General features: G+C 40.3%; 11 protein-coding genes across 14 annotated transcripts; 3 read left to right on the top strand and 8 right to left on the bottom strand.

The window, feature by feature from the left end:
* Nucleotides 1-16531: 16531 nt before the first annotated feature.
* On the bottom strand, nt 16532-30637 carry smyd5 (SMYD family member 5). 3 transcript variants are annotated; one of them, XM_089021687.1, is made up of 14 exons: nt 30510-30637; nt 29537-29645; nt 29322-29461; nt 28644-28765; nt 28403-28472; nt 27447-27551; nt 27296-27358; nt 26261-26331; nt 24827-24933; nt 24264-24320; nt 24080-24174; nt 23028-23098; nt 19974-20098; nt 16532-16715 (listed from the first exon to the last, which is right to left on the bottom strand). In XM_089021687.1, exons 1-14 carry the CDS (start codon nt 30600-30602, stop codon nt 16687-16689), a joined length of 1257 nt encoding a protein of 418 aa, XP_088877813.1. In that variant the 5' UTR covers nt 30603-30637; the 3' UTR covers nt 16532-16686. The 3 variants fall into 3 exon arrangements, with proteins under 3 accessions (XP_088877813.1, XP_088877823.1, XP_088877806.1); XM_089021697.1 differs by having other exon boundaries at nt 19986-20098; XM_089021680.1 differs by lacking the exon at nt 16532-16715 and having other exon boundaries at nt 19920-20098.
* A 1203-nt stretch (nt 30638-31840) lies between these two features.
* Nucleotides 31841-46174, bottom strand: sfxn5b (sideroflexin 5b). Its single transcript, XM_089021666.1, has 14 exons — nt 46028-46174; nt 40566-40634; nt 39453-39530; nt 39319-39345; nt 39183-39237; nt 39026-39051; nt 38826-38879; nt 38251-38307; nt 37950-38015; nt 36922-37012; nt 36702-36817; nt 36468-36557; nt 33153-33269; nt 31841-32978 (listed from the first exon to the last, which is right to left on the bottom strand). The coding sequence occupies exons 1-14, from the start codon at nt 46082-46084 to the stop codon at nt 32901-32903; spliced, it is 981 nt and encodes a 326-aa protein (XP_088877792.1). The 5' UTR covers nt 46085-46174; the 3' UTR covers nt 31841-32900.
* A 230-nt stretch (nt 46175-46404) lies between these two features.
* On the bottom strand, nt 46405-49898 carry LOC148901270 (rab11 family-interacting protein 5-like). The gene is made up of 2 exons (XM_089021653.1): nt 49407-49898; nt 46405-48345 (listed from the first exon to the last, which is right to left on the bottom strand). The coding sequence occupies exons 1-2, from the start codon at nt 49554-49556 to the stop codon at nt 48085-48087; spliced, it is 411 nt and encodes a 136-aa protein (XP_088877779.1). The 5' UTR covers nt 49557-49898; the 3' UTR covers nt 46405-48084.
* Nucleotides 49899-49926: 28 nt separating this feature from the next.
* Nucleotides 49927-65182, bottom strand: LOC148901269 (uncharacterized). The gene is made up of 6 exons (XM_089021638.1): nt 63964-65182; nt 57366-57892; nt 55967-56549; nt 53340-55526; nt 51735-51864; nt 49927-50674 (listed from the first exon to the last, which is right to left on the bottom strand). The coding sequence occupies exons 1-6, from the start codon at nt 64356-64358 to the stop codon at nt 50414-50416; spliced, it is 4083 nt and encodes a 1360-aa protein (XP_088877764.1). The 5' UTR covers nt 64359-65182; the 3' UTR covers nt 49927-50413.
* A 3423-nt stretch (nt 65183-68605) lies between these two features.
* bend4 (BEN domain containing 4) lies at nt 68606-84492 on the bottom strand. Of its 2 annotated transcripts, none has more exons than XM_089021615.1 (6): nt 81969-84492; nt 78366-78914; nt 77467-77558; nt 77350-77376; nt 69149-69389; nt 68606-68994 (listed from the first exon to the last, which is right to left on the bottom strand). In XM_089021615.1, exons 1-6 carry the CDS (start codon nt 82354-82356, stop codon nt 68762-68764), a joined length of 1530 nt encoding a protein of 509 aa, XP_088877741.1. In that variant the 5' UTR covers nt 82357-84492; the 3' UTR covers nt 68606-68761. The 2 variants fall into 2 exon arrangements, with proteins under 2 accessions (XP_088877741.1, XP_088877752.1); XM_089021626.1 differs by lacking the exon at nt 77350-77376 and adding an exon at nt 75817-75843 and having other exon boundaries at nt 81969-84491.
* Nucleotides 84493-84764: 272 nt separating this feature from the next.
* On the top strand, nt 84765-92218 carry shisa3 (shisa family member 3). Its single transcript, XM_089021604.1, has 2 exons — nt 84765-85315; nt 91201-92218. Exons 1-2 carry the CDS (start codon nt 85042-85044, stop codon nt 91749-91751), a joined length of 825 nt encoding a protein of 274 aa, XP_088877730.1. The 5' UTR covers nt 84765-85041; the 3' UTR covers nt 91752-92218.
* Nucleotides 92219-98006: 5788 nt separating this feature from the next.
* On the bottom strand, nt 98007-229238 carry atp8a1 (ATPase phospholipid transporting 8A1). The gene is made up of 37 exons (XM_089021591.1): nt 229100-229238; nt 216128-216242; nt 211629-211728; nt 209672-209770; nt 203195-203240; nt 203038-203078; nt 198918-198991; nt 197415-197484; nt 197210-197337; nt 195733-195844; nt 195063-195228; nt 190345-190472; nt 187869-187946; nt 187704-187792; nt 186024-186068; nt 179250-179322; nt 174006-174111; nt 172048-172130; nt 170406-170455; nt 169245-169314; nt 167067-167151; nt 164557-164696; nt 159875-160013; nt 154580-154644; nt 147426-147598; nt 142575-142758; nt 138202-138312; nt 129672-129746; nt 126179-126301; nt 121341-121419; nt 120495-120556; nt 120331-120387; nt 117284-117391; nt 107226-107314; nt 106934-107026; nt 104282-104373; nt 98007-101227 (listed from the first exon to the last, which is right to left on the bottom strand). The coding sequence occupies exons 1-37, from the start codon at nt 229146-229148 to the stop codon at nt 101130-101132; spliced, it is 3495 nt and encodes a 1164-aa protein (XP_088877717.1). The 5' UTR covers nt 229149-229238; the 3' UTR covers nt 98007-101129.
* A 7332-nt stretch (nt 229239-236570) lies between these two features.
* grxcr1a (glutaredoxin and cysteine rich domain containing 1 a) lies at nt 236571-246520 on the top strand. Its single transcript, XM_089021580.1, has 4 exons — nt 236571-237043; nt 241252-241491; nt 242745-242810; nt 244421-246520. Exons 1-4 carry the CDS (start codon nt 236666-236668, stop codon nt 244598-244600), a joined length of 864 nt encoding a protein of 287 aa, XP_088877706.1. The 5' UTR covers nt 236571-236665; the 3' UTR covers nt 244601-246520.
* Nucleotides 246521-247993: 1473 nt separating this feature from the next.
* Nucleotides 247994-262147, bottom strand: slc30a9 (solute carrier family 30 member 9). The gene is made up of 17 exons (XM_089021569.1): nt 261574-262147; nt 261304-261483; nt 261085-261132; nt 260094-260193; nt 259859-259951; nt 259704-259786; nt 258564-258622; nt 257078-257145; nt 255770-255928; nt 255537-255672; nt 255413-255452; nt 253948-254019; nt 253726-253833; nt 253330-253495; nt 250951-251080; nt 250743-250856; nt 247994-249679 (listed from the first exon to the last, which is right to left on the bottom strand). Exons 1-17 carry the CDS (start codon nt 261659-261661, stop codon nt 249635-249637), a joined length of 1689 nt encoding a protein of 562 aa, XP_088877695.1. The 5' UTR covers nt 261662-262147; the 3' UTR covers nt 247994-249634.
* A 1793-nt stretch (nt 262148-263940) lies between these two features.
* Nucleotides 263941-279073, bottom strand: gsr (glutathione reductase). Its single transcript, XM_089021557.1, has 12 exons — nt 278731-279073; nt 276819-276845; nt 276536-276624; nt 275441-275510; nt 275164-275311; nt 274174-274228; nt 273981-274080; nt 272383-272619; nt 270938-271049; nt 269576-269707; nt 269356-269489; nt 263941-265211 (listed from the first exon to the last, which is right to left on the bottom strand). Exons 1-12 carry the CDS (start codon nt 278977-278979, stop codon nt 265062-265064), a joined length of 1503 nt encoding a protein of 500 aa, XP_088877683.1. The 5' UTR covers nt 278980-279073; the 3' UTR covers nt 263941-265061.
* A 2158-nt stretch (nt 279074-281231) lies between these two features.
* znf518b (zinc finger protein 518B) lies at nt 281232-285881 on the top strand. Its single transcript, XM_089021556.1, has 2 exons — nt 281232-281349; nt 281707-285881. Exon 2 carries the CDS (start codon nt 281790-281792, stop codon nt 284037-284039), a length of 2250 nt encoding a protein of 749 aa, XP_088877682.1. The 5' UTR covers nt 281232-281349; nt 281707-281789; the 3' UTR covers nt 284040-285881.
* Nucleotides 285882-288358: the final 2477 nt, after the last annotated feature.

The following is a 288358-nucleotide window of genomic DNA, read 5'->3' as shown; positions in this document are numbered from 1 at the left end:
GGCCATCAGGGCCTGCAAGGCCTTCTTTGCTGGCCTAAACATATCTGAATCACATACAAATGTGAATTATATTTTGTCAATGAATTCTTCGATGGTTTCTTCAGCTGTCATCTGCACATTAAGAATTTGTTTAGTCTTCCCAAGGTATTGCTCTTTACAATTTTCATTCTTTCAGATGATCTACGCATTAAAATATCAGCCATTCTTAGTAGTGCCAAACCACCTCCGTCCAACATAACATTAGAGGAGAGAAAGGTGTTAACTACTCTACAAAAAGATAAGAATATTACTATTTTGCCAGCAGACAATGGTAGGTGTGCAGTGCTTCTCAACACATTGGATTATGAAGACAAAATAAATAGGTTAATCAGAGATTCTAACACTTATGGGCAACTAAATAGGGACCCTTCCAATAGATACAAGAAAGAAATGATAGACTGTCTCCAAAGTTAGAGAAAGGAAAACATATAGACAAACAGATGTATTTTAGATTATACCCGGGAGAGGCCACGCCATGTATCTATGGCCTGCCAAAAAAGTGGGGAGAAACCTTTTCATCGATGGACCACTCCTGTTTGACTGAAAGCTTACACAGACGTATCAATGAAATCTTATTAAATAATTCCAAATTGTCTTTCATTACTTTTCCCCTGTTTTGCTGCTTCCAGATGTGTTTTCGTATTGAAGCATTTGACCAATCACATTTCAGCCATGTTACCAGGGTCAGTAATCTACCAGGACGCCTTCCCAAATTAGTTCTGCAGGCCCTGAGCATAAAAATGTTGATAAAACTTGCTTTAACCAATCAGAGTTCGAGTTGGCACCCCAAGGCATGCTCGAAGGCACTGGTCAACGTCAGAGTTTTCGCAAATTATGATTGGCTAGTCACATAGTATCACTAGCCGCTAGTGATATCAGCATACTGGCCAAAGCTAGCATACTGTATCTGTAGGGAGCATTTTTTTGTTGATTTAATAGCGGTTTTGTCAGCCCACAATGGCTGACGGAGGAGAAGAAATTGATTTGGTTGGAGATTTACTGTTAAAGCTATTTTCAAGACGGACTTTTCAAAAATCGATCGACATCATTAAGAAAGGTTGGACAGCTTCGAAGCTCACTAAAATAACAAATAATTTTGCAATTTTATGAGGTTATCACATTTATAGTAAAAAAAAAAAAAAAAAGTTTAATGACAATATATCTTAAATTTCCCCAAGTCAAGTTATTTCCTGACCAACGACATCCTCTAGTGGACGTGTAGTAATTTCACACCACACTCGCAGCTGATTGATTCGGAAGTAGCACTACTGAAGGCCTCGGAGTGACATGCATGGCCTGCCACTGATAACTACTGTCTCCTTCAGTTAGTGTTTTACTGATTGCTCAAAACAGAAATCTGGAACCTATGATTTCCCACTATGTAGGAATTATCTAATGATTGCATTGTTTGTTTGAACAAATAAACATCTCCCCTTTCCCTTCAGGCAGCGGTTACAAATGTAAGCGTAGTCATATTCATTCATATACTGTCATTAAAACACACACATCAATTAATTTTACACTGAGCCAATTTGGCTAACCCAAAAATCAGCACTCATGGATGCTAATTATCTTGCTCTCTGTGCTACATACACCTCAAACACAAACATGCCACATTTTGCTCCAAATACTACACGGGGCATTTATTTTTCTGGCGAGAACATGCTCCTTTGACTTGTGTTCAATTTTGCGGGATAAAGTCATCCCCCGACTGTGCCAGAATTGACAGCAAGTGTTTTACCAGACGGTGAATGGTTTACGTTTTCCTTCTTACAGATGTTGTGCAGCCAACGCACCGCGAATATTATGCGGATATGCGGTTCTTCAACCTGTTTTGGACAACATGGGTTATCACGGAACGCAAGGAAAAGCAGTTAGAAAGGCAAGTCAAGTCTGAATTTCACAGCTCTCTTAGGTATGCAAGCAGCTTTTTTTTCTTCTCAGCTCTTGTTGCCAAAGTTACACATACGTTCCTTCAGAGGAGATACAAGCATGTCATCCCATATACTGCCATCTATAAGAGTGCCCCCCACAAAAAAAAATCCTACAAGCTAAGACCACAGAGGGGCAAATGTTCAGTGTGAGAAGACATTGCGCGAGGACTGTTGTAACTAGTCAACAATGTTGACATCCATACTGGTGCGTTTTGATTATTGACCTCATCTTTTTGCCTCAATCTTGTGAATTATGTTGCCTCTGTTTGCTTTTGTCTTATTGCCGCTTAGTCGTGCATTTGTGTCCTACTCCATGTACTGCTCATCTCAAAAGAAAAAAACATATTCCGTCCTTAAGTGCCATTAGAGGTATCGTGTGAATGTCAGAGATTTTCATCAAATGGATTTTATTGCCTTTTATAAGTGGCGGACTGTCAAGGGCTGTGAAGCCTTCTCTGCTAGCCTAAAAATATCTGAATCACAGACTGATGTTAATTCTATTTTGTCCATGAATTCTTGTGAAATAATTCTCTTTCAGCTTCCTTTCATTACTTTTCCACTGTTGCACTGCTTCTAGACGTGTGTTTTCGTGGATGCCTTCACAATCAGTTCTGCAGGCCTTATCGTATTAAATGTGGTGTCAATGACTTTGTTGCTTTAACCAATCAGATTTCGAGTTGGCAATTCAATGCCTTCTGGAAGGTGCTGCAAATCTCAGAGTTTTCGCAACCTATGATTGACTAGTCACATGATTGGCAAGTCTTTAGCGGCGGGCCGCCGCTAGAGACTTGCCAATCAAATCAAGGGTCTCAAACTCCGGTCCTTGACGGCCGCCGTCCTATGTTTTCCAAGTCTCCCTGTTGCAACACACCTGTTGCAACACATCCTCAGGTGCATTGCAACAGGGAGACTTGGAAAACATGTAGGACCTTGCGGCTAGCCAATCATAGTTCCACTCGTCGCAAGTGATGAGTGCATACTGGCCAGAGTTAGCACACTGTATCTAGCGATATATAGCGAGTAAATATATTATGTTGATTTAATAGCAGTTTTGTCAACCCACAATGGCTGAAGGAGGAGAAGAAATGCATTTGGTTGGAGATTTACTGTTAAAGCCATTTTCAAGACGGACTTTTCATGAAAAAATGGACATCATTAAGAAAAGTCGGTCAGTTATTTCCTGGATAATGGCACCCTTTAGTGCACTTATAGTAAATCACACTCCACTTTTTTCAGTCTGGATTGATTTTGACATAGCACTACTGAAGGCCGAATGATGAAATCCACGGCCCGCCACTGCCTTTTATGATGTGGTATTTTTAGTAATCTGAATACTCTGCATTTGATTCATTTAGAACTTGAAATCTTTCATAGTTATGGGTGTAACTACATCTCTGTGTGCCCTGTGAGTGGCTGGTGACCAGTCCTTGCTTAGAAGGCGAAAAGGTGTACTGCTTTTTTGAGTTGCAATGAATGCAAAGAAACCTGATCATTTTTTGCAATTGATCAGGGGTGTGTAGGCAACTGTAGGCACCGCTGACCATCACCTCATCATCAGGAAATAACACGTTTGTTCCATGTGAAAGAAAAAGGAAACATATTAACATGGAATTGTCGAGAGTTGCCTTGGGTTATGAGTTGTAGTACCTTTTGTCGCATGCACTTGGCATCCTGTGATTGTTTTTTGAGGATAAAGTCATGATTTGCTTTGATTTTAGGAGTATCCAACCATGTACATGTGGACATCTGTTTCCTGAAAGAGGATATCTGCAGTTTCTGCACACTAGCATAAATTAGCTCCTCCATTTGCATGAAAATAAACATGCGCTTGGATGAAATGTTACAGCATGACAGCACTGATTAAAACGTCCATGTTTTTAATTCCCAAACGAGGAGTAGTGGGCGATGAAGGGTCACTAAAATGAGAGGAAGGAGAGGGTCACAGGTGAAACGTGCGCTTTTTATTATGCGTTGCCGCGGCGACGAAGAGAAATGAGTTTCATTGTGGCTGCGCGGCTTTGTCCTGAACCCTGAACTTGCAAGCAATTTCTCGACGAGGTTTCCATACTGCTAATACATGTTCTCTCCCTCCCTGGGGGACAAAAACAATTAGTTGAACTGGAAGGAAAAATAACAAGAAGCTCAAAGGTTGCAGGAAGGAGCGACTGATGTTAGCCAGTCTGATTGTTAAGTCAACAGCTGGGTTGCCGTCTTATTCCTCGCAGGGCCGTGAAGTTGAAACCCATTAAAGGACAACCGACGTCTCCGGACAAGTTGTGTCCATATTTTGTAAAATGACTTCAAATGACTTCTACTGGGCGTATTTTAATAAGATTCCACCGCATATAGCTATATTTTACGTTTTAAGACTCGCACTGAATATTCCGGAAGTCTTGTTTTTGAGTTGGTGACGAGTCCTCACGTGACGTCAGAAAAGGACCGTCTCCTGACGTAAAAAAGACGCATTGTAGCGTATTTCCATCACGTCAATGTATTTTGCTGTACTGTTTTTTTTTAAACCGTGTGTTACATCCAAAAGCCGCCAGCAGAGGGAGTCCAAGCTCCATGGAAATCATTTATCAGCCTGTGGAAACGGGCTGATTCATTCCTCACAGATCGGTGGCCATTTTGTTGCCTCTTTTTGGGTGAGACATTCCCCCCCACCCGTTTGCCTCAAAATGACACGGAATAAATTCTTTAATCAATTGCAAACATGTATGCTTTCCTCTTCAGAACTATTTGAATCATATTCATAACTGGATGTGTAACAAGAAAGCATATTCTCCGAATCTGAAGCCATTGTTTTTATTCTCCAGCAATGCAAGAGGTCTTGGCGTGACGTCACGAACTGGGGGCGGGACTTTCTGAAAATGTCCAATTCGCAGCTCCATTTTTTGCGGATTTTGGACACTTTAAGTCATTTTTATTTGTGTTTTGCATTTGAATAAAAATATCATACTGCGTGTTTTGGGTATGTTAGATGCTATAAAACGTTTTTCTGATGTCAGTTAAAAAACAAAAAAGTGACGTCGGTTGCCCTTTAAGATTGGCCATATTATTTACAAAATATACCCGGGATATATTTCATTTTATTGGTTATATGTTGTACTTTTTACTGAAGGCGAGATTACGTCAGTCATTCACAAATTTATTCGGGAATTGAAAATGTGGCATAGAGTTCCATTCCCGAATTTGTTTTTTCATGCTTGGGTGCCAATGAAGCGCTGGCCATGGTCTCTGGCAGTGTTTTTACTTTTCTACAAGGGGGAATCCTATATTTTTTTCCATGTTAGCGCTTTCATCCAGCTTCAGCTGTTGTTAAAACGCTATCGAAACCAATATGTATTGTATTTTGGACAGCCGCCCTCATTTCAAAGTCATGTATTATACTTGAAATGCTAAAAAAGCCATATTTAGTATGTTTGATTGTCACATTTAAGCCGAAAGGAAAAGAAGATAGTCACGTTTAAAAAAAATTCAGTCAGAGTAATTAAGAAGACGAGTCAGGATTTCAAAATAAGAGTTCAGCCGATTTGGATGTTATTGTTGTTTTAATGCCTGACAGAAATTAAAACAATGAAAACATCAAGAATTGCAATACTTTTATTTTGATGCCTACCATATAAGCTTTTATAGCACGCCAATGACTTTATTGTTATATCTTTTTTACTCTCTTCACTTCTTTTGATTTATCTGGCTATTGAGCTGCCTAGCTAACTTGTTATCTTGCTAGCTACCTAGCTAGCTGGCCATTTGCTATCTGTTAGCTGGCTATCTCGCTGGCTATATATTAGCTATCTATTGGCTATCTATCTGCCTCGCTATCTAGCTGTCATGTTTAATGACAGTATTTCTTTCTTCACAAGTTATTTCCTGGCTAACTGTACCCTCTTGTACAGTATAGGAGGTGTAGTCCGAATCAGAATCAGAAAGCCTTTAATAGTCCCACAATGGGGAACACCACACTTTTTTACAGTGGCAGCTGTGGATTGATTCTGACATCGCACTACTGAAGGCCTTGGAGTGACACGCATGGGCCACCACTGCCGTCAATGTAGAGTAACAGTTACTCACACTTGCCTAGTACTCTTTTACTCGTATATTGTATGGAGGTAGACATCTTGAATAGCGCTTCGCATTCAGCACTTCTAATTAGCATCAACATACCAGTTTTAGCATCACAATTGCCGCCACACCTGCGGCATATCAATTTCTCACCCAGCTGCATTGGCTCAGCTGTAAATGAACAAAGCTTTCAATAAATGATCAATCACCGAGTGTGGCCATATATGCGCTCCTCACAGTTGTCCCCGTCACAGGCTGTCATGTAAAAAAAATGTGAAGCCAGCACTATAAATAAGGCAATCTGCTGCCGGTGTCATCCCCTCCTCGCTTTCATGAATAAGCCACTTGTCAATGTGTTTTCCCTTTATAATGGAAGCGTACATCAACACCGTAGAACGTCCCTCTTCTCTTTGCCTTTCAACGTAGAGTATTTTCCCCAAATGTGTGTACATTATTATAATAATTAGTATTAATACAGCTAAGAATCGCTGATGACTTTCTTACAGTTCAATGAATTTGCCGAGAAATATTTGACCATACTGAATTGGATTTGTCAAGTAATGACTTCATTATTTTTTTTATTCCATTTTGATAATTAAACATTGCAATGAATTAGTGCTTAGGGTTGGGACATTCATTTTAAATCAATGAGATATTTTCCTCGAAAATGTCTAAATGTAAGTAGCTGTCAGGAATCGTCATCAATTCTTCCCTCAAGGAATGATAGCGTCAAGTATGAGGTCGAGCTGGGGTCGTGCATTTTACCCCTCTGCCTTCAGTAGTGCTACGTCTGAATCAATCTACAGCTGCCACCGTAAGAAAAGTGTGGTGTGATTTACTACACATCCTGTACTGTACTAGAGGGTACAGTTAGCCTGGAAATAACTTGCGAAGAAAGAAATACTGTTTTTACCATTGTGTAGATTCATGATATGGGGTCAGAAGTCGCTCTTTCACACCACAAAGAAGATTATCGGCAAAGAATGGCAAAGCATCAATAATACCCTCATAAAATTGCGATATTATTTGCTATTTTCGCGGGTCCGACCTTTTCTAATGATGACTTTTCTTGAAGAGTCTCCAACCAAATCCATTTCTTCTCCTCCTTCAGCCATTGTGGCTTGACAAAACCGCTATTGCTTATGCAGCCTGGGACTGATACAGTGTGCTCGGTCTGGCCATGTATGCTCTTGTCACTTGAATCGAGTGATAAAAGCAGTTTTCACAAACTATGATTGGCCCTTGACTAGCCAATGACAGTTTGCGAAAACTCTGACGCCTTCAGGAAGGCGTTGGTACCCCTTTTGGGTTTCCAACTCAAAATCTAATCTGGTTTTGATTGACACATTTGATGCGACTGGGCTCGCATAACTGATTGTGAAGATGTCCAGGTAAATTTCTGACCCTGGTAACACATGATAGCTGAAATCTGATTGGTTAAATGCTTCATTACAAAACCGCACAAATATATGCAGCGCAACAGAGGAAAAGTAACGAAATGAAGCTGAAAGACAATTTGGAATTAATGAATCATAATTTATGGACAAAATTCAAATTAATCAGTCTGTGATTCAGATATTTTTAGGCCAGTAGAGAAGGCTTTGCTGGCCTTCATGGTCCGCCACTATATATGGTATGTGTGCACGTATTGTGCCTCAAGCCAGCTGGATAGACTTCACGTCAAGTGCCATCGAACAGAATGGAGGAATGTTGATTCAAAAATGCTACTTTAGAGGACAACCGACACCATTTTTTGTTTCCTAATTGACATCTGAAAAACGTTTTTTAGGATCACGCAGGCTGATATTTTTAGTCAAATGAAAAACACCACTAAAAATGACTTAAAGTGTCCCAAAACCACTTCAAAATGACCTTGGAAATGGCAAGTTTCAGAAGCACCCTTGTTCGTGACGTCACGCCAGGACGTCTTGCCTTGCTCTAGAATCAAAACAATAGCGTCAGATTCGGAAAAGATGCTTTCTTGTTACTCATACAGTTATGAATATGATGCAAATAGTTCTGAAAAGAAAAGCATAAATGTTTGCAATCGATTAAAGACGTCCTTCCGTATCATTTTGAGGCATCTGGACTCCAATGTAGCGTCCCAAAAAATGCACAAGATGGTGCCGAAGCTCCGTTGGAAATGGGCTGATTTGTCTGCTGGGAATTTGTGTCAACTAGTATCAAATAGTAGTCTCGAAGTCATGGTGCAACACATAACGATTCACCATCGCATTATTTATGTGTTTTCCTTCGAATTTCGGCATCAGCATGGATCAACAAGATGTTTTCAGAACAAACAAAGTACCCAAAATTCATTGTGTGTCACTTTTTCAGTTAGGGGCGTTCCTGACGTGACATCACGTCAGGAATCGTCACCAAGTCGAAAACAAGACTTCCTGAATATTCAGCACGAGTCTTAAAACGTAAAATATAGCTATATGCGTTGAAATCTTTGTAAATTGTGCTCAGTAGAAGTCATTTGAAGTGATTTTACAAATTATGGACACAACTTGTCCAGAGGCGTTGGTTGTCCTTTAAGCACAATTTATAAATAAATAATTTGTCAATCAAATAATTGTATTTTACTCTTATTTTTTGTAGTGACATCTGAAATATCCCAGATCCGTTGACTTCTAAAAAATTAATCAGAACAGTATTTTCTGAGTGACAAAAACTTTCTGGGAAATCTCACAACCAAGGAGGCGTACTGCTAAGTGACTTTCCTTCCAGTGTTAATTTACTAGTGACCCGCTTGAAAGGAAGATTTCAGAGCAAATTAAAAGATAGTTAGATGACGTCAACATTTCTCACATGAGAGTGTCCAATTATGTTGGAATGAATAATGACAACCATTAAGCGTGTGGGACTTACTTGGTGTGTGTGTGTGTGTGTGTGTGTGTGTGTTCAAGACGAGGGCAAATCAAAATCACTAACGATGTTGAGTCGGTGTGTCAGGGTGCTCCAAGTCAAGAACCTGTAATGAATGCAAAGTGGAGTGGCACTATTCATTTGGGAAGTCTTTTTTCTGACGATACAACAGAATTTCCCAGGTTAGGCACAACAGTGAGAGACATTTGAGTTTCTTTTGCGTTTTCATTGGATTTTCACTTGAGTCCCTTTCGGCTAAGACAATGAAGCGGTATCATTTCTGACATTGCTTAACTCATTCACTGCCAGATGTGCAAAAATGCTTCCACTCCAGTGCCAGGGTTTTTGTCATTGTCACTTGAATTCCAGGACCTACAGAATATTGGGTTTTAGGACTACATAAATATTCAATACAGCGTTAGAAACCTTAGAATCTCTTCTTTCATCAGGAAAAAAAGAGCTAATTCCTAAATTTCATGGGTCTGGAGTTATCTAATCTTGAAATGAGGATGGCTGTCCAAGATACAATGCAATACACATATTGGTTGATATAGCGCTTTAACAACAGCCGAAGCTGGAACAAAGCACTAACATGGAAACAATACAAATGCTGCCTCCTTGTGGAAAAGAAAAAACATTACCAGAGACCATGGCCAGCGCTTTATCAGCACCCGAGCATGAAAAAAAAATCGGAAATGATGCTCTACGATGTACAGTCTACATCATATTTTCAATTCCTTAATAAATGTGTGAATGGCAGTGAATGAGTTAACTTCTATCTCAACTTGTGAAAAGCGTTAAAAAAGTTCAAAGGTGACTTAAAACCTTCCGAATGATAGTTCATCTTTGTCCGGAGCAGGTGCGTTTCAATGCACACCGGGTTGTTGGTGAGAACAAATTAAATTCCACTATATTTAATGAGACCTGCCTGTTTTGTGTTGACCTTCACCTGTGAGGTCTTTCCAATGTGCACATGCTGATGAAGTGGATCTGCAATCAAAGATGATTTATGTTAATTATATGACATTATGTAATAGCCATTATCTTGAGTGATAATTGACCCTATTAAGCTGTTGAGAATTCAAACAAGTCTGACAAATGTAGCAGGTCAATTGTCATGGGGGAAAACTGCCACAGATGAAAGTGTTTCATCAGACCGATTGATTTTAAATCACAATTGTTACCCTTTTGTCCTTGCCCTTACACGAATAACCATTTACATTTAGAGTCACAGCTAGGGACAATGTAGGGTGTTCCATTAACCTGCCTTGAATGTCATTTAAATAAAAATGGCTTACCCGAAGAAAACCCGGCACTTAACTTACAACAACTGGATAGGTGCTTCATGTGTAGAGTTTGTACGTTCTCCGCGAGCCTACATGGGTTTTCTATGGGTACTGCGGTTTCTTCTAACATCGCAAACATATTAATCATTCACTTCCATTCATGAATTGATTTGGGAATTGAAAATACAATTTGTTCGTTTTTTTTTTTTCTTTTGCGGGGGTGCCGATAAAGTGCTGCTCAGAACTCTGGCAATGTTTTTTTCCTTCCACAAGGGGGCAGCATTTCCCTTTTTTTCCATGTTAGCACTTTGTTCCAGCTTGAGCCGTTGTTAAAGCGCTATACAAACCAATATGTATGTGTTGCTTTGTATTTTGGACAGCCTCTCTCATTTCAAGCTCATATAACTCCAGATCCATATAATTTAGGAATCAACTTTTTTTTCTGATGAAAGAAGAGAGCCTAAGGTTTCTTACGCTGCATTGAATGTTTATGCAGTCCTAAAACGCAATATTCTGTGGGTCCTGGCCAGCGCTTTAGCAGCAAACCGAACTAAATTGAGAATGGCTCTCTATGTCATATTTTCAATTCCCGAATACATTTGTGAATGGCAGTGAATGAGTTAATTATTGTGTTAGTTTAGTTTAACATTGATAACTTTGGTACACCGCAAAAGCCGGCGAATTTCGGCATTTTTGTATTGTGTTGTTTTGTATAAAAGGCATGGAATAGGGCACTCATTAGACTGAAGATGACCTGATGATTTTCTATCTTGTTAAGATATATTTTCTTCGCAGCTCGCAATCAAATGGATGATTTGATGCATCAAATTTAAACATCGAAACTTGATTGATTTCCCAGACCTCTAACCCTGTTTGGCAAAATTCTGCTGGAGTTGCTCATCTCATCTCCTTATTCTTATTCTTATCTGCAATTGGCTAAGTTATCACAGAATGACGGCCAGAGGGAAATCAACAACTGCAATTCATTTCTTTTTTTTCCTCCCCTCTACTCGAAATGTAAACTCTGAGCATTCTCGGTGAAGAAACACATCCATTCTGTTGTGATGATCCTGCCAGGTCATGTGAGCTATATGCTACATGAAGCGTGTGCCTGCCCAGCCATGCATCCTGCACATTGTGAGGTCGCTCAGGTCGGTGGTAAAAATGAGGCCCACGTATCCTCAGGGGAGTCAGCGCTAAAGATTCAAGAATGGCTCGGAATGCAAGAGGATTATATCGCTCCCGGACTTGGGGGACGGGGGACAGATGCTGCAGTCACCGTGCTGATAAACAAGTCGGCCCTGCAAACTGCGGATAAAACCTCCAAACGAAATACACCCGAAGATCACTAAAATAATAACTAATACGGCCTGGCAATAATTGACATAATTCCCCTGTTTTAATATGATCCGTGAGAGTCTGATATAATGAGACACAGATGTGCAGTGTGTGTTTGCCGCAATGGGGATGAACAATATTGAGTTTCCATTGACACTGCCGGAGAGAAATTCATTGAACAATGTTTACGATCATCAATCTACCACAGTACCTAGCGAAGTGAAATGTCAATAATATGATTACACATGATATGACGATATAATTCTCAAATTGTACCAAAAATCAATATGGAAAATATATTTCATATTATTTCCATAATAATAATCATAACAACAATGACAATAACAATAGTAGTAGTAATAAATAACAACATATTATTACTACTACTACTACTACTACTACTACTACTACTACTAATAATAATAATAATAATAATAATAATAATAATAATACTGTGCGACATTAACGCACATGCTTGCTTTTATTGTTTTTCTCAAATGGAGTATTTCTTGTTCCAGCTTTTATTCTGATTACTTTGAGCAAAGTTGTGCATATGTGTGCCTTTTATTTGGCCATACAATAAATAAAATACAGTTATAAATAGCAGGCCAAGACAATAGGAACAATCGATACTATTTCGATACACGCACGGAGCAAATTACATGCAAACAGGGTCGGATATATCGATAGTCCCGGTTATATCGATATTTTTTCGGCCTCCCTTGAATATCGATATAACGAGACTTTACTGTATATATATACACACACAGTAAAGTATCGTTATATCGATATCGGATATATCGATAGTCCCGGTTATATCGATACTATTTCTATGCACGCACGGAGAAAATTACATGCAAACAGGGTCGGATATATCGATAGTCCCGGTTATATCGATATTTTTTCGGACTCCCTTGAATATCGATATAACGAGACTTTACTGTGTATATATATATATATATATATATATATATATATATATATATATATATATATATATATATATATATATATATATATATATATATATATCACTGAAGAAACATCTTGGATAAGGAAACGTCTGACACCTTCAAAGAAGTACAGATGACGGCTGAAGAAACCTTCTCATCGATGGACCACTCCTGTACGACTGGGAACTTAAACAGACATTAACGCACATCTATAAATGTTGGTTAGCATCAAAATAAACTAGAAGCTTTCACTTTCACGATTGAAGGTACACCCGATCTGCGGACTTCGACCTACACAATATCAATGGTCTTTGCCCGTCTCTCACTCCTCACACCACTACTATCCTTGTTCAGTCTTGTCCCAGATTGACTATTGCAATTCACTTCTCTTTGGTGTCCCTCAGAAACTTCTCCACAAACTTTAACTCGTCCAGAATTCTTCAGCCCGGATCATCACCAGAATCTCATCCTTTCACCACATTACCCCGTCCTCCAAGAGCTCCACTGGCTCCCGGTCAAATATCGAATCAACTTTAAAATTATTCTTTATACATTTAAAGCTATCCATAACCTTGCCCCCCATACCTATCTGACCTTCTTCACATCCTCTTCCTCCCTCCACCTCTGTGTGCACACCCCTGCCCGTCTCAGCACGATGGGTGACAGAGCCTTCAGCTGCTCTGCCCCCAAACTCTGGAACTCACTTCCTCCCAATATTCGTAACATCGATTCTCTTCCCACCTTCAAGTCCCATCTCAAAACCCACCTATTTAAAATTGTATTTTCCGTGTAGCTCTCTCTCTCTCTTGTTGCTATTTATTACTGTATTTTATTTATTGTATTATATTTGTGATTGTATTTTATTTATTATAGTACCTATGTATGTGACTGTCAAGTGTCTTTGAAAGCTTTAAAAGGCGCTCAAAATGTAATGTATTGTAACGTATTATTATTATTATTATTATTATTATTATTATTACTACATTCTAGGATCACAAAATGAGGGATCTCAAGGACAGATGAAAGACATCAACACTATCAACTACTATTTTCAGTAAATTAGCTTGCATAAATTAATTACAAAAAAACAAGCAAAAAAAAAAAAGGTCAAACTGCGGGGTTACACCGTCTCACCATTGAAGTTTTATTAAAAATCCTGAATCTTTCCATGATGGCCACCTGCTTAAGAACACATGGTGCGACATTCAATTTAACGACCACAAATTCATCTTATTACTTCAGACCACCTGACTTCCCACCCTTTTGCAACACCACTTGTCTTCCTACCCCCACTAATCATTGGGATTTCCACCATGAAAAGGACAGAGAAGGTGGAGCACACTTCACTTCAGGTAATGAGGCCTCTCAGAGGAGGTCCTCCGATTGCCTCCAGTGCCGCTAATTGATTTAGTGTGAGGTCGCCACCCATCACCCCACCCTCAATCCTCAGTGACGAGGGGAGGGGGAAAAAGAAGGATTTTCTCTTTTCGTAGGGACCATTTCAGCGGTAATGGCTGTTTTAACCATATACAATGATACCTCAGTTTACGAAATTAATAGGTTCCCAGAAAGTGTGTGTAAGGTGAAACGTTCGTCTATGGATAGCAAGCTGGTGGGTGGATGGATAGAAATAGAGAGAGAGAGAGAGAGAGAGAGAGAGAGAGAGAGAGAGAGAGAGAGAGAGAGAGAGAGAGAGAGAGAGAGAGAGAGAGGGAGGGAGGGAGGGAGGGAGGGAGGGAGAGAGAGAGAGAGAGAGAGAGAGAGAGAGAGAGAGAGAGAGAGAGAGAGAGAGAGAGAGAGAGATAGCGACAGACAGATAGATAGATAGATAGATAGATAGATAGATAGATAGATAGATAGATAGATAGATAGATAGATAGATAGATAGATAGATAGATAGATAGATAGATAGATAGATAGATAGATAGATAGCAGAAGCAGATTTATGTGGAACAGGAGATGTGAGACAATCTCTTTTCGTCAATGGATGCTACAGCTGCGTGTTTGCTTTCAACATTTAGCTTGTAGTCGACGTGCACATTCCACCATGATGTCCCTGGAAAGACGCTTTGATCCTCTCCTCTTTCATCTAGAACTGCTTCATGTCATCACAAAGAGGGTACAGCAAGTCCTGAAGAATGAATGTCTCTCTGTGTCTTTGTTTTGTCATATTGTCTCTATGCTGTCATATTATTTATTTAGTTTTTTTTGTTCTTTTGACTTCAGGACGACGCTGCGAGAGTGGCTGCCTTTCCAGCAGCTCACGTATTTTGTTTTTCTACTTTCATTCCTTTCATCACTTTGCTGCTGTGAAATGTAAATTTCTCCACTGTGAGACTAATAAAGGTATATCCAATATATATATATATCCAATATCCAATAGATAGAATTTTATAAAAGCAAAATTGTATAATTGTGAGAAGAGTTAAAACAGGAGCTTGATTGTGTGTATGTGTGTCCATGTAATGAAACGGCCCCATATTGACGTGATCCAGCAGAGGTTTTTCTTTTTGCCTAATCAGTGAAAATGGTGGAGGGCGTTGAATGATGGTGCAACACGGCGCATCGGGGCCTCCCAAGCTGGTCCTAAACTATCCTGGGGGTGGTGAGGGGTCGGAGTGATTAGGGGAAGGGGGGCAACCGAACTCTTCTTTACAGGAAGCAAAAGGATCATATGCTTCATTCTTCATAAAGGAGTTTGCAAAAGAAACACTCATGGGATGTTTCATGGGCTTGATCATGGGATTGGGGTAGACAGTATCTGCTGAAAGCTAGCTAGCAGTTTAAATGCAGACCTTAAATACTGTAAACACAATATATGGTTGAGCATTTTTTAAAATCAACCTGGAAAGAAAAAAACTGCAAAAAGTACTTTATAATCCTATTGTTCAACATGCTTTAATTTTTTTGATGAAAGGCACTGACAAATAATTATACAATGTGTTTAAGAATGACATTTGAACAAAAAGACATAACCAATACACAATATTATGGCACATTTGCATGTCAAATATTAAAATGAAATCAACTCAAAAATATTTTAAAGAAATGAAAATATTCAATAAATAAACCTCTTGCAGCAATTACAGTAAAGTCTCGTTATATCGATATCGGTTATATCGATAGTACTGCTTATTACGATACTATTTCTATGAACGCAGGGAGAAAATTTACATGCCGCTGGGATCGGTTATATCGATAGTCTGGTTATATCGATATTTTTTTCAGACTCCCGAGAATATCGATATAAAGAGACTTTACTGTATTACAAAAACTATCTTCAAAATATCAAGTTCTACCAAACAACATGCTATTTAAAAAAAAAAGCCAATTTCCTGTAATTTTAGGGAAAAAAAAAAACATTTACAAAAAAAATAATAGCATCGTTGGCAAAAGTTAAGATTTTTGTGTAACATTTTCTTTCACTAAAAACCAGAAATAACTGTGGCATTACATCCTGTTAAATTGGTAAACCTTTGTTGAATGTTGATGTTAGCTGGTCATTGGAAACGATCCACTTCATGGTAAAACCTAATTCTGATCATTGTGGATGCATATTATTTCTTGACAAAGATTCACCATTTCAATGATTTACTAACATTCCTCAACATCGATAGACAGCACCCTTTTTGAAATGCATTTTCATGGATTGAATTGTTCAATGCCGGCCAAAATTCAAATCAAGCCGAGCCAACTAGCTAACAGGCATGAGCGGGACCATGTGGTCGCTCAGAATGGACAAAAACTCTTCACACGATTGGTCCCAGTCTTGGAAGTCTCTTTGTCTCATACGACAAAGATGTGGAGCACGTCCTTGGAGAGATGAGACGGGAGATTATAGATGAATAGCCAAAGTGTTTCCTTCCGACGCCTCATTTCGTCCGCATGAGTCAGACGGCGTTTGTAACGTGACCTTCTGGAAAAGTCAGCCACCGTTGACTCCTTGCCCAAATAGCCGCGAGGTCTCTTATGTATCAGTGTGACATCATGAAATGACATTCACACAACTTTTTGCTCAACTGGACTTGACGCTTCATGAAAACAAGTCAACTGTAGACACATTTTTAAGAATGAACAGAAAAAGTTACTACGCTCCGATTGATGATCATGCTCACAGTGTCATTGAAAATCTGACAATGTGATAAGGAGACTGTACAGAATCCATCCTTGGAAAATTACCGGTAAGGCAGCGGTGGCCCATCAAGGCCTACAAACCCTTCTCTGCTGGCCTAAAAAAATATGAATCACGCCAATTATATTTTGTCCATGAAATCTTATTAAATAATTCGAAATTGTCTTTCAGTTTCCTTTCATTATTTTTCCCTTGTTGCGCTGCTTCCAGACGTGTGTTTTCGTATTCAAGCATTTAACCAGTAACATGTCAGCCATTACTTGTTACCAGGGTCAGAAATTGACCTGTACACCTTCATCATCAGTTCTGCAGGCCCTGTCACATCAAATGTGTCGATCAAACTGTTGCTCTAAGCAATCAGATTTCGAGTTGGCAACCCAAAAGGGGTACCAACGCCTTCTTGAAGGCGTTGGTCAACGTCAGAGTTTTTGTAAAGTATGATTGGATAGTCAAGGGCCAATCATAGTATGCGAAAACTGCTCTGATAACAGGGCCTCGCTAGGCCTTCAGTAGTGTTATGTCTGAATCAATCCAGACTTAAAAAAGTGTGGTGTGATAAACTATAAAGCGCTGGCCGTGGCCTCTGGCAATGCTTTTTCTTTTCCACAAGGGGGCATCATTCTCCCTTTCTTACATGTTAGCGCTTTGTTGCAGCTTCAGCTGTTGTTAAAGCGTCATATAAACCAATATTATGTATTGTTATAGTATTTTGTACAGCTGCCCCATTTGACGCTCATATAACTCCAGACCCATATAATTTAGGAATTAACTCTTTTTTTATAATGAAACAGAGAGGCTGAGGATTCTAACGCTGTATTGAGTGTTTATGTAGTCCTAAAACTCAATATTCTGGAATTCAAGTGACAATGACAAAAACCCTGGCACTTGAGTAGACACATTTTTGCACGTCTGGCAGTGAATTATTTAATAAGCAAATGTATGATAACTAAAAATAATGAACCTAACACATTGATTTTTAATTATTTTTTTTATCTCAAAATGTTACTTATCATGCATGGGTTAGCATTTTTTCAGACCTTGACCACTGCATTGAAGACATGCCCTCCCTCATTGGCCATTTTTAAAACTCACTTGTACTCTGGCATTTGACTAAGAATGACTCAGACTTGCTTTTAGTTTTACTTCTTTGTGCTTCTGACTGTCTTTGTGACTGATTTATTGCTTATAAGTGATAGTTGCGTGCAGCGTTGGCTGTTTGAAAGTGCTCTATAAATACAGTTGACTTAAATTCATGGATGAAATGCCTTTCAAGACTTCAAGGACCCGAGAAGGTATCGCAGGGAAGTAAACGTACGTGTTAGATACAATTAGTAAATAAAAATGATGTGGATGTTGATGAAGATAATTCATGTGCTTCATCCCGGTTATGTGGGGGTTGTGTTCTACCGCTGGAAAGAAACATTAACATATATGGACAGTACAGTAATACAGTTGTTTTTAAGACAATTGTTTTATTTTTGAAAGAGGACATATTTTTCCTTTCCTCTTCCTTTAATAATTTTGTTGCTGTGAATTGTGAATTTCTCCATTGAGTCGTCTGTGTAAGCTCTCAGTCGTACAGGAGTGGTCCATCGATGAGAAGGTTTCTTCAGCCGTCATCTGTACAAAAGTGAAGGTTTCGGACGTTTCGCCTCCTATCCAAGAGGCTTCGTCAGCGAACTAAAGTCTGACTGGTCGTATCGGCCCCATTTATATATCCCTAATGTCCAGACCTGGTGGCGCCGGACACAGCTATGATAGGTCCCTACTCTCAGGTTGGGGGGGGCGCGGGACCCCCCCCTGTGGCCCTACTGATTGTTCCTACATTCCTGACTAACGATTGGCGTATTACACCCACTCCCCCCGGTATCACCTCATCAGCATAACGACCCTCATCAGCATTGCGAAAGTTGACTAACCTGTTTTGCCTGAGCAGGCTATTGTATGAAATAGCAAAACAGGTTAGTCAACTTTCGCAATGCTGATGAGGGTCGTTATGCTGATGAGGTGATACCGGGGGGAGTGGGTGTAATACGCCAATCGTTAGTCAGGAATGTAGGAACAATCAGTAGGGCCACAGGGGGGGGTCCCGCGCCCCCCCCAACCTGAGAGTAGGGACCTATCATAGCTGTGTCCGGCGCCACCAGGTCTGGACATTAGGGATATATAAATGGGGCCGATACGACCAGTCAGACTTTAGTTCGCTGACGAAGCCTCTTGGATAGGAGGCGAAACGTCCGAAACCTTCACTTTTGTACAGATGACGGCTGAAGAAACCTTCTCATCGATTTCTCCATTGAGAGACTAATGAAGGTTAAACTAATCTAATTTAATTTACTGTAGTTTAATCTAATATAATATACAGTGGTTTAAAATAATATAATCTGTGTGTGTGTTTGTGTATTTTGTGTGTAGGTATGTGTGTGTATGTTTGTGTGTGTGTGTGTGTGCGTGTGTGTTTGTGTATTTTGTGTGTAGGTATGTGTGTGTAGGTATGTGTGTGTAGGTATGTGTGTGTATGTGTGTGTGTGTGTGTGTGTGTGTGTGTGTGTGTGTGTGTGTGTGTGTGTGTGTGTGTGTGTGTGTGTGTGTGCGCGCGCGCGCCTGAGTCCGAGCGTGTGTGTCGGGCGACCTCTTCTGGCCGTTAGCAGGGAGAGCAGGGAAATGATAACATTTATAAATGAACTTTACAGTAAACAGTTTTGTATACATTACAGGTACAGTTATACAGTAATAAGAAGTGATAATATGAAATATAAAATGATAAAAATGACATCAAAAGTTATACAATTTATAAATGAACAGTAAACAGTTTGGTATATAATAGTATTCAAGAGAAAATGTTGCTTAAAAAAACAACAGATTGATATCGTATACTATCCTGTCATGTAAACGTCACGTCGGCCATTTTGAATGGATTCCGACTTACGCTAGGCGTAGAATTAAAAAAAAGAAAAGAAAAGGGGGGGGGGGGGTTCTGGCGGTTGTGGTCGTAAGTACGGGTTATTTTTTCGTTTATAGTATGGGCCTCAGTCTTTTTAGCATCAATATGAAACATTACAAATACACATACTGATAATTTGACATCAATTGCTCAAGGTAAGGAGTCGATTCTTGCAAAGAATGGCAGTACTGTTCAGCTAGCTGCACTGAGCCTCCATTTTGATTGTGAGCTTTAATGTGTTATTAAAAGGGGGGAAACGGTGAAAGGTTTCTTCACAGCGACTGTGAAGAGTTGTGTTTATTGTTGTGCGCCTCTCGTGTGATGGATGGGGTTGCATGTCAAAAGGCTGACAATGAGGTCTTTTTTTTTTAATAAATCACACATCCGTCATCTCGTCTTCCATCTCCTCACCCCCCGTTGCACCTTCGGCCTCTGCGTTGTCTTCATCGTCCTCTTCTTCCTCCTCTGACGTCACGTCCGGCTCATCCGTCTGAGAGAGACACTTGGCACACGAGCAGACAAACATGTAGTTCTCCCTGAAGGCAAAAACAGCACATGTTGGACAGGCATTCACTCACACTCTCACTCTTCTCAACCACAGCTCATTTAAATTCGACATAAACGCTCCAGGTGGATCTCATCCTCCCCCAAGGCTTTTCCACTGAGAACCTTTTTAACCACCTCTGGGAGTTCAACTCCAGAGAAAAGAGCCCACCTCACAACCCCGAAAACTCACCCTCTAAGAAAGGCAGAGAGAGATTTTAAAAACTTTTCCTTGATTCAATGGTGCGTGTGAAACACAAGTCAGCATTCCCCAACCTGTCATTACAGACACTCCCCTACTTATGAACATTCGAGTTACGAGAATTTGGTTTACTTGCGAGGATTTTGAAGAGAATCAACTAGCCTTTTTGGATTGTAAAGTAATTATAAGAAGACAGCGCACTAAAAACAGAAGTCTTTAGGAAGGCCACACACACTGACCAATACTTACTTTTTGAATGTAACCACCCTCTACAACACAAACTAGGAGTTATCAGAACCCTCCAACACAGGGCCAAACTAATACCAACAAGCGTCTGAGGTAGAGAAAAGGAGTCAAAACATGTCAGGAGAGCACTCACAAACTGTGGTTACCCTCAGTGGTCTTTTAACAAATGTCAAATGAAAAGAATAGGGAATGAAACCAAAACTTCTGAAGATACTAAAAGGAGAGAAGTAGCATTACCTTACATTTCAGGGGGTTTTGAACAACTACGAGTCCTTTGGCAACACAAAATTCCTACTTATTTCAAAAAACTATAAAGCAAAAATTGGTGCATCCAAAAGATAGGCTACCAAATGAAAAACAAAGTCATGTAGTTCATTCAATATATTGTAAGAATGAAAATTGTAAAGAGCAATACATTCGGTAAACTAAACAAATTCTCAAAAAAAGACTATCAACATCGCAGGGATAATACTAGTGGGCCTCAATCTGCAGTACATATGCACCTAAAAGCCAGAAACCACACATTTGACGACAGAGGTTAAAATCTTAGCGAAAGAAAATACATGGTTTGAAAAGGGAGTAAAAGAAGCTATTTTCATAAAACAGTGAAATCGTTCACTAAATCGCCATGGTGGGGAGAGGTTTAATTTGGATCGTTCTTACAACAGACTTATTAGACCACATAGGCTTAGTTATGCTGATGAGGTGATACCACAGCAAATGGGGCAATCAGGCCAGTCATAGACCTCATAATCAGGCAGGACAATAGAAGTAATCAGTCAGGACAACAGAAGTAATCAGTGTAGCCTCAGGGAATAGTCCTCCGCTCCCCCCAACCTGAGAGCAGGGGGACCATGACCGCCAGACTTTTTTTTTTTAATGGGACCGAGCACCGAAGACAAATTCCAGGGTAATACAAAGTACAAATACAAGTTGACAGCGTCCCGTTTTCGTACCCGCTGTCCTAAAGAAGGAAGCGGGGAGGCGTGGCCTTGCCCCCAGCTATCAATCCGAACGTGACAATATCGAGCAAGTAGGATGTTTATTTGCCGGAGCAGCATTGCACAAAATGACGATACAAAATAATTGTTTCGTAACAAAACGTGTACGACAATTTTCTCCAGCATGACAGCACAGCAATCGGGGGGAGGGGTGTCCACCGACGCCGAGGCGGAGCGGGTGGGATCGCCGCGACACAAATACCACGTCGGGTTCACGGTCGGCGCCGCCGCCTCTTTGAGACAGGTGACCTACCTCTTCTGGCTTCTCTGTTAGCAAGGAGAGCGATTTTTGGACAGCTGTTTTTTTTTTGACAGCTCGCATGCGTGGGAAGCAGTGCAGAAAACGTGTGCGCCGACACAGTAATAAAGATCGATAATACGAATTATAAAATGATTAAAATGACACTGTTATATTTATAAATGAACTGTCAACATTTTGGTATATAATAGTATTCAATAGAAAATGTTGCTTAAAAACAACAGATTGACATCGTATACTATGCTGTCGTATAGGAGATGCCAGCGTGTCGTCATTTGTTATGATCACGTGATCCTCGCGTCAGCCATTTTGAATGCTTTTCGATTTATGACCGTTTGACTTACGATCGTTCTGTCGGAATGGAACCCGGTCGTCACTCGGATGTTACCTGTATATAGGGCCAAAACTACCAGCAAATTTTAGTTCGCTGACGAAGCCTCTTGGATAAGAAGCGAAACGTCCGACACCTTCAAAGAAGTACAGATGACGCCTGAAGAAACCTTCTCAGCGATGGACCACTCCTGTACGACTGAGAGTTTACACAGATGTATGGGGGTTTACCTTTTCAGATTAGAGTCAGATCGGTTTCAATTCCCGCTCTATTGGTATATTAAATTATCATTTAGAAATTGTATTTATTTTATTTCCTTAGGGAATATCTGTGTCATATTAAAATTGATTTGATGAAGTGAAACCATTGCGTGTCATAAATATGGAAAGGTCACACAAATTAGAAAGGGGGGAATACTATTTCACAACATTGTATTCTATGCTAAAGTCCGTACTTCAAGACAACAAAAAATGTTGTGAGTGGTCTCAACTGGCTATGTACTAATGCTGCCTATTCAATCTGGAAAGGGTTTGTCAATTGCACTTCTTATTTCTTTTTTTCCACCTCAACAGTGTGGGGTTCAGTATTCTACACAGATTGTGTCATAAAATGCAAAGTGGTGGAAACATAACAATACATTGTGAATTGAGAGAATCAGCACAGAAGCAAAATAAAAACATGCTAAATGAAATTTGACGGTTGAAGTGCCTGCCGCATAGATCAATCAACTAAAAGCTAAGATCAGTGCGACCACTGAACCCTCTGCACATCTGCCACGAACCAGCCCATTATTAGCCGTCGGGCTTCACATCGATCCATGTGGCTTATTAGCGCGTTCGAGAGATTCATGATGAGCAGAAAGGAGAGATTGGGAGACGCCCACCTCAGAGTTTTATGCCTGCTGTGGCGGCTTCTGCCTCGTTGACAGCAGTCCAAGTAACTGATGCAGATCTCCTGGAAAGGACCCCACAAATAATTGTAGAACAAGCGTTACAGATAAGTAATTCTCAAATGGAGATAAATTATTGTGAATACATTGGAAACTTTCACTTGAGGCATGCTGTCGTAGCACACAAAAAAAAAATATAATAATCAACACACACGTAGGTGGATTTTTATTTGTATAAGAATCAAAATGCTTACATTTTGGGGGTAAATGTCTTATTAAAAAAATTACATTAAAGACGAGAATAGTTTAAGTAGTATTTGTATTTTTTCCATCAATGAGTTAATTAAAATTTAAAATTATACAAGATAATATTATATCTTATTATATAAGATTATATGATTAATTACATTTTGTTGAAAAAAAAAATCATTTATTATGAGAATGTAGAAATGAAAGCCTAAAAATTATGGTCAATGTATTTTGGTAAAAAAATAAAGTTAAACATACTAAACAATAAAAGCACATTTTCAATAAATAAATATATACATAAATAAATATATTATTTACAGAATTGTAACCCTCCACCACCCTCCACCTAGATTCCAAGAAGAAAGCTGTTATGACAAAACAGTTTATTTATTTGTTATATGTGTTAAATGTTCAAGATGAAAATTGCCAGGAAGAATTATAAAGTGATAAGACAAAAGAAGAAGAAAAGAAAGAAAATAAACATGTTACAAAATGGCAAATTTGCTAAATGTTCAATTTGTAGATTGAATGGAGAAAAATAAAATACATTGAAATACTTATGTCTTATTATGATTCACAATCTGAAAGCCTTTAAGTCCCACAATGGGAATTTGTTTTTTCAATATGTATATATTTAGGAACCTAAAACATTGCAAAACCGTATTTCCTAAAAAAATATTAAAAGCCTTCTAAATGGCTTGGCAGGGCGCATGACTGCTTGGCAGGGCGCATGACCGCTGCCTTCTGTGTGCATGAACTCTAACCCTTAACCCCCCGCGGCCCAGGCATCAGCTAACCTGGCCTGGATCGATGTCGCCGAGGGCACTGAGGTGAAGCAGGAAGTTGTTGTCAGGGAAGGAAGCCTCTGTATTGGGCAAGCAGCTGTGATTGCCTGAAAAGGGTAAAAAAAAAATCCACCAAGCAATAAAAGGACATGCTTTTGTGCTTGCATCGATAAACATGAAAGTCACGGTGACTTACATGAGCTTTGGAGTAGAAAGAGACCTGAGCCTTCACTATTTAGAAAGTCTCCAGTTTCTGCAGTGTGAGCAAGAGAAACATGAAGTATCAACAAATGATACTGACAAATGGGGGCGCAGGGGTTAAATACTGTGGTTCTTACATTCCAAATTTCCCATTCACGGATTTCTCATTAGGGCCGTGTTATGTTGCTTCGAAATGAAATATGATTCCAAAATCCAATTTCCCAGTTTAATTGCCCCTTGTCATGCTTAGAAACAGTTTTTCTCTCGCGCTAACTTGGATCACCTCAGCTCAGGAGCAATTCATCACCTTTCAGATCAGGAAATGAAAACAAAACACCCCGAGACACACAGCTCAAAGTGTTACATGGCCTTGTGACTTAAAAGATCTGATTTTTTCATGGTCTGGTTTGACTTGGGTTGTGCACACTTATTTCCACATTCTGATGTCCTCAAACTTCTACTAATAAGACCTGTCGTGAGGCAGATCCCATTTTCAGCATAAAACATAAGAATTGTGTTCCCGGGCTCATGCAATTGAATGCGGCCAAAAACGCTCACCTCTCTCAATGTCTTTGTACAGTTGATCGATAAAGGAGTCCAACTGCGCTCTCTCCTGGGGAGGAAGCTCAACTGCATCGCAGGCGTGAACCCACTGACTCAGCGAGCTGACGGAACAAAAAGGATAAACCTGTCAGGTGTCGTGTCAAGGATCGAGGTGAGGGGTGCTCTACAAAGGTCAATTGTGAAGTCATGATAGAAAATGTCAAATGGAATATATTTATGTCCCAACAAAGCATAAAAAATAATCTTTTTTATTTCATCAATATGACAAAGTACCCCTAAGTGAGGTCCTGTAGAGCACAGTTGTCAAAGTCATGGCCCGGGGGCCAAATCCGGCCCGCCACATCATTTTTTTCGGCCCGTGAAAGCAAATCAAACGTGTGAAATGCCATGATGCTTGCTAAAATCCTAACCAAAATTTCATATTTTTGGATGTAAACCACAATAACAGTCATTATTCTTGACTTTAGATTTGAAAACTAGTTATTCATTAATTTGTTGTGCGCTCTATATGTAATATGTGGAGGGGATTAAACATTCTAATGGCGTCCCCAAATTCATAACGGCCCTTGAGAGGAAACCATAACTACAATGTGGCCCGCGGCAAAAAATGACACTTTACACCCCTGGTGTAGATTGTTAAACTCAGAAGCGTGACACCTCCCAAGGATAACAATCACAAGAAGAGGAAGCTACATAGACTGCATTTGTTTTGCCAAATACTGTGATTGTTAACATGCAGGCATGCTAGGCCGTCACTGGCCGCAGATGATCACATTACATTGGTTGACAAACCAGTACCGGGGGAAAATTTAGTTCGCTCAGTCATCACTGTGTGTGACTGTCCTGATAGTATGGTTGATTTTGTGCACAATTAAAAAAAAAAAACTATGCTTATTTTATTTTTATTTTTGCTGTAGTGCCGATAAAGCACCGGCCAGACCTCTGCCAATGTTATTTTCCCTTCCACAAGGGGGAAGCATTTCCCTTGTTTCCATGTTAACACTTTGTTCCAGCTTCAGCTGTTGTTAAAGCACTATATCAACCAATATGTATGTATTGCATTGTATTTTTGACAACCACCAGTCATATTAAGCTCATATAACTCCAGACCCATATAATTTATGAATTAATTATTTGCCTGTGAATGAATGAATGTTTATGTAGTCCTAAACCTCAATATTCTATGGGTGCTGGAATTCGAGTGACAATGTATTACATTAGCTGACATTGCAATTTGGCATTCTGTCAATCACATCACTCGCCAAAAATTGCTGAACAAAAGCATTGTCATTGCTAAGTGTGTTGCTATGCGTCTGACTCTGAACCTGAAAAACAAACAAAAGTATACCTATAACTTTTACTCAAATGATGTTTGACCAGGTTGACTTCACATCTGACCTTATACAAGTTGAATAAAAAGCAGCTAACCTTGTGCCGATTCCTTGGCCGTTCGTGCCGACCAGAGCGAAGAGAGAGCGGAAGCCTTCGGGAACAAACCACTGAAATACAAACAATGCTACAATCATGCATTCATTGAGCTTTACTCATAAATAATACAACATTTATAATTATAATAATAATAATTATTATTATTATATTTTCTATGAGTCATGTACCTCATGACATGACCAGTAAATGTAAGTGTAGTTTTTAATAATAATAATAATAATAATAATAATAATAATAGTAATAATAATAATTATTATTTTTATTATTATTTAGTTTACACTTTACAGTTAATTTATTGGTCATGTAATGAGGTACATAACTCAGCAAATCTAATTATATAACCACATATTTATTATTATTATTTATTTAACCATAATATTTTTAGCGATTATTATCTATTAGGCGTACAGTGACATTAGAAAAAGGGTTGGAAATCCGTTCATATTACATGCAGGACATTTATTGTAATCTTTCAATTCTTGTGATGGGATTCAAGGGAGTAGCTAGCTAGCTAGCTAGCTATCTATTAGCTAGTGTCAGGTTAGAAATATTACAAGCTAATATTAGCATTAACAGTTACTTGAGTGAACGCTGGCGCATGTGGCTGCCGCTGCTCACCCACAGAAAAACTTATCCTGTGACTGTAAAGTGGCCTTGAGAGTTTTGAAAGGCGCTTATAAATGAAAAGTTTTATTATTATTATTATTATTATTATTATTATTATTATTATTATTATTATTATTATGATTATTATTTGGACTTTGAAGTCCTGTTTGTGATGTAATGTAGGGAAAGAGATGCCCATTTCACGGTAAGATCGGAGCATTGTCATCGAATCAGTGCCGGTCCCAATCCCGGATAAATACAGAGGGTTGTGTCAGGAAGGGCATCCGACTTAAAAGCTTGGCCATAACAAACATGCGAATCAAACTTCTGAAGATGGAGGAAACTGATTCGGTGTGGCGACACCTTGAAGGGAAAAGCCAAAAGGAAAAGAAGAAGATTTGCGTTTACACGACTTAGCTGGTCATCATACAGCGCTTCTTTGAAAAGACTCTGGAGCACTGCCAGCTGACCCTAAAATAAGATATTATATTGGTAAGCTACGGGTTCGATACAAGATGTAGAAATCTTTCACATTTTCCCCCAGTTGAGGAATATTTACCCTGAACTTCTCCCCGAGGAGTTTGTGGGCCAGTTCGTCTTCCTCATTTGCCGTGCGACTGCAGAAACACGAGAAGAGCTTCTGCCAGTGTGCTTTGTCTTCGGCCTGGACCACACATTAAAAACACTTTGTGAACACAGAGGCAAATATACACATAATTACTTATGTAATTAGCATGAGAGATTTTTTTGTGGGGGCCAACTGAAAGAATAAGGAAACCACAATTAACTCATTCACTGCCATTGACGAATTTATTTGGGAATTGAAAAGCATGACGTGGAGCGCCATTCCCGAATTTGTTCAGGTTTTGCTTCTTCCTAAGGGGGATTGCCGATAAAGCGCTGGTCAGACCTCTGGCAATGTTTTTTTTCCCTTCCACGAGTGGGCAACATTTGCCTTTTGTCCATGTGGGCGTTTTGTTACAGCTTCAGCTATTGTTAAAGCGCTATATAAATCAATATTTATGTATTGTATTTTGTACAGATGCCCCCATTTCAAGCTCAGATAACTCCAGACCCATATAGCTTAGGAATTAACTATTTTTTTTTCAAATGAAAGAAGAGATTCCAAGGTTTCTTAGGCTGCATTGAATGTTTATGTAGTCCTAAAACTTAATATTCTTTGGGTCCTGGAATTCAAGTGACAATGACAAAAGCCCTGGCACTTTTGCACATCGTCTGGCAGTGAATGAGTTCATAAGACGTCCACTTTTGATTTTACTGTCAATTTGATGTATTATGTGATGTAGTCGTGTGGCTATATCAACTGTATCACTCTTACCAGGCTTCAAAGATTATATTTAATATAAATATTTCAAATCAATTGTTTATAGAGTACATCCTCTCAAATGCTGTCAGAATGTGAAAGCGATACCTGGAATTTTATTGTGACAAGCATGCAGAGACAGCATTACACCACCATCCAAAAAAATAAATACATCAATAAAATCACCTCACTTGTTTAACAGTGGCGACCATTCTGGCCAGAAGCATGATGCTGGAAGTCTCTGGAGGGTAATGCATGCTCCTGTGACAAACACATTGTTTACCATATAATTCGCAAGGAATTCCTTAGAAATAAAATGTATTATTATTAGTAGTAGTAGTAGTAGTAGTAGTAGTAGTAGTAGTAGTAGTAGTAGTAGTAGTAGTAGTAGTAGTATTAGTATTACTATTAGTATTATAAAACCCTGATTACCTCCATGCATCTTTCAGTTTGTTGACAGGGTGGTCTGGATCTTCACAGGATGGCCCAAGACACAGCGCCCGGTGGTACTGATCCGCGGCAGCTTGTCGACATTCAGTGCTGCAGTACATAACCTACAGGTAGTGGTAGGCCAGGTGAGGGATTCGCGTGTGTGTCTAAGTGTGTCTGCACATGTTCTCGTTTCGGGCAAAAAAAAAAATTGTGGGTTCCCACGGGACAAATCCCTCACACACCTCGTCCACACAATGTAGCAAAAACGTGAATGTGTGTGTGCGAGACCACATTGCAATATAGGCCAATTGCGACCAGAAATCTGAAATAAAAGTCATTTGGAAACATTCATATGGTCCATTTGTATCTCAGTATGTGTGCCTGTCTCCTCCATATGAAAATGAGCAAAGCCAGAGCGCATCTTTTAGTTTAAACTGGAACCTGTGTGCTGTAACTTGGAATGTTTTCAGCCTAACCCAATGTAACAAAAAAAACGAGGTAAAAAAACGAATAAAGTAACAGCAAACCACAGAGTTCATTTTTTGACAATGGATGAACATAAAGGAAACGTGAATATTTCCCAAACATCAAGTGTATTGACTTCTAGAAAATATGAGTCAGATTCCAATTTTCCCAAACTTGAAATTGTCATTACGGTGATTTCCTGCGCTGACCAACCTGACAATGAGGGCAGACCTGGTGGAGCTGCGGTCGAACGGGACAGAGTTCCGGATAAGGAAGGCTGAGGGCTGGAATGCCTGTGAGTCTCTGAGCATTCTCCTCAGCTGTCTCCAGAGATCTCAAACAGTAATCACATGCTTTTAAAAAGCACAATTGAAATGTCAATCATGAGACATTGGGTTATGACGTTGGGTTATGTCATGCAGTCTCACCTTTGTATCTGTACAAATTATTCCACAGGAACTGGGCACAGACAAGCGGGCGCTCAATGAAAATGACCTCTCCCTTCTTGATGCTTCTCTTGGCAAACAGACCTTTCCCCTTTAGGCGCATGTTCAAGAGCAACAGTTGAACTCAATGAAGACAAAATTGAACAAATCCATCCATTTTCTACAGTACGCGAATGATCACCAACCAATCGCAGGGGACATATTGACAAACATTTACCGGTAGTCACACTCACATTCGATGATCTTTTGTGTGTTTTGGAATGTGAAAAAACAGCAACAAAGTACCTGGTACAAAACTCGCACAGACTGAGAAAATATGCAATTCCACACAGAGCCTGAGCCAAGATTCAACACGAGAATGTGGCAAATGTGAAGCAGACATGCAAACCATTCGACATATACTGTATGAAGCAAAATGAAACAGAAGTTTGATATGACATACTATGAGTGACACTTGAACGGTATAGATTTTATGGGGGTGCTAGTTCCGATTCCCCCCCCCCCCCCTAGCATATCAGGCAGGACCTATTGTCTTGCAATGTACGTATATCAAGTTTTTGAGCTCGTGCCGTATGGACTGTACAATGCATTGTAATTATGCTATCATGTTTCCGAAAAAAACATTGATTCAACACTAAATCAGAACAATCAGAGCAACAAAAAAAAGTTTACAAATGATTTGTAAAAAATGTTAACCAACTTTACCTGCTTTATGCCAATCAAAGTTTCTTATGTTAATGTAATTATTATGGGAAAACACCCAAGAATGTGAACAGCACTTACAAGTGTTATCTGTAGTCTTAGGCACGTCTAGGCAAACTGCATTGACATCGCACATCAGTAGCAACGATGCATGTGCAGCAATGGCTGGGAGTTTTAATGATCAAAAAACGGCGAACAAAGCACATTTTCTTGGAGACAACAAACCTAAACTTAACCGGGTCGACAAACCAACCTTGACGTTGTCAATAAATCGCACCTCCACCTTGCCTGCAACTTTGCCAGGATCCACGCAAAAGGAAAACATAGCATCCACGGGGGCCGCCATGTTGGATACGAACTTTCACCCGCGTCATACTCGTGTGCACATGTAGTGGCCAAAACTTTGCTGCAAGTCAGTGGCACGCCCTCTAACGACAACCATGTGAACTGCATTGAATAGGCGCATAATACAGTCCAGTACTGTAGTCACAATACAACTGATTACAATATTACCAAAATCAACGAATAGTAATTATGATTAAGACCATAGCAATGGCGTTATATTATTAAAATTGGATCAAAATATAAATATTGATATTTGAAATAATATTCATACTGACAGCAATATGAAGGAAGCAGCCCAGTGATCCTAGACCTAGACTTTCGACCTCACAATGGAAAGGTCCTGGGTTCACTTCCAGCTCCAGGCTCCCTGTGTTTACATGTTGTCCCGTGGCCTGCGTGGATTTTCTCCCGGTCTTCTGGTTTCCTCTCACATTCCTGAAACATGCATAGTAGCCTGATTGAACACTTAAAATGTCCCTATGTGTGAGTGTGAGAGTGATGGTGTTTGCCTCTCTGTGCCCTTTGATAGTCTGGCAACAGGTTCAGGGTCTCCTTCGCCTATTGCCCAAAGATGGCTGGGATAGGCTGCAGCAGCCCCGTGACCCTTGTGAGAATAAGCGGATCGGAGGATGGATGGATGGAGTGCTCATGCAATACAATTTCTATTATTTGTAACAATACAGTAGTTGTCAAATGAATGTAATTAATACATAATTAATCATGGCAACATAGAACATATATGCTACAAATACTATGATACAACTGCAGCAAGGGCTACTAATATTTTAAATAAACAAAATAATAATTATTATTAAAAGAATCAATAAAATCCACAACCACATGTACATTTACTTAAATGTCAAGCTAGCTGATAGTTGCCTGGTCAAACATGAACTAAATGTCATTTCAGTCACACGTTTAATTGAGTAGAAAACAATTATGGATAAAGTTGTAGACCAGTGGTTCTGAAACATTTTGCACAAAGTACCACCTCAAGATAAATAAATATGGCATGGATCAAATAAAAAAAAATGTTCACAAATACAGGTAATGATATTGTTGACACTATTAAAATATATGAAAATACAAACTAATATAATTAATTCATGATCGACTAAAAATGGCGGGGTACTTGTACTGTACAGTTTCAGAAATACCTTTGTGGGCCATACAACGACTGCTTTGAGTTTGGTTAATAATAAAATAACAAAAGAATGACACAACTCCACAAAATATGTTCAGTAAATTTATTTAGTGTTTTAAATCATGCACTTTGTACCCAATAAACTTTTTTATACAAATATTCTACAATTTCATGTTTTCAAGAGTATTATAAAATTGGTCCAAAAACTGTGTGCATAATAAGTTATTAAGAATGCATATTGTAAAATACAGAGAGTTTGTTTCACATTATAGGTATTAACATACTTGGCAATTTAAAAACATATACACATTTTTCCATCAATATGTTGGAACAATAGTCAAGTATAATGTCGATGCACTACTAATGTTTATTGCAGTGCTACTGACAAAAAAAGAGAATTACCCAGCAATATCTCAAAATAGAGTCAAACTAAAAACATCACTTTATATTATAAAGGTGATAACATACATCCAGTGGGAGACGACTTGGCTAATGATTTAAACAAAATAAGAAGTTGAGGAATTCACATTTGTAGTCATGTAAAAGTACGATTAAATAAAATGTGAAGAAACTCCATGCGGTGTGTTGTATGCCAGCTGATTGAATACATTGATGGTAATTTGATGAATTGTAAAGGTGCTGTTGACTAAAACATTTACATTCAGTATATTATATTGCTTAGAGATACATTATCAGTCGACTCAGAAGGTCAAAGTTGTCGTTGTTTTTGAGCCGGTTCATAAAACAATGAAAAATGCTTCGCTGGTTCATATACAGTATATAATGTCTGTGTCTAATATACACTAATTTTAAATATTCTTTTGATACTACAACATTTAAAAATATGTATGTTAAATATAAAATATCCATACAAATAAATTATTATGACTGTTTATATTTTTGTTATGAAAAACAATTGAAAATATTTCTAGCAATGCCAAGTTTTAATGCCCTTTTGTGGCAAAGGCCATTATTGCCTATTTAAACTATTAATGTGCCCTCTAGACACTTTTGCGGCCTATTTAAAACACATGTGATTTGAATAAAATGCACTTAATTAAATAATATTTCTATACATCCAAAGCTGCGATAAGATTCCATGTGAACATTCCTCTCATCTCATCTTTGTGTCCTCTTGGGCAGTCAAGTCAGCCATCATAAACCTTTGTTGTAGGTCACCATCTTGCAATCTGTTGCCATGGCAATCTCGGGCTCCAGGCGAGACACCTCAATCTGTGAGGAGGTTGAAGAAAAAAAAACAACATCTGAGAGAGAGGCCTGAAGGTGAGATTCTAATTGGAGAAGAATAGAGCCATCCGGGCTGCGAGGGAGCTTGACAGGCTTTGTGGGTTTGATTTGGAAGTTGAAGCCTAGTGACCTTGAATCATTAATGTGCTCGTAATGTACCTGTGACATCTGCGGGAAGAGACTGATGGCCACGGGCAGAGACAACCCGAATGTAAGCAAACACACAATGCTGTGGATGGGCAGAATCAGTCTGGGGTTCTTCTGCAGAAAGGCAGCCTGCAATGTAGAAGCAGACATTTATATAAAAAAAAAAGTGAAACGGGAGTGATGCTCCATGTGCACATCGATCTCTCAGAAGCCTGCAGTTATTTTAGGAACTGCGAGGGAGATGGGTTGGGGAGTGGAGGGACATGCAGAATTGTGAGCTTCATCTTGTACATAAAAAAAAAAAAAAAAATCACCTCGAGATGCAATTACCTAACCTGGCCTGTTATTTATTAGCCAAGCTCACTGCAGAGCTTCATGAAAAAAAAACATACGTGTTGATTGATTTCAATTGGGTGTGATCTTGCAATCTCTCATTTGGCTTAAATGTATAGCCAGCCATTTCTAAACCCTCATGAAATCTGCTATTAACCAAAACAACAGCGCCTGCTGAGCACTTTTGTATCATTTAGTGTGGCGTCATACTTTGTGTCAAAAACAAGTATAGGTAACATCCGACTTACGACCGGGTTCCGTTCCGACAAAACGGTCGTAAGTCAAAGGGTCGTAAGTCGAAATGCATTCAAAATGGCCAACGCGTGGTTTATACGTCAGAATAGTATACAATGTCAACCTGTTGATGAAAAGGCTTCTTCAGCCGTCATTTGTACTTCTTTGAAGGTGTCGGACGTTTTGATTCTTATCCAAGAAACTTATAAGAAGCGAAACGTCCGATACCTTCAAAGAAGTACAGATGACGGCTGAAGAAACCTTTTCATTGATGGACCACTCCTGTACGACTGAGAGCTTACACAGACGAAATGTCAATCTGTTGTTTTTAAAGAACGTTTTCTATTGAATACGATTATATACCAAACTGCTTACATTTCTATTATAAATCTTATAACTTTTAGTGTCACTTTTATCATTTTATATTTCATATTATCGATTTTTATTACTGTGTCGTTCTGCTGACCCAAATACGCACGGCTTCCCACGGATGCGCGCTGTTGAAAAATGTCTTTCACGCTCGGACTTAGGCGGACACCAACGGAAAAAAGTCTCAAAGAGGCGGTGGCGGCGTGGGCCAGACGCGGCGTTCTCGTTGCGCTGATCCTGCGCGCCCCAGCGCGGGCTGGCCAAAATTGTCGTACGTGTTTGTGAAGAAACAGTTATTTTGCATCCTCATTTTGTGCAATGCAGTAATATTCTCTGTTAAGATAAATGAGGCATGCTGAATGTTGAGCGGATCTGACAACGCGGCCACAACGCTACAAATGGTCCTTTGACAGCGATAAAAAGTTCTTATACAATGCTGAGAGAAGCGTTTGCTCTCTGTGCTCCGGCAAATAAACATCCTACTTGTTCAATCTAAGGACCATCAAGAGTCTTTATTCTACCAACTGCATTTCAAACACGCTGCAGATCTCAACAGCGTTGCCGGGCTGCCAGCCGTAGAATTAAAAAAAAAAGGGTCAGGCGGTCATAAGTACAGGTGGTCGTAACTCGCAGCGGTCGTAAATCGGATGTTACCTGTACGTTGTACAGAAGTACAGATTATATTATATGTCTTTCGAGATGATTAGCATTCCAGTCAATGTGTTTATATTGTGGGACACTTCTTACTGCTACCCATTTAGCCTCATTTCAACCATCCACAAAAAAAAGTGGTATATAAAATGAATAGATTAAAGTAATACAGTGAAAATGTATAGAGGAATGGTTATAAATCGGGGTATAATGTCATAAGAAGGTATAAGGCCAAATGAAATGAAATTTTGATACAGTAAAAATATTTTTTTTCTGCAAGTAAATATACCTTGACATCGCTGATGCAATGTTTTTTATTTTATTTATTTATTTTTTGGGTGGTGGGAAGTCCTTGTTTGGTACTACAAATTTTGTTATTTTTGGCCTCATGTTAATTGGGAAACTAAAGCCACTCACAGCATGAAGTACACACGGTTGCAAGTTGTCTGCGCAGCTTTCATGCAAAGACGTTGCTCTTCCAGATTTTCAGGTTTGAACATTAGTTGGCTGCAGGCTGCTCATGATGTTCAAACACGCTTTGTTAAGTTTTGGCATGTCAGGATGGACAGTTTCTGGTGTCCGTGGCCATATGCTTGACTTTGTTGCGAGATTACACAAAGTGGTGAGAATGCATTTGTAGTTTCACTACCAGTGCCATGCAACATCATTTTCTCTTAATTTTTCTTAAATAATGTTTACAAAATATCTATTTTGTGCATAAAAATATGATTGGACTTTGACAAAATATTGTCTCGATTATACTGGCTTTGTTCTAATGATAATGATTGTAAGAATAATAAGTGTTTTTTTATGAGTTATGGATATTTTTTACATATAGTAGTCTAACTACTTTGTTGTGTTTGAATATTTTATTTATTATTATTTCAAAATTATAACTATAATTTCATATTATTCATGTGATATAATTGTAATGATGTCAATTAAGTTATTTACACAATGCTGGATGATTATATTTATTCATATATACTTTTCAAAATTGTATACTGATATTTTATATTATGTTATATATATAATTTGCTCACTAATTAACTCTAATGCTCTTATTATTATTATTAAAAAAATATTATTATTTTATCATATACAGTAAAGTCTCGTTATATCGATATCGGTTATATCGATAGTCCCGGTTATATCGATACTATTTCTATGCACGCACGGAGAAAATTACATGCAAACAGGGTCGGATATATCGATAGTCCCGGTTATATCGATATTTTTTCGGACTCCCTTGAATATCGATATAACGAGACTTTACGGTAACTAAATATGTCTTCATATTTTTGAAATATTTATATTGTCAATATTTAATTTTCATACCTTATTTCCTTAACTCTCCCTGGTGCTTTCTACTATCTTTGTGACTGCTCTATTTACTATATATGATAGCTGTCCATGTTGTTGCTTTGTTCCAGCTTCAGCTGTTGTTAAAGCGCTATATAAATCAATATGTATTGTATTGTAATGTATTGTATTAACCATTACCAGCATTTAACTGAGTGCAATGACTTTTTATAATAAGCATTTTGCCATGACAATTGTATATACTTTTTTGTTCTGTGATATATTCTGTTTTCCTTCTCGACTGATTGTCAGGACAAATGGGGCTTTTTTTTTGCCTCGCAGATCGAAGGACAGGCTTCATTTTAAATGAAGTTAACCCATTTTTGGTTCCACGGCTGATCCCGGTCTCAATGGAAGTTGTGCTCTGTGTATGTGTGCCAACCTCTCGAAGTAGGACATAATGATGGGGGGCAGCACAAAGATGGGCATGGGCAGGACCACACGTGTGAACGCCGTCTCTGTGATGGCCTGCGGGACGACAGTATTGTGCATACGCTTCACTTCAAAACGCACGAGAACAGTAATTCCCTCCGTCGGGAGAGCAGATGGCTGCCGCATGACGTGAGCGGCAAATCATTCCTTTTATCGGCCACCTTCGAAAGTGGCACTCACATGCGTGGCTGCGACTTTGGAGGAGCCCACCACCTTCCCGTCGGCGTCTAGCACGTCGATACCTTCTGACAGCTCGTTGTGTCTCATCAGGGCCACGTTGCAGATGTTTGCACTTGCTGAGTTTGAGGATTAAAAAATACAATACAATGTAAGATTACATTCGTGTTTGGTTTATAAGTGGGCAGCAAAGACTTTGATTGATGACAATTGAAGAACATACCGACTGCTGGAAATGGTACAAATCTCTGTATGATCATTCTGGTGGCAGGATTGAGTTTATTGGCCTTCTGAATAAGCACATTCAATCCCACCTAAAACACATTCATACACTTTTTAAACACATGACGCTTGTATACATTACTAACGTGAATTAAATTACAGTGAATTACATCTTCATGGTTTGATATTTACACATGATTTTCCAGAATCTATACTTGGTTAGTCATGGGATAACCTGCCTCTTTGCTCTCTTTTATGCTCAAATCAAAGTTATGTCGCACATTCTTAAAAAATAAAATAAAAATACACGTCCCTCCCGCAAAATGTTTATTACAGATGATGTAAAAAATGTATTAGCTGCAAAATAAATTATGATTCCCAAACTGTTTGTCATTTAAAAATCATCCGACTACATTAGTGACGTTCCCCAATTTATGAACGAGATACGGTCCGAACGGTCGTTTGTAAGGTGAATTTGTTCGTAAATTTATTCAGTGCTATAGTTTGAATTTAATGTATATTTAGGGTTTATTATATAACTATGTTTAAGGCTTGTATAAGTAACCTGTATTGGTTTGTATTGAAAAATAAACATGTAATAAAATATATGCTCTCTAAAGATGTGTACATGGAGAAAATAATACATATGTTAGAGAAAGAGAGAGAGACAGTGAGAGAGAGCTCTCAGAGTGTCTCGCGTTGGTATTAGCAGTGGAAAGAAGCACTACTTGGAAAAATCCGCGCAATACCAAATCTAATTTACAGCATCGCTGTCCGAACATTTTTCGATATACCTGCAAAAATGTTGGTATGTACCAAACCAACTCTGATTTATACAGGCATTTGATAGATTTATTGGCCATTTTAGAGCACAAAAGTACAAATTAATTAGTTGTTTTGTGAAAAGCCGAAAGAAACAATAACTGGTGAATTTGTGAAAATCGCACCGTGATAATGGGGAGGATCACTGTACACGTAGACATTAAATTGTGTGGATGCTTGTTTGAATGCTTTTATTAAAAGACTCACTGCGATCGACACAGCACTGGTCACAGCTCCAAAATAACCTTGGAGGAATCTGGCTGTTGGCGTTGGCTACGAAGGATTACACACACACACACACACACACACACACACACACACACACACACACACACACACACACACACACACACACACACACACACACACACACACACACACACACACACACACACACACACACACACACACACACACACCACAGACAAAGAGAGAAATAAAAAAAAGAGAGAGACAAATGATTATTTATTTACTTTACAAGGGAATAATGAGTAAAAATCATCTTTACCTTTGTGGCATTGCGGTTGGCATAGTTGACACAAGCATTGTGACTCTGATTCAGCCACTGGAGGAAAGGAGTACATTATCAGTTAGTAGATGCCGAAATTAATAAATAGACTGATAGTGAGGGTGAGAGAGAGAGAGAGAGAGAGAGAGAGAGAGAGAGAGAGAGAGAGAGAGAGAGAGAGAGAGAGAGACAGACAGATACACATATGGATGGATAGCTAGCTATTTAGCCTTTTAGCCACCTAGCCACATATCCAGCTAGCTACCTAGCTACCTGGATAGATAGATAGATAGATAGATAGATAGATAGATAGATAGATAGATAGATAGATAGATAGATAGATAGATAGATAGATAGATAGATAGATAGATAGATAGATAGATAGATAGTTGGTAGGTATAGAGAGATAGATAGATAGATAGATAGATAGATAGATAGATAGATAGATAGATAGATAGATAGATAGATAGATAGATAGATAGATAGATAGATAGATAGATAGATAGATAGATAGATAGATAGATAGATAGATAGATAGTTTTATAATGTAATATATATTTTATATATACTTTTACCTGCCATATTATGGTGGACACCAGAGTCTGATTGGGCAGAAGAAGGCCGATAACCTATCATGATGAAAGATGAAATTCAAGGAAGATCAGCTTATTTTAGGAGCAAAGTCAAAAATGCATCTTCCTCAATCCCCCCAAAAATACAATGAGAATGAATTCAGTGTTTGGCATGATTAAAGAAACAACAACATGACACTTACGATGGGCGTTCCGAATGGTACGTAACCTGCGTGGCCCCCACCCACACCAAAAAAAAAAAAAAAAAAAAAAAAAAAAAAAAAAAAAAAAAAGCAACACTGAGTAAGCAGAAGGAGAACGACATGGACGACTTATGGAAAGATCTTCATCTTCTCGTACCTGACATTCGGAACGGCATGAAGATCTTGTCACCTGTGTCGGGATGAATGATGGCCTGAGATGATATCAGGACAGGATCACCATCATCACATGATCGCCCAATCAGGCTTGAGAGATTTGACCAATCATGACTCACCTGTTTGACCTTTTGGGCTTCCCACAACTTCACAAGACAGGTGAAAAGACACATAAAATAAGCCAGCAATAATTGTGCTTACTTCTCCGAAATTAAAGCATCATCTTCCGTCAATTTCACAAGAATGAAGTCACCTGAAGATTAGAGATCCCCGGTGGAAGTGTTCCATGCTTGAAGTCATCGAGGAGTTTGATACTCTCTTTGAGTTGTTTCTGAAAGGAAATGGCAGAACCAGTTATTTTGAGGTACCATCAATGAAGTATCGAGGTAATTTTTGTCTCACCGTGTCTGACATCAAACAAGATGGTTGTTTTTAGATTCAATGTGACGAAAATCTTGAATGGTAAAGGCAGTCTATACAATAGTGGGTCTACTAACTTCCATCTCTCCACATATAGGTTTTATGATTGTGCCTTGCGATTGGCCTCTCACCCAAAGTTAGCCGTGGGAGGCTCAGAATAAGTACCAAATACAGACACTACCCTACTTATGAACATATGAGTTACGAACAACTGTACATACGAACATTTTTTGTAGTACGTCTGTGTAAGCTCTCAGTCGTACAGGAGTGGTCCATCGATGAGAAGGTTTCTTCAGCCGTCATCTGTACAAAAGTGAAGGTTTCGGACGTTTCGCCTCCTATCCAAGAGGCTTCGTCAGCGAACTAAAGTCTGACTGGTCGTATCGGCCCCATTTATGTCTGGACATTAGGGATATATAAATGGGACCGATACGACCAGTCAGACTTTAGTTCGCTGACGAAGCCTCTTGGATAGGAGGCGAAACGTCCGAAACCTTCACTTTTGTACAGATGACGGCTGAAGAAACCTTCTCATCGATTTTTTGTAGTAACATATGTAGTATTCTCTCCAGTTGTACATGTACATATCTTTATAGAGCCTAGGTTTTATTAAATGTTCATTTTTCAGTACAAACCAATACAGATTACTTATAGAAGCCTTAAACATATTTATATGAACCTTAAACATACTTATATACGCCTTAAACATACATACCATACAAAATATAGCACTGAAGCAACTTATGAACAAATTCATCTTACGAACGACCGTTCGGAACGTATATCGTTCGTAAGTTGGGGAGCGTCTGTATATCATTATATTTTACTTTATTGCATTATATTTTAAAAGGCAAATACAAACACTGTTGCTTCTATGACAAAAATATAATTGTGGTCATGTAAAGTGGCAAGTTATGGTTAACTGTATATACAAAAGTAGCTTTACCTCTGATACAAAGAGTGTGCTTGGATCGATGATGTCCACAAAATGTCTCAGCCGGCCAAGAAAGGATCCCTGGATTGAAGATACATTTCAAACTGACTTAAAACCAATTGAGCACAAACGTAATTGAAAGCCACGAACAATTTGGAATTGAATTACCCAAAAATGTCTGTTAATTTATGCTTCACTTAAGAGTTTGCATGCAGAGGAGACCCTTTTCAATGACCCTTTTCACGAGTCCGGTGGGTCAAGCTTTTTTGTGTGCAGCCTTTTTGTGTGTGTGTGTCCCCAATCAGCTCTTGCCAAGTGCAAAGCAGGAGTGCCAACAGTCTGTACAGACGCAATAATAATGCCAAGAGCCCATTTGGCACCCCAAAATCGAGGCAACTTCAATCAAAAGCCGCGGAAGATATCCATCACTGCAAATAAGATGGTACTAACCCTGTTTTACATCATTTTAATGGTTATTCCTGCAAATGACTGGCAATGACCTTTATGGCTGCTCATAAGTGTCTAAAAAAAACACTCTTTTGATGCCTTCTGTGCTGCTGCAGGAGGAGACAGGATCCATGCAAGGAGCGAGTTTTAATTATGCATGAGTACTCGCTCTCTGGGGACACCACAAGGCCTGCACAGACGCAGCACAACACACTGCGCACACAAAGTGTGCAGAGATTTTGTGCTGATTCAAAGACTGGCCTCCTTTTAAGCAGCGCCGTTTGAAAAAAGTCAAAAACCTGCGCGATACATGTGTACAAAAAAATGTTAGAGTACTGTAAAGTGACCTTGAGAGTTTTGAAAGGCGCTTATAAATGAAATGGATTATTATTATTATTATAATAGCTTCTGATTATCATTTATTTGCTAGTGAGCAGGATCACACAAAAAAACGGTGGGATGTTATTTTGACTGTGCTTGGTGTGAGGCAAGAAACCATTCACTTTGATGAAAATTATGTAGCACTATTTTTCATGTATTTTTTTAATACGATGACCCATATTAGGATTTGGAAAGCCTTGGCGCAGGTCAATCCTCTCTAAAAGCCATTTTAATGCCGTTGGGTTGTTTCTTTAAATAACGTCAAGTTTAAAATAGTGTGCTTTATAAAAACATGCAGAAATGATGTCAACAGAATTTAATACAATAAATATATAATACAAATAAATTCGGCGGCCCGGTAGTCGAGCGGTTAGCACACCGGCTTCACAGTGCAGAGGTCGCGTGGGTTTTCTCCGGGTCCTCCGGTTTCCTCCCACACTCCAAAAACAATGGCAGGCAGATTGACCACCCCAAATTGTCCCTAGGTGTGAGTCTGAGAGTGACTGTTGTACGTCTTTGTGTGCCCTGCGATTGGATGGCAACCAATTCAGGGTGTCAATTCACGGTGTCCCCCGCCTCGTGCCTGAAGACAGCTGAGAATGGCTCCAGTACCCCCCGCAACCCTAATGAGGAATAAGTGGTACGGAAAATGGATAGATGGATGGAAATAAATTCAATGGCCTTTGCGTGTCTGGTAAATGAGGGCCGTATAATATGTTGAATATTTCCCATTTGCCATTATGGGATAGCATGAAGCATGTGGACTTTTGCAAGTTGTGCGATAGAGTTAAATACACTGTGTGAAATGCTATGTTCACACAAGAGCTCAATTCCATTTTTTCCCCCAGATGGGTTCTGCTCAGATTTTTTCATGCGGTATTAACACGACAATGGATGTAAATCAGACATGTATGAACTAGATCTGCAATCCGAATAGTGAGCCGTACACATCTGAGCCATTTGTCATTGAAAGCTACGCACGGGCGGGCTAGAGTGCTTTTCAGGGAGACGACTGACAACTACTGTGGATGAATCTGCATTGTTTTGACTAACTGTAGACTTTTTTAGGGGTGCCAAAGTATCATGTTACAACTGCTTTCATTGCCTGACACCACAAGATTTTCCCATTGACTTCAATTGAATCCCACTTGAAACATGTTTGAAAATCCCACTTGAAACGTGTCAAAATGTTTTGCACAGATCCTGTCTAGCACGCGGGACTAAATTTACTTCTGCAAATATTGTGTTGTTTTTTTGGGGGGTGCATGTTGGTGCGCTTTGTGTCAAATCATGGATGCGTTTTACATTTGTTTTGGTAAGGTGAATGAATACATTAAAAAATGATATTTTTTTATGTTTAGTTTAACAGTAAACTTAGAGTGGTATTGAAAAGTTCATATTTAGCGCGCAAAACAAACTGTAAAGTGTCCTTGAGAGTTTTGAAAGGCGCTTAGAAATTAAATGTATTGTTATTATTATTATATTACTGTATTTTCTGCACTATAAGGCGCACCTAAAAGAAAATATTTTTTTCAAAAGATGACCATGCGCCTCATTATGTATGGAAAACATTTTAAAATATGTGCATTCATTGAAGGTGCCCCTTATAATGCGGTGCACCTTATGCATGGAAACATTTTTAAATATGTCATTTGTTTGAAGGTGCGCCGTAGTCCAGAAAATACGGTGTTATTAATACAAAACTCCTGTATTTTCCTGTGTATAAGGCGCACCCAAATGCCTTGATTTTCTTCGAGAGTTGACCCTGCACCTTATACACAGGTGCGCCTTATATGTGAACTGATATTGAGCCACTACAGGTCTCGCAACTTCTGTCAGCAGATTTCGACTCCGTTTTCCCCTATAGAAGGAGTCGTGCGTAACCCCAGCCTCTACTACAGCGCCTTATAATGTGGTGTGCCTTATATTCTGGAAGGTTTTATATACATATTTAAATATTATATTTGGAAAGGTTTTTTTCATTCATTGGGGGTGCGCCTTATACACCGGAAAATACAGTAATTTGACCATGCATTGACATTTTTCCAAAAACGTGTGCACGCTTTCAAAGATGAGTTATGAAAATTCTACATTCAAATTCATTTTAAATAAATTACAGGTCTTGCCGGAGAACAAAAAATGTCAAAACATTTTAAAATATTCTCTTTATGTAGGAAATTTCTGGCAGTGATTAGCTGGTTTCCCTCACAGTGGATATGAATTTTAAAGCTTCGATCTGACTCTGCATTACAACAGCAAAAAATAAAATAAAATCAATAATTCATGGATGTATTTATTTAGTTATTTTTTGTTAAGTACAGTAACCGTGGTTCGGAGTGCCTCTGTTGGTTACGAGCCAAGTGGTGCATAACATTTCCACCCCACAAACTAACTAACATTAATCAATTCAATGCATACAGAAGCATCCTCAACAATCAGTTACTGACCGATTCATTCATATAGCAATGCATGTTCTGTGCACAACAGATTTGGAATCAATTTGAACTGTGCCGTTGTGATTGAACAAGACCAGAAAAGAGAAATGTCTTCCCTGGACTTTGCTCAGTGCGGCAGGAGGTAAATAATTCCCACAGGCCGCTGCTCAATCAGCAAAAAGGAGAGCCTCTAAAACGTGAAGGTCACTTTCATAAGGCTGACCAATGCAAATGTTTAATTACTCATTCGCAGGAATGGAACATTGACTAATAGGTTTCATTTGATGGAGGGAAGCAGCTCATCAATCGAGGTTGTAGGAAGGAGGTTGAAAGTCCGGCACCTTTTTTCAGTTATGGGACAGTTAGGATTTTATACCAAGGGCCAAAGTAAATTCATGGCCAAATAGTCCATCCATCCAACCATACATCCATTATCAATCCGCTTTATCCTCACAAAGGTGGCGGGCGTTCTGCAGCCTATCGCAGTTGCATTCAAGCAGTAGGCAGGGAAGCGGTTGTCCAATCGCAGGGCAAACAGAGACAAAGAACCATCCACGCTCACACTCACAGATACGGACAATCAAGAGCAGGGGTGGTCAAACTTTTTGGCTCATGGGTCACAATGATTTCTAAAATTTGAGAGGCGCACCGGGTCAGCACAAGATACGGTACATATAACAAAAATGCATTTGTTGACAGTTCATACCAAACATCAACAGAACTCTTACCTTCAAGTATTAACCTACAGTGATACCTCGGCTTACGAATGCTTTATCTTACAATTTTTGCCTTACAAACATTAAATTCGCGAGAATATAATCTTGGCATACGAACTAGTTTTCGGCGAACGAATCAAGCCACCCAGGCAGACTAGTTTTCTGCGGATGAACACCAAACCACACGATCAAACAGCACCAAGGTGGCTGGCGGACTAGTTTCCACACCCCCTTTGAGTGCAGACGTGGTTTGCTATCGAGTGGAGTACTTTTGCTATTAAAAAGACCCCACCACAGGTTCGTGTTAAACCGAAGAGGACACAAGATAATTACGGTCGAGCAGAAGAAGATCATCAAAAAATCACAAACGAGGTGTTCGTTTGTGTGACTTAGCGTTCCAGTACCAGTATGATAGGTCGACCATGGCTCCGTGTGGCTATGGGTGTTTCTGTGTTGTCTAAGCAACGGTCTCAGGCAATAAAAGAGGTTGAAAAACTTGATTGATTTGGATTAACGAAAAGCAGCTCGCCGTGTGAGTGAGGGTATTATCACCGAGAAAGCACTGCGACTTCACTCGGATATCATCAAGAGGAAACTACAACAACGACCATCACAAAGGTACATGAAACGACTTAAACGAGTTATTACAGACTTATTTATACAGTTTGTTTATTTAATTACAATCCAATAGCACATTTATTATACATAAAATAAGGTACATTTTGTGTGGTTTTAAGACTTATTTGGTAGAGAATTATGTTTTATGGGCACCTGGGAACAGATAATTGTCATTTTAATTGTTTCTTATGGGACATAAATGTTTGGCAGACGAACTTTTCGCCTTACACACACTTTCTGGGAACAGATTATTCTCATTTTATTTTTTTCTTGTGGGAGATAAATGTTTGGCAGACGAACTTTTCGCCTTACACACACTTTCTGGGAACCAATGAAGTTCGGAAACTGAGGTGTCACTGTATTTTATGAATGAGAACAATAAAACAACTATGGTGCGGTCCAAGTATGTGAACAACATAAAATGTGTGACAACACAAACAACAAAGTGCAACAATATATTGCCCATAAACTGTAGCATAAAGTACGGGTGACAGTTTGGGCGTTGCATAAGGACAAGGAGATAAAGATTGGTAATGAAGGGAGGGAGCAGAATTTGAACATAATACATAAAATACCTCTTTATGCACATACAGGGAGTTGGGGTGGAGGGTGAGGGGGGTCCTGACACTTCAGTAATTTATCACGAATTAATTGTGCACACAATTAAACTCGTTCCACTGTGTTTCAGCTGTAAAAAAAAGTTTGAAAAGGAGCGTCCAAAAGTGCATGCAGGAAAAGTGTGAAATGGGAAACATCCCGAGCGAAAGAGAGAATGATGAAGCAGACAGTTTCCCCACCCGAGGACCCCTTTTGCTCGTCCTCCATCACTCTAAAAAACAAATGTCACACCGATATAAGCGATATCGAGACGGCTTACCTGGTCGTACCGCGAAGCGCCGAGCCGGAACGCAGGAAAAGCCTTTTCCTCCGCCATGACAGCTCGCTGTTGTTTCTTATTAATGAACCTCAAGTACAGGCAACTCCTTGCCGTTCAAAGTAGTGTTGGGGAAAAGGGGAGGCTTGCTGCCAGCCGCAAGGCCTTCTGGGAAACGTAGTTATTTCCCGCCTGCCGTCGCTAGTTTAGAAACAGAGCGAGACTACGCCTCTTAAATGATCGATGCCAGGCAGCAAGCAGGCTGTTGCATAACTATCGATCATGGTGGTCTGTTTAATTTGACGAAGAGCCCAGAGATATATAATCATATCACCAATTAATGTTGCTCATTCAAAGAAAAGGGAAAAGAAGGTGAAGGGAGGTCAATATGAATTCACAATAAAAAGTAAATATAACCATGCTGTCAAAGAAATGACTATGAATATTTATTTTTTCTATGGATGAACATTTATGGGCCAGGTATTTAGAGTGGGATTTGTGTTTCTTCTTGAGCATCCATCCAGTTTATTGTCCGTATTCGGTCCCAGAAGACTGGCCGAGTGGCATGGTACCCTCGAAATCGGTTGACACAATAAACACTATTGAGTCTATACATCTTGCATCCAGTTCGGAGTAAAAAAACAAACAAAACAAAAACAGAAAAAACATACGCATGCAAGTTAAGAATCTGCAAACTACACACAGAGGGTCAACACTGAGATGCCAACTGGGGACCTCTACACTGTGTCAGGTGTGCCCATTATGCCACCATTGGTGCCTGACCAAATTTTTATTCAAATTAATTGACAATGTTTTTCACTATTATTCTTATTCTATTCCAGGTGGTGAATCTAGAATTTCCTATAGCTGTAAAATATAATCATCCAAATTTGGAAAGAGAAATCATGAAATTTCACAGTGTGCAATGAATCTACAGAGAGCATACGAAGACTTTTGCATTTGAACGACTGAATTAAGTCGTCCATATATCTTATATGTTTTTAATGAGTAAAGAGAATCATTTTTTTAGCTTACTTGCATACAAGGTATGGCCTTTTGATTACCGGGAGACGCTGGTGTACGCGCTCTACCTAGCGGTCATATGCTTGTATTACAGTAGTCTGTATTTGCTCACTTCACACAGAGGTCACGTGATAAAACAAGGGTTACATAACTGTGGTTGGATTGTGCTCTGCAGGAAGTTTCTGGAGGTAACAGTTTTACAAATGATAACAATCTTATATGGTGACAGCTTTACGAGTAACAATATTCAATTGTTAGTTTATCCTGCAAGTGCAGCCAAGGAAAACACAGTCCTGTGACAACGAACATTTTTTTGAATCAGTGAAATATACATAGGTGAATGCAATGTTTTCATTGGCATCTTTATTCTTTAACATCATTTCTTGCATTTGGCTACATGGCTGAAAACCTACAAAAAACATTGGAATTGATATTGAACTAAATATAATGTATTTTGTAAACACTGAATCCTGTCGCAATAAATTACATTTCCTGCCCTTTTGTTTTCCATCAAGATGTGACTATAAAGTGTCCAATTTTCCATAGTTTGAGGCATCATATGTTCAGAATTTTGTGTGTTTGTTTTACATTTGGAGTGTTTAAAATTGGGAGCTGCATTGTTTAATGTCTGCATTCTTGCAGTGCTGCAATATCCTTTTTTTGTACTTTATTTGGATTAACAACTCAACTCTCACAACTATCACAGCTGTAAAAAGGTTCTTTACATAACAAGTATAAATAATATTATCAATGATCTTCTATGTGCAAATAATTATCACAGTTATTTGACATGAAGTTTCTACATTAGAATTTGAATGTGACAACATCCAACGGCCACAACTTGTGCTACGAAGCATATTTAGGCAATAGATTAAGAAGCTTATTATTTAGAACGTTGTTGTTGTTCTTAACTTACATGCATGTAATACTGTCAACAGGAAAGTCATTATTGTTGGAAGACCTTAATCTACTAAATCCTAGAACTCACTTTTATAGGTGAGAAACACTGCATTGCAGCACTTGGGCCATGTTGCCAGTCACTTGTGTCTACCGCGGACCTGCAGAAGCGTAGGCGTCTGTTCCATGATGCGCAGTAGCAGATTGTCGATATAGTCCTCCAAATCCCGGACCTGTGCCTTGACCTTCTTTAGGTCTGCCTCGCACTTCTCCAACTGCATCCGTTGACACTCCGAAGCTGCCTGCTGCTTGTTCATGTCCATTTCCTGCTGCAGCAGCAAGGATATGAGCTCCATGTTGGTCAGGTGCTCGTATAGTGCCAACTTGTCCTCTGTGGGCTCCTGTGGTGAAGCGCAGGATTTTTTTGGAGGGGGCAACGAAAAGGGAAGACCTGTCAAAACAACCTTCCCACATTTCAAAATAATGCATGCAAGGTTTGGTGAAGAGTCTGGATTATTTGTATGTGACTTTCTTTTTGTACACTCTGCCCTGCGATTGACTAGCCCAAAGTCACCTGGAATAGGCTTCAACCACAATAAGAACAAGCGGAAAAGTACAAAAAACGGCAGCAATTGAAGAAATGAGCAGTGAGTGGAAAAAACAAAGTAATCACATTTTATGTCCGCAGCATATTGATTCTGTCATGATCTGGTTGGCGACCAACGGGGGGCGCTGTCGGCCCCGCCTGCACCTGCACAGGTGCTGGTCGTCCCGATAAGATTGGCGACCAACGGATAGCGATGTCAGCCCTGCCGGCATCCTCGCAGGTGCTGGTCATTTAATCACTTACACTTAAAAGGACACCCGGCACGACCATCCGGTGTCGGTTCATTGTTTGCTGCATGTTTGCTTTGTCTGCAATGTGTATGCTTTGCATACGTTTGTTTAACCTTGGCGGACTCTTACTTTTGGCCTTCTTTTGATACTTTGTATTTTTTCTGTTCAGATGATTTTGGTGTTTTACATTTTGTTCCTGCTGACCTTTATTTTAATACAATTTGTCAAACAACCTCCTGCTCCCTCCTGCCTGCTTCTTGGGATCCGCACCCGCCATCACATACCTCGCAAAACCGTGACAGATTGAAGTATTAATAAATGCTTGCTGAGGCATTACTGTGCTGACCCACAGGCTTCTGATTATGTATTAGGGCAGTTTAATGACTTCACTGTCTGGGCATTACACAAAACACTCTTGGAAATTAGCTGCAATTTTTACAGCCTTGCTGCAGTTGCACTAGCTAGCACTCAGCTAATGTAGTATAAATATCGTAAAATATATAATATTCAAGTGGAGAATTTCTTGTTTTTATCACAATAATTTGAAACTGGCTACCAGAGAAATATATTTTTCACCCAATAAACCAAAGTGGTTTAAGTTGGGGTTTTTGTATTGTTCACCTACCTGAATTTTCGGTGGCTCGACTGCTACCTGCTGCGCAGAGCGTACCGGGCTGATAGTGGACTTGAGTTTATCCAGAACCGAACGGCTCTCCTTTTTCTCTGGTTGACTTAAAGGTTTGACTGGATGTGGTCTGAAAGAGGTGAGAACCATCTTATTTACCGTTTAAAATCAGTTGATGGGTTCTTGCTATGACGACATCGAGTTTTAAGCCCAGTTGGTTTAGTGGGAAAAACATGTCGGATTTGAACCCAAATCAAACCTGTTCATGGTTAAAACAAAATAAGTTGTCAATGTTAGTTTCTTAGCATGTACAATTAGGAAGGGCTACAAATACAGTCTAATGTAGTCATATAATAATAATCCATTTCATTTATAAGCGCCTTTCAAAACTCTGAAGGTCACTTTACAGTCACAGGATACGTTTTTCTGTGGGTGAGCAGCGGCAGCCACACGCGCCAGCGTTTACTCAACCCGGAATAAGTCAAAAAGATAGAAAGCTAGCTAGGTGTCCAATTTTCCATAGTTTGAGGCATCATATGTTCCGAATTTTGTGTGTTTGTTTTACATTTGGAGTGTTTAAAATTGGGAGCTGCATTGTTTAATGTCTGCATTCTTGCAGTGCTGCAATATCCTTTTTTTTGTACTTTATTTGGATTAACAACTCAACTCCCACAACTATCACAGCTGTAAAAAGGTTCTTTAGATAACAAGTATAAATAATATTATCAATGATCTTCTATGTGCAAATAATTATCACAGTTATTTGACATGAAGTTTCTACATTAGAATTTGAATGTGACAACATCCAACGGCCACAACTTGCATATTTAGGCAATAGATTAAGAAGCTTATTATTTAGAACGTTGTTGTTGTTCTTAACTTACATGCATGTAATACTGTGTCAACAGGAAAGTCATTATTGTTGGAAGACCTTAATCTACTAAATCCTAGAACTCACTTTTATAGGTGAGAAACACTGCATTGCAGCACTTGGGCCATGTTGCCAGTCACTTGTGTCTACCGCGGACCTGCAGAAGCGTAGGCGTCTGTTCCATGATGCGCAGTAGCAGATTGTCGATATAGTCCTCCAAATCCCGGACCTGTGCCTTGACCTTCTTTAGGTCTGCCTCGCACTTCTCCAACTGCATCCGTTGACACTCTGAAGCTGCCTGCTGCTTGTTCATGTCCATTTCCTGCTGCAGCAGCAAGGATATGAGCTCCATGTTGGTCAGGTGCTCGTATAGTGCCAACTTGTCCTCTGTGGGCTCCTGTGGTGAAGCGCAGGATTTTTTTGGAGGGGGCAACGAAAAGGGAAGACCTGTCAAAACAACCTTCCCACATTTCAAAATAATGCATGCAAGGTTTGGTGAAGAGTCTGGATTATTTGTATGTGACTTTCTTTTTGTACACTCTGCCCTGCGATTGACTAGCCCAAAGTCACCTGGAATAGGCTTCAACCACAATAAGAACAAGCGGAAAAGTACAAAAAACGGCAGCAATTGAAGAAATGAGCAGTGAGTGGCAAAAACAAAGTAATCACATTTTATGTCCGCAGCATATTGATTCTGTCATGATCTGGTTGGCGACCAACGGGGGGCGCTGTCGGCCCCGCCTGCACCTGCACAGGTGCTGGTCGTCCCGATAAGATTGGCGACCAACGGATAGCGATGTCAGCCCTGCCGGCATCCTCGCAGGTGCTGGTCATTTAATCACTTACACTTAAAAGGACACCCGGCACGACCATCCGGTGTCGGTTCATTGTTTGCTGCATGTTTGCTTTGTCTGCAATGTGTATGCTTTGCATACGTTTGTTTAACCTTGGCGGACTCTTACTTTTGGCCTTCTTTTGATACTTTGTATTTTTTCTGTTCAGATGATTTTGGTGTTTTACATTTTGTTCCTGCTGACCTTTATTTTAATACAATTTGTCAAACAACCTCCTGCTCCCTCCTGCCTGCTTCTTGGGATCCGCACCCGCCATCACCACCTCGCAAAACCGTGACAGATTGAAGTATTAATAAATGCTTGCTGAGGCATTACTGTGCTGACCCACAGGCTTCTGATTATGTATTAGGGCAGTTTAATGACTTCACTGTCTGGGCATTACACAAAACACTCTTGGAAATTAGCTGCAATTTTTACAGCCTTGCTGCAGTTGCACTAGCTAGCACTCAGCTAATGTAGTATAAATATCGTAAAATATATAATATTCAAGTGGAGAATTTCTTGTTTTTATCACAATAATTTGAAACTGGCTACCAGAGAAATATATTTTTCACCCAATAAACCAAAGTGGTTTAAGTTGGGGTTTTTGTATTGTTCACCTACCTGAATTTTCGGTGGCTCGACTGCTACCTGCTGCGCAGAGCGTACCGGGCTGATAGTGGACTTGAGTTTATCCAGAACCGAACGGCTCTCCTTTTTCTCTGGTTGACTTAAAGGTTTGACTGGATGTGGTCTGAAAGAGGTGAGAACCATCTTATTTACCGTTTAAAATCAGTTGATGGGTTCTTGCTATGACGAGATCGAGTTTTAAGCACAGTTGGTTTAGTGGGAAAAACATGTCGGATTTGAACCCAAATCAAACCTGTTCATGGTTAAAACAAAATAAATTGTCAATGTTAGTTTCTTAGCGTGTACAATTAGGAAGGGCTACAAATACAGTCTAATGTAGTCATATAATAATAATCCATTTCATTTATAAGCGCCTTTCAAAACTCTGAAGGTCACTTTACAGTCACAGGATACGTTTTTCTGTGGGTGAGCAGCGGCAGCCACACGCGTCAGCGTTTACTCAACCCGGAATAAGTCAAAAAGATAGAAAGCTAGCTAGCTATCTATTAGCTATCCATTAGCGATGTAGCTATCCATTAGCTTGCTAATGTTTCTTGACTCAAATAGCTGGCTAGCTAGCTATACAGCTAATAGCTAGCTAGCTATATATAGCTAGTTTCGACATTTTAAAGTGTGTTCCCGTCCACGATATATATATATATATATATATATATATATATATACAGTAAAGTCTCGTTATATCGATATTCAAGGGAGTCCGAAAAAATATCGATATAACCGGGACTATCGATATATCCGACCCTGTTTGCATGTAATTTTCTCCTTGCGTGCATAGAAATAGTATCGCTATAACCGGGACTATCGATATATCCGATATCGATATAACGAGACTTTACTGTATATATATATATATATATATATATATATATATATATACTCAATATAACTTATTTATTATATATTATTATATATATTTATTTTTTTTGTTCAATGGTGATATATATCACTGATAAACTGCTACCTATCCTCTTTTACATTTACATACAAGCACACACAATCAGTCGAATACGAAGTAGAAAATGCAATGTTGTGCCCACTCTGGAATCTTGGAAAATAAGGTCCACCATGATTGGAAAAGGCCAAACTACTGGTGTTATCTGTAGAAATTCAAATTTTGTCACCTAATTGTCATATGCGAAACGGGAAACTTGGTCTAACAAATAGAACACGAAGCCTAGCGAGTTGCTGCATTCCCTACCGTTTTGATATGCTTAATGGTTCAGGTTATCATTAAATCCAAACAGATTCAAGGTTGGTTATGGGTCGTTTAAATGTAAATGAGTGTGTACATTATAAAAATAACTGAATATACCAATCATACCCATATATACCAATAATAACTGAAATAAATACTGAATATACCAATCAGACTCGAGGGAGTGAAAACATGAGATGACACAACATAAATGTGAAGAGCAGTGCATAGCAACCAGCAGAACTCAGATAAGGCAGGCAGGCAAACAGCAGGGGCGAAGGGAGCAGAACGACAAACTTAACATAAATTATCTTTGCCTTGAGTGAGTGTTTGCCTGAGCGTAAGGATGAGGTGAGTGTATTTCCTAGTGTGAGGACTCTCACCTGCTCTCCTGGTGGGGCAGATTGCAAGCTGGCCGAGTCTCGTCAGTCAAAAGTAAGTGACATGCATCGAACGGGGGCTGATGAATGGTAAATGTACTACAGTTGGAGGTGGAGGAGGAGGATGTCATGCAGGGGGCCACAATCAAAGACCTACTGGCTTCAGTACTTTGCAACCCCGTGCTTGAGGGGCATGTGACGGTACAACGGGCAGGAGTCAATGGGAGGTCAGCTGCCGTCAGAGAACATTGCTGCTTTGACTTTGGGGGACATTTCAAATGAGGGGCAACTTTGGCATGAAGGACTTCAAAAGTGATCTTGGAGGGGTTTTCTGCCATACATTCCTCTAAAAGATTGAACGTATCGTTCAAAGGTATTGCTGACCGGTCGTTCAAAGAGCAATGCAAGTCACAGACTTTATCTTCATTGCTATCCAATGCCAGATTGGATGATGGAGCTGGTTTGCTTGGTTGATAAGACGACAGACTTTCATTGATGATGGAAGACTGTTGACGCAGATCAGTCCGGCTTGGACTGTCAGTGCTGTTCAGTCTTAAAATTCCTTTGGGTTTAACACGTGCGCTAACTACCTGTGGAAACAATTGTCCGTCATCGTGAGGGTTCCCGTTATCATCACAGTCCATTGTTATCTCTTTTAAAGCATCACCATGTCTGTTTTGATCTTCACGGGGCTCCATCCTGGGATCAGATTGATTCCCTTTAGGTTGTTCCTGGGTTTCAACAGTACCATCATTGTCGGCCTCAAATGGAAACTCTTGGTTGCACATTTTATTGGCCAACATAGTTCTTTTTAAAGACAAATCCTTTTCGGTGTCTTCAGAGGCATTAGCATCTGTATATGAAGCCTCCTTGTGGTAAATAGCTGTTTCAGAATCTTTTGACAGTTTAGGACTGATCCGACTTAAGATGCTTAGAACTTTGGGATCATCAACTGTCTCTGACTGAGAAGATCCATCATAATCTATAAAGCTGACATCTGAATTGCACACATTCATGTTCAGATCTCCAAAGATTACAGAGAAAGGCACGTTATTGTTTATGCCCGCGGATGGATTTACGGTAGAAGACTCTATCGATTCTACCAGAGGGGAAGTACAACCAGTCTTTAACTCAGACATTGAGAGGGAATCGCGTGACTTTTTCAAAAGATCAACAACAGAAGTCTCGCACTCTTGAACGATCCCAACCCCTGCGTTGTTATTAACATGTACTAAAGTGGTTTGTCTAACGTTTCCTCTGCAAACCCGTCCATACAAGTCCTGTTCAAACAGCATGCCCCCCCAGAAGTCATTGGTATATTCCAAGGGTTCATACTTTTTGAGAGTCTCTTCGGAGATTAATTGCGGGGATGGGACGATACTGTGAAGTCTAGATTTTACGTTCAGGGAATCTGAAGTATCGCTGTCTGATGATGCACTTGATGCTGGTCTTTTACACTCGGGCTCTCTTCCACGCTGCAGTGAGGCAACTCCAGTCTGGGAGAGTAGGGAGGCTTCTTTATGGACTGCCAGCTCTTGGCCTCGGTGGAGCCACCCATCAGAGTATATCTCATTCGTCAAAGTTCTTACCGGTCTCCTTGGTGGTAACGGTGGAGGCTCCTCCTGGTACCCTTGTCGCTCTTGTATGAGACTTTCGGTATTTAAATTTGGTGCATGATCACTGCAGCTTTGGCTGGATGCTAGGGTACTTTCCGTTTGCATCGGAGTGGGGTTTGCATTGGGTGAGTTGAGCCTGTTTGCGGCAAACATGTCGAATGAGTCTTCCCAGTCCTGCATGCTCATCATCATGGGGCGACTAGTTGAACGTTTGGAAGTTTCAGGTAAATACTCTGGGAGTGATACTTGTCTCGCGACAGGCCTAGGACGCTCCCTCTTGATGGAAGGTATACTGGCAAAGCTTTGAGAAGGACTAGTTGTACCCCGACCAGAGTGCTGAGAAGAGTAAAGGAAGGTTGATGAGCTATGTGTCAATAGAGGGGACATCTGGAGCTCCTCAAAGAAGGGGTTGAAGGGGGAGATGGGTGTTGATGGGGGGGTGATGGGATGTGTGTGGTTCTGTTTAATGGGGAGGGACACTGTGGAGGGGAAATGGTAAGAGACTACAGAACCGTGAGGAGGGATGGGAAGGGACATAGCTGTAGTGCTTTCTAGCTTAGGAGAAACTTCCAGCCTGTAGAGGAAAAGAGGGCACATTGGTCCTCTTAGTTAAGATTCCCAACCACGTTTCTCATATATACAGTCACCAATATGCTGTATTATGTGACATCCCACAACTAAGTGCCACTTTGAGACGTATCGACACAAATGTGGCCAAATGATAATAATGACTGTAGCGGTGAGCGAGGTGAGAAATTTAACTCAAATCAAGCAAAGTAAACTTGCAAAAGAATTAAGCATCAAGAAAATATCAACGGTGGCCATTTGCTCAAGTATATGTCAATATGGGTGCAGGTGAAAATTATGGTGATTAGGTGGTATGATCAACTTGAAATGGAGAGAAGCATGAGAGACCTTAGTCCTGTTTTCAAACGATGTACAACTCAAGCCATATGACAAGTGAACAGGGCCTTTTTTCTTGTAAATAATGTGATGATGGCAAACAAGACTCACCTTGGTTTGTTTTGGGAGTCTGTGGAGCTGAACCAGCCTCTCAGCCTCCTTTCAGAGGTGGAGGCTGCCTGGCTACTATCTGTCTTTGCAGGTACAGAATCACTCCTACCTGCAGAGAATAAGGTCTTTCTCAACTTCCACCCTTTGTCGGAAGAATCAGCAGCAGAGGGCTTTGCCGCCTGCTCAGGATATCCTTCGGTGTCTGCTGGTGGAGCTTCCTTTTCTTCTTCTTTTCCGTCTTTCTTCATCTTATCAAAGGACCAACGTCGGCCCTCTGCAAAAATACCTTTGTCCTCGCTTCGCTTGGTGAGATTCTGTAGGGAATGGGACAATGGGGAGCATTTCTCCAACAAGACTAATTTGGATGGCAGGGCTCCGGCGCTCTTTGGGATGGACGGGTCAGAGTCATACACATGGCTGCCATTTATGCACATGGAAGATTTGGACTGACCAATGCTCTGCTGGCATTTGACAGACTCCATGTTGGGATTTGTCCGAGGGTGAGACTCTGTTATTTTGCTAGCTTCATCGCTGAAGGCTCGTTTGTGTGTCAGAATGTTAGCAGAGTTCCGACTGGTGAGTACTGCAGAGAGTGGAAACAATTTATAATTTACATTTATAACATTTATAATAACGTGTACCCTTTCAACTTTAGATAGATTGAGATAAGACTACTTTTTTATTGTGGTTGTATAGCTTGTCCTGCTTCATCAAAATTTGAATGTTTTCAGGAGAGTACATGCTACCTGCTTATCATTGTAAGAAAATAAGCCAAATAAACAGTGAGCAGATAATTACCAAATAAAATTTAGCAAAACGCCTGTTTTTCAAAATGTTGCCTGTCTGTTCTATGTTTATGCCTTTCTGTGCTATTCACTCTAGCTTTTCAGGCATAGCAGCTAAAAATAACAAAACTACAAATATAAAATCAAAAAAATACCACGATAACACACTTTGAATAGCCATCCGACCATCCACGCATCCGTTTTCTAATACACTTATCTTCAAACAGGGTCAAGGGTGTGCTAGTCTATCCCAGTTGTCTTTGGGCAGTAGACGGGGTACACCCCACACTGTTTGTGAGTCAATATATTTAATATAGCTACATTTAATGCATCCACCTAAATAAATCAAGATTAAGTAGTTGGTGTTTGAGATTCCCAAAAGCAAGTTCTCACGAAAAGTGTAATAGCAGTGTAGTATGCACAATACAGTATCATTTTCTGATAATGTAACATGTAACTTTGAACTGAAAAATGAAACAATTTAATGAAACTGTTGTATATACCCACAAGGAATGCAGTAGACTTGACTTGAACCCCAAACCTCAGATGTGATACCAGAGTGTTTATGTGTGGAGGTGTGTCAGAATTTTGAAGGGGGTGCATTTCATACATACCTGTTTTAGTCATATTTCTGTCTCTATAGTGGGGGTCTACTCGTGTGACGGTGGTGTAGATAGGTGAACTGGGGAGATCCGACAGCAGGCCAAGAGCAGGTGGAGGACCTTGGGCGTCGCTTGCAATGGAAGAGGTGCTACTCTCGGAGGCCAATGACGTACACGACCTGGTGTCAGACGACTTTCTCAGTTTCCCTTTGAATAAATCTTTCATCACACTCCTCTTCTCCTCCGTTGCCTCCAAGTCTTGCCCATGAGCAGTGGCTCTACTTTCATCGCCTAATGACTGCCCCGGCGTCGTCGACAGAGCGTAGCGGCCTGGCACGATGGCTGAGGACGACTCCACGTCGGGGCGCTTCCTCCCCGCGACACGATCCTTGAGTTTGCCGAAAGCGGAGCGGCGACCGTCCTTGGCGGTGAGGTCAAACATGCTGGCCGTCATATTATTGCGGGTGAACTGCACTGTCAGCTGCAGTTCGCCACGCTCCTTCGCCTTTCGGCCCGCCTTCGAGTGCAGCTTGAACCACCTGGAGTTATCAGACAGAGGACAAAGTGACACTTTTAGCTTTATCTTCATCATCTCATCCACATTTATAGCATGATAAATCTAACAGGTTCCACTCTTCTGAGAGGACCTAGGACAAGATGTGTTCATTTGTGATCTTCCATATGAAAGAAGCATGACTTTATTAAGGCTCAAGGTTCCTCTTTTGGTGTGCTCTTTGAGCGCTGGGAACATAAAATTGCATCCCACAAAAAATTCCAACAAAGGCAACTGTTGTCAAAAAGTATGTAAATCTTCTTTTCCTTTCGGCTTTTCCCTACAAGGGTTCGCCACAGCAAGTCAGTGCCCTCCATCTTTAGAGGTTTGATCCGCATGTCTGTTTTGGCCAAGCTTTTACGTCGGATGCCCTTCCTGACACAACCCTCTGTATTTATGTAAATAAAACCCAGTAATCAATTGGTTAGCAGACTTCACAGTGCAGAGGTTGTCAGTTCAAATCCCGCTCCGGCCTCCCTGTGTGGAGTTTGCATGTTCTACCTGGGCCTATGTGGGTTTTCTCCGGGTCCTCCGGTTTCCTCCCACATTCAAAACACATGCATGGCAGGCTGAATGACCACTCCAAATTGTCCGTAGATGTGAGTGTCAAAGCAAATGGTCGTTTGTCTCTGTGTGTCTTGTGATTGGCTGGCAAGTAATTCAGGGTGTCCCCCGCCGAGTGCCCGAACACGGCTGGGCTCCAGGACCCCCCGCGACCTTAATGAGGAATCAGCGGTTCCCAGCCTGGTGTCCGTAGACGTCTCCGAAGACGGCTGGACGGATGGATGAATGAATGAAAAATTAAGTTTACAGGTACCCTAATTAAAGGAGCCCTAAGGAGTTTAGTCCAAAAGGGATGCCTAAGTCAAGCCCTCGAGAGACCTATGAAGCCTGTGTTAGATCAGGATCACTATCAGGCTTCTATAGAGCTTGGTGCGAAGCAAATAATTTGAATTAGGCATGTTGGAAGGACAAAGACATCTAAAACAGGATGGATAGGTGCTCTTGATGACCGGACTTGGCCAGCCCTGGACAAGGGATAGATTAGCTTTGATCGATAGGTGAATGCCAGTAGCAACTAACTACAACTTCTAACCGGACAGTCCAACAAGAGGATTTATTAGTATTATATTTCATAGGTAGAGGGTGTCATTGGGAGTCTGGTGCCAGTGGATATTTCTATAAAACCAATAAATTAATGCTTCCTCACATTTATATTCATTAGGCCCTTGTGTAACCCCTCTGAAAAGTGCTTTTGAAATTGTGTCATATATTTTTCTTCTGTTCGATTTCCCTCGTTCATTAAATAGGAAAAAGACATTTTGGTCTCAATATTACATCCAAATATTTTCACAGCACAGCATCCACCGTACATCATAAACATTGCATTCCATTTTGTATTTGGCACCAGAACAAAATGAACAACATAATGATTGATTTCCGTTTGGAAATTCCACCGGTATATTACATAATCTGCTAACATCGCTGGAGAGTGATTAGAGTGTGACCGCTGACTTTGATAAACACAACCTTTACAAGCCTCACCGCATAACTTCACCTGAGGCACGACTGCACTGCAAAATTTAGATGAGAATATGAGGCATGTAGACCATTGACCTTGCTCGTCCTGCCTCTTAAATCCTTGGAGTCCAAAAGTGAACATGTTTTTTTTATGTGTAGGAATTCCAAGCGCATGTTCCGTAGCATTTGCGGACACGACGAGTGAGGGATGGGCAGTGGAGCCACAATTGAAGCCAGATGTGCTGTGATGGTGGAAATATCACACCAGTGTTGTTACGTCACCGGTCCCAAAAGCCTACTCCTCTAAAAGAGAGATTAGAAAAAGTATTTGAAAGTTTTGACACATGCATTTCATTTTTTAAGTCAGTTTCAAATTCATGTAATTTGACCAATGGAAAAACAGTCATGTATGTAACGGTCCATGCTTGGGAAGGCTGAGTGAGATATGAAAATGGTTTATCATGAAATGCAGTGGCGGAATGTCGGGGCCTGCAAGGGATTCTCTGCTAGCCTAAAAATATCTGAATCATAGGCGGATGTTAATCATCCATGATATCTTATTAACTCATTCACTGCCAGACGTGCAAAAATGTGTCCACTCCAGTGGCCGGGTTTTTGTCATTGTCACTTGAATTCCAGGACCCACAGAGTATTGAGTTTTAGGACTACATAAACATTCAATAAGGCGTTAGAAACCTTAGACTCTTTTCTTTCATCAAAAAAAAGTTAATTCCTAAACAATATGGGCCTGGAGTTTTATGAACTTGAAATGAGGGCGGCTGTCCAAAATACAACACAATACAGCTAAAACTGGAACAAAGCGCTAACATGGAAAAAAGAGAACTGATGCCCCCTTGTGGAAAAGAAAAAAAACATTGCCAGAGGCCATGGCCAGCGCTTTATCGGCATCCAAGCATGAAAAAACAAAACCGGAACAAATTCGGGAATGGCGCTCTTTGTCATAGTTTCAATTCCCGACTAAATTTGTGAATGGCAGTGAATGAGTTCAATAATTCCAAATTGTCTTTCGGTCTCCTTTCATTACTTTTCCCCTCGTGTGCTGCTTCCAGATGTGTGTTTTCGTATTTATTTCGTATTTCGTACACTTTGAGAACGTTGTACGCAGTGGCGGGCCGTCAAGGCCTGCAAAGTCATCTCTGCTGGCCTAAAAATATTTGACTCGCAGACTGTTGTTAATTATGAATTCTTAGTAAATGATTCATAATTGTTTTTCGGTTTCCTGTCATTACTTTTCCCCTGGTGCGCTCCTTCCAGACGTGTGTTTTTATATTTAAGCATTTAACCAATCACATTTCAGCCATCATTTGTTACCAGGGTCAGAAATCGACACAGACCCCTGTCGCATCAAATGTGTCGATCAAACTGGTGCTCTAACCAATTAGATTTCGAGTTGGCAACCCAAAAGGGGTACCAACGCCTTCTTGAAGGCACTGGTCAACATCAGCGTTTGGGTAATATCATTAGCCACGAGTGATAAGCACATACTGGCCAGAGCTAGCACACTGTATCAGTAGCGAGCTGCACAAGCAAATATATTGTGTTGATTTAATAGCAGTTTTGTCAACCCACAATGGCTGAAGGAGAAGAAAATGATTTGGTTGGAGATTTACTGTAAAAGCCATTTTCAAGACGGCCAAGGAAAAATGAACATCATAAAGAAAGTTTGGTCAGTTATTTCCTGGCTAAATGTACTCTCCAGGACACTTGCAGTAAACTTTTTTCAGTCTGGACTGATTCAGACGAATATATAATGATGGCCTAGCGATGAATTCCACGGCCCGCCATTGATAAAATGTTACAGTCTGCCCTGGCATGAACCCCTCTCAAGCCAGTTGAGGCAGCTATGAGGAATTTGATTCAAATGTGTTAGGGATCACTCTTCACTCCAACACCACCTATATCAGGATCTGAACACAAACTGAAAACCTGTCTTCTTCACGATCATCTTTGGTGTACTTGCACGCATCCCACTCGGGGGTGTTAAAAAATGTTGTTCACCTATTTCTACAACATTCCAGATGGCTATCAGTTATGCCGCAGTTATGTTGTACACCCCTGCAATAATTACCGGGACAAGCTATGTGGACTGTATAACTGGTCATAAGGGTATCGTATTGTCAACCGTGGCACTACGTCATTTAGGTGGAAAACTAAAGGTATCACCGTTTGCAAACAAATGGGGACTCTCTTGAGCTGGTGCCAAGGGGCTACAAAGGCTAAGGAAACTCCACCCCTCACACCACTGCTATCCTCATCCACAGTCTCGTCACCTCCCGTATCGATTATTGTAATTCACTTCTTTTCAGGGTAAATCAAAAATTTCTCCATAAACTCCAACTAGTCCAAAATTAAATTCCTCAGCCCGGATCATCACTAAAATCCCCTCCTTTCACCACATCACTCCTGTCCTCCAGCAGCACCACTGGCTCCCTGTTAAACTTCGTATTGATTTCAAAATACTTCTGTTTACATTTAAAGCCATCCATAACCTTGCCCCCCCTATCTGTCTGACCTACTTCAAATCTCCATTCCCTCTCGGGCCCTCAGATCCTCTTCCCCCCCTCCACCTCTGTATGCCCTCTCCCGTCTCACCACGATGGGGTGCAGAGCTTTCAGCCGCTTCACTCCCAAACTCTGGAACTCACTTCCAACTAACATCCGTAACATTGACTCCCTTCCTACTTTCAAATCTCACCTCAAAACCCACCTGTTTAAACTTGCTTTCATGGTGTAGTTCAATCTTCTGTTTTATTATTTATTGTTTTATTCATGATGTTATTGTTTTTATTGTAAAGTGTCCTTGGGTGTTCAGTAAGGCGCTTTTAAATTAAATGTATTATTATTATTATCCACTGATGAATCTCCCTTCATTTCCATTGTTGGAAAGTTTACGACCTGCAACGTAAGAGACAGCGGTGCAATAAGTGTCAGTTTCTGTCCCGACAATTGACAGCAAGGTAAAAAGGACTAATTACTGAACTCACAGGTGACGGTAGCGCCTTTTCCAAAGGGCCATGATTCATGGATACATTACTGAGCAGTAAAAGTCAAGTGTCAAGGATACAAGACAAATAGAAGGTTTGTTCAAACCACCCATGTGTTGAGCTGTTGTAACCCTTAAGCGAGGTTTAAAGTCGTCTTTCTTTGCGGAGATTTGAAAATATATTAAAATATTGACGAGTAGATGCTTTCAATTATCATACTGTGTAGTTGAGCTACAAAGACTAAAAGAACAGCTGTCCTGAAACAGAACAAAACATTTTTTTTTAATTTTTCTTGCTGTAAAGTGCTGACCATGAGCAAGGCACTGAAACCCAAGTGAGGCTGCCTGGAACCCCTACGCCGTTGACCAACCCTTTGCACATCTCTGTGTATTGACCACCTTTGAACATGACACATTGATGGACAATTTGGATTGTAAATGAAGCTCGTAAGCATGTTTTTGGAATGTGAGAAAAAGACGGATTCTTTGAGAGAAAACCAACCCAACTATGGAGAGGCCATTAAAATTCCAGTTTTAATCAATAATCGAATGCTGATGCCCAGTGTGTGAGGCAGGCAGGTCAAATACTTCTTCCGGCTTCGTTAAAGATTTTATAAAATACAGGAACATGTTATTGACAATTATTCTCAAAGTGTGGCATGCAGGCTTCCTCTTGTGGTATGATGAAGAATTACTGCCTTAATACCGTTACCTCAACTATTATGGGAGCTAATTTCTGCCATGGGCCAACTTGGAGTTGCGTCTTGTTGAATAGCCTCATCTTATTATAATTTGTTCAAAAAAAATTGATGGACCAGTAAATCTTTTCCTTTCGGCTTTTCCCTTCAAGGGGTCGCCACAGCGAATCAGTGTCCTCCATCTTCAGAGGTTTGATCCGCATGTTTGTTTTGGCCAAGCTTTTATGTCGGGTGCCCTTCCTGACCCAACCCTCTGTATTTATCCGGGCTTGGGACCGGCATAATAACACACTGGCTTGTGTCCCCTTGTGGCAACAGAACTATGAACTTAATAAAGATGAAGATGCTCAGTAAAAGGCTCCCAAACACAAAATGGTCATTGACACAGCAGCATTCAAGCATACGAAAAGTATACTCACCATTTCATTACAATGCTCTGCTCTTACCGTAAAATGGGCATCTCTTTCCCAACATTATATCACAAACAGAACTTCAAAGTATAATCGTTTGTTTGATTATTGTTCAAGTGAGTGTTAATAGGATGACAAAATTATTGCAATATCTCAATGTTATATTCATTACACATGACAATTTGACATTTTGTTGGAGACTGCAGCCAGGTTCATGAGCTCGACACAGCATTTGCTCTCTCGGGCCACATAAAATAAAGTGGTGGGCCAGCTCTGTCCTCCAGGCCTTGAGTTTGACACCTATTGCATAAGGGGCGGCAAATATCACAATGTATGAGTGAACCTACAAGTGAGCAGGATCTTCATGGTTGGTGGGACAGGGTGGGGGGTAGGAAACCACGTGACACTGTTTAAACACACTTACTGTTCTCTGGGGCACACGCCTTCCCGAAACAAGCGATCCAGCGAGATGACAGTCTGGCCGAGGAACACGTCGAGTCCAATCAGGACTCTGTGCATGACGGTGAGAACCAGGTCGGCGCTGCCGGGTGGGTAGGCTCCACGACCGCTTCCACCTCCAACCTCCTCATCCAGGATACCCGGGAGGAGCTCAAAGCAACACTCCTCGGACCACACGGGCAACTCGCCCTTGTCAACCAGGCCCGTCGTGTACTTGTCCTTGCCCACATGGACCACCACGTACAGGTACCGGCTGCCATGCTTACTTTTGGTCCGCAGTCCCTTAGCAGAGAGCACGGTGACATTGACGTGCGTGGGGACCCACCGCTGCTCGTCGTCCAGGTCGACGAACGACATCATCTTGGACCGCTGCTTTGGCGTGTCACTTGTCAGTGTGCGTGGCGGGTCGAACCGGCCAGTGTGCACAACACGTCCATCCCGGAACAATGCTAGCAGGCCCGTCAAAAACGCCGCGCTGAAGAACAACTAGCCTTCCGACTTCCCTCCCCGTTTAGAACCCCCCCAAAAAATGCCACTGTACTGTACCGGAATGTCAACACATGCTTAAGTTGTTCTGGGCGGAACAATCACGGTCACATGATCATCACTGACGAATGACCGGAAAAAAATCATAACTATGAAGACCACATGCGACGTAATTGCAGCTTACATCATCGCGTCGCGCTCATGACGATACAAAAACATGCCAAATAACAGAAAAACAAATGATTCGGACGATGGCGTAATGCACGTGGACCCTGTGGGAATTTTATTCATCCATAGGCCACCGCATACTGACACATTATTCGTCATCTGTGTCGTTCTGACGTCCTCTAGTGGAGGCAAGGATGAAAAGGACAAACACGGCCACATATATTTACATTTGACAGGACACTGACAGATTGCAAATTTGCCTCTATAGTTGAACTTGATATCTATCTACCTTTGTGAGGATAATGTGAATTAGAAATTGAATGAAGGACTGAATATTATTTGATAATCTATGCAAGTCTCGATTTTTAGTTAGTCTTTATTTATAACAAGTAACAGTGATATCCTGATGTATCACTTTGGTATAACCTATTTTGATCATTCTTTCAGCGGAATTTCATCATCTGAGCCAAAATGCGCACTATAATAATAACATATGAACAAACTCAATTTGACCTCGAACATTTGCAGCATATACATATATATATATATATATATATATATATATATATATATACGAAAAATCAAGAAAAGTCAAGCCTTCAATTATTATTGGCCACAGGAGGTAGAGAAAATGCAAATTACAATATTTAGAGAGTGAAAAGAAGGAAAAACGTTGCTTGACAACTAATAGCTTCCTCGCTTCAGAGGAAAAAATATTGTCATTTGTCAAAAGATTGGGTTGTCTCTTGTCAAGGCACTGAAATTGCTTCAAAAATTCAAAAACAGTCAGTGCTCCATAAAGGTTAGGCCAAAGGCTGAGCTATTAAATGAATTTCATGTATCACGTTTTTGATTAAAATTCATCTGAGACCATTCATTGTCGGAAAGCAAGACTTTTTGCCCTACAAAAAAAGAGCACTTGGATCAATCACAGCACATTATATGGCATTCGAATAGTAAGTATCAAAACTCACTTGTACTCTTTGGCATTCGACTCAGCATGATTCCGACTTGATCTTGGTTTTACTCCCTGGTGCTTTCTATCTTTGTGACTGCTTTATTTCCTGCATATGATAGTTATCCATGTTAGCACTTTGTTACAGATGTTGTTAAAGCACAGAGAGAGAGAAAGGGAGAGCAAAGATAGACAGACACAAGAGAACCAATGATTTCTAAGGTATTGCGTAGTCGGTCACTAAATTTTAAAAAATGAACGATTGTTAAGTTTCTGAGTTTATTATGAATTATAAACCAGGAACTGAACCGATAAGATTTGCAAAAAAATCAAATCAACGTTTCTTTTCACAGTGTTTAAAAAAGCCACTGAAAGAATAAAGGAGCAATGCGGTTAAATGTTGACATTCAGATCACAAGGGTGTAGTTCAACATTTTTAAGGTTCCTGTGGCATTTTTCTACCTGTCTTTAAAAAAAAATAATAAAAACCTGCACGTATGCACACATAATATCACAGTACACCTTTACACAGCAACTGACAAGGTACATTTAAACACTTGATTTGAGATTCTCAATAAAATACACAATGCCATACAGTTAAAGTCCATCGAGCCATTTTCCAAACTGCTTTTTCTCACAAGGAAGGTGAACATTGTACATGGAGGGATGTCGTGTGCTTCTTTTGGGAGAGGCGAACATTATTGGAACATTAAACGTTTACATTGTCGACGTGAAATTAAGGCATTAGTTCATGGCAGCACCTAACCACCAGCAGAAAAAATAAATAAACAGCATTTTTTTTGTTTTGACTTCAAGATGGCACCGCGAGAGTGTATTTTGTTTTTGCTGCTGTGAAATGTAAATGTCTCCACTGTCAGACAAATAAAGGCTCATCTAATCGAATCTATTGAAAAAGTTTATTTGGTATTACTTGATATTTTGGGCTTTGATAGAGATATTCACCTTAAGTTTCCCATACTATAATTAATTTTAACATTCACACATGTTCACACAGTGCTGTACATCACTTTCCGCCGACCACGGAAGCCTTGTTTTGAATCACAACACCGGATGATCATGAGACAACAATGAGGCACGGATGGGGTGCTCAACATACATGGAAGGTCATGAAGGCTGTGGATGCTCATATTTTTTTATTGTAAAAAAAAGCCATGACAGCCACAGTGCGGAGAATTCTAGTCAGCCAAACTGTACTGATGTGAATGCAACTAAGTACACAATACACAACGGGGTGTATGTATTACCTAACTCATTCACTGCCAGACATGTGCAAAAATGTGTCCACTCCAGTGCCAGGGTTTTTGTCATTGTCACTCAAATTCCATGACCAACAGAATATTGAGTTTAAGGACTACATAAACATTCAATGCAGCGTAAGAAACTTTAGACTCTCTACTTTCATCAAAAATAGTTAATTCCTAAATTATATGGGCCTGGAGTTATGTGAGCTTGAAATGGGGGTGGCTGTCCAAAATACAATGCAATACATACATATTGGTTTATATAGCGCTTTAACAACAGCTGATGCTGGAACAAAGTGCGAACACAGAAAAAAAGGAAATGCTGTCCCCTTGCGGAAGGTAAAAAACATTGCCAAAGGCCATGACCAGCGCTTTATCGGTACCCAAACAAACGAAAACAAACAGAACAAATTAGTGAATGGCACTCTGTCATATTTTCAATTCCCGAATACATTTGCGAATGGCAGTGAATGAGTTAAAGAGCATTTTCTTTGTTATACGATAGACCTGTTATTCACCGTTATCTTGATTGAAGAGTGACACGGTTAAAGGTGCTTCATCACAGTCAAAGGGCGTTAAATGTTTTGCTTAATCAAAAAAAAAGCTGCTAAATGGAGGAGTTTGAGTGTCATGGTATACCAAGTCATTCTTCACTTCTTTTTATTTATCTGCTATCTATCTAGCCAGCCAGCTATCTTGCTATTTGCTATCTAGCTGGCTCGCTATATAGCTGACTGTCTATTACCTGGATAGCTATCTAACTGGCTATCTATGAGCTAGCTTGCTTTCTATTTATTTGAGTTACTTCCGGGTTGAGTGAGCGCTGGCGTGTGGGAGCCGCTGCTCATCCAAAGAAACACTTGTCCTATGACTGTAAAGTGAACTTGATAGTTTTGAAAAGTGCTTATAAATGACATGTATTAAATTATTATTATTAAATAATGTCAATTTCTCCACTGTGAGACTAATAAAGGCAAATCCAATCCAATTCAATTATTATCATTATCATGGTTGGTTTCCACAATCTGCCACTTTCTTGCACGGTAACTGAAACAATGAAAAGATAGCAAACAGAAGGCATCAATCTGGTTCCAGAACCCCCTTGGAGTCTAACTTGCATTGAACTACAGTTGGACTACAAAATTCATTGAAAGGTAGCTTCTATTTCATCATCTTGATCTTTTTAGACCCTCACATGAAATATTTTCTCACGCAAGGGTGAGGAAGTTATGATTTATGGCCAATACACCACATGTGAGACCATATGATCTGGCCCTCCTATACACAAATACAACCTCAGTGCTACTGTTACTGTATTTTCCGGTGTACAAGGCGCACCCAAATGCACGGATTTTCTTCAAAATATGTCCCTGCACCTTATACGCAGGCGTGCCTTATATGTGAAGTAATATTGAGCCACAAGTCACTACCTCCATTCCCCACTTTAGAAGAAGTCGTGCATAACCCCGGCCGCTACTGTAGCGCCTTATAATGTGGTGCGCCTTCTATTAGGAAAACACACATATATATATATATATATATATATATATATATATTTATATACTGTATTATATTTGGAAAACTTTTTTCATTCATTAAATGTGCGCCTTATAGTCCAGTGCACCTTATTTATGTAAAAAGTTTGAAAATACACCATTTGGGGTGCGCCTTGTACTCCGGTGTGCCTTATACACCGAAAAATACTGTATTAAAAAAATATGCTTGCTCTTATGGTATATGAGGAAACATGTTTTAATGGTCACATTCACATTTTTCATAAATTCAATATGTCCCTTGAAGGACTTTGGTCCCTGACAGGTTCCCCATTCCCGTTAAAAAATAACAGAACACGGTCAGTGATTTGGAAAACTGATGTAGCTACACTTACTCTTTCAGTCAAGCTGGCCGTTGTGACAGCCTTTCAAATAGAGCTCAGCCTGAGACAAATGTGTGTCAAAGCTGTCCAGGTAGAGGACACGACCAACAGCTCCTCCGCCGCCCATGAAAGATCCAACGGCCCGGCCCTGCCGAGCATGTCCAACGGCGTCGCTGAAAACTTTATTGATCTGCTCTTCGGAGGGCATCCACCAGTCTGGATTGGAGGCACAGTGAATTCGGATGAACTCTGACCAAGACAGTTGGACAAAAAGAAAGAAAATATTTATGTGTTTAGTTTTGTTGTATTTTGTATGTTGTCCCAGGTATACATTCATGATTTACAGCTAAATTATTTTCTTTACTTCACCCTCATCTCTATCGAACAGTCCGCCGCTTGGTACCTCTGAGGCAGCTGACTTTGACAGGATTGAGCGGTTGTCTCTCCTGGCCCGGTTCTTTCAAGTGGACCGACCGTTTCCGTTTGCCCAGGCCGCACGAGAATTTGAGTTCGTCGGTGGTGAAGACAAAGCGTATCAGGTAGCGCAGAAGTCGCCGGCCGTCTTTCTTAGAGGAGTTGACCGCCTCGTCCCACTGCTTATTGGTGATGAAGAGAGGGTAGTTCTCCAGGAGCTGCTTGCTTCCCTGTATAGAGTAGGAATTGTTTTCACACCTTGAGACTGGTATACACAATGGCGGACCATCAATGCATGCCCTTCTCTGCTGGCCTAAAAATATCTGAATCACAGACTAATGTTAATTATATTTTGTCCATGAATCCTTATTACATAATTTCAAATTGTCTTTCAGCTTCCTTTCATTACTTTTCCCTTGTGCTACTTTCAGATTTTTGTGTATTCGTATTTAAGCATTTACCCAATCACATTTCAGCCATTATTTGTTACCAGGGTCAGAAATCTACCTGGACTACTTCATAATCAGTTCTGCGGGCCCTGTCACATCAAACGTGTTGATCAAACTGTTGCTTTAACCAATCATATTTGAAGTTGGCAACCCAAAAGGGATACCAACGCCTTCTTGAAGGCGCTGGTCAGAGTTTTCGCAAACTATGATTGGCTAATCACTAGCCAATCATAGTTTGCGAAAACTACACTTATCACTAGCCGCTAGTGACAAGAGCATACTGGCCAGAGCTAGCACACTGTCTCGCCTCCAAAAGTATCGGAACAATGAAGCTATTTTTCGTCTTGTGGACTAAAAACGTTTGTGGGTCCAAAACATGCAACCGCAAATTTGATGACATGACTATCATTGAACTGCGGCTCATGGTGTCCTTGCGCCATATGGACACCCTTATGTTTGAACATAGTGTTGGTTACAGACAATACGTGATCAAGTTCAAAAACAGAACAGACTCCAGGAAGGGTGGTGTTAGGGTAATTCGCCATACAAACATCTCTAAACATCGCTCTGTAATCTTTGTTTACATTTTGAACTTCCTCGTATGTCATATCCTGCCTTCCTTTACACGATGTCGCACTTTTAGTACGTCACATCCTGTCGCGTCATTGCTATGCACCGCATAAATACTCCTGCAGCCCGTTTCTCGCTCTCTCCATGCGCTCCCTCCTCCGTCCGCAACACTACAATGCCCGTGCTCTCCAAATTAAATCAACTTTCTGTTCAAGTCCTGGCTCCCTGATGATTTAACCATCGATCTCCATCAACACCCGTCGAAGCAATGAACCAAGGGCGAACGATAAAAAATAACCCAACATTCTGGTGCCAAGAAACCCGCGCCGGTTGGGTCCGAAGCGCTTGAGGGGTGCGTGATGGGAGCGCCTCTTCATTCTGACCTGACCACACGGTTGAGTTTCACGGGTGAGTGCCGCTAGCATGCTGCTATGTTGGGTGAACGAATGTGGAATCCTTTGTGGCCAGAAGGATTTCTTTGCGTGTAATCCACATATCGAGGCTAGTAACGCGACTTATTGGAAGATATCATCTGATTATATCCCATGTTCAAATTATGGGTTCTATTTCTGATGATCGAGCCAAGGCGGGCCACATTAAGTCGGGCCTAAGGTGTATTAATGGAAAAATACACGCGACTGATCGATCCTAATATTTATCGAGATATGTCTGGTTTGCCGCGCCCTGGCTATCGTACTGTAAGACCAGAATAATTCTAATTATAATATTCACAAGGGGTGGATTTTTGGAATTCACTGTGCGCGAGGGCCGGTAGTGAAATTGGGAAATTGAGAGATTTTTTAAATTTCACTCCGGAGGTTTATTGTTTTAAATAGCTGCAGCTAGAATGGTTGTCGACAAGAGACAAAAGCTCCTAGCTTTTGGTGCGCTTCTGCTTGTACCCACAAGAGACGAGGGGTCGTTAGTTCCCTCGGCGAGGCCTGCTTGTTGACGCGATATTGTGGATTACCGTAATTTCATTTAATTCACCAACACTAGCACATGGTCAACAATGCTAGCCATTGCTACGGGGTTTCCCAGGGAGTTTCATTGTCCAGGGGGCAGAGGGTGGTCGGCTGGAGGAGGGGGGCGTTAGGGGGAGCAGTCCTTGTGTGTGTGTTCTTGTCTTCCCTTTTCGTGTTTTGTCTTTCGTCTTTTTGTGCATGCATTGTGTGTTTTTATGTATTGTTGTGTATGTGCGCGCGTTGTGTAAACTTCTAAGAAAACCAAACCATTCTTCTTTCTGTACCCGTAAGAGGGGGATGGGGGGTGAATTCACAACCACATTCTGAGATCGGCAAATTGATTCATTCGCGAACAAGTTAATAGACGAAAATAAAATTAATAAAGAGAACATTCTTCCTGCCGAATTTGATTCTGCCGCGAGGCCTCTCTTCTCCACAGAACCGAGGCGCCCTTGTCATCACAAGAGGACTCGACCGGGTGCCATGGAGTGGGCTGTCCTGTCTCATCGGGAGACCTGTTCAACCATGCAGCGAGGAGACTTTTGTCTCCGCTCGACGTCCTCATGAATGACATAACACTGTTTCTTTTTCCATAGCTTATTGATGAATGCCGTCTACTTGAAACAAAAAAAAACTGAATTAAATAATTAATTAGACTGAGTGAGCGAATAAATGAAGACAGCGGACAAATGAATAGACATAAGCCGAACTACAGTGAATTTGTAAAATTATCAGCGTTGAAATTGTGCCACATTGTTCTCAAGAGCGATTTGAACATTGGCCATTTGCGTTTTGGAGTTATTTATGACTGCTGGGATCTGGCCTGCTGTGTCTCAAAAACTGGGGGATGGTGTTTAAGCAGTGAGACCATTGCATTCCTTAGGATAACGATCATGTATGTTTTTTGCTCAAGTTTTTCCTCTATCACGGTTCAATTGAGGAAATAAGGATGTTTATCTCAAATTGAACTGAAATCAGCAAGATAGATGGTGCTAGATTCAATGATAAATGATTATGATTAATTCACTCTTTTGAAGCTACATGCCCTTTTCCATGGAAGACAAGTCATTTTGAAATCCTGATTTGGGCAAATGCGAAATGGAATGGAAATTGTATAAAATGACAGAATCAAAGAGTGACTTTATAAAATTATGAGTTTAGTTTGTCAAACAGAGCTGAACCAACTTGTACACAGCTTGTTCAAGCCATTTGAAACAAGCCAGAGTTATTTACGATGCCTCTTATCACGGGTTTTTGTCAGCACAGAGCTTCAAAGAGGGGTTTAAAAGACCCAGAGAAAATTCTGAGGCCCCACTGTGCTGGCTCGTAAACGACGGTTCAATTGGAAAAAGTAAATAAAATGGTCAGTAAATTGGGCTGAATAACAGGAACATTTGTCTTGAATTGGATGGAATTGGCAAGGGAAATGTAACTAAATTTGCTGGTGATTAAGTCCTTACAGAGATTCACCAGTTGAGATTATTGGACATTTCATAGAAGGAAAGTTATAGATTTATTAAGATAATGATTGTGACGTGATCATTACACTGGTTTTGACCTGACAGTTGTCATCCCCTGAAATCAAAGAGCAGATGATTTGATTCATAATAACGATAAATTGAATTTGATCGGATGCACCTTTACTAGTTTCTGAGCAGAGAAATTAATTTCAAAAGGAAAAGATGGAGTTGCAAAATTTGATGACTGAACTTTTTTCATTATGCTTTTTGTGCAGATGATGTGTAAAGCAACAATTCGCAAACAGAGCTGGGATGATGGTTGAGAAATTGTTCCATTTGCAGGATGAATTGATGAACTGTGGGGTGCTCAAGCCATTTGCATCCACCCATCCTGTGATTTTCATCCGGAGTATCATCCGAACCGAATTTGCATTCTTGGTGTTTTTGGAAACAAAGTTTAATCTCTGCTCCAATTGTCATAGGAGACCCAACAAAGGAGAGGCCGCAATGGCTGGTGGAATGCACCTGCAGAACTAGAGTTGGCACACCCACCTGATGATTTGGGATCAATGACAAAGTCCATATTGAGAATAGTTTGTTTTCCAAAAGCGTAATGTGTGGCATTTATTGTAATGCATGACAGTTTTTATTGCACATATTTCTCATCCAACCATCTAGCGAGCAACGAATTGTTACAATTAGGCTTGATTGCATCGAAAGTATTCAATGTTGGAGATGCAATGGAGGAAATCCAACGTTTATTAAGACAGCATGCAGATGCTAATTTATCTTCTGGCTGCCTTTGCGTACAGTGATGACATTTGTCAGTTCAAAAGTAGTTTATAGTTACGACTAAAAGTGCAGGATAACCTCAAGATTGATTTGATTGTGAATTATTATCATTATTATTATTATGAATTGGATGCAGTGCACATTAAAGGAATTTCTCGCCGGTAAGAACGAAATTGGCAAATGAGTTGAGTGGGCACCGATGTCAGCCAGAGATTCAGGCGAAATCAGAGATATTGTGTAGGGCTTCCACGCTAACCAGCTTCTTTCAGAATTGAGAGAAAGAGATCCTTCAGAAGGGGAGGACTCCTGCGGAATCCGTGCCAGGGTGGCCGCAGATGAAGCTGGGTTGCACGAATGGATGTCCTACGCAGAAGCGAAACTGACTGTCAACTGGTGCCCTCCAACTGAATGACAAAAGGCGAGTACGAGATGACCATTTACACAGATCGCCGTAATGTTGACGACCATGTCAACTTGTGCAAATTGTAGAAGGCTGTCCTCCACCCATACAATTTGGTGACATGCAAATGTCCACCAAAAACACATTTTTTGCAGAGATGATTTGCTTGGGTGCCAGAAAAGGAGTATGTACAAAAATAATGTACAAAAATTCCGTGGTACACGCTACATGAATTAGTTCTCATGCAGGTGTTGAGAGACATGCCAAAATTTGGACTCCAAATTTTTTACCAATGATTGACAAGCAGTTTTATGCAAATTGATGTCTGTGTAAGCTCTCAGTCGTACAGGAGTGGTCCATCGATGAGAAAGTTTCTTCAGCCGTCATCTGTACAAATTTGAAGGTTTCGGACGTTTCGCCTCCTATCCAAGAGGCTTCGTCAGCGAACTAGGGTCTGACTGGTCGTATTGATGATCTGTGCAATGTCCAAGAGGGATCGTGTTCCGCGCAAACACGTTCCCAATTGGCAAATTGAGACTTTTCATGTCTCAACAGGGGGGAATGGCAATAGCCTAGATCATCATTGCCAAAATTTTCACTTTTGGTGTTGAGTGATGTTAGCTGCAATATCATTCCCACAAGAAAGCGGTGCCCTCCAGAAATGCAGACTCACTAACAACTAACATACACTAACCAACTAAAATCTAACAATAACAATGTCTGCCATTTCTGTGAGAGAATACATTGCAGAGCCTAAACGATGAGACAGATTTTGATAGGGAAAGAAACACCAAGAAAGGGTGCTGTGCAGAATGAAACCATCCCTTTGACATGTGACCTGGCACAAGTCTTCTTTTAGTCTCCACAGGACAGAGATGCGGTATGAAGAAGATGACGTGGGCCACGCCAAAGTGGGATGGACCGGTTGCGGAGCTGCTAGCCGTCTTAGCAGCTACAAGCTTCGTCTGGACTCGCGAGGACACCACACCGTTCGTCAAGAAGATTCCCAATGCACAACTGGAGCCGAAGATCACACACCTTTTCCCATTCACCAGCTCGTCGTCTGTACCACACCCTTGGGCCTGCTTGCGACAAATGCTACAAACGATTTTGTTCCTACTCGTCATCCTGGTGATCACCATCCAGGATCCCATGAAGATTTGACTATTGTAGCTAGAGAATGACATGACTTTGATTTGAGAATGTTTCCATTATGATTTTCTTTTCTGTTCACCTCGACCGATGTTAAAAATGTTCGTCAGGGGGGAGATGTTAGGGTAATTCGCCATACAAACATCTCTAAACATCGCTCTGTAATCTTTGTTTACATTTTGAACTTCCTCGTATGTCATATCCTGCCTTCCTTTACACGATGTCGCACTTTTAGTACGTCACATCCTGTCGCGTCATTGCTATGCACCGCATAAATACTCCTGCAGCCCGTTTCTCGCTCTCTCCATGCGCTCCCTCCTCCGTCCGCAACACTACAATGCCCGTGCTCTCCAAATTAAATCAACTTTCTGTTCAAGTCCTGGCTCCCTGATGATTTAACCATCGATCTCCATCAACACCCGTCGAAGCAATGAACCAAGGGCGAACGATAAAAAATAACCCAACAGGTGGGTACTCTGAACTGCTGTTTGGTGCATAGACAAAAACATCCGTAACCTCTGTCGTACAGGAGTGGTCCATCGACGAAAAGCAGCCGTTATCTGTACTTCTTTGAAGGTGTCGGACGTTTCGCTTCTTACCCAAGAAACTTCGTCAGCAAACTGCATTTTTACTGGTAGTTTAGCCATATATATATATATATATATATATATATATATATATATATATATATATATATATATATATATATATATATATATATATATATATATATACACACATATATACACTACGTACTGACATCTGATTCATGATGGCGTCTGGCCCGAGTGAGATTTTAAAACACCAGACTTTTTTTTTGATTATGAATAACTTATAGGGTATGAAACAAACCAAAAAAAGAAACTCACCTCAAAGACTGTCATCTGTTCTTCTTCCTGCAAAGATAGAAAAAGCAATTTTGGAATACACTACATTTAAATCAAGCCGGCTGACGGACTACAACTGAGCTTTCATTTGACCCTCACCTCAATGAGCGGCTCCTCTGGTATTGGCGGCGCAAGTTGGTTGTGAAACTCAACAACATTCTTGAAGTAGTCAAGAACATTTTGACAGGGAACTGCAGACATGACAACCCATGAGAACACAAACATGAACACAGTTACAATATTTTTGGTATCAGCAACTAGTACTGTTAGGCGATCAAAATCTGTGATGGGGACGTGTTGGTTTTCGTGAAGAAGGAGCTGAGCCATAGATCTCCATTTACTACTGGTCAATCTGTGTTCCAACCCTCAACTATGGTCACGCGCTATGGATCGTAACCGAAAGAACAAGATCCCGGATACCAGCAGCCAAAATGAAATTTCTCCACAGGGCGTCTGTGGTCTCCCTGAGGGATAAGGTAAGACGCTTGGAGATCCTGGAGGATCTCCTCAATGTCAAGGCGCCAGATGAGGTGGCTCGGGCATCTGACTAGTATGCCTTCTGGACACCTTCCTGGTGATGCTCCCGGAACGACCCAGGACACGCTGGAGAGACGATGTCTCCCATTTGGCCTGGGAACGCCTTAGGATCCCACCTGAAGAGCTGGAAGAGGTAGCTGGGGAAAGGGAGTCTAGTATTCCCTGCTAAAGCAGTTGTCTTGGCAACCCGACCACGAATAAATGGTAGAAAATGGATGGATGGATGGATGACGGATGGAAAATGACATCAAAATAAAGAAGAGCTCACTGGCAGTGACAGCCCATATTAGGGGTTATTGACATTTGTACTTTTTAGAATCACAGTAAACGGTCAGCCCATTACTAGTTAGACAGAATCAAAATGAGCAAACATAATAAATAAGTGACACTTTCCTAGGTTTTACAAAGCTTCTGTCCACAACTCTTAAGTCGTTAATGACCGGCCTTTACGGAATGCACCTGGAACTGTTTCCAGGACTAAAAACGTTTGTGGGTCCAAAACATGCAACCGCAAATTTGATGACATGACTATCATTGAACTGCGGCTCATGGTGTCCTTGCGCCATATGGACACCCTTATGTTTGAACATAGTGTTGGTTACAGACAATACGTGATCAAGTTCAAAAACAGAACAGACTCCAGGAAGGGTGGGTACTCTGAACTGCTGTTTGGTGCATAGACAAAAACATCCGTAACCTCTGTCGTACAGGAGTGGTCCATCGACGAAAAGCAGCCGTTATCTGTACTTCTTTGAAGGTGTCGGACGTTTCGCTTCTTACCCAAGAAACTTCGTCAGCAAACTGCATTTTTACTGGTAGTTTAGCCATATATATATATATATATATATATATATACACTACGTACTGACATCTGATTCATGATGGCGTCTGGCCCGAGTGAGATTTTAAAACACCAGACTTTTTTTTTGATTATGAATAACTTATAGGGTATGAAACAAACCAAAAAAAGAAACTCACCTCAAAGACTGTCATCTGTTCTTCTTCCTGCAAAGATAGAAAAAGCAATTTTGGAATACACTACATTTAAATCAAGCCGGCTGACGGACTACAACTGAGCTTTCATTTGACCCTCACCTCAATGAGTGGCTCCTCTGGTATTGGCGGTGCAAGTTGGTTGTGAAACTCAACAACATTCTTGAAGTAGTCAAGAACATTTTGACAGGGAACTGCAGACATGACAACCCATGAGAAAACAAACATGAACACAGTTACAATATTTTTGGTATCAGCAACTAGTACTGTTAGGCGATCAAAATCTGTGATGGGGACTTGTGTTGGTTTTAGTGAAGAAGGAGCTGAGCCATAGATCTCCATTTACTACTGGTCAATCTGTGTTCCAACCCTTAACTATGGTCACGCGCTATGGATCGTAACCGAAAGAACAAGATCCCGGATACCAGCAGCCAAAATGAAATTTCTCCACAGGGTGTCTGTGGTCTCCCTGAGGGATAAGGTAAGACGCTTGGAGATCCTGGAGGATCTCCTCAATGTCAAGGCGCCAGATGAGGTGGCTCGGGCATCTGATTAAAATGCCTCCTGGACACCTCCCTGGTGATGCTCTCGGGACGACCCAGGACACGCTGGAGAGACGATGTCTCCCAGTTGGCCTGGGAACGCCTTAGGATCCCACCTGAAGAGCTGGAAGAGGTAGCTGGGGAAAGGGAGTCTAGTATTCCCTGCTAAAGCAGTTGTCTTGGCAACCCGACCACGAATAAATGGTAGAAAATGGATGGATGGATGGATGACGGATGGAAAATGACATCAAAATAAAGAAGAGCTCACTGGCAGTGACAGCCCATATTAGGGGTTATTGACATTTGTACTTTTTAGAATCACAGTAAACGGTCAGCCCATTACTAGTTAGACAGAATCAAAATGAGCAAACATAATAAATAAGTGACACTTTCCTAGGTTTTACAAAGCTTCTGTCCACAACTTTTAAGTCGTTAATGACCGGCCTTTACGGAATGCACCTGGAACTGTTTCCAGCCTGTTGCGAAGCTCCTTGTTCTCCTGCTGCAGCGACATCACTTCCTGCTCCAGCTCCAGACAACGTAGGCAGCACTTCTCCTCCTCATCCTCTTCCTCCGGCAGCGTGGACGAAGGGTGCCCATATGAATCGGATGGCGTCGGAGAGCCCCAGCCCACAAGGGTGTGTCTTGGGGGCGAGACCTCTGACCCGGGCTCTGCTGAGTGGCACTGGTCTTCCTCGAAACCCGAAACCAGACCAGATTGTTGCTGTTGCCCAGAGAGCAGATAATTGTGGAGTGAGTCTGTGAAGATGCGTAGAACGGCAGAAGTCTGTTGTTTGTTTAAATGGCTTTGTTGTGGCTCCTCTTCTGGCTCTGTGGACGAAGAGGAAGAACTTTCCTCGAGTTTAGAGCAATGATTGACGGGAGAACCATCCTCTGTCTTGATGCTAGGTGGGATGCAGAGCGGGGGTTGCAGCAGCTGCCCGTTGTTGAGGAGGCTAAGGACTCGACTGCATTGCTTGGCGAAGGCGTCTAAGATGAGTCGGTTCTCTGAACAATTGAGAAATAACACAAAAGATTTTACTTCAACTTGGTTCAAATGTTCAAATTTGTTTTGACTGGTACTCATAAGAGGGAGCACATAACTCCTACTCTGGCATCCCTTCACTGGCTCTCTATACATTTTTTAGTTCTTTTGAAGATCTTATTTGTCCTCAAATTTTTAAATTTCCCTTTCTTCTCCTTACCTCTACGAGCACATCCACCCCTACACACCCCAGGTCTCCTGACCAGACATTATTACGTGTGCCATAAAACTAAACGGAGGTTCAGAGGGGATCGAGCCTTTTTCGTTGCTGGTCTGTCCCATCTAATTCTCTGGGCCAACATGCCTTCTAAAATATTTAAGCATGAGTAAAAATAGATCAAAAACCAGTGACAGTCCCTTCAGTTGGATTGCATAAACATGGCACAACGTAATATGTTCTATTTGTGCCTCATTCTGCCTGTTTTATCTCCCTCCATTTGCTGAGCAGCCTCCTGAGTAGCGACCGTGACTTAACTCCATCCTCGCAACACCCACAGACTCCCTACGATGTCGAGTAGACTCAGATGCAATGTTATTCACAAAATTATTCCCAACTTGTAACCGTTCCGGCACACCGGAACAATTGGAGTCTCGAAATGTAAACACTCAGAGGGGTTAGAAAAAAAAAACTGGTATAAACAGTTTTATGAAAGTTGACATAGGTGAAGCAGACGTGTCATCTGTAAAATTGGCATTCCCCTCACTCTACCCAGCTACCGTAAAGTACTTTAGCCATGACATGACAATAGCATCCTCTACGGTACAACCTCCAAACTCCTCAATAAACTACAGTACATCCAGCATGCCGCGGCCCGTCTACTCACCCACGCCCAAGATTACATGAACACATCGTTAAAAACCTCCACTGGCTCCCTGTTCCCCAGCGAATTCAGTTTAAACTACTCCTACACAACTATAAAGCCCTTCGCAATCAGGCCTCCTCTTACCTTTCTGACCTTCTTCACCAAGACACTCCTTTCCGCAACCTCCGTTCCTCAAACATAAACCTCATCGACATCCCTGTGACCAGGCTAAGAATCTGGGGGTGGAGGGGTGAGCCTTCTCTGTAGCCGCCCCCATTCTCTGGAACGCTTTACCACAATACATCCGAAACTGTACTGACCTTCAATCCTTCAAGTTATTTGTTAAAACTCATCTATTCCACAATGCTTTTAACACATCTTAGTCTTTTTACCCATTTTCCTTTTGTTCATTTAGATCAGTGGTTCTTAATCTTGTTGGAGGCACTGAACACCACCAGTTTCATATGCTCATTCACCAAACCCTTCTTTCAATGACTGTGCCCACTAACTGCAGAGTAGACTGAGAGACCTCTGCTGCGGAGGATCCACCGAACCCCTGAGACCAACTCACCGAACTCATAGGGTTTGATCGAACCCAGTTTGAGAACCACTGATCGAGATGTATTGTCAATCGTGTACTTGTCTTCAAGTGTACCTTTTATCTTGCATTTTTAAGCTCCTGTAAAGTGTCTATTAGTATATTATTGTTGTTGTTATTGTTAGTAATATAAGCATAATAAGCTTTGTGTCTCCATCTGGTGTGTTTCTCTTGTTTAAGATTAATTATATATTATATATATATTCTAATTTCACACATCAGTGTTCAAATCTGCTTAGCCTTTGCAATGATTTGACCCGCACTGTCTGAGGTATTCATTGACGGATATTTATCACTGCATCTAAAACTGATTTTGTTTGTGAATACTAATCATACTCCAGACTTTTAGTCCAGGCACGTCCGCGACATACACACACAACCACTCAGATGTGACTATAAGCCTGAAACGGATGTGTCACAGTTATTAATATGCACAGTCTTTGTGTAACAGTGGCAATGTGGCTGATATCATCCATTCGCTACTCCCCTAGTGCTTCCCTCGCCACATCTGTGGCAAAGTCAGCCGAGTAGACTCATGAAACCTCAGGATAAGCGACACACTCAGGCGTTGAGAATTCAAGAGGGTCATTTGTTTTAATCACAATACTTGGATAAGGCCATTTTACATGCTTGCAATTGGCGATATTGTGAGCTTCTTTTGATCAAGTTCATTTCCTGTCATAAAGGGAACATTAAGCGCATTGCTTATGAAGATGAGTGGCATGTTCCAATCCAATTATTGATCAATGTCATAATATGTTTTAATATTATTGTTTTAACCTCATAAATTCTGCATTGGGTGTTTTCATATATGAACACAACAAAGGCATTGCATTTTAGAATCTAAAAGCGAGCTGATTAAAAAAAACACCTTTATTTGAGTACACCTAAAATGTCGTGAAATGAGAACAAATTGGTTACAAATCTACTGCACTAATAATATTTGGCTATTGCACTACACACGTGTTGCATGCAAATATGATATACCAAATACTCCAACGACGCTGCAAAGCAACAATAAGGCAGCAGCGATCTGCCAAATACAATGATTAAAACATGATTAGAAGATGAGGTGTCTCCTGTTTAATTTCTCCAGCAAGAATAATTTGGTTAATTGCTTTAATCTCAGCCTTGGTCTGCCTTGGACACACCCTCACATCCTTCTAGGGCACAGACACCCTCATTTAAACCCACCCGTGTAAACAGCAGGCTGACATGGAACAATGTCTTTAAAGGGGATATTGGGAATACTATACACACACAAACACACACACACACACACACACACACACACACACACACACACACACACACACACACACACAGAGTGCACGTGTAAGCAAATGAGTTCAGTGTTACGGTGCATGGCTGTGATCCAATCATGGCTGCTCTCATTATAACTGAACATCAATCACAGTTAACAAGAAGGAATTAAACACAACATGATGCTAGCCTGTAACAAATAAGAGATTATGCTGTCTTTGTTCACTGCAAAAAAGTGACTACCGCTATTGGGAGAAGTAAAAGTCTAATGTTATTCAAATGTATCATAAAATGCAATATTCCAAAAGGTCACCAACATGTAAAATACGCTCAATTTCAACTCGTGAACGCACCTGAAGTGATCCCAAAAGTGCAGTCTGGAGATTCTTGCTTGAGTCGTCCAGCGGAGATTGTGGACTCTGCTATGCCGACGATGGTGCGCCGCTGCTGGGTACCGAGAGCGGCGCCACCCACTGCCTCCACCGAGGTCGATGTAGGGACCCCGCAGCTGGGCCCGCCCTCGCCAGGGAGCCTCTGGCGGTAGCTGACCTGATACTGCGTCTGGAAAGGGAAATGCTCGTCGGGGCAGAACGTGAGCTGTCGAGCGTCATTGAAGAGCGAAGACTCGTTTGAGGTGGAGCGGTCGAGGCGCGATTTGCAGTGGAGACTCCTGGTGGGGCCACCGCGTCTTATTTTGGCGGCGGAGGGGCCTTCGTCGGCGGGCTGCATTTCTTCGTCCATGCTTGCCTTCTACTAGCCAGGTGGGTCCAGGTAAGCAGAGGCGCTCGGGTTAGTGTTCTTCGCTGTATGCCAGGCTCGGTTATCGTAGGACAGAGGGAGGGCCGTGTGGTGGTGACGGCTCGAATATTTACTGACATGTAGCTTCTCCAATCCCCTGGCGGGAGGTCGATGTCGAGCCTGGTCCGGAAGGGAAGGAGGTGGCTGAGGGAGCGGAGGGTGGAGGACAGGCGGGACTTCCTTTCTTTTTAGTCAGTCGAGTGAAGTCCGCGTCCACGCAGACGAAATTTACGTCGCTGCTTATTGCTGTCTGAATTTTGGACACAGCTCCTTACCTATATTATGCGAATAATCGCATGAATCAAATAATTTTACGCTTGCATCTGTATCCTTACTTTAGCTGGATGGCGGCGAAGGGAAGCCATGAGCAACGTTTGAAAGGACCACAAGAGGGCACCATAGTCAAAGCCCTCAACGCGTCTAACACAGACACTGTTGAAAAAGGGACATCATTTTAGGACAATTGTTTTTGCATCCAGTGAATGTAAAAACAAGTGTTCTCCAATAAAGGTGTTCGTTGATGTGTGGACGTTCCACACATCCACTCATCCACACATCAACGAACCACCCGTGCCCAAAATCAAACCTCGGGACAGTTTAGAAGGTTACGTCGCCTGCCAAACCTCTTTTTGGAATGTGGGAGGGAACCGGAGTACCTGTGGCGTCACCGGTGCGCACCGCGTCCTTGATGTCTTTCAAGCCCTTTGATCTCCTTACCCACGCCGGCACAAGAAGATGCAAACTCCGCACAGACACAGTAAGGCCGTAAATGGAATCAAACGGCGTATTCACCGTCGACTACATTTAAACAGATACTCGTACTTTCTATTCCTTACTTTGTCAAAATGGGCTTCTTTTATTTCAAACCAATCTCAAAACAGCAAAGTAACTACCACTCTGTGGCATGATGGTTTGAACCTAACCTTGCTAAAATTGTGTTCAAATCAGCATGTTATCTACCCGAGTTATTGCATACGCGATCGACCAGTCGATCTCCAAGGTACTCTTGGTCGATAGTGTGGCGTCACCGGTGCGCACCGTGTCCTTGATGTCTTTCAAGCCCTTTGATCTCCTTGATGTGCGTCTCAGCCTGACGCATTTCCCACGCATGAAAATGGGTATAAAAGTAGCCGTCGCGGGACAGAGAGAATCAGAATCATCTCGGACTCATACAGGACGGACTTCACAGCACGACGAAACGCCCTGCTCGACTCCACGCCACGATCAAGGTCTGGGACACATCACATCTGTGTGTCACTTGCCTGGGAGATCTGACAACGAACCTATTTACAAATTAAAGAGAAACATTAAACTCTTTAATGGCATGACAAGGTGATGCGACATTGTCATGAGCTAACGCTATACAAATAAAGTTGAGTTGTTTATTAAAAACATGGTGTCAGCCTATCAGCCATCTCTTCACTAGATTGATACCGTGACAACCAATCAGATGACATCTCATTATTAGGTACTGTACACTGGAAGTGCTCAAACAATGCGCATGAGCGTTGCAAATTTAAGATAGTCGTTAGTTACGTCCTCATTTTCGCTTGTTTTTTCTTCTTAAACGTAACATAGAGTATAAAAATAAGTGGCGGAGTTGGACCAAGAAGAAAAAAACGTATCACTTTAATACGGAAGGGAAGGAGGACTTTCACGATTCCATTTTCAATGTGCGTTTGTCTCGTCTGCCAGTTATCAGAGTGACCTCAGGTAATGGCAAAAAATGTACATAGTTACTGTATGTTGTGTTGTGCAACATATGCGGTTATAAATCAACATAAATTGCAAGGATCCTCAATATATTTCCCAATAAATATAATGGGTACATTATTTTGAGTTGGTCATTTCAAAAGTAGCTCCCATGCTGAAAAAGTGTGAGCACTCCTGGCCACTGAAAAAAAAGATTGGCAAGATTTTCACTTTAATCTTAGAATTCTGATCTTTTTCTCAGAATTCTGATTTTAAAGTGAGATTGCTTACTTTAATTTCATAATTATCTCTTCCGTAATTGCAGCATAGACAGGGAGTTAAGATGTTCTTTTGTTTTCGTCACGTAATAACATTGTGTTTTTATTTATTACAATAAAAGTACCTGAATTTTATCCCTGTGAGTTGTCAATATGTTTGATGACTGCTTGGAATGAACTGAAATCTGAGGGGGAACATTTGTGAAAATAAATCAAAAACTATGACGATAATTAAGCATTTTTCTGCAAGTCCCCAAGCTATAAATCCCCTCGAAATTTATTGTAGTCACAAAACTTTGTCTCTGTCTGGCCTTAAAAAAATACTCCGCACGTTTGTCGGCGTCGTTTAGACACTGGGTGCGCTCGGAAATGACGTCACGCCCAACCAATAAAAGAATGTGTAGCCTGGATAGGACGCCGGAGTCCGAATCGTGTCCAGCTCACTCGGCGGCGGAGCTCCGCTACGGTAAGAGGGATGACGCAGACGGCGACGATCGATCTCGCCGAAACTGTCTCAAATTTGATCCAAGTTCGTGATTTATGCGGCTCATGAGAGGACTCAAGATGACTTGATGAAAAGTTTGTCGAGTTCCGAAGCGCATCGTCACTTCCAACATCATCATCATCATCATCATAACCCGCAAGCAGCCTCGCCGGGATGGTGCGCCTCCTTAACTGCCTTTTGCTCGGATACCTCACGTGGAATGTGCGGATATCGGACGCGCAGGGGGAATACTGCCACGGCTGGTTGGACGCCAGCGGCAACTACCACGACGGCTTTCAATGTCCGGAGGACTTCGACACGGCCGACGCCACCGTGTGCTGCGGTTCGTGCGCGTTGCGCTACTGTTGCGCCGCCGCGGACGCCCGCCTGGAGCAGGACAGCTGCACTAACGACCGACCGGCCACCGACGACACCGAGTATGCAGCGCGTACGTATCAATGCGGAGGGTCCTGACAACATGCTTTCATGTCGGTAAAGGCAGTGGTGGGAAACTTCTGGCCCGCTGGCCATTTTAGGCTCACCGTGCGGTTCTAATAAACATTGAAATAAATAATAATAATAATACGTAATAATAAATTATATTTATAAATTATATATATATATATATATATATATATATATATATATATATATATATATATATATATATATATATATATATATATATATATGATCAGCTCATCAGCCAGCTCTGAAGCAGCATCAAAATGGTCCTGATGATTTGAATCAGGTGCGTTGCTGCTGGGAGAGCTGGAAAACAGGAAGGACGGCGGCCCTCGAGGACCGACTTTGGACACCACTGATTTAAGTAATCGTCAAACAAAATAAATAAACATAAATTTAAGTAATCTTAAATAATGGCTGTATTGAAGTTAAAACAATCCCCTTGTTTTGACCAAAATCAGAAGGCAAAGAGGACACAAACCCTTTTCAGAATAAGATATACTATTTTAAGTGACATTGTTTGGTGCAGTATTTGGATGTTTAAAAATCTCACAAAATAGTGATTGTTTTAAAATAATTCTTGTCAAATCATGAGCACATTTCAGAATTAAATGCAGACTTTTAGGTTTGCAGTTAAAAAAAAAAATCTGTCCTGATCTGCCTCCTCAATTGAACCCACAAAATATTTTCGTTTAATTTTGATGACATTTGTGAGCATATCCAAGAATACTGAGTCTTTGTAAGTTTTCCAGACAAGTTTGACGAATGCTTTTCAGTTTTAAACTAGCAGATACACAACCAACAAAATATTCATTTCGGACTAATTTCAACATCCATTACAATTTTTTTAATGTATATTCATGATTAATTGTAGGAGTTTTAAAGTTGGGTTTCCCAAAATAACTTTCTCAACAGCACAATAAAAAGGATATGAACCACTTTTGGATGTGTATGACATAACAGAGTCCATGACCCTAGTTCTAATTTCATGGTGACTTCAGGGTATATTTAAACGAATGTATATATTTTGAGTAGTTCTGCTTCCATCTCAACAATGCTTATGGGTTTGCACCTTAAATTGAAGATATGTCCCACAAAAACCAGCAACGGAGAAACATGTTCTCTCATTGTTGTCAAATTATTCCATTTAGGAGATGTCATTAAAACTTATCCAAGAAATTGTTTCCCTCTCTTTGCTGCCATTCCACATTCAACAGTTTCCCCACATAAATTCCTCATTTTCAAAGTGAATTTCAAAGTAAAAGCTAAAGTGAATACAAAAGGCACAAAAGTGGTACATTTGGCAATAATAATAATAATAATAATAATAAATTTAATTTACAAGCACATTTCAAAGCACCCAAGGACACTTTACAATTAAAAGAACAGTAAACACCAGAACAATAAAACTATAAATAAAATGATAAATAATAAAAGAGCTGATTAAACCCAACTGTGGATGTAATTTTGTCTTCAGTCTCGTATGCTTTGGATGTCCTGCTTTTTAGTTGTCAGATAAAATTCCAAAATCGGCAATGGGCGAAAGGGCCTTCTTGATGTTATGTTATACTCATTCACTGCCAGACGTGCAAAAATATGTCCACTTCAGTGCCATGGTTTTTGTCATTATAATAAATAACAATAATAACAACAGCAATAATAATAATAATAATAATAATAATATATTTCATTTATCAATAATATATTTCTCAAGGTCACTTTACAGTCACAGGATTAGTTTTTTTGTGGGTGAGTAGTGGCAGCCACATGCGCCAGCGTTCACTCAACCCGGAAGTAACTCCAATAGATAGCTAATAGCTAGCTAGATAGCCAACAAGCAAGCCAGGTAGCAAATAGATAGCTAGCGAGAAAGCTAGCTAGATAGCCAGATAAATAAATCAAGAAATATTCACACTAAATGATGATTTCATCATTGTCACTCGAATTACAGTACCCACAGAATATTGAGTTTTAGGACTACATAAACATTCAATAAAGTGTTAGAAACCTTAGACACTCTTCTTTCATGTGAAAAAAATAGTTAATTCCTAAATTATGTAAATCTTGAGTTATATGAGCTTGAAATAAGGGCGGCTGTCCAAAATACAATGCAACACATACATATTGGTTTAGATAGCGCTTTAACAACAAAGCGCCAACATGGAAAAAAGGGAAATGCTGTCCTCTTGTTGAAAAAAAAAGAACATTTCCAGAGGCCATGCCCAGTGCTTTAGTGGCACCCAAGCATGGACAAACAAAACCCAAACAAATTCGGGAATGAGGTTCCATGTCATAGTTTCAATTTCCGAATTAATTTGGGAATGGCAGTGAATGGGCAAATCAATGACATTCAGATAAGTGCTTGTTTTTCTTTTAAATCGCGTCATTCAATTGATAAATAAATCAATAAATAATTAATAAATAATTTTCTCTCTCTCTCTCTCCTTGTTCAATAAATTCAATAAATAAATAATAAATGCCTCACGGAAAAAAAAAAAACATTTTGGTCTGAACATTTGTCTGATTTTAGCCATCGAGTATGGCATGAGGTTGTGGCTTATTCCTTGTTACATTTAGCTGCTGTTTTAATGGTGAAACGACTATTTTGTTTCAGTTTAAAGGACAACAGACGCCTCCGGAAAAGTTGTGTCCATAATTTGTAAAATCACTTCAAATGACTTCTACTGAGCGCATTTTACAAAGATTCCACGGCATATGGCTATATTTTACGTTTTAAGACTCTCGCTGAATATTCAGGAAGTCTTGTTTTCGAGTTGATGACGATGCCTGACGTGACGTCACGTCTGGAACGTCCCTGACCGAGAAAGCGACACACAATGCATTTTGGGTACTTTGTTTGGTATGAAAACTTTGTGTTGATCCGTGTTGATGGCGAAATTAGAAAGAAAACACATAAATAACGTAATGGTGAATCGTTGTGTGTCACAGCCAATTGCGGTCACACGCATGAAGAATGTGTAAATTTACACAAATTCCCAACAGACAAATAAGACATTTCCAATGGGGCTTGTACGCCATCTTGTGCATTTTATGGCCGCTACATTGGAGTCCAGACGGCTTGAATTGATACGGAAGGACTTCTTTAATTGATTGCAAACTTTTATGCTTTCCTCTTGAGAACTATTTGAATCATATTCATAACTGGATGAGTAACAAGAAAGCATCTTCTCCGAATCTGAACTCTCTTAAGCCATTGTTTTGAGTCTGGAGCAAGTCAGTGTGTGTGACCAATAGTGACGTCATGAACAAGGGGGCGGGACTTTTTGAATCTGCCCAGTTTTCAAGCTCATTTTGTCAGTCAGAAAACAAAAAAAATGGTGTCGGTTGTCCTTTAAGGCAATGAGCAGTGATTGTATTGAAGGCTAATTTGTGATGCTAATCTAAGAGCTGCATTTAAACTTGCATTCCTTTATGGGGATGACACAGGAGAAGGTTCAGGGTCCATCTCAGCCATTGTGAAGTCATTCTTCTGGCTCCTTTTGAAACATTTCAAAAAATTACATGAAGTCATTGTGGCTAGTGAGAAGTTATCAGCGGTCCTCTTGAGAGTTTTATCCGTTTCAAATTTCTCAAACGGATCAAGCAGCCACGGGCTGGCGAATGTGTGGAATGGCCTGAACGTGAGCTCACCCACTTTTTTTTTAAATTCCCTAACAAAATAAACAAACACCCTGGTAATTTCCCCCGAATGAGCGTCCAAACTCAGTGAAGTGTAATTTGAACCTGTTGTTTTTTTCAGGAATGTCGCCCTACAGAGGAAAAGATTTGAGGCATCAGTGCTCTTTGTGGAAGCTAACTGAACATGCGCTGTCATTTGCATTGACTAGCGAGAAAAAATGTTTAAAGGACAACCGACACCATTTTTTTGTTGCCTAACTGACATCAGAAAATCGTTGTATAGCATCAAAAATACCCAAAACATGCAGGCTGATATTTTTAGTCAAAGTTCAAATAGTTCTGAAGAGGAAAGCGTAAATGTTTGCAATTGATTAAAGAAGTCCTTCCGGATCATTTTGAGGCGTCTAGACTTCAATGTAGCGTCCCAGAAAATGCACAAGATGGCGCCCAAGCTCCGTTGGAAATGGGCTGATTTGTCTGCTGGGAATTTGTGTCAACTATAGTCGTCTTTTCGCCATCAACACGGATCAACACGAAGTTTTCAGACCAAACAAAGTACCCAAAATGTCGCTTTCTCGGTCAGGGGCGTTCCAGACGTGACGTCACGTCAGGCATCGTCATCAACTCGAAAGCAAGACTTCCCAAATATTCAGCGAGGGTCTTAAAACGTAAAATATAGCGATGTGCTGTGGAATGTTTGTAAAATACGTCATTTGAAGTGATTTGACAAATTATGGACACAACTTGTCCGGTGGCGTCGGTTGTCCTTTAAAGCATGAAAAGTGATGAAGAACTGTTAAGTGTTGCTAAATACGAATACTGCACACTCAATAGATTAAATAAAATGCAGCATGACAGCTTGTGGTTGTTGGTCTTCCTAACCTCAATGTCTCCGATTCAAAATTTGAGCTTGTTTCTGTAGCTTCGGTCCATCCTTGACACTGTCTAAAGATTTTGGACTTTCTTCACAATTCAACCTTCTGTGGTGTAAAGAAGACAGACGTATGGTACTTCCAATGTGGAGTAAACAATTCTGCTAAAACCACAGACGTGACGGTATACGTCCGTGAAAGGACAATCCATAAGGCAGAAGGAGGAGTTATGTTAACTTCTGTTGAAAAAAAAAATCACTGAAAACATTGTTATTAAAGCTTTGTTTTACGCTACGATTCGTGTATGGAGGAATGAGAGTCTCTCAGAGAACCAATTGCACCAATTTTTTTTTAATAGTCAATGAAATTCCAGATACTGCACATTCTGCACTATGAGGCGCATTTAAAAGCATTCCATTTTCTCAAAAGATGACAGCACGTCGGAATGTAAAGAACTTGTAACTTGGAATTGTTTCCTCGTTCGTGGTTCTCACTGACTCTGTCTGTCTGTCTGTCTGTCTGTGTCTCAGTCTCTCTCTCTCCTTGTCTGTCTGTCTGTATGTCTGTCTCTGTGTCTCTGTCTCAGTCTCTCTTTCCTTGTCTGTGTGTCTCTGTGTCTCTCTGTGTCTCAGTCTCTCTCCTTGTCTGTCTGTCTGTATGTCTGTCTCTGTGTCTCTCTGTCTCAGTCTCTCTCCTTGTCTGTCTCTGTGTCTCTCTGTCTCAGTCGCTCTCTCCTTGTCTGTCTGTCTGTCTCTGTCTTTCTCTCTGTCTGTCTCTTTCTCTCTGTCTCTCTCACTCTCTCTCTGTCTGTCGGTCTCTCTGTCTTTTTCTCTCTGTGTCTCTCTCTGTCTGTATGTCTGTGTATGTCTGTATGTCTGTCTGTATCTCTCTCTCTTTCTGTCTGTCTGTCTGTCTGTCTGTCTCTTCCCATCTCTCTCAGTCTCTCCCTCTGTCTGTCTGTCTCTCCCCATCTCTCTCAGTCTCTCCCTCTGTCTGTCCGTCTGTCTGTCTGTCTTTCCCCATCTCTCTCAGTCTCTCCCTCTGTCTGTCTCTCTCTCTCTCCTTGTCTCTGTCTGTCTGTCTCGCTATTTCTTTCTCTTTCTCTCCCTCTCTGTATGTCTGCCTCTTTCTGTCTGTCTCTGTCTCTCTCACTCCCTGTCTGTCTCTCTCCCTGTCTGTCTCTCCATCCATCTACATCCATCTATTTTTTTTAGATGTAGCTTCAAATGGCTTTACCGTACCGCCAAAAGTACCCTGCGAGCAATTACGTGTGCTCGAAAAAGGCCCGAGACAAAGCACACTTAGCGAGACGTCAGCAAAACATTTGATTCACTTGCTTCCTCGCGTGTGTTGTCAGAGCCCGTCTACATGCCTTTCCTGATGGTGGGCAGCATGTTCGTGGCCTTCGTGGTGGCGGGCTCCCTGGTGGCCGTCTACTGCTGCACCTGCCTGCGGCCCAAGCAGCCCACCCAACAGCCCATCCGCTTCTCGCTGCGCAGCTGCCAGGGCGAGACCATCCCCATGATCCTCACGGCGGCGCCGCCCAGCCTGCGCACCCCGTCGAGGCAGTCCAGCATGGCCACCACCAGCTCCAGCTCGGCGGGGGGTGGCGGATCCATGCGGAGGTTCTCCATCGGCGGGCAACAGCAACACGGCTGCCTGGTGTCGGCCGCCGTCTCCGCGCCGGCTTCCACTCCCACTCAAACCCATCAGACTTTGCCCCCGCCTCTGCCGCCGCCCTACGTGTCCCCTCCAGCGACGGGGGGGCCGCATCATGCTCACGCGCAGCTGGCCCTACAGCAGCCCTCTCAGGCCACTGCCTTTCTCCTACCCCAGCAGTACTTCTTCCCCCTGCAGCCCGACGCCTTCGCTTCAACTAAAGGATTTGCAGACTTTGGCCAAAGTTGACGAGTGCTGCTGCCAGACTAGATTTGTTTGGAGGGCATTCGGCCAATCAGGATGAGCCGACGATGCACTTCTTCAATTGTATAATGTACATATACACTGTGACTGTTTTATTCAAGCTGTTATTGTAACAATAAACAAATAATCTGGGGAATCAAGGCATATGATGTGCTGCATGAGAAAAGATTCAGAATCTGGACGTCATTTTTTGGAATCGCTTTTTTTCAAGATGGCTGATGATGGTCACCTCACTTATCAGAATCAGAAAGCCTTTAATAGTCTCACAATGGGGACATTTGCTGTCCACAGCAGCAATTTGAAAGAGGGTGTGGGGTGAAATGATAAAAAAAAACAAGATATTCTAAGCACAATAAAAACATGTCAGAAGACTGAGGTGTATACTGTAACATTGCAAAAATAGTATAAAAGTATAAAAAAAGCATATTGATATACAGTAAAGTCTCGTTATATCGATATTCTCGGGAGTCTGAAAAAATATCGATATAACCGGACTATCGATATATCCGATCCTGCGGCATGTCAATTTTCTCCTTGAGTTCATAGAAATAGTATCGTAATAAGCAGTACTATCGATATAACCGATATCGATATAACGAGACTTTACTGTAGTGTTTATTATATGCAGGGATCCATAAATCGTAATCCTCTGCCGCCCTAAAATTCTGTCATAAATTGTATTATATTGTTTTCACCTCAGTCACGGCCAGATGTGCAAAATGTGTCCACTCCAGTGCCAGGGTTTTTGTCATTTTACCTCAAATTCCAGGACCCGCACAATATTGAGTTTAAAGACTACATAAACATTCAATGCAGCGTAAGAAACTTTAGACTTGTTTCTTTCATCATTAAAAAAAAGAGTTAATTCCTAAATTGTATGGGTCTGGAGTTACCTGAGCTTGAAATGGGGGCAGCTGTCCAAAATACAATGCAATCAATACATATTGGCTTATATAGCGCTTTTACAACAGCTGAAGCTGGAACAAAGCACTAACATGGACAATAGGCAAATGCTGCTCCCTCGTGGAAGGGAAAAACATTGCCAGAGGTCTGACCAGCGCTTTATACGCACCGCTCGCAAGAAAAACCCGAACAAACTCGCGAATGGCGTTCCACGTCATATTTTCAATCCCCGAATGAATTTGTGAATGGCAGTGAATGAGTTTAAAAAGTGCATTGAATACCAAGATATGAAGAGAACCTTTGTATTTAATGATCTGAACGGTTCTGTGATCCGCACAAGAAACAAGAGCATCGTAGGCTCCCTACCTGTGTGTCTTCCCAGAAGGAATGCGGCTTTCGGATTCGTCATTGTCAGCGCTCATCGAGCATGGCAAGACTTGCGGCGTCAAAAGTGCCATGGCTCCTCCAGTCGAAGCAGCTATGGTTGCATCGACAGGTAGCGACTGGATCTAGACAACAACAAAAACGGACTCATGGTTGATCGGAATTCTGAAACTGAGACAGAAATCAGCACGTCCGTCTTCCTTCACGCTATGATGAGCTCAGTCATCAGCATTTATAATAATAATAATACTAATAATACATTTGATTTTTAAGCGCCTTTCAAAACTCTCAAGGACACTTTATAGTCACAGGATTTTTTTTTGTGTGGGTGAGCAGCGGCAGCCATTCGCGCCTACCCGTAAGTAACACAGCAACAAAGTGATGAAAGGACAATAGTGATACCTCGGTTTTCGACCCTAATCTGTTCCAGGAACCTGTTCGAAAACCGATTCGCTCAAAAACCGAAACATAACTTTCCATTATCATCAATGTAAAAATAATTAATCTGTTCCAAGTCTAAAAAATAACATTTTAAAAGCACTTTTTAACGATTCTACAGCATAAACTGGATAATCACGTAATAAGGTCATTTGTAAAGTACTACAAAAACAAGTCCTGGAACCCGATTGTGTGTATGTCACATTCCACTTGTCAGGTTTTGTTTATTCTTGTCATTTTGGTCTCCTGTATCATGTTCTGCTTTTACTGCAAAATATATCTTTCATAAGACAATTTTTAAACGCGTTGACTTGTTTTTGCGAAGTGTGAGGAAAAGCATTGGGAATTATTACAGAGATACTCACCTTTTCTCTAAGGCAGAGCCTGGACACTCATTTCGGTCGCTTGTTGGTCTCTGGATGATCTGCGATTGTCTGGCAGCTGGTTCAGACAGATTCTTCCATTTTCTGTTGTGGTTCTGCTCATTAGGGTCAAAGGAGTTCAAACCTTCCCCTGGCTAGACTGGTCTCTCTTCATGCACATCCAAGAAGTATCAGAAAATGTTCCAGGACCGACCTCACGAAAAGATATATTCTTCAAGCCCCCCCAAAGACTATGAGTCTTTGCCTTCAATAGGGATCTGTCAGCTGACGAGCACATGTGGAAAAAGATCCTGTTCAGTTTAACCTGAGCATGTAACACTTACTGGCCGAGGAGAACATTGGAGACCACCGTGCTGGTTAGAGTGTGAAGCTTTTCCGCTTTTCCGCTTTCCCGAGCTCGAGGGAGTCGTCAACTATTTTGAATATGTAGACAACATCAAGATGGCCATGATGTGAACTTGAGAGGAATCCGGAAGGATTTGAAACGTGTCTTTTATGACAGCAATCAACCCAATCGGCATGGTTGTGGAATGAGGGATAATACTTACAGAAAGACACTGGGCAAAGACAATTGGCATTCCAATCTAGGTTCTCTTGAATATTGGAAAGAAATGCTTACCACTCATTTACCATCCTGGAACCATGAAATTCAATTAAGGTAAATATTGTGTTACAATACAATACAATACAATACAATACATATTGATTGATTGATTGATTGATTGATTGATTGATATAGCGCTTTAACAGGTGAAGCAGGAAGAACATGTTTAACATGGACAGCTATCATCTTCAGGAAATAAAACAGTCACAAAGATAGTAGAAAGGACCAGGGAGTGAAACCAAGTTCAAGTCGGGATCATGCTGAGTCGAATGCCAAATAGTGAGTTTTGATACTTACTATTACTATCGTTCAAAAATGACACTCGTCAATAGCAAATTTGAATGGGATAGCTAAAGGAGTGATTTAACAACAAGAAAAAAGTCAACACCTTATTCAACACATTAGATTGTTGATACCTCTTCTGTTTGTTTTTAAGTTTGCCCTATAAAAGTAATCATAAAAAAATAATAGTCATAATAAATTAAATCATTGATACTCATATGAAATTCAGATTGAGAGAAAAAAAACTCCTAGCAGATTCAGATCCAGTGCAAAAAATGTAGGAAAATATTGATTTGCACATAGGATTACAAATATTATAAAAAATGTCTTGACTCGTGTAACATCAATCTCAGCAATTCATCAAGCAATTCATAAGAAAATATGCAGTCCTTACTCCTTAAAACATCCATGCATCATCTCGATGAGAGAATTTGAACCCATCCAGAATGTAATTCTAAAAACGATAGACAGTGATACCTCAGCTTGCAAACTTAATTGGTTCCCAGAAAGTGTGTGTTAGGCGAAAAGTGTGTCATCCAAGCATTAATGTCCCATAGGAAACCATTAAAAATGAGAATAATCCGTTTCCAGGTCCCCATAAAACATAATTTTCTACTAAATAAGCCTTAGAACTACACAAAATATACCTCATTTCGTGTATAATAAATGTGCTATTCTATTGTAATTAAAGAAATAAACTGTACAGTATAATAAGGTCGTTTTATTGACCTTTGTGATGGTCGTTAATGTAGTTGCCTCTTGATGATATCAGAGTGAATGAAGTTGCCGTGCTTTCTCTGCGATAATACCGTCACTCAATGTTCCCTACTAGCTGCTTTTCGTTAATCCAAATAAACATTTTTCAACCTCTTCTATTGCTTGAGACCGATGCTTAGACAACACAGAAACACCCTGAGCCACATGTAGCAATGGTCGACGTAGCATACTAGTACTGGGACGCTAAGTCACACAAACACACACCTCGTTCGTGTTTTTTGATGATCTCCTCGACCGTAATTTTCTTTTGTGTCCTCTTCGGCTGAACACTAGCCTGTGGTGCGGTCTTTTTCGGTCCCACAACAGCAAAAGTACTCCACTCGATAACAAACCACGTCTGCACACAAAGAAAGTGGGTGTGGAAAAGTAGTCCGGCAGCCACGGTGGCGCTGTTCGGCCGTGTGGTTTGGTGTTCTTCCGCCGAAAACTAGTCCGCCAGCCATTGTGGGGCTCCGTGTTTCCCAAAACTAGTTTTTTTGCCAAGATAATATTCTCGCAAATTTAATGTTCGGTGAAAAGTGTTCGTTAGCTAAAGCATTCGTAAGCCTATCTCGGCTTACGAACAACTTCCATATCAATAACAAATACTTCACCCAAATGCATCTTGATCATCACAGACAGTTTCATATGTGGCAAGAGTGTCATCAGAGTGCAAAATGTAGAAACAAAGCCAAAAATCTCAAATCATTTCTTAAAACATGTAACAGCAATGGACTTAGAAACAAGATATTCATGTTTATCGCTGGAACACAAATATTTGGGGCCATCTTCAACTTCTGGAACGTTTGTGTCCACCTTTTCCTGTTTATTTTTGAATATCCTGTTAGTCAACGCCGTACTGCACTTATATTATACAACAAACAAACAAAAAAAGCAACGGAAAAGTTGGCGGTTGTTCCTCCACGAATGTAAAGTTTATTTCATTTGTCCTTCACGGACTGAAAAAGACAACACGTATACATTTGCAGTCCCGGCATGCACAACAATCATCAAAATAAAGAAAAGTTAAATCAAGTTGTTTTTCCTCCCCCCATTTTGTAAAGTGAAGTGGTACACGTTTCTGTTCCCCACTCATGCAGTGCACAAATTAGATTGACAAAAAAAAAATGCTGACACCAATGTTCACATTCAGAGTACAATTGAGAACTTCAAAGCAATTCAAGCTTTCAGATGAAGCGAGTCACAAACATTGTTAAACCCAAAAACGGGACAGTAACCGTGACGGGGGTGGGTGGGGGGGTGCGCGGGGGATGACACTGTGTGACACCCTGTGGAGCGTCGGCGTACATCACAAAAGTCAACAAACAATCGTATCCACACACACACGCCATGTATCAGCATCCAGGAGGACATGGGAGCTAAAAGCTAAAGCTGAGCTCCTGCACGTGGACGACGTATAAGCTAGCATCAATACGCACGTTGATATATAGACCAACAAACATTCATACTTCAGAAACATTCCGGGGTTAAAATCGTTATCGTACAAATGTGACTACAAAAAAGTGTTGGGGGAGGGGGGACATTGAAAAAAAAAATACGATAAAATAAATTTCATGAAAATTAAAGGACAACCGACATCTCCGGACAAGTTGTGTCCATAATTTGTAAAATGGCTTCAAATGACTTCTACTGAGCGTATTTTACAAAGATTCCACCGCATATAGCTATATTTTACGTTTTAAGACTCATGCTGAATATTCAGGAAGTCTTGTTTTCGAGTTGGTGATGGTTCCTGACCTGACGTCACTAAAGGAACGCCCTTGACTGAGAAAGCGACACATAATGCATTTTGTGTACTTTGGATTGGATTGGATTTGCCTTTATTAGTCTCACAGTGGAGAAATTTACATTTCACAGCAGCAAAGTGATGAAAGGAATGAAAGTAGAAAAACAAAATTTCAAAAATGTTTTGAAATTCTGAAACTGAAAACAAAATTAGGAGGAAATCACATAAATAATCCAATGGTGAGTCGTTGTGTGTTGCACCAAGACTACTATGTGATACTAGTTGACACAAATTCCCAGCAGACAAATCAGCCAATTTCCAACAGAGCTTGTGTGCCATCTTGTGCATTTTCTGGGACGCTACATTGGAGTCCAGACAGCTCAAATTGATACGGAAGGACTTCTTTAATCAATTGCAAACATTTATGCTTTCCTCTTTAGAACTATTTGATTCATATTCATAACTGGATGAGTAACAAGAAAACATCTTGTCCGAATCTGAAGCCATTGTTTTGATTCTAGAGCAAGGCAAGACGTCCTGGTGTGACATCACCAACAAGGGGGCGGGACCTTCTGAAACTCGCCATTTCCGAGGTCATTTTGAAGTAGTTTTGGGACATCATTTTTATTGGTGTTTTGCATTTGACTAAAAATATCAGCCTGTGTGTTTTGGGTATTTTAGATGCTATAAAATGTTTTTCTGATGTCAGTTAGGAAACAAAAAAATGGTGTCGGTTGTCCTTTAAAGGACAACCGAGGTCACTTTTGACTTAAAGTGTCCAAAATCTACAAAAAATTGAGCTGCGAATTGGGCATTTTCAGAAAGTCCCGCCCCCAGTTCGTGATGTCACGCCAAAACGTCTTGCATTGCTGGAGAATCAAAAAAATGGCTTCAGATTCGGAGAATATGCTTTCTTGTTACACATCCAGTTATGAATATGATTCAAATCGTTCTGAAGAGGAAAGCATAAATGTTTGCAATCGATTAAAGAATTTATTCCGTGCCATTTTGAGGCAACATTGGGGGTAAATGTCTCACCCAAAAAGAGGCAGAAGAAAATGGCGACCTCTTGTAGACATGACAGTGTATTGCTTTCCACAGGCTGATAAATTCCTTATATGGAGCTTGGACGCCCTCTTCTGGCGCAACACAAGGTTTTCAGACCAAAAAAGCATTGACGTGATGGATGTGTCAATGTGTCCTTTTTTTTTTCGGTCAGGGGCGTTCCATCAGTGACGTCACGTACGGACTCGTCACCAACTCAAAAACAAGCCTTCCGAAATATTTAGCATGAGTCTTATAACGTAAAATATAGCTATATGCGGTGGAATCTTTGTAAAATACGCTCAGTAGAAGTCATTTGAAGCCATTTTACAAATTATGGACACAACTTGTCCGGAGACGTCGGTTGTCCTTCAATTCAGCGGTTTTTCCAGTAGCGTAGCAACCTTATTCAGTCTAGTTACAAATGAGTCTTCAACCATGAAGGTTTCTGTAAAAATAGACAGTTTCTTGTAAAGTATAATTTTTTGTCTTCTTCTTTTTTGGTGAAAAAAACTTTTTGGGTCACATTATGACTTATTTTATGTCATCTTTCTAACCGAACATGACATTTTTCATTTCGTTTTTCATATTTATGGCCTGGTGGTGTTTTTTTTTTTTTGGTCATGTTTATATGCACTGGAATGACTTTGTACGACTTTATACATTCGTGACAGACTAGCGAGCACACTAAGCCGCTGAAGTGTTGACGTTGCTGTATTTTTGCAACATTCTGACTTCATTCACCCAACACGTACAGCTTGATTGTAATACATGTTTCTCATAACCATCCTTTTCATATTTCTGCGAAGGAGACAGACATGCAAATGCAGTCAAAAAAATGAACATAGGAGGTCACACATACGCTCACACACGTGTTATACCACATGCGCATGCAGGTATCAACCCAACACACTTACACCCAACAACCACAGTCAAAAGTCAAATCTCCCATAGGGAGAAGAAAGCCATCGCACAGACATGAAGTATTTATAAATAAATCAAGCAGTCACAAGACAGAAACGAGACGCTTAGTGTCCTCATTCGCTCCGTCCCCATCGGTGGACTAAAGATAGCAGACGATCAGTTTTACAAAGCCAGTCGATGCAAAATGTGTACAGCTCCAAATATAAAAATACAAATCCACAAAAAAGAACTAGAGAGACAGCGTTGTTTTGATCCTGGTGTGGAGTTTCCTGGGTTCATATTTCTCTCTGTTTGAAGCTAATGGCACTTATGTCGGAAGGCTTCAAATCTCTGTTGTCAGGGAAACGCTATCACAGCTGTCAAGAATATCTATCTATCTATCTATCTATCTATCTATCTATCTATCTATCTATCTATCTATCTGGCTAGCAATATATCTGGCTAGCTAGCTGGCTAGCAATCTACCTGGTTAGCTAACTGACTAGCAATCTAGCTAGCTAGCTTTCTAGCAATCTACCAAGATACCTTTCTAGCAATCCATCTATCTGTCTATGTATCTGGCTCGCTATCTGGCTAGCTATCTACCGGACTAGCTAGCTTTCTAGCAATCTACCTGACTATCTAGCTTTCTAGCAATCTACCTAGCTAGCTAGCCTTCTAGCAATCTACCTAGCTAGCTAGCTTTACAGAAATCTACCTAGCTAGCCAGCTTTCTAGCAATCTACCTAGCTAGCTAACTTTCTAGCAATCTACTTAGCTAGCTATCTACCAAGCTAGCGAGGCATCTACCTACCTAGCTAGCTGGTTAGCTAGTTGGCTAACAATATATCTATCTAGCTAGCGTTCTAGCAATCTACCTAGCTAGCTATGTATCTACGTACCTAGTTAGCTAGCTTTCTCGCAATCTACCTAGCTAGCTAGCTTTCTGGCAAATTATCTAGTGAGTTAGCTTTCTAGCAAATTATCTAGCTATCTATCTTGCAATGCACCTAGATAGCTTTCTAGCACTTTACCTAGCTAGCTAGCTTTCTAGCAATCTACCTAGATAGCTATGTATCTACGTACCTAGCTAGCTGGCTGGCTCGCAATCTGTTTAGCTAGTTAGGTATCTACCTAGCTAGCTAGCTGTCTAGCTATCTATCTAGCTAGACAGCTACCTATCCATCTACCGATGTATCTATCCATATTTTTATTATCATTTGTACATTTTTTATATATATTTTATTTTTCCTCATTATGTGTGCCTCGACAGCGATCTGCGACGCAAGCTCCTTCCTCCGTGATGGAAACGTAGGCACCATTGTGATTGTGACATGTGGAATGCGGTCGTCCATCAGGGGCTTGGAGTCAATAAGGTGGAATCCCGACTAGGCCTCAAACTAAAAGCAGGCACGCTGTCTACATGACGTGAGGAACTAAAACGGATTTGTTTTTGTGAAGGCATGATGTAAGATGTAAGGCTTTTACGCAGGACATGGTAACTTTGCTACTTAAAAAAAATAGAAATTAAAAGGAGTGGTGCTCATTGCTTGTTTTCAAAATTCATGAATGCTTGGAAGATTGTATTTGTGACTGCTCTTTGGAAATCCGACACCACTTCAAATCTTGGCTTTGTTGATTGTTAAACTTCATAATCAACATTTTTTTAATTGGATGCAATGATTTTTATCATTTTGGCTTCACGCTAATAACCATTTTAATTTTGTCATTCACGAAAGAGTGACAAGATGCCCCGCTCAGTTTTGCAAAGAAAAGCACAGTGCTGAAGAACAGAATAAAATTCCTTTGTTCCCTTTCACAAATGAATATAGGATTCCATTCTTGTGCGCGGGCGGGTATGTGAAATCAAACAAAAAATCCCCAAAAGAAGAAAGTGCGAAGAGGTCTTCTTCCGTCGCTCACCACTCTCTGCTGCGCTGCTTGGTGGTGTCGTACGCTCGGATCACCTCCGACTGCGACACCACTCCGTTCTCGTCTTGGGAAAAGGCGTAGCCATCTGCCAAACGGAATAAAATGAATTAGAGGAAGTTGAAATAATGACTTTGAATGACAAAACAATCAAATATGACGACTTGGTCCATTTTTCTATTCATTTCAAGCACTCTTTGAGAATTGCTAACAACTGAAAACATTCTTGTATGGTTACCATGAAATCGCAGGACATTCACATTTCAACCCAAGAACAATCTTTAGTCTTAAATTAATCTCACCTCAGACAAAATAAAAACAGTATTCCAACAGAACAGTTTATTAATTTAATTACATCCACGGAAAATGTCTGTGTAAGCTCTCAGTCGTACCGGAGTGGTCAATCGATGAAAAGGTTTCTTCAGCTGTCATCTGTACTTCATTTGAAAAGCTTCGTCAGCGAATTAAAATTGTGCTGGTAGCTCTGGCCCTATACTGTATATATCCAGAGGTGGCGGTGCCAGATCTCTGCCTGGATAGATCCCTGATCTCCCGAACCTGAGAGCAGTATTGCTAGGTGGCTGGCTATCTATCTACCTACCCAGCTAGCTGGCTAGCTACCTACATAGATAGCTGGCTAGCTACATACCTAGCTGGCCTGCTAGCTAAATACCTCGCTGACTGGCTAGCTACCTACCTAGCTGGCTGGCTGGCTAAGTATCTAGCTATTTAGCTGGCTGGCTAAGTATCTAGCTAGCCTGCAGGCTATCTACGTACCTAGCTGGCTGGCTAGCTACGTACTTAGCTGGATGGCTAGCTAGCTACCTACCTAGCTGGATGGCTAGCTACCTACCTAGCTAGATGGCTTTTGAGCAGAATCGTGCTCATGCTAACAAAACAAAACAATAAAAGATTACATTTAGCATTCACAGGTAAATCTGAACTGAGTGACTCTCTTGCTGATTGATTTACAGTGAAAAACAAAGAGTATGTACACTCCTTGTCAATATTTTAAAGGCATAACACAGTAACTATCAGTGATCTAAGCTAACGGTTCCTAACAGTCTCACCTTCCCACATCCAAAGAGCCGCTCAGTACCTGCGGGCCAACTCAAACGAGTGCGCTGCAAGCGAGTGCATTGTGGGGCAGGGAGGGGGGAGGATAACAACGCAACATTTCATCATTTCACAAATTGCCGCGCTATTGCTAATTGAGGTCACAGCAGTCAAACGGAGGTGTAGGAAAAATAAGGAGAGAAAAAAGATGCTAGGAGGAACAAGCTATTAAAGCAGGGGATGGGGGGTTTTAAAAAGCGACGTTTGACTAATCAAAACAATCACACAAGTGCCTCATCCCCACCTATGAGACAAACAGAAACAAAATGATCAAACAGAAGAGACAGAAAATAAAATCAAAGACAACCTTGTTTCTTTCGATTTTTTTTTTTGGGGGGGGGGTGTATTTTTCAATATATATATATATATACTGCTACACTACACTAAACAACGCACAATTTTGAAAGCAAGCTTATGTGGATAAACGGGATTTCCCTTTTACTCTGCGCAACTACGTCACGAAAATGGTGGAAATGACAACCTTTTTTTCATATTTCGAGCATGAAAGTACAGAATTTTGCATGCAGTGTAATTCCGCGTTCCGGATATCAGAATTTCCGGCGTCAGTCTTTGCTATCATTATTTGAGCTATTCCGGGTTGAGTGAACGCTGGCGCGTGTGGCTGTCGCTGCTCACCCACAGAAATACTGATCCTGTGACTGTAAAGTGACCTTGAGAGTTATGAAAGGCGCTTACAAATGAAATGGATTATTATCATTATTATTATTTGCTAGCTATTTGCTATCTCTTAGCTATCTGGCTAGCTATTTGCTATCTAGCTAGCTATTCACTATCTGACTGGCTATCTAGCTAGGTGTCTGTTGGCTATCTATTAGCTAGCTAGCTAGCTTTCTATCTATTTGAGTTATTCCGGGTTGAGTGTACGCTGGTGCGTGTGGCTGCTGATGCTCACCCACAGAAAACCTGATCCTGTGACTGTAAAGTGACCTTGAGAGATTTGAAAGGCGCTTAGAAATGAAATGGATTATTATTATTATTATTATTATTATTAGTAGTAGTAGTAGTAGTAGTAGTAGTATTATATATAAAGGCGTAGACAGTATGTCTGTATAAAGTGTGTACATAGCTAAATATGTTATTAAAATGTTCTTATTTGTTATTTACTTTTTTTGTTCTTTTGATTTCAATATGGCGCCGCGAGAGTGGCTTCCTTTCCAGCAGCTCCTGTATTTTCTTTCTCTACATCTTTTTTTCCTTTCATCTTCCTTACATAACTGCTGCTGTGAAATGTAAATGTTTCCACTACGAGACTAATAAAGGTAAATCCAATCCAATTTAGTGTTTAAAAAAATAATACATAGAATTCCTTAATGTGGAAAAAAGTTAGTTTGACAGAATTTGTATTTGAGAATACTATACATAGAATGTCTTGTTCCCCACAAAAATCAATTAAGATCACTATTTTCTGGCAGTCTGGATGCCTTTTGGTACTGCAACTGTCATTTGGTTTGCAACATTGTAGGCAAGTGTACAGCACAGTGTGTGCTGATGTATGTCTAGTACTGTGTGGGTCATCTTTTATTGAGTTTTAGGACTACATAAACATTCAAGGTGAGCGTAAGAAACGTTAAAAAGAAAGAGTTAATTCCTAAATGATATGGGTCTCGAGTTATATGAGCTTGAAATGACGGTGGCTGTACAAAATACAATGCATCCATATTAGCTTCTATAGCAACAGATAAAGCTGGAACAAAGCTCTAACATGAAAAAAGGGAAATGTGGAAGGGAAAATAAATTGCCAGATGTCTGGCCAGCGCTTTATCGGCACCCAATCACAAAAAAAACCTAATTCGGGAATGACGCGCAATGTCATATTTTCAATGGCCGATTACATTCGTGAATGACGCACTACGTCATACTTTCAAATCCCGAATACATTTGTGAATGGCAGTGAATAAGTTAAAAGTGGAAAAAATAAATAAAAGCTCAAGTGTGTAACCCTTTGCTTAGACTTTTCCATGAAAAAAAAAACATACTACAGAAAGACCACAATATTGTAACTCACGTAGTAGGTTCTGCTGCATGGACTCCGAGCGGTACAGACTCACAGTGCTCTTCTTGAAGACGTTTTTCAGCAGCTGGGCCCTTTCCGTCAAGCTGCACATAAACACACCAGAGAGAGAGAGACACACACACACACACACACACACACACACACACACACACACACACACACACACACACACACACACACACACACACACACACACACACACACACACACACACACACACACACACACACACACACACACACACACACGGCCACACACAAGCGCATACAGTCAGCCACTGTGTTATGCGCATGCTGAGAGCCACAGGCTGATTGAAGCAGACATTCATCAAGCACCTCTACCTGCTGGCTCCGGCTCCACGTCGAGAGACAAAGTGGCAGAGACACAAAGTGTGCAAAATATGTGAAGCAGCTGGAAAGCGGTGAAGGAATTCATGTAAAGCTAACAAATGTTCATCCGCTCACACTTTGACTTTTTTTTTTGCACATTTCTCTGCACGTATATGTGTGTGCGGGTCTGGACAGCAGCCAGGCCGAGGGATCACTTTCAGCCAGCAGGAGATCTCACACGGATCTGCTTAATGCTAATAGCGCTGTTAGGCCTCGTAGCCCAGACAGCTGCGTTTCCTCCCCCGCCCTCCTTTTCTCCAATACACAGCCGTTGTAGGACAGCAGTCTGCCGCTCACACGATGACAATCAGCATTTTCAGCCAGGTGATTGTTGATCAATCGAGGCGGATTAAACAGCAATCAAGCTCGATGGATGGAAGTGCAATCTGATGAGAGTCTACTGATTGCCCATGGAACAGGGACAGGTTGCACAAATCAAATTATTCTTAAGCCTCGTGTCAGCGTTTTTTTCTTGAAAAAATACTTGTCTTTTCATCTGCTTATGATTAAGTCTGATATTGATTGCAGTAAAACGTAGATAGAAAATGTGTCCTCACTTACAATATCAAACTTGATCTTCAGTCACATGACATAATTGTCATTTTTCAATATTTTTGCACGACCGGTGATATGCTTTATTTCGTATCCATGTTTTACATTATTCATATTTATTTTACATACATACATATTTATTATACATTATTTATTATATTTAAAATAACTGTTGTGGTTGATATCTTGAATAGTTCATTGTTATTATGCTTTGACCTCAAAACATTACAAAACAAATACCATATTTTTTGGTGTATAAGGCACACCCAAAAGCCTTTATTTTCTTCAAAGGATGATCCTCCGCCTTATATGTGAAGTCATATTGAGCCACAACTATTCTCATCAGCCACAGACTCAATTTCCCCCTGTAGAAGTCATGTGTAACCCTAGCATCTACTGTAGTGCCTTATACAGTAATGTTGTGTGCCTTTTATTTTGAAAAAAATATATATAATTATAAAATATATTGGGAAAAACTTGGAAAAGGGTGCGCCTTATCGTCCAGCGCACCTTATACTCCGGAAAATATTGTAATTGCATTTTTGGCCAGTATAAATCTTTTTTCGGCTTTTGTTTTGATTTTGATGTATTTTGATGTATATGTATGCATATATAATAGTTCCTAGTGAGGCCATTGATAAAATACTGAAATTAATTTCTATTGTCAACAACTTTATGATATCCAAGTAATATTACAGCAACGGTATTGATAGTTAATTTACGAAATATGACAATTCTAGATTTTTTTTGGCAAGGTCAAGTTCCATGAATAACTGCCAGAAAAAAAAATAAATAAATTGAAAAACAAAATATGTTTCCGAATTAAACAAAATTGCAAAATAGGCACAGTCTTCCGACTGCAACCCCATCAAGGCTAGTTTGGGATGAAGTCAACAAAAAAGTGAAAGCAAAACAACTTGCAACTGCCCCCCCCCCCCCATTTATGAAAACTTGCAAATGATGTTTTATTTTTATTGCCAAAAAATGCTACTGTGTGATAAGTGTCTTGATCCCCAAGGTTTATTATGTAAATTGATTAAGCAGCATTGCCAGCAAAAGGAGCTCCAGATGCAAAAACAAACAAAACCCAGTATCGGTTATTATGATTAAATAATTCAGTTTCAGTGCTACCATTATTCATCCTTGACAGCAAATATTGCAGTCCATTAGTGTGAAACCAGTTTTTAGATTCACAGCATGTCACCTGCCACATTAATGGCGCATACAACAGGGCAACATAAAATATCAGATTTAGCTTAGAAGTATGACATATCAAAAAAATGTCTCCTAACAATTGTATGATGTCTACGCACACACACGCATGCACTGAAATAGTGTAGATTATCATCGGTCAAGGTTTAATTGTCATATCTTTAAAAAGAGGAAGATATTTCTGTGCATGGCACTGCTTGAATCAGTGGTTGCTGCTGATTTGGTTAGCAAGAGGGTTCAATTCGGATCCAAAGTTATTTAAGGAGCTAATGTCACTTGCCACTATTTTTTATGATAACCAAAAAATTCATGTTTACTTGTTTAAAGTTGAAGACGCTGCGTTTGACTATACAGGCCACAATGTCTTTTAGAGGAGGAAAAACAATAGGTTAAAATTAAAAATATGTGCAAATGTGGAGTTTGTTTTTGTTTTGGTTTCTTTGTTTGCTTGTTTTTGCTCAGCAAAAAGATGTAAAGGTGAGTTGTGTACCTTTTCCCGTGCACAACAGCTCCTGGATCTTTGGATAATGCTTCCAGCTCCTGCACCTCATCCACCAGCGTCTTGAAAAACACTTTCTTGACCCTTGAACCAGACAACATTGACACACGTGAAGATCACAATGATGAGAATGTAATTTGGCCCTGATGCTAACCGGGAGGGTGAGAGGGGGTGTTGTAGCAGAATTTTCATGAAAGGCCAAACATGAAAGTGGTGATAGCAGGAGATTCAGGAGGAATTTCTTTAAGTGTAGAGATGAGAGAGCGACAGAGAGGCGACTCACACTTTGTAGGCCACGTCAAAGACCAACGAGGTGATGGGGATGAAAACCAGGCCTGTCCAGAAGATCCCTGAAGAGAACATCATCTCCGACTGACACACACACACACAGGTGAGTGTAAGACAATACAGATCTTAGCAGCCCATCAGATAAATAGAAAAGCTCTTAGAAGGAAGCAACACCTGATAACAGGCAGCCTTCATCATCCTCTTCAGTGGCTCTTAACAAGAAGCATATATGACAAAACAAACAGTCGTGTTGTGGAAACGCTCAGAGGGATTGGAGCCAAGTAAGTGTCCCCAAATCCAGCGTGACTAAATGATAGCATGCTTTTGTCTGGACTCCTAGTAGTCTCCTTTGGGCCTCCCAGGTGGAGTAAATCCCTTGGAGGGATTGAGGTGTCTCTTTCACCTGAATCCGAGAGCCTTTTTAATGACACGCTCCATGAAAGCACATCCAGGAGACTTCCGTCAACGAAATGCGTTCTCTTTTTACAGATGAATACAGTGGTCCCTTCATGAGATTATTGACACTTGATCTTTGTCTATATGAGGTGTATTTTAAAATACAGTCATACCTCGGCTTACGAATGCTTTAGCTAACGAACATTTCGCCATACAAACATTAAATTTGTGAGAATATAATATTAGCATACAAACTCGTTTTCAGGAAACACACGGAGCGCCACAATGGCTGGCGGACTACTTTTCCACACCCAGTTTCTTTGATTGCACTCAGTGCAGACGTGGTTTGTTACGGAGTGGATAATTTTGCTTTTTTGGGACCAAAAAAGGCCCCGCCACAGGCTAGTGTTGAGCCGAAGAGGACACAAAAAATTCCAGTCGAGCAAAAGAAGGATATCATCGTTTCACATCAAACGTTTGTGTGACTTATCGTGCCAGTACCAGTATGCTAAGTCAACCATTGCTATGTGTGGCTAAGGGTGTTTCTGTGTTGTCTAAGCAACCTTCTCAGGCAAAAGAAGAGGTTGAAAAACTTCTGTTGATTTGGATTAACGAAAAGCAGCTAGCATGGGACAGTGTGAGTGAGGGTATTATCACCGAGAAAGCACGGCAACTTCACTCGGATATCAAGAGGCAACTACATTAACGACCATCACAAAGGTCAATAAAACGACTGTATTGTACAGTGCAGTTTTTTTCTTTAATTACAACACAATAGCACATTTATTATACGTAAAATAAGGTATATTCTGTGTCATTTTAAGGATTATTTCGTATAAAATTATGCTTTATGGGGACCTCTGAACAGATTATTCTCATTTTAATGTTTTCCTATGGGAAATAAATGTTTAGAAGATGAACTTTTCGCCTTACACACACTTTCTGGGAACCAATTAAGTTCGCAAGCTGAAGTATCACTGTGTATCATAAAATGCCCCCTTTAAAGTACGACCGACGTCTCCGGACAAGTTTTGTCCATAATTTGTAAAATGGCTTCAAATGACTTCTACTGAGCGTATTTTACAAAGATTCCACCGCATATAGCTATATTTTACGTTTTAAGACTCGCGCTGAATATTCCGGAAGTCTTTTGAGTTGGTGACGAGTCCTCACCCTACGTCACTGAAGGAACGCCCCTGACCGAAAAAAGGACACATTGTAGCAGTCCTTCAATCACGTCAATGCATTTTACTGTACTTTGGTCTGAAAACGTCGTGTAGGACCAAAAAGAGGCAGAAGAGGGCGACAAAGCTCCATGTAAGGAATTAATCAGCCTGTGGAAACGGGCTTTGACATTTCCCACCCCTGATGCCTCAAAATAACACGGAATAAATTATTTAATCGATTGCAAACATGTATACTTTCTGCTTCAGAACTATTTGAATCATATTCAAAATTGGATGAGTACCAAGAACGCATATTCTCCGAATCTGAAGCCATTGTTTTGATTCTCGAGCAAGGCAAGACGTCTTGCCGTGACACCACGAACAAGGGGGCGGGACCTTCTGAAATTGGCCACTTCCGGTTTCAAATTGAAGTACTTTTTAGACACTTTAAGTCATTTTTTTATTGGTGTTTTGCATTTGACTAAAAATATCATACTGCGTGTTTTGGGTATTTTAGAAGCTATAAAACGTTTTTCTGATGTCAGTTAGGAAACAAAAAAGTGACGTCAGTTGTCCTTTAAGTCTTCAATGAAAATGTCATAATGTAAGACCCAGAGTGTAGCAACACTACTTATTGCTTTGTTTGACATTGGAAATACACTTATGAATGACTATTATATCTGGGGAAAGACACTTATGAATGACTATTACTTCTAGGGAATTTTCATTTAAAATCCACACTAAATTAAGGAGATTTTGCAGTTTTGGGGGTGGGGGTTCATTGTAGGAGGGAGCTTTAGGGGGGGTTGATGCATTCGTCTGTCCGAGACCCTGTTTACTCTAGGTAGCTTGCATTGAAATGTTCTGTCATTGCGTGTCAAAGTGCACAAGACTGCACTCCACACATTGGGATGTGCCACTTGTTCAAACTGCTGGAGCCCCCTCAGTTGTGGCCTTCCTGTAACGTGACACACTGGAGGGCGCGCACACACACACACCATCAGTGTCAAACGTATCAAAGCGGTGCGATTGACTCAAATGAGCTAATCGGTCGGCCATTACCTGCAAATTGACTTTGATGCGTGACAAAATACGGCGCCTGTAGGAAGCCCCGAACGACAGGAAATAAAAAAATGACACACACCCCCCCCCATCTCCCCTCTACCCCCAATGGCATAAACAGATGAATGAAGCTTTTCTGTGCGGGTCGGCTACATGACCATATAACAAGGCGAGGGGACCCAAATTAGAGGACAAAATTACAGAGAAACAGGCAGAAAATGTTCCCTGTTTTTCTTGTGACTTGCTTTCATAATTTTCACATTCATCCAGTCTTCGTCGCGGTTTAATGATGCCGTTTAAGCTGTCCAGCGAGCATTTTGGAAAAAATAAACCAGGAGTTGATAAATAAATAATTTGATTAAATCAGGCATTTACAAACTGAGTGGTGGGGCTCAAAATGGGGCATTAGGTCCATTTTTACTCTATTTTTTTAGTCAGTCGAACAATTGTCAGGAGGCCTTTTGAAATGTTTGTTTACTGCTGCACAGCCATTCAAAAAGGCTACACTGATTTTTTTTGGTTTACACGAAGACTGTGGCGTATACACTGTACACATCTTCTTTTATGTTTGTTTTTAATTCATTCACTGCCATTCACAAAAGTATTCGTAAAATTTGACATAGAGCGGCATTGCTGAATTTGTTCGACGTTGTTTTTTCTTGTTTGGGCGCCGATAAAGCGCTGGCCATTGCATTTGGCAATGTTTATCCCTTCCACAAGGGGGAAGCATTTCCCCATTTCTATATTAGCGCTTTGTTCCAGCTTCAGCTGTTGTTAAAGCGTGATATAAACCAATATGTATATATTGCATTGTATTTTGGACAGCCACCCTTATTTCAAGCTCAAGTAACTCCAGACCCACATTATTTAGGAATTGACTTTTGTTTCCTGATGAAAGAAGAGAGCCGAGGGCAGGGGTGTCAAAGTCATTTTTTGCCGCGGGCCACATTGTAGTTATGGTTTCCTCTCGAGGGCCATTATGAATTTGGGGAACCCATTAGAATGTTTAAATCCCTTCAAATATTACATATAGAGCACACAGCAAATTAATGAATAACTCGTTTTCAAATCTGTATTCAAGAATAATGACTTTTATTGTGGTTGACATCCAAAAATATGAAATTTTAGCTCAGATTTTAGCAATCATCATGGAATTTAACAAGTTTTATTTGCTTTCGCGGGCCGAAAAAAAAATGATGTGGTGGGCCAGATTTGGCCCGCGGGCCTTGACTTTGACACCTGTGGCCTAGGGTATCTCACGCTGCATTGAATGTTTATGTAGTACGAAAACTCAATGTATCTGTGGGTCCTGGAACTCGAGTGACAATGACAAAAACCCTGGTACTGGAGTGGACACATTTTTGCACATGTCTGGCTGTGAATTAGTTAAAGAAAATTTTAAACATAATTACTCATGACTAGACTGTTTTTCATCCATTACAGTATATATTTTGAAAAAAGGAGGTGCTTTAAAGAAATTGGCAATTGTATATGTCAATGGGATAATATAAAACAAATGATGTGTTGAAGTCCAACAGAAGACAAGTTTACCTAAATAAACAGCAAAAGAATGCGAACAAAGCAACAACAAACATTTGTCTTGAGCGAGCCTGAATGACGCCTCAAACCAATGGCAGCACTCGGGAGCTAGATAGGGTCGAAAAGAGTCCTGTGGGACAGAGGGTGCTTGTGGGGTCTGCACTTTCAGGACAAACTAATAAACTGACTGACTGGTTTGGATTCAATCATTTGAAATGTTTGCCCAAGCTGTTCGCACAAAGTTGGCATCGCAGTGCTCAAAATGTTTTGTGTCAGATGGAAAAGGAAGATTGATTGAGCCTCGGATATCACACGGATCTCAGGTGGGCCTATTTTAATTTATTTACTGCCAGACGTGCAAAAATGTGTCCATTCCAGTGCCAGGGTTTTTGTCACAGTCACTCGAATTACAAGACCCACAGAATATCGATTTTAGGACGACATAAACATTCAATACAGCGTTAGAAAGCTTGGACTCTCTTCTTTCATCATACAAAAAAGAGTTAATTCCTAAATTATATGGGTCTGGAGTTATATGGGCTTGAAATGAGGGCACCTGTCCAAAATGCGCTGCAATACATACATATTGGTTTATATAGCGCTTTAACAACAGCTGAAACTGGAACAAAGTGCTAACCTTGTGTAAAAGAAAAAAAAACATTGCCAGAGGCCATGCTTTATCGGCACCCAAGCATGAAAATACAAAACCAGAAAAAAAATTGGGAAGGGCGCTCGACGTCATATTTTCAATTCCCGAATATATTTGTGAATGGCAGTGAATAAGTTAACAACGGCATCCAGATGAGGCAAGAATAAGTGTCCTTTAATTTGTATTTTTTTTAAATTTTCTTTCTCAGTATGCCGGTCTATCAAATGTTGCTTCATGTGAAGCAAAATAGCTGAAGCCCAAAGTCACGGCTTCAAGCAGAGATGAACAGCTTCTGCGCCATTAACTTCAATGCCTGCGATGATGAACAGACAGCAAATAACAGTGACGTGGAAAAAAAAAAAGAATGAAAACAAAGTTCCTACTCCCTTTTCAACACGGCACTGACAGCCCCGTTGACACGGGGCAGCCCCTAAAACAACAGCAGCACAGACAAATCTGCCAATAATGCCACAAAAGAACTCCAGCAGGGAAAGCAAACAAGGGCCCTTCTTGCTCAACTCATCCACCCTCTCTGCATGCATTCACCAACAAAGACACACACACACAAACACAAAAAAACTTTCAACACTCGAAACTCAGCAGTGGGATTTGCAGTTTTTGAATAAGACCAAGATAGGTTTTGACACTCAAACTGTACAATGCAGTCTGTTATTCATTGTGCAATCAAGAGTCTAAAAAGAGCCTGACGATGCAAACGCCACAGAAGCAGAAGGGTGGAAAAACATCACACAGACATGAGTTAGAAAGAACAGTACATACATCAGGGAATGTGACAAGGCGATTTCTTTTCAGTTGATAACGGGGAAAAATAGGTGAGAGGATCAAAACATTAGAAACGGCGCTTGATAAGATGCAGTCCGACATACACCATAAAGATGCAATCCTGGTCCATTCTTACATGCTGAAAAGCATCCATAAATATATGATTCTATGCCAAAATTTGGATTTAGATTATGCTACCCACTTTTTTGTCCTGCAACATGTCTCAACTGCGTCATATCATTCACACTTCCGAATGAAGAAAATCCCGGCTACTATTCCACCTGAGCATGATTCATTAAATTCCCACTCTTCCCACTTCGTCTGTGTAGGTTCATTCCTACAGCAGTGGTCCAAAAGGTTTTCTTCAGCCGTCATCTGCCCTTCTTTGAAGGTGTCGGACGTTTCGCCCCCCATCCGAAGAGCAAGTTAAAAACTAAAGTTGTGCTGGTGACTCAGGACCTATATGTATCCCTAACGGACAGAGGTGGCGGTGCCAGACCTCAGCTCTGATAACTTTAGTTTACCAGCACAACTTTAATTGCGACACGACTGTCATGAAATCAATCCTGTCTTCTTCTATCCCGGTTTGGTTCGGGGCCGCCACAAAAACTGACAAAATCCGACTTCAACAGACACTTAGGACGGCGGAAAAAATCATTGGCACCGCCCTACCCACTCTCGAGGACTTGTACCTTGCAAGAATCAAAACAAGGGTGCGGAAAATCCTACTGGACCCTCTGCGCCCTGCCCACCACCTTTTCCAGATACTTCCTTCAGGCAGGCGCTACCGATTCATGCGCACCACTGTATACTGCCTCCATTTTTATTCTAATGATACTTGTGCAGCGTGTTCTACTGGAGACACATTTCTTGTGTATACTACATGGCAATAAAGATGATTTTGATTAATTCGCTGACGAAGCTCTTCGGAAGAGGAGCGAAACGTCCGACACCTTCAAAGAAGTACGGATGATGGCTGAAGAAACCTTTTCATCACTATTCTCCACATTTTCCAATAGAATTTCCAAAATAAGAGATAGAGGACAGATTTATTGCATCTCATCAAGCCACACTTAAAATCACCTTTCAACTCATTTTTTCAACTACTTTTTTATATTCGCAAAGGTTTTATTGAAAGGACAACCGACACCATATATTTGTTTCCTAACTGACACCAGAAAAACGTTTAATAGCATCTAAAATACCCAAAACACGCAGGCTGATATTTTTAGTCAAATGCAAAACACCAATAAAAATGACTTAAAAGTGTCCCAAGACTGCCACAAAATGAGCTCGGAATTGGGCAGATTCAGAAGCTCCCGCCCCTTTGTTCGTGATGTCACGCCAAGACGTCTTGCCTTGCTCTAGAATCAAAACAATGGCTTCAGACTCGGAGAAGATGCTTTCTTGTTACTCATCCAGTTATGAATATGATTCAAATAGTTCTGAAGAAGAAAGCATAAATGTTTGCAATCGATTAAAGAAGTCTTTACGGGTCATTTTGAAGCATCAGGACTTATATGTAGCGTCCCAGAAAATGCACAAGATGGCGCCCAAGCTCCGTTGGAAATGGGCTGATTCGTCTGCTAGGAATTTGTGTCAACTAGGACCAAATAGCAGTCTTGATGCAACACACAACGATTCACCATCGTGTTATTTATGTGTTTTCCTTCTAATTTCGCCATCAACACGAAATTTTCAGACCAAGCAAAGTACCCAAAATGCATTGCGTGTCGCTTTCTCAGTCAGGGGCGTACCTGAAGTGATGTCACGCCAGGAATCGTCACCAACTCAAAAACAAGACTTCCTGAATATTCAGCGCAAGTCTTAAAACGTAAAATATAGCTATATGCGGTGGAATCTTTGTAAAATACGCTCCGTAGAAGTAATCTGAAGTGATTTTACAAATTGTGCACACAACTTGTCCTATAAATCTCCAAATTAAGACACATTTCACAGAAATACCCCCAAGTCCCATTTCTTGATTGCTTCAAACGATTCCAATGTATTTCATTTCACATGTCAACAATTCAATTCACTTTTCACCATTTCCGTTTGGCGTCAATCACTCAGCATTCCCTTATAGTTTCTACAAAAATCATATTGTCTCAGCTATCATTTGATATCCACGTCCGGCATTATGGGTATGCGTGTGTATGAAGTATCTGCCGTGTGTGCGATTTTGATCAATGGATTCTGCACCTGTCCTGTCAAGAGCAAAAATATTTTGCCTGACTTTGCCTGAATGTGTAACCATGACACCACATGGAGGATGAAAAAGAGGTCAAGAGAGTTCTGGCGCTCTGGGCTGTTTTTGTCAAAGGGCGGAGGGTCGACAAAGAAGGAAAAACATGCTGACCCAACAAGTAGTTGAAGATGAGAGGTAGAGACAAGGGCAGAAGATATGTACGTAGATTGAAGCTGACGTTAAGGGCGGGGAATCCTTTGTTGTGGGGTGAAGATCCTAGGACATCCTAAGCAAGATATTCGTCTGTGATGCAGTCTCGAGTTTCATACAAAGAAAGAAAGGGGTGGTGGGTCATCTGTTGTGTAAGGTTACGACCTTGTCTCAGGACTACATTCGTACGTTCAGTGGAGTGCTGCAGTGGGCCCATGAAAGCACAGTGCAAGGAATATGACTGCATACAGTCAACACGAACAGAGCTGGGTGTGTAGTATGTGCATGTGCAGGTTTTGGGTCACATGAGGCCCAAAGTCTCCTCTCATCGGACACTTACAGGAAAAAACAGTTAGATGATAATCATGGTTTGACTCCAAAACTAAACAACACAGAAGCAGCTACGAAAGAACATAACATAAAGGTGGATTAATGACATACCCAGAATAGAACTACATAAAGACGACCACGTGTCAGTGGCGGGCCGTGGATTTCATGGCTAGGCCTTCAGTAGTGCTACATCTGAATCAATCCAGACTGAAAAGTGTGGTGTGATTTTAGACAAGTCCACAAGAGGGTACCATTAGCCAGGAAATAACCGACCGACCTTTCTTAATGATGTCCATTTTTTCTTGAAAAGTCCGTCTTGAAAATGGCTTTAACAGTAAATCCACAACTAAATCAATTTACTACCAATAGTGTGCTATCTCTAGCCAGTATGCTCTTGTCACTTAGTGGCTTGTAATCAGAACAGTTTTCACACACTAGGATTGCTTGACCAATCACATTTTAGCCATCATTTGTTTACAAGGTCAGAAATCTGAGTCAATCCTAGTGTGTGAAAACTGTTCTGATTGCAAACTGCAAACTAGGTTTGTCTAGTCACTAGACAAACCTAGTTTGCAAAAACTCTGACGTCGACCAGCGCCTTCAATAAGGCCTTGGCATCCTTTTTGGGTTGCCAACTCGAAATCTGATTGGTTAAAACAACAGTTTGATCAACACATTTGATGCGACAGGGCCTACAGAACTGATTGTGAAGGCGTCCAGGTAGATTTCTGACCTTGTGACCAAATGATGGCTAAAATGTGATTGGTCAAATGCTTAAATACGAAAACACACATTTGGAAGCAGCACAACAGAGGAAAAGTCATGAAAGGAAACTGAAAGACAATTTGGAATTATTTAATAAGAATTCATGGACAAAATATAATCCACATCAGTCCATGTATGATTCAGATATTTTTAGGCCAGCATAGAAGGCGTTGCAGGCCTTGACAGTCAGCCACTGCCGAGTATCGTATGGAGATGGCATGATCGAGAATCATCCATAATATATACTTGACACCCAGTCTACCACAGTTCCTGCCTTAAATTTCCAAAGGTCAATTTGATTTTGCTTTGAAATTAAGTGCAAAATAGTAGTAACATGGTTGGATTTAAAATAAAAATGAGGCTCCATTTCACTTAAACTGCTGAATGTCACTGCAGTTGATTGAAAAAAATGAGGTATGTCTTTCCAAATATATGCTTTTTACTATTCTTGGCGTGCGCCGTACATAAACATGCAAGGAAAAAAAATATGGCATTCAGTGAACATACCGCATGTCACAAACAGCGCACGGAATGAAATCTGCGTATGTAAAGCAACTTCCTGCCAGGATTTTGCTACTTTACTTGATGGTGATGAGAAGTAAGAATGTAATGGGAAACATCACGTGTTGATGTGGCCCAACGACACAAAACGTAGCGGTCATAAAAGCAAACAGTTTCAAGGTCGTCTGCTTCTTGCGACCCAAGCGCCACTCGCCTCAATTGGATTTGTTTTGCTGGCAGAATGCCTCCCTGTCTCAATGTCACCTGCGGATACTCAGCGCAGAGGGAGGCCGTCGTAACGCAAACAGACTCCTAATTGGCCCAATTAAGTCATTATGCAACACAAGCCGGAGTTCTGACAGGCTCCGAGCCTCTGGTTCTCCTTACAAAGGTGCGCTCGCTAGGCTATGCCGAATACAGTCACTTGTGAGGTAACGCAGGTGTGTGAGTATGTATATGCTTACCTCGCCCGACATGTCGGGGGCAAGAGGGATGAGGGGCCATAGGGATGAGTAGATGATGAAAAACACCACCCACAGGCAAATGCTGCCCCAGATGGCGATGTGACTAAACTGCAAAAAAAACAAAAGCACAGTGTCAGTGAGCCATGCTAACGTTTGGCACGTGGTCGTAGATTTATTTGGAAAACTTCTCATATTAGTTATGAATGATGAGAGTAAAAACAATCACATTTATTGAGTTTCAGCACATAAGGGGGAAAAAAGAAAACAGATGGAATTCAGTTACAGTAAAGTCTCGTTATATCGATATCGGTTATAACGATAGTACCGCTTATTGCGATATTATTTTCATTTCCCTTGCACATTTCTAGTCTTTTTATGTATAATTAGTACCGTTTAGTACGATACCCGGTTGTTACGATAATCCGGTTATTACGGTGCTCCTTTTCATCCCCCGCCGGCCATTTTTGTTGTTTACATCGATATATCCGTCGCGCCATTGGTCAACTTGGTCACGTGTCTTGTTACGTGAGCAGCTCTCCCGAGCAGACGCCATTTTCAGACGGCAGCTCGTGTGTATCAGACGGCTGCTCGTGTGTCTTCAACAATGGACTGTTTTGGATGCCATCAGAGCAATTTCCAAAGCGTGGAGCACGGTGTCCGAAAACACCATCAAGAACTGCTTCCGTCACTGCAAATTTGAAAATCCAGGGTGCAGTGAGGAAACATCTGCAGCTAACGAAGAGGATGACGACAACATTCCTCTTGCAGTGTTGGCTGAAAAGCTAAAAGTCGCCGACATTGCATCGTATGTCGCAGTCGACAAAGACATTGCGACATTCCCAAGCTCATCAGATGCGGATATCGCAGCGGAGGTCAAAGCCAAGTATGCCACAGTAGATTCCCGTGATGATGATGATGCTGATGACGATGAAGAAGAAGCGACTGAATGCACACCTTTTGCAACTTCGACAAAAGCGTTGCAAGGGGTTGCGGACACGCGATCTTTCTTTGAATCCGTAGAAAATGCATCCGGTTTTTTAGAAACGTTAAACAAGATGGAAGTGTTCATATTAAAATATAAAAATGGGAAGCAGAAGAAGATTGATGACTTTTTTAAATAGCTTACATACATACTAATTGCAGTGTTATGTACATGTACTGTTACATGAATGCAAGCGTTTTTTGCAACAATGTTTGTCGTTTTGTCTGCTGAAGCGTCATGATTTTGAAAATGACTGTACATTCCATACTGTGCATTAAAGGGCAACCAACATCACTTTTTGTGTTTCTTGAGTCAGTCAAAAAGCTGTTGTAACGTCACAGCTGCGCGCCGGGATTCTATTCAGCCACTCTCGAACGTCACGTAAGTTATGTAAACGTTGCAGTTTTGGTTTTTCATCCATGTACAGTATTTAATTGTGTTGCATCCAGATATCTTTATTGTTTGCAACAATCACTGTTTTTCATATGATTGTACATGCTGGCGTTCGTGGCTTCGCGTGAATAGAACTTGACGATTTAGCATTGGTTGGTTGCATTTTTGAAAGGAAATAGTCATTAAAAAGTGTAAAGACGTTTTTATTTTATGCACAACTTTATTTTTCACTTCACTACTGTACAAAAAACATGTTAGATACGCAATCCATGAACCCAATGATGAAATTACATGCCATAACAAAGATGCCGCATTTACGCACCCCCCCACCGGATCGGATATATCGATAGTCCCGGTTATATCGATATTTTTTCGGATTCCCTTGCGTATCGATATAACGAGACTTTACTGTATATATTTATAATGGAGAATACTGTGTTGTGATGCGAATAAAATTTCAGCAAGGTATCGTATGAGTCAGATGTAATAGATTTGAGGGAAAAAAAGCTATAAATATATTTGTGAAAACACACCCTATAAAAAAATAATTTTACTTGAAAAGATCATCATTTTATGAGCATAACGTTGCAGTACGCTCAGTAGAATTTTGAATTTAACAACCTTGGGAAGTATACTTTTCACAGTGGACCGTCAATGCCTGTAAAGCCAAGGTCTCAAATCGCGGCCCGCGGGCCAACTGCGGCCCTCGAAAGAATATTTTGCGGCCCGCCTTGATATTGAAATCCTGATGCGGCCCAGCCTCATCCAAACTCTGCCTCCAGCGCTCCCCGGGTAAATTGAGTTTGAGACCCCTGCTGTAAAGCCTTCTCTGCTGGCGTAAAACTATCTGAATCACAGACTGATGTTAATTATATTTTGTCAATGAATTCGTATTAAACAATTCCAAATTGTCTTTCAGCTTTCTTTAATTGCTTTTGCCCTGTTGAGCTGCTTCCAGATGTATATATTTGTATTTAAGCATTTAACGAATCACATTTCAGCCATCATTTGTAAATAGGGTCAGAAATCTACGTGGACGCCTTCACAATCAGTTTTGCGGGCCCTGTCGCATCAAAAGTGTCGATCAAACTGTTGCTCTAACCAATCAGAGTTCGAGTTGGCAAACCAAAAGGGGTACCAACGCCTTCTTGAAGGCGCTGGTCGACATCAGAGTTTTCTCAAACTATGATTAGCTAGTCACTAGTCAATCATGGTGTGCGAACTATGATTGGCTAGTGACTAGGCAATCATAGTTTGTGAAAACTGCTCTGAACACAAGCTGCTCGTGACAAGAGCATACTGGCCAGAGATAGCACACTGTATCGGTAGCGAGCTGCATAAGCAAATATATTGTGTTGATTTAATAGCGGTTATGTCCACCCACGATGGCTGAAGGAGGAGACAAAATTGATTTGGTTGGAGATTTACTGTTAAAGACGGACTTTTCAAGAAAAAAAATCATTAACAGTCAGAGTCAGAGTTAGTTCCTGGTACTTTTTTCAGTCTGTGGATTCAGACTTAGCACTACTGAAGGCCGAACGATGAAATACACGGCTCGCCACTGACTTTTCATTAGTAAAAAAGGAGAAAAAAAATCCTGAAGAAGGCACAGTAATCCTTTACATATAAAGCTGATATTCTATACCCCAAAACTGAGAATACTTATACCTACCAGAGTCCAGGAAGAGGTTTCCAGGCCAGCTTTAAGGCAAACTGTGATGACAACAAACTGCAAGGACACAAATAACAACAAGATGAATACACACGGATGCTTTTGGACAAAAAAAATGTCCTTGGAAATATTTGTGTATGTGTGTGTGAAGCACAGTTACTTACTGTGTAAACCATGTTTCCTAAAAGGAGATAGTCAGGTGTTCTTCCATTGCCAAACACTGTATCTGTGTGGGGATTCAAAGTTTCAGAAGCTACACTATGAACATAGTGAATTATGTCTGTTATTGATGCGCAATAACATTATGGTTACGACGCTGACAGTAAACGGTCACTTGGCATTTAGGAGTGGCTATGCGACTCACCGGCGAGTCTTTGTGTGAGTGTCAGCAGCTCTTACATTTATGTGTTTAAAAAAAACAGCTGAAAAAATCATGAGTCAACGGCACGGCAATACATTACAGACAAACCATTATTGACAGTGACATTCACATCAACAGACATTTGAGTCTTTGTGCAAGTTCCTGGGATGTGGGAAAACTACAACTAAAACAACTGATCGGGACATAGCGGGGGAGTTGAAAGGAAACAGCTCACTGCCAAGCTTCTCTGATCAATTTACATATGAGATAATTGTGCATTGTTATATTAGCTACATGCTATTCAGGCTAACATCTGCCATTTTTTTCCCGGGAAGACGGACAAGACTTGCTGACGTCTGATTTTTGAGGCTTTGAGTTTGAACACCATACTGTACCACTTTGGGGGCTCTCTGCTTTAGAGGTTCCACTGTATTTGACTGTAAAACAATCCTTTAAGCCTCATTTACATGAATTGGAATGAAGAAGTGGGGCTAACACGACATCGAGTGCATGTACCGTTGTTACTTAGAGGACAGGAGACACATGTTAGCAATTGACCACTGGATGCCTGCAGAAAGCGCTAATTAAGACAAAGTATGCGACGCTGACTGCGCTCCCTCCTCATCGTGAATCTCCGGGAGCTGCTCACCGTGCTGGAAAGCTTTCAGAGGGAACCAGAAGAGGATGACGGAATGGAAGAGGCCGTTCAGACAATGAGCCCAGAAGACCTGCAAAGAAAAAAAAAAGAAGTGAGGGGGTTGGAGATGGCCAAAATTCCGACAAGAGAGAAAAGAGAGAAGGTTGGATACAAAAGAGTGTGGGGAGCTCCTGCCTACCAAGTAACCTCTGACCTGGGGCCTTTGTGCTAGCCCAGCGCTAGGCTAAGTGGCGGTTTTGTCGGGGCCCCCCACTTTCAATGGCCACCCCGCTGACAGACACGTTGTATATCCTCTGTGGGTGAGACTGCTTGGAGGGAGTGGCAGTGAGGCGAAAGTAGATGAAAATGTATTTTGGAAAGAAAAAGTGGCCTGGAAAGTAACATCTCGCTTATGGACATCCAAATGTCCAATTTTGCTATGAACACTGGCTAACTGAGCGATTGTTAGAACAGGTTACTCATGTGGTCTTTGAGCGCAACTCAATCTCCTCGGGGATCATTTTGATGGCCCTGATCGATTGATTGGAAAAGTTCTTATTTCTGGGATCTCCTCCAGCAGGCCCGTGGCCCTCGTGAGGATAAGTGGTTTGGATAATATATGAATTTGGACGGATGGAAACAATACCAAATTTGTACTACCATAATAATTGCTTATATTAAATTCATGCCTATTTAAATAATTGATTTTCAAATGCATTGTGATTGGCTGGCAACCAGTTCAGTGTATCCCTTGCCTACTTCCCAGTGACTGCTGGGAGAGGCTCCAGAAACCCTCGCAATCCAAGTGAGGATGAAGCGGTTAGGCAAATGAATGAATGATGTTTAAATGCACTTACTTTTTAAAATGTGTTTTATGTTGAAAATCTATATTTTTGTATTCTTAGTGTTGCAAATTATACAATCATTAGAATGTAAAGTATATTTTAGATACAAAAATGATTTGATTATTTAATACATTATATGGGTCATCAGAAAAATTTCAGATATTTGTATTACATAACATGTTTTTGATGCAGATTAAAAAAAAATGGTCATCGAGTATTTGAGATACCGTATTATCATACTGTTTTTTTGTTTTTAAATGTGACCTTGGTCAATACGGACTTTACATGGCGATGATGTTTCAATAAATAAATACATAAATAACATGGCGCTCAATCAAACTCGTACTTCATAATTTGTACTCGAAGAAAAAACAGGTAGATCGAATCATTGCATAAAACAATTCATCTTGAAAAATTTACTGCAATCTGTATTTGAAACATTTTTTCAATTTTGTTGACCAGTGTAATTCATTTATTTTGAAATCAATCTATTATCATAACATTACTGCATTAAATTGATTGCTTTTTATTATCCTATATATTCCTCTAAATGTCCTGTTTTTTTTTTACTTCTAAAAATAATGGATGTTTTTTTGGTGTATTATGTGTCTTTTCATTAGATATTTCGATTCACAATAAGAATATTATATATATTTACATGAGAAAATAATTTGACACGATGACTACATTTGGTTAAACATCCTTGCATCTAGTGTTCTAGGTCCATGTTGTGACTGAAAATGATTCTTCACTGAAATCTAGTGTAGGCTTTCCTCTTCAGAACTATTTGAATCATATTCATAACTGAATGTGTAACAAGAAAGCATATTCTCCGAATCTGAACAATGGCTTCAGATTCTCCAGTAATGCAAGACTTCTTGCCGTGACGTCACGAACTGGGGGCGGGACTTTCTGAAAATGCCCAATTCGCAGCTCAATTTTTTGCAGATTTGCTACAATGTATCCTTTTTATGGTCAGGGGAGCTCCTTTAGTGACGTCACGTACGGACTCGTCACCAACTCAAAAACAAGACTTCCTGAATATTCAGCGCGAGTCTTAAAACATAAAATATAGCTATATGCGGTGGAATCTTATTAAAATACGCTCAGTAGAAGTCATTTGAAGCCATTTTACAAATTATGGACACAACTTGTCCGCAGACGTCGGTTTGTCCTTTAGGACTCAGCACTTTTGTATGCCATCTTAGTGACAACTTTAAGCCTTAAGAAAGCATAGTGGAGTGTGTGTGTACACACACACAGGCTATCACACATATTCTCAGTTGTCAAGGTACTGGAAATTATTAAAGCCCGTTGGTATTGCAGATGTAAGGTGAGTCTTACAAAACAAACTTGGTCCAAATATTCATTCTACACAGCACGTGCCAAGTAAAACACTAATGAGCAAAGCAGTGTGAAATGACCACAAAATATATTCTGCCAACATAAAAAGTGCCCCACTTTGGATGTCTTTCTTGGTACTAAGAATTTAACACTAAGACTTCCAAAATAAATTGTCTGGGTTCTTTTCATTGAGTGGATTTAAAACACACTTTTGGACTGAATCAGCACATCTGTCCGTAAAGCTTTATGTAAAAACAAGCAGTAAGCTTTGAAAACTGGCCTGTTTGGGAGGGATTTTCATTGGTATGAATGACACTTCTTGAAATGGAACTGGGCTGAATTGGGGCTGTCGGCCATTGCTTCTACACATTGGCCTCAGTGGCCCGACCTTCTCACCTTTCTAATCCTAATTTACCAAAGTCCAATTGCGCAGCCCCCTATACCAACCCCCTAAACACACTCCTCCAATTTCCCACCCCTCCATGGATGACCTCACCCTCTCGCTGTGTCCACAAAAGCCATGACGCTAAAAAGAATCACCATGTCCCGTGCCTCCTTCTCGCTGGTCAGATGCTGCTCAAATTATCATTCATTTTACAAGGACATTTATGCCAATTACTGCTTGGCCTTCACAATCCTGCTCGCAAACCAGTGGAAGTGCACATAAAGATGCTACACAAATGAGGATGAATGCTAATGAAATCAATAAATGTTCCTAATTGTTTGTCACAATGGGATCTGTGTTTTTACTTGGGGTTCTTTTGTTTGCACACACACACGCACACACACACACACACACACACAATTATTGAGTCCGGTAATGAATATTAACCTAAATATTGAGCGCACGTTTGTGGATTTCTTCAAAGGAGGGGGGAAAGTGGGTAAACAAGAGAGGTTTATGTGGGTGACCTAATTGTAAGGAATATGTTGTTCAAAGATGGTCATTTCCTCTACTCGAATCAACAGAAAACGCCTTTACTCGCAATTTAAAAAGATTATGTTTAGTTTTTAACACGAGGAAAAAAATGGACAGGACAAAATGCACATGAGTAAAAGTGCATAAGTTGATGTCAACAACCTGCAGAGATGACCACTGATTCAATTTCATCTAAGGTCATGGAGAAAATGTGAGGATGTGTGTGGAGAGTTCTGAAAGTCAGGATTTGAACATTGGCCTCAGTTAGGGAATTATTCGAGCTATCTAAAAAAATCTGTTTGAAAAGTCCAATTGAAAACTATTGACATTATTAGAGCTAAAAAAAGCATTAATAAAGTAATTGCCATTGGTACATATGAGATTACTATTAATGATTGATTTATTTGCTCTACTAAAATATATGGGTAATACGGCAGATACATTGTAGCCTCATGCAGCAGTAGCAATATGTCTCAAATTCTGGTCCTCAAGGGCCATTTCCCTATGTTTTCCAGCACTTCTTGCTGCAACAAACTTGCTACAAATGATCAGTTCATCGAGCAAGCTTTGTGAGAGTCTGATCATGATTGTTATCATTTGAATTTACTGTGTTTTAACAGGGGGATGAGAAGGGTGGAAAACGTGCAAGAAAGTAGGCCAGGTGAGCGATCCCGATATTGACATGTGCTCAGTCAAGATAACGGTGAATAACAGGTAGGTAGTATAACAAGGAAAATGCTCTTTAACTCATTCACTGCCATTCACAAATTTATTCGGGACTTGAAAATAAGACGCAGAGTGCTATTCCGGAATTTGTTTGGGTTTTCTTTTTTCTTCTTTGGGAGCCGATAAAGTGCTGGCCATGGCTTCTGGCAATGTTTTTCCCTCCCACAAGGGCAGCATTTCCCTTTTTTCCATGTTAGCAGTTTGCTACAGCTTCTGCTGTTGTTAAAGCGCTATCTAAACCAATATGTATATACGTATTGCATTGTATTTTGGACAGCCGTCCTCATTTCAATCTCATATAACTCCTGATACATATAATTTAGGAATTAACTCTTTTTTATCTGATGAAAGAAGAGTCTAAGGTTTTTTACACTGCGTTGACTGTTTATGTAGTCCTAAAACTCAATATTGTGTGGGTCCTGGAATTCGAATGACAATGACAAAAACCATGGCACTGGAGTGGACACATTTTTGCACATCGTCTGGCTTTTTGCACATCGTCTGGCAGTGAATGAGTTAAAAATCAAATCAAGCTCACGTGTGAAGGTTATAGTGCATGTTCTGCTTTATATTCATTGCAAATTACCCCATTGTGGGACTATTAAAGGCTTTCTTATCATCTTTCTTATTTTATATCTCAGAAACTGATTCTACAGCAGTCATCCTGATGAACAACACTGTGTGATATCTTTTCTAGCTCCCTGGTTATTTCCGCACCACCAGCCCAAACACCCGTCTGACCTTGCCTGCCAGTGACCCCCACAGCTAATCGCCCTTTGTTCCAACTTAACGCTGCACTAACCAGGTCACCACACACGTGAGGAGCGTACAGGAGCCCCTTGTGCTCAAAAGAGGAGACATCTTCATTGTTGTCTTAGCAAGAGGACCCTACCCTGTACCAACCGCTGCTAAAATTTACCCTGTGTGGCTAACAAGACACTAACTCAGGTCTTACCTCCAACTTGGGCAACAAACAAAAGTATTACTCTATGAAAAAGTGCTGCCAAACAATTTACCTTGGTGTTGAATCCCATTGCATTCTGTGAGGTTTTATAGAGCTCTGGGTACTTCAGCATGTTTTCCTTCCGACACGAGCGCTCGAATATTCCCAGAGTGAGCGGAGGCAGGGCAGTGAAGATCTGGACAACAAATTAAAACACGTGGACAGAAGAAAAATGAAATATCAGGGAAGAAACAAACCCAGAACTGAAAGAAAATGTCTATAATTGTGTTCAGTATACTGTATTTTATAGGCCATAAGGACCGCCCTTAGAATGATTTAATTTCTCAATTAATTCATGCCTTCAAATGGATGTCGGCTTTTCAGTTCTTTTGTCTTTCAATCAAATTTGATCCTATGATGTTCACAGTGTCATTTTTAATCCGCAACTATTCACAATACAATACAATACATAATGATTTATAGGACTATGAACTACTACAACATCCTGCTACCGTATTGAAATATGGTCTGGTGATCGTTGTGGATACTGTATATCTTAAACCGTTCTCAGAAACAGCGATTAAAAAGCAGTGGTTCACAATAAAGAAAGACGTTCTGTAAAGAAATAACACATTTTCTAAAAAAGTGTGGTTTTTTTAGACTTGTTACTTCCCTCTCTTGTTGCTTTTTCTTTTATTGACGAGCTTCAAAAAGCTATAAAAACGATTTACCCATACAGTAAAGTCTCGTTATATCGATATCGGTTATATCGATAGTACTGCTTATTATGATACTATTTATATGAACTCAAGGAGAAAATTACATGCCCGCAGGATCGGATATATCGATAGTACGGTTATATCGATATTTTTTCAGACTCCCGAGAATATCGATATAACGAGACTTTACTGTAGTAATAATGTCACAGTGGACCAATGAAACTGTCTGAGTATATACTGAATATTCAGCAGCCACTTGCAGTTGGAATGTGTACGCATAAGGGCAGAGCGGGGTAGCCGAAGAGAGGAATAAGAACGGCTGTATGCATCGCTGTATATTGCTGTTTAAGTAGCAATTGAGAGCAGAAAGAAGCATTTCGAGCTGGCACAAACAATAATAATAATAATAATAATAATGATAATAATAATAATGATAATAATAATGATAATAATAATAATAATAGAGAGCAGAAGACAGCGAGTTATTCCGGTAGCGTCCTAAAACTGTTCTGAGTTTGGGAAAAATATGTTTCTGCCGGATGTTTTAGCTAAAGGATGATAAAAATCGTTTTGACCTCTTTCTTTGGAAATATCCCACATTGTATGGTATTGTGAGGGCCAATTGGCTATCGAACGGATGTATTTAGTGGTTGGAGCTTTAAATTAGTTTTCGTGTTCTGGGAATGAGAGTAGATGAGCACTTGAAGTGTTTAAATATTTCATGTCAGATTTATTCAAAATCAAAAAATAATTATGGGGAAAGGATTGTAAGGGTGGAATTATAGTTTTTAAATAAACTGCTGAATATGAATTCTATTTCACGAAAGATGTATGGTTTTTGAACTAAAGTTTTTGAACTTTTATACACTGACCGATGACATGTTAATCAACCCAACAATTTTTGCTCAGTTCTTTACCACTTTAAAATAACAACACATAACCTAAAATTTGGATCTAAATGTGGACGTAAAAATAAATCCATTTTAATTTGTTGCCAGAAAGCTTGATTAAAAAAGGATCTTTCATTCAGTGGTGGCAAACAGTGTTTTAATCATTTCTACCTTATTTTAGGTCTTTGCATAATTTTACGGGTATTTAAAGGACAACCAACACCATTTTTTTTGTTTCCTGACATCAGAAAAACGTTTTATAGCATCTAAAATACCCAAAACACGCTGATATGCAAAACACCAATAAAAATGACTTAAAGTGTCCCAAAACTGCCACAAAATGAGCTTGAAAACTGCAGAGATTCAGAAAATCCCGCCCCCTTGTTCGTGATGTCACTATTGGTCACCAACTGCCTTGCTCCGGAATCAAAACAATGGCTTTAGAGAGTTCAGATTCATAGAAGATGCTTTCTTGTTACTCATCCAGTTATGAATATGATTCATATAGTTCTGAAGAGGAAAGCATAAATGTTTGCAATCGATTAAAGAAGTCTTTCCGTATCAATTCGAGCCGTCTGGACTCCAATGTAGCGCCCAGAAAAAGCACAAGATGGCGCACAAGCTCTGTTGGAAATGGGCTGATATGTTGGCTGGGAATTTGTGTAAACTTACACCTTTATGCGTGTTACCGCAATTGGCTGCAACACACGATTCACCATCGTGTTATTTATGTCGTTTTCCTTGTAATTTTGCCATCAACACAGATCAACACGATGTTTTCAGACCAAACAAAGTACCCAAAATGCATTGTGTGTCGCTTTCTCGGTCACGGGCGTTCCCTCCGTGACGTCACTTAGCGGATCGTCATCAACATGAAAACAAGACTTCCTGAATATTCAGCGAGAGTCTTAAAACGTAAAATAAAGCTCTATGAAGTGGAATCTTTGTAAAATGCGCTCAGTATAAGTCATTTCAAGTGATTTTACAAATTATGGACACAACTTGACGGAGGTGTCGGTTGTCCTTTAAGGCAGGATTTAAGGTTGGGCAAGCTTTCATCAGACAATGATTCCATCCAAACCTTCCTCTTTGCCCCTTAGTGCAGTTTCATAGCAAATACCGGTCGGTACCTGTTGCGATTTCTTCATTCTTTCCTGGCCCACTCTCTTTGTTTTGAACCACTAAAGATAAGTGAGATGACTGAAAACCTCTCAGGTTTCCTTACTTTGGATGCTTCACATCTGCTCGCATGTAAAACTCATCTCTCTCACAGGACAATATTCCAGCTTGGCTAAAAGTGCAATGATTTAGCAGTGCTGTAATGTGAGAGATGGTGTGTACAAAGGGGTGAAGAGGGCGAGGCTCGAGTGTGTGACTTCCAGTTGGTCCTATCGGCAGTACAAGTCTGCATGGACATTGGTCTGCGTGACACGCACCGCCGTGCTCCTTTCTTATTCTGGGGAAGACCTGCATTGAGGGCCCGATTCAGACCAATGCCTCCGACAGACTCTCGTGGAGGAATTTAGCCTGCACCAACCAGTGTGGCCAGGCATGTATTGAGAAATTAATGCAAAGGGCAGGGCTGCAACTATATCTACTCAAGGATTAGAAGCATACAGATAGACATTTTTTACTTCAGTAAAGTCATGACAGTTATGAAATATGACTTAATTAGGAGTGGCCTCACTATAAAGCCCTGCGGGGCTCCCCCTTTGCTTTTTAATATCATATGAGCATAGCTGCGCCGGGGAACGGAGCAAGCCAAACTGTTGTTCTTTCACATTCTGTGCATAGTTTAGGCCACGGGGGAAGGTCAGGCTTTGACAAACGTCCATTAATACACTAGAGGGTTTTCAGGATGTTCATGAAACAATCCTGCAATGAAGAGATGCTTCCAACCGCAACTTCCTCGGCAGTGTTAAGCTCTGTCGACTGCAAATCTTTTATCAACACTCACCACATTGTACAAGCCGATGCACCAGCGTTCAAACAGAATCTGACCCGAGAAGCCATTGACAAATGCAAACCAGATCTGCAAGAGGAAAAAAATGACAACAGATGAGTGAAAAGAGCACAAGTGGAGAAAGCAATACTCAACAACAATGCATACCAAACATAACATAATAACAAACATATCAAAAGAGTTCAATTTAATCCATTTGAGGGACATGGAAAACAATATTTAGACCACAGTCCTTTGCCTTTTCTCTTTCAATTAAACTATTTTGATCTTAATTATGAACATTTCAAAAATTATCCAACTCCAGCTCCAGGACTTTACAAAACACTATGAAATACAGCTCACACAGAAAGCAATTGAGATGAAAATAATATCTTCAAAGCTTTGACTTCATAAAATATTTATTCAAGGACAACCGACGTCTCTGGAGAAGTTCTGTCCATAATTTGTAAAATAACTTCAAATGACTTCTACTGAGCGTATTTTACAAAGATTCCACGACATATAGTAATAATTTCCGTTTAACACTTGCGCTGAATATTCAGGAATTCTTGTTTTTGAGTTGATGACGATGCCTGACGTGACGTCACTTCTGAAACACCCCTGACTGAGAACGTGACACAATGTATTTTGGGTAACGTGTTCGGTCTGAAAGCTTTGTGTTGATCCGTGTTGATGGCGAAATTAGAAAGAAAACACATAAATAACGCAATGGTGAATCGTGTGTTGCATCAAGATTACTATTTGATACTAGTTGACATAAATTCCAAGCAGACAAATCAGCCCGTTTCCAACAGAGCTTGGGCTACGTTGGAGTCCTGATGGCTCGAATTGATATGGGAGGACTTCTTTAATCGATTGCAAACATGTATGCTTTCCTCTTCAGAACTATTTGAATTATATTCATAACTGGATGAGTAACAAGAAAGCATCTTCTCTGAATCTGAAGCCATTGTTTTGATTCTCGAGCAAGGCAAGACGTCCTGGTGTGACGTAACGAACAAGGGGGCGGGACCTTCTGAAACTGAAACTTTCTGAGGTCATTTTGAAGTAGTTTTGGAACACTTTGAGTCATTTTTATTGGTGTTTTTCATTTGACTAAAAATATCAGTCTGCGTGTTTTGGGTGTTTTAGATTCTATAAAACGTTTTTCTGATGTCAGTTAGGAAACAAAAAAATGGTGTCAGTTGTCCTTTAAGAGTTTGTGCAAACACCAACATTCTGTCCTGATATTTCCCAATGGGTTTGCTGAAGGTTTGAATTGTACCATTTCTGAGCTATTCAACTGCGAACAAGCAGCATGATGTAACGAAAAAAAGGCTGAGCGTGACCATAAAGAGGTTAACACAATGGAACATTTTCAACAAGATGAAAACCGTATACTTTTCAGGCAGTGATGTTTCATGAGTAAAAGCATAAGCAATGACTTTCTAAAGAGTCTACGAAGAGTTGACAGGAAATCAGATGGCTGTCAATATACTGTATCTGAGGAAAGGTAGAGAGGGTCAACAGTAAGAGCCAGAGGCTCATCGAAGGATGCAAACTTTCTACTAAGGCCATCACATGATTACTTTGATACAGACTTTGTGCATAAAAAAAACCTGCTTCCCTTTTGAGAGAAGCCTTACATGACATGAAGGTGACATAGAAAGTTGTTGTAGCGACATAATAGAGACTAGGCATCCGAGTGGATGATCGGTGTGAAATAGTGATGTACGGAGTTTTACTGTTGTACAGACCTGGAAGTTGAACAACCGAGTCATTTTTTTTGCCTCAACTTCATGAATGAAGACATTCCACTTTCAATTTACAACTACATGACATGTTTATTCACTAATGTACTTCAGTACAAGAAAGATTTGTCCACTTATTCTCCTAGAGCAGGGGTGTCCAAAGTCGGTCCTTGAGAGCCGCCTGATTCAAATGATCAGCTCATCAGCCAGCTTTGAAGCAGCATCAAAATGGTCCTGATGATTTGAATCAGGGGCGTTGCTCCTGGGAGAGCTGGAAAACAGGCAGGACGGCGGCCCTCGAGGACCGACTTTGGACACCCCTGTCCGAGAGAGCTCTCCAATTATGATTGAAAATTGTCACTTACATGATTTCCAACTAAATTCCCCATATACAGTAAAGTCTCGTTATATCGATATTCAAGGGAGTCCGAAAAAATATCGATATAACCGGGACTATCGATATATCCGACCCTGTTTGCATGTAATTTTCTCCGTGCGTGCATAGAAATAGTATCGATATAACCGGGACTATCGATATATCCGATATCGATATAACGAGACTTTACTGTATTGTGTTGATTGAACACAGAGTTCTCAGATGATTAAAATATCAAGATTCGGTCTTGAGGATATCAGATATCAGCAAGCACTTTCTGGCTTCATTGGACTTCATTATGAAGGCATGAGCTGCCACAAATTGGGACTATTTGACGGTTCCACCTGCCCCCTTTCCAGCTCCCTCCTGATCCTGATCTGCCACCAGCTCCTCCCAGTAAATTGTGAAAGTGCATACATGAGACCCAACTGCCAATCTTAAGGCCATATAAAGACCAGGACCAGTTTAATATGCATGTCTGTGTGCGCGGGTATACGCCCCTTCACTACCACCCCCAGCCAGCCCAGACCCAAGCCTTCCTCCTTTAGGTGCACACTATCATGAGGTTGTGGCTTGAGAGGGTGAGGGGTTTTTCACAGTCATATGGGATGCACAATCAAAAGTTGTAGTATAATAATAGCAGAAAGTTTAGTTTTTGGCACATACATATAATAATGTCTGGTCAGCAGACCTGAGGTGTCGGGAAGGTGTGTCGGGGTGGATGAGCTTGGAGTGGTAAAGAGGAGTGAGGCCATTTAAAGATTTGAAGACAAATAATAAGATCTTGAAAAGAACTTTAACGTATAGGGAGCCAGTGAAGGGATGCCATAGTAGGGGTTATGTGCTCCCTCTTATGAGTACCAGTCAAGAGGCAAGCAGCAGCACTCTGGACCAGCTGGCGATGTTTCATGGAGGATTGGTTGACTCCAAAGTAAATCGCATTATAGTAATGGAGCCAAGATGTGACAATGGCATGAATTCCAGCAGACTTACTTGTATGAAACCCAAACAACAAAATCAGGCAACAACTGGCAATGCGCAATACGGGACAGGTTCACTGAAATTCAGACGCCATTTTGAGTGTTTATGTGTGCATGAAGCCTCCAAGAGCCAGGAGGCAAGTTGCCTCCAGTGGCACTAACTGATTCTTGTTAGCAAGCAGGTCAAACTGCTGAATTAATTACAGCTCTGCTCAATGTGAGGCAACAGCCAGTTTATTGTTGTGCAGGTTCAAAAAGGATTCCATTCACAGCAAGCAGGAACTGCTTCTTATGTGAGTGTTTTGGCCTTGTCCTCGGGGTCCCCAATACGTCCCCTCTGCGTGTCTCTCTTGAGGGACAGATGCATTGATTTGCTCATTAGGAGAAAGAACGGGCCAGGATCTCTCTTCCCCCTTTCTCTGGCGTCATTGAGGGCCACTCAGCGGTGGGTGTGGCTGGCCTCTCTCTCAGCGATTAGAAGACTCTTTGCATATTCAACAGCGGATGAAAAATAATTGATTGTAAAGCTCTGGAGGCTTTGCTGAGGAGCGTCTGGAAAGGGGTTGACATTTGTCCCTTACAATGCGGGCTCTGCTACTCTTGGGCTTACTACAACAGAATTGCTAATAGAATTCACGCACAAAGGCACCATTGAGGACAAGAAGAAGTAGCTGAAAAATATGCCACAAATATGTGGTGCGGCATGTGATCGGCTTCGTTTTGCAATGCGGAGCACGGTCTCGTGAATACACTTTCATGTAATGGCCTCATAAATGCCACTTGTCCATCAGGGCGCTCTGTGGCACCGTGGCCAAATGTCAATCAAACCTGAGTGGCTTGCAGGATTGGCTATTCAAATGATGTTGCTATGGTTCCCTTTCGGAGGGGGCGCTGGGCAACAATGGGACTGAATGCACCCCTCCAACCTTTTCGCTGCACTTCTTTCCTTAACTGTGTCGTTTGGGATGAAAGTGGGAATTCTGCTTGGAAAAAAAAATTACACTCCCTAAAATATGTGCATGTTTGCAACTAGGAAGAGTGCCACAAATTGAAGGAAACAGAAGTGATTGGAAACAGATTGGAAACATGAGGAAAAAGCAACAAATATATCGGATTTCACTCAAATAGACGCCAAATGAGGAACTACCCGTGTCGTCTGTTTAAAACAAATGTAATAATGTTTAACTTTAATTTATGAGCGGGTGTCGGCCTCACAGTCCAGATGTGTGGGGTTCGATTCCGGCGCTGGCTTTCTTGTATGGAAATTTCATGTTCTCCCCGTGCTTATGTGGGTTTTCTCTGGGTGAATTGCAAATGTCCCTATTGTGGGACTTTTAAAGGCTTTCTAATTCTGATTCCAAAAACATGTGTGACAGGTTAAGAAAACATCAAAAATTTCTCCAAGTTGTGAGTGTGAGTGTGAATGGTTGTTCGTTTCTGTCCCGATTGCCTGGTGACCAGTTCAGGGTGTCTACTGACTGATGACAGCTGGGAAAAGACCCAGAAAATGGACAAATTGATTAATTCATAAATCAGTACAAAAACAGCCTCCACCAAGTTCAAAAGAGTGGTTGTAAATAACAGTTTCTTTCTATGTAGGTTATTTTCGAAACTAAACAATTGCTAAAAAAAGACTATCAACATTGGAGGGACAATGCTCGTGGGCCTCAATCTGTAGTACATATGCATCCAAAAGCTAGCAACCAATCATTTGACGACAGTGAGGTTAAAATTTTAGCGAAAGAAAATAGGTGGTTTGAAAGGGGAGTAAAAGAAGCTATTTTTATAAAACAGCAAAACCCTTCACTAAATCGCTATGGTGGTTTGAGATTTAATTTGGATCGTGCTTACAACAGACTTCTGAGATTGTTACCACATTGGCTTAGTCATGCTGATGAGGTGATACCAGAGTGAGGTGATACCAGGGCGAATGGGGCAATCAGAGCCAGGCACACACACACACACACACACACACACACACACACACACACACACACACACACACACACACACACACACACACACACACACACACACACACACACACACACACATATATATATATATATATATATATAGCTGACAAAGCTTTTCAGATGAGGAGCGAAATGTGCGACACCTTCAAAGAAGTACTTTTTTTGTAACAATCTCCTCTAACATCTGAACTTACCTTGTGGAGATCATAAAGGTTTTTTATTTGCACAATAGGATAGAATAGGATACATGAGTGGAGATTAATTTTGTGCATGTTCACCCCCTACAAAAATAATAACATTGCTTCTTTGAGTGTCTGTAGTACACATGTCAACTGGGAGCAATGGGAAGCACATGCCAGGGCAAAGCTCCACCCGTTAGTGTGACAAACTGGCGCAACGTGTTAGATTTCAGGCTCTGTCAATGTCTCCTATTGTTAGCTTAAAACCCCTGAAGAAGCAACACGTGGCGAGAGGAGTAGGTAGCGAGCAACAAAAGCAGCGCAAATACAACAAAGTAGACCCCGCAGACACGAAGGACCCACAACGCGGTTTTGAAAGGCTAGGAGCTGCAGTCTGACTAAGAAGAATACACAACGTTGAGAGGAATTTCTGACCACGATTCATTCGATTGTGGGCTGAGGTCTCTCAGAGTGTTGTGGTTCATTTATAACAGGAGGCCAACTGTAAAAGAAGAAAACCATACACGCAGAAGTGGGGGTTCACCAGTGCATGTTTGAAACACATCGCAAATATAATAATAATAATAATAATAATAATACATTTCATTGATAAGCGCGTTTCAAAACTCAAGGACACTTTACACTCATGGGATAGTTTTTTTCTGCGGGTGAGCAGCGGCAGCCACACGCGCCAGCGTTCACTCAACCCGGAAGTAACATAGAGTTTAAAAAAAAAATAAAACTAAAAAAATTATAATAAATAATATGACAACACAATACACAGAGAGTCATTCATTCTTCAATAAAACGTGTTATTGATGGTAAGTGTTGAAACAGGGTGCGGCTTGTAAGACCGTCGGAACCGGACCACCAAGCAATGCAGAACCCAAAGGTTTCTTTTAGGGCTGAACAGATTACAATAAAATGATCTATTTTTTCCTCAATATCGTGATTAAGATTCAATAGGTGATTACTTTTTCAAGGTCCTCTCACCCTTTTCACAAGAAAGCAACAATATTCATCTTGATTAAAATATCATTTGTTATGGTCTCATGGCGTATGCCTACACTAAAACAAAGGCAAATCAACCATGAATTCACAAGAATGACAATTTACACTGTATTTCAATGCATTTGTGACAACAACTTTTTAAAATTCTCATGTGGTGTGAATCCGGAGTCCAATGACAACAATAATGCAAATAAATATGTTGCTTTTCATGAGTAGTGAAACAATAATATGTAAACAAGAACACTTTGAAGCAACAAAACATATCTAGACAAAAAACATAACGCCTTGAGAAGGAACAAAACATTGATTCGAGAGAGAGACAGAGACTGAGACAGAGAGAGAGAGAGAGAGAGAGAGAAAGAGAGAGAGAGACAAAGAGAGATAGAGAAAGAGAGAGAGACAAAGAGAGCGAGAAAGAGAGAGAGAGACACAGAGACAACGAGACAGGGAGAGGACACAGAGAGACAGAGACGGAGAGGGTGAGAGAGAGAGACATGATAAACTATATGATAAACTTTGCAATTCAAAAATTATATTCTACTGTGAAACGTCAATTTGAAATATTGTTTAGCCCTATTTTCTGTTCTAATGTGTGAGAGAGAGACAGAGAGAAAGCGAGAGAGAGGGAGAGAGAGAGAGGAAGAAAGAGAACGAGAGACAGAGAGAGACAGAGAGAGTACAGAGAGACAGAGACCTCTGCGATTGTTAAAGATGTATTGTTTAGCCCTATTTTCTGTTTGAATGAGAATGTGTGTTAAAACTGGGAATCTTTTATAAAAAAAAATACCCCCAAATAAAATGATGCTTGTTTCCTCATAGCATGGTCTTCGGAAGACATTTTGCTACTTGACAAGTGGCGCAGATCAAAACAACATAACGCCGTTGCTGATAGGATGTACTTCACCTATCTTGATTCTCGCTCGTAGCTTTGAACTTGCAATCAGTGCGAGTTCTGCTGTGTGTCACAAGCCAGCCGGGGAATTCTCATTCATCTTCTGTGATATGTGAGGAAGGTGAGCTGAATGGCAAACCTTCACGGTGGTCCACCAAAGAAAAAAAAAAAAAAGCCCAAAAACAACTTTATAATTTCTCTTTGATTTACTGTTAATCTTCCATGTATTTTTCCTGTCATGGCATTGCGGAGATCAAAATGGTTGTTCACGGAGGAAGACTTCAATGATTCAGATGAGCGATATCAGAAGATTGTTGTTTTCCACTCAACATTCACTTTCCATGCAGCTGTGTTGAAACTGGCTGCATGCGATGCGCGTCACCAGCAGTGTATACACGCAAAGTTTCCACAGGTTTCGTGTTGAAAAACAACGCTCGGGAAAATGTCCATTTAGACCAGGGGTCGGGAACCTATGGTTCGTGAGCCATATGTGGCTCTTTTGATGATTGCATCCGACTCGCAGATAAAACGAAATATGTATTCTCTCTTTTTCGCTGTTCATTTCCTGTTCAGGCTGCAGTTGGCTGAATGCGCAATTTTGATTGCATGATACTGACCTAAATTGGCTGAATGCGCAATTTTGATTGGACGATACTGACGTAGGTGCCATTCAGTCGAAACAGGTAAACGCTCCCTTTTAAAGGACAACCGACGTCTCCGGACAAGATGTGTCTATAATTTGTAAAATGGCTCTACATGACTTCTACTGGGCGTATTTTAATAAGATTCCACCGCATATAGCTATATTTTACGCTTAAAGACTCGCGCTGAACATTCAGGAAGTCTTGTTTTTGAGTTGGTGACGAGTCCGTACGTGACGTCAGAAAAGGACCGCCTCCTCACCGTAAAAAAGACGCATTGTAGCGTCTTTCCATTTTTCTTTCAGAAAATGCCCAATTCGCAGCTCCTTTTTTTGCAGATTTTGGACACTTTAAGTCATTTTTATTGGTGTTTTGCATTTGACTAAAATATACTGCATGTTTTGGGTATTTTAGATGCTATAAAACGTTTTTCTGGTGTCAGTTAAAAAAACAAAAAAGTGATGTCGGTTGTCCTTTAAATAAGCCAGCAGAATAAAAAAGATGACGAGTATTGTACACTTCAGGTTGAATGGCAGGGCCTCATCAAATTATTACATGGAATGTTTTTTTCCCCCCATTTTCCCTTATTTTTCAACAAACATGGTTTTGAAATCCAACCAAAGGTGTTTTCATTTGATCTCGGCGAGGTCTGCACAGTGTTTGGCAACGTTCTAGTTCAAGCACATACAGTAGCACTTTCCATTGCTTTAAGCATGTTATTATAAGCTACAGTACTTACCTCTATGATGTAAAGGACGATGTTTTTGTAGAAGCAGTACAGGATGCATTTGGCGACACGGTTGTAATTCCAAGCTCCATGGACCAGTAGTAGATTTTTCAAGTATTTGAACTGCATAGGAAGGGGGAGATGGAGGGAAAGTGAAGCTGTTTGCTTTGAGTATACAGTAGATACATGTGCCTGATGCTTCTTAACTCATTCCCAGCTATTCACGATTTTTTGGGGGAATTGGAAAGCATTATGCAGGGCGCCATTCCCAAATTTGTTTGGGTTTTGGTTTTTCCTGGTTGGGGGGGTTGCTGATAAAGCGCTGGTCAGACCTCTAGCAATGTTTTCCCTTTCACAAAGGGGCCACATTTGCCTTTTGTCCATGTTAGCGCTTTGTTCCAGCTTCTGCTGTTGTTAAAGCACTATATAAATCAATATGTATGTATTGTGTTGTAGTTTGTACAGCCGCCCCCATTTCAAGCTCAGATAACTCAAGACCCATATAATTTAGGAATTAACTATTTTTTCTGATAAAAGATGAGAGTCTAAGGTTTCTTATGGTAAATTGAATGTTTATGTAGTCCTAAAACTCATCCTGTAGGTCCTGCAGTTTGAGTGAACATAACAAAAACCCTGGCAATGGAGTGGACACATTTTTGCACATTGTCTGGCAGTGAATATAAATACAGTAAAGTCTCGTTATAACGATATCGGATATATCGATAGTCCCGGTTATATCGATACTATTTCTATGCACGCACGGAGAAAATTATATGCAAACAGGGTCGGATATATCGATAGTCCCGGTTATATCGATATTTTTTTGGACTCCCTTGAATATCGATATAACGAGACTTTACTGTACATTAAGTTCAAGTAAATAAGTAAATTTTAACTGGAGATGTGAGCAGCTGTCAGTAAGGTCCCTTACAGCCCTGGAGACGTTGGGATACATGCATATTGGAAAATACCCCTTTAAAATACAGTAAAGTCTCGTTATATCGATATCGGATATATCGATAGTCCCGGTTATATCGATACTATTTCTATGCACGCACAGAGAAAATTACATGCAAACAGGGTCGGATATATCGATAGTCCCGGTTATATCGATATTTTTTCGGACTCCCTTGAATATCGATATAACGAGACTTTACTGTATACACTTTTTTGGCCAGGTCTGATGTGATTGCCAAGTTTAATCGATTTTTGCAAAGGTTCAGACCCTAAAAAAAAGCATTATTTTTCTTCCCAAACAGTGCATCGCAATCGCAAAATCATCCAACAAAATAAAACCAATTTGACCGCTATCCCCAACTATGTTACTCTACAGGCAAGATGCTGTGAAATCCACAAAAGGAGTGTCCAAATGAAAGAAATCAACATCAATAATTCGTCATGTCATAAAAAGGAGATGGGAAAATAATAGCTGCTCACCAAAAAAAGAATAAGAAAATGCCATGCGGGTATTCGAAAGTTCAATGTAGCCGTTACATGACTTTGGAATGATCCAGCAATGAGCACGCCTGTGGTGAGTGTAAAATTACAGTGTAATTTCTGGCTGATAAGTGTGATTACACTGGAAATGGCTCAACGGCCAGCCTGAAACAAATTACACGTGTCCTTTCGCTGTCCGAAAAAGGCAATAAAACTAAAGAATTACCGCTGCCATTGTAATGGTGACCCTGAATCCCCAACTTTAGGTTTTGCACAATCCGGGACAACACTTGACTAAGTGTGCGATTTTTCCATTCAATGCATTGCAGATGAAAAAGCATGTGGGAAAGTTTATATTTCCCATGTTGGCCGTGCTGGCAAAAGGCCAATCTATCTCATCCAAATCATCGCACGGGAACCTCCATAAAAATCTTTGCCTTTGAGAAAAAGACATGTCTGTGTGCAAATTGAATAATCCCACAATTCTCCATGGAGCCAGTGATGCGTATGATTGGTCACACTATAATCGCAGGGTCGATTGGTTGTTGACATTGGTGTTGCCATGGAAGTGGATTATCATATCGTTGTTGCTAATAATTATGTTAAACATCAAATGTCTGTCTAAATATGACTGTAGAAAAATGTAACTTTTAGTTTTCACATATCCACATCATTCGACTACTGTCAAATATGGAGGGGATCAGCCACAGGTGTGTTTACACAAGCACCAGCTGCCAATGATAGCTATGTATTATTTATTGATAATTGATTGATTATTGTTGTATTAAGTTCATCCTGTCTACTTCTACTTGATATCTAATTTAAAACAGATTCTTTTCTGACAGACAGTGTATTGTAGGTGTTCAAATACCTGACATGTACGCCCCACGGTGACACTCTGACGAAGGCGGAAGTATACCCCGAAACATGGCAACTTTTCAGAGTTGTGTACCTGGGTGTCCGCTAACTTTTTGCCATGAGTTTCAGACACTGATATAATATATAAATATTTATATGTTTGCTGGCGAGGTTTCTTGGATAAGAAGCGAAACGTCCGACACCTTCAAAGAAGTACAGATGACGGCTGAAGAAACATTTTCATCGATGGACCACTCCTGTACGACTGAGAGCTTACACAGACATAAATATTTATATGTTTTCCAAATATAAGTCACATCACATTATAAGGTGCTACAGTAGAGGCTGGAGTTACGTTGCATTTCTTCTACAGGAGGAAATGGAGTCGGTGGCTGCTGACAGTAGTTGTGAGACCTTTTGTGGTCAATATTACTTCACATATAAGGCACACCTCCGTATAAGGCAAGTACAGGGTCATCTTTTGAAGAAAATGAAGTGCGCCTTATACACGGGAAAATACGGTATTTATTTTACGGAACCATTCGTTATGAATTCAAAAAAGTAATTTTGCACTGGGATATTATATGAAGTACCAAAGATGACAGGAATTTACAACAATATAAAAAAATACATAAATACAAAGTTGAATTACACTGCAGTTTTGGGGGATTGAGAGGAATACAGAACTTTATTTTCTGCTTTTTGTTTAACACAACTGTTTGTATTGGTTTGGTAATGTCATTAAATTGCAAAATTACACCTTGGTACAATTTAATCTTCAATTTACCCAAGAGGCCTGTTTTTGTAACGCGGGAAAGTGAAGTCAGAAAAACAGCGATTGGCTGTAAACGTCACACAGAAAGGCCACAGCTGAGATTTAAACCCCAAACCTCAGAATTGTGACACGAACATGCTAACCGCTTGCTGGCCTGACACAGTTTCATCTAAAGCACAGTTGACTTTTGACTTGTACTGATACAAAATTGAAATAATCATCTATGACAGCTTACCCAAACGGTGATTTACTTAGATTTTGAACAGCTTCCCAGGTTTGGATTTCACTTTTCCAGTCAGTCAATTATAGCTAACATACAGCAATGCCAATGGAGAAATGATGGAAAATAACTGTAGAAGTGTAATTAAATTTGCAATGTGGATTATAATAGGACACCTGTCTTTGACACACATAAACCTTGAACACGTAATGCGGAGTGAAGTGGGGAACACTCTCATGCCTCTTGAATAGTAATTGCACGCTCAAGGACAGAGCATGCAGTGTGTTGCAAAAAAAAGTATCACTTTTCCTATGCTCTATGCCGGCAATAGAAAAATGTTGCATTGAATGGTGTTCTGTGTGTAAATACAAGAGTATTTTCGTTGCCCTCGGGTATCACATGTCTACAGACAACCTGCCTTTGGAAAGTACAGTATGTGTTTACATTGTGAATTTTGCCGCAGTCTGTTTGTGATCTAGTTGTGCGGGAAGTTGGGTGATGTTTGGCTACGTGTTTTACAGGTGTTACCAATTCAGTGTATACGTTGATGCCCGAGTAGACAAAAGAGCTTTTACTGCGCACAAAAAAATATTTCAAACACAAACAACAATATTGTTGCAATATAAGAGAACATTGACAAGAATATCCTTCACCTCATTCACTGCCAGATGTGCAAAAATGTGTCCACTCCAGTGCCAGGGTTTTTGTCATTTTCACTCAAATTCCAGGACGTTATCTGAGCTTGAAATTGTGGCGCCTGTACAAAATACTATACATACATATTGATTTATATAGCGCTTTAGCAACAGCTGAAGCTGGAACAAAGCGCTAACATGGACAAAAGGCAAATGTTACCCTCGCGTAAAAGGGAAAACAGCCAGATTCTTTTCATCAGAAAAAAATGAGCTAATTCCTTATAAGGGTCTGGAGTTATTTGCGCTTGAAATGGGGGCGTATTAATTAACTCAACTATATGTTGAATGATAATTGAACATTTGAGGGGCAAAAAATCACAATTTGAGATGGTACTTTGATGACAAAGTACCTTATTCATGCCAAAAGATTACAGTTAGGCGCCCCAAATTTTCCACTCACCTGAGCAATGGAGTAGTCTGAAGAGTTAGCAGCTTGCAAGCCTTCGTTGCCCGAAATTCCGACACCAACATGAGCGGTCTGAATCATCCCGACGTCATTGGCACCATCACCGATAGCCAATGTGATCACCTTCACTTGTTTCTTTACCATCTCCACTACCTCTGACTTCTGCAGAGGAGACACTCTGGGGGGAGGGAGGGGGAAGACTGTTATTAATTTTGATTTATGCATTATTTAATGTCACAAAATCAGGCATCGCAATTATTCTCACAGACCCAAAAGCCACAAAATTAATTGCATGGGAATATGGTGTTTTGCAGTCACAATCCTGGATTAAGTTAGTTAAGCACACGCATTAAAGTTTCCTCCCGTCTTGGCGCAAATGAACCTTGGGAAATCTGGTTCTACATTTTAGAAGTAAAACACGCAAAAATAGAAAAAAAAATATGAAAATATATATGAAAAATGAGTCATGTGGCAATCATTTTACAGTCAGTCCAGAAAGTATTCAGAAAGCTTCACTCTTTCCGCATTTTCCCATGTTACAGCCCTATTGAAAAAAGGAATACATTCATTTTTTTGCCTTTGAATTTTACACAAAATACCCCATGATGACAACATGAAAGGAGATGTGTTAATATTTTGGTAAAATTATTAAAAATAACAAAATTAAACAAAAAAATCATGAAAACCCTTTGATGATGAAGCTACAGTATTTTTAATAAATTTACAAATATCTTAACAAAACTTTTTTCATGTTGTCAACAAGGGGTATTTTGTGTAGTATTCTGAGGGAAAAATGAATTTATTCCTTTGTTCAATAGGTATGTAACATGAGAAAGTGGGAAAAGTGATGTGTTCTGAATACTTTCCAGACTGACTGTATCTCTAATGGTCAAAATTTCACATCATGCTAATCTTAGAAAGCCATTGATTTGGAGCAACGGGAGACTTGGATTTATTTTAAAAGTATATCCCATAATATGAAGGGAAAACTATTTTCACCAATAGAGTAATGAACCCCAGTTGATTTCTTCCTGCTGTTTGTCCTTGGATGACTACGTTAAGCAATCTGATTTTATTTTTCGGCACATGGCATTAAACTAAACTTTCGTTTATATTTGCTAAAAAGCCATTGCTTTAGTTACTAAAGCAATGCTGTTCTTCAAATATAGTGATACCTCAGCTTACGATTACGAACGCATGAGGTAACGAACTTTTCGCCTCACAAACATTACATTCGCGAGCATATAGTCTTGGCTGGTGGACTAGTTTTCGGCAGATGAACACCAAACCACACGGTCGAACAACGCCACGGTGGCTGGCGGACTAATTTTCATCACCCCCTTTGAGTGCTAACGTACTTTTTTTATCGAGTGGAGTACTTTTGCTATTATGGGACCGAAAAAGACCCCACCACAGGCTAGTGTTAAGCCGAAAGGGACTCACAAGAAAATTACGGTCAAGCAGAAGAAGGAGATCATCGAAAAACATGAAAGAGGTGTGCATTTGTGTGATTTAGCGTCCCATTAACGGTGCGCTAAATCGACCATTGCTACGTGTGACTAAGGGGGTTTCTGTGTTGTCTAAGCAACGGTCTCAGGCAATAGAAGAGGTTGAAAAACTTCTGTTGATTTGGATTAACGAAAAGCAGCTAGCAGGGGACAGTGTGAGTGAGGGTGTTATCGCCGAGAAAGCACAGCAACTTCATCAACGACCATCACTAAGGTAAATAAAACGACTTTATTATAAAGTCGTTTATTTATTCAATTACAATACAGTAGCACATTTATTACTCATAAAATAAGGTATATTTTGTGTAGTTTTAAGGCTTATTTAGTAGAAAATTATGTTTTCCGGTGACCAGATTATTCTCATTTTTAATGGCTTCTTATGGGAAATAAATGTTCGGCAGACGAACCTTTCGCCTTGCGCACACTTTCTCGGAACCAATTAAGTTTGTGAACTGAGGTATCACTGTATTGTATGTTTACCTCAAGCGTTTATTGTCTTGAGAGAATAATGACATCTTATTACAGCAAGAATGTTGTCATAGAATTACAGGATTGTCCCATGAGTGAAAGGCCGACAAGATTTTCTGTCTCCAATTTGTCCCCAAATGCTTGTGAAGTTTCAGAAGTAGTTATGTTTCAAATGTCAGCATACTGTCGAACACTTTGGTGGGCTCAAAATTTGGCTGAGATGACCTCCTCCGTATGCTCTCCCCGAGCCTATTGTTAAACATACAGCTGTACAATCTCCATTCGTTTCCTCGTGGATGATTTTTTACTGTGCTCCGAGGAGCTGTGAACAGCGTTCATGTTTTTTTGCATTCATCTCCTCTCCAAGCATTTTTTCCATTTCCCCATGTCTGTACTTTGTGTGCTCTTTTGAATACAGGCGCTCCCCACCTTACGAACGAGATACGTTCCGAGCGGTCGTTCGTAAGTTGAATTTGATCGTAAGTTGCTTCAGTGCTATATTTTGTAAGGAATGTATGTTTAAGTCAAATGCTGAACGGGGAAGTATAAAACATAGAGGCTCTAACAGTCGTAAAATAAATTCACACCCACTGTAGTACGACAACATATATCCTTGGGTCTTCAGTAAGCCATGACTGAAGCTGCTGGCACGTAATTACTGAATTACGTGCCATTACTTTTTGTTATGAATCGTCATTCGCCTCCTCCTCGGAACGTCAACTGGGAAGAGGGCTTTCCTCCCCGCCCACATACTCTACGCAGCCAATCGTAAGCAAGCTCGGCGGATCGAGGTCTGAACTCGTTGGCAACACTTCAGCATAGCTGAATGGTCAGCCTTAGTGTCCGTCGCGTTAACATCCAGCCCTTGAAACCTCTAATGTGTCTGTGTGGGTGAAGCACAGAATGCAGCCAATTGCAAGCGAGCTCGGCCGGAAAACGGCGCACAATACAAAATCTAACTTACAACATTTCTGTCCAAACATTTTTCCGACATACTGTACCTGCAAAAATGTTCGTATGTACCGTAACGTCGTCACTCAAAATGTTCGTAAGTTGGGGAGCATCTGTAATGTTGCCAAAATGTCATATCTTGGACATTCAGAGGTTTATATTCATGTATCATTCAGTTTTCACAGTCTTTCGACCATTAATATCAAGTAATTAAATTGAGTTTTTTCAAAGTTTCAAATCTCTCATTATGCAAGATGTATGACACTTCAGCAAATAAAAAGATTAGCTCTTGTTATGGGTTGTTGTTGTTTTTTTCAAAATCAAAACATATTCCAGTAAAATAGACTCTCTCTCTGTCTCTCATGGTTAGATATCACTACAGCATTGGATACTACTTTATTCTGCGTCGCAAGGGCTCATTTCAGCAAACATCAATGAATTAGTGTTGTGCCTTTTCTTAGTTTGTGGCTTTTTTTGCAACACTCATTTCACAATAAGAATCAGTGTGAAAACAAGAGTGATGAAATAAGGGATTTATAACTGTTTGGGGGGTGTTCTGCGACATACAAGGATTGTGAAGTGTTCATATTTGGCAGCATGATTTGAAATAAAAACGCATTCAACATTTCAGCTCTCAATACGCTGTCATTTATCGTGACCTGCAGCGACCTTTGCTAAGACACCTGCGTGTATGATGTCCACAGTTGGACCTGGAACACATTATTTTAATTGATTATTTCCCATGGGAGGAATGGGAAAAAATGAGGTCAACCACCATCCACAAATGTTTCAACTGGACTATTTCGCCATCACTACCAAGACACCATCATTACGATTGGCCCACTATTAGCCATTGTTAGTGACACACAAAATGTGTTTTTATTCTACCACTACATATTCACAGATTATTTTGAGATTTTTGAGATTTAGAGATCTTGCATATGACCAATTGGAGGTGGTGTGGTGGAAAATCCGTCAAATACATTCTCAAGAGATTATTATGACAAAGGGGAAGGGTGATAGACATTACTTGAAATGTTTGATTAAGCTCTGAAAACATGGTTCTAACCTCAGGTGTTAGACAATTATAATCCAACCTTGGTCCGCAAGCACCCCTTGTCCTGCCTGTTTTCCAGCTGTCCCATGACTGTTGTAAACCATGTTTGTACATGGTACTTGACAGCTAAAGTACTTCCTGTTATTGATAAGATTTGACTAGGTCAATTCTGTCCCTCAATAATTTGGCACATTGACATTCTCAGTTGTCTTGCGACTAGAAAAAAAACAGGTGGTTCAAACAAAATTTCCCATGAAGGACTGTTATGACTGAAACCGATTAAAAAAGTCAATGACAACGGTTTATTCAACGATTGTTTAACTCATTCACTGCCATTCAACAATTTATTCGGGAATTGAAAATATGACGTAGAGCGCCATTCCCAAATTTGTTTGGGTGCCGATAAAACGCTGGCCATGGCCTCTAGCAATATTTTTTCTTTTCCACAAGGGGACAGCATTTTGCCCCAATGTTGCCTCAAAATGGCACTTAAAATTCATGGATCGATTGCAAACATGTATGCTTTCCTATTCAGAACTATTTGAATCATATTCATAACTGGATGTGTAACAAGAAAGCATATTCTCCGAATCTGAAGCCATTGTTTGGATTCTCCAGCAATGCAAGACGTCTTGGCGTGACGTCACGAACTGGGGGCGGGACTTTCTGAAAATGCCCAATTCGCAGCTCAATTTTTTGCAGATTTTGGACACTTTAAGTCATTTTTATTGGTGTTTTGCATTTAAATAAAAATATCATACTGTGTGTTTTGGGTATTTTAGATGCTATAAAACGTTTTTCTGATGTCAGTTCGAAAACAAAAAAGTGACGTCGGTTGCCCTTTCAGGAGAAACATTTCACCTGCAGCAGATGACGGCCTTGCACGACAAGGCAAGGTCCAGGAAGTACTGTCGCACTCCGAAAGTGAGCGCATATTTGAGGGTCTTCCCATCAATGATGAGAGAAAAGTCATTTTCTTTGAAGAGGGCATCTCCCAGCATGCCGCAATGGTGACTGAGGGTCTCCCTTGTTCTCTGCCAGATAGGAAAACATTGGGTGGATTTAAAATTACAGCAGTGAAACGTCCACAGTCTGTATTATTTCTAGCTTGACGGATTCTCAATCATTCTCTTTTAATTGTTTGTTTAATGGGTTTCACCCAGTATATCACGTTGGTATGAAATGTGCCTGTCTCATTTGCAGACAGATGTTAATAACAGCACAAAAGGGGAATAGCAATTGTTAACAGATGCCAAAGTACTATAATGTTATTATAAGACTGTCATTCCTAATCCTGGCTACATTATAACTCCTACAGATAAAAGGGTGTTCAGGTTGATCATGTAAATTGCCGCGTGTGGGTGGAGAAAAGAAACACATGTACAAACACAATGTATAACATTTGGTGATTAATAAAATGATCAGATCTAACGGACGATTTTGAATGATTATAATATTTTTTGAGTTTTAACCACATTTCGCAGTTTACCAAAAACACAATTTTGGGGGAAGAGGGTAAAATATGTTTTCTTTACATTGCAATCCAAAAGGATGAAAAGCACAGAGAATTGGATGACGGATGAGTGAATATGGTCAGAGTCCAACGGCACTAACCTATGTTGTAATTTACGGTACTGCAAATATTTAGTGAAACAACACAAAAGACCTCCACAGTAATATTTATTATTAAGGTATAATTCTTTACAATGCCACTAGGAGGTATTTGAAGACTTGTTAATTAATGAGCGGTTATTTTTTTTTTTTTTTACAATCAGGAATTCATTGGCAAGCTGACTTCACACACAGTACAAAGAGTGATGATGATGAGCGCTGGTGAACGTGGGACTAACTAAAGGATTTACTGTCCTGACTGGAAGAAAACATATGGACTGGAGAGTAGGGCTCCTGAGATCATCTCCGTCTTCCACCATCTTCCTCCCAGATGGAGAAACACTTTGGAACTTTTGCGTAAAGGTTGAACCTCTAAGCTCGAATAAAATCCGTTCAGGATTTTAAAGCAACTTTGGCCAATGGAAACAATGCAACTAGAATGTGCTCCAGGGTGTCACCATAATAAAACCATCAGTAACTGTAAAGTGGAATGATTTAAGTCATGTGAAAAGTCTTCATTGTCATATAATGTTCATTTACAGACGTGATAAAACTATGCATGAGTATGTGACTTCATTTGCTTGAATTCTAAAGGTGAATTTTTGGCGATGAACACCTTTAAACAATGAACTGAACTCATTTATTTGGCCAAAAAGCAGTGGCGGGCCGTAGATTTCATCGCTAGGCCTTCAGTAGTGCTATATCTGAATCAATCCAGACTGAAAAAAAGTGTGGTGTGATTTATTACAAGTCCACTAGATGGTACCATTAGCCAGGAAATAACTGACCAACCTTTCTTAATGATGTCCATTTTTGAAAAGTCCAGCTTGAAAATGGCTTTAAGAGTAAATCTCATATCAAATCAATTTCTTCTCCTTCAGCCATTGTGGATGACAAAACTGCTATTAAATAAACATGATATATTCGCTTATGCAGTTCGCTACTGATAGTGTGCTAGCTCTGGCCAGTATGCTCTTGTCACTCGAAGCTTGTGATCAGAGCAAACTATGATTGGCTAGTGACTAACCAATCATAATTTGCGAAAACTGACATTGCCAGCGCCTTCGAGCAGGCCCTGTGTTGCCAACTCGAACTCTGATTGGTTAAGGCAACAGTTTCATCGACATTGACGTTTATGCTCCAAGGCCAGCAGAACTGATTGTGAAGGCATCCACGTAGATTTCTGACCCTGGTAACAAATTATGGCTGAAAACACACATCTGGAAGCAGCGCAACAGGGGAAAAGTAATGAAAGGAAACTGGAGGAAACTTTGGAATTATTTAATACGAATTCATGGAAAAAACATCATAAACATCGGTCCGTGATTCAGATATTTTTAGGCCATAAGAGAAAGCTTTGCAGGCCTTGACGGTGTGCCACTGCCAAAAGTTGATATATTCCAATGAGCGTCCTAATTATTTTCACAAGTATGGCACAAAAAAATCATTGGTTAGGAAGAGTAGAAAAATAAAATTGTTTTCGCTTGAATGGTCATGATAGATACAGGATGGGCCTATAAGAGGCGGGCGGGGTCTGTGCAGCGTGTGCGTGTGCATTTCCAGCGGTGAATAGCGGCCTCATAGTGTCAGTTTTACTCTTCTCTCAGTGTTAATTAATGGCCAAAAAGTACATTGGCAACTCTCACGCTCCTTTCCCAACCTTTAGGGCAAAATACTTCTACGTACAGTTATACGTTGACTTATGAGTTTACAAGCAACCACAGCGCAGCAGGGGAACACTATATTGTATGTTCTCATGCAAAGATGACGGACATTAACAGGAACCTGGTGGGTTCTTATGAGGGGTCAAGCTCGTGACAAGATCCAATATGTCAAAATCGGCCATGCAGGACCATTTGGGAGAGCACAGCAATGGCTTGGTATAACAACGCTCTGAAACCTCAGCTGAAACGAAATATTTGGGCAACAGGGCTTTGCGTTTCGGCAGATACACAGGCAGAGATGATGGATTAGGAGAAAAGAGCGAAAGAGGACACAAACAGAGCGCAGCTGCGCACATGTGAACCGTCTGTGCAAAACAGCCCAAAATCAGACATGTCATTTGTCATACAGGATCTGCACAGGGAACAGAACTTTGTCTACATTGTCAGTGCATTTAAAGTTGTACCTCCATTTTGGGGAAAATCCAGTCCTCACAATATGACGATGAGCACTCAAGCAAAGCAAGCGAGTTTTCCCAGCCCCATTAAATTACAATGTGGAGTTCCGACGCTAATTCTGCATTTCTCCTTCTAAAGACCTTTTGTCAGGACTATAATGAGCCATTTAGCCGATGTGAATCGCAAGTGTTTGGTTTTAGGAAAGGCCATTGGGTGCCTCCCGTAAAGACTGCGCTCTATTGTTGATACAAGCCACTCGTGATGTGGAATTTGGATGTTTGCAGAGATGTAAAGTTATCAGCTGCCCTAAAACGGGGGACTCACTCGACAATGGGGTTAATCCTGTTCCAATAGGACATGTAGTCAGGCCACTACAGTCAATGTTGATTTTCAACATTGGACCACTGTCATTTTCCCAAAGACGATATTTTTGCAAAATGGTGGGCAAAAATTCTGCCCTGTAATGAGTAATAACATGATTTCTCTTCCTCTTTTTTTAAAGAGCTGAATCCTTAAAAGTTTAAACCTAAAACATGGACTTGTGAAAGCAATAAGGGAGATTTTTCCCCAAGATAATTGTATCTGAATTAATGAATAAAATATGATTGAGAACAATTATTACACATTATGATTTGTTGCATTTTTATTCATTTTTTGTGACCAGTTTTAAGTTCAGAATATCCAGCATTTTTAACTCATTCACTGCAATTCCCGAATTTAATTGAAACGCATGACATGAAGCGCCATTCCCGACTTTGTTCTGGTTTTTCTTGCTTGGGGGAACTGGGCAATAAAGCGCTGGTCAGACCTCCGGTAATGTTTTTCCCTCCCACGAGAGGGCAGCATTTGCCTTTTGTACAGCCACCCTCATTTCAAGCTCAGATAACTCCAGACTCATATTGTAGCCTCATTTGTAAAGAAAGTGGCTGTTTTTAACTCATTCACTGCCATTCCCCAATTTATTCGGGAATTGAAAATATGACATAGAGCGCCATTACCGAATTTGTTCAGGTTTTGTTTTTTCTTGCTTGGGTGCCGATAAAGCGCTGGCCAGTCCTCTGGCAATGTTTTCCCTTCCACAAGGGGGCAGCATTTCCCTTTTTCGCATATTAGCACTCACTTCCAGCTACAGCTGTTGTTAAAGCGCTATACAAAACCAATATGTATGTATTGCATTATATTTTGGACATCCACCCTTATTTCAAGCTCATATAACTCCAGACCCATATAATTTAGGAATTAACTCTTTTTTTCTGATAAATAAGAAAGTCTAATGTTTCTTATGCTGTATTGAATGTTTATGCAGTCCTAAAACTTTAAAGATTCTTTGGGTTCAGCAATGTGAGTGAAAATTACAAAAACCATGGCACTGGAGTGGACACATGTTTGCACATTGTCTGGCAGTGAATGAGTTAAAACAAGTGCTGAATCAGCTACACATTAATTGGCATCTTTGATAAAAAAAAAAAAAAAACTTTTGTAAAAGGTAATGAATAATTCATTCAAATACGAACCAATGACATGACACAGTCGGTATTCTCTAACATGGAGCCTTGGAACTTTATGTTCCATTTCAGACTATATTTTTGAGCGGGCAAGCCACTTCAAATGATCGAGCATTTCCATTAAAAGTGACTTAAACCCTAAATTGACTCACAGTGTTTCACTTGAGGAATTTCAGACTATGCGAGCTGATGTAGCACAGGAGGGTTTAAAATGTTGACAAGCATGTGTAAACCAGCGAGGAGGGAAGACATGCTCCAATTACTCTCTTGTGCAGCACATGGCCGCCGTGACTGAGTAGCTGTTCTGGCCGATGCGTGCGGCACGGCGCAGATGCTTTCCGCCTTTTTTTTTGCATTGTTAACAAAGTGCCTGATGTAAGCATCTGCTCAACCACAACAGAATGGGAGTCAACATTACAAAGCGTCGGTCCGCGCTGTTTATGAATCCTCGGACCCTGATTTTATTTTTTTACTTCAACTTCATTCATCACGTTTAACGAATAGCTGACAGGATGAAGGCAGTCTGTCATCACCCCTCAACACCCGTCTGCCTTCGTTTACACCACTTTTTGTGCTATTTTTTCCCCCCTTACAAGCTAAGGCCAAGCTACATTTCATCTTGCTCTGTGGCCCTTCTTCAGATGTGCGCTGTGCTGTCTTATAACCGACAGACACGGCTCTCCTGCCCTGCCGGGGGTTAACAGACTTCTCTGCGGGGTGTCTTAAACGCGTAAAAAGAGATTTAGAATGTGAGCCTGTCGTCAAATGGAGGTGTGCACCCCCTGGGCAACCTAGAGCTTTTATTTTGAAAGAAAGGTGAAGACAGCAGACTATCTAGCAACAAGTGGGTGGCTGTATTGAATAGAATTTCATCCAACAAATTCTAAAGGCTGTATTTCTTGAAATTTATTAACACTATCTATATAGAGATACAGTGAACCCTCGTTTATCATGAGTGATACGTTCCAAAAATAGCCCGCGATAGGTGAAATCCGCAAAGTACAATCTAGCCGGCTTTTTTAAAAATTTTATTTTACAATGCAAAACTGTACATCCTGCAGAACGAAACAAAAAATAAAACCTATTTTTTAATAGTTTAAAGAACGGTGTTGTAAAACAATATTTTGCTGCTGCGCCTATTCGTCCTGACTCTGCTGCACTTTAGCGTCTTTTTGAACTGAAGGAGTCTTTCTCCGAGAGAAGAACATTGTTATCGGTAGTTGTTGTCACTCTTTTTTTTTGTCTTTCTTTTTTTTTGGGAGAATAGAGAACAGCTCAAGTGAGCAGAATGCTCCATAAGGTGTTCAAAGCCAGTGTGTTTGATTTTATTGTGCTTTGTTTGCAGTGTTGTTTCTTTTGCTTTGTTTGTTTGCACATTTGCATGCCCTTAATAAAAAAAAGGGTTTTTTTTTTCCCTGAAAAAAAAATTGCGATGCACTGAAGCCGCGATAAGTGAACCGTGAAGTAGTGAGGGATCACTGTATATATATAACACACACACACACACAGACACAAACACACCCATTCATCTTTAGGCAGGTGACTGGGACACACGAAAGTATATGTCCAAAGTACGGCCCGGGGGGCCAAATGCGGCCCGTAGTCAATTTCCATCCGGCCCGCAGCCTCGTTCATAAAATCAATAACCTATGTAGAATTGATACATTGGGTAGTTGCATGTGCTAAGTGTTGTCATCTAGAGGCTCAATTTGGAACAGAAAATTAGCATATGAGTATTTGAGTAAATGAGCCCCCCAATTTTCTAAAATGGTGAAAATCAACAAAAGGAGGAAAGTTGACTGCGAGGGTCGACGGTTCAAGGATGGTTGGAAATTAGACTATTCAATGAAAACTCTGTCTGCCTCATTTATGAAGAAACAATGGCTGCTTTTAACTCATTCACTGCCATTCCCCAATTTATTCGGGAATTAGAAATATGATGTAGAACGGCATTACCGAATTTGTACGGAGTTTTGGTTTTTCTTGGTTGGGTGCCGATAAAGCGTTGGCCAGACCTCAGGTAACGTCTTTTTCCATCCAAAAGGGGGCAACATTTCCCTTTTTTTGGATGTTAGCGTTTTGTTCCAGCTATATAAACCGATACATATGTATTATATTGTATTTTTGACACCCGCCCTGATTTCAAGCTCATATAACTCTAGACACATAATTTAGGAATTAACTCTTTTTTTTCTGATGAAAGAAGATAGTCTAAGTTTTCTTACGCTGCATTGAATATTTATGTAGTCCTAAAAGCCAATATTCTGTAAGTCCTAGAATTCAAGTGACAATGACAAAAACCCTAATGAATGCAGCAAGCCAAAACAAATGCCTAAGATAGCTGAAATTAAAATAACAAAGCAAATGTGAAACACAGAATAGCTCGCTGAAATTCATTAAAATTAATTGCTAAAATATGGAAAGAACGCCTGCCAAGGTTTATTAGATTACTCCGCATGATATGTCCTTTTAGCTATTCTTGTCAATTTAGTTGTTTATCATGTTTGAGGACTAAAAACATCTTTAGCTAGCTATATTGTCTAGCTTAGCTTATTATTATTGTATGCTGTAAAAATGCTTGTATGACTTGCCATAAGGCTCCAGTTTTATCTTTCTTAACTACTCATTCTCTCGGGTTTGTGGCATGTCCATGTGCAATTTTAGCATGTGACCAATTTATATTTATTCTAAAGTTTGGATTTTTGGTTAGTCGGTTACTTAATTCAATTACATTGTTTATATTAAGCCTTTTGGGGCGACAACAATGAGCAATACTTACATCAAGTGTGTCCTCGTTTATAACTAGCATGCCCATGTTCTTCGTCAGAAGTTTGCAGGAATGTCCTGTGGGGGAAAAAAAAAAGTACAGAAAGTTAGCTCGTAAAATAAGGCAAATGATTGTACATAACTAACCAATCTTGTCATAGCTACAGCCATTTAAGTTATGATTCAAATGTTCTCATTTGATTCATGTGGTCAGGAAGTGTGCCCACAAAATAAAAGCCCAACAAGTTACAATGGAGGAAACGTCACACTTGCGGAATGCAACTTCACCCCATTTTTAAGGACTCCAGTTTAGATGTAGCCACTTTGAGTTGGCGATTCGATTCATGACTCATGGGATTGCTTTATAAGGGCCCGTCAGCTGCCTGACTCACAACTCTGGTTAATCAAAATGATTCTATGGAGAGCTGTCGGAGCTGCTGGCTGGAATAGCTATTTGAGGTCAGGAGTCAGGTTGGGGAACGAACATCAAGTATGAAAGGCACGACCGTTTCAAACTTATCACATAGGATTAATACAAACGTTTTCTTTTCAAAGGGATTTTAAATCAAGACAACTTTAGGGAGTCTAAAAATAAAGAAAGAAAAAAAGAGTCAAACTATTTTTCAGCACTACCCCCCATGTCCTTTCTCAAAGCTGCCAGTTCCATGAAAGTTACAATTGTAGACTGGCTTGTGTATAGTTGACTGTCTAGCTATCAGATAGCTAGCTATTAGCTATATAGCTAGCTAACTACCTAGCTATCTCGATATATATCTATTAGCTATTTATTAGCTATTTATTAACAAGCTAGCTGGCGTTCTATTTATTTGAGGTACTTCCGGGTTGAGTGAAAGGTCGCGCGCATAGCTGCCGCTGCTAACCCACAAAAAGACTTATACTGTGACTGTAAAGTGACCTTGAGACTTTTGAAAGGCACTTATAAATGAAATTTATTATTATTATTACTGTCATTATTATGATCATCATCATTATCAGTATTATTATTGTTTATCCCTCCCCCTCTCTCGCTCCCTAAACCCACCCCATCTCCTTCACACACACACACACACACACACACACACACACACACACACACACACACACACACACACACACACACACACACACACACACACACACACACACACACACACACACACACACACACACAATGTAAGTGTGCGCCTGTTCGCGTGTGCGATTTTCCACTGCTTCCGATTAACATGTCTGCCTTCAGCCGATTTGACAGCGGCCAATTGCAGACTGTTGCATTCCTCGGCCCGTCATCTAGTCAGACAGAACTAAAGAGCCCTCTCGCGGGACTTGAGGAATGTGCAAAAACGACATGTCATGTCATGGCCGCCTCTGCTGTTGCAACGATTAGATGTTTGCATTTGACCCGAATGCAGACTATGACCTGAAAGGGTCAGAATGGGCAGGTCAATATTAAGATCTATTTTGTAAACGAATGCCGTAATGTTGCCAACACTGGATAAATCTACCCGTGAATTTGTGAGTGCAACTTCTACATCAACTATCAATCAGAGATTTTTGTATGTTACATAAGTGGTTTGTGAATAGTTGTCTGTATCATGTGCATTTGACTTTGATGAGATTTAGCTCTTTTTGTTGCACAGTAATCACTCACTATTCAATGTTGTTGCAAGTAGCAGATTAATCAAATAATTTCAAAGATTAATCCACCTGTTTTCAACTGCCACAGTACACTGTTATTTCAAAATTATGCAGCCGATTTCATTTATAAGTGCGTTCGCCATTCCGGACATCACACGAGCAAACTTCAAGACACAAATAACAATAACAATAACAATAATAGTGATAATAGTAGTAGTAATAATAATAATAATAATAATAATAATAATAATAATAATAATAACATATTTCATTTAGAGGCTATATATATATATATATATATATATATATATATATATATATATATATAAAATAAAAAAAAATCCTCGTCTCACCCACCATGGGTGGTGTCTGTCCCCATTTCAGCTCGGGTCCTCTACCAGAGGCCAGGAAGCTTGAGGGTTCTGCGCAGTATCCGTGCTGTTCCCAGCACTGCGCTTTTCTGGACCGAGATATCCGATGTTGTTCTCGGTCCAGAAAAAAAATATATATATATATATATATATATATATATATATATATATATATATATATATATATATATATATATAAAAATATGTACATATATACACATACACAAACATACACACAAATACACATATACAAATACATATAAACATATACACACGTGCACATACATCTATACACACACACACGCGTCCTGGCTCTGACCTGTCCCGAGTGTGACGTATTTTGGCCCAACGGCGAAGCAAATAGTGCTGGGAAGTATTTCCCAGAGCAAACAGCACTCCAAAGCCAGCCACTTTGCTGTCAGAGTAACTATCGTCAATCCAACTAAAACAGTACCATATGAATGACACCCAGAAATAATGGCAGTTTTTACGAGTGCTCGTTTCAACACAAGTCAGATCAAACTGAATTGCCGTGTTCCTTTTGCCGTTGAGTCAATACAGCAGGTTTGTAGATGATTTTTTTTGGTAGGCCATGCCAAGAGTAGCAACTGGGTGGTTAAATTCCGCCCGCCCTGAACTCATTCCCGAATGTATTTGACAATTCAAAAGTGTTGTATTTTTATTTTTTTGGTGGGGTGCATTTGAAGCCTCGGTCAGACCTCTGGCAATGTTTTCCCCTTCCATGACGTGGCAGCATTTGCCTTTTGTACAGCCACCTCCACTTTCAATGCAGACAACTCAAGAGCCAAGTGAGCTCAAAATAAACTTTTTTTTCTGATGAAAGAAGAGAGTCTAAGATTTCTTACGCTGCATTGGATATTTATGTAGTCCTAAAACTCAATATTGTGTGGATCCAGGAATTCAAGTGACAATGACAAAAACCCTGGCACTGGAGTGGCCACATATTTGCACATCATCTAGCAGTGAATGAGTTGAAAAGAAAAGACTCAGCAAGTCACTTGTGTGCCACAAACCAGAGAACGAGAGATCCACTTTGTTTGGAAAAAAAAATGTGAAATGAAGGTCAATCTTGAAAGGGCATTTAAAGTGCAACTCCATCCTAAAAAAAAGATGAGCTGTAATAGTGGGCCCAATGATCAAGTGTTCATATCTGGGGACCCTGGACTCAAACGGCTAACTGAGAAGGGCTTGGAGCATCAAAGTGCACAAAAATATTGATTTTCCGGCCATCTTTGCCCACGTGTTAGCTACCACAGGCAAGCACTTGAATTGCAGCGTGACGTGGGGAGCAGCAGTGCACTTCGAAATGTTGTACTCGAGTCACTCATTTGCACTTCTGATGCATTCTGTGAGGCCAAAGCACCCCGAGGGGATGCAAACGTGTACAAAGTGCCCGCTTGTGTACATATGCATGTTATTTACATCATGTCGGTGAGAGGGGCTCATACATCATTTTGTGTTCTGCAACAGATGCTTGTTCTTGATGTGCGCGTTAGAGAACCTGCCTGGCGGTTTCTCCGACTGACCGGAGAATCTAGAGGAGGCTGCGGTAAACGTATCGGGTTTAACATCTGTGTTGTAATGTAGGCAAGCCCACAAGCTTGCACGAATACAATCTTGGGCCGATTAAGCATCAAAAGCGGGCACCTAGCTATGAGATTTCATGCATTTCACGATTTACCAGTTCGATTTGTGTTATATGTATAAAATATTTAATCACTTAAAACAGTTAAACAATACAATGAGATAATTGCAAAATTCCCCTTTGTGGGACTATGAAAGGCTTTCTGATTCTGATACAAACTGACAAATGTGTCGGCGGAAATTACTGCCTGAGAAGTTGCTTTAAATTAATGCTTCTTCCACATTACTACTGTGATACCTCAGTTTACGAACTTATTTGGTTCCCAAAAAGTGTGTGTAAGGCGAAAAGTTCATCTTCCAAACATTTATTTCCCATAAGAAAGCATTAAAATGAGAATAATCCGTTCCAGAGGTCCCCATAAAACAATTTTCTACTAAATAGGCCTCTAAACTACACAAAATATACCTTATTTTACGTATAATAAATGTCCTATTGTATTGCAATTAAAGAAATAAACTGTACAGTATAATAAAGTTGTTTTATTTACCTTTGTGATGGTAGTTGTCAATGACAAACTTCCAGCATGCCTCTTGATGATATCCGAGTGAAGTTGCCGTGCTTTCTCGGCGATAATACGCTCACTCATTCTGTCCCCTGCTAGCTGCTTTTCATTAATCCAAATCAACAGAAGTTTTTCAACCTCTTCTTGATTCCTTGTTCCTAAAGATGGTAGCAATGGTCGAATTAGCGTAATTTACTGGGACGCGAAGTCACACAAACGCACACCTCGTTTATGTTTTTCGATGATCTCCTTCTTCTGCTCGACTCCAATTTTCTTTTGTGTCCTCTTCCGCATAACACTAGTGGCTAGCCTGCGGTGGGGTCTTTTTTGGTCCCATCATAGCAAAAGTAACCTCGATAACAAACCACGTCCGCACTCAAAGAAAGGGGGGGAGGCGAAAACTAGTCCGCCAGCCACCGTGGCATTCCATGTTGTTTGGTTCGGCTGCCGAAAACCAGTTCGTCAGCCACGACTATATTCTCGCGAATTTAATGTTTGTGATGCGAAAAGTTCGTGAGCTTAAACGTTCGTAAACTGAGGTGTCACTGTATTTCAAATTATTTGTTTTAGGAGTGTAAAAAAAGTTACGCACTTGTTCGGTACTGTGCCCTAAAATGTCAAAGTGGGCTTGAATGATAGGGCTGCAACATATTGGGAAAAACATGGTGATGAAGAGTTTTATAATGCAAGTATTTTTTTCATGCAGCAAAATGATCAAACCTATTGCGTTATTAGCTAATTAATATTAAAGCTCTCATTTATGGTTTAACTAATGGCTGGCAATGCACACTTAAGGATTTCAAAATCTGACAAAAATCATACAATTTCATCTGAAAATGAACGCATGCCATTGTGGATATATTATATTGCAATGCGATACCGCTAACTTTTCCATAAATTGTACCGTAAAATAAAGATTTTTGGGAACATATTATAAAGTGATTCATCGTCAACATAACAGATATTTTTCTTGCACAGAACAGCCTCCATTTTTTTGTGTTTCACATAAAAACATATTTTTTGCAGAGGGGCCCAGAAGCAATAAAAATGATACATATTTTTCTGGATGACATTCGTCTGGTGTCTTCACTTCCACCCTTCTACATACTGTCCAAATGATCTTTAGAGCCTTACCAATGTTGATGGCCGTTTCCTGTTTATCCCCCGTAAGTATCCAGATCTTGATGTCAGCCTTCATCAGTGTCTCAATAGTTTCGGGCACCTCATCCTGCAGTTTGTCCTCGATGGCGGTGGCCCCCAACAACTGCAAGTTCTACCAGAGAAAAATCGGCAGAGTTACGATAGAAGGCAGGAAGTAAGCGTATACAACAGGGGAGCCCAATACGTAGATCCTGATCAACAGGGTAGCCCACAGACTGCTCCCAAGTTGATCAGGAGAAATTATAGGCTTCCTATCTGTTTCACTTTCTCCCAAAATATTTTTTAATAAATGAATAAACAAATGAATAAATGAATGAATAAAAAAATAAACAAATATGCAGGTCAGCTTTAACCTCACTCATGGGACTACTAAAGGACAAGAATGTGGATCATTTTAAAACCGTGGATGTATCTACAAGAGCTTCTGTACTTGGCAGGAGGCAAAAAGCGTTCCATGCATCAGTGTTTTTTTTTATTTATTTAAGCAGGCAATGATATTTCCTTTTCACAAACTCATAAACTATTGTATCTATATCATTTTTATGTTATTTACATGTTAGGGGCCCATTATGGCTGTTGCTCACCATGTATATGCTACGCGTGCGTGTGCATATGGTCATGGGTTGATCACGGGAGGGTGGTTGGCTGCTTGAAAAGTAAATCATCGCTCAAATAAAAAAGGGCCCCACTGGTCTTTAGCGTTAAATAATGCGTGCGTGAATGTGTGATTTTGTTGTATCTTGTGATACAACAACTTTTTTCTTGCAATCCTACAACAATTATTTCAGGGACATTTTTAATCTTAAAATCAACTGAGCGAGTAATATTCTGTGAGAAAAAAAATATATTACAAGAGTAATATATATAGAAATATGTAATATTCAGATCAAAAATCAATTTCAGGAGTTATATTATTCTAATGAAAAAGTCAGAATTTAAGGAAATCAAAACTCGAAAACAATAATTTTCCAGTATATCCAATAGTCTCAAATATTTTAAAGAAAAAAACTCTTTAAGAAGACAGTTCTATCTAAATTAAATTGTCAAAGAAAGTATCCAATGAAAATATGTTTTTCAGATAAAAATATCACCAACAAAAATGTTATTTGAGTTTCACGTTTATTAGATTTTAATGAAAAAAAAAAGTCGCACGAAACATTGAAAGAATATCATATAATATTAGATTCATGTCAGAAATGTGTTCTCCCAAAAATATATCTGAATATATGAACACTTTATGTTAGGGCAATTCGCTATACATTTTAAACATCTTTTCTATTTCCTTACACATCGTTATTTTCTCGGACATCCTATCATCATGTCACATTCTGTCCGTCTTTACATCGCTTTATTTTCTCGGACTTCCTGTCATGACGCCACATCCTGTACGGCTTTATAAAAGCTTTCTCAACCAGCCCCTCCCGCTTTTTCTCTCTCCTCTCTTGGCTCCCCTCCTGTGTCTGCCCCCTTGGGGTCAGGCAGTTACATTTTGTCCCGTCCCAAAGATTAAATAATGTTTTTTTGTTTTTACTTTTGATTACTGCTTGATTAATAATGACCCTAACACATTTCTGTGTAAGCGTCTAACTACACCCTGACAATATTAACACATTACTATATAATCTCGCTGTTCTTGTTCGTAACCCAGAACAGACAAAGCAGGGTTCTGGACTTTGGGAATAGTGTGTCTACAAGTGCTGGACGTTGACCACAGGAGGACGAAAGGAAATAATATATAGAAATAAAACATATGCTTTTTCGTACTTGACAGCAAAAACTCGACAAGGGCCTCGAGGGACAATGACAGCAACAAGGCTAGATCTGATTAGCACTTGCAGTGGCCTTGGGCTGTTTCGTCTCACTGATGTTAGATTTATTCTTTGGGGGTTCGGAGGAGAAAAACACCTCACTTGGATCAATATTACTGCCCCCCAGCCAGGTTGGTACTACAAAAGCTAGCCAGGTAATTTACATATCACTGTTCGCCAATGTGAAAATTCTATACAGTGTAACTTGTCACAATATTAGGTGTCGATGCACAATTGAATGAGATTGATTCTGCCTTTACTGTGGCAAAATACAAGGTTTGAGTCCTTCCTATTTGACATTCGATTCAGCATGATTCCGACTCTTAGTTTCACTCCCTGGTACTTTCTACGATCTTTGTGAATGCCTTATTTCCTGTATACGATAGTCGTCCATGTTAAGCGCTTTGTTACAGCTTCAGCTGTTGTTAAAGCGCTATATAAACTTCCGGGTTGAGTGAACGCTAGCACGTGTGACTGCCGTTGCTCACCCGCAGAAAAAAATATCCTGTGACTGTGAAGTGTCCTTGAGAGTTTTGAAAGGTGCTTATAAATGAAATATATTTATTATTATTATTATTATTATTATTATTATATACAGTACATATCTGACAGCGACATGAATAATAATTTCATTTGGAGAGTGTTGTATGTTTTGATCAATGCACGAGTAACTAATAATTCCTTTTATAGCTGTGATGTGATATGCACCTAATTTTGTCATTTTAGACATGTTCATGTTTTATACAGTGTTATTCATTCAATAGCTTTGGAGTCAAATACTGTACAGAAAATACTCAAACATGGTTTGTATTCATCTAGGGTCTTGGATCTTAAATTTAAAGACTTTGAACTTTGACTTTGGATTATTTGTGCACTATAGTGAACAATTGATCTTATTTATTAAGTCGTTGTTCAGTAGATATGCTCTCCAACAGTGTTGTTGTGACTCAAGCGCGCCCTCACGTGGCCCGATGTGACATTGTACCATTTTATGCCATAACTCACAGAATGGTGGACACGACATTAAGTCTTTAATTTGCCCAATAAGCAGTGGACATTACATTTCCCCCATTGGAAAATGTCCTCATTTACCTCCTGATCGATTGCTCCCATTCACGTGTGAGTGTGCGTGCGTGTGCGTGCGTGTGCGTGCAGTGGTAAAAAGTGCCAAGTGGGTGATTAACGACTGTATCCTGCCGTGTTTGAAGGCCGCTTCCTACTGGACTCACCTCACAGTACCAATTACCCACGTCTGATCTCACATAAACATACACTTGGAATTTGCTCGATTCTCCATGTTTGCTTACATTGGCCAGTTGAGTAAGGCTTTTACAGTTTAGTTGCGTCTGGTGTAGAAACTGGGACACTTAAAATATACACTTGTGAGCTATTCCATCAAATGTTGCTCTGTTGGGTTATTTCCCCTGTATAAAGGGTTAAAGAGTTTGCACAGAATGAAGGGAAGATTAACAAGGCAATTAAAATCTTTCTGTTACGGTACCAAAGGCATAACAGAGGCAGGATGTTTGTACTGTAATCAAATGCGGTCATGCCTCAACGTTTAAGACATGCCGTATTGCGTTGAAAGCAATTGTTGGTGTCCAAAAAGTATTTTATTGGTCAAACCTTATTTTGGAAGTCCAGCACAGTACATATGTCCTTAAAGGAACATATTTATCCATTTGTCTTTAACTTATTAATTTTCCTGAATTAAGATTGAGAATAAAACAAATGAAATTGATTTGATAAATAGCAAGTCGACCAATTAAGGTTATAACCCGTCTACCGCCGAAAGTCAGGTGGGATTCGCTTCAGAACACCCGATAACTTTATGAGGATTAGTGTCTCAAAAAATGGATGGGTGGATGGATAATATATTGCTTTTTGTTTTTTTCTCTCGAGGGTCTGCTTTATTTTTTCTGAACCAAGTGTACAAATGGTCCCTTTAGCCCAATAATGACTGCAATCATTGTCCTGAATACAAGTGAACTGAAACATTTCAACAACGTTGAACAATTTCACATCAGAAAATGAGTCGTCAAAGTGGCCCAAAGAATATGTATTTTCACATATAGTAGGCAAGGTGAAATATTTCCGCCCTGGAAACCAACACCCTCAGGTTAAAAGGTTCTAACCTGAGTCCAGAAGGCTCTTTTATGAAAAACAATGTTTTGAGGGTTAAAGATAGTGCTGTTCTGCTTGCAGCCATAAAAATTGGATTCAATCGATTGATAAATTGCCCAGCCACAGGGCCCTGTGGAAAAAAAAACAATAGCAGTTCTGAGGCCGCCACATTAATTCTGATTATACTGTCAGTTATGAGCTCTGAACTCATTCACTGCCAGACGTGCAAAAATGTGTCCACTTCAGTGCCAGGGTTTTTGTCACTGTCACACAAATTCCAGGACCCACAGAATATTGAGTTTTTGGACGACATAAACATTTAATGCAGCGTAAAAAAGAGTTAATTCTTAAATTGTATGGGTCTGGAGTTATATGAGCCTGAAATGAAGGTGGCTGTCCAAAATACAATGCACTACATACATATTGGTTTATATAGTGGTTTAACAACAGCTGAAGCTAGAACAAAGCGCTAACATGGAAAAGGGGAAATGCTGCTACCTTGTGGAAGGGAAAACATTGCCAGAGGTCTGACCAGCACTTTATTGGCACCTCAGCAAGAAAAACCAAAACCCGATCAAAATGGAGAAAGGCACTTTACATCATATTTTCAATTCCCGAATACATTCGGGAATGGGAGTCAATGAATTAAGAATCATCAGTCACTTGTATGTACAGGAATACCCATACACGTAATAGAGGTGCGTTTGTTTCATTTCCCCATACCTTCTCGATTAGTTCGTAGCTCTCTTCCATCTTGAGTGATCGGTTCTGCAGGGATGTGCAAGCTCGGTGGTGAACCTCCAGCCACTGCTGATAGGACAACTCGCTGACATCTGCCACAGCGAAGCACAGTGTGCGCAGCCCTGGATGGCGATAAAGGCAATGTGATGACTTCAAATGAATTAAAATTAGTGTCGATTTAAATACCACAAGTTAATGAATTAACTGTCGTGCATTTCTTTTATCTATTGAAATGTTGATTCGTACTATTGATAGTTAAGTAATTTGTATTTTTATCATTAAGACTATTATTTGAAGTTAATACAGCTCAGATTTTTGTTTTACTTATAATAATAATAATAATAATAAAAATAATAATAATAATAATAATAATAAATTTCATTTATAAGCATGATGTCCCCTTCATCTATTGATTACCATGACTTAAAGGACAACAGACGTCTCCGGACAAGTTGTGTCCATAATTTGTAAATTGGCTTCAAATGACTTCTACTAAGCGTATTTTAATAAGATTCCAGCGCATATAGCTATATTTTACGTTTTAAGACTCGCTCTGAATATTCAGGAAGTCTTGTTTTTGAGTTGGTGACGAGTCCGTATGTGACGTCACTGAAGGACTGCCCCCTGACCGAAAAAAAAAGACACATTGTAGCATTCCTTCCATCACGTCAATGTATTTTGCTGTACATGTTTGGTTTGAGAACCGTGTTGCACCCAAAAGCCGCCAGAAGGCCAGAAGAGGGCATCCAAGCTTCATATAAGGAATTTATCAGCCTGTGGAAGCGGAGGTGGCCACTCTCTTTTTTTCATTGAGACATCTCCCCTCAATGTTGCCTCATAATGGCACAGAATAAATTCTTTAATCGATTGCAAACATGTATGCTTTCCTCTTCAGAAGTATTTGAATCATATTCATAACTAGATGTGTAACAAGATAGCATATTCTCTGAATCTGAAGCAATTGTTTTGATTCACTCGCAATGCTAGAGGTCTTGGCGTGACGTCACGAACTGGGGGCGGGACTTTCTGAAAATGCCCAATTCGCAGCTCAATTTTTTTGCAGATTTTGGACACTTTAAGTCATTTTTATTGGTGTTTTGCATTTGAATAAAATTATCATACTGCGTGTTTTGGGTATTTTAGATGCTATAAAATGTGTTTCTGGTGTCAGTTAAGAAACAAAAAAGTGACGTTGGTTGTCCTTTAAGATGGCAATAAAATTAGTAGGAAGACATGCGGTTTACTTTTCGCTGTTGAAAACAATACATCAGTAGGCTTTCATCACTTTGCTGCTGTGAAATGTAAATTTCTCCACTGTGAGACTAATAAAGGCAAATCCATCCATCCACCCATCCATCTAATAATAATAATAATAATAATAATAATAATAATAATAATAATAATAATACATTTAATTTCTAAGCGCCTTTCAAAACTCTCAAGGACACTTCACAGTCACAGGATTTTTTTGTGCGGGTGAGCAGCAGCAGCCATTCGCGCCAGCGTTCACTCTATCCGGAAGTAACACAGCATACTGTACTTTCAGGTATATAAGGCGCACCGGTGTATAAGGCTCATCCCCCCTACTTCGCTTGAAACCCCAAAGCTCCTCCACACGAACACTATTGCTGTATGCTATCAGGCCAAGAATAAGCACAGAATGTCACACGAAGGAGCAGAATAATGGTTTAGGTTTATTAAAAGGCAATCTTCATTAATATTTAGCAGGTGTCAATTGTACCGCATTAATGTATGTGCTGTATATTATAGACTGGTTGAAGCAAGTTTCAGAAAATGTTTTTTTCCTGGTTATATTTTTGGAATGAGAGTCACGGTTTGCATTTGGAGCAGCAAACAATGCCTCAAGGTACGCTGACATTTTGCAATGCCATTAAGAGTGTCCTTTTTTTTGAGGGGGGCAAATTCACATACTGTCGCCATGGGCACCAGGACTGCTTCATCGCAATACTGTAACATGCAAAGGCTGCAAACCTTCAGAAAGGATAATTTATTTTCTCATCCTGATCCTGCTTGTGATTTACTGTATTTTCCGGTATATAAGGTGCACTGGACTATAAGGTGCACCCCCAACAAATGGTGTATTTTCAAACGTTTTCCAGATATAAGGTGCACTTTCAATGAATGAAAAAAAATATCAAAATACAATATAAAAAATATGTTTTTCATATATACGGTACATATCCCAGCTGACTTTGGGCAAGGGAGGATACACTCTGGACTGGTCACCAGCCAATAACCGGACACATATGTAAACATAGTATACTACTGGTATATACACTACTATATAACGTTAACAATGTGTCGAGGGCTACACTCAGTCGACTCTGAAGCAATATCAAAGATATGCCACCAGGGAGCAATGTAGGCAAAGAAATCAACTACCATGCATGTTTTTGGAACGTGAGGAAAATCGATGTGTGTGCATGTGTATACACACACAATGGCAAACTGGAGTAACCAAAGACACTCACCCTCCGTGGCAAACTGCTCCAGATGTTTCAACGTAATCTCCTTGTAACGAGAGCTGTCTGACAGTCTGTCATAGATCACCGTGTCCTGAAGACAAACATATACCCACTGACAAGTGGTACACAAATATATCAACCTATCAACATGCGTTACTTCTGCCATCCATATATTGCTATTGAAGTGAATTATGTTCTATCATTTTTGTTATTTTATGTTCAAGCACTTTGTTACATATTGCAACTGCTCTGAAAGTGCTTCATCAATAAAAATGTATTTTAGGGAGTTGCGAGTTTACAGCACAAGTATCAAAGTCAAGGCCCGAGGGCGTAATATGGTCCGCCACATCATTTTATTCGGCCCGCTACGGCAAATCAAACCTGTGAAATTCCATGATTCTTGCTCAAGTCTGAACCAAAATTTCAAATTGTCCCATGTAAACCACAATAACAGTCATTATTATTTACTTTTACTATTTGAAAACTGGTTATTTTTCTATTTGATGTGCGTTCTATATATAAACTGTGGAGGGGATGAAACATTGTAATATCTTCCCCAAATTTATAAAGGCCCTCGAGAGGAAACCTTAACTATAATGTGGCCCACTGCAAAAAAAATGACTTTGACACCCCTGGTTTACAGTGTTGTCTAGTATAGTGGTTCTCCCAAGGGGGTACACGTATGCCTCGAGAGCAAGTGAAAGTACTTCAGGGGCCTGTGATATTGTCAAAAGTAGCATTACTGCAACAACAAAAAAATCTTGATCACAGCAGTGGCCAACTTGCCACGAAAAATTAAAATGAATGAAGTATAAGGCCACGTGTCTTGCTAAAAACTCAGTTATGTCCAAAAATGGAATTATCATTGTGGATAGTTGTTAATGTAGTCAGTTTCATTAAATAGACATCAGAAAAAAAAGTTAAGGATATTTATAACTCAGTGCCCACTTACGTTTGAGAATGTACTGTTTGAAACATCACAATGCCAACATACTGTCAATTCAATGTTTGGTCTCACGATATCAAAATGAAAACAGCAAAAATAGCATCAAATTTAGACAAAGACATTTAAAGGATCAAACATCTGTTGTGAATTTGGCTATTAAGAGTGTACAGTACTAGCAAAAAGTACTGATCCATTTAACAGTTGGACATGTGCTTTCAAAAACTTTGAGGAATTCACATTAATTTAATCTTTAGAAAAAGTTTTAATGCATTTTACACTTATCCTGAAAATTCCAAAAATGCTTACTTTTTTGTAAGTAGCACATTCTATGATCTTCTTTTCCTTTCGGCTTTTCCCTTCAAGAGGTCACCATAGCGAATCAGTGTCTTCCAAATTCAGAGGTTTGATTTGCATGTTTGTTTTGGCCAAGCTTTCATGTCAGATAATAATGATTTTAATTATACATTTCATTTCTAAGCGCCTTTCAAAACTCTCAAGGTCACTTTACAGTCGCAGGATAAGTTTTTTTCTGTCGGTGAGCGGCAGCATCCACACGCGCCAGCACTCACTAAACCCGGAAGTAACGCAAATAGATAGCAAGGCAGTAGATAGATAGCTAGCGAATAGATAGCTAATAGCGGGCTTGGGACCGGCTCAAGAAGACACTGGCTGATTGATGTCCCACAGTAGCACATTCTATGATGATTTCTTAAAATCAAGTTCTGCTTTTGTTTCAAATTACCAGGGCATTCTTTATTTAAGATACAGTAAAGTCTCGTTATATCGATATTGGTTATATCGATAGTACTGCTTGTTACGATACTATTTCTATGAACGCAAGGAGAAAATGTACATGCCGCAGGATTGGATATATCGATAGTCCGGTTATAACGATATTTTTTCCGACTTCCAAGAATATCGATATAACGAGACTTTACTGTATATTGAAATATTTCTGCATGTTTCTTGGTTTTCGTTCAATAAAGTTTTTGAGACACCAGAACAAAATGAGCTCCAAACTTTTTTTTCATACAAAATGGTTAGGGACTGACAAAATATATAGATGACAGAGAGTATATCATTGAAAAAAAGTCTTAAAACCACTCTCCTAGAAGATTGCCTGAGATGTTTTTTTTTTTTTTTCACGCCTGTCTATGTGGCACCAATGATGATGATAAGGATGATAGAGATGACGGGTTGGTTTTGTGCATCGCCATGGTGACAGACAAGACACTCACAGCTCCTTTGCAGTAGAGGCGGATCTTTCCGGATGGTGTGCGCATGATGACTGACATTCTCTTCCTCACACTGCACGAGCGAAAAAGAAGGTGTCATTTGAGGTGTTGCAGCCGAGAAATGATCACACACAGTATAAGCTTAGCATGGGGAGTATAAAATTAGACAACATGGAAGTGGGCAACACTATTCTAACTCACTGGAAAAAAACACAATAATATTCATGTGAACAATGTCAGAGATGTTCGGTCGGACACTGTGAACAAAGGCTCAAAACACAGGAAGATTGTGTTTTACTGCCGGCACGGGACGCAGCCATTCATGACCGACGCCCAACCTCTGCAGCCCTCTGCCAAGCTATTTATTAAGAGTATATGCCAATTTCAGTGATACATTAGTAAACTATAGTCTTCTTGATTAGAATACCACGGTGTCATGGTACAAGCACCAACATCCATAAACCAACAGAACATAGACATTTTAATGGATTGTTTTTCCGTGAACTGATAGATTTGTAACCTGGCTAATGAGCTCTTCCTGTGAAGGAGTTTACCAAATCCGAAATTACGTTCAAGGCTAGCTTTCCTACCTGAGGATGACAGTTTAACAGGCTGTGTCTGTTCACCTCAGATTGACCCCAGATTTTCTGTGCTTCCATTGTGGGCCTTGCGTTCGACCAACTAAGCATCCAACAGCATGTAACTTTTAAATATGCTAACTTCTATTCTGTCTATTCTCTATCAACAGTAAAACCACTGCAATGTGTGAGGCATGGGCGTTGGCATGGCCTAACCTAGCTGCCATCGGGCAGTAGGTGTGGCACACCCTTAACTGATTGCCACCCAATCGCAGGGCACATATAGCCGAAGAACAATTCAGACTTAGAATCACACTTAGGGACAATTTGGAATGTTCCATTAACCTGCCATGCATATTTTAAGATATGGAATAAAGCCACAGTAGCCCCAGAGAAAACCCATCCAGGCACAGGGAGACAATGCAAACTACACACAGGAAGGCAAGAACCTGGATTCAAACCCATAATCTTTGGACTATGAGGCAGACGTACAAACCAGTCGATCGATGTGCCATGCCCCCGTGACAACATTTAAATAAAGACAATCCAGCATATGGAGACCTGATAAAATGTATTCATACTGTACCTTGTAAACTCCAGTACGTGAAGCAGCTCATATTTCTCCTCGCTTCCCATCTGAAAGCACAAGATGGGACTCAATTAGCATGTCTAATTGAACCAACCGCAAAGCATGACAGCAAACAATTAGGCCAATGTGGAGAGTTTACATGGGTCTGATGAAGCTGGAAAGATTACTGCAACGTCTCGAAGACACAATGTTCTCAGGAGCAGATAAAAAGAGGGAAATGGTTCTGGCCTCTTTCCGCCTTCAGCGCAGTCAGTCATCAGGTTAGTCAATTAAAAGAACAACATGATGGATGACCGGCATGCACACTCTGTATTGGCTCAAATTGTCATCACCGTAGGCATGTGGTATTTTTGTATTATTCCTTACAAGTGCTGCCCAGTCTTTTTGGATTTGGTGGATTTTTTTGTCAGGTGGGTCAGCATTTAAAATAAGTGATGAAGTAAACTGTGTTTTTGTTTGGGCTGAGCATTTCATGAAACTTCCCTAATCACTGATTAGATTAGACTCAATCAAAAAAATTTTACCGGTGAAAAACAAAAGATTCCTGCAACTCCTGCAAAAATGACCAGAGCTCTGATGCATGTGTGGAACTGTCGCGGCTTGGAATTGAAGCGGATTTATGTGGGACAGGAGATGTGACACAATCTGTTTTCGTCAATGGATGCTACAGCTTCGTGTTTGCTTTCAACATTTAGCTTGTAGTAGACGTGCAAATTCCACCATGACGTCCCTGATCCACTGGTGAAAAGGCCGCTTTGGTCCCATCGTCTTTCATCGAGAACTGCTTCAACCAACAAAAAGGGTGCAGAAAGTGCTTAAGATGGAATGACTGTCTGTGTCTTTTGTGTTGTGTCACATTACTTGTTATTTAGATGTTTTTGTTGTTGTTTTAACTTCAAGATGGCGCCGCAAGAGTGGCTGCCTTTACAGCATCTCATGTATTTTGTTTTTCTACTTCTTCCTTTCAGAATCAGAATCAGAATCAGAATACCTTTATTCGTCCCGCAATGGGGAAATTTGCAGTCCACAGCAGCAATTGAAGAGGGATGGGGTTGGGGTGGGAGTGAAAGGATAGAAAACAAGATATTCTAAGCATAACAAAATAAAAATGTCAACTGTATACTGTGCAAATGTAGATGTGCAAAAACCGTTCTATAAACAAGACTGTACATAGTGCAGAATCAAGAGATGCATTTAGATATATTGCAACAACCCATATTTACAAGTGTCCAGTTGTGTCCTCTTACTTTTGTCACTTTGCTGCTGTGAAATGTAAATTTCTCCACTGCAAGACTAATAATAATAATAATAATAATAATAATAATAATAATAATAATAATAATAATAAAGGCTAATCCAATATCTTGCTTAACCTGTTCATGCACCCTGCACCCTGTTAACATGATAAACTGTCCATAACTGCTGTCCCCAAAAGGGTTAAGTCAGGTAACTCATATCTCACAGCACACCCGTCTTTACAATGAAGTTAGTTTGTTAAAATCCAGCAAATGTTACACAGATGATTTTGATAATTATGCGTTCATAGAAAAATGTCATAGATTCAATCCTACATGCTAGATGGAAAAAAAAATATGGACGCATGCGTTTTGTGTATTGTGTTACAGGAGATTAAATTTACCATTTCCACAATGACGCTGTCTGGCGTTCTCCCAGAGAACACAAAACCCAGGTCGCGAGCAGCTCTCACCAGAGCGCCTTCATCTTGGAAATAAAGAAAAAGGAAACAAATGTTACACACAAGAACGTTTTCATAACAAAGACAGTGTTTGTGGACCAGGTATATTGTGGCCGAGTTTGCAGAAGGCTGCTGCAGGGCGAGAAAAAGCTATCTGCTTATTTTTGTTTTTTTACAGTTCACTTAACAAGCTCATCCCCCCTACTTCGCTTGAAACCCCAAAGCTCCTCCACACGAACACTATTGCTGTATGCTATCAGGCCAAGAATAAGCACAGAATGTCACACGAAGGAGCAGAATCATGGTTTAGGTTTATTAAAAGGCAATCTTCATTAATATTTAGCAGGTGTCAATTGTACCGCATTAATGTATGTGCTGTATATTATAGACTGGTTGAAGCAAGTTTCAGAAAATGTTTTTTTCCTGGTTATATTTTTGGAATGAGAGTCACGGTTTGCATTTGGAGCAGCAAACAATGCCTCAAGGTACGCTGACATTTTGCAATGCCATTAAGAGTGTCCTTTTATTGTGCTTCCTTTTTTTTGAGGGGGGCAAATTCACATACTGTAGCCATGGGCACCAGGCCTACTTCATCGCAATACTGTAACATGCAAAGGCTGCAAACCTTCAGAAAGGATAATTTATTTTCTCATCCTGATCCTGCTTGTGATTTACTGTATTTTCCGGTATATAAGGTGCACTGGACTATAAGGTGCACCCCCAACAAATGGTGTATTTTCAAACGTTTTCCATATATAAGGTGCACCGAACTATAAGGCGCACCAATAATGAATTTAAAAAAGGTTTCCATCTATAAGGCACACCACATTCCGTTCCGTTTTATATAATAATAATAATAATAATAATAATAATAATAATGAATTTGCCTTTATTACATTTCACAGCAGCAAAGTGATGAAAGAAATGAAAGTAGAAAAACAAAATTATTATTATTATTAATAATAACAATAATAATAATAATAATAATAATAATAATAGTATTAGTTTATAAAGCACAGGGTCATCTTTTAACGAAAATAAAGTATTTTAGGTGTGCCATATACATATGAAAAATCTGTATAAAATGTGTTGTAGGGCAGTGGTCCCCAACCTTCTTTGCGCCACGGACCGTATTAATGTCAGACAATATTTTCAAGGACTGGCGGATAAAGAAACTTTCCAAAGACGTTTGTTTTTTTGCTCATTTTGCTAGCTTGCGCTGGGCTAATTTTAGCGGTATATATCATGTGACCTAGACAAGCGTTTTGACATGCGTCAAGAGTAAGTCATAGTCAGATGTAATCTGTTAATTTTTCATTTTTCATTTGATGTAAATTATTTATTCTTTCTGCGCGGCCCGGTATCAAATGACCCACGGACCGGTACCGGTCCGCGGCTCGGGGGATGGGGACCTCTGTCATAGGGGATTAAATAAAAAAAAAAATACAGTAAAATACGGTATTTATTTTCTGTTCCATATACTGTATCTGTCTCTCTTTGTCAATGCAAAAATAAAGAACAATGTGTGTCATATTCGTTATTTTCTTTTAGACTGTGAATTTGGGGAGATTTGTCTTTCTGTCTGTCCGTCCATCCATCCACCCATGGATCCATCCGTTCATCCATCCGTCCATCTATCCATCTATTCATTCATTCATTCATTCATTCAGGCGGCCTGGTAGTCGAGTGGTTAGCCTGGGGACTTCACATTCCTGTATTTATTTATTTATTGCTAGAGTAAATGTGTTACACATTAAAACTGCCACTAACATAAAATCTTTTTTAAAGCATTTTTTTTATTTACATCCTTAACTGACAAATGGAAAGAGAAGTATGTGTATTTTCAAATTCTACACATGCACATCAGCTACTTATATACTGTATATGGAGGTGTGATGTACCTGGGGATGCCGCCTGGTAGGTGATTTTTCCATCGTTGCGCTCGGGCACTGCGGTGTGGCAGATGGCCATCATGGTCATGAACTCCAGAATGACAGCAGCAGTAGGCTAAAGGAAGTATGGAAAATGATATGACCTTGAGTTATGCACATAACATATATAATAATGATGAAAAAAGAAGGAAAAAGAAATATCGAAATTAGGTGCAAAAAGTCGGTTTAAAATGAAGAATTGGGGTGATAAAGCCTCAGATGAATTGCTATAAAACACCCCAAAACATCCACCCATAGATCCATTATCCTCACAAAGGTCGCAATGGCTGCTGAAGCCAATCCCAGCTGTCTTCAGGCAGTAGGCGAGGGACACCCTTAATCGGCTGACAGGCAATCGGACGGCACACAGAGACAAACAACCATCCGCTCTCATACCTCCACCTAGGGACAATTTGCCATGCAGGTTTTTGAAATGTAGGAGGAAACTGGAGGATGCAGAGAAAACCCAAGAAGGCCCAAGGAGAAAACATGGAAAAACCACGCAGGGAGGCCGAAGCATGGATTGAACCCACAACATCTGCACTGTGAAATTGACGTGGGAACCACTGGCCATGGGGCTGCCCATACGCAAAAACATGAACATGTATTTATTCACTTTAAACAGTTTTTTTTAAAGATTTTGTGATGTCGGCAGTTTTAATCTGTACATTTATTTTAGTATGAGCAAAACATAAATAAATACATAATGTCAATTGCCTGATATTTTTTTTGTTACTTTTACTGTTACATTGCTTGTCCCCCCCCCCTACTTTTAGTACGGCCGCTCGAGGATGCAATAAAAATTAAATACATTTTTGATACGATAAAAATTGGTCTGACGTCGCAAAAAAATTAAAGCTTCATATAAGCCTTATAATTAAGGCAAAACATCATATGCACACAAAGTATATTACCTATATTAGTCTATCAATATGACTGAGTTCTTACACAGACTTAATGGGCTTTCAAGATTAAATCCAACAATTAAGTGTGGAGGAAGATGCATCAGGTGACTACTCCATTGTAGGATGCCGCCTCAAATTTAATTTCATTACAACATGAACGAATTACAGTATGTTTCATTGCTTTGAAATTATAGAAGTGGAGAAGTAATAGTCCCGTCCCGTGGGTTGTCGGAATAGAAGGAGCGCACACACAGAGATCTCCTCTCTTAGTCAATTTTTGCTGGTAAACACCTCTGAAAAAACTGCGAAAATTATAGTTACAAGCGTTAGGAATGAGAATTGGACCGATGTTTGAATGCTCGTTATTGAGAGATGTCATTAAAATGTGTGCGCCATCTTTGAAGGCAATCTTTGCCAACACTGAAACTCATCTCACATTTTTACAGGATTGCAAAGTGTTAAGAATGCTGTGTCAAGTTTGTTCTCCGACAGAAAACCTATAAAAACTAAAAATACATTTCCCTTCCTCAATCTTTTCAGTTTTAAAACATTTTTGAAAAGCAAGAGGGAGCCACTGGGCGGCGCTAAAAAGCCGAATGTGGCTTGAGAGCCACGTCTTGCCGACCCCTGGGATGGACAAAGAATAAATCAGTTTCCTGTGAAAAAAAACTAATGTGCGGTCTTGTATCTGCACTTATAACCTTTTAGAAACCAATCGACAACAAACTGTTCACCACATATCGATTTTTCCAATGAGAGAGGAAAGAAAGGTCTCGTGGGTGTTTTAAGAGCACACTTATCTAAAACAGGTTTGTGACTTTCATCATCTCCAAACGACCTCTGAACAAATCATGTGCTCTGAGGATAATTACATCATTACTAAAAGTTCAATTTATCAGGTTCGCAAGTTGGTGGTAAGCACAAAGCAAAAGAATTTACCATACTCATGTTTATGAAGTAGATACAAAGAGAAAAAAGAACGCCTCATCTGATTTCCAGAGCATTTGACTCTTTCTAGTTTGGAATAAGCAAAATTAATTGACATGAGGTATTTCTCCCGCTATGTTACATACATACTGTATATTTTCAGATATGCAATAACTTCAAAACATTTGCACAACTTGCAGTCTGCATGCCTGTAGTTGGCGATCACAGTTGTATCATAACAGACCCCATTTCCAATATGATGTTGGAGTACACTTTTCATCACCGATTCTACAAAGGGTCATCTTATCCCATGTGTGCAAGATGGAAGGGTCAATCAAAGCACCTTTTCCTTAAGAATGGATAATTTCACAAATGTTCCCTCTTTAGCCATTGGGAAATTAATTTTAACTCATTGAAGATGTGCTAAAATGTGTCCACTCCGTGCCAGGGTTTTTGTCATTTTCACTCAAATTGCAGGACCCGCAGAATATTGAGTTTTAGGACAACATAAACATTCAATACAGCATAATAATAATAAGAATGAATGTCTCTCTGTGTCTTTGTTGTCATGTTATTTGTTATTTAGTTTTTTTTTTGTTCTTTTGACTTCAAGACGGCGCCGCGAGAGTGGCTGCCTTTCCAGCAGCTCCTGTGTTTTGCTTTTCTACTTTCATTTCTTTCATAACTTTGCTGCTGTGAAATGTAAATTTCTCCACTGCGAGACTAATAAAGGCAAATCCAATCCAAATCCAATCCAATAAGAAATCTTAGACTCTCTTCTTCGCTCATCAGAAAAAAAAGTTAGTTAATTCCTAAATTGTATGGGTCTGGAGTTATAGAAGCTTGAAATGAGGGTGGCTGTCTAAAATACAATACAATACATTCATATTGGTTTGTATAACGCTTTAATAACAGCTGAAGCTGGAACTAAGGGCTAACATGGAAAAATGGGAAATGCTGCACCCTCGTGGAAGGCAAAAAACATTGCCAGAGGTCTGAGCAGCACGTTATTGGGTCCCTCGCAACAAAAACCTAAACCCGAACTAATTCGGCAATGGCACTCTACGTCATATTTTCAATTCACGAGTACATTCGGGAATGGCAGTGAATGAGTTAAAAGTTTCATTGAGATGGAGAAATGTGTTAAGTGTATTTTTGTTTCATGTGCAGAATGAGGAGTTGTGCGAAAATGTGAATAGAGGACAGTTTTCTCAGTCATTTTTAGAAAGAAAAGAGAAAATGAGAGGGAATCAACAGTGCCTCTGCTGGTACAGCCTAGCATCAATCTCCAATTTGTCTCAAGTGCTTCAAGACATGAAAAGTCAATCGCTTTAGAACAGTTGACAAAGTTTGTCACAATCAGTTAATTAGGTACTGATTGGCCAAGTCACAATCCTCAAAATTTCCCTCTCTACTCTTGTAAACCAAAACATAATTTTAGTTTCAAATGTACATGCATGCATGTCGATGAGGCAATCACATTGCTGTTTTCTTGCCAAACTAAATTTGGTGCACAAATGGTCGGAGTACATGTATTAAATTAGTTTTTTTGTGCATCCATGGAAACCCTGCTGTGTTCCAAAAGAGAAAATAAATAACATGGGGGTGGTGAGGTGCGGGGGGGGGGGGGGTCTGTGTGAATCAAGGGGTCTCTTCAAAATGAAAGTGCACGGGTTCCATTACACTCCAGGTGACCATGAAAGCCCTTTTGTCTTGGTATGGAAACCAAGTTTGGGTTGACAGGTATTCGCCGAAGGACGAGACACTGTGTGTTTCTTGCTTGGATATATGAAGGCCAAATATGACTGCAGAGTTTAGCATATGGTTGTAATAAACAGTAAGCGTTAAGATGTTATTATACAAATGAGTTCAAACACAGAGAGCCGATGAGACAGTTGCATATGTGACAGAAAACTGCGCTGTCAGCAATTAAGCTAAACTCAAATTCACAAGGGGAGACGTTTGTTTTTGTCCTTGCTTTGGTTTCATTGTTTGCTCATGTGATGTCAAACCTCAACAAATAGTCAGTGAGAAGAAAATGTGTGGTTCATATCCTTGGCCAGAAGCTATCACAGAGGAAAATTAATCAAAAATTTATGAAATAAATAGATAGCTACAGCAGAATGCTGATTATGTGTTTTGTGTATGGATTAAAAAAAACAATAACATGAGAGACTGCAACCCACTTTTCACCCAAACATTAACTCATTCACTGCCAGGCAATGTGCAAAAATGTGTTCTCTCCGGTGCTAGCGTTTTTGTCATTTTCAATCAAATTGCAGGACCCACAAAATATTCAGTTTTAGGTCGACGTCAACATTCAATACAGCGTTAAAAACCTTAGACTGTCTTCTTTCATCAGAAGAAAACACTTAATTCTGAAATTATACGGGCCTGGACTTAGATGAGCTTGAAATGTGTACAAAATACACAATACAATACATTCATATTATAATACAGTAATAATACATTTTATTTATAAGCACCTTTCAAAACTCTCAAGGTCACTTTACAGTCACAGGATAAGTTTTTCTGTGGGTGAGCAGCGGCAGCCACACGCGCCAGAATTCACTCAACCCGAAAGTAACTCAAATAGATAGAAAGCTAGCTAGATAGCTAATAGATAGCTAGCTAGGTAATATAGCTAATATATAGTATTACATACGTCTGTGTAAGCTCTCAGTCATAGTATTACATAGTAAAACATAATAATGATTTATATAGCGCTTTAACAACAGCTGAAGCTGTAACAAAGTGCTAAAATGGACAAAAGGCAAATTCTGCCTCCTTGTGGAAGGGAAAAAACATTGTCAAAGATATGACCAGCGCTTTACCGGCACCCTCCGCAAGAAAAACCAAAACCTGTACAAATTTGGGAATGGAGCTCCACGTCACACTTTTCAATTCGCAAATAAATTTGATAATGGCAGAGAATGAGTTAATGTGATTGGCTGGATGGATATTACATCATGGTTATCATCACACTAGGGCACAACATGAAAAAAATACACGAAGAACTACACGCTGGCACAATTTGTTTGTATTTCAGGTGTAAAACTGAGATTTGACTGCAAGCCTGGTAGTGGAAAAGGCAATAAATTAGTGAATGGGCCTAACTGGGGCAATACGTGAAGAACCTTTCAAGGACAGTTCTAATCAAAATGATAGAAGGTGACGTCAATAAGTCGAAAACATGTTATTCTGCTTCAATATCAATGACAGGTACCATAAAAAGGACATATAATCCAAAATGTTCCATTGCGCCTTGTTAACCCAAGCACCCATTAACCAAGGATTCAAAATCAAGAGGACACTACACACATTTTGAACACATATTTTTTTTGTTCTGAGGAGACGTAATTTGACAGCCGACTTTACTCACATGATTACTTTGGAGGTTTTCCAGCAAGCTCTGGTCAGTAAATCCGGACTCCTCTGATGAGTGCGTGCTGTGCCTGGAAAGAGGAGACAACACGCGTCAAACAACAGTAAAACACAACGGAATAACAGTACAAATGCCATCCACTGCAATAGCATGTAAATTTATGTCAAATTGTTATTGTTTCACATATCAAACCAAGCTAGAATTTCATCTTTCTATAATCATTTGGACTCATTTTGATGTTTGAATAAATGTTAATTTGGATGAACCAACAAAAAAATCATAGAGCCAATCACGAATCCTTTCATTTATTCTGTTCAAATGACAACACGGCTCAGTTTACATGTAAATGTCCAGTATATATGTAATGTAGGGAATCAAAATACAGACGCTCCCAACCTTACGACCGAAATATGTTCAGAGCGGTCGTTCGTAAGCTGAATTTGATCGTAAAGTGTTTCAGTGCTATATTTTGTATGAAATGTATGTTTAGTCAAACACTGAACGGGGAAGTATAAAACACAGACGCTCTAACAGTCGTAAAATAAATTCATACCTACTGTCGTACGAAAACATATCCTTGGGTCTTCAGTAAACCATTACTGAAGCTGCTGGCACTGAATTACGTGCCAGCAGCCATTACTTTTTGTGATGCATCGCGTCCTTCTGGAGCGTCAACTGGTAAGAGGGATTTCCTCAGTGCGTCATTGGTAATCAGAATTTCCTCCTCGCCCACATACTCTACGTAGCCAATCGTAAGTGAGCTCAGCGAATCAAGGCCTGAACTCATTGGCAACACTTCAGCATAGCCGGGCACTGATTAGTCAGCCTTGGTGCCCGTCGCGTAAACATCAGCCCTTGAAACCGCCAATGTGTCTGTGCATGCATCTGCGTGAATCACAATATGCCGCCAATTGCAATCGAGCTCGGCCGGAAAAAGGCGCGCAATACAAAATCTAACTTACAGCATCTCTGGCCGAAGAGTTTTCGACATACTGTACCCACAAAAATGTTCGTATGTACCGTAACATCAGAACTCGAATGTTCGTAAGTTGGGGAGCGTCTGGAAAGGACCATGACACTTGATGACACTGTTATGTCAGAGAACTGAAAGGTATACATGGTCAGTTCCACGTGTTCTGGGAAAACAAAGTATCAACCCACATGCTGTTAATATCGCAAAACAATGCTCCAAATGAAGCCCAAACTTCACAAAGGATTAGAAATAGCATTACTTCCCTATCAGTGCTCCAAATGTTGACTGTTAAAAGGAAGCATTCATAAGAACACATGGATAGCATATTTGATGACCTGAGAGTGAAAAACTGAGGGACTGTTGCTGGTTAGTAAAAGAAATAAGATCAATATCAATATAAAAGAAATAAGATCAATATCCCTCCAGCCGCGAGTCGGCTGTTCAGTGGCTATCGATCCACCATAAATATCGTGCGATACATCAAGGTGATAGCAACTTTTACCCGTGGTACTGTTGGCTTCATAGAAATGTTACCAGGACTAAATGTCATTGAGGGGAGGCCATAAGTCTAGTCGAGCCTACAGCACCACTCAGATGTTCACTCCCATCACTGCGGGTGGGCAGGAAAACCACAGAGACGCCAACAATCAAAACACATAATGAGTCTTAGGTGGAAGAGATCTTGTGGAGATTTGTGGGAACATATATAGAAACACATTTTAAAACTGAGAAATTGCTGGGCTTCACTCCCCCTTGAGATACAAAGATGTTCGTCTCGCAGTCCAGGTGTGTCGCTTTGACATACTTCAAACTTATTTTTGTTTTTAATAAATCAATAAATGGAGTCAAGTCTTCAAGGACAACCAACACATTACAGTAAAGTCTCGTTATATCGATATCGGATATATCGATAGTCCCGGTTATATCGATACTATTTCTATGCACGCACGGAGAAAATTACATGCAAACAGGGTCGGATATATCGATAGTCCCGGTTATATCGATATTTTTTCGGACTCCCTTGAATATCGATATAACGAGACTTTACTGTATTTTTGTTTCCTAACTGAAATCAGAAAAACGTTTTATAGCATCTAAAATACCCAAAACACGCAGGCTGATATTTTTAGTCAAATGCAAAACACCAATAAAAATGAGTTAAAGTGTCCCAAAACTACTTCAAAATGACCTCGGAGATGGCAAGTTTCAGAAGGTCCCACCCTCTTGTTCGTGACATCACTCAAGGACGTCTTGCCTTGCTCTAGAATCAAAACAATGGCTTCAGATTCGGAGAAGATGCTTTCTTGTTACTCATCCAGTTATGAATATGATCCAAATAGTTCTGAAGAGGAAAGCATAAATGTTTGCAATCTATTAAAGAAGTCCTCTCGTATCAATTCGAGCCATCAGGACTCCAATGTAGCGTCCCAGAAAATACACAAGATGGGCCCAAGCTCCATTGGAAATGGGTTGATTTGTGTCAACTAATATCAAATAGTAGTCTTGGAGCAACACACAACGATTCACCACCGCGTTATTTATGTGTTTTCCTTCTAATTTCGCCATCAACACGGATCAATATGAAGTTTTCAGACCAAACAAAGTACCCAAAATGCATTGTGTGTCGCTCGGTCAGGGTCGTTCCAGACGTGACGTCACGTCAGGCATCGTCATCAACTCGAAAACAAGACTTCCTGAATATTCAGCGCGAGTCTTAAAACGTAAAATATAAACATATGCCGTGGAATCTTTGTAAAAATGCTCAGTAGAAGTCATTTGAAGTGATTTAAAAAATTATGGACGCAACTTGTCCAGAGGTGTCGGTTGTCCTTTAAATGGTCTTCACAATAATATGTACTATGTAGCCCCATTACCCTAAACCCGGTAATCCGATTAAAATTTTTCGGCATTTGAATTTGGTGACTAAGCCAGAAAAACACATGCTCATTATCCGATGGGGCCATCCATTTTGCCACTTGATGTCCAAAGAAAATGACATCCCGAGGTGTCCACCTTGCAAATAAATGTCACACAACCACACCCAGAAAACAGGTGACCCGTGATTGGTCAACACTTTAGTGACTGTGAATGTATGATGTTATTTGCAGGTGAACGCAACTGGCAAAATGGCCGCCCCCTGAGTTAAAAAAAATGGGTGGAGTTTCATGCTTAATTCATAGTCCCACAGAGACCCACAATATTAATGAGAATACATTGTTTACACTGGTAGGAGCACATATTATTGTAAAGAAATGCTTTAACCTAACTTCCCTTTTCATTTATTCATCTTTCGAATAGCGGACTTCAGGCAGTAGGCGGGGGACACCCTGAATTGGTTGCCAGCCAATCAATCATAGGGCACAAAGAAACAACAAACTATTCAATCTCAGATTCACACCGAGGGTCAATTTGGAGTTTTCAATCAGCCTGCTATGCATATTTTTGGAATGTGGGAAGAAACCAGAATACCCGGAAAAAAACCCATTCAGGCCCAGAGAGAACATGCAAACTCCACACAGGGTGTGTCATGATCTGGTTGGCGACCAACGGGGGGCGCTGCCGGCCCCGCCTGCACCTGCACAGGTGCTGGTCGTCCCAATCAGATTGGCGACCAACGGGTAGCGACGTCGGCCCTGCCTGCAGCCTCGCAGGTGCTGGTCGTTTTAATCACTGACACTTAAAAGGACACCCGGTACGACCATCCGGTGTCGGTTCATTGTTTGCTGCATGTTTGTATGCTGTGCATGTGTTTGTTTAACCTTGGCGGACTTTTACTTTTGGTCTTCTTTTGATACTTTGTATTTTTTCTGTTCAGATGATTTTGATGTTTTACATTTTGTTCCTGCTGAATTTATTTTAATACAATTTGTCAAACAACCTCCTGCTCCCTCCTGCCAGCTTCTTGGAATCCGCACCCGCCATCACCACCTCGCAAAACGTGACAGGGTGGCCAAAGTGGGCATTGAACCCTTGACCACAGCACTGTGAGGTCGACGTGCTAACCACTTGACTACCGGGCCGCCCAACTTCCCTTTTATGGAATATTATTTTCGACGCAGTGTTAAATTTAAAAAGGTATTAATAATTTTATAGTGACTCACTTTTATACACCTTTATATTTTTTAGTAATGCAGCCTGCGCTTCATTATTGATGACCACTTCGGCCTCCTGCGCTACTGCATTTTAATGTTAGTCTTGTGTGGTGTTAATTTTTGAAGTTCAACTTTGTGGAACAAGCTTATTGGTGAATTTGTGGATAGTGAAACAGAAATAGCGGACAGGGAGATTACTGTAATGCTCCCTCAAGGGTTGTTGAGTCTCAACAAGTAGTTGAAACGAAATCATCAGTGCTGTGATTAATTGCAGCAAAGTGACACACTCCATTTTGCCTCCACTGCTTCAAGGGACAATTCATCAGTCAAAAAAACTCGCAAAGACCAAACAAGCCTCACATTTTGTTCCTTTATAGATTGAATGTGTGATGAAAACTAGCAACATGACTTTTTTATGCAATCACATTCACAAAATGAACCACAAACAATCGAAGATTGCAGATGTTACTGACAACATGATGCGTGCGATACCACACGCAGCGATGCGACACTGAAGGGGGCTTTCTCATTAACATGTGACATTAGCTTATGCTAATGCAGCAACAAGGACTGCGTAGGTTGGCTGCACAGGAAGAAAAAGGTAAAAGCCTCTGAGCACCCCGCGGCCATCAGTCAACATGCTGGTGGTCCAGATGAAACCTTTCAGGCTCCAGCGTGGTCACTTATTGATTGGCCGATAGCACAGAAGGGTGCTGCTACGACAGGAACACAGGTGCTGATCGCTCTCAATCAATCTGTTTCCAGATTAAAACTGAATATGATAGAGCCCTGAACGGATTGGTCACTGACTTGTGGAAGGTTGATTAGATAGATAAGTTTTGGTTGCAATGGAACAATCGAAACGCAATAAGGTCGGCTGTATTTCATTGATATGTCAAAAAAGTGGTGAAATATTCCATCATTAATTCTCAGTAAACACCAATATTGGATGCCGAACCTGTCACTGTCCAATGTCCATCCTTAATTAAATTATATATCTATATCTTTTTAATTGCCCATTTTTTGCTTTAACAATAATCAAATAGGTCAAGTCAAGGTAAGCCTTAATTATTATTGTATTTTAATAAACTTCCTCCGTGTGTATCCCGAAAAATAGTTCATATAGAAGTCCAAGATGGCGCCCGAGTAGGCAGCCTCAGCAAGTGATCTCATGAGCCTTGCTTTTTTTGGTTGTTTTTGTCTTGTTTTGTGTTTTCTTTTGTCACTTTGTGTTGTTGTGCATCGTGTGGAACGGATACAGATTGTTTTTCAGCATTTTTGACCACGACATTCATCAAGGAGGAGACTGTGCTGAGCGGTTGCGCCTTTCGGCAGCATGAATATGCCAGTACTGTTTTTGAATGGGAGGAATGTCGGAGCCATTCGACTGCCATCGCTGGACACCAAAGGGGCCATTGTGCTTTTTTGCGCCTGTAATGGGCAGCATCTTCACAGCCCCGCTTTGTTTAGCGGAAAGGTCAGTGCTGTTGGACAGTCTGTGGCTGGATGGATGCATGGCTTGAGGAACCCGCGATAAGAAGAAAGGAGCGTCAGCGCAGAGCGCCGATGCGTATGTGGAACTGTTGCGGCTTGGAATTGAAGCAGATTTATGTGGAACAGGAGATGTGAGTCAATCTCTTTTCGTCAATGGATGCTACAGCTGCGTGTTTGCTTTCAACATTTAGCTTGTAGTCGACGTGCACATTCCACCATGATGTCCCTGATCCACTGGTGGAAAGACGCTTTGATCCTCTCCTCTTTCATCTAGAACTGCTTCATGTCATCACAAAGAGGGTACAGCAAGTCCTGAAGAATGAATGTCTCTCTGTGTCTTTGTTTGGTCATATTGTCTCTATGCTGTCATATTATTTGTTATTTAGTTTTTTTTTTGTTCTTTTGACTTCAAGACGGCGCCGCGAGAGTGGCTGCCTTTCCAGCAGCTCATGTATTTTTGTTTTTCTACTTTCATTCCTTTCATCACTTTGCTGCTGTGAAATGTAAATCTCTCCACTGTGAGACTAATAAAGGCATATCCAATCCAATATGCCAAAGTAAAATTTTCCTAAGTGTAACGTTCGTAAACCAAGGTTTCACTGTATGTGTATATTTTCCCTTCTTGAGATAAGAGTCCTAATTACTAAACTGCATGTTTACAAAGTACAAAATTCCCCACACAAACACAAACTCAATAGTCTGAAACTGGCAGCTGCTTTCTTGAGAGAGACAACAGCGATCATGGCTAGTCCTTGGATAATGTCAAGGAGTATTTGTGAAAAAACTTTGGAGTGAACCATTCTGTCACAAGCAACACCACATGCATGATAGAGGACTCAAAACTGGTTTCCGTTAAAAAAAAAAAGAGAGCAGAGACTTACGTTGACATTACTTAAACAACCAAGCATTGACAGACAGGCCGTCCCGATCACCCATGCAAAAATAGTTGCGGCATGCTGTTATTGCCCTGATTAAAACCATCACAGATGAAATTGTGTGAATATATGTGTACTCCAACCTCAACTAAACCGGCAACAGTAATGTTTGAAACACGATTAAAAGCTTGATCTTCATATTACAACAGTTACACACACAATGAATCCACTCCCTCACATTCGTGAGCACATCAAGAAACAGGGTTGCATTCAAAGTCACATATCCACCAAGGCACAACAGCACTGCAACGTAACAAAAGCAGCCCATTCGTCTTACCAGTCATCCTCCGTAAAACTACCGTCCTCAGTCTCGGGCACGTGACTGTTGAGGTCAATGTAGGAAGCGGGGGAAAAAAAAGCAAATAAAGACTGGTCGTTAATGTGTTTTGAATACTAATCATAGGTTATTATTCTGGAATAGTTTAGGATGCTAAAAAAGCTAGTCGCTAAATTGTGAGGATTTGGTTGCAATGATTTATAGAAATGTGTCTACTGCTTCAAAGCTAAATCTTAACTCATTCACTGCCAGATATGTGCAAAAATGTGTCCATTCAGTGCCAGGGTTTTTGTCATTGCAAAACAACAACAATAAGTGATGAAGAAATTTAGTGATGTAGAAACTCAGATATTTTCATATTGTATGAACTCATCAGCATCAATCCGCATGTATATTCCACTTAGATGTCCAACTTGGGATGATTGTGTGTACTACACACAGCTAAACACCATCTCTTTGGACTCCATTGCAGTGGAATTAATTAATGTCTACACCCTCGGGGACAGTTTTATTAATTACAGCAGGCCTTCTTTTATGGAGTGGAACACATGCAGGCAGTTGTGTCAGTGCTTTTGTGAGTGTGTGTGTGTGTGCGTGCGCGCGTGTGTGTGTGTGTGTGTGCGTGCGTGCGTGCGTCTGTGTGTGTGTGTGTGTGTGTGTGTGTGTGTGTGTGTGTGTGTGTGTGTGTGTGTGTGTGTGTGCGCGTGTGTGTGTCACCCATTTACAAATCAGGATTTTGCACGCACGTGTGCTAAAAATATTCTCATGCGTCCCTTGGGAAAAAAAAACCTTACATTCTTACACATTTTTCAGTGAACGCACAATACTCAAACTAGTACTATTTCGAAAAAAAATACGACTAGATAGTTGACGCCACCTTAGGCGAACAGTGAAATAAGAAATCTGTGATGGCAATAGACGGCAAATGGCCACACGGCAATGCCATCTTGCGTACAGTGGGGGAAAAATGAATGTAAAGGAATATGTCACTAAGTGACTGCTGTTGAAGCTTTGCTTCATACGAAGTCATCTTCTCTGATTTATGTCCACAAATTGTAATTAAAAAGCAATTTCTTAGGTGAGGATAGAGCAGACTGCAGGCTGACTAAAGTACATCAGTGAGAGCTTTTGATCCAGAATGGATGGATTAGTCAAGATCCATGCCATTCAAAATTGAAAATGTGCGTTTTATCCGGGGTCTGGTGAATAAATATAAAACAAATAAAATTAAGTTCTTTGTCAGGGTGTTTCCAGAATATATATGTCAATCAATTCAAAATAGCTTTTATAATTCGGCAGTAACTAGTAGAGGGCATACCATATCTACTTGGGGCCTCTGACATGAACTGTGGGAAGGAGTCATTCATGGATTTTTGGAACCCTGCTGTTGGATTATTTTGATCGTTCGACCCTCATTGAAAGAAATGAGTGGCTTGCTCATGGTAAAATTGGTGTAGATGTTTCACGGCTCTCCAAAAGGTTGGGCGAAAAGAGCCGAGGAGCTGTCAAATGTCAATGCAGCTTTTATTTATAGCACAGGAGATGTGACAAAGCCACTAATAAGTTGAAGGATGAGAGAGAACAAAATGTCCCAATGAAGGTTAAGGTGACAGAGTTGCACGCAAGGAAGGGGAAATCAGGAGAAAAGTGGGGAGTGGAGTAGGAGTGGGGTTTACATACCCATAGGCCACACCGGCGATGGTGCACTTCTTAAACTGCATGACATTGCAGGTCAGCGTGCCTGTCTTGTCAGAGAAAATGTATTTCACCTGTGCAAGAGGAAGAGGACATTGAAGACGGAACACAATCATCATGGCAAAGATAAGGCACATTGTTTTTTATTACCTGCCCCAATTCTTCATTCAGGTTGGAGGTGCGGGCCATGGCAGGTGTGTTTGTAGGCTTGTAGATCATATCAGTGTCCTGGAAAGGTCACAAAGAACAATCATGTGGGAGATTGTGTGGAGAACGCTTGGAGTGAGAGCATTCAAAAGGGGTTCTTTTCTGGTCAAAAAAGTGGCAATTGAGCTTCAAGTGTCAGTGTGTTGTTAATATGTTGCAAAAGAGATGAGGACAGGTTCATAATCTGGGTTCGATCGAACACTAGGGGTTTGGTGAGTCCGTCTCTGGGATTCGATGGACCCTCTGCTGCAGAGGTCCTCCACTCAGTCTAGTCCGCAGTTAGTAGGCAGAGTCATTGAAACAAGGGTTTGATGAATGAGTATATGAAACTGGTGGGGTTCGGTGGCTCCAACAACATGAAGAACCACTAGATTAAGAGTTTGGAAGAGGATGAAAAGGGAGAGAAGTGGACATCCATGGAAATGTCCATGGGACAAACACTTTGTTGTGAATTTTGTCATTCAGTTTCTAGTGAGAACAGCAAGTACATCACAAATATTCATAAAGGTACCCCCCCCCCCCCCAAAAAAAAAAAAAAAAAAAAAAAAAAAACGGTCCCCAACTCTAATTAGGCCCTGTTTCTTAGTGTTTTGTCAGACTACTATTTCGACTACTAACTATTATATATTATTGGTAATGGCTCTCATCTCCTCCTTGATGGCTTTCTAGAGTTCTGTGATGGTTCTGGGTTTCCCTGCATAGACTCTGTCCATAAGATAGCCTTAAAACCTGTCCAGAGATTTCTCAAGACTGATTTTGAGTGGGCACCCCATAGTCCGGACCTAAGACCCCCCATTTTTTTTCTTTGGGGCTATTACTAGCCATCAGAGCCATTACCAATTCAGTCTGTCAGAACATCATGGACAACTAACTTTGTGCTGCGCCTCAAGAAATGCACGGAGCTAAATGGAAGCCATCTAGAACATATGCTGTAGAATGGAGAAAAAAAGGCCAAAGACTCTAGTGTCTTGATATGATGTTTTGAATATGATAAACTAGTTATGATCAAAGTTTCATTTCATTCGGACAAAACACGAAGAAACGTGGCCTAATTAGAGTTGGGCCCGTTTTTATTGCGTCACCCTGTAATAGCTTAACTCACCCAATTGATGAAGAAGGCTTGGATGAACTTGATGACCTCCAGAGTGACCAACAGGCTGATGGGGATCAGGTTGTTGAACAGGATGATGAAGGTGAGGAAGTTAAGGCCAAAGTTGGCTGCCCCGCCATCTATTGAGGGGAGACGGGTTTGGATACAAGAAGTGATACACAGGAGGCTTGTCAGGACCGTTTTCATGAGCATCCGTCTGTTAAATGTTAAGGGCCCGTAGCTACTTCCAGCCAATGGTCTTTATTAGCCCAAAGCAGAGAGAGTGTGTTGGGCTAATACGGAGCATTAGCTGGAAATTAACCCGTCCTCTCACCCATGAGTCAAATTTAATGTCCCATAGACTGACAGTGAGGGACTGAGGTGTCTCCATTGTTATTAGTGTCACAGCAGCAGCCTTGGCATCCAGCATGATCCAGGCAATGAATTCCAAATGAAGCACTATATGCAAAATGATGCCGTTCCCTCACCCTCCCGGTGCTTTCGCCTTACCCCGTCCAAAAAAAGGGGCAATGATCAGTGTCGAACCCCCACAGACACTAAACATGAAAGCAGGAGGGATGTCATTTACCTTTCAACAGCTTGCGGGAGCTTGCAAGAGTTACCTTCCTCAAGCCAACTTCATCTTAGCATTGAGAGGAGGGGGCCCTTGTCATGACTTAACAAAAAAAAAAAAAACGAACAGATGGATGGCAGGATGGAAGCTATCCTGCTACTGGTACAACAAATACAGGGAGTCTCAGAAGTGTGGTGGTGTAGAGGGGCAAACAAACACACTGGATGCTGTCAAGACAAAGGAGAGGAGATTCGGTCCATAGACTACTAACTATTATATATTATTGGTAATGGCTCTCATCTCCTCCTTGATGGCTTTCTAGAGTTCTGTGATGGTTCTGGGTTTCCCTGCATAGACTCTGTCCATAAGATAGCCTTAAAACCTGTCCAGAGATTTCTCAAGACTGATTTTGAGTGGGCACCCCATAGTCCGGACCTAAGACCCCCCATTTTTTTTCTTTGGGGCTATTACTAGCCATCAGAGCCATTACCAATTCAGTCTGTCAGAACATCATGGACAACTAACTTTGTGCTGCGCCTCAAGAAATGCACGGAGCTAAATGGAAGCCATCTAGAACATATGCTGTATAATGGAGAAAAAAAGGCCAAAGACTCTAGTGTCTTGATATGATGTTTTGAATATGATAAACTAGTTATGATCAAAGTTTCATTTCATTCGGACAAAACACGAAGAAACGTGGCCTAATTAGAGTTGGGCCCGTTTTTATTGCGTCACCCTGTAATAGCTTAACTCACCCAATTGATGAAGAAGGCTTGGATGAACTTGATGACCTCCAGAGTGACCAACAGGCTGATGGGGATCAGGTTGTTGAACAGGATGATGAAGGTGAGGAAGTTAAGGCCAAAGTTGGCTGCCCCGCCATCTATTGAGGGGAGACGGGTTTGGATACAAGAAGTGATACACAGGAGGCTTGTCAGGACCGTTTTCATGAGCATCCGTCTGTTAAATGTTAAGGGCCCGTAGCTACTTCCAGCCAATGGTCTTTATTAGCCCAAAGCAGAGAGAGTGTGTTGGGCTAATACGGAGCATTAGCTGGAAATTAACCCGTCCTCTCACCCATGAGTCAAATTTAATGTCCCATAGACTGACAGTGAGGGACTGAGGTGTCTCCATTGTTATTAGTGTCACAGCAGCAGCCTTGGCATCCAGCATGATCCAGGCAATGAATTCCAAATGAAGCACTATATGCAAAATGATGCCGTTCCCTCACCCTCCCGGTGCTTTCGCCTTACCCCGTCCAAAAAAAGGGGCAATGATCAGTGTCGAACCCCCACAGACACTAAACATGAAAGCAGGAGGGATGTCATTTACCTTTCAACAGCTTGCGGGAGCTTGCAAGAGTTACCTTCCTCAAGCCAACTTCATCTTAGCATTGAGAGGAGGGGGCCCTTGTCATGACTTAACAAAAAAAAAAAAAACGAACAGATGGATGGCAGGATGGAAGCTATCCTGCTACTGGTACAACAAATACAGGGAGTCTCAGAAGTGTGGTGGTGTAGAGGGGCAAACAAACACACTGGATGCTGTCAAGACAAAGGAGAGGAGATTCGGTCCATAGCACATTGCCAACCAAAAAGGAGTGGAAAAGAGCGGGCGGATGACACCGGCATGTTAATTGCGACCACTGCATCGCCACATTGTTAGGTCCCTTCACTCAGAAAATTGGCTATTTGGTTGCAAAGAACACTGCATGACTGCAAAAACCACACCAGGGGAGTACATAAAGTACAATGAAACCTCTCAAGTTGAATGGTCATAAAATAGATGTCAAGGCGAAAATATACAATATTATGAGGCTAGCTTACTTGTCGAAACATGATTTTGCATTTGTGGAAAATAAATGTACTGTACCATGTTTAATCGATCTGATGGGACGGCCATTTTGCTCCTGATTGTTGACTGAAAAATAACATCAGTGTTGCTTAGTACTCAGTCAATGACCAGTCACGGCTCACCAGATTTCCGAGTTTGGTCATGTGACATTAACTCATTCACTCCCATTCACAAATTTATTTGGGAGTTGAAAATATGACGTAGAGCGCCATTCGCGAATTTCTTCGGGATTTGTTTATTCATGCTTGGGTGCCGATAAAGCGCTGCCCAAACCTCCAGCAATGTTTTTCCCTGCCACGGTGGGGCAGCAAATCCCTTTTTTTCCATGTTAGTGCTTTATTACAGCTTCAGCTTTTGTTAAAGCGCTATATAAACCAATATGTATGTATTGCATTGTATTTTGGAAAGCCACCCTCATTTCAAGCTCATAAAACTCCAGACCCATATAATTAAGGAATTAACTATTTTTTTCTGCTGAAAGATGATGGTCTAAGGTTTGTAACGCTGTATTGAAATTTTATGTAGTCCAAGAGCTCAAAATTCAGTGGGTTCCGGAATTTAAGTGACAATGACGAAAACCCTGGCACTGGCTTTTGGGTGCGCCTCATACACGGAAATACAGTCTATAAACTGCTTTGAGTTATGTTTAGTTGTTGTGTTTAAGTTGTGTTTAACTTTAGAGGTTCCACTGTACTTGAATGTCAACTTAACCCTTATTAACCAGTCACAGCAAGAGCTTTTAGTTGAAGATGCACTTATTATTATCCAACAAGGCTGAGTATATTGAGTGTGAAGACTTCCCGAAAGTGATTATAAAAGTAGAATTAGACGCCAATTCAGGATTTGATGGACTTGCTTTCTATTTTACTAGAGTACAATCTGTCAAGTTTCTTGAATACTTAAATATTTACCAAGATGCACTCTTTGGCCTCGATCTGCATTATGTTATCCGAGTATACCGGTTTAATGTCAACAATTGCCATCCTCAGCATTCTGTGACCGCTCAAAGTCACATTAATTATTCACTGGGCTTCAGTGACAGAGGAGGCTGCGGGATGCTGTGCGTGGCCAGCTTATGCCGATCGTTCTCTTCATTTCCTCACTATTGGCGACGGGCAAGACGACAATCATTTTGTTTCATGAGCTCATCTGATGCTAAATCACAGGATTTCCACCGCTTCTCTTTTGTCACAGGCTGGACAATGCCCACTGGAAAGATTCTCAACAAGCTCCTTATGGCGGTACAATCAGTCTCAAGATGAGCCTCTTGCTTTATGACTTACACTGCCATAAAAAGTTTGGAATCTGTTTTCAACCCTTCGCCAAATTCAATAGTGCATCGATGGAGCACCGTGTAAGGGGGAAAGTGTAAGTCGTAATGCAAGTTTAAATCGACCAGGACACAACCTCTCCTACATGCCTATCAGGGAAACAAAATAATGCAAGTACCACGATGATCACTTTGCAGTCCAGAACTTTTACAATAAACCAATAATAATAATGAAAATTTTGAGTAAGTAGCTGTATTATGATGACAAAGGGTATTGAGAATTCATGCAAAGCCTGTGAAACTGTAGCAGATAACCAAATCCAGTTTCTGTGAACCAATGCGCTCAAAATTAATACTTGGTCATTTTTATTCAATTTACTTTTTACTACCTCAACCATCTAAAAACATTTCATTGATGGTCGGATGTGGGAAAAAAATAGTTCCAGGTTCGTTAGTTAATTGAACAATAAAATCGAAAGACTATACTTTCATGTTTGATAGACTATACTATCATGTTTGATATGATCCTCAGTGGCGGGCCGTCAGGGCCTGCGAAGCCTTCTCCGCTGACCTAAAAATATCTGAATCACAGACTAATTACAGTAAAGTCTCGTTATATCGATATTCTCGGGAGTCTGAAAAAATATCGATATAACCGGACTATCGATATATCCGATCCTGCGGCATGTAAATTTTCTTCTTGCGTTCATAGAAATAGTATCGTAATAAGCAGTACTATCGATATAACCGATAACGATATAACGAGACTTTACTGTAATTATATATTGTCCATAAATTATATTTAAATAGTACTAAATTGACTTTCAACTTCCTTTCACGACTTATCCCCTGTTGCGCTGTTTCTAGACGTGTGTTTTCGTATTTAAGCATTTGAACAATCATTTTTCAGCCATCATTTGTTACCAGGGTCAGAAGTCTACCTGGGCGCAGAACCCAAGGTTGTTTAAGGCGCTGGCAACGTCAGAGTATCACTAACAGTGAGTAATAAACGCATACTGGCATGAGGTAGCACACGGTATCGGTATCGAGCTGCATAAGCAAATATATTGTGTTTATTTAAGAGCACTTTTGTCAACCCCAATGGCTGAAGAAGGAGAAGAAATGGATTTGGTTGCAGATTTACTGTTAAAGCCATTTCCAAGACAGCCTTTTCAAGAAAAAATGGACAACACTAAGAAAGGTCAGTCATCTATTTCCTGGATAATGGTACCCTCGAGTGGACTTGTAGTAAATTACACCACACTTCTTTTCAGTCTGGATAGATTGAGACGTAGCATGACTGAAGGCCAAGCGATGAAATCCACGGCTCGCCACTGATGATCCTTGAAACTTTGAAAATTGGTAAATAATTGTTGGGTAGTTGATCGTGGGCATGTTTAAGGAGTGGATATAAGTCCATTTTATCACAAAGTGTTGCCAGGAATATCTATCGAAGAGTAGGACTTTGAACAGGTTTGCATGACTCCTCTTACTCTTTGTCAAGTGGTTTGAAAAGATGGCGACAGAAGCGTTGGTAAAATGTCAGCCGCTTCACCACATGTTGTGCTCAATCAAGAAACACGTATGAAGCCTCCTGCTGCGAACAGCGCCCAGAGTGTTACCTCCAGTCAACAGCAAGGACAAAACTACTAATTCTCGGGGAAATAAGTGGGGTGATTGTCTAAAGCCTGGGAAAGGCAAAGTGTTCCATGTGGCACAAAACAAAGTGAGGTATCCAAAATAAAAATGGAGAAACGTGAGACACTGTTTGCAACAGGCACTGAAAATAACTTGACAAACGGTGTAAGAGAGCTGGAGGGGAACACCTATCGTTGGATCCCTGGTATGCGCTTGTCCACGGGAACTGGCCCATACAAAGTTGGGCAACCGTATAGGGGGCGAGGGTGGGGGGGCCTCATTTGCTTAGCAAAGGCAGAGCTTCAGTTAGGGGTTAGTAAGGGGAGGTCATTCACGGATGGCCAAGGCTTTAAAATGGTTGTTACCTGGAGCTGTTAAAAAAAATGACAACAAAGAAAAACAACAAAATCAAACACAATATTAGAAAGGGAACCAAAAAAAGTACAGCAGCGCATTGATATTCAACCATTTCTCACTCAACACATCTATGCATCAGTTAACGGGGGTCTGATCATTCCCCGCATTGCCACATATTTCACTTGTTATGAAAAACATCGTTTAACTGAGGCAACTTAACAAAACAAAAAGAAACGGACATACCAGCATTTAAGGAAATAATGTAAAATGACAAATAAATAAGCTGATATGGACACAAGTGAGTTCAAATATGTGCAATGAGAGGCGGTGTGCGGCCTCTGTGGGGATTCTTACAGTTGAGGTCCATGTACCAGGCATCATTGCCACACTGGTACTTCCAGATGGTTTGGCCTACGGAGCAAACCAGTGAGATGGCCAGCAGGCAGCCAAACAGGACCAGAATTTGAAAGTTGGTGATTCGCTCCACATTGGACAGCTTCAGCGGAGGCCGAGTTGAGTTCTGACAAGGCAAGAAAATGACAACATTCGGTCGAAGTTGACATATCATGTTATCACTGTGTTTGGCCATAATTGGAATACACATCGAAGCAAAAAAAATACATTATTAATAATAATGACAGTAAAAAATTTACTTACAAGACAAGCACACAAATCCTCATTGGGCAAATGAACATTTAAACCACCGTGATAGAGAATAGACATAATAAAAGTTATCATTTAAAAGTTTCATGCTTAGAAGGCCCACAACGGAAGCACAGAAAATCTGGGGTCAATCTGAGGTGAACAGACACAGGCTGTTAAACTCTCATCTTCATGGAGGAGATCGGGCCTTGGACTAATTTAGGACTTGGTAAACTCCTTCACAGGAAGAAGTCATTAGCCAGGTTACAAATCTATCAGTTCATGGAAAAGACAACCAATTAAAATGTCTATGTTCTGTTGTTTTAGTCTTTGTTTCATATCGTGTGTAAAGACAAATAGTCAACGGAATTAAAACTGGTACCTGCATGAGTTTTGTATCATGACCAGTGTAGACCACCACACCATGGACCCATTGTGTGTTCCGTAACTGGGCTCCTCTCAGTAAGATCTGGTCTGGACCAAGTGGCACTGTGCTGTAATCAAAAAAATAAATACAGTAAAGTCTCGTTATATCGATATCGGATATATCGATAGTCCCGGTTATATCGATACTATTTCTATGCACGCACGGAGAAAATTACATGCAAACAGGGTCGGATATATCGATAGTCCCGGTTATATCGATATTTTTTCGGACTCCCTTGAATATCGATATAACGAGACTTTACTGTAAATCATATTCATATGTTGGTTCACATTCCCCTTGATTTCACCAATTGGTGTGCAAAGTCACGTGCTGTACCTCAAAGAGAATTCACTACTTCTGAAAATGATTTAGAACGACACAAAAAGACACTAGGAAGCCATCCAGAAGCCAAAAGTACTTTAGGAAATTGCTTACACGGGTAAGCTCTTTAGTCCCTGGATAATCAAATCATCATTGCTGTAACATTGCATCCAGTTGCTAATAAAAATGCATGGTCCCTCTGTGACACAGCCTTTGAGCAAACGAATAACTGAATTTGAGTGAACCAGGTGCCTTTAGCAGACAATGCACTTTGCTTTGGGCGATTGGCTCAGGAAGAGTTCCCTATCTCAACAGGTGAACAAGGATTATACAAACAGGCTGCTGTGGGTGTCTCAAACCGGACGGGTCAAATGAGATACAGTACTGCCCTTTAAGTTCATGAACCTTTTTCAAAGGGATTGCCGTAAACCAAGGGAAATTTTAACTCATTCACTGCCATTCCTGAATTTATTCCGGAATTGAAAAGCATGACGTGGAGCGCCATTCCCGAATTCGCTTGGTTTTTGGTTTTTCTTCTTTCCCCACTTCATGCTCAGATAACTCCAGATCCATATAACTTCGTAATTAACTTTTTTTCTAATGAAAGAAGAGAGTCCACGGTTTATTATGCTGCATTGAATGTTTATGTAGTCCTAAAACTCAATAGTCTGTGGTTCCTGCAATTCGAGTGAAAATGACAACAACCCTGGCACTGGAATGGACACATTTTTGCACATTGTCTGGCAGTGAATGAGTTAATAGTACAGAGAATGGAATAGAGTAATCGTACCATGCGAGATCTGAAAATCTTCAACACAATACAATACATCCTAATTTATATAGCGCTTTCACAACAGGTACAGGTGTAACAACCCGCTTCACATAATAGTCAACACAAAGCAAAATAATCAACACAACAGGAATATAAAAACATGGACAGTTGCACAATCTAACGACTTTCCCCATGTACTCTACATTTGAGTTTGAGTACAAGACAAGCACTTTATTTTATGAATTAGTTCGAGATGAAAGCCTCCTTTTCAGCAGTGGATCAGAGAGGTTAAGGGGAACACCACATAGTGAAAATATGGAGCTTAACAACTTAGCCCACCTGTGACCATCCAGTCGGATGTTCCCAACAAACTCATACAGATGGCGGTTTGGGCACTCGCACTCCATCCTCCCTGAGAGTCGCATGAGACTGTCGATGTCCTTCAAGTCGGATGTCACTTGCAAACCCTGTTGGTTTTATTTCATGTGTCATTATTAACAACAACAACATTGACACAATGATCGAGGTTATACATCTACTTTACCTGTCTTATTTTTAGGTTTGTTTCACCATCAAGGTTTGATGTTTCGATGTAGCACATTCCCTGTGGCTCACTGTTAGGTAAAAATGATATAAATGCAGTAAATTGCAGCTAAAAAAATAAGCCCAGACATTAAAATGAATGAATGTGATCTAATAGTGTGGAAAAGGATGTAAAGCAAGTCTGATTTTAATAACAAACAGACATCTAGGCTTCTATACAAATTTAGACAAGGTTGGTGTGCACCAGCCTACTTAAAAGTTATACGGGGCGAAGTATTCTTCAGTTGCATGCAGTTTGACAGACATTGACGACAGAAACGAAACGGTGGTGTGATAAGAGCGAGAGGGCATGCAAAAAAACTAGAAGGAGAGCAGAAAAATGAGCTTCTGACTGATATTGGGCACAGGGAAAGTGGGCGAGCATGCCAGGACACTGTGAGAAAATTATTGGTGAGCTGTTCCTTATTTATACAAACATGGGAAGGACAGGCATGAAGAAAACTAAGATCTTGGTCTATATCTAAATGTCCACAGGATAGGGGGCGGAAGACATTAGCCTGTTTGAGCTATCAGCAGCCCACACTACATTTTTGAGTACAGTACACAATTGTGTACGGTTTTTCTCCATTGCCAAAAATAGGGATTGCCAAAAGAATATACAGGTAACATCCGATTTACGACCGAGTTCCTTTCCGAACAAACGGTCGTAAGTCAAAACGGTCGCAAGTTGAAATCCATTCAAAATGTTGAATAGCGACTGAGGCTAAATGACTCGCAAACTCCCTCCTGCGGTGCCATCACACGGTCGATTGCTGTGCGAGAGTGACATGCTGGCTGGCCAAAATTGTCATATGCGTTGCCAGCCTGCTAGCGCGTTGCCAGGTGTAGAATAAAAATTTTAAAAATAGGGTCTGGAGGTCGTGGTCGTAAGTACGGGTGGTCGTAAGTCGGATGTTACCTGTATATACAGTATAGGGCCAGAGCTACCAGCAAATTTTAGTTTAGCGTCCGACACCTTCAAAGAAGTACAGATGACGGCTGAAGGAACCTTTTCATCGATTACCACAAGAAAAAAAATGGCATCCTCAGCGCAAACCACATATTGACAGTTTTAACAAAAGTGAAAAGACCAAATATGTTTTCACAGCTCAGCACTTTTAGGCCAAAGAATTCAATTCTGTCAATGAAAATGACTACCGTCAAAATATGAACCATCAAATTGACTTTGAATTACTCTCAAAAAGCAGAAAATAGAAAATATCATTCCACGATGTGGTTGACATTTCATTCTTGGACCATGGCATCATGCAAATATGGCCGGAAATGTTTGTGTTGGCCAGCCATATGCGCCATGCAGAATAAAAAAAAAGCTAACATGCAACATCTGGAACGTAATCAGAAGCTCCCCTCAAGCATGCAAATGAGCTCCTGACACCAGCTTCTGAATGTCTGGACCCATCTTTGCAACACCAGTTGCCTTGGTAACGTCGCTGGTTTTCCTGACCTGGACGACAGTATGACGAGGTCAGCTGGGAGGTGATCGCCGTTGGCAGCTTTGACCACTTCCCCAACAGTCACCTGTTATTAGCCGAGCATACGCCAGTGGCAGGAAAGAGGGCGGAAGAGAAAAGGGTGGTGGTAAAAGGAAAGATGGAAAGACAAACAGCAAACAGATGAGATGAGAAAGGTAAACTGTTTTTTTTGTCCTCAGGGCCCTGCATCTGCTTTCTCTTAAAAAGGGTAAGGAGAAAATCACATTACTGTTGTCTCACCAAGAGAACTGATGGTATCAAGCTAAAAATATTTTCTTTTCTGTTAAGCCTGTACCTCACAAAGCGGCAAAGGCAACTACCATACCTGCAAACTTCTGAAACCAGAAAAGCCGAGCACAGTTACGGCCCATGCGCAGTAAACTGTTTGCAGTTCCGCTTGTTAGTGGGTTTTTTTATCATTTCAAATAACAGTACAACATACTGCAACTTTTATATGGGAATTGTAAACATTTATAAGAGGAGCTTTTAGCGAGGTATCAAATTCAAACTTGCGTCATTTTTACCTTTTCTTGAGCGAAGTCTAACTCCTGGAAATGTTTGGGAGTATTCCCCGCAAAATGACTGTAGTTTTCTTTTACTTTTCACACTTTTTGTTGATTTTTCTCCGGCAGATGCCATTACACGACAATGATAAAAACAACGTTAACTCCTGAGTCTCGATTCCACGAATGAGCTCTCACTCTGGATTCCAGGAAAGACCCGTACCACTCTTATAAAAGAGGACAGAGCGCTAAAAACAGAAGTCTTTAGGAAGGCTACGCACACTGACCAATACTTACTTTTTGACTCTAACCACCCTTTACAACATAAACTAGGAGTTATCAGAACCCTCCAGCATAGGGCTAAACTAATACCAACTAGCACTGAAGGTAGAGAAAAGGAGTCAAAACATATCAGGAGAGCACTCACTAACTGTGGGTACCCTCAGTGGTCATTCAACAAATGTCAGAAAGAAAGAATAGCGAACGAAACCAATAATTCTCAAGATTCTAAAAGGAGAGGAGTAGCAGTACCGTACATTGCAGGAGTTTCTGAAAAATTACAAAGAGTCCTTTGGCAACATAAAATTCCTACTTATTTCAAACCGATAAACACGTTAAGGCAAAAATTAGTGCATCCAAAAGATAGGCTACCAAATGAAAAACAAAGTAATGTAGTTTATTCCATACATTGTAAGAATGAAAATTGTAAAGAGCAGTACATTGGGGAGACTCAACAAATTCTCAAAAAAAGACTTTATCAACATCGCAGGGATAATACTAGTGGGCCTCAATCGGCAGTACATTTGCACCTAAAAGCTAGCAACCACTCATTTGACGACAATGAGGTTAAAATCTTAGCGAAAGAACATAGATGGTTTGAAAGGGGGGTGAAAGAGGCGATTCTTATAAAACAACAAAATCCTTCATTAAACCGGTCTGGTGGTGTGAGGTTCAATTTGGATCGTTCATACAATAGCCTGCTCAGGCAAAACAGGTTAGGCAACTTCCGCAATGCTGATGAGGGTCGTTATGCTGATGAGGTGATACCGGGGGGAGTGGGTGTAATAGGCCAATCGTTAGTCAGGAATGTAGGAACAATCAGTGGGGCCACAGGGGGGGGGGTCCCGCGCCCCCCCCCAACCTGAGAGTAGGGACCTATCATAGCTGTGTCCGGCGCCACCAGGCCTGGACATTAGGGATATATATATATGGGGCCGATACGACCAGTCAGACTTTAGTTCGCTGACGAAGCCTCTTGGATAGGAGGCGAAACGTCCGAAACCTTCACTTTTGTACAGATGACGGCTGAAGAAACCTTCTCATCGCCGTACCACACGCAAGCACAATTCATGTAAAGGAAGCTAACAGCTAGCACTGTGACGATCGCATGTTCACGTGTTTTGAATTAACTTTGAGTACATTATTTACTATTTTGACAATTTTGGATTTATTGTTTTTATTGGAAACCGTAATTTTAATTATTAACCCGTAACCTGGAATGGGATAATGAAAACCGTAGTTTTTTACGACAAAACCGGAGTAGTTGGCAGATATAAACGACTGTAACTTTTATTCATGTCGCAAAGATTTTTTGAACGTGTTCAAAAACAGTTTGCAACATTAAATGAATCCTGAGAGTGAGAACCCCCAAAAAAGAAACAACAACAACAGCATTTTGCAATGTGCACACACTTGCAAATCTTCACCGCTCAATGAGATATGGGCTTAAGAATGCGTGGCTGTTGAAATGTAGCCTCAGTTTGAGCCAAAAGATAGCATGCTAATTCCATGCTGGTAAACCATCAGAGCTTTAGGCTGAAGATAAAAGAGTTTTAAGGCAGCAGGGGACAGAGGATGGAAATGATCCCAAGTAGACAGTTCCCAGAGTGGACTCTTGATACCTGCATGATAAAACCACAGCGTCTGCAGGCACGAAATCACCTATATTTACTTTAATAACATCGGCCATCTCTACCTGTGAAAACAGACGTGTCATTCTGGTGCACACAATGTAGAGGACTGTGACCGTGTTATACAATGATGAAAAGAAATACAGTGAACGACTATACGGCAAAAACGAATATATCATAACATAATCAAATGCAGCTAGGGGCAAGGAGTCATATCTGACAAAGATAGCCCTTATGTTGAGAAAAAAGGCGACTACAGCGTGACCCAAAAAACAGGCCCCAACTCTAATTAGTTTCTTAGTGTTTAGTGTCTAAAATAAAACTTTGGTCATAACTAGTTTATTATATTCAAAACATCACATCAAAACACAAGGGTCCCCGGCCTTTTTTTTCTCCGTTGTACAGCATATGTTCCAGATGGCCTCCATCTAGCTCCATGCATTTCTTGAGGCGCGGCACAAAGTTGTTTCTTGAGTTCCGTGATGGTTCTGGGTTTCCCAGTGTAGACTCTGTCCTTAAAGTAGCACCAAAGAAAGAAATCTGGGGGTTTAGGTCCGTGCTATGGGTTGCCCACTCTAAATCAGTCTTGAGACTGATCACTCATCCTCCGAAGTTCTCTTTCAGCCAATCTCGGGACAAATTTGAGGTGTGAGAACTTGCTCCGTCTTGCTGGACCCAGAATCTGCTCATGAGTGACGGGCAGATGGACCAATTCAGTCTGGAAGAACGTCATGGACAACTTGGTGCTGCGCCTCAAGAAATGCATGGAGCTAAATGGAGGCCATCTAGAACATGTGCTGTAGAATGGAGACAAAAAGGCCAAAGACTCGAGTGTTTCGATGTGATGTTTTGGATATACAGTAAAGTCTGATCATATCGATATTCAAGGGAGTCCGAAAAAATATCGATATAACCGGGACTATCGATATATCCGACCCTGTTTGCATGTAATTTTCTCCGTGCGTGCATAGAAATAGTATCGATATAACCGGGACTATCGCTATATCCGATATCGATATAACGAGACTTTACTGTAATATACTAGTTATGGCCAAAGTTTCATTTCATTGGAACAAACACTAAGAAACGGGCCTGATTTGAGTTGTGGCCCGTTTCTTTTGGGTCACCCTGTACTATAGGAACAGCATGGAAATGAGTTGATATTACAGTGTGCATGAATATGGTGTAATAAGTAGAGAAATTTCGTATCACATAGCAACACTGTCATTTCTGTCAGCACTGGCCAGGAATATGTATTATGATTATAAACCCGCATGTTATGTTTTCTACTACATGAGTAAATAAACAATCATATATTGGTATATTAATATTCCAAAACAGATTAAAAAGAGAGAAATGAAATGTGGCATTGTGCACTGTTTAACTGGTAATGTGTGATTACAAATGAAGTCGTTAAAAAGACTGACAGTAATTGTTTTTTTTTCTAATGGCTTTATGTTTCAGGAACACATAAAAACAATGATAGACTCCTTTCTCTACTTTGCCTTTGATGAAAGATCTCATGAAATTATTGGACTCATTAGCTGCTGTGCTTTGTGTGGACATATGCCAATGTTCCCCAATCAAAGCAAAACTAGCGTGACTAAGATGTGTTGGCTTTTTAGGATTTGGACTGAAAGGCACCATTAACATTAAAGTTCATATTATTTATTACGTACCTTCTCCCAATGCACAATTTCCCAGGCGCCATTTCGTAACACTGTGATGATACATGAAAAGGAAGTACAAAAGCAAGAGAGAGAAAGAGGAAGTCACAATGAGTTGACATCTTTAAACTGTTGCCTGACAAAAAGAGCATCAATGAGTTTTCGGTACCTTGACATTCTTTTTTGTTGACAACACTGTCGGCATTGTGACGTTTCTAAAATGAAAGTCGAAAACGAAATGATGATTACGCAAATAGAGAATTACAAGATGAATCATATTTGAAAGACAATAGCAGAGTGTTTTGAGAGGTTCGAAAAAACCAAGGTGACTTAATGCAACGCAGTGCCGAACTGCACTCATTCAAACATTTAAATCACAACCTAAACATCGCAATATGATACAATGTCGAAACTTATTTAGGCGGGCATTCGCTTCCATTGTCAAACATTGTGTGACCTGACATAATCACTATTTGGGGAAGCTTAACGTAGAGATGAGCCTTTATTTGCCTCACAATGGAGAAATGTACATTTCACAGCAGCAAAACAAAAACAAAATACGGGCGCTGCTGTAATGGCAGTCACTCATATTGAAGTAAAAAACAAAACAAATAATGTGACACAACACAAATAATACCGATAGTCATTGAATCTTAAGTACTTTCTGTAGCCTCTTTGTTACATAAAGCAGTTCTAGATGAAAGAGGAGAGGATCAAAGTGTCATTTTCACCAGTGGCTCAGGGACGTCACAGTGAAATGTGCACGTCTGCTACAAGCTAAATGTTGAAAGCAAACACATTGCTAAAAAAAACAAGAGAACACCTAAGGATTGACTAATAATCTCGATTTGTGAAAAGTACAAAATTGACCAAATTTGGACATATGAGATTTCTACCAGGCAGTGACAATGTCCATAGACTCTCAATATTACAATGAGTTAATATTACTTTCATCCAACACAAAACTAGTGAGGAGTTTGGAGGATAAGTGTTGTTTGGTGTTCACAAAAAAAAAAAAAAACTCAGTAGGTGGAGCCTTGAAGAAAATGTGTCCAGATCTGCATATATTGGGACCAAGGATGGTAGAGCCAGCAGAGGAAATAGTGATGAAAAAAAATCATATAATGTGTAGTAGTACCTAGCTACAGGAATAGAGTGGAAAAGTATCACTCAATCAAGCAATTATTTCTGCGCGATAAACTTCTAAGACGAGTCATACAGGCATGGAGGAGATTTTCTATTTCAAAGACATACAGGACGGTTGTGTGTCTGAATGCAAATCAGCACTATTGTTTGCCCTTGCGTCCTACTAGACACTCACGCTGTCAACAGTGTTGTGATGTTTAAGGTCTTGTCAAGTGGCATCCAGCGACAGTGTGCTGGTCCTGATAAGAAAGGCGTGGACGTATCCGCTCAAGACCCCCCCACAAGAAGAAATGTTTACATTCTTTAGCTTGCTCCAATTTACTCCAGTGCAAATCCAATTAAACGCTAATTAGTGCATTCCCATGCACTCGCTTTTCAAGCTCTGGTTGGATCACTTTGTGCATCTCTCAACGCATTCTTGTGTGTAATGAAAACCTTGCGACTGCTGCAGAGACGGGGAAAAGTTTTCAGTGCTACACGAGAGCTCATCCATCATCCCGTGTGCAAGAGCTGATAGCTAATTTCATTCAACCATTTTTTTCCCTGTGACACAAATCAGACATGTCAGATCAGAGCTGCATTTATAACCCATACTTTGTGACAACGCCGCATGAAAGGAGAACAACAAAGGTAACGAAAACGCAGGAAATGAAGCAGCACTTCCTGTATTTATTCTTTTGACCTAAATGAGGAAATGAATTTTATCTGACATGAGACAAGGTGGCAAAAACTCAGCACTGCAGCAAAGTGGAGACTGCGGGATATAATAATTCAGTGTCCACAGAGCTAGATACAGTATAGCACAGATATTGACCCACAAGGTATCGGCTGTGCTGCTGTCAGAGCTGTTCAGTCGGACACTGTGAACACAGCCATTCATGACCGACAGCCAACTTCTGCAGCCCTCTGCCAAGCTATTTATTGAGAGTATATGCACATTTAAGTCATACATTAGTAAAACATAGTCTTCTTGATTTGAATACCACGGCCTTGGACGTCCCAACACCAACAACTATAAAACGACATAACATAGACATTTGAATAGGTTGTCCTTTTCATGAACTGATAAATTTGTAACCTGGCTAATGTGGTCTTCCTGTGAAGGAGTTTACCAAGTCCTAAATTATGTCCTGTGAAGGAGTTTACTGAGTCCAAGGCCAGAGCTCCTAAATGAATATGACAGTTTAAAGGACAACCGATGTCACTTTTTTGGTTTTTAACTGACACCAGAAAAACGTTTTATAGCATCTAAAATACCCAAAACATGCAGTATGATATTTTTAGTCAAATGCAAAACACCAATAAAAATGACTTAAAGTGTCCAAAGTCTGCAAAAAAATGAGCTGCGAATTGGGCATTTTCAGAAAGTCTCTTATGTGACGTCACGCCAAGACGTCTTGCATTGCTTGTGAATCAAAAAATGGCTCAGATTCGGGGAATATGCTTTCTTGTTACACATTCAGTTATGAATATGATTCAAATAGTCCTGATGAGCAAAGCATACATGTTTGCAATCGATTAAAGAATTTATTTGGGCCATTTTGAGGCAAACGGGCGGGTGGGAATGTCTCACCAAAGAAGAGGCAGAAAAACGGCGACCAGCTCCAGTGAGGAATGAATCAGCTCGTTTCCACAGGCTGATACTATCTTTCCATGGAGTTTGCCTCCCTCTGCTGGCGGCTTTTGGGTGTAAGACATGGTTTAAAAAAAAAACAGTACAGCAAAATACATTGATATGATGGAAAGACGCTACAATGCGTCTTTTTTACGGTGAGGAGGCGGTCCTTTTCTGACGTCACGTACGGACTCGTCACCAACTCAAAAACAAGACTTCCTGAATGTTCAGCGCGAGTCTTAAGACGTAAAATATAGCTATATGCGGTGGAATCTTATCAAAATACGCCCAGTAGAAGTCATTTGAAGCCATTTTACAAATTATGGACACAACTTGTCCGGAGACGTCGGTTGTCCTTTAACAGGCTGTGTCTGTTCACCTCAGATTGACCCCAAGTGTGTTGTGCTTCCGTTGTGGGCCTTGAGTTCTGCGGCCAACTAAGCATGGGACTTTTAAATATGATAACTTCTATCCTGTCTATTCTCTATCAGCTGCCTTGGAACCCTGACTACCCAAGTACGAGAAATAGTTTATGGGAGTTTTGTTCCTGGAGAAATTGTCAATCACTTGTGGTGACATGGTGAGCTGACTTAGTACCAGGGCATTTATCACTGGTCACATTGAATCAAAAGGAACACATAATTATTTTCTTCAATATCAAACAACAAATCAAGACTTATTCTCCTTCGACCGTACAGTTCTCCCAATTAAAGTGGGCTTTCCACATTTTGCACACTTTTAACTCATTCAGTGCCAGACATGCAAAAATGTGTCCACTGCAGTGCCAATGTTTTTATCATTGTCACTCAAATTCCAGGACTCATTGAATATTGAGTTTTAGGACTACAGAAACATTCAATACAGTGTTAGAAACCTTAGACTCTCTTCTTTCATAAAAAGAAAAACAGTTAATTCCTAAATTATATGGGTCTGGAGTAATATGAGGTCCAAGTTGGGGCGGCTGTACAAAAGGCAAATGCTGCCCCCTCGTGAAAGGGAAAAACATCGCCAGAGGTCTCACCAGCGCTTTATCGGCAGCCTGCGCAAGAAAAACCAAAACCCGAAAACATTCGGGAATGGCGGTAAATGAGTTAAAACAATACTGTACATATTTTGGGGGGGTTCAGAATTCAGTGGATTATTATCAGACCTCGTCTGCAGAATGCAACCAACCATTTTAAGCATCATCTCAGTTGTCAAATCTATCAAGATTTGGCTGTTGGCTGGCTCCATTAATGGAAAAAGAAACGCTTGTTGATTCTTTGATTGAATAGGTCCTGTTCCAGGAAGTAATGTTCAATTTTTCATCAGGACTATAGAGAAAAAAAATGTTAGCAATGTCGTCATCGTTTTTTTAACCTCTAGCCTCCCTATATGGATTTTGCATGTTCTCACCGGGCCTGCGTGTATCACGGTTTGCAAGGTGGTGATGGTTGTGGTTGTGGATCCCAAAAAAGCAGGCAGGAGGGAGCTGCAGGATGTATTTGACAAATTGTATGAAAATAAAGTCAGCAGGAACAAAATCTAACACATCAAAGTCATCCGAAGAGTAAAGTACAAAGTATCAAAGAAAAACATGAGTAAAAATCTGCCAAGAAGAAATTAACCTGACAGGGTGCAGAAAACACATTCAATGACCCAACACGGAATGGTCGTGCCGGGAGTCCTTTTAACTGCCAATGATGAGGAGGCCCAACACCTGTGCAACTGAGGGCGGGGCCCAAACATCGTGACAGCGTGGGTTTTCTCAGGATCCTCCCACATTCCCTAATTATGCATGGCAGGCTGATTGAGACTTTAAATTCTCCCTAAATTTGAGTGGCATAGACTGCCCTTGAAGCAATCATCGGTTAAAATTGATACACTCACTACTGAAGACCTTGTGGGGACACACAGATTGTCGTAACTGGCTAGTTACGACAGTGAAAAGCTAAGAATCAGATCAGAGAAAACGGAAGTTCTGATGTCACACCTTAAGTTTCAGTACCGCCCTTCTGATTATATAAATATGTTGTGCGTGTCGGGGCACCTTTGCACTCATGATCCGCAGCCATTGTCTGTAAATCACCGGTGCTTGGAAAGAAGCGTCAGCGCAGAGCGTGGAACTGTCGCAGCTTGGAATTGAAGCGGATTTACGTGGGACAGAAGATGTGAGACAATCTCTTTTCGTCAATAGATGCTACAGCTTTGTCTTTGCTTTCAACATTTAGCTTGTAGTCGACGTGCACATTCCACCATGACGACCCTAATCCACTGGTGAAAAGGACGCTTTGATCATCTCCTCTTTCATTGAGAACTGACTCATGTAACAAAGAGGGTACCGAAAATGCATCGAGAGTGGCTGCCTTTCCAGCAGCTCATGTATTTTTTTTTTCCTTTCATAACTTTGCTGCTGTGAAATGTAAATATATCCACTGCGAGACTCCTTTTCTTCTTTTCCTTTCGGCTTTTCCCTTCGAGGGGTCGCCACAGTGAATCAGTATCCGCCATCTTCAGAGGTTTGATCCCCATATTTGTTTTGGCCATGCTTGGACGTCGGATGCCCTTCCTGACATAACCCTCTGTATTTATCCGCGCTTGGGACCGGCACAAGAAGGCTTATGTCCCTTTGTGGCTATAGAAGAAGCAACTCGCTCAGTAAAAGGCTCCCAAACACAAAATGGTCATCGGCACCGCAACATTCAATAAAGCCACTGCGAGACCAATAAAGGTAAATCCAATATAATACAAGCCAATATTCTACAATTAAAAAGCTTTGAAGAAACATTACAGTCTCTAGCCTATATTTGGATCACCAAACATCCTCATCATCCAGAATTAACGAAAATGCAAAGGAAGAGAAAGGCCATTTCTCCCCCAACACAGTAAACATAAGAAGCAGGCTAATGTCGTGGCTCAGCCCAGCAGTCCCCTTCAGGTAAACTCATGAGGTGTGAACACACAAGGGAAGAGAGCCCAGGTGACCTTTATTTTCAAAGACGGGAATCAAGAAGACTTCATTGCCATGCTTTTCCCCACACAAGAGAAGGTGGAGAGAAAGTGCTGCGCCCGTGTCTTCAGTACGAGATTTAATCGGACAGTATAGAGTAGCTGACCAGTGGGACATTTATCGAGGATTATCTCGCAGCACCACTGCAATCTAGTCTGACGCATTGAGTTCACACTTTACCCAAACTAAATATTGTGAAGGAAATTATATATTTTGTATAGAAGAGGGACTGGTAGAAGAATTAATTAGCCCATTGGGAATACTGTACTGTAGATCGCGTGGAAAGACTGGGGATTAGTTGTTACTTGCGGCAAAGTAGAAAATGTTCCTTGGTTACAACCAGCAGAGATTCTCTCTCTACTCATTTGCTGTCTAAAAGGGGATAGGCAGCATCTATTGTATATCAATGTATATTGACGCATACCTCAACCATGGCAACTCCCGTTGACATCATGAATCTGCTCATTCCAACACTGACATAGGGAAGTTCAGAAATGCATATTCAAAACAGAACAGTAAATCTACACATTTCCCCAAAGTGGATCAAGCATATGTCATGTTCATTTTGAGTAGAATAAACAAATGCACTGAAATACTTTAAAGAAGCAAAAGGGCAAATGGCTGCAGTATTTGGTTTGTGCTGACTGCCTTCGTGCATAGAATATATTGGTTAATTAGTCCAATGGGTAACGAGGCAGGCACAGATGTTCAATGAAATGAGTGTGTGCTTGCGTATGTACACACTATACGTGTTCCTAAGTAAGTTTGCATGCATTCAGCAGGGATCATGTGATATGATCTGAACGCCTCCTGTAGGGAATTGCTCATCTCAAAAAGAACAAGATGTCGATGAGGCTCCTTTGAAATATGGTACACATATGTCAGGTTGTTCTCACCAGATCCTCAATGACCTCCTTAACAGCAGCCACAACCAGAATAAAAAGCAGTGGAACCAGCGTTGTCCAGCGGCCAGTCGGAGATACATCTGGAATTTGCTGGGATGGAGATGAAGAAAAAAAAGACACACGAAACAGTCAATTACATGAGCAGGTTATTTTGGTCATGCTGTCAAGCAATTAATTTTGAACTAATCACTTTATTTTCCATGTTTAATCAATTTATTCACTGCCAGACGTGCAAAAATATGTTCACTACTGTGCCAGGGTTTTTGTCATTGTGACTCAAATTCCAGGACTCACAGAATATTGAGTTTTAGAACTACACAAACATTCAATTCAACACTCTCTTTTTTTATTAAAAAAAAACAGTTAATTCCTAAATTATATGGGTCTGGAGTTATATGAGGTTGAAATGAGGGTGGCTGTCCAAAATACAATGCAATACATACAGTACATACTCTATTGGTTTATATAGCGCCTTAACAACAGTTGAAGCTGGAACATGGGAAAAAAGGGAAATGCTGCCCCTTGTGGAAGGGAAAAAAAAATCATTGACAGACGTCTGGCCAGCGCTTTATCGGCACCCAAGCAAAAACAAACAAAACCCGAACCAATTCGGGAATGGCGCTCTACGTCATATTTTCAATTCCCGAATAAATTTGTGAATGGCAGTGAATGAGTTCATTAGTTTTATATTTAATTTTTCTTTGCTATTGTCCACAAAGCTTGAATAGAATCTTGGAATGGAATGTAAAACCAACAAATTGAATGTAGAGTCGATTTAAAGACTGTTCTGATAGCTTTCTTTGAATTTTCCTGTAAAACACAACAATAAAAAAGGAGCAAAATTGACTCAGCTTTACATCCATAGAGATGAATGTGGACTTTAATGAAAATATAAATGCGAGGACCTGATCAATTGTGCACATATATGTCATATTCGTTTTTTATCTTCTTTATAACAAATACGTTGCCCTGTATATCCCAAAAGAACACATATAATTTTCATTTTTCAAATAAATCTGCATCACAAAGATTTATTTTCAAACCTGTCAAGAAAATGTCTCAAGAAATCAGGATTCTCAAGGAGAAATAGTATCGCTAAGACTTTGGAAGAGGAGCTTCGAGAGATCTTATTTTACCGTGTTGAACAAAGGGTGACTGTCTTCCACATACATACAGTAAATCCTCCGCTTCGAACCAAATGGGATTCTATTTTGAGGTTCCCACATTCAATAATTAATTTTTAGCCGAACAAGGATACACAGACTTGCTGCTATGAATGTGACACATGTCCTCAGAGATGTTTTTCTTCAAGGTTGCACCAGCAAACGGTCAACTAATGAAGATATGCCGGATGATTTTAAAGCAGTAACATCAAGGTCACAGAATGAAGGCTCTTGAGGGGGATATACGGGCGGTGGGAATGAAAAGGGTGAAGAATCCTCTCACTCTTGCTCTTTTATCTCAGAGACGGATATATTTATTTTACTTTGACTGGCCAATATTGGAGGAAAACATCAATACTAACCAGTGTGGCTAACAGAGCAAAGAGCACCGTCCCAAGCAACATGAACATTATCGTAACATAGCCAATTGAGACAATGCTGGACATCGTAGCCCATTGTATTTTCAATGTAATGACAGATAAATATTGTTTACCTCGGAAAGAAATTAATTTCCTATTCACGGAACATCGTATTGCATGTATTATTCATAACTCGGGCGGCTTAATGTTCATGTGCGTGCGTGAGTGCCAGTGTCTTTATGAGTGTATTTTCACAGACAGGACCTTTAGAAATGGTGTCTCTAACAGTCCATCACTCACATACTATTAGGAACAAATTGGAGCTAAGAAGAGTCAAGAATTTGAACAAAAATTATAGTTTTCCTGTTACGAGTGAAGCTAAAGTGTATCATGCAGCACTGTGATTCCGCTGATTAAAAATGTTACCTGTAAGAGTGCAATGAAGAGGAAAAAAGCGTTGGCTGCCCTCCTGAATTGTGAGTAGAGGAACCTTGGGAGGAAGGTGAGGACATTGTATTTGGCCGTGCTGTAAAGAGAGAGAAATCATATTATTTGTTCAGTTTTTTTTGTTCTTTTGACTTCAAGATGGCGCCGCGAGAGTGGCTGCCTTTCCAGCAGCTCATGTATTTTATTCTTCTACTTCTTTCTTTCCTTTCATCTTCCTTTCATAACTTTGCTGCTGTGAAATGTAAATTTATACACTGCGAGACTAATAACGGTAAATCCAATCCAAACTATTTATAAGTGATTTCGAACTTTTCTGTACTCAAAAGGTCAATGGTATTTTACAAATATCACAGTTACTAGAGTTATACGTTAAATGTGATGCACACCTCTTGTTTTACTTTCAGGGAAATTATGACAGTGAATCATTGATTTAAAAGCAACTTAGTTCAAGTAAATATTTTATATTTTCTGGACACTGATTTGTTTTAATTTAGGTATAAACACAATCAAAATTACATATGCTAAGCAGAATTCCATCACTGCATTGAAATTATGAAAAATGAACTTTTTTGTGGTTAAAAAGATCTATGTCTGTTTTGGATGGAAAAAAAAAAAATTGAAGTCCAATATTCACACATGTTAAGTTTCAGAAATCATAAATCAGGAGATTTTCAGACTCGCAATTCTGTGGTGCGTGTTAAAATAACATGAGAGTTACAAAAGTGTAAATTAGAAGAAAATAAAACAAATTATTTAATTGTGTATTTAGATATTCAATTACTATAAAAATTCATTTAGTTTTTTACATTTTTGTTTGCTTTACCTTACAAATTATTGTGAGTATTGTGGTCAAAATCGAGAGTCTGCCGACCAAATTGTGAGACTTAGCATGGATGAATATTTCTTGCAATGCCCATGAATTTCTGGATAAGTACTTGTGAGATCCTCTTTGTACAGATTATGTGTGAAAATGAAAATGAAATGAAATTCAAAATGAAAGCGATTTTCTCCATTCCGTGTTTTTTCCAACTCAACTCAGGATGTATCAGCGTCTACAGCAACACCAAACAAAATCATTAGTTGTTGATGTTTGGTTTTGTCACTCGAATGTGTGAGAGGACATGGATACACTACCCTAAGCAACAGTTTTCTGTGCTAAAAAATATACTTTCATCGACAAGTGCCACAGAAACACATTCAAATAAAGGATTTCACTAAATGAGGCGAGAGCTGCTATTTCGGTAGCATTTTTCATTTTAGCACTCGCTGGCTGACTCGTCATAGAATGCATTTTCATCAGCTATGAGGGTATAAATGATTTGGATCAATTACTCTGATGGGTTCTACACTTATAAAAAAAAAGCCTTTTCGGCACTTTCAGACAGAACTTTTCCCTCGTCTCGCAGCCCAACGTTGATTCCACGGGTATTTTGCTTTACTGAGAAATTACAGTAGCTTCTAAATAAAATAAAAAAAAATCACTGTAAATCAGAGAAAAGGACATGAGAGCAAGATGAAAAATGCATTTGAAATGAAAGTGGGCATGGGTTCATTGGATGTTGTTGGGAAGTATCACCTCATTCCTCGACTCCACAGAGGCATGATTTGCTTTTACAGCCACAGGTGCATATGAAATGTAATAGTATTATTGAAAAACACAAGGTATATTGTATAATCAAAAATAAGACAGATTGGCATTGGCTGGTGAGATCTTCATTCATATAAGGACACGGATATTTGGGTTGTTGAAGGTCATGTGACAGACAACATGGCATTTTTGATTACACACACACACACACACACACACACACACACACACACACACACACACACACACACACACACACACACACACACACACACACACACACACGCACACACACAAAGGACTCTCACTGTTTTAAAATGGATGGAACACATATCTGGTTTAATTCATTTGAATCATGGTTCTTGCGCATATTTTCCCCGTATAGTCTTTCAAGGTGAGCGAGAGGGCGACAAAATTAAAGGACAACCGACATCAGTTTTTTGTTTCCTAACTGACATCAGAAGAACGTTTTATAGCATCTAAAATACCCAAAGCACGCAGTATGATATTTTTACTCAAATGCAAAACATCAATAAAAATGACAGTGTCCAAAATCTGCAAAAAATTGAGCTGTGAATTGGGCATTTTCAGAAAGTCCCGCCCCCAGTTTGTGACGTCACGCCAAGACGTCTTGCAATGCTGGAGAATCAAAACAATGGCTTAAGATTCGGAGAATACGCTTTCTTGTTACACATCCAGTTATGAATATGTTGAGATAGTTCTGAAGAGGAAGGCATACATGTTTGCAATCGATTAACTAATTTATTCCGGGCCATTTTGAGGCAACATTGGAGGGAAATGTATCACCCAAAAAGAGGCAGAAAATGGCGTCCAAGCTCCTGTTAGGAATTAATCAGCCCGTTTCCACAGGCTGATAAATTCCTTCCATGGAGCTTGGTCGCCCTCTTCTGGCGGCTTTTGGTGCAACACGAGATTTTCAGACCAAACAAATACAGCAAAATACATTGACGTGATGGAAGGACTGCTACAATGTGTCTTTTTTTTCGGTCAGGGGCATTCCTCGGCTTGATTATTCTTATCTGCAAATATGACACTTTTTTTGTCCAAAAGATCATGAGGACACTGTCTCCTTGGTACTGTTTCACTCAGTTTGACTCTTTGTTTGATCTGACAAGGCAGCACTGTGGTCCAATCTCTCATGACTGTCCAGCTAACTTCCTCCTCTGAAAAAGAAGCGGAAACACTGACCACGCTATAAATTACAGGCGAAGCCCAAGTCATTTCATGTTTAATCTTTAATCAGCTTTTCCTACTTCAGCAATTACCACTGCTATCCTCGTTCGTAGTCTAGTCACCTCCCGGATTGACTATTGCAATTCACTTCTCTTTGGTGTCCCTCAGAAACTTCTCCACAAACTTCAACTCGTCCAGAATTCTTCAGCCCGGATCATCACCAGAACCTCATCCTTTCACCACATCACAACATCCTCCAAGAGCTCCACTGGCTCCCGGTCAAATATAGAATCAACTTTAAAATTCTTCTTTATACATTTAAAGCTATTGATAACCTTGCCCCCCATACCTATCTGACCTTCTTCAAACTTCTATTTCCTTTCGTTCCCTCAGATCCGCTTCCTCCCTCCGCCTCTATCATTATTACATTTCACCAAATCCCTGCAGTTCAATTGCACCTGAATCAATGCCAAATGATGTGACATTTTTTAAATATACTGTGCATAGGGTGAAAAAATAAATGCATTTGTGTCACAATGGAGCAATGTTACACCTGTCTTCTACTCCTCAACCGTTACGTACAGTAAATTTACAGCATATTCTTTTCTTGTGTGAAATAAAATGAAAGGAAATCCACATCCACTTTGAAAATCATGTGGTAAACAGCTCTTTCCAGAATGTTTCAGAAAAAAATAAACAATATGCTATTAGAGTGAAAGAAACATTGTGAATATAGAACACAAAAGAGGGCCACGCGTTATCACATGATGTCTCTAGGCAACCATCGAGTGTGAAAATTCTGTTCCCGCATCAGATTGTATCATTGTCCACTTGATCCAAGGTAAACACAGCTGCACACACAGGCTTCCTGACATTGACAAGCTGGTCGTACCAGTAGTGTCCATCTTTTGGTGATCTAAACCAGTTTGGAATATACTTCTTCATGGGCAAACAAATCAAAGGGGAGACTTATTTAAAGCAGAAAAACAAGAAGTCATTAGACTTAACCCATGATGTGGCAAATATGCAGTTAATTTACTGTAGACAATCCAGGTCATGTGTTAATGTCCACATTTTGTTCTTCACAGTCCATTTAGCATATTACATTTCATGGACAACAACAACTAAATGACAAAAGAGCGCAAACAACCACTCAAATAACTTAATACATTGATGGTTGCACCCTTCTGATTGTTTCATTCACGGTTGCTCAACTCTGTGTGTGCATGTGTGCGTAAGCGTAGAACTCGTGCAGCGAGAATGCCAACAGTAATATTCCTTGACAAGGGATGGCCTGACCTGACACACTTGACCTTTAATGCTAAAAGCAGCGCAATCCTAAGAGAGGAAGTGACAGTCACACTGGAAAAGTGCTGACTTTATGGAGTCGTGTCCTGATTTCCAGCTAACCAGTCATTAGTATGCATATAATAAAGTCATTAAAAAGGCACAATCGTCACGTGATCAGCAGTGTAAAATATAATTGTTTGTTCACATCCTTGTGGATAAGTTTAGACTTCAAGAGTGGCCTTACATTTAATTAAGTACAACTATAAAATGTGGACCATTGCAGGTATATGGCTAGTAATCAATTGCAAATCACTAATAAGCTGCTGCCAAAGATGTGTAAATGTTCTTTCCCAGGGATTTCTGTTTCCCATTAACCGTGAAAAAATATATATGAGGTCATTCTTACCTGACCCTGTTGCTGCAAAACTTTGTAAACTGCACCTGGTTAAGGTAAATCAATCGGGCATCTTCTTGGTCCGCTAAGGATGTCTTTTCGGAAGCATTTTCCGTCTTTTCATAGCCTGAAAGATGAAATGACAAAACAGGATCTATAAGAAATGTGTTCAGGGTAAAAATTGGGAATTTCTTCATTGTGACACAAATAAAGGATTTCTTATCTTTTCTTTATCGGAAAAAGAAAGATAGTGAAAGGAGTCAAACAAGAGACACACAAAAAACAATAAAAACAGTGATCCTGCTGATGGATGTGTATGTGTATAAAAAAATACGAATATAAAAGTACAGACGCTCCCCAACTTACGAACGAGATACGTTCCGAAAAGTCGTTCGTAAGTTGTTTCAGTGCTATATTTTGGATGGAATGTATGTTTAAAGTTTATATAAGTATTTTTAAGGTTTATATGAGTATGTTTAAGGCTTGTATAAGTAATCTGCATTGGTCAGTACTGAAAAATAAACATTTTATAAAATATATGCTCTGTAAAGATAACAACTGGAGAGAATACTACATATGTTACTACAAAAATGTTCAAATGTACCGTTGTTTGTAACTCGAATAATAATAATACATTAAATTTTTTTTCCGGCCCGCCACATCATTTTTTTCGGCCCGCGAAAGCAAATCAAACTTGTTAAATTCCATGATGATTGCTAAAATCTGAGCCAAAATTTCATATTTTTGGATGTCAACCACAATAAAAGTCATTATTCTTGATTTAAAAACGAGTTATTCATTAATTTGCTGTGTGCTTTATATGTAATATTTAAAGGGATTTAAACATTCTAATGGGTTCCCCAAATTCATAACGGCCCTCGAGAGGAAACCATAACTACAATGTGGCCCGCGGCAAAAAATGACTGACACCCCTGCCCTACAAGGTTCAAAGTGAGATGCAGCTCTGTTGGCAAAAACCAACAGGATCCTGACATTACGGGAAGTATTTCAATATTTATTTGTCACATTCTCATTTATCATAGTTCCTTGTTATTGATAACACCAGGGTGTGTTACCGGAGACAAATTATGTGTGTGGTCTACATACTTGTTCAACAGAGATGATTCTGATTCTGATTTTGAAAGGTCAGTACAAAGTTCCAAACACCAAATCTGAGAACTGCAACACCTACATGTTAACTTTTCATATGTCCCAGGTGATCAGACAGATCTGAGCTAAATGCTGACAGACAATTTTCAACAAGTTGGCAAACAACTTTTGATGGAATGCGACATGAAAGTTCAAATGAAGAACAGTGAAGAACATGAAGAACAAACAAGAATACGGAAAAGAAAGACATAACAGAACCAGACGGAACAACGTATTTAAACTCGTGATCTCAAGACGAGATAAACAAAGACCAAGACTTTAAAGGCTTAAAACCAAGGCATGTTAAAACGAAGGATTATGTTTGGAGAGAGTGTGAAGAAAATGCTGTGATTTGTTTGAAAGTTGTTCTAAATGAACGGAACCCCTTATCCAAACGTAATTCATTTCAAAATATCTGTGCGGGAAGAGTAATGAAAAATTTGATGAAATAATGTGCACGACAATGTGGTTTTCAGTTTAAGAATGAGTTCTGAAACATCTATTTCTGAGTTTAAGTCAAGTCCACAACAAAGTGTGTTGTGAGTTTTTGTTGTCTCCACATCCCGTGGACTGTATGTGTACGTGGTGTTTGGTGTAGCAAGGACAAGGGCAGGCAGAGCTTCAATAAGTCCTCAAAGACATGCTAAAATTGAAAGCGAGAAACATGCAAACTTCCAAGTCATTCTTGCCTCAGCACTTGCACTTTATCCCCGGAGTTATACAAACCCTGAATCTTACTTTACCCCTCTTGTTATTTTAATGATTTTCTCGGCTACATTGAGAGGATTGCCAAGGAGTGACAAGCAGGCGCTCCTTTTCCCACCACCCTCACCACTTGCCTCACCATGATCTCTAGGGCTAAAAATAACTCGCACCTCTGTCGTCATTTCGGTCACCAGGGGAAATACATGACGGCTATCCAGCGCCATTACACAAGAGCCCGCCCAGACGTCCAAACGGTGCAGGTGATTTATTGGATTAGTGACGTGATGACAAAAGACCATGTGAGGACTCAGAGGGAAATACGGAGGGAGAATGAAGGTTGCCGCCTAGGCTTAAGAGAAGAAACGTGCTCAATGCAGTCGGGAATACCCTCTTATGTCACATGCAACACTTGTCGCTACAGGTCATCCATTATTGTACCGTCAGGCGTGGAAATTTCATCCTTTCTCCTTAGTTTTGTCGGTATCTTCCTGACTAGCACAGTGGTTCTTAATCTTGGGGGCACCGAACCCCACCAGTTTCATATGCTCATTCACCGAACCCGTCTTTCAATGACTGTGCCCACTAACTGCAGACGAGACTGAGGGGTGAACCTCTGCGGTGGAGGATCCACCGAATCCCTGAGACCGACTCACCAAACCCCTAGGGTTCGATCGAACCCAGTTTAAGAACCACTGGAATAGCAATTTGAAAAGTTGTGAAGGGATATGAAGGAAATACCCAATGTCGCTTGATTTTGTAAAATCTCAAGTCCTTTTGATTACTGACTACATTCAGGATACAATACAATAAACATTGATTTATATCGCTCTTTAACAAGAGCTGAAGCTGTAACAAAGCTGTACCAGAAGAAATACACGTCGAGCAGTCTGCTGCAGTAATTGGAACTCTAAGCCAATGGTAAGGCCAGCGCCATTTATTGACTCAACCATACCACGACTAGGTTTTGGGTGACAATCTGCACGAAAAACTCATTCTCAAATCTCTATTGTGCACACTCCTCGATGCAAGTATGGGGTTTCATAGAGTACTGTAATTCATATCACAGAGTATTATCAGGACTTTGGGCTTTAAAGAAGCCAAAAAGATTTCAAGAAGCATATTTTTTTGTAAGACATTGATGAGTGAAGTGCTGAGAGACAGCTACTTGCATAACGTCAATAATCAGAGATTTTAAGTCAATAGCATCTGAAGTGAAGTTTGAGTGATCACGGAGTTACTGTCCACAAAGACATGAAATGAGCGAGCTGGCGTCTGAGAGCAGCGAAAGGCTTTAGTTGGAAACCTCGCCAAGGCTGTGATTGATGCTGGGTCTGTGTATTGTGAATGAGCCCTCGATGCTCCAGATTTTGTGTTCCGCTGCCAGGTACTGCATTGCACCAGTTGAAGCTGCCATTGCTGCTGCTGCTTCACTCCTTGTACACCTTCAACCTTGTTGCTTTCGCACAAGAGGTTTGCAGGGACAAAAAAAAAACAAATGTCACATTGCATATGACACTCTACTTATATATCATGTTAAACAACTAGTCAATCACATGATATGATGATTGGGCACCGAATGGGGACCACGCGATCTACGATCCAATCCTCACCTATGGTCTCAACCTAATGGGTGTAAGCGAAAGATCTCGGATACAAGTGGCCAAAATGAGTTGTCTTTGCTGGCTGTCCGGCCTCTCCCTAAGAGATGGGTGGAATCAGACTTGGCATGGTCATTTAAGAGCATTGGCTTGAAATGATATAGCTTTATTTTTGTCAGAATGGATACTATAGATGCAGTATAGCTGTGCAGACTAGTCCAACATTTGGACACGTGAAAATTAGCTTGTGATATGTTTAATGAACAGGGCGGCCATATTAATTTTAAAACATTTTTAAAGCTATTAAAATACAGTAAAGTCTCGTTATATCGATATTCTCGGGAGTCCGAAAAAATATCGATATAACCTGACTATCGATATATCCGACCCTGCGCGCATGTAATTTTCTCCTTGCGTTCAGAGAAATAGTATCGTAATAAGCGGTACTATCGATATAACGAGACTTTACTGTATATGAAAAATACTGATATTATTGAATTCATGAAAAGCAAAATATGAAACTGGGTTAATTTAACAGACATCCAATAAATGTTGCCTGTAGCCTATGCCAAATAAACTAACCAGATTATTTTTTCCACTCCTATTATATAAATATATATTTTTAAATCAGTTTTGTGATTTCTGCATGTTGTGCTTTGAAATTTATGGTGAATGTACTGGGCTCAATTGGTAGTGTGGGTGTGAGTTGCCAACTGTCATTTTTTTTTTCTCAAAGTGGTCAGTTAATGCTGCATCGTGCATGGAGTGGGCCTTAGGGAGGGCACTGTAAACTCTTAAGAGCAGTTCAGAGCTGTGTGCTAAGAACGACCAGATCTCTTCTTCTGCATGTATTCTTGACACATCAACACATGACAGATAAAAACTAGAGCTGAAGAAGGTCCTTGGTTTAGAATAGGTTCTTGTCAGCTTCAAGCGTGATATGGGATTTATGAAGGTAGAGAATCACCCTCTGAAATCACCACGCCGTTTCCTTGGATCCCAATCAGTATGGATAAGGTACTAAGCCACCAAGGTCACAGTGTGAGCTACCTTTATTGGAGTCCAACTGCAAGGTGTACTTTTTTTCCTGCACTAATAAGATTAACAGCAGTTCTACCACATCTCATCAATAAGGAAACCGGCCTTCCCACAGAATGTAAAGCACCTAAGCAAGGTGGCTATTTTGACAAAAGAAGTGACAACAAACCAAACAAGCCTTGGTGTGACTTCAAAAGCAAGTGGAAACAGCTCTGGAGGGGAAGCCTCTGGAGAATGCGGTCAATGCCAGTCAGCGTCGTAATAGATTTGCACTCAGGCCATATGTGAGGATTATTGCTTGTGTCAGGCAACAGGCAACAGGGAGGAAAGAGAGTCTCAAGGGGTCATATCTGTTAAAGACGGTGCCCCGTGGGTCTAGAAAAAAATGTGGTTGTCTTCAAGTTTGAGGACTATCCAGAGGTACTAAACAATCTCAAATATATTTTTAAGTACTGTATGTAAGAATTAGGAAAACGGTAGGGGTGGAAAATGATTGTGGTCAAGGCCGTCAACGCAGGCAAAATGAAATGCACCAAATGTATCCATGACAATGGTAGAATCATGGTCGGCCAGAACCAGTCAGTGCTTTCATTCCAAGACCATTCTCAAAATACGTTGAGAATATTGTGATATACAGTGAAGTCTCGTTATATCGATATTCAAAGGAGTCCGAAAAATATCGATATAACCGGGACTATCGATATATCCGATATCGATATAACGAGACTTTACTCTATTAATCTAATGTGAAGTACAATTCAGGTCAAATTTTACATAGTACAATAAGATCTACTGTGAAGACTGACGGGCCTTAGTCTTCACATTTTAGAACGTGTCGTCCACTGCTGGTGTAACATAATTCATTTGAAGCAAGAATTAATGTTGAGCCAGAGTCAAATCTATCTGATATGATGGAGAACTAATTTGCTCATCAATCAAATTTCAGAAAGGGTGAAGAACAAGCCTGCCAAACATTTCATTCAATGACAATACTGATAGTTGCAGGAGGGCAAAGGGTGCATCACACTGATATACAGTATATATGAATTTTCAAGTACAACAATTGGCATTTTGGAGTAATCCAAACCCAAGACGCCTCTAATATCATGTTTTTATCTGCTAATCGCTACTGAAGAAAGACCTATGAATTATGCATTCATGGTAGGTTAATATTTCAGTAGACAGAGCAGCCATTCATAGGAATCCCAATCCTCACATGAACAGCACACGCACCATTGTCTTCGCCATTTGTGAATGAGGGGTAGAGATGCAGGGGGGCTATAAATACCGCCTGAATTTAAGCTACAGCAACATCGATAAGTCGCTTATCAGATCACAATGCTGTAAGCGACAACAGGGCAGCTGCAGGATTAATCTCCCTCTCTCTATACGGCCGGCATACTTCATAGGAACCGCCAAGGGACACGAGATGGCACGGGCAGCTGGGGCTATCTGTGACATCACGGGGGCTGGCCTGGCTCAGATTAGCAAAGGATATGCATAGGGGGAAAGCTTTTCCCGACTTTATGAATGGTCAAATTGAGGCTCAGTCCAGTGATGTGCAGTCCACTGAGGCAGAAACAGACAGACCCGATAGTTATTGATGCTCTTGGCTGACTATAACCTTAATATGAAGTAGTCTGGCATTTGTACTCTGAACAAAAAATCCAGTTGATCATTTGCTCATACCAATGCTTAATTTCAGGTTAAATTGTTGCTGTTGGTGGGGGTCTTTTGAGCCGTATCCACTTCTAAAAACCGAAGGTTGAGTCAAAACTGTGAAGATCTCAGCAAAAAAAATTCAGTCAGAACGTGGCATGATACCAAACCACAACATGGAGAGAACAAGCGAGAATGTTGTGTATTTTGTACTGCCTAGTAAGGCAACCAATGTAATTGAGTGGAGATTTGGGGACATGAGAAAACAGCATTGTAGTAAAGTAGAGATCATGACACCATCAAGGTAGAACATATATTAGTATATGATTATGTTTTTTTTCTAATCATTTGATCTTTAGAAGCTCCAAATATTTGGAAATGACAAACCTGCTTGACAAGACGGTGGTTTGTGTCACCCATGTGGCACAAACTTGAGAACTGAGAGGGATGGCATGTAAAATTTCATTGTATTGACGATCGGATGGAACCTTTCCATTTGCCTTCCGACTGACCCCGTTCTTTGGAGACACGACCACACTAACTTATGTCACGTGCCGGCTCGGGGCGCTTTACTGCTGTTCATGCATGCGTGCGACAGATCGACAACACAATTAACACTTGTGAGTGAGGTTAGTATTATTTCATTTTTGGTTGCCGCTACTGAGTTAGTAAATTACCGCATGTGTTAACTGCCTTACCAACAAGCAAAGTAAAATGATGGAAGTGCAAAGAAATTCCTGATTGTAGTTGCAAAAACATACTGTCCATCTAATTACGCATCCATCCATCAATTGGTGTTGCAATGCGTATGTGGAACTGTTGCGTCTTGGAATTGAAGTGGATTTACGTGGGACAGGAGATGTGAGACAATCTATTTTCGTCAATGGATGCTACAGCTTCGTGTTTGCTTTCAACATTTAGCTTGTGGCAGACGTGCACATTCCACCATGACGACCCTGATCCACTGCTGAAAAGGACACTTTGATCCTCTCCTCTTTCCACTAGAATGCTTCATGTAACAAAGAGGGTACAGAAAGTGTTTAAGAATGAATGACTCTGTCTTTGTGTTGTCATATTATTTGTTATTTAGTTTTTTTCTGTTCTTTTGACTCCAAGATGGCGCCGCAAGAGGGGCTGCCTTTCTAGCAGCTCCTGTATTTTGTTTTTCTACTTTTTTCTTTCCTTTCATAACTTTGCTGCTGTGAAATCAGAATCAGAAAATCTTTATTCGTCCCACAATGGGGAAATTTGCAGTCCACAGCAGCAATTTGAAAGGGGATGGGGTGCCAATCCAATCCAACATTATCACCAGTAAGTGATCCACCCGGAAGATAAAGTTCTCTCTACTGTCATATGGGGAAAGTTTTCCCCAGTCTACTTTCCAATATCACTATCATTATTCAGGCATATTAGTCTTAATAGGTGGGTCAATGACTAAATGGCAGAAATAGCTTGCAGCATGGTTGACCAAGAATTAGTACATCCATCTCACAGTACTGAGGTAGAGGATTTGAACCCCGGTAGCAGCCTTCATGTGTGGAGTATGCACGTGTTCCTCCATGCTTGCGTGGGTTTTCTCTGCATAGGGTGTGGCTTACGCCAACATTTCCAAATACATTTCAGTTCATAGTTGTTATGGCGCTTTCAAATGGGATTGTTATAATCGGAAAATATTGACATCAATGATTGTTTGGGTTTTTTGTCAGTAGGCTGTAATGTCGGTCAATATATGTCACCTTGACACTTTTATTTTGGCAACGAATAAGTACACAGACAGACAGGGGAAGTGAGGAGTGAGGTGGCACGTGGTGGGCAAGGCTCAGAAGTGTGCACTGATGGGCATGCGGCTGGCGGATTAAGAGCTAAGTCTGTCAGAGAGGGCTGGCCTCTCTCTAGATGTAGGCTTGCCTGGTGTGCAATTTGATTAAAAATAAATAAGTAAAACTATTGGGTGGGAGGTGTGCTGAAAATGAAATACATTAAAAAAAACATGTTTTTCAATTCGTCTATAGTTGCTGGTTTGTTCCAGACTTTTCACTCTTAAAGAGGCATAGAGGCATCAATTTTCTATGGACTCCACATTAGTGTTGAATTATTTAGTTTTGTTCCAGTAGAATGCACATGTCTCCGGTAACGATAACACAAAGTTCTCATGTGGTATCGAAAAGGATGACAAATTGCCTTGTAATTACCAGCTCAAAGGTGGCGTTTAAAAAGCTAGTTGCCGGTTCACAGTTGTGTGCATTGTAAAGGTAAAAAAAAAAAAGTACTAATGCTCTCAGTATGCTGCAGTGTTTTTCGGACTACTCCAAACAACAACAATCTGACATACAAATTACATTACACCTGAAACTATAATGTGATGATTCCTAACCAGTGTGCAATGAGCCATTAATGCTCTGTGGGAAATTATCTCATTTTACTTCACTGGTTAGAAAGTTAGATGATGACTTATTTACAAATAATACACTTTTGTACAGTGCTAAGCAGAACAGTATAATGTTCTTGTAGCTTCTTGTCAATGGCACAAGGTGCATAATTAACTGATGTAATGTAACCACTTATGTGACAATGAAGACTGGGAAACACAACTCTCTCCTATTTAGTCACATTTCAATGGACATTTCCCATAGAGATCATGTAAACAGAAACATTAACATTATTGGTATACTGTATTATGATATATGAGAGATAATAATAATAATAATAATAATAATAATAATAATAATAATAATAATAATAATAATAATAATAATAATAATAATTCAAAACTCTCAAGGACACTTTACAGTCCCACAAAAAAGGTTTTTTTTTCCTGCGGGTGAGCGGCGGCAGCCAGACACGCCAGCGTTCACTTAACCCAGAAGTAACACACGCACACAGTGGTGACTGCAGTGGACATCTTATTGGCCATTTCACGGTAAGATCAGAGCATTGTCATCAAATGGTGAGTATTTTTACTTTTTTTGAATGTTACTGTGCTGATGACCATTTTAGTTAGTTAGTTAGTTAGTTAGTTAGTTAGTTAGTTGGTTAGTTAGTTAGTTAGTTAGTTAGTTAGTTAGTTAGTTAGTTAGTTAGTTAGTTAGTTAGTTAGTTAGTTAGTTAGTTAGTTAGTTAGTGGTGTAATTATACCAGACAGGTTTAGAAATCCAAAAACATAAAATAAATAAACAAATCTGTTTCACCTTTGCAAAGCAAGTATCATTTTTCATAAAACATTCAGAATCATGCACGGGTTCAATATGCACACAAACTACAGTAGCCATCTTGGTCACACGGATACACGGATATACAGTAAATGTCTGCAACTAGTTCATGGATCCTCTCTTTGAGCATCTGCATTATTTTCACCCCACAATGGAAAGTTACTGGTGAAGTGAAGGGTCCTAGAGAAAAACACAATGGCTGTGTTTTATATGTCAATGTGTTTTGTGTGTTTACTGCGTGTGTGTGTGTGTGTGAGCAGACACTTTTTAATGTACTGTTAGGCTGGAGGTAGTGATGTTGTACGGGGTTTTGTGGGCCCGAGAGCCAGCACTGGGCTTTCCCCCCTTTGCATGAGCATGAACCAGATCAGACACATGCTACATTTGGTTCACTTCAAGAGGTATCATCACACACACACACACACACACAGCCACTAATTTGAGGGTTTGCCAGGGCGACATAGTTTCATTATTTCAGTTACAACATTTTAGTAGTGTGTGAAAGTGTTTCAGTAGTTCGTTTGAATGTAGGTTAGGCAATAAAAATATATCACGTGAGAGGAAGAATAACAATATGTAGGCTGAGTTTGAATGAAAAACGGTTCAGTAATGTGTGAGAAGACATGTTAGTTGTGTGTGTCAGCATTTCAGTTGCTTGTGAGAGCATTTTAGCAGTTAAGTGTCGAAGTGAAAAATGTTGAGTAAGAATTTTAATGGTGGCTGGCAGCATTTTAGTTGATGTGAGAGTGTTCGATTTGTGTATGATAAAAAATAATTCAGTAAAAATGTGAGAGCCACAGTGTGTGAGTGACATAATTCTCTGTAGTTACTATGAGGTTGTGTGTGAAAGTATTTGAAATGATTTAGTAACGTTATCAAATATTTTAGAAGCTGTGTGGGACAGTGTTTTAAAGGACAACCAACATTTTTTTTTTGTTTCCTAACTGACTGAAAATACCCAAGCATCTAAAATACCCAAAACACGCAGGTTGATATTTTTAGTCAAATGCAAAGCACCAATATAAATGAGTTAAAGTGTCCCAAAACTACTTCAAAATGACCTTGGAGATGCAGTTTCAGAAGGTCCCGCCCTCTTGTGCGTGATGTCACGCCAAGACGTCTTGCCTTGCTCTAAAATCAAAACAATGGCTTCAGATTCTGAGAAGATGCTTAATTGTTACTCATCCAGTTATGAATATGATTCAAATAGTTCTGAAGAGGAAAGCATAAATGTTTGCAATTGATTAAAGAAGTCCTTCCGGATCATTTTGAGGCGTCGAGACTTCAATGTAGCGTCCCAGAAAATGCACAAGATGGCGTCCAAGCTCCGTTGGAAATGGGCTGATTTGTCTGCTGGGAATTTGTGTCAACTAGTATCAAATAGTAGTCTTGGTGCAACACACAACAATTCCCCATTTCGTTATTTATGTGTTTTCCTTCTAATTTTGCCATCAACACGGATCAACACGAAGTTTTCAGACCAAACAAAGTACACAAAATGCATTGTGTGTCGCTTTCTCGGTCAGGGTCGTTCCAGATGTGACGTCACGTCAGGCATCGTCATCAGCTCGAAAACAAGACTTCCTGAATATTCAGCGCGGGTCTTAAAATGTAAAATATAGCTATTTGCCGTGGAATCTTTGTAAAATACACTCAGTCATCTGAAGTCATCTGAAGTGATTTTGCAAATTATGGACACATCTGTCCGGAGGCGTCGGTTGTCCTTTCACAATGTGTGAAATTCTGACTTTAAAGTCAGAATTCTGACTTTAATAATCCTCTTCCGTACTTACGGAAGAGGATTAGGGCCACTGAAGAAAAAAATATATTTGGTTGGCACAGTGGTGGGCCGTCAGAGCCAGCAAGGCCTACCTCTGCTGGCCTAACATAATCAGACATCATTATCATAATTATAATTATAATAAAAGTCAATTTCATTAAAAAAGTATTTTTTCTAAATATATATATAATTATTCTACGTACTGTTTTCTTGATGTTATATTATATCCATTTGGTTATGCTCCTTTCAGTGTTGTAGTTTTAGGTCAGTTTTTAATCCAATCAGAATTCAGCTAGCCTGTGTCGCCAGGCTGTATGAAATCTGACCGACGCCTTCAGAATCAACAGTGAGGGTGTCTGTGCGCTGTACATGAACGGGCACATGTAGTTGATATATAGTTGCGATAGCCAATCAGATCACGAGTTGGCACAGTAAGGCCAGCTAGAGGGCCTCGCGTTGAACATGACATGTACGCGTCCTGTAATTGGTTACTCACTTTACCTCAGCCCTCAGCGGAGACAGCGCTATGCAAATAAACCAAGCTACAACAGATCAGACCCGGAAACTTTAGCAGAAAACCCAAGTATATCTACTCGCTTTTTTAAACCACAATGGCTGAAGGAGAGGACAACTCGCTGTCGCATGTAGGCCTATTCTCAAGAACAAATGAAAAAGATTTGTTGGCTTTTATTTTCAACAAATAGTTCGTTTTGTGAACGTCTTGTTGTTTTTCTTATACTAAACTGACATTTTGTAATTTAGCGTAAAATCTTGTTAAAGATTGCATATTCCTGGTGGACTTAATAAAACTTTGTGGACAAATGATTTTAAATTTCCTTTTATTTTTAAGTGTTTGCAGTATCACGTATAGTGACAAGTTCTAATTGCTGATGCAGATTTATTGATGTGTAATTGCTCCGGAAAATAGCATGTGTTGTAGACGATTAAGGGGATGCCACGCCCAGTACTGCGTGCGTGTGCTTTTGTAAATGATATCTCCAGCCGTTGTGTCATAAATTATGGTATTACGAGGGATATTTGTTCAAGTCGGACTAAGCAGGACTTCACTGAAGGCCTTGGTGTGAAATGCACGGACCGCCACTGGGTTGGCAAGATTCTGACTTTAAAGTCAGAATTCTGACTTTAAAATCAAAATTCATTTAGCAAAATTTCAGTACTGTAGTGAGTGAAAGCATTTCTGCAGTGAATAGTGTATGAAAAAAAGTTAATACTTTTCATGAGCATATTTGAAAGTGTTAAGAAAGTTAGATTGTATACTCATTTTGTGAAATGCTGTAATACTGAGCTGATCTGGCAAACCAGCCAGAACGCGACATCAAGTGATTTGATCAACGATCCAAGCCAGTGTATGTGTGTGACTTCTCGTACGACGCAGAGAGATGCGGTTGCTCTCTGCGCTCCGGCAAATAAATACCCTACTTGTATGATCTAAACAAGAAGGACCATCTCGACTCTTTATTATCACAAATGCATCGCGAAAGCGCTGAAGATCTCAACAGAAAGCAAAAACATTTTCAGTAATGTGTATGAGCAGGAAAGGGAAATGCACTTGGGTGTGCTGACTATGTTTCCAGGACTATGTGTGAGATGAAATCCTAAATTAAGCCCCTGACTGCGTCTCATATAGAATTGTGGCTATTCTTGTCCAGGAAAGCGCGGTCATAAACCGAAATTAAATGTGAAGCTTCAAAAACGGACTTCATCGTGATACTTGGTGATAACATTCTCGTCACGTTACTTTTGCCATCACCAGCAAATAAGCATACAATGCATGTGCATGTCAAAATACATCATGTTGAATTGTGTTTGTATGAATTCGACATACCGTCGGCCCGCGTTCGAAGATCCGACATGGTTCTCTGGACGGGCGGCATTTCCACACGCAGAGCCGGGCGGCTGCACCTGTCAGGCGGCCGCGGCTGCTCTGTCGAGCCCCCACTGACAGCTTCTCCGAGAACCTCAGTGTAGTGTTAAAAAGAAAGGGGCGGGAGGGGTAAAATACAGCCTTGGTTTTCCTCCCACGCAGAGCGTTGATTGCTAGCGTGGGCTTGGAGCTCGGGAGCCGTCCTTTCCTGTGTTCGTGGTTCCCCGCGGCATCCCCGTTGTCACTTTGGCCGGTAGGAGTTACTTGACAACTCGCCGCGGTACAAGCTTGACTGCCTCTGCCGTAAAGCGTAGCAAAGGGGGCGTCAGTGTCTTACTCGACGGATCGTACCACCCTCAACCGCAATGGGGGTGGATTCTGGATACCGGGCACAAAGCCAATTAAAAAAGTCCCTATTGTAGTGGCGAATAAAGTTGTAATGTCACGTTATTGGTCAGATTAGATTTACCATTGCCTAATAATTACTCGTAATTATCAATAAATGTGTTGTTTAAAGTATTGATTGGTCTTGAGCGACCCCCTCTGGCGATTGTTTTTGTTGCAAAGGTTGAAATGAACTCGTTCACATGTTGGGGCTGACTGTCTATCGTACAGTATGTCAATACATTCGTCTGTGTAAGCTCTCAGTCGTACAGGAGTGTTCCATCGATGAGAAGGTTTCTTCAGCCGTCATCTGTACAAAAGTGAAGGTTTCGGACGTTTCGCCTCCTATCCAAGAGGCTTCGTCAGCGAACTAAAGTCTGCCTGGTCGTATCGGCCCCATTTATATATCCCTAATGTCCAGACATGGTGGCGCCGGACACAGCTATGATAGGTCCCTACTCTCAGGTGGGGGGGGGGGCAAGGGACCCCTCCCTGTGGCCCCACTGATTGTTCCTACATTCCTGACTAACGACTGGCCTATTACCCCCACTCCCCCCGGTATCACCTCATCAGCATAACGACCCTCATCAGCATTGCGAAAGTTGCCTAACCTGTTTTGCCTAAGCAGGCTATTGTATGAACGATCCAAATTGAACCTCACCCCACCAGACCGGTTTAATGAAGGATTTTGTTGTTTTATAAGAATCGCCTCTTTTACCCCCCTTTCAAACCATCTATGTTCTTTCGCTAAGATTTTAACCTCATTGTCGTCAAATGAGTGGTTAGTAGCTTTTAGGTGCAAATGTACTGCCGATTGAGGCCCACTAGTATTATCCCTGCGATGTTGATAAAGTCTTTTTTTGAGAATTTGTTGAGTCTCCCCAATGTACTGCTCTTTACAATTTTCATTCTTACAATGTATGGAATAAACTACATTACTTTGTTTTTCATTTGGTAGCCTATCTTTTGGATGCACTAATTTTTGCCTTAACGTGTTTATCGGTTTGAAATAAGTAGGAATTTTATGTTGCCAAAGGACTCTTTGTAATTTTTCAGAAACTCCTGCAATGTACGGTACTGCTACTCCTCTCCTTTTAGAATCTTGAGAATTATTGGTTTCGTTCGCTATTCTTTCTTTCTGACATTTGTTGAATGACCACTGAGGGTAGCCACAGTTAGTGAGTGCTCTCGATATGTTTTGACTCCTTTTGTCTACCTTCAGTGCTAGTTGGTATTAGTTTAGCCCTATGCTGGAGGGTTCTGATAACTCCTAGTTTATGTTGTAAAGGGTGGTTAGAGTCAAAAAGTAAGTATTGGTCAGTGTGCGTAGCCTTCCTAAAGACTTCTGTTTTTAGCGCTCTGTCCTCTTTTATAATTACTTTACAATCCAAGAAGGCTAGTTGGTTCTCTTGAATGTCCTCACGAGTAAATTTAATGTTGAAGTCTACAGAGTTGAGGTGATCTGTGAAGGATTGAATTTCTTGTTTCTTAATTATGACAAAAGTATCGTCCACATATCTAAACCAGTGTCTAGGTTTTGTCCCCGGGAAGGATGCGAGGGCCTGTTTCTCCATCTCTTCCATGTAAAGATTAGCCACTATGGGTGAAACTGGTGAGCCCATAGCACAACCATGAATTTGTTTATAAAATTTTTCCCGAAATTGAAAATACGTAGTGTTAAGGCAGATTTCTAATAATTGGCAGATGTGATCCGGTTTCAGTTTGGTTCTTTCATGCAGAGAAACATCCGCCAGCAGCCTCGTCCTCACCACTGAGACTGCTGCTGGGGTTGGGACAGATGTAAAGAGAGAAGTCACATCGTATGATGCCAAAGTTTCCTCAGGTTTCAATATGAGATCTTTGATCCTCTCTACAAACCCTGTGGTGTTCTCTACGTGATATTGTGTGTTATCAACCAACGGAGCTGAAATAGTTTTTAAATATTTGGCTACATTGTATGTAGAGGAGTCAATGCTACAAACAATGGGTCTGAGGGGGAACCCTTCTTTATGTATTTTTGGCAGGCCGTAGATACATGGCGTGGCCTCTCCCGGGTATAATCTAAAATACATCTGTTTGTCTATATGTTTTCCTTTCTCTAACTTTTGGAGACAGTCAATCAATAGGGAGGGGTCCCTTGCCCCCCCCCCCCAACCTGAGAGTAGGGACCTATCATAGCTGTGTCCGGCGCCACCATGTCTGGACATTAGGGATATATAAATGGGGCCGATACGACCAGGCAGACTTTAGTTCGCTGACGAAGCCTCTTGGATAGGAGGCGAAACGTCCGAAACCTTCACTTTTGTACAGATGACGGCTGAAGAAACCTTCTCATCGATATGTCAATACATTTTATCTCTTTTCTCCTTACCTCGTATTTCTTTTTTCATTATCACCTCAGGAAAACAGTCTTTTTGGGATGGAATCATAAAAAAATAAAATTCTCTTGACCTGATCTGTTGCGGCACACGCGTGTATGATTTTGAAGTGCGCCTTTCAACACTTTCATGTCTTTCAATTCCTCGATCTCCTTGATGTGCGTATCACCCTGACGCATAGCACACGCTTGCAAATTGTATAAAAGGAGCTGTCGCGGGACAGAGAGATTGGGCGAACCACGGGGCAGAATCATCTCAGACTCACGCCCGGCTTGCTCAACTCCACGCCACGATCAAGCTCTGCGCGTCACCTGCCTGGGAGATCTGACAACGAACCTACTTACAAATAAAGAGAAACATCAAACTCTTTAGATCATCCAGCCATTTTTTCTCATTACATCTCATCACTTGTGCATAATTTGTCTCGTGTTTTTTTTATATCACATCACAAGGATGTCTCATTTTCCGTTTGCCCTCGCGTCTCTCCCGTTTTCACCAATTTTGTCGGCTAAATAATATCTCTTGGGCATTAATAAAGTGTCCTTGACAGTTTTAAAAGGCACTTATAAATAATACTACTACTACTAATAATAATAATAATAATAATAATAATAATAATAATAATAATAATAATAATAATAATAATAATAATAATAACATTAAACATCCGTTTCTTTCTTCACCACATTCCAAGCCTCCATTTTCTCATACAGGAAGTGAACCAAACCAGCGTGGACCTCCGGTTTCCTTCCACGTTCCAAAAACATGCATGGCAGGCTGATTGAACACTAAAAATTGTCCCTCGGTGTGAGTGTGAGAGCGGATGGCTGTTTGTCTCTGTGTGCCCTGCGATTGGCTGCAATTCAGGGTGTCCCCCGCCTAGTGCCCGAAGACATCTGGGATAAGTGGTTCGGAGGATGAATGAATACATGAATGAATATAGCATTCATGCTGTTTTTGCTCATATACAGTATAGAATGGACTTCCGTTTCCACATAAATCACTCACAGAGGAGCACATAGTGCAACAGCAGCACCACTGCAGTCGCTTGTAAGAATTGCAATACACCACAAATACGTAGTGTCAAGAGTGCACACTGTACAAATGTGAGTGTACATGGAGGCATTTTAACCATGCAAGATATACCCCTTAGTATAGTATAGTATAGTCTAGTCTAGTCTAGTATATTATAGTATAGTACAGCACAGTACAGTATAGTATAGTATAGTATAGTATAGTATAGTATAGTATAGTATAGTATAGTATAGTATAGTATAGTCACTGTATAATACTTTCTTATGTCCAGGTTGTACATGTATTTGCGTTACACGGGATTTATTACATGTGGTTATTTATACTCACACTGCCTTGCTAAAGAATGCATAGTCAGCGTATTGTATAAGATGTCAAAGAAGAAGCATATTTTATAACACTGTAAACATAACAAGACGAGGAGTGTCCCACATCTCAAGATAAGGAGATCTCCACAAATCTCCTCCTCTTCATTTCCCAAAGATTGTCTGTTTTCCTCCCCACACCTCCTAATTCAACATCAGTACGCCACCACGGGGATGAAATTATGTGGTTCTTGTGGTTGCCAGGCAACAGTGACAAGAAGACTGCCTCCTCGGTGTGTGTGCTCGCGTGTATTGTGTATGTGTGTGCATGTGCTTGAAAGCAATTGCTTTTATGTTTGATATCACATGTGATGACACGGATGACTAATTTAAACAGGCCTTGGCGTTTCTACTCCTACTATACAGTGGATATAAAAAGTCTATACAAGAACAAGAGAAGGGGAAAAATTCCCATAATTACTGTTTGGGATATAAGGATAAGGGCAATATCACAATATGAAAATTGCTACAATATATTTGTCATATAACAAAATTAAAAGCGTCATATCTGTTAAATAGGCTTCATGATTTTCCATTTGTGTAAGTCTATTTCCCTCCAGTGGTTAGTTTATTCGTGTATCTTAATTTGGGTTAGGCATATTTTGGCTCTCTAAATTTAAAATGTAACACATATTTCTTGTAGTACTCTTAAAAATATATATAAATATATATATATATATATATATTTTCAATTTCCCCATTCACTCTTCAAGGAAGAGCGAGGCTATTTAAAGATTTTAAAAAAATAAGATATTGAAAAGAACTCTAAAATGTATAGGGAGCCAGAAAATTGGATTGGATTGGATTGGATTGGATTGGATTTGCCTTTATTAGTCTCGCAGTGGACAAATTTACATTTCACAGCAGCAAAGTGATAAAAGGAATGAAAGTAAAATGGAAAATGGATGCCAGAATGGGAGTCATGTGATCCTTCTTACGAGTACTTAAAGGACAACCGACGTCTCCGGACAAGTTGTGTCCATAATTTGTAAAATGGCTTCAAATGACTTCTACAGGGCGTATTTTAATAAGATTCCACCTCATATAGCTATGTTTTACGTTTTAAGACTTGCGCTGAACATTCAGGAAGTCTTGTTTTTGAGTTGGTGACGAGTCCTCACGTGACGTCAGAAAAGGACCGCCTCCTGACCGTAAAAAAGACGCATTGTGGGGTCTTTCCATCACGTCAATGTATTTTGCTGTACTTGTTTGATCTGAAAACCTCGTGTAGCACCAAAAGGCCGCCAGAAGAGGGCGACCAAGCTCCATGGAAGGAATTTATCAGCCTGTGGAAACGGGCTGATTAATTCATCACAGGAGCTTGGACGCCATTTTTGGGTGATACATTCCCCCCAATGTTGCCTCAAAATGGCACGGAATAAATTATTTAATCGATTGCAAACATGTATGCTTTCCTCTTCAGAACTATTTGAATCATATTCATAACTGGATGTGTAACAAGAAAGCATATTCTCCGAATCTGAAGCCATTGTTTTTATTCTCCAGCAATGAAAGATGTCTTGGCGTGACGTCACGAACTGGGGGCGGGACTTTCTGAAAATGCCCAATTCGCAGCTCATTTTTTTTGCAGATTTTGGACACTTTAAGTCAATTTTATTTGGGGTTTGCATTTGAATAAAAATATCATACTGCGTGTTTTGGGTATGTTAGATGCTATAAAACGTTTTTCTGATGTCAGTTAAAAAACAAAAAAGTGACGTCGGTTGCCCTTTAAATAAAATTAAAAAAAAAAACACTTTCTAATGTAGTTCATTTTTCAACAAATACTTCATGAGACTCAAATTTTCCTACTTGTTTAAAAAACTAAAAACCTGCCTTTCTTTCCTACCTTTCTTTCCTGCCTTTCTTCCTTTTTTATTTCGTCCTTTTGTCATCCTTCCTTCCTTCCTTCCTACTTTTTTACCCCCGTCGTTCTTTCTACTTTTTAACCCAGTCTCTTAATAATTTGACCTATCTGCCAGTACTCAAAATCCCCGAACTTTGGCAGGCCCTGGTGTATTTGTTCTTCAATTAATATGAAGCTGAAGGCAGGCGGGGTGAAAGTCAAAAATGTTTTCTGGTTTAATTAAAGTGCACCATGGCAATCCATTAAAGGACAACCGACGTCACTTTTATGTTTTTTAACTGACATCAGAAAAATGTTTTATAGTATCTAAAATACCCAAAACACGCAGTATGATATTTTTAGTCAAATGCAAAACACCAATAAAAATCACTTAAAGTGTCCAAAATCTGCAAAAAAATTGAGCTGCGAATTGGGCATTTTCAGAAAGTCCCGCCCCCAGTTCGTGACGTCACGCCAAGACGTCTAGCATTGCTAGTGAATCAAAACAATGGCTTCAGATTCGGAGAATATGCTTTCTTGTTACATATCCAGTTATGAATATGATTCAAATAGTTCTGAAGAAGAAAGCATACATGTTTGCAATCGATTAATGAATTTATTTGTGCCATTTTGAGGAAACATTGGGGGGAAATGTCTCACCCAAAAAAAGAGGCACAAAATGGCGACCTCCTGTGGCCACCTCCGTTTCCACAGGATGATAAATTCCTTATAAGGCGCTTGGACGCCCTCTTCTGGCGTTCTGGTGGCTTTTGGGTGCAACACGAGCTCCCCAGACCAAACAAGTACAGCAAAATACATTGACGTGATGGAAGGACCGCTACAATGCATCTTTTTTTACGGTCAGGGGCGGTCCTTTAGTGACGTCAGGTACGGACTCGTCACCAACTCAAAAACAAGACTTCCTGAATATTCAGCGCGAGTCTTAAAACGTAAAATATAGCTACAGTAAAGTCTCGTTATATCGATATTCAAGGGAGTCCGAAAAAATATCGATATAACCGGGACTATCGATATATCCGACCCTGTTTGCATGTAATTTTCTCAGTGCGTGCATAGAAATAGTATCGATATAACCGGGACTATCGATATATCCGATATCGATATAACGAGACTTTACTGTATATGCGGTGGAATCTTTGTAGAATACGCTCAGTAGAAGTCATTTGAAGCCATTTTACAAATTATGGAGACAACTTGTCTGGAGACGTCGGTTGTCCTTTAACTGTAGTGTGTCAAAGCGTGAGTGAAAACTGTGTAAATACCAGATGCATTAAGGCACGTAAAGCGATCTCCTTACCTTGCCGGCCTGGTTGCCGTGGTAACAACACATGCATAATTGAATAGCAGCTTAGGCAGTTTAGGCTGGCGGCCCTTTTTTAGATCGGATTAATCGGCGCTGGTAAATCCATGGCAAACTCAACTGAGTGAGAAGGAGGGGCCTGCCAAATTGTGCACCATAGTGGAATATGTAGACGTAAGTGGAATATAAGGACGCTCAAAAATGGACGAGACAGTCGTGGAGCGTCAGGCCAAGACCCAGAAGCGGGTGAGGTTTCGGGTGGCTTCGGGGAGCAGCGGTCGCGTGCTGAAGGAGATGTTCAAAGACGAAGGGCTTTGTGACTCACTTGACTCGGACTGCACCAGTAGCTCGGCGGCCAGTGGAGATGGGACCTCCTACGGCGGGTACTTGGGGTCGGAGCTGGATGACAGCGAGAGTGAACCTGACGAGCTATTAGTGTACGCTGCCGGGGCTGCCAAGGATCGGACGTTCACCTCCAAAAGGGTCAACATCCTCAGCAAAAATGGCACTGTGAGGGGGGTCAAGCACAAAGTCAGCGCGGGGCAGACGCTCTTTGAAAACCTCCCCCATTGCAACAGTGTAAGTCTTGCTAATGATCACCCTGAATGGGCAAGTTAAAAAAAAAATCACCTGATTCCTTTCAACTGAAAGTCTTTTTGCAATAATTTTTGGCATTGCATACTGCAAAAATTTCATGGCAAAGTGCACACTTTTCATTGTCTTGATGACTTTATTTTAATTATTTGAATTAACCTTGACATTAAAATTATGAAGGAAGGATAATATGCTGGTTCAAATCCATAAACCTCGTGCAAACGCCTCTTTCATTGCCATCCACAAATTCATTTGGGAATTGAAAATATGACGTCGAGCGCCATTCACGAATTTGTTCGGGTTTTGTTTTTTCATGCTTGGGTGCCGATAAAGCGCTGGTGATGACCTCTGGATGTCTTTTCCCTCCCACAGGGGGCAGCATTTCCACTTTTCCCCCATATTAGCACTTTGTTCCAGCTTTAGCCGTTGTTAAAGCGCTATATAAGCCAATATGGATGTATTGCATTGTATTTTGGATATCCACCCTAATTTCAAGCTCATATAACTCCAGACCCGTATAACTTAGGAATTAACTTTTTTTTTCTGATGAAAGAAGAAAATCTACGTGTTTTTTTACACTGCATCGAATGTTTATGTAGTCCTAAAACTCAATATTCTGTGGGTCCTTGAATTCAAGTGACAATGACAAAAACCCTGACACTGAAGTAGACACATTTTTGCACACGTCTGGCAGTCAATGAGTGAAGGATTTTGCAAATAAATGAAGTGAAAGGTCATCAATGCCACGTTGTGATATGAAAATCAGTATTTTTTTAAATGATCAATATAGATGATTAGAATCTTTATTGTCTCTCCTCTCTAAAAATGCCATTAGATTAGATGAGCCTTTATTTGTCTCACAGTGGAGAAATTTACATTTCACAGAAGCAAAAACTAAACACAGGAGCTCCTGTAAAGTCAGCAATTCTCGCGGTGCCATTTTGAAATAAAAATAATAATAATAATAATAATAATAATGTCCTTTCTTCACATCACAATAAAGCACTTTCTTCACCGTCTTTGTTGTATGAAGCAGTTCTAGATAAAAGAGGAGAAGATCAAAGCATCTTTTTCACCACTGGATCAGGGACATCATGGTGGAATGTGCAAATCTGCTACAAGCTAAACGTTGAAAGCAAACACGAAGCTCGTTGACGACAAGAGATTGTCTCACATTTCATGTCCCACGTAAATCCGCTTCAATTCCAAGCCACGACAGTTTGTGAGAGCACTTGCTGACGGCTGCCTTCTCAGGTGCCATGTTGGACTTCCTTTTCTTATTCTATTTATGTTGTTGACATAAACCTGGAGTTTGTATGACTGCTGTAGTCTTAACCACCAGACCAACCATGTTACTATATTTCCGAGCTACAAAGCTCAAATTAAATTTTTGATTACTATTCAATACATATCTTTCCTAAAACAAATATAATCTCACTGTTAGTCTGCATAATTCTCCTAAGCAATGAAAAGTGTAACTGTCTACTCAGATCGTGTCCCACTCAGCAACAAGGTTCTCTTTGTATGCTGCCCCACGACAGCAGAACACAAAATGCTGAGAATTCATTACCCTGATTAGTTTTTCTTAACACACTTACCGGAATGTATCATTAATCTTTCATTCTGCGCTGATCTTATCCTTTGTTGTGACCTTTTATGCTTGTCAGACAAGTAGATCCACGACACAACACTTTCAGTGTGTGGAATTTATTGAAATTTATTGTTATAGAGCTGACTGTTAGCAATGGCTATATATTTGAATGAGAGCATCCTCTAATAAAACTTATTGGACGCTAAATAAAGATACATATGAACGTTAGTAGGAAAATATAAAAACACCTAAATCCACACATCAAATTTCGCAGATGTTCTCATGAAAGAGGCAGTTTGTGTACCGTATTTTCCGGTGTATAAGGCGTACAGGACTATAAGGCGCACCTTCAATGAATGAAAACGTTTTCTAAATATTATTTATAAAAAGATAAAAAATGTTCAAGTATGAAACACACCACATTATAAGGCACTACAGTAGAGGCTGGGGTTACGCATGACTTCTTCACTGACTAGTTGTGAGACTTCTTGTTGTGGCCCAATATGACTTCACATATAAGGTGCACCTGCGTATAAGGCGCAGGGTCTTCTTTCGAAGAAAATGAAAGATTTCGGGTGCGGAAAATACAATGACCCTGTGCCTTATACACAGGTGCGCCTTATATGTGAAGTAATGGAAACGGATTATTCTCATTTTTAATGGTTTACAATTGGGAAATTAATGTTTGGAAGACAAACTTTTCGCCTTACACACACTTTCTGGGAACCAATTAAGTTCGTAAGTTGAGGTATCATTTTACTTTGTTACTTCCGGGTTGAGTGAACGCTGGCGCGTGTGGCTGCCGCTGCTCACCTGCAGAAAAAATATCCTGTGACTGTAAAGTGTCCTTCAGAGTTTTGAAAGGCGCTCATAAACGAAACGTATTACAGTAAAGTCTCGTTATATCGATATCGGATATATCGATATTCCCGGTTATATCGATACTATTTCTATGCACGCACAGAGAAAATTACATGCAAACAGGGTCGGATATATCGATAGTCCCGGTTATATCGATATTTTTTCGGATTCCCTTGAATATCGATATAACGAGACTTTACTGTATTATTATTGTATTGAGCCACTGTCAGCAGCTACCGACTCCATTTCCCGCTGTAGAAGTCTTGCATAACCCCACTCTCTACTGTAGCCTCTTATGTGGTTTGCCTTATATATGGAAAACTTTTATATATTTATACATTATATTTTGAAAACTTTTGTCATTTATTGGGTGTGCGCCTGATACTCCAGTGCACCTTATATATGGAAAAAGTTTGAAAATCCACAATTCATTGGGGGTGCACCTTACACTCCGGTGCGCCTTATTTATTTTAAGTTTGAAAATACACCATTCATTGCAGTTGCACCTGATACTCCGGTGAGCCTTATACAGTATATGGAAAAAGTTTGACAATATACCATTCATTGGGGGTGCGCCTTGTACTCCGGTGTGCGTTATACAGTGATACCTCGCTTTACGAACCCCTTGGCTTACGAACATTTCGGTTTACGAACGTTACATTTCTGAAAATTTTACCTCGGCATACAAACTTTTTCCGTACACGGAGCTGCCTTAATGAGTGATGTGTCGTTCGCGAACGAGCCCGTTCTTCTAACAGCAGCCGCCTGTTTTTGTCCTCTATTCCTCGCCCCCAGTCTTTGGTTAGAGCCACGTGATTGGTCAACAACGCAGCAGTGAGGGGGGTGGTTTCAACATTAAAGAGACAGGCAGACGACTGTGAGAGAGTTTCAACTTTGAGAGTTACAAGGCAAGAGTGTAGACTGCAAGGTTAAAATATCCCATCAATCAGGCTCCACAAATAACCCGCACAAGCACTTGACACAAAAAGCTATCCCAGCTAAACAGAACAAAATTGATGAGGAACTACACACGATTATCACAGAGAAAGCACCTACAAGGGATCATTCCTCAAGATGGTGAAAGAAGAAGGTTACGTTCCTCATCAAGTGTTCAATGTTGATGAAACCGGCCACTCCATTCCATCAAGCCATCAACGACCATCACAAAGGTAAATAAAACGACTTTATTATATAGTACAGTTTATTTCTTTAATCATAATACCATGTATAGTGCCACTTAGCAGTTTTTTTGACGACGATACTAGTGCAGCGTGTTCTACCGGAAACAAATTCCTTGTGTGTTCTACATACTTGGCAATAAAGATGATTCTGATTCTGATTCTGATATTTATTATACATAAAATAAGGTATATGGTGTGTAGTTTTAAGTCTTAGAAAATTAAAAAGTATAAAATGATGTTTTATGCGGACCTGGGAACGGATTATTCTCATTTTAATGGTTTCCTATGGGAAATTATTTTTTGAGATGCACACTTTTCACCTTACACACACCAATTAAGTTTGTAAGCCAAGGTATCACTGTATATGGAAAAAGTTTGAAAATGCACCATTCATTGGGGATGTGCCTTAAACACCGGGCTGGAAAATACTTTCTTTTAGAATTGTTTTTTTTTTTTTAAATTGTTTGGGGTAAAATATTTATCTGTTCGTTGTTATAGAGCAGAAACACAGTTGAAACGCAAAACATATTTGGAAATCACAACCTTCATTTTGTCCTCAGGTGGAGTTATTGCTGGAGTTCGGTCGGATGGTGATCTACACCACCAGCTTCCGCGTGGTAAGAACCACGTTTGAACGCTGCGAGCTGGTGCGCAAGATCTTCCAGAATCACAGGCTCAAATTTGTGGAGAGGAACATTGCTCTGGACAGTGACTACGGCAAGGAACTGGAGCAGCGCTGCAAACGAGTGGGAGAGCCTCCATCGCTGCCTGTGGTTTTCGTTGATGGACACTACCTCGGGGTCAGTGTTTAACATGTGGGATACCTGTGTGGTGGGAGTGCAATTATTAGTGCTCTTATTACAGATGCGCCTCGCCTTACGAACGAGATAACGTTCCGAGCAGTCGTTCGTAAGGTGAATTTGTTCGTAAATTGCTTCAGTGCGATATTTGGTATGGAATGGATGTTTAAGTCAAACAATGAACGACGAAGTATAAAACACAGACGCTCTAACAGTCGTAAAATAAATTCACACCTACTGTAGTACGACGAGATATGTCGTCGGGACTTCAGTCAGCCATAACTGAAGCTGCCATTACTTTTTGTAATGAATCGCGTCTTCCTGGAGCTCAACTGTGAAGGGGGATTTTCTGCCCGCCCACATACTCTACACAGCCAATCGTAAACGAGCTCGGTGCCTCTTCCTCAGAGCGTCAGCTGGTAAAAGGGATTTTCTTCCCGCCCACATACTCTACGCAGCCAATCGTAAACGAGCTCTGCGGATCGGGGCCGGAACTCGTTGGCAAATCATCAGCATCGCCGGGCGCTGATTGGTCAGGCTTGGTGTCCGTCGCGTAATCTTCCTGCATTTGAAAAACCTCGAATGTGTTTGTGTGCGTGCGCGTGCGTGAGGCATAGTAAGCAGCCAATCGCAAGTGAGCTCAGCCGGAAAAAGGCGCGCAATACAAAATCTAATTTAGAGCATTTCTGTCCGAACATTTTTCGAGATACAGTACCCGCAAAAAAATTTGTATGTACTGTAACGTCGTAACACGAATGGTCGTAAGTTTGGCAGCGCCTGTACCAATTCCAATTGAAATTACATTCAATATCTTCAATTAAAAATCATTTGCGATCTCAAACATGAGCGAGTGTCACAGTTATGCATTCATAGTCGTTAATGCAAAAAAGTCGAATGTTTTGCCATTTCAAATTCATGTTCAGTTTAGTCCAATTGCGAACATAATAAAAATGACATGCATAAGACCTCATTTAAAGTGACAAATACAAGAAAACCTGTTCTCAAGTCGGTATATTTATACAGACATTTGCGTTTTATGCATATTCCACAATTCAAAAAGGATTTTGAGCATAATCCTCAGTCATAAAATAGTCCCGTTTACCCTTTTACTACATTGCCATGGAAAATGAAGTATCTTGAGCTAAGAGGACATATCAAGCGCTTTCATGGTGTCCAAAACTGGCTTGCTGACATCAAAAACTTTCCTCAATATTTCTGTTTTATGCATTTTATACATAAATTAATTTTTTCAGGGTGCTGAGAAGATACTGAGCATGAATGAATCCGGAGAACTCCAAGATCTTTTGACAAAAATTGAGGTTAGTTTTCAAATCTGAACATATGCACACGTACATACGCGTGTCATCAATAAAACATGAGCAATGTAAAAGATTAGCACAGCCAATAAGTGAGCATCAATAATGGAGTGGTTGTTATTGACTTGGCTTCCAACACATTAACTCCGATGCAGAACATGCCCAGGACATTGTTCTGCACTGTACAGTCCATGACTTGATATCATTTATTCAAAATGCTTACATTAGGGTGTCGGTCCAGTACAGAAATTCGATTGTGAGACACACATGCACACAGCAAACATTCACGCACACGCACACGCGCACACACACACACACACACACACACACACACACACACACACACACACACACACACACACACACACACACACACACACACACACACACACACACATACATACACACATACATACATACATACATACATACATACATACATACGCGCGCACACACACACACACACACATACACATACACATACACATACACACATACATACATACATACATACAAACATAAAGCTTCAGCTGTTATTAAAGCGCGATATAAACCACTATCTATGTCACAGGTGTCAAAGTCAAGGCCCGCGGGCCAAATCCGGCCCGCCACATCATTTTTTTCGGCCCGCGAAAGCAATTCAAACTTGTTAAATTCCATGATGATTGCTAAAATCTGAGCCAAAATTTCATATTTTTGGATGTCAACCACAATAAAAGTCATTATTCTTGACTTCAGATTTGAAAACGAGTTATTCATTAATTTGCTGTGTGCTCTATATGTAATATTTGAAGGGATTGAAACATTCTAATGGGTTCCCCAAATTCATAACGGCCCTCGAGAGGAAACCATAAGTACAATGTGGCCCGCGGCAAAAAATGACTTTGACACCCCTGATCTATGTATTGCATTGTATTTCGGACAGCTGCCCTCATTTCAAGCTCATATAACTCCAGACCCATATCATTGAGGAATTAATGCTTATATTCTGATGAAAGAAGAGAGTCAAAGGTTTCTTACGCTGAATTGAATGTTTATGTAGTCCTAAAACTCATTATTCCATGGGTCCTGGAATTCGAGTGACAATGACAAAAACCCTGGCACTTGAGTGGACACTTTTTTACACATCGACTGGCAGTGAATGAGTTAATCACTTCCGGGTATAGTGAACGCTGGCGCGAATAGCTGCCGCTGCTCACCCGCACAAAAAAATCCAGTGACTGTAAAGTGTAGTGTTAAAGAGTTTTGAAAGGCGTTTAGAGATTAAATGTATTATTATTATTATAAATTAAAAAAATATTAACATTACCTTTACCACTACTACTACTAATTAGAACAATAAGAATAAGGGTGGCCTGTAGTCGAGTGGTTAGCACGCCGGCTTGACAGTGCACAGGTCTCCGGTTTGTGTCCCGCTTCCCTGTGTGGAGTTTGCATGTTCTCCCCAGGCCTGCGTGGGTTATCTCCAGGTCCTCCGGTTTCCTCCCACATTCCAAAAACATGCATGGCAGGCAGATTGAACACTCCAAATTGTCCCTAGGTGTGAGTGTGAGAGTGACTGTTGTTTGCATCCCTAATAAACTGAAGACATATTTTACGTGTCTTCCCCACAGAGGGTACAGTACCCCGAGGCGTGCCAGAGTTGCGGAGGCTACGCCTTCGTCCCGTGCTCGACGTGCCATGGCAGCAAAATGTCTGTGTTCCGCAACTGCTTCACGGACTCCTTCAAAGCCCTCAAGTGCACTTCCTGTAACGAGAATGGACTGCGGCCTTGTGGGAGCTGCAGCCAGTGAGCAAATAAGCATGTGAAGTGCCTGAACACATTTTTTCTCTTCCGGGGACACCTGCCCCCAAAAAAAGGACTTTCCCACTCCATTGCCATTGTGAAAACATTTTTGTAATGAAACATGTACTGTAAGTTTTATGTATTTGTTCTATGTGATTTACATTAAAGAAACAAAAAAGCTTCTGTTATTATTTTATTGTTTGTTAGAGGTAATACATTACATGGAAGCCCTCATACTATACAAAATTCCCCACATTATGGTTGGAATAGTTCAGGGATGGCATTAATCTCGTCGGATGAAGAGTTGGGTGCTTTGTGGCTAAACAGTATTCATGCAAATCCTTGCCTTTGAGAATTTTCACAATAAAAAAAATATGGACAGCATTAGTGGAGAAGCTTTTTTTTCACCAGCATTCGACCAATACTGCATTTTTATATGCAGTACCATAAGTGTACAATGAAATGTCAGGACAACTTTCTAGGTATTTGCACAATTTAAAGTGAAAAACAAATAAAAGTGTGATTGGTTAAGCAAACAGTATTTTGGGGAAAGATAGACTATTACGGTGAACGCTTCATTCTTGGAACACAATGATTACAAATAGCTTATTTTTGTCAAGTTTAGCTCTTTCCACAACAGGAAAATAGTTTAAGGACCAACACTGATGTGATTTGTGTATAATAATAATAAAATAATAATAATAATAATAATAATAATAAATATTAATACTATTACTATTATTATTAATTTACATTTTAATTTGAATAATAAATTTAATTTGAATAATAATAATAATCATTATTATTATTATTACTATTATATTACAATGATGATCCTAATAATGTGAATAATAATAACTTGTGTGATTTGTGTAAAATAATAACACTAATAATAATAATTATAATAATAACAATAATAATTACTATTATAAATTAATGATAAGTATGAGGATGCAAATAATAATAATAGGCGTGATTTGTGTATAATAATAATAATAATAATACATTATAATTATAATTATTACTATTATTATATTATAATGGTGATTATTATAATGATGCAAATAATAGGTTATAATAATAATAATAATCATTATTATTATTATTTATACAAACTGGCCTTCACAAGATGGTGAAAAAAAAAAATGCCAAAAAAAATATACCAGTCTCCCTCATGCTTGTCATTCTGGATTGACATAAAAAGCAGTATCTCAGTCCCTAACCGAATAGTACTGGATTTTGTTACAAAGCAGCATTATTAGTGTGAATATGGTTCTAATTAAAAATATGTAATCACAATAGCATATGTGGATGATTGTCTCTCAGCTTTCATCCAGTATATGCATTTTCAATTACCCAATATAAAATTGAAATAAACACTTGCTCCTGAGCATACACAGAACGCACACATAATACTATATAAATATATAATATACATAATACTATATTTTATATAAGACAAGCATTCTGTTAACCCATTGTGCACTTCCAGCCACTGATGGAAATAACGTACAGTAAATGGCTGAGATGCTCCATTAATTCAAGCTTCAATTCAGCATACTATCATTCGGTTTGGAAAAATGTCAGCATCTCCTTGCATAAAAGGGTCATATTCCAGTCGTCAATCTTCAAAATGGGAGCGGATTGGAGACACCCAAAAAAAATCTTCTTTGTTGGATGATTTTGGGGAAGAAAAACAGGGATGATGTCACCAACGGATGTCCATCTCTCTATGCTGTCATAGCCCTGTACAATGCTGCTTGAACATGAGCACACAAGGCAGCACCGTAAAGAGGCTAAAAGCGTAGAGCATGTGTGGAAGGAGGAGGAAGAAGTCCGCCATTTACACGTTGTTGTTTTCTTCTCAAGAGTAGTCACGTCGAGGGGGGAAAAAACATGTTCCTTGCATGGTGAAGGTGGAGGAGAGTTTGACGGGCTATGTGATGATGGGTGATGGATGCCGGGATGGATGGATGCACCGAGACTGCGCCCCAATCGTATGGGAAAGGGGTGGGGGAGAGGGGTCTCGAAAGAGAGAGAGAGCGTATTCTTCACTCAATGACGTAAAAATGGAGCCGGCAGGGCGCATTTACGTACACGTTCTAGTACTGTTCACAACACACCGCCAAAATTTGCCGAGGCGTGTAACACGATAACAGGAATCGCGGTGGCGTCCAGCGACCGTCAAGTTTGGAGATGGTGGCTCAGAAATGCGCAAACCGCTTGGACATTTTTTTAATGACGTCTACTCGTACTGCCCTTTGCAGTACAATGGTGCCACCTGGAGGTTTTCAAGGAGGACAAATCCAAACGCACCACCACTGTATGAATGAATTAAAATGGTACCTCGGTGATACCTCGGTTTACGAACCCCTTGGTTTACGAACTTTTCGGTTTACGAACGTTACATTCAAGAAAAATTTACCTTAGCATACGAAGTTTACCTTGGCATACAACTTTTTTTCGTACACGGAGCTGCCTCAATGAGTGATGTGTCGTTCACGAACAACAAAATGGCAGCTGACTGTTTTTGTTCTCTATTCCCCGCCTCCAGTCTTCGGTTAAAGCCATGTGATTGGTCAAGAACGCAGCAGTGAGGGGGTGGTTTAAACATTAAAGAGAGAGGCAGACGACAGTGAGTTTCAACTGATAGTTCAAAGGCAGAGTGTAGACTGCAAGGTTAAAATATCCCATCAATCAAGCTCCACAAATAACCCGCACAAGCAATCTGTACACTTGATGCAAAAAGCTATCAACCCAGCTAAAAAGAACACAATTGATGAGGAACTAGATAACATTATCCCACAGAAAGCACCTACAAGGGATCATTCCTAAAGATGGTGATAGAAGAAGGTTGCGTTCCTCATTAAGTGTCATCCTCATCAAGCCATCAACGACCATCACAAAGGTAAATAAAATGACTTTATTACACAGTAGTTTATTTCTTTAATTAGAATACAATAGCACATTTATTATAAGATAAGATATATTTTGTGTAGTTTTAAGGCTTAGAAAATTAGAAAGTAGAAAATTATATTTTATGGGGACCTGGGAACAGATTATTCTCATTTTAATGGTTTCCTATGGGAAAAACATTTTTGGGATACACACTTTGCCTTACACTGTCTGGGAACCAATTTCGCAAGCCAAGGTATCACTGTACGTACTTTTCTGTGTGAAGTTTGCATGTTCTCCCACGTGCCCGGGTGGGTTTTTTTAAGGGTACTCCGGTTTCTTCCGACATTCCAATTGGATGCATGGGAGGTAAATAACACTCTAAATTGCCCCTAGGTGTGATTGTGAACGGTAATGGTGTTCATCCATGTGGCAACCATGACATAGGCCGAAATCTGAACTAAGACCTCTGAGACTCCCATCTTGGTGGACTAGATATATTAAAAAAAAAATGTTTAATCATATTCATAGTGTGGCAAGACATTTGTAGGTTGACATTCACTGCCATTGACGAATTTATTCAGGAATTGAAAATGTGACGTGGAGCGCCATTCCTGAATTTGTTCGAATTTTGTTTTTATGTGCTTGACTGCCGATAAAGCGCTAGCCATAGCCTCTGGCCAGGTTTTTTCTTTTCCACAAGGGGGCAGCAGCACCCACCCCCCCTTTTCACATTTGTGCTTTGTTCCAGCTTCAGCTGTCAAAGCACTATGTAAACCAATATGTATGTATTGCATTGGACAGCCGCCCCTTATTTTAAAGGACAACCGACGTCACTTTTTTGTTTTTTAACTGACACCAGAAAAACGTTTGATAGCATCTAAAATACCCATGCTGATAAATTCCTTATATGGCGCTTGGACGCCCTCTGGGTACAACACAAGGTCCCCAGACCAAACAAGTACAGCAAAATACATTGACGTGGTGGAAGGACCGCTACAATGCGTCTTTTTTACGGTCAAGGGTGGTCCTTTAGTGACGTCACGTACGTACTCGTCACCAACTCAAAAACAAGACTTCCTGAATATTCAGTGTGAGTCTTAAAACGTAAAATATAGCTATATGCGGTGGAATCTTTGTAAAATACACCCAGTAGAAGTCATTTGAAGCCATTTTACAAATTATGGACACAACTTGTCCGGAGAAGTCGGTTGTCCTTTAAGTTTCGATACCTCCAGAGACAGAAATTTAGAAATGAACTCTTTTGCTGATGAAAGAGGACAGACTAAGGTTTCTGACGCTGCATTGAATGTTTATGAAGTCCTAAAACTCAATCTTCTGTGGGTCTTGGAATTTGAGTGACAATGACAAAAACCCTGGCACTGGAGTGGACACATTTTTGCACATCGTCTGGCAGTAAATGAGTTAAATTCATTTCTCAACTAAAAAATTAGAAATAAAAACCAAAGAACACCCACAGCACCGACAGAAGTCAAAATAATTTAATAAATTATATTTTAAAAATTTGTTCACCTGCATCAGTGCGCTATATGAATTCCTGACTCCACACACTCTCACAAGTCAAATATTTCATTCTGCATCCTCCTCACTAACTCACGTGAAATGACAGTGGCCTTCAGTAAAATGGGCTTCAAAATAAAAAAAAAAAATGGCAACACATTAGTGCAAATGGGCCAAACCGATTTTCATACATGAGGAATGTCTGCGTTTTCAGACCTGGGAAACAATTTTTTTACTAAAAAAATGGTGTATGTGTGTGTTGTGTAATAATGTTTGATTTATAATAAATCTTAATAAATCTTCATTTAGTATACCAAAAGTTAGTAGTCTGAACACTGTAGCTTGATTGGTACCCTAATACCATGTAGTGAAGTCATCTGTTAGGAAACATCAACAAAAACAGTCAATCCTGTGTTGGAATTGGGGCGGGGGGGACCCCCATCTGAAAATGTGATTGTGCCAAACCTGTTTGGTACCATTAACTCATCGCAATCATGTTCAAGCGACCCTGAACGGAGGCCTGTGAGGAGGCAGAAATTGTCATTGGGAATGGTAGGCAGCCGGCAGAGGCAGGAGTGCGCATCTTTTTTTTCCCCTCTTCTTCATCTTGTAGGTTTTTAAGTTCTTACAGGATCTCAAGGTCTACATGGCGCACCTCGGGGTTACGTTGCTGTGTAGGAAATGCACATTATTACTCAACTCATTTTGAAAAGGGTACATAGTGGTAACTTGACTTACATGTTTAATTTGTCACATGATAAAGCTTAATTTACCGTATTTTTCGGTGTATAAGGTGCAACCAAAAGCCTTAATTTTCTTCAAAAGATGACCACGAGCCTTATACGCAGGTGCGCCTTATATTGAGCCACAACAGGTCTCGCAACTACTGTGAGCAGCCACCGACTTCATCCCCCTGTAGAACTCGTGCTCGTATTTCGAGAAACCTGATGCGCCTTATAAACCGGAAAATATGGTACTCACATATAAAAAATAATTTTCCCAAATTCGATTTGGATTGTGCTGACAACAGAATTCGTTACCACGTAGGCTTAGTCATGCTGATGAGATGATACCAGGGCGAATGGGGCAATCAGGGCCAGTCATAGACCATAATCAGTCAGGACAAAATAAGTAATCAGTTCAGCCTCAGGGAATAGTCCTCTGCTCCCCCAAACCTTAGAGCAGGGACCTATCAAAGCAGAGGCTGGCACCACCACCTCTGGACATTCAGGACATATATATTGGGCCAGAACCACCAGCAAATTTTAGTTAGCTGACGAAGCTTCTCGGATGAGGAGCAAAACGTCCGACACCAAAGAAGTACCGATAATTTTCCCAGCGAAAGACTATCAAGCCATTCCAGCATCTATACCAAAACATCAATATGATCTTACGTTCTCATAAAACCCTAAACACTGTTCAACATTTATAGGCAGGAAGGAAAGGAAAGTCATGGCAACGTTATTCTGTGTGAATTACATCCTTCGGCAATGTCTCATATGCTATGATGATGTCTGTGAGTATATACCGATACAGTATATATGTTTAGATGGATGATATTTATGCTTACTGTACATCAGTGCTTCTCAATTATATTTTGTCATGCCCCTCCTAGGAAGACGAAAATAGCTGCACCCCCCCCCCCCCCCCCCCCCCCCCGACTGCAAATAGTATCAACATAAGATAACTTGGCTATCTATGGTGAATTTTCTGTTTTTTAAGCTTTCATTTACCTTGAGTTCTTTCTCTAAGCGGTCCACCTCAGCGCCCAGGGTGTCAATGATGTTCTCACCGTGTTTCAGCATGAAGTTCTCCAGCTCTTCTGGCGTTTTCACTTGTTGAATGTCCTGCAATGGTACCCCCACATAAAACACAGATAATCATCAAAAGTCTGCTTTTTAAAAATGCGAGTGTACCCAAGGCGACAAGTGATGGACTTACATTGAGGATTTGGTCGATGTCTTGCTTTTCTAGATACGAGCGCGTCACTACTCGGCCATCAAAGTCAACTTCTGCCTTAAAGCGCACTTTGCTCAGTCCCATGTCGGTGGCTTTCACATCATGGATGGCTCTGGATATGAAGTTTAAAAAGAAGAAGGGGTAAAAAAAGCATTGAGAATGGAAAAATCTCAAAAGGACCCTTCAAATTGGGAAGACACTGAGATGGATGGACAGCCACAATAAATGATGATATCATCTATAGAAAGATGAAAACCATCCAAACTATGGCCCCAATTATTAATATGTTGAGAGAATAGAAGTGGGACTAAGATGCAGCCCTGGGGAATATCATTTCAAACCTTGGGCCACATTTGAACTTAACATATTAACTTATTCACTGCCAGTCACAAATTTATTCGGGAATTGAAAATATGAGCGCCATTCTGAATCTGTTTGGGTTTTGTTTTTTTGGGTGTCGATAAAGCGCTGGCCATGGCCACTGGCATTTTTTTCCATTCCACAAAGGGGGCAGCATTTCCTTTGTTTCCATCTTAGCGCTTTGTTCCAGCTTCAGCTGTTGTTAAAGCACTATATAAACCAATAAGTCTGTACAATGGGGCCTTGGCTTCCGAACTTAATGTGTTCCCAGACAGAGTGTGTAAGGCGAAAAGTGTGTATCGCAAAAATTTATTTCCCATAGGAAACCATTACCCATGTGAGAATAATCCGTTCCCAGGTCGCCATAAAATATAATTTTCAACTAAATAAGCCTTAAAACTACACACAACATACCGTATTCTATGTATAATAAAGGTGCTATTGTATTGTAATGAAAGAAATACACTGCACTATATAATAAAGGCACTTTATTTACATTTGTCATGGTCGTTGATGGCTCTTAATTGACACCTGTTGCTTTCTGATTTGTAAGGTCTAATGAAACCGAGGCATTACATCACACACATCATTCATCATGTTGATGATTCTCATAGCCAAAGTATTTTCGGGATGGAACTGGTCAATAAAAGCCTGCACATCATTCCATTTAGCTGAACACAATGATACTGTCACGTTCCGAGCGTGACAGGGATAGCTGACTCGTCGGAACGTTAATAAAAGGGGTTGGATCCCTAAGCAGGCAGCAGAGACGTAGGTGCTGGCAGATATTTTATTACAACAAAAAGTCTGATGATTCCACAGACCCGGAATAACGTGACAAAATGAGCCACAAAAAGGGGTACATCGAGTAGGCGGGTGGGGGCGAAGCGTCCAGCCTAACAAACTCGGAAAATTAAATGGCACACGGGGGTGCAAAAGCTCGCAATCGCGAAAAGCAACTAACTTGCGCGATCGCGGCCAACAATCACCTCGGGCAAAGCAAATCCTCATACTGGAAAAAGTCTGAGACACTAGTTTAAATGTCCCAGTGTCTGTGATTAGGGGATTGACGGCAGCTGGCGGAGGTTGGAAGCGGCGGCCCCGCCCCAGCTGTCAACTCGCACGTGACAGACACACATTGAAATGGACCGTCCAACAATCCCTAAGGGATAGTTCGGTGTCATTTGTCACGTGAAAGCATCGAGTAAATAAAGCCGTTGTGTAAAGCTTTATGTGAAGGATGTTAGCAATGGTGGACTTAGCATATCGGTACCGGGGCGCTAAATCAGACAAACGCACACCTTGTTCGTGTTTCTCAATGAACTCCTTCTTCTCCTCGACTGTAATTTTGTTTTGTGTCTTCTTCGGCTGAACACAAGCCTGTGGTGGGCTCTTTTTCGGTCCCATAACAGCAAAAGTATCTGTAAAAAACTCCTTGGGGGCGATCGACGTGTGCATTCAGAGAAAGGGGGTGTGGAAAGGTAGGCCGACTGGGGAGCTGTTCAGTCGTGTGCTTTGGTGTTCTTCCGCCGTAAGATTACTCCGCCAGCCGTGGTGGGTGTGTATCCCGAAAAGTAGTGCTTAATCCAAGGTTTAATTTTCATAAATTTAACGTTCGTAAACCTAAAATTTCGTAAGGCAAGGTGTTCGTAAACTGAGGGCCCACTGTATTGTATTTTGGACAGCCGCCCTCATTTCAAGCTCATATAACTCCAGACCCATATAATTTAGGAATTAACTCTTTTTTTCTGATGAAAGAAAATAGTCTAACGTTTCTTACGCTGCATTAAATGTTTATGTAGTCCTAAAACTCAAAATTCTGTGGGTCCTCGAATTCGAGTGACAATGACAAAAACTCCGGCAATGGAGTGGACACATTTTTTGCACGTCTGGCAGTGAATGAGTTACGATTGGTAGTTCACAAACCAAATCATAACATACTCCCGGGGGATGGGGAATGCTGCCCTAGATATTCTGAGACAAAATGAACCATCTGCTGACCTCACAGCGGGGTCGTTCTCCAAGAACTCGGTGAGTTTCTGCACGCGCTCCGCCTGTATGGAGCGTCCCAGTAGTGCCTCAGTGTTGGTGTAGATAAGGAAGGCCGAAACTGTGCCAAGCAACGTTCCGACTCCCAGCGAGCCCAGACTATCGTAGTATGGATTCCCTGCGGAAAAACCCAACACACGACACAGGAATGGAGTCAGAGAGGGAATTAGAGATTGAAGCTCATATGTGTGAAACTAAATAACTGAGCCTCAGCTCATGAGGTTGATAGAGAATATATCGAGTTGTTATTATTATTATCATCAAGTGATTCTAACATATAATACTGTATATACATTGACATTCCAGCATTCAAGAAGTGTGTTAATGTGAGCATGACTTCCCATTTACCTGTGAGCGACGTGAGTCCCATGCAACCCGCAGCCATAATGACACCAAGCACGGCGGCCGTATCCTCAAGTAACACCACATTGGTGCTCGGGTCTCGACTTTGCATGACTGTGCACAAAATATGCCTTTAGTTTTATTCAATACTAGCTTTTTTTTGTTTGTCAACTTTAAAATTCAAATGAGGCAACTTGAATGAAATACGGTACTTGAATTGCTCCATACCATATTCATAAAAGGAGAGTCCGTGGTTTTGGGCACTTCTCTTTATCTCATTAATGGCGACCAGTAGGGTGGCTGTGGATTGTACAACAAACAAAATCAAACAAAACCAAAGGAGCAGAGAATTACAGTATTGCTGACCCCCGCATATTTATGGTTTGCATTTTTTTTGCTGTTTTTTTCCTACTGAGAAACTGCTTATTCGCAAACTATGCATTCAAGCCAAAAAATTGAGCAAAGGACATGGGCTTTTTGTCAGCTTTTAACAATGCTTCGAAATGCCCATGGCCAATATTAGCAGAGTGATTGGTGGATACTTTTTCTGGGGATTCATTTACCTAAAACTATCAGAACACCTCATGGCCTGACAGGCAAATGACAAAGATGCTTCAAAATATGTATCTATCTACACACAGATACCGTAGAGGTACCTCTTACCCAATGGGATGGCAGAATAATGCCAATGGCACAGCAGCTATAAATATGTTACGTTTAGGTGACTCAGAGCCACGAGTAGCAAAGCATACTGTATTTTTTCGTTTCGTATCTTTATTTCGGAACTAAGGGCAATATTTTCCTTTTGAGGTGTTATGTAACTTGAAAATTTCATATGAAGAGACGTTCATAGAGGTATCAGTTTGCATTTTTATACAGACGCTACCCACCTTACGAACGAGACATGTCCCGAGCGGTCGTTCGTAAGGTGAATTTGTTCGTAAGTTGCTTCGGTGTTATATTTTGTATGGAATGTATGTATAAGTCGAACACTGAATGGGAAAGTTTAAAACACATACGCACTAACAGTTGTAATATAAATTCACACCGAGAGTAGTACAACGACATATATCCAAGGGTTTTCAGTAAGCCATTACTGAAGCTGCTGCCACATTACTGAAATACGTACCAGCAGCCATTACTTGTTGTTATTCATCGCGTCCTCCTGGAGTGTCAACTGGGAAGAGGGATTTCATCCCCGCCCACATATTATACACAGCCAATCATAAGGGAGGTCGGCGGATCGGGGCCTGAACTGATCGTTGGCAACACTTCATAGTCGGGCGCTGATTGGTCAGCCTGGGTGTTCGTTGCGCAAACATCCAGCCCTTGAAATCTCCAATGTGTCTGTGCGCGTGCGAAGCACAGTACGCAGCCAATCGCAAGCGAGCTCGGGCGGATAAAGGCACGCAATACAAAATCTAATTTACAGCATCTCTGTCCAAAACTTTTTCGACATAGTGTACCCGCAAAAATGTTCATATGTGCCGTTATTCGTAGCTCGAATGTTCGTAAATTGGGGAGCGTCTGTAATCCTCTTCATTTTTTCTGACACTTTATGGCATCTATAGTTAATCAGAAACACCTTGGAATGGCGTCAATTATTTTTGGGTTCTCACTCTACGTGGCAGGTTTGTTTCCTATCTTACGAGAATAGCAAGAGTTCACTGTGATTTCAACATCTCTGACATACCTCCTTCAGACACCAGAGAACCAGCCAAAATGCAGTATGCCTGCCATAAAGAAAGCACAAACCATTATTTTTGCCTTTTTTATGACTCAGGTGAAAGTGAGAAAGAGTCTGAGTGGACATTTACCCATAATAGAGACTCAATAGGCTGCGGGTGCAGCAGTCCCATGATGCCATGATACCAGGAGAGGCCGGCACCCATCATGAAAATGCCCACACCGCTAATGAGGGAGGCGATGTAGCGCATGTTGGAGAAGCCGTACCTGAAGAAGCAATAATGGGCATGCCCTTTGTAGTTTGCTGCTCTGTGACCACCTCTACTTCCTCATCATCATGACAGGAGTTATTTAGAAGGCTTACGGATGCCCAGCGTCAGGGTTCCGCACCGACTGACTGATGCCCAGAGCCAGCAGAGCCTGATTGCAGGTGTCAGCTAAGGAATGGATGGCTTCAGAAAACATGCTTGCCGAACCAGTGTAGACCCATGCCAGTAGCTTGAAAAAGAAGTTCAGGCCATTTCTGTACAAGAGACACATGAAAAAAAAAAGAGTCATTGGACAAGAAAAAAAATAATCAAAAAACAAGTCAGCAAATGGCATCTTTGACTTCAAATGTTGAATCGGAAAAATCATTTTACAATTGTATTCACCGCACTTCCCCTGCTTGTAGAAAATGAAAATGACATTATTTAAATCAAATTTGTTTTATCGTCTAGAATCCTCGCCCTCTTTGACCAAAAGAAAAAAATATATAAAATCCAAGTTAACTCATGTGTACAATAGGGTACTGCGAGGGTTTTTGTCATTATTACACGAATTCCAGGACCCACAGAATATTGGATTTTAGGACTACAGAAACAGTAAATGCAGCGCAAGAAACCTTCGACTCTTTTTTTAATCAGAAAAAAAAGAGCTAATTCCTAAATTATATGGGTCTGGAGTTATAGGAGCATGAAATTGGTTTATATAGCGCTTTAACAGCAGCTGAAGCTGGAATAAAGCGCTAACATGGAAAAGGGAGAAATGCTGCCCCCATGTGGAAGAGAAAAACATTGTCAGAGGCCATTGCCAGCGCTTTATTGGCACCCAAACAAGAAAAGCCAAAACCCAAACAAGTTTGGGAATAGCGCTCAATGTCATATTTTCAATTCCCGAATAAAATCCGTGAATGGCAGTGAATGAGTTGATAAATAAAATCACACAGCCAGTTTCTAACATATCATCTATAATTTATGTTGGGACAGAACAAGGGTTAGTGTTTCTACAAAGGAACTTCCAAGGTCAAACACAGCATAAGTCAAGCAAACTGACTTCACATCGTGTGTGTTGTGTGTGACATCGCATTAGTTTCGAGAGCGTCGAAAGAACTCGAAAGAAAATCTGCAGCAGTGAGTCTTTTTTTTCCCGGTTGCACTGATCGAAAATTTCATCATGTGACTGCATGTGTATTCTAATATAATTATCTTAATTGAATACACCACAGAACCTCATGAGACACAAGTCTTGCAATCTTTTTTTTTTTTACATTTTACGAGATGAGCTAAAAAGCGCTTAAAGCCAATACTACACATTAAGTCATACTTAGAAATAGAACACAAGCATTTACACCCAAAAGTGTTGAAGGAATACATAAATAAATAAATATATAGGAAAAAATGTCTTCACTTACATACAAATGGCGACCATGACCACCTTGCCAGGACCTTGTAAAAACGTTGTCCTTTTACCTGATCGAGGCTTTAGGAAAACATAATAGAAGTCAATGATTAAGTCGATAATATTAAACACATAAAACATACTGAAATTCTTTCTTGGAGTTTGTCCGTCTCTAGATAACTACAATACTAAAATACGGATTCCTTGTGATGCATTGGCTACATCAATAAGCAATGACATTTATTTTATTTATGGAAGGAAAACTATTGATAGACCTCTGAAAGTGTGTCATGTAATATTAGAATGTCCCAAACTAAATCTTTTTGTAATTAGCGTATTTCCGGTGTATAAGGTGCACCCAAAAGCCTTCCTTTTCTTCAAAAGATGACCCTGCGCCTTATACGCAGATGCGCCTTTTATGTGAAATTATATTGAGCCACAACAGGTCTCGCAGCCATAGACTCAATTTCCCCCTGTAGAAAAAGTAGTGTGTAGCCCCAGACTCTACTGTAGCACCGTATAATGTGGTGTGCCGTATATTTGGAAAACATTGATATATTTATACATTATATTTGGGAAACATTTTTCCATTCATTGAAGGTGCACCTTGCCCTCCGGTCTGCCTTATATATGGAAAAAGTTTGAAATTACACCATTCATTGGGGGTGCGGCTTATACTCCGGCGCGCCTTATACACTGGAAAATACGGTAAATGAAATACACAAAATTAATCATGGAAAAAATAACTTATATTTCATAAATTAGACAAAGTAATGGTTTTCCTGACGTGAGATCCTGATGCTAGTCAAACTTGCATGTGTGATGTCACTTTGAGACAAAAGTTGGGATCACTATGGAAAGTGATTCGGAAAGCATCGTTTCAATATTATATCTGAGGGGATCCAGGTGTTGAAAAGGAGGTTGTATGTTGTTGGACCATATGTATACGAGCCAGATAATCAGAATGCCAAAATGGTGTCATCAGTCATCTACGGTCGTTCTGTCCGACACACCGCACATCATATTGGCAATATTGTCAGTTGTAAACCATTACAGAGGACTTCATCCAGGCACTCATTTAAGTTGAATATTATCCAGAATTACAACCATGGACATTTATAACACTATTTTTTTCCTTTTGGCCACTCAATCGTTTTCCAGAATGCGTCTGCCAAACAGCGTCAATGTATTTCGCTGATTAACTTAACAACAATAGCAAAGAGTAGCTAATGGAACAAATAATACAGTACAAAGGCTAAAAGGTGACTCTGCATCCTGTAAAAATGATGTCACCCGTTAGTAAGGGCATTTTCACTGTGTACTGTGTTGCTTTGGGTCGAACTATGAGCCTAGGTGAGTTGTGTAAAAAAAAAAAAAATAGTATTACTCAAAATATACCTGACCAAATTGACTTCACAACTGACCTTTAAATTAGACCTTTTTACATTTTCAAAGTGTACAAGTACTGTAAAGAGCCAGTGAAGGTAAGACATTGTTACCCTTGTGTTTCCCCAGAAGTCTTTGTATTCCTTCAACAACTGCTGACTACGAAAGATATCTAGAGATTAGAGAAAGAGAGAGAAAACGATTTAGAGAATAACAATTTCATTTCACTTGAATTTGCATTGTCTGGAGCATCTCTCCAGAGTAGTGGAAGTTCCTTGTCCCTATTTTATGCAGTGGCGGACCGTCAAAGCCTGCAAAGCCTTCTCTTCTGACCTAAAAATATCTGAATCACAGACCGATGTTCGGTATATTGTAGTAATAATAATAATAATAATACGTCCATTTGATTTATAAGCGCCTTTCAAAACTCTCAAGGTCACTTAACAGTCACAGGACAAGTTTTTTTTTTCTGTGGATGAGCAGCGGCAGCCACACGCGCCAGCGTTCACTCAACCCGGAATAACTAAAATACTGTGGAGAGAAACTTAGCCAGCTAGCTAAAAACAGTACTTTTAAGGTATAAGGTAATGTCAATAGGAGGTGCGTCAGCGCAGAGCACCAATGTGTATGTGCAACTGTCGCGGCTTGGAATTGAAGCGGATTTGTCCATGAATTCTTATCAAATCATTCCAAATTGTCTTTCGGCTTCCTTTCATTGATTTTCCCCTGTTGATCTGCTTCCAGATGTGTGTTTTTGTATTTAAGCATTAAACCAATCACATTTCAGCCATCATTTGTTACCAGGGTCAGAAATCTACCTGGATGCCTTCACAATCAGTTATTTCCTGGCTAATGGTACCCTCGCGTGGACATGTCGTAAATCACACCACTTTTTTCAGTCTGGATTCTGGACTCAGACGTAGCACTACTGAAGGCCTAGCGATGAAATACACGGGCCGCCACTGCTTTGATGTCATAACAGATTTTCTTTCATCGAATGACAAGCCATGTGCGGGAATATGGAAATTAACAATTCTAAATAGTTATAAATCAAAAGTATTTTTGATAAGAAAAATAACGTAACAGTTCTGACTATACACTACCAAAAACTAGGTAGCCAGCTTTCCAATAATTTTTATTATTCTTTTTGTGTCATATGAGAACTTAAAAACTATGTCATGATTTTCCAATTTATTGTATAAATATAGATTATAAATGCGGCAAACAGGAAACAAAACCAAGCATAATCGTACTTTCTTGGTACTCTCTCTCCACTTCCTTCCGTAGATTCCTCTCCCTGGCCAGAGCTTCTTGGCTGCCCCACACATCCAACGCTCTAGATAGGCCGAGAGATAAATAAATGTATCAGAACTGAATAATAAATTCATCCAAGATGCTAAACACTGACTTTGCCTCCACATCTGAGCGCAGGAACACGGTGAATGCCTCGGTGTCATCGTGAGGGCTGCGCCTTCGGATCTTGCGAAGGTGCTCCAGGTCACTGCAAGGCCGTCAGACATAACAAAAATGCAGAAACGTTCGTGTGTGTGTGATAATGATGCTTCTTGTTAGTTGCTAATCGCAACGGAACGGTCACTTGTTAACACAAAAGGAATGTGGACTGCTGAACATGAAGCCTTCACCTCGGTTTGAGACAGAACTCATTCATGGCGCGGACGGCCGTGATGAAATTATTCTGCGTGTACTTTGCACCATATTCGCGCTTCTTCAGGACAGCTCGGACTGCATTTAGAAAGACACACATTGTGCAGGTTCACGTTTTCACCGGTTTGTTTGCTGGGAAGGATGAAATCAAAACGACTAAACCAGAATTTGTGGCTGGATAAAGCACAAGAGTTCAGACATAACTTGGAAGTAGCTATCCATTGATATGCAATGGGCGGAGATCTATATTCAGATTGTTCAGCCTGAGGGCTAGACTAATGCATTTTTGTAAGCACTACAGGTTAATGCAGGGTTTCACAAACCACAAGGCAAGAAATCAATACATTTTTTTGAGCACAATATAGCTTTCAAATTCATCTTTTCTTCAGAATGTCTTGGCATCTAGTAATTTTGACGAAGTTTACAAGAAGTAAAAAGTAATGCGGCTCGCAAAACTTGCCTCTTATTTGTCAATGTTTTTCAATTGTATTGTTTAAATGCAAGGCAGTTAAACACCAACCTATATCTCACCTTTAATCAAAAGCAAAAGAGGGATTTTTTTTCTGTGCACCGTCTTTCATGAGATATATACATTGAATTAAAAATCCTGTGCAATATATGGCGTCCATTGTCCATAAAAAACATGACTATAATTGTTGTTTTACCAAATGAAAAACTAGCCAGAGAGGCAATATTCAATCCTGAAACTATACAGCATAAACGTAAAAACATTGAACAGAAAAGTTCATTTTTGGGCTTAAACAACTGGTTTCCAGCTGCAGCGACTAGACTCCCAAAAACTGACTAAATGATACAACTACAGATATAATGAATCATGAATGTTTTGAATAATACATTAAAGTATCTAATTAAAGGGTACTAAACTGTTTTCAATGATAAAGCCGTAGAAATTGAACGTTGAATGGCTCTAAATGGAAAAATCTGACTGATAGAATATTTTACTCCAACCTTTCACTTGAATGGTTTCTGTTTTGGTGAGTCCCTTTACTGGAGAACCTGTAGGAGTAATAAATACAAAAATAATAAAAATTACCAGTATTTCAAAAGACAGATGTTTTTTAACTTAAAAGCAACTATTGTTAATCCTATTTGTTATACGCATAGCGGTTGTTATATGAATCCACGTACTGTATATGGCTCTTAACCATGTAAAAGTAGTGATGTCACCTGATGTATTAAGGTTGGGTTTTGCAGCCACTTTTTCAGCTGCATCCGATGGAGATTTTGGAGGTCCATCTTTCCTGTTTCCAAAGGTGGAGTAGAATTGGATTTTGGCCGCTGCCAAGGAAGCAGCTCGACAATCCAGGGGTCTGGACCACGAGCGACACATGTCCGCTGTTTGCCAACCTGTCAGATGTAAACAGTAAGAAGCAAATCGATCAAAATTCCAAGAAATCAAAACATTTTTTTCAGCCTGTGTGTGTATTGGGGGCTCACCAAGGCACAGCTGGGGGAACCTTGATCTGTGACTCCAAGAGACCCTGCAGAAGACCTGCCACGGTCTGTGGGCCAGATTGGAGAGCATCCTGGCTGGCTGTCAACGCGGACCAACTGGCAAACGTCACACCAAACCAAATGAAATGTGCTAGTTAACAGCAGCTCCGGCAAGCCATCTCAAACTCCTTCAGATTAACTCCCGAGTCTTCCTCCACCATTCCGGCCAAGACACAGTCGAGAAACGGAGCCAAATCGACCGTTCATAAATGCCGTTGATATCGATTCTTCGGTACTTCACATGAATTATATATGGTCGTTTGTGATAAGGTCGGAAACTGTTTTGCCGGTTGTGCTAAGGCAGCTTCAGTCGGCTAACAAGCTAGCATCTTTAGACGTTCGTAAATGTCGTCAATTCGCATCGTCAAAGTGGCCGAATTAGCACGTATAATCGGATGTTTAACAAAAGCCGTACCGCTCTACGGTGAGTTTTGTTCGGCATTGTCTGTGGCCATTTTCGCGAAGCTATGGACAAACTGAAAGCGCTACAAACATAATGAACACGTGATTCGTGACGCAAGTACATAAAACTAATCCTCTCGTGAGAGTGACACTGAATTCGACATGGCAACATCACTTATCGCGAGATGTGCTAACAAACGTCATATGACGCTGATAAAGAAATATTTGTCATTTTTTTTAATCTTCGTCGTATTTTTGGATCGGATGTGATAAATTGAAACAATAAATTATTTAAATATGTGCAATGAGAAATTACAATACAAATCAGCGGAAACGTTTCTGCACAGCAATGTGCTTTGTCACCGTGATTTGGCATTACAGGTATTTCTATCTCTCCAGTGTCAATCATTGGATCATGTAAGGATATTGAGGCACGAGTGTTTTAGTTCCGTTTAATTTCTAGATTTGTGCCGTTTCCAAGAAAAAAAACTGGCTACAAAATATCAAACATTTAGACTTGTCCAGATCAAGCATTGACAGTAATCCTCCAAAACATGCATAGTAGTATGACATCACACGAATGTGTGATTGTGAATGGTTGTTTGTTTATGTGTTCCCTGCAAATGGCTGGCAACCAGTTCAGGGTGTGCCTACTGCCATAAATTTTATATACTTCTTTCTTTCATCTTCCTTTCGTAACTTTGCTGCTCTGAAATGTAAATGTCTCCACTGCGAGACTATTAAAGGTAAATCCAATCCAATCCAATAAAAATGGTTGGGATAGACTCCCACATACTGGTCAACCGTGTAAAGATTTTATTTGCATACAGTAAGTTATATGTCTGTGTAAGCTCTCAGTCGTACAGGAGTGGCTGAAGAAACCTTCTCAGTAAGTTATATGGTAACATGTAGCTGTTTAGCGTAACCTTGTTTAGTCTTCATCTACACACACACACTTGCGCACACACACACACACACACACACACACACACACACACACACACACACACACACACACACACACACACACACACACGCACACACACACATGCACACACTTCAGTTTTCGTCTTGCTTTTGGATTGGATGTACCTTTATTCATCTCACAGTGGAAAAATTTGCATTACACAGCACCAGTTATGAAAGGCAGAGGAAAGGAAAGAAAGAAGTAGAACAACTTTTTTCAAGAAAATAACAGAAAAAACAGCAAAAATGTTTAATGCGCGCTCAATCATTCTGTTTTTTTATGAGTATGTTTTGTTCTTCAAAATGGATACTGTGACTATAATCAGGTCTGCAATGCAATGAAAAAGACAACAACCAAAAAGAGTCTCACTTATTTTATTTATTTAGAAAATTGTAAATATGGCATTCTTGACTTTATCGATGAAAAGGTTTCTTCAGCCGTCATCTGTACTTCATTGAAGGTGTCGGATGTTTGGCTTCTTATCCAAGTAACTTCAGTTTGCTGACGAAGTTTCTTGGATAAGAAGCGAAATGTCTGACACCTTCAAAGAAGTACAGATGACGGCTGAAGAAACCTTTTCATCGATGGACCACTCCTGTACGACTGAGAGCTTATATAGACGTATTCTTGACTTTAATGACATAAAAATCATTTTTTTTTCCCAATACGGATCAGTTGAAAGTCACAGATCAGCGAGGGACAATCCTATCATTTTGAGGATAGGATTGGCCCTCGATGAAGTATTATACTTGGTTGCTCAATAGCATAGCTCAACTGAAGACTGCAATTTTCAGACTATTGGTTTAGGTGTGACAGTAGTTCTGGTTTCTTTATCTATTGCAACAGATGTAAACTTAAACACAACGGACAAGGGAGTCTACTTTTAGATGGTTGTTACAACACAAAATGTTGATTTGAAACATTCAATAAAACTAGGAAAATCCCCAAAACACATGAATGGATGTTTATTTATCCTTTCCAACAGTACAGTAGATATGTCATGAACAAACATAAAATCAAATCAAGGTCTTTTGACTTCTCATGCAATCATACCATCACTGGAAATAGAGTCCACTTAAAGGGCAACCAATGTCACTTTTTTGTTTTTTAACTGACATCAGAAAAACGTTTAAAGCATCTAAAATACCCAAAACACGCAGTATGATATTTTTATTCAAATACAAAACACCAATATAAATGACTTAAAGTGTCCAAAATCTGCAAAAAAATTGAGCTGCGAATTGGGCATTTTCAGAAAGTCCCGTCCCCCCGTTCGTGACGTCACGACAAGATGTCTTGCATTGCTAGTGAATCCAAAAAATGGCTTCAGATTCAGTTTGTTTTCTTGTTACACATCCAGTTATGAATATGACTCAAATAGTTCTCAAGAGGAAAGCATACATGTTTGCAATCGATTAAATAATTTATTTGTGCCATTTTGAGGCAACATTGGGGGAAAATCTCTCACCCAAAAAAAGAGGCACAAAATGGCAACATCCTGTGGCCACCTCTGTTTACACAGGCTGATAAATTCCTTATATGGCGCTTGGATGCCCTCTTCTGCCCTTCTAGCGGCTTTTGGGTGCAACACGAGGTCCCCAGACAGCAAAGTACAGCAAAATACATTGACGTGATGGAAGGGCTGCTACAGTGCATCTTTTTTTACGGTAAAGGGCGGTCCTTTAGTGACGTCACGTACCGACTCATCACCAACTCAAAAACAAGACTTCCTGAATGTTCAGCGTGAGTCTTAAAACGTAAAACATAGCTATATGCGGTGGAATCTTTGTAAAATACGCTCAGTAGAAGTCATTTGAAGCCATTTCACAAATTATGGACACAACTTGTCCGGAGGCGTCGGTTGTCCTTTAATTACCACTCAATGATCAACACCCATAGTACAATTTCAGAAAGCGACAACTTGGTCTTGGTGAAAGGCAGAAGAAAAACAAATGATATGCACAACAAGGGTCAATTTAAAATGAGTGTTATTTTATGAAGCAATTCATCAGATGTACTTTCTTGTAGAATTAACATGTAATTGAGTCTCAGATTTATTCCGTTAACGCATGGTGACAAGCTCCTCAGATGAGGTCGGGTGAATGGCAACAGTCTTATCAAAATCTGCTTTGGTAGCGCCAAGCTTGACAGCAACAGCAAAACCCTGCAGCATCTCATCACAGCCCGGACCCTGCATGTGCAGTCCAACAACCTGGAGGAGAAAACAGATACTGTCTTAGCCTGTTTCGCATTGGATTGGATTTACAGTGGGACATTGGCTTACAAACTTAATTGATTCCCAGACAGTGTGTAAGGCGAAAAGTGTGTATCCCAAATTACAGTAAAGTCTCGTTATATCGATATTCAAGGGAGTCCGAAAAAAATATGGATATAACCGGGACTATCGATATATCCGACCCTGTTTGCATGTAATTTTCTCCGTGCGTGCATAGAAATAGTATCGATATAACCGGGACTATCGATATATCCGATATCGATATAACGAGACTTTACTGTAATAAATATGCAAAGAATTAGGAAGGGGGAGAATATCTGTACCCTCTGTTATTTGCAACAAATCTCACCTTTGCCCTTGTTTTGTGCTTAGGACAAAGCCTTGTCTAATTTAATAGCACTGCATTGGCACTATGCTGTCAAAAAACTATTTTGAAGTAAGAGGAGGAACTTGATTTATAGTCCTGTCTAATATAGACAAGTAGTGCTTTTCTATCAACAATCATTTAAATTTGAGACTTTGTGAACCAGGTAAGACCTACCTTCTCCTCCTTGCCCACACACACCATCTTCATGATGCAAGAAGTCTTGCGACTGGTTATGGCGTGATAGAGCGGTGTGAACGAGGTCTTGTAGATCTTCACATTCTCTTTGCCTTTGCTTATTATTGCCTCCTCTGTTGGGAGGGGAGCGGGTGAAAAATAGAAGGTAACAGTCCAGAGACAAGTGGAATTGACACTGGCAGAGGCATTTCCAACTCACCTTCTGTGAGGCCCACTGTGCCAATGGGTGGGTGACTGAACACCACTGTGGGAATGTTGGAATAGTCCAACTTTGAATCCTTCTTGCCTTCAAACAGTCTGTGCGCCAGCTTTCTGCCTGCAGCAATGGCAACTGGCAAACAAAAACGTACAGTTGATTGCACAACATTTTTCTCCCAAGGACTTTGTGAATCGTATACTTTTAGCCCTTGCTGAAATTAACATACTTCACAAATAGAACATCTTTGGAAAGCATTGTAATTAGGGCTGAGCTTAGATTCTAAATTTATCCCTTTAGTCGTCATCTTCTAAAAGTTAGAAGATGACTACTGAAGAAAAAAAAATGTAGGAATTGTGAGGCATAGGGAGACACCTATCGAGACAGTATAAACATTATGTTTTTCTCATGGAGATGATGGGGAGAAAAGCAATCACAAATATATTGATTAAAGGACAACCGACACCATTTTTTTTTGTTTCTTAACTGACATCGGAAAAACGTTTTATAGCATCTAAAATACCCAAAACAAGCAGGCTGATATTTTTAGTCAAATGCAAAACACCAATAAAAATGACTTCAAGTGTCCCAAAACTACTTCAAAATGACCTCAGAAAGTTTCAGTTTCAGAAGGTCCAGACCCCTTGTTCGTGACGTCACGCCAGGACGTCTTGCCTTGCTCGAGAATCAAAACAATGGCTTCAGATTCAGAGATGATGCTTTCTTGTTACTCATCCAGTGATGAATATGATCCAAATAGTTTTGAAGAGGAAAGCATAAATGTTTGCAATCAATTAAAGAAGTCCTTCTGTCTCATTTTGAGGCGTCTGGACTCCAATGTAGCGCCCAGAAAATGCACAAGATGGCGCCCAAGCTCCGTTGGAAATGGGCTGATTTGTCTGCTGGGAATTTGTGTCAACTAGTATCAAATAGTAGTCTTGGTGCAACACACAACGATTCACCATCGCGTTATGTTTTTTCCTTCTAATTTCGCCATCAACACGGATCAACCCGAAGTTTTCAGTACAAACAAAGTACCCAAAATGCATTGTGTGTCGCTTTCTTGGTCAGGGGCGTTCCAGATGTGACGTCACATCAGGCATCGTCATCAACTCGAAAACAAGACTTCCTGAATATTCAGCGCGATTCTTCAAACGTAAAATATAGCTATATGCCGTGGAATCTTTGTAAAATACGCTCAGTAGAAGTTATTTGTCCTTTAAGACTGTGATCATGATGAATATAGGGCGTTATTTCTAACTGATTTCAGTTGCCACTGAGAGAGTTTAAGGTACTGTAAACATTGTAATTCATGTTCACTCCACTTCTCCACATCCTTACCAGGCGTGAGAAGAGCTCTGCCACATACATCTCCGACAGCGTAGATTCCTGGTCGACTGGTGTTTTGGTATTCATCCACCATGATGTGACCATGTTCATCTGTGTCTACACCCTGACAACACACACACCCACATCCATCAGCACCCACACCCAAAAACTGTCATACAGGACTTTGTATTCAAAAGACATTCCCTGTCGTTAGCATTTTGAGTCATCAACGGTTCTGCATTCATGGTAAACAGTACCTGTAGGATATTTTTCTGTTAGTGAACAATCCAACAGCGAAATTCTACCTTTGTTAATGAACCACTAATAGAAGTGTACACCATTCAGCTTCCATTTTAATTCACATTCACACCAGATTTTTCTGCTAAAATAGTGTAAGCCGTTCGCAAACACAGTGCCAACAACATGCACCAAATGAAAATACTTGAGAAATAAAAAGGGTGAAAGCTGAGAGATAGTCAAACAAATCATTTAATGAAATTGAGCACTGTATCACCGATTTAATAGATCACATATACTCATTTTCTAGATGCACCTTCCCTGACAGTCAGTGTGATCAGGGATGACATCAGAACAATATGATTGGTTACTTTAAAAGTGCAGTGATGTTTCCAGCCATTATGTCAACTTCCTTGACGTTGCCAAATAAGTCAAAAAGTTTGAGAGGGAAAAATTACTGTATAGGCAAATGAATAATTATTATATAATATTACCAAACAAAGCTGCTTTAAAACAGAATGGTGGAATAACAACATTTAGGTTATGTGTTTATGAAATTTTGTGGAACTACTTAAGTGGAATGCCCGTAACATTTCTCGTGTCTTACACTTCTAAGAGTGAGCGTGAATGGCTGCCGCTGCTCACTCGCACAAAAAAATTATATGACTGTAAAGTGTCCTTGAGAGTTTTGAAATAAATAAAATGTATTATTATTATTTTGTTCTTTTGACTTCAAGACGGCGCCGCGAGAGTGGCTGCCTGTCCAGCAGCTCATGTATTTTGTTTTTCTACTTTCATTCCTTTCATAACTTTGCTGCTGTGAAATGTAAATTTCTCCACTGCGAGACTAATCCGATATCGATATAACGAGACTTTACTGTAGCTAGTTTTAGCAGAGGTGGCCAGCATCCTGAGGAGGTGTTGAACTATTTCAATGCCAGCCTTAAAGAAAAAAAAAAGTGCCAGCCAATTTCGAGGATTCTGTCTGATCTTTCAGGGCTCACAGAATATAATTTTATGACAATGTAAAACACACAGTCAAATAAAACATTAGGCTTCCTTATTTCATGACTAAAATGAGCGTGTTTCTACCTTATTCTGTTTTTTTAAGTAAAATATTTTTTCATTTCACCAAAACCACCTATTCGGTTTTAAAACAAGCCCAAAATACATTCTAAATAAAAAGCTATATTTTATTTACAAAATTGACTTTGATGCTAATATTTTTTGCAAGTGTGTATATATGTGCATTTGTGTCAAAATACGGTAAAGTCTCGTTATATCGATATTCTCGGGAGTCGGAAAAAATGTCGATATAACCGGACTATCGATATATCCGATCCTGCGGCATGTAAATTTTCTCCTTGCGTTCGTAGAAATAGTATTGTAATAAGCAGTACTATCGATATAACCGATATTGATATAACGAGACTTTACTGTACATGAAATTGTCATTTACAAACTGCATTTTTTTATTTCTTGTGTAGTCTCTCTGTGATATTAAAATTGGTTTGATGAACTGAAACTTTTGTATATAATAAATATGCAAAGAATTAGGAAGGGGGAGAATATCTGTACCCTCTGTTATTTGCAACAAATCTCACCTTTGCCCTTGTTTTGTGCTTAGGACAAAGCCTTGTCTAATTTAATAGCACTGCATTGGCACTATGCTGTCAAAAAACTATTTTGAAGTAAGAGGAGGAACTTGATTTATAGTCCTGTCTAATATAGACAAGTAGTGCTTTTCTATCAACAATCATTTAAATTTGAAACTTTGTGAACCAGGTAAGACCTACCTTCTCCTCCTTGCCCACACACACCATCTTCATGATGCAAGAAGTCTTGCGACTGGTTATGGCGTGATAGAGCGGTGTGAACGAGGTCTTGTAGATCTTCACATTCTCTTTGCCTTTGCTTATTATTGCCTCCTCTGTTGGGAGGGGAGCGGGTGAAAAATAGAAGGTAACAGTCCAGAGACAAGTGGAATTGACACTGGCAGAGGCATTTCCAACTCACCTTCTGTGAGGCCCACTGTGCCAATGGGTGGGTGACTGAACACCACTGTGGGAATGTTGGAATAGTCCAACTTTGAATCCTTCTTGCCTTCAAACAGTCTGTGCGCCAGCTTTCTGCCTGCAGCAATGGCAACTGGCAAACAAAAACGTACAGTTGATTGCACAACATTTTTCTCCCAAGGACTTTGTGAATCGTATACTTTTAGCCCTTGCTGAAATTAACATACTTCACAAATAGAACATCTTTGGAAAGCATTATAATTATGGCTGAGCTTAGATTCTAAATTTATCCCTTTAGTCGTCATCTTCTAAAAGTTAGAAGATGACTCTTCTAAAAGTTAGAAGATGACTACTGAAGAAAAAAAAATGTAGGAATTGTGAGGCATAGGGAAACACCTATCGAGACAGTATAAACATTATGTTTTTCTCATGGAGATGATGGGGAGAAAAGCAATCACAAATATATTGATTAAAGGACAACCGACACCATTTTTTTTTTGTTTCTTAACTGACATCGGAAAAACGTTTTATAGCATCTAAAATACCCAAAACAAGCAGGCTGATATTTTTAGTCAAATGCAAAACACCAATAAAAATGACTTCAAGTGTCCCAAAACTACTTCAAAATGACCTCAGAAAGTTTCCGTTTCAGAAGATCCCGACCCCTTGTTCGTGACGTCACGCCAGGACTTCTTGCCTTGCTCTAGAATCAAAACAATGGCTTCAGATTCGGAGATGATGCTTTCTTGTTACTCATCCAGTGATGAATATGATTCAAATAGTTTTGAAGAGGAAAGCATAAATGTTTGCAATCGATTAAAGAAGTCCTTCTGTCTCATTTTGAGGCGTCTGGACTCCAATGTAGCGCCCAGAAAATGCACTAGATGGCGCCCAAGCTCCTTTGGAAATGGGCTGATTTATCTGCTGGGAATTTGTGTCAACTAGTATCAAATAGTAGTCTTGGTGCAACACACAACGATTCACCATCGCGTTATGTTTTTTCCTTCTAATTTCGCCATCAACACGGATCAACCCGAAGTTTTCAGTACAAACAAAGTACCCAAAATGCATTGTGTGTCGCTTTCTTGGTCAGGGGCGTTCCAGATGTGACGTCACATCAGGCATCGTCATCAACTCGAAAACAAGACTTCCTGAATATTCAGCGCGATTCTTCAAACGTAAAATATAGCTATATGCCGTGGAATCTTTGTAAAATATGCTCAGTAGAAGTTATTTGTCCTTTAAGACTGTGATCATGATGAATATAGGGCGTTATTTCTAACTGATTTCAGTTGCCACAGAGAGAGTTTAAGGTACTGTAAACATTGTAATTCATGTTCACTCCACTTCTCCACATCCTTACCAGGCGTGAGAAGAGCTCTGCCACATACATCTCCGACAGCGTAGATTCCTGGTCGACTGGTGTTTTGGTATTCATCCACCATGATGTGACCATGTTCATCTGTGTCTACACCCTGACAACACACACACCCACATCCATCAGCACCCACACCCAAAAACTGTCATACAGGACTTTGTATTCAAAAGACATTCCCTGTCGTTAGCATTTTGAGTCATCAACGGTTCTGCATTCATGGTAAACAGTACCTGTAGGATATTTTTCTGTTAGTGAACAATCCAACAGCGAAATTCTACCTTTGTTAATGAACCACTAATAGAAGTGTACACCATTCAGCTTCCATTTTAATTCATATTCACACCAGATTTTTCTGCTAAAATAGTGTAAGCCGTTCCCAAACACAGTGCCAACAACATGCACCAAATGAAAATACTTGAGAAATAAAAAGGGAGAAAGCTGAGAGATAGTCAAACAAATCATTTAATGAAATTGAGCACTGTATCACCGATTTAATAGATCACATATACTCATTTTCTAGATTGGATTGGATTGGATATGCCTTTATTAGTCTCACAGTGGAGAATTTACATTTCACAGCAGCAAAGTGATGAAAGGAATGCACCTTCCCTGACAGTCAGTGTGATCAGGGATGACATCAGAACAATATGATTGGTTACTTTAAAAGTGCAGTGATGTTTCCAGCCATCATGTCAACTTCCTTGACGTTGCCAAATAAGTCAAAAAGTTTGAGAGGGAAAAATTACTGTATAGGCAAATGAACAATTATTATATAGTATTACCAAACAAAGCTGCTTTAAAACAGAATGGTGGAATAACAACATTTAGGTTATGTATTTATGAAATTTTGTGGAACCACTTAAGTGGAATGCCCGTAACATTTCTCGTGTCTTACACTTCTAAGAGTGAGCGTGAATGGCTGCCGCTGCTCACTCGCACAAAAAAATTATATGACTGTAAAGTGTCCTTGAGAGTTTTGAAATAAATAAAATGTATTATTATTATTTTGTTCTTTTGACTTCAAGACGGCGCCGCGAGAGTGGCTGCCTGTCCAGCAGCTCATGTATTTTGTTTTTCTACTTTCATTCCTTTCATAACTTTGCTGCTGTGAAATGTAAATTTCTCCACTGCGAGACTAATAAAAGCAAATCTCTCATCTCTCATCTCATTTTCCGTACCGCTTATTCCTCATTAGGGTCGCGGGGCAAATCAAAATCATTATTATTATTATTATTATTATTATCATAATCAAATTTTAAATATTTTTTTTACGTTTTTCCTGATACTAACTTTCACTGACTTAGGTCTTTGACATCCGGGAATGTCCATGATCTTATTTAAAATAACCCTCCCTATTTGCACATGTGAATAACACACAACAAACCATCTTAAAGTCAATGGACAATTGCAATATAAAAGTGATCACATACCATCTGGCCAATATTCAGTCCAGAGATGTTGGGCTTCCTGCCGATGGCCCACAGAACACAGTCCACTTCTGAAATAGTGCTGCTCTTGCCAGTGTCTTTGCTGACCAACGTCACTTCCAGCCCCTTGTCGGTTTTGTGCACCGATGTCACCTGAGCGTTCTTCTGCAAATCCACTCCAGAGTTCTGGAGCTCTTTGGTGCAGTTATTGCTTATAAAGCTGTCAAAGTTCCTCAAAACCTACAAAACAAGTAAAGAGTAAGAGCGTCACCTATAGTGCTTTGATTTTGGAGTTTAATGTATTATTTGCTCATGAATCAGAACACGTGTGCTGTATCTATACACTCATCATTCTCCAGTGTCTGAAACAACGTCTGCCCGGATGCCCGGGGCGTGCAACTTTTACGTCGGGCGTACAACTTACAAAACGTCTCCGCCAGGATGGCCGATAACTTGAAAAAAATAAATCAATCAAGACAAACGTTTGCTGTTTTCAATAAAGCAAACGTTTGAACAACGATTTCGAAATCGGAATAAATTATTCGAAATCTTCGTTTGATTTTAAAATTTCCGAATTTCGGTTTGTTTGTCAATTTGCATTCTCGGCACGGCAGCCAATCAGAAGCCTGCTTCCCGACTTTCCAGAGCGTTAAAAGGTCGTGCATTTGCATATCATTTTCCAAAGTTGATGCACAGAACCTCAGCACCAGAAGATTCAAAAGAAGCTAACAAAATTTATGGCGCTACATTATCCCGTGACTGTAAAGTGTCCTTGAGAGTTTTGAAAGGCGCTTCGAAATTAAATGTATTATTTTTATTAAAAGCATCATGGAAAAAGGAGTTTACGTGGCTTGTAGCAGACGACGCAACGCAAACATTGCATTGTGCAACATGCTGAGCAGTGTATGGACAAATGATAACTGGAGCAAAATCATCAGAAAGGGATATTTACGATAAATTAAGCAAGGGAGCATTTGTGCTTGATGGATCTGAAAACCTCGTGTAGCACCAAAAGGCCGCCAGAAGAGGGCGACCAAGCTCCATGGAAGGAATTTATCAGCCTGTGGAAACTGGCTGATTAATTCATCACAGGAGCTTGGACGCCATTTTCTGCCTCTTTTTGGGTGATACATTTCCCCCCAATACGTCTGTGTAAGCTCTCAGTCGTACAGGAGTGGTCCATCGATGAGAAGGTTTCTTCAGCCGTCATCTTCGTACGAAGCCTCTTGGATAGGAGGCGAAAACGTCCGAAACCTTCACATTTGTACAGATGACGGCTGAAGAAACCTTCTCATCGATTTCCCCCCAATGTTGCCTCAAAATGGCACGGAATAAATTATTTAATCGATTGCAAACATGTATGCTTTCCTCTTCAGAACTATTTGCATCATATTCATAACTGGATGTGTAACAAGAAAGCATATTCTCCTAATCTGAAGCCATTGTTTTGATTCTCCACCAATGCAAGACGTCTTGGCGTGACGTCACGAACTGCGGGCGGGACTTTCTGAAAATGCCCAATTCGCAGCTCAATTTTTTTCAGATTTTGGACACTAACTGCACAACTAAAAAGTACATTTCATTTTCACTCATCTTCTTACCTCATTTTGCCGTATGATTAGGGAGGTTTTCGAACCCAGGTTCATAAGGATGCCTGCCATTTCCACAGCAATGTAACCAGCACCCACAACAACACTACGCCTGTTGACCAAAGGAATATTAATTACTCATTTCTGTATACATTTCTATCAGCACGGCATCAAAAAATAAGCACAGAATTAATTAAAAGCTTACTTTGGAAGGCTTTCAAGCTCAAAAAAGCCATCACTGGTGATTCCTAGACTTGCTCCTGCATTTATCAAACAACAAATATTATGAATATATTATATTAGAAGATCCAAACATCTATCCTTTAAAGGACAACCGACGCCCCCGGACAAGTTGTGTCCATAATTTATAAAATCAAATCAAATGACTTCTACTGAGCATATTTTATAAAGATTCCACGGCATATAGCTATATTTTACGTTTTAAGACTGAATATTCAGGAAGTCTTGTTTTTGAGTTGGTGACGATTCCTGACGTGACGTCACGTCAGGAATGCCCCTGACTGAGAAAGCGACACACAATGCATTTTGGGTACTTTGCTTGGTCTGAAAATTTCGTGTTTATCTGTGATGATGGCGAAATTAGAAGGAAAACGCATAAATAACACGATGGTGAATCGTTATGTGTTGCACCAAGACTACTATTTGATACTAGTTGACACACATTCCCAGCAGACAAATCAGCCCATTTCCAACGGAGCTTGGGCGCCATCTTGTGCATATTCTGGGACACTACATTGGAGTCCTGACGGATCGAATTGATACGGAAGGACTTCTTTAATCGATTGCAAAAATGTATGCTTTCCGCTTCAGAACTATTTGAATCATATTCATAACTGGATGAGTAAGAAGAAGGAATCTTCTCCAAATCTGAAGCCATTGTTTTGATTCTAGAGCAAGTCAAGATGTCCTAGCGTGACGTCACGAACAAGGGGACGGGACCTTCTGACGCTCGCCATCTCTGAGGTCATTTTGAAGTAGTTTTGGGACACTTTAAGTCATTTTTATTGGTGTTTTGCATTTGACTAAAATATCAGTCTGCGTGTTTTGGGTATTTTAGATGCTATAAAACGTTTTTCTGATGTCAGTTAGGAAACAAAAAAATGGTGTCGGTCAGCAAAGGAAAACAGTTGACTCATACACCAAAGCTGATGACAGATTAAAAGTCTTTGTCCACCTGGAATCTCAGCATCAGTCAACACAGACGGCTGCCCCCCAGTGGCGATAAGGATGTGAGGCGCCGTGTACTTCCTGCCATTGACCTCTAACGTTGGCTCTGGGTCACTCGTGAACCTGGCATAACCTTCAATGGTTTGGATTTTAGCCTATCCAAGATAAAAGTGAATCATTATTACTTGTAGTATATAGATTTTTTTTTTAAATTGGAGAACCCTCTGGAGGTTTGGGAATGTTTTTTTTTTTTTGTCACACTTAGTAAACGGTTTCATAGTTACCTTATCAAGATTGTTGCGATAAATTTGATTCAGTCGACTGATGTAAGCGTCCCTTTTTGTTTTCAGTGTTCTGAAAATACAGGGTTATTAGATATCAAGCATTTAAAATTCAATTTGGACTCCTTGAAAGTTCATTTTTTTTTGTCTCCACTTTCAAGACAACTCAACATAGTGGAAGAAGGTTTTTTTGAGCAAGAATAATCAATACAAAATATTTAATTAAATATTTCATTTGTAGAATTTGAATTCTACAGAAAAAAAAAATCACAACAGATGTTCATTAACTCATTCACTACCAGACGTGTTAAAATGTGTACACTCCAGTGCCAGGGTTTTTGTCATTGTCAATCGAATTCCAAGACCAACAGAATATTGAGTTGTAGGACTACTTAAACGTTCAATGCAGCGTAAAAAAACTTAGACTATCTTCTTTCATCACAAAAAAAGAGTTAATTCCTAAATTATATCAGTCTGGTGTTATCTAAGCTTGAAATGAGGGTGGCTGTCCAAAATACAATGCAATGGTTTATATATCGCTTAAACAACAGCTGAAGCTGGAACAAAGCGCCAACATGGAAAATAAATAAATGCTGGTCCCTTGTGGAAGGAGAAAACATTGCCAGAGGCCATAGACAGCGCTTTAAAGCAAGAAAAAACAAAACCGGAGAATAGCGCTCTACGTCATATTTTCAATTCCCGAATACATTTGTGAATGGCAGTGAATGAGTTAATTTCAGGTTGGGGGAGGGGTTTTTAACCACGTTGGGCAATGTTACACTCTGGAGATTGGAATTAATGTCAACAATTGACACAAAAGCGTGATCAAACCCACAGAACAGGTTAGCAGCATCGCTGAATGAGCTGCAGCTTGGAGACACGGTTGGAATCTGAATTTGCGAAAATAGTGTTCCAACTACCATTTCAGCACCCTCGAGCATACATTGGGAGTTTGTTCACGTTCCAGGTTTGGTCATATGATCTTTGTAATGTTTGTGCATACATATTTTATACTGTGCTTAATGTTACTTCCCACTTTTAGAAACACACATTGTTTCTCAAGTTTCTCAACAAAACAGCAACATATGAAATACTTACTCCCAATTGAAATTAACTTTTTCAACACTAAAGCCGTAATCAGCGTGGTCATGAAGAAATTCTGCATGCACCGCCGCATTCCACATGACCTGGAAAGGAGGAGAAAAGAGCCTCAAAATTTAAGTTGAGTGTGATATTATTATTATTATTATTATTTCATCACTTTGCTGCTGTGAAATGTAAATTTCTCCACTGTGAGACTAATAAAGGCATATCCAATCCAATCCAATATTACAGTTTTGAGGAGGGATGATAGCGTCTACAAAGAGTGGAAAAAGCATACCTTCTTTGGGACACAGCCGACATTGACCTGGAAAAAAATGAAGAGGACAGAGTCTCCGTTAAATTTGACAATAGTAGAAGTATAAAAATATATTCTTTTAAATGTGTTAAAATGAACCATGTCTGTTTACATTAAAACAAAATCCTTGGTCCAAAAATGTACAGGTTGTGTCAAAAAAATGTAAACATGGTTCTTCATCATTACAGATATTTGTTCACGTTCTTATTACATTGTTTTTTTTTAATATACATTTGTGGAACACGGCAGAAGTCACACAAAAGAAAAAAAAATAATCTTCACAACTTTGCTTGTCATAAGCCACGACATATGCAGAACCTAATATTTCCAAACAACTATTTCTCAAGGCGAACATATTGAGAAATTAAGCCACTTCTCTTCAGTAGCTAACTGAATTTTATGGTGTATAATTTTCCCAATGGGATTAATAAAGTGATAAGATTTTGTTTAATTTTGTGGCACCTAAATTTGGAAAACACAAACATATATGAGCCTCATTCTTAATACAACATTGTAGTATTTTACTTCAACAATTCAACTCAAATAGTCAAATGCATGTATAATACTGCGTTTATTGAGATCACCTGTATAGAATAGAAGTTTGGGAACCCTTAATACTGTGTAGAAGAAAACATGATTCTTTATTGATTGCCAGATTGGATATTAAAGCATGAAAGCATGATTGGAGAAATTTTCAAAATGTGGGATGTGAATTGCCTTTAGTAAAACTTGAAAGAATCTTTGCTTATGTATATTTCAGTTTTATTAAACTCTGTAGTACAATTTGATTTTATTTTTTAAGAACTCTTTGCACAATGCAGATATCAATGCTTTAAAACAATGGTAATTTTTAGTTTTAGTGCTCTGTCATGTTCCCCCCAAATAGTAAGGGCAACTATGATACTGTTTTTTTTTTGTTTGTCATATCGGTGTACAATTTTTTAGAACCAAAGCAGTAGAGGATAAAACAGTGCTCGGTAGTATGTTACAAAATAATACAGTATGTATACTGCACTGTGACTTTTTGAAGCAAAAAACTGTGTGTGCGTGCATCGATGAAAAGGTTTCTTCAGCCGTCATCGGTACTTCTTTGAAGGTGTCGGACGTTTCGCTTCTTATCCAAGCTTGCTGACGAAGTTTCTTGGATAAGAAGCGAAACGTCCGGGATCTTCAAAGAAGTACAGATGACGGCTGAAGAAACCTTTTCATCGACGGACCACTCCTGTACGACTGAGAGCTTAAAGAGCATAGATGTCTGTGCGTGCGTGTAAAGAGTTTGATGTTTCTATTTATTTGTAGGTAGGTTCGTTGTCAGATCTCCCAGGGAAGTGACCCGCAGATGTAATGTGTCCGTGAGCTTGATCGTGGCGTGGAGTCGAGCAAGTCATTCTTCGGTGCCGTGACTTCCGTCCGACGCCCGGCGTTGGCCGGGCGTGCCTGTACGGGTCTCAGCAAGTCTCTGTGATTCCTTGGCAGTCCGTGTGATTCTGATTCTTTCTGTCCCGCGACGGCTACTTTTATACCCATTTTCATGCGTGGTAAATGCGTCAAGTTGAGACGCACATCAAGGAGATCAAATGGCTTGAACGACATGAAAGGGATGAAAGGCGCACTTCCCCGTGACACCACACGTGTATTGTGCACGGTAAAACTACTTTGTTCGTTTTTGTAGACAGGGACTCCAATATGTGTAAACGTTTTAACAATAGAAATTAGAACATTTGAAAAACAACACGGTCCACCTTATACCTTAACCATACTTATATCGTGTCTGTCAGTAAGAACTCGGTGTTTATATCAAACACTGCACTTGTACTTAACGGTCGACCAGGGAAGCTTCCGGAGGCTTCGCGTCCACGCTGGTAACGGTCAGATGTTTGCAGTTGTTACTCACGCAGGTACCTCCAAGTTTATGACTCTCGATCACGGCTGCTTTTGCGCCAAGCTCCGCCGCCCTCCGAGCCCCAGCCAGACCTCCGGAACCTCCGCCGACCACCAGGAAGTCGAACCGGGTTACTTCGCTTATGGATTCTGTCATTGTGCGACGAAAAACACCGAAAGACGAATAAAGTCTTGTGACGGACGAGGAGAAGATTGAAAGGAAAGGGGGTTGAGTGGCGGTGAGGCGGGTTATTATCGCCATAATCAATCAGGAAGCTGGGTGCGCGACAAGTAAGGGAGTGGGAGGGTCAAGTCAAAGCAGTGGACGCTGTGTCATTATGAAATACAACAACGGTGTGTAAATCCCAGAAGTTCCCTCCAATGGTCACGACGAGGCTCCCTTTAATACAATTGAAAACTTAAAATGTTCAAGTCTAAAATTGGGTTTGATTCATAAACGTGAAAATATGACTGTCTAGACAACATATTTCCACTATGTCAGCGCCATTTTGGGTAAAAGGAGCGAATTATTAACTAACTACTCCCTCTAAATAGGGAATGAATGTATCATGCTGTGTTTTAAGAATACAGTAGAGGCCTGGTTGCAACCAATTGGGTCATTTACGTGACGTTTTTAAACGTAGAAATATCTAGCGTAAGTATGAACATATGGGACGAAGTAGTGATGTGTCGTTCGTGAACGAACAGGCTATGTGATATGAACGACTGGAGCCGGCTCCCGCGTATAGGACCTCCCCCAGTGAGGAGAAGGGGAGGGATTAGACATCATTAGAGACACACAGCAGCACACTTTAGAACTCAGGGGTCGGGAACCTATGGCTCGCGAGCCATATATGGCTCTTTTGATGATTGCATATGGCTCGCCGATAAAACTAAATACATATTCTCGTTTGAACAGTAGCCCAAATGAAATTGTATAGTGCCTCTTTGCAATTTTTTTGCTGATGATACTAGTGCAGCGTGTTCGACCGGAAACAAATTCCTTGTGTGTTCTATATACTTGGCAATAAAGATGATTCTGATTTTTTGCCGTTCATTTCCCGTTGGGGCTGCAGTTGGCGGAAAGCGCAATTTTGATTGGATGACGCTGAGCTAGAATGGCCGAAAGCGCCATTTTGATTGGATGATAGTGGCCGTCATGTTGAAACAGGTAAACTCCCCGGATGATAGTGGCCGTCATGTTGAAACAGGTAAACGCCCCTTTAAATGAGCCCAACGAGTGCACTTCAGCGTGAATGCACCGGAGCATTAGCCTTTGAGGAGAGAAAATGTTCTGATTCTAATTTGCAATGAAACAATACCATCGATGAAACAGTCGAATGTCAGTGACATTTTAACAAGCCCCATGTTAACGTTAGCATCAACATACTTCTGTGAGAAGTAGATTGCAGATAGCAATGCAGATAGCAAGCTTATGAGCCGTGTGCCGGCTAGCTAGCAGTAACTTCGCCCCTGGACCGGCAAATTGTGTGTGGGGACGCACGCACACGAGCGTTTGTATTTCCAGGCGCGCGTGCGTGTGGCTCTCACTGAAAAACATTTCTAAATATTTTACTTTTATGGCTCTCTTAGTCAAAAAGGTTCCCGACTCCTGCTTTAGGTAGAACATGAACACGAGAGACAGTGAGATGAGTGAGCTCGATCGTGCTACGTAGAAACAAATGACACGATGAAAAGTGGAAAGGTGAGAACGCGGATCGGAAACAAAGTGAATTTTGGACTCATTTCATTAATTGATAGTTGATTGGAGAAAGAGGATCAACCCCCCTCAACGCTGAGGCACTTGGTGTTTTATTCTTTTTGTTTTACAAAATTGGATTGATCAGTTTATGTCGTTTACCTGTAAATAGTTAAAAACTTCGAAATATACATGCTGTGTGGTCATCACAGTTTATGTCATTTACCTCTAAATTGTTAAAAGCGTATAAAAATACACAAACAACGATTGGAAAATTTGTTGACTTTGTTTTGAGATGTGTCTCCATGTTGTACTCCATGTAGAGTGTGTTCTAAAGAATATAAATACAGTTTTATATTTTTAAAATTACATAATGTATATTTTTTTACATTAGTAATTCGTTTATGTATGACTGTACATTACAAAAACTGGTGAGCTGAAAATTCCGGCTCTTTGTAATGATCCAAGCCAAAGGAACCCGCTCTCTAAAAAGAGGCGGAATTCCCATCACAAATACGCAAGGTTTACGTGGAATTCCGAAAGCACAACTCGAGGCTCGATCATCGATCACCATTTGCATTTAGCTTCTGCAATAAAAAGAATCCGGTTTAGACCTTCAAATTAAAACATATCTATTCAGATTATAAAACACTTTCACATGACAATTCACCAAATATCTTATTTTATTTATAATTTAAAATCAATGTTTATCAATGGAGAAATATATACAATTACGCGCTTTAAGCACGCCTAACTTAAAAGCAATAAATAAATGTTACTTTGAAGAGATTTTAACGATTCCGGAAACGTTTTAGTATGCTCGTTCAAGATGCATTTTTCGACTGACTCGCATCGATAAGAATTGTTTTTGTTCACATCCAAATCAAACCATCACTATTTTCCGCGAAAGTATTTACAAAACACTGCACAAAGGTACGTAAACAGCATTTATACATCTCGCGCCCAGACTGTTAGACGACAGAGGTGTGTTTTCTCCAGCCGCTTTTGAATCGCAACCTTGATTGGGCCTTCTCTGTGGATTCAGAATAAACGATTCGCACTAGCCCCGAACAAGATTGAAAAATGCATCCCATATTAAAATGCATGAAATCGTTCACCATGTTTTGGCGTAATTGCGGATGTTTTCTTTGCTGTGTAATCTATACATGTCAAACGTCGGGGGGAAGGGCTCTGAAGGAACTGCTGTGTGGCCAAACACATTCGTTACAATACAAATCTCTGACAATACAATACATATTGTTGATATTAATAATACGCCTTTTGATGCAGTGGTACCAGAAAGCGGTGACACATGTGGACACTGGTGTGAAGCTGTGGAAGTGGGCGGTGGAGCTGCTGCTGTCTGGTGCCAGATGATTATGAAGGCTGTCAAGTACCAGAACTTTCCCTCCAGGATGAACACCAGACAACCACATGGTTACTTGGTTCGTTCGCCGAGATTTCTTGACACAATGCATTGTGTCATGTGTGCATTTTCTACATCGGATGTGGACTTATTCAAAAGACATATTCTTGACCACACGGGGTCCAAACTGTGCTGTATTTATTGCCAAAAAGCTGTATTGACCAGGGCAGAGCTAAATGCTCACCTGGAGGGGCACATCAAGTCAACTCTCTTGTGCCCGCACTGTGGACAACACTTCATGCAGAAAAGGAACCTTTTAAGACACATTGAGTCTTTGCATAATAACAACATCAGTCAAGCAACCAAAAAGGCTAGTGGAAACAACGATCACCTGGTCTCCAATGCATTACCTAGTGTACAGAGTGCTCTCCACTCAATGCGACGACCAGTTCGAGTCAATGTGCCAGCCCTCAGCACACCCAGTGACAGTCTTGTTACAGACAAACAGAAACGGAAAAGGATGAACTCGCTTCCTATTTCTTCCAAAGTTGTCCCTGATAGTGTCATTCATTACAACAGGGCATTAACAGTGTCACTGCCCAAGGAAATAAGTATACCTGCTGGGTGCTTGGTTGAGCTCGTAGAAGTAAAAACTGTCAATGGGTCAAAGGAGCTGAAGCTGAGGCTAGTGTCACAACAAGAAAAGGAGACCGCAACGAAAGACACAAGAGCAACAGTTCAACAAAATCTAACAGCAGGCAAAACTTTAGCGTCCAAATTAAACCTCCCAAAGTCACCAGATATGGGAATGTGCATGGTGAACACAAAGCTGTTGGAAACAAAGATGGCAGCTCAGCAATGCTCTGATGCCAAACCTGTCAGCACGTTGAAAAGGTTGATGATAAATCAAGAAAGGAGAGTGAAACTCGCACCGAAAAGGACGTCGCAGGAAGTCATGAGCGTACACAGTCCGACCAAGTTTTCCAAGACTGTCTGCAATCCCGTGAGCGAAAGGAATGAAATCATATCGACGTGGAGCAAACCTGTCCGTGATCGAGCAAAAGCAAACAATGTTCTTTTGACCCGTGAGACAAAAATGCTGTCCTCTGACCTGCATCCTGTCATGTTGGGATCATCAACATATCAACAAAGAATGGATGAAAAGTATCTCAAAAGTATTTCAGATCAGTGTAAGAGTATTCACCCTGCAAAGACAGACAAAACAGGAAGTACTCTCCTCACTGTTAAATTAGAATCCGGCATGGATCTGCTCAAGGATAAGACTGTCTCCAAAGTAAAGGACACACCGAAAGTCATGAACACTCCAGCAGGGGTCAACTTCCAAGGTCACATACCCACTTCCTTGAATGTTCCTTCAGGTGCAGCTGTCCGACTGACACCTTCAAAGATCACTCTTTGCCCGCAGAGTGATACTCTTCGTTTATCAGAGTCGCTCAAAATGCCCATGGTGCCTTGCCCCTCCAAGTCGGAGCTTCCAGTTTGGCCTCAAGCTTCTGAAAGAGACACACCAAAGCCTGAAGGCTTTCCGGTCATCTCCTCTGTGTTTTCCTTGAGTGAACAACAAGGAAATGCTGAGAGCGGCATGCAGCCACTGGTCATAGCGCTCCGGGGGATCGTGATGGACAAAAGCAGTCCAGCTGAGAGTGTTACGCCAATTGTAAATCTTAAATCGGAGTCGGTGAAGGTCGAAAGCAAAACCGAAGATATTGAACAAGAGCAGTCCATCCTGGTGGTGAACATCGACAATGATGATGTCAAATTGGAGAAAACCATCGCGACACAGACGGACAATCGTAGCTATAAACTGGATTTGAAAACTGATGATACAGAGTTGGTTACTGCCAATCCGTCAGACGTGTCTTCATTTGCTGTCAATAATCTGTATGACATCTCAAAATTTTTAAGTATCTCCTTGACAAGAGTGGACGAACGCAGCAAGAAGGGACCCGAACCTCATGCTCCTCAATGTGACACTCTAATACCTGTTCCTGACGCTGGCTGCTTGATGCCACTCAATGTGAAGCAGCTGGTGACACGGCCGCTCCCAAACCAACCGGTGGTGGTGCTCAATCACCCGAAGCCACGGGTGCCGATACAAAACCCGGTTAATACTGTCGCAAACGCTGCAATCCTTGAACAGGTGCCCCCAAAGTGCCACATTTTAAAGATGAGGCTTTGCAAAGTGATGGGACAGAAATATGAGGTTACAGGTTGTACTGTCAGGTTCTCTCAATGAGGTCTTCACAGCACCTCAGAAAAGTCTTCATTTCCGATGGTCACATTTCAGTTCTTTTAGAATAGAAACAGGAACAAAATTAATTAATTGTAAACAATTTCACACGGTTATTGATCCTCCTGGTGTTGTGAAAACTCTCCGCAGGCCATGCCTTGTACAGTTAGAATGGATTACGCAAATGTAAGGAAAAGTCTGAGAACACCTGAAATTGATTGGAGTTTTATCCATGGCACTTTAAAGGACAACCGACATCACTTTTTTGTTTCCTAACTGACATCAGAAAAACGTTTTATAGCATCTAAAATACCCAAAACACGCAGTATGATATTTTTATTCAAATGCAAAACACCAATAAAAATGACTTAAAGTGTCCAAAATCTGCAAAAAAAATTGAGCTGCGAATTGGGCATTTTCAGAAAGTCCCGCCGCCAGTTCGTGACGTCACGCCAAGTCGTCTTGCATTGCTTGAGAATCAAAACAATGGCTTCAGATTCGGAGAATATGCTTTCTTGTTACACATCCAGTTATGAATATGATTCAAATAGTTCTGAAGAGGAAAGCATACATGTTTGCAATCGATTAAAGAATTTATTCCGTGCCATTTTGAGGCAACATTGGGGGTAAATGTCTCACTCAAAAAGAGGCAGAAGAAAATGCGACCTCTTGTAGACATGACAGTGTATTGCATTTCCACAGGCTGATAAATTCCTTCCATGGAGCTTGGACGCCCTTTTCTGGTGCAACACGAGGTTTTCAGACCAAACAAGCATTGACGTGATGGAAGGACTGCTACAATGTGTCCTTTTTTTCGGTCAGGGGCGTTCCTTCAGTGACGTCACATACGGACTCGTCACTAACTCAAAAACAAGACTTCCGAAATCTTCAGCACGAGTCTTAAAATGTAAAATATAGCTATATGCGGTGGAATCTTTGTAAAATGCGCTCAGTAGAAGTCATTTGAAGTGATTTTACAAATTATGGACGCAACTTGTCCGCGGATGTCGGTTGTCCTTTAAGCTCTAACAAAGCACTTAACATGGAAAACTGTCATATACAGGAAATTGTTCTTTTGACTTCAAGACGGCGCCGCGAGAGTGGCTGCCTTTCCAGCAGCTCATGTATTTCGTTTTTCTACTTTCATTCCTTTCATCACTTTGCTGCTGTGAAATGTAAATTTCTCCACTGTGAGACTCATAAAGGCATATCCAATCCAATCCAAATAAAGCAGTCACAAAGATAGTAGAAAGCAGTCCGGAGTCTGAATCCTGGGAGATGTAATCTGACTCGCACTTATCATGAATTGGAGAGCGATTGAATCATGTCCACAGGACAAAGAAGGTGTGCAAACTTCCCTTCTCTTTTCCAAAAGGTTTCAATTATTTTTTCAACGTAGTCGTACATGCACATTAATGGTCAACAAACCGTTTGAAAATTGTTTCTCTTGATGCCGTTGCTCTACCACCACAAACTGGTATTTCAGCAGAGCTGTGTAAACTTCTTTTATGTCTAATGTTTACAGAGGAACTGTACATATGTGCAAAGTGTTGTGATGTCGATATTTTATGATTCCTTGACTGCTGAATGATTTTTGCTTTTCACCATAGTTTGCTTACATATTTGTGTTGGGAAACCATGAGAAATGTTACAACTGAGCTTGTACAGTAACTGGCAGCAAAGAGGGGTACATACAGACAAATATAATACTCTTGAATCTTTTCTAGTAGTGTGTATATCGTAATTTGTACATTTGTTACATACGTAACATTACAAAAGTACCGGTCATACATGATGACAGACATCCCATGTGCCACGTTTGACAGTGATTCATCAAAAATCTATTTCCACCCATCTATTTTTTTATTTTTCTATCTGTAAACTATTAAGGATTGTTCTTTGCATTTGACCTCTGCTATGTGTTAACAAAAAAATGTTTATGTCTATGGTGTACCAATCCCAATTTGAAAGAGTGCCACAGCATTTCATGTACAACGTTTGAAGAAAGACCTTCCGGACAAAGCATGCTTGAGTTTTTCTGCACATTTAAGTTCAGAAATAACCATGATTTATATCAATAAAAAATATTATACAGCGTATCTGGTGTGTTTAGAGCAGTGGTGGGCCTTCAGAGCCTGCAAGGACTTTTCTGCTGGCCTACAAAAAATCTCAATCACATACTATTGTGAATTATATTTTATCCATGAATTCTTATTAAATAATTCCAGTCTTTCATGTTCCTTTCATTGTTTTTCCCCTGTTGTGTTGCTTCCAAGATGTGTGTTTTTGTATTTAAGCATTTAACCAATTGCATTTCAGCCATCATTTGTTACCAAACTCAGAAATCTTCCTGGATGCCTTGACAATCAGTTCTGCAGGCCCTGAGGATAAAAATCAATGTTGATGAAAAGACGAACATGATCCTTTAACCTATCAGAGTTCGAGTTGGCAACCCAAGGCCTGTTGGAAGGCGCTGGAAAAGTCAGTGTTTTCGCAAACTATGATTGGCTAGTCACATGATTGGGTAGTCACTAGCCAATCATAGTATCACTACCCACTACGTGATAAGAGCATACTGGCCAGAGCTAGCACGCTGTATCTGTAGCGAACTGCTTAAGCAAATATATTGTGTTGATTTAATACGGTACTGGTTTTTTTTCAACCCACAATGGCTGAAGCAGGAGAAGAAATGGATTTGGTTGCAGATATATTGTTAAAGCCGTTTTCAAGATCGAATTTTCAAGAATAGATGAACATCATTAGGGTGGGACAGCTCCAAAGCTAGCAAAAATAGCAAATAATATTGCAATTGTATGAGGTTATCATGAATCTACACGTTCATAGTAAATATTCGAAAGTTTAATGACAGTATTTGTTACGTTTCTTCAAGTTACAAGTTATTTCCTGGCCAACGACATCCTCAAGTGGACGTGTCGTAATACCACACCTCACTCTCAGCTGACTGGATTGGATGTAGCACGACTGAAGGCCCAGGAGTGACATACACGACTCACCACTGATTTTGAGCCATATCATGAAGAATAATACCACAAGCACAAACTACTCAACAGGGCAATCTCCTACCAGACAGAAATGATTTCAGGGAATTATTTAAATGTAGCTTCGCACAGCATGACTAATGGAACTTTTTGATAACATTGTTTTTGTGAGTCTTTTCATCTGCACAGTTTCAAAGTTGCTAAATTTACAGCCTCAACGGCAACAGTCTACCCCCCCCCCCCACCATGGCTGACCTGTGTGTGGGTGTGTGTGTATTGTGTGTTTCAAAACACTCAAGGACATTTTACAATCTAAAACGATAAAACATCTAACATTCTTTTACTTTATTTTGCATGGCAGTGTCTGAGAGGTGTTGATTTACTTTTTACTGGAATTTTGTCCTTGCATGAAAAACGTTGATTAGAACTGTAACAGTGCTGTGGCAAAAACTGCATTGCTGTCATGACTGAAAAAAGAAAAAGAAAAGACCAGTATTTTAGTTTTTAAAGTGTTTTCATAATTTAGATGTTTTTGTTGCACAGTATTCCATGTGGTGTTTAGTAACTTTTACTTTTTAGTTTTTGTAGTTGGAAGGCGGAAGTACACGCCGAAACATGACAGGAAATAGAACACTTAAAATGCCACCGTTTGAAACAAAAGAATCTGTTGTAAATTAAAATGTTTACTTTTTGCTTTTATATTTTTTTTTTATTAAAACGATGATCATCACAAGCAGAGTTTTAGGTTGTTGTAGAGTTTTTGAATATAAAACAAAAATTAGCAAATTAAATACAATACAGTATGTGAGACACCGATGATGGAACGAGTGGCGTCACACGTGCGCACCGCGGCGCTGACGTGTGTGCGCCTTTGAAGTGCGCCTTTCAACCCCTTGATGTCTTTGATGTCTTTCAAGTCAGCCTAGCTATTCCCATGCAGGCAAAGGGTATACAAGTAGCCAGCGCGGGACAGAGAGATTGGGGAATCACGGGGCAGAATCACTCGGACTCAGACACAAACGCATGGAGACTAGCAGAGACCCGCACAGCGCCAGATGAAGTTCACAGCACGACTTGCTCGACTACACGCCACGATCAAGCTCTGGGACACATTGCATCTGCATGTCACTTGCCTGGGAGATCTGACAACGAACCTACTTACGAAGAAAGAGAAACATTCAAACTCTTTCCATGCACAGTCCCCATAATGCCTTCGATCAGTTTGAATCTTCTCATAACTCGAGATGGATCCTGCAGTAAAGCTGGAAACAAAAGTGATGAAAATATTGATCTTCACACCGAGAATGAAATTTCAGTTTATGTTAA

Source organism: Hippocampus bargibanti, linkage group LG02 (assembly GCF_051943395.1).
Source record: "Hippocampus bargibanti isolate YZ-2025 linkage group LG02, ASM5194339v1, whole genome shotgun sequence".
Lineage (NCBI taxonomy): Eukaryota > Metazoa > Chordata > Actinopteri > Syngnathiformes > Syngnathidae > Hippocampus > Hippocampus bargibanti.
The sequence above is the reverse complement of the archived record's forward strand: the minus strand, read 5'-3'. Positions and strand labels throughout refer to the sequence as shown.

Excerpts from the sequence above, each read along its gene's own strand:
- smyd5 (XM_089021680.1), bottom strand. The coding sequence starts at position 30,602 with ATGGCGGCCCCCGTGGATGCTATGTTTTCCTTTTGCGTGGATCCTGGC. Across the intron at positions 27,359-27,446 it reads TCCTCGGGGAGAAGTTCAGG|GGTCAGCTGGCAGTGCTCCA; the intron begins GTAAATATTCCT and ends ATCTTATTTTAG. Across the intron at positions 24,321-24,826 it reads GTACAAAGACATTGAGAGAG|AAACTGGAGACTTTCTAAAT; the intron begins GTGAGCGTTTTT and ends CTCACACTGCAG.
- sfxn5b (XM_089021666.1), bottom strand. The coding sequence starts at position 46,084 with ATGGCGGAGGAAAAGGCTTTTCCTGCGTTCCGGCTCGGCGCTTCGCGG. Across the intron at positions 38,880-39,025 it reads TACCATTCGGAACGCCCATC|GTTATCGGCCTTCTTCTGCC; the intron begins GTAAGTGTCATG and ends TCATCATGATAG. Across the intron at positions 38,308-38,825 it reads TGTCCACCATAATATGGCAG|TGGCTGAATCAGAGTCACAA; the intron begins GTAAAAGTATAT and ends CCTTTCCTCCAG.
- LOC148901270 (XM_089021653.1), bottom strand. The coding sequence starts at position 49,556 with ATGGTTCTCACCTCTTTCAGACCACATCCAGTCAAACCTTTAAGTCAA. Across the intron at positions 48,346-49,406 it reads TCGAGCCACCGAAAATTCAG|GAGCCCACAGAGGACAAGTT; the intron begins GTAGGTGAACAA and ends GCTTCACCACAG.
- LOC148901269 (XM_089021638.1), bottom strand. The coding sequence starts at position 64,358 with ATGATGTCGTTCGTCGACCTGGACGACGAGCAGCGGTGGGTCCCCACG. Across the intron at positions 57,893-63,963 it reads GGCGTGTGCCCCAGAGAACA|GTGGTTCAAGCTGCACTCGA; the intron begins GTAAGTGTGTTT and ends TGATAACTCCAG. Across the intron at positions 56,550-57,365 it reads CAGAAATATGACTAAAACAG|TACTCACCAGTCGGAACTCT; the intron begins GTATGTATGAAA and ends CACTCTCTGCAG.
- bend4 (XM_089021615.1), bottom strand. The coding sequence starts at position 82,356 with ATGGACGAAGAAATGCAGCCCGCCGACGAAGGCCCCTCCGCCGCCAAA. Across the intron at positions 77,377-77,466 it reads CAGAGGAGCCACTCATTGAG|GAAGAAGAACAGATGACAGT; the intron begins GTGAGGGTCAAA and ends CTATCTTTGCAG. Across the intron at positions 68,995-69,148 it reads CAAAGTCAGCTGCCTCAGAG|AGTTCATCCGAATTCACTGT; the intron begins GTACCAAGCGGC and ends TGTCTTGGTCAG.
- shisa3 (XM_089021604.1), top strand. The coding sequence starts at position 85,042 with ATGGTGCGCCTCCTTAACTGCCTTTTGCTCGGATACCTCACGTGGAAT. Across the intron at positions 85,316-91,200 it reads CGACACCGAGTATGCAGCGC|AGCCCGTCTACATGCCTTTC; the intron begins GTACGTATCAAT and ends GTGTGTTGTCAG.
- atp8a1 (XM_089021591.1), bottom strand. The coding sequence starts at position 229,148 with ATGCCGCCCGTCCAGAGAACCATGTCGGATCTTCGAACGCGGGCCGAC. Across the intron at positions 186,069-187,703 it reads ATCGCCGGTGTGGCCTATGG|TCACGTGCCCGAGACTGAGG; the intron begins GTATGTAAACCC and ends TGACCTCAACAG. Across the intron at positions 104,374-106,933 it reads GCTGTTGTGCACGGGAAAAG|CTTGACGGAAAGGGCCCAGC; the intron begins GTACACAACTCA and ends GTTTATGTGCAG.
- grxcr1a (XM_089021580.1), top strand. The coding sequence starts at position 236,666 with ATGGACGAGACAGTCGTGGAGCGTCAGGCCAAGACCCAGAAGCGGGTG. Across the intron at positions 237,044-241,251 it reads ACCTCCCCCATTGCAACAGT|GTGGAGTTATTGCTGGAGTT; the intron begins GTAAGTCTTGCT and ends TTTTGTCCTCAG. Across the intron at positions 242,811-244,420 it reads ATCTTTTGACAAAAATTGAG|AGGGTACAGTACCCCGAGGC; the intron begins GTTAGTTTTCAA and ends TCTTCCCCACAG.
- slc30a9 (XM_089021569.1), bottom strand. The coding sequence starts at position 261,661 with ATGCTCTCCAATCTGGCCCACAGACCGTGGCAGGTCTTCTGCAGGGTC. Across the intron at positions 255,929-257,077 it reads GTCATGGTCGCCATTTGTAT|AAATGGCCTGAACTTCTTTT; the intron begins GTAAGTGAAGAC and ends TCTCTTGTACAG. Across the intron at positions 249,680-250,742 it reads GCTTAGAGAAAGAACTCAAG|CAACGTAACCCCGAGGTGCG; the intron begins GTAAATGAAAGC and ends TTTCCTACACAG.
- gsr (XM_089021557.1), bottom strand. The coding sequence starts at position 278,979 with ATGGCGATAATAACCCGCCTCACCGCCACTCAACCCCCTTTCCTTTCA. Across the intron at positions 274,081-274,173 it reads GAGCTTGAAAGCCTTCCAAA|GCGTAGTGTTGTTGTGGGTG; the intron begins GTAAGCTTTTAA and ends TTTGGTCAACAG. Across the intron at positions 265,212-269,355 it reads GTGTGGGCAAGGAGGAGAAG|GTTGTTGGACTGCACATGCA; the intron begins GTAGGTCTTACC and ends TTTCTCCTCCAG.
- znf518b (XM_089021556.1), top strand. The coding sequence starts at position 281,790 with ATGATTATGAAGGCTGTCAAGTACCAGAACTTTCCCTCCAGGATGAAC.